At 43.0% G+C, this 288,358-nt stretch overlaps 1 protein-coding gene and 1 long non-coding RNA gene across 6 annotated transcripts; one reads left to right on the top strand and one right to left on the bottom strand.

Annotated features, from left to right (window-relative positions):
- Positions 1-81,649: 81,649 nt before the first annotated feature.
- Positions 81,650-269,590, bottom strand: Sfmbt2 (Scm like with four mbt domains 2). Of its 5 annotated transcripts, none has more exons than XM_048460657.3 (21): positions 269,345-269,590; positions 247,689-247,834; positions 239,366-239,460; positions 236,748-236,988; positions 190,222-190,310; positions 187,976-188,222; positions 182,373-182,470; positions 164,290-164,391; positions 159,359-159,506; positions 149,026-149,108; positions 141,970-142,096; positions 128,251-128,364; positions 126,166-126,208; positions 124,527-124,597; positions 121,768-121,910; positions 113,501-113,610; positions 104,025-104,200; positions 99,117-99,283; positions 97,797-98,060; positions 96,321-96,449; positions 81,650-86,469 (listed from the first exon to the last, which is right to left on the bottom strand). In XM_048460657.3, exons 2-21 carry the CDS (start codon positions 247,756-247,758, stop codon positions 86,329-86,331), a joined length of 2,658 nt encoding a protein of 885 aa, XP_048316614.3. In that variant the 5' UTR covers positions 247,759-247,834; positions 269,345-269,590; the 3' UTR covers positions 81,650-86,328. The 5 variants fall into 5 exon arrangements, with proteins under 5 accessions (XP_048316614.3, XP_048316619.3, XP_048316615.3 ...); XM_048460662.3 differs by having other exon boundaries at positions 121,768-121,907; XM_048460658.3 differs by lacking the exon at positions 269,345-269,590 and adding an exon at positions 268,828-269,064.
- On the top strand, positions 268,741-270,010 carry LOC146891943 (uncharacterized). The gene is made up of 2 exons (XR_015005046.2): positions 268,741-268,871; positions 269,580-270,010. It is a non-coding gene; the product is annotated as an uncharacterized LOC146891943 (long non-coding RNA).
- The last annotated feature ends 18,348 nt before the right edge of the window (positions 270,011-288,358 follow it).

Here is a 288,358-nt window from a genome sequence, read left to right as displayed (position 1 = left end):
CTTTTATATTACTGCCAAAACCTTGGTTCTCTCTGCCTGCAAAGCAAACCCGCTCTTGCCTTTCCCTTACCTGTCAGGTGGCTGTCTCCAATCCTTGGCCTTTGTGGGTTTATAGTTGCATCCATCTTTCCCTCTTTATGTGGCTGTCTTCTCTGTGTCTCTTCTTATTTTTTTAATGGCTTGTTCCACTAGTTTAATGACATATTCTTGTCTTCGGTTAATTTATTTATTTTATATACACTTGCCAAGAGACAGCAGATATCATTACAGATGATTGTGAGCCACCATGTGTTTACTGAGAATTGAACTCAGGCCCTCTGGAAGGTTAGTCATTGCTCTTAACCTCGAAGCCATCTCTCCAGCCCTGGATGAAGGTCCACACCGCTTCAACATGACTTCCTCTTAAAGTCAACTGAAAAGACCCTATTTCCAAATAAGATCACATTCTGAGGTCCCAGACAAGACATTTCTCAACACAATACAGTTAACAAATGGCAAACTCTTTTTAGTTGTGTGAGCCATAAAAGCATGGCTATGTAAAGAAGTAATATAGGCAGGAACAGTAAGAAACTGCTCTAGAGGCCCCAACTGAGTGTTGCCCGCCTGGCTCAGCCCTGCTCTTTGCTCTTTATTCTAAATATGCATTTTGAACATAGAGGAGGAATGATATACACTCCAATGTTTTCTTTCTTGTAGTCCTGGGATTATTTTCTTCTTATGCTAGGACATTAAAATATAAGATGCTTGAGCAACTTCCTTTTCTCACTTTCCTTTCTTCCTTTTGGCATTACATCTCAGGTTCGGGGCTGGAGGGGAGGGCAAGGCATACTTACTACTTCGGTTTCTGCATTTTTTTTTTTACTTTTAGAAAGTAATTTTATTAAATTATAAAAGTTTCCATTTCCGCCCCTCCTCCCAACACCCTCCCACTTCCCCCACTCCCTCTCCTCCTCCCTCTTCGTCCCTAAGGGCAGTCAGGGTTTCCTGCCCTGTGGGAAGTTCAAGTTCCTCCCTCCTCCCTCCAGGTCCAGGCAGGTGAGTATCCAAACAGACTGGATCCCCAAAATCCAGTATATGCAGAGGAAACAAGTCCCAGTGTCATTGTCAATGGCTTTTCAGAAAGACTCCGGGCCAGCCACATTCAGAGAATCCGCCACATTCAGAGAATCTGGTTGGATCACATCCTCGTTCAGTCCCAGTCCAACTGGTCTTGGTAAACTCTCATTAGATCCGTCCCCTTGTATCAGTGGGTGATAGCATCCCTCGCAGTCCTTATTTCCTTTTTCATTTTCTTCGTCCTTCTGCTCCTCATTTGGACCTTGGGGGGCTCAGTCCGGTGCTCCAATGTGGGTCTCCGTCTGTATCGCCATCCATCGCCAGATGAAGGATCTATGGTGATAAGCAAAATATTCATCAGTATGGTTAGGGGCCAAGGCCGGTTCAGGCACCCTCTCCTCTGTCCAGAGAACAATCTGGGGATCTCTCCTTGGACCTGGGATCCCATATATAATCAAGTCTCCTGTAAACCCTAAAATGACTCCCTTAGTTGAAATATATTCTTCCCTGATCCCATATTCATCCTTCCTCCCTCTTCCCCCATTCCGGTCAACCGAGCTTTCCCCATTCCTCCCCTACTCCCTTCTCTCTAACCCTCTCCCCTTCCAACAACCCTCCCACCCCCCCACCATGCACCCGAGGTTACCTGGGACTCTTGTCTATTTCCTACCTCCTGGCGGATAGCTAAATAATCTTCATCAGGTTCATCTTCTTATTTAGCTTCTCTAGGATCACGAATAATAGGCTCAAAGACCTTTAATTATGGTTAGAATCCACTTATGAGTGAATACATACCGTGTTCCTCTTTTTGGGTCTGGCTTACCTCACTCAGTAAAGCGTTTTCTATTTCCATCCATTTGCATGCAAAATTCAAGATGTCATTGGTTTTTACCGCTGAGTAAAACTCTAATGTGTATATGTTCCACACCCTTTTTAACCATTTTTATATTGAGGGGCACCTAGGCTGCTTCCAGGTTCTGCCTATTACAAATAGTGCTGCTATGAACATAGTTGAACAAATGCTTTTGTAGTATGTTAGGGAATCTCTAGGGTATATTCCCAAGAGTAGAATTGCTGGGTCCTGAGGGAGGTTGACTCCCAGTTTCCTGAGAAACCGCCACACTGATTTCCACAGTGGCTGCACAAGTTTGCATTCCCACCAACAATGGATGAGTGTTCCCCTCATTCCACATCCTCTCCAGCATAGGCTATCATTGGTGTTTTTGAGTTTGGCTATTCTGACAGGTGTAAGATGATATCTCAAAGTTGTTTTGATTTGCGTTTCCCTGATTTGCTAAAGAGGTTGAGCATGACCTTAAGTGCCTTTTGGCCATTCGAAGTTCATCTGTTGTGAATTCTCTGTTCAGTTCAGTACCCCATTTTTTAATTGGGTTAATTAGAATTTTAGTGTCTAGTTTCTTGAGTTCTTTGTATATTTTGGAGATCAGACCTTTGTCTGATGAGGGGTTTGTGAAGATCTTCTCCCAGTCGGAAGGTAGCCTTTTTGTCTTACTGACAGTGTCCTTTGCTTTACAGAAGCTTCTCAGTTTCAGTAGGTCCCATTTATTCATTGTTTCTCTTATTGTCTGCACTCCTGGGGTTCTGCTTAGGAAGTGGTCTCCTGTGCCTATATCTTGTAGACTACTTCCCACTTTCTCTTCTATCAGGTTCAAAGTGGTCGGATTAATGTTGATGTCTTTAATCCATTTGGACCTGAGTTTTGTGCATGGTGATAGATATGAATCTATTTTCATTTTTCTACAGGTTGACATCCAGTTATGCCAGCACCATTTGTTAAAGATGCTATCCTTCTTCCATTGTATACCTTTAGCTCCCTTGTCAAAAATCAGGTGTTCATAAGTTTGTGGGTTAATACCCGGGTCTTCTATTCGATTCCATAGGTCGACTTCTCTGTTGTTATGCCAATACCAAGCTGTTTTCAACACTGTTGCTCTGTAATAGAGTTTGAAGTCAGGGATGGTAATGCCTCCAGAAGTTCCTTTATTGTATAAGATTGTTTTGGCTATCCTGGGGTTTTTGTTTTTCCATATAAACTTGATTATTGTTCTCTCCAGGTCTGTGAAGAAGTTTGGTGGGATTTTGATGGGAATTGCATTGAATCTGTAGATTGCTTTTGGTAGAATTGTCATTTTTACTATGTTGATTCTCCCAATCCAAGAGCAGGGGAGGTCTTTCCATTTTCTGGTATCCTCCACTCTCTCCACTGACACTCTTCCTTTCAGCTTCTAATCTTAAAACCCGCCTCAGTTATTCCTCAAATATTCAAACACTAGAGGAACATTTCCTATTCAAATAGTAGCAATCTTCTCGGACAGCCACTGAATGAGGTGTGAATATTGGTGTCCCCTGCTATCAGGGGCTCCTGCGAATTTGCCAGGTGACTATGTCCTGTGGTGATTAGCATCTCAGATGTCGGCAGCAATGACACAAGCTAGGAAGCTTAGATTGGTGGTGGTAGAGGGGCTTGACATTAGCCTCTGCCAAAATCAGAGCCGTCCTGTTTGAATCACCCCGCTTGGGGTACAGACCCACACAGAGCTGCTCAACTTGGTGGCATCCTCTGCTGCCCACTGACAATGCTGCCGAGTCATGGTCACCAGAGAGACTGGGGGCTGTGTTCCTCGCAGTTTCTACAGGAATTGGGGGATTTAAAACCCTTCTCTGATTGCTTGAGTGATCAGATTTGTATAAAACCTTTACAAACAAAGCCATGCCAGAGCCCAGAATTAACCCAGAGCTGCAAATGCAAACAAAAGAAGGGGAAACAAAATCAGACAAGAAGAACAATTATCTCGACCACTCTTGGCCATGAACGCACCTCACACAGCAGCAGCCCTCAGTATCAGTTAGAAGAGTGAGGTGACAAAGATACTTTTCTTGCCCTTTGAACTTCAAATCTGATAGGGTTTTTTGATGTTTTTTGTTTGTTTTGTCTTTTTGTTCTTGCTAAACTGTTTCAGAGGTATTTTCTTCAAACTTAGCTACAGAGAAGGCAAAAATAAAATCCTAGTTATTTCTAGGAGCTAAATTGCAATATAGAGCCAGCCTGTTTTAGGCTTGGTCTATAGATGAACGCTCACAGTTCTTCAAGTTCATTTTTACTTGTTGGGCAAACCCTAGCAAATGATTGGTTCATCTGTCCTTCCACGGTCTCTCTCTCTGAATCCCCTGGACATGTATTTTAACCAGATCTCTACAGAGTTTCTGTGATGAAATCTAAATGTCCTTGCTCAGATTCATCCCCATTATCTTGCTCAGACATGCTCTCTTTGTTCCTTGACTATATTAGCTACTGCAATCTTGGGAACTTATAATAGCTTTAAAGAGCCCTATGATCTATTTGTAGAGATATATTGTCTAGGTATCAGGACATGGCCAGAAGAGCATGGGATCCAAAAACAAATTAGTATTGTGATTGAAGACTAACCCATACACTGAACTTCAGTTTCTGTATTCTAAAACAGTGACAACACATGGGTTTTCCTTTCTTTGATCTAAATTAGATAAAGTGAGGCTAAAGAGATCATGGCTTAAAAGTTACAAGAAACGGCTTTTGTTGTAGAAGACCAGAGTTCAGTTACCAGTACCCAAATCAGGCAGCTCATAACTGTCTGTAACTCCATTTCCATGGGATTAAAATATCTTTTTTGGGCCTCTGTCAGCACCTATACACACAAGCACATGTCCCATAAATAGACACCACACACACACACACACCTGTAAAAATGAAATAAATCTTAAATAATTTAGGTCAAGTTCTGCTGTTTTGAAGAGAACTTCCACACAGTGAATGAAATAACAAGTTCTCTCTGTGCTTACCTTTTACATTAGACATTGTCAAATCAAAATAAATTAAACCACTATACTAAGGATATAAAAATCCAAGCATTCCCTAGCCAATAATAATTTCTGGTAATATTGGCATGTGTTTAAATAATGACATTAGTCATTAATTTGATATGTGGAAGGAGGTTTTGCCATTGAGTGTGTTTTGTTAATTTTTTTAATGCCTTGGGGGCTTTTTTCTTAATATGTCCAACATTTTGCTTTTGCTTTTTACATGTGCAGCACAGAGAATGTTGTCACTCCAAAATATGTCCCTGCTGGTTTGTAAGTACCATGGTATTAACAGCTTGCCAAGAAGATATTAATGAAAATTTAATGATTAATTTATTAATGCATTTGAGTTTAGCAACTCCTTCATACAGCAACTGAAAATGTAAAAATGAACTGTTTTTCAACCATTATTTTTATTAGTCTCCATTTATAATTTTGGCGTGTTATACTTGGTTTGGGGTTTCTTATCCGTGCTACACACAGGTGGAGAGATGAACGAAGAGGTTGAAAGATGATTCATGGTATGGAAGTCCGAGAGTTTAGAAACACTAGCTAATCATGGCAAACTTTCAGTGCGAGCATATAGGGAAATGTCTTAAGTCTTCAAACCCAACTGAACCACAGCCCACACCCCAACTCATATAACTCAGTGACTGCCAACCTTTGAGTTAAATTAAAATCACTGGGAGAACTTTGAAAACTCTCAACTATGAAATCTTATCTTTCCTTTGGTGAAACAGAACAGAGCAGTCATTTGAAGCAAGTATAGGATCAGTATACACCATGTTTGTTGACATTCATAGCTTCCCATATAAAAAAAGTAGTAAATAGCTCCCATCCACACATTCATACATAAAACAGACACAGAGCTTTATAATGTGACCTGCCTTGAAGATATTTGCAGAAAATACAAGTGAACTCATACTGCCCTGGAGTGGCCCTGAAATTCAGCACTTAGTGTCCTTTAAAGAGAAGAAGAGGACACAGAAAAGACAGGCATGCAAGGAGGAAAGGCATGTGTTAGTGCTCAGAGTCATCCTGCCACAAGTCAAAGAATTTCTTCAGCCACAAGAAGCTGGAAAAAGATGAGACGTGGCCAATTCCGGTCAACTAGTCACTGACTCTGCCCCCTGATTCAAGGTATAACTTTATTAGTCTAGGGAGTGTCAGAGTCTAATCAAAATATCCCACAACAGTGGACTTAGAAAACAACTATAGTAACTCTTCTACCTTTGGGTTACAGTAAAAGCCTATAAGACAGTCTTTTTAATTCAGTGGCATCTATGTTTCATTGTGGCATAAAAATATTCTAAGATGGCGTGGCTTATAGGAGAATCTAAGAGTAGGGTGAACATTGAATCCCTGACCGAAATACCTCACTTCCCATACCATCTTTAGTACAAAGGCGGTGATGGTTAACCTTGACTGTCAACCGGACTGGCTTGAGAATCACTCAGGAGAGCCACTCTGACTGTGTCTGTAGTGTATCCAGAGGTGTAAGTGAAGAAGAAAGGTCTTCCCTGAACGTGGGCTGGGTTTCCAGACCGAGTAGAAGAATTTTAGTCAACATTCAACTTGCTCTGCTCCCTGACTGTGGATGCAATATGACCAGCTGCCTCGTGTTCCCTGTTTCCTCTCTGCTCTAGAACACACTCTCAAGTTGTGAGCCTAAATGAACCTCTCCCTTAAGTTGCATCTTGCCAGGTATTTGGGGACAGCAAGGAGAAAAGTAATAGATGTAACTCCTAAAACGCAAATTCCAGTGACTACACTCCAGGCGTCTCCTAACACTTACATAGTTTACATCAGAGGAATGAAAAGGAAGAGGAGCTAGGTGTGGTAGCATATGTAATCCTAGTACTTGAAGGTGAAGATAGGTGGGTCAGGAGTTCAAGGCTATTTTCTTGTACTTAGCAAGTTTAGGTCAGATAAGGCTATATAAAATTTTCTCTCAAAAACAGAAAGGAGAAACAAAAGAATATGGCTTATACTTTGATCTTATGAATGTTGTCATCATGCTTATATAATACTGTTTAAACCACGGTTTCTTAATCATTGTTATATTGCGGTGAAGAGTCACCATGACCATGGCAACTCTTATAAAACAAAGCATTTAGCTGGGATTCACTTACAGTTTCAGAGGTTTAGTCCACTATCAGCATGGTGGGAAGTATGAAGGCAGAAAGGAAGACACTTTATAGCAGAGGTAGTTGAGAGTTCTACATCTGGATCTGCAGGCAGTAGGGAGAGAAAGAGACATTGGATCTAACTTGAGCATTTGAAACCCCAAAGTCCATCCCCAGTAGCACATTTTCTCCAAAGAGGCCACACCTACTCCAATAAGGCCTCCTAAGGCCACACCTCCTCATCTCTGCTAAGGAGCCCCACTCCCTAACAACCAAGCATTTAAGTCTATGATATGAGACTATGGTGGATCTTCTTATTCAACCACCATACATGGTTCTCTAAGAAAATGTCCATATGCTTTAGAGCATTAACAAGAAGAAAATCTCAGTTATTCTGGAGGCTCATCCTTCTCCTAGTCTTGGAGACTAAATCTCCTGAGTTGGCCAGCCTGGGTCTATCTGTATCAAAACCTCAAGATCCTGGACTGATGGCAGGAAATCTGCCCAGGATGCTGGTCCGGCCTCTCAGAAGGCACAGTCTTTGCACATTCCCTGACATGTTTTAAATGAAGCAATGGTGGGAAAGATGACCCAGTGGATAAAGTGTTTGTCAAGCAAGCATGAAAACCAGAAATCAAGTCTCTGCAGTCTATGTAAGGCCCTAATAGCCACACATATAGAATCCCAGCACTGCTATGTGAAATGGGAGCTGAAGACCAGAGACTCATCAAAAACTACTTTGAGTATTTTTTTTCTGGTAAGAAGTCTTAGTCCTGGGTTTTGTGTTGTTCCTTATCTTTAGGTGTGTGGCTAATCTTGACTAACTGAGAAAGTACTTAAGGACATGAAGATTGACTAAAATCCCTTTTGTAGAAACCAGCCATTGTATATCCAAGGCATGTTGTAGATACTTTCAATACACTTCGGTAGATGTAGTTTTATAAACAACTTGTAATTGTGAAAGAATTATAGTAAGCATATTTTCTTTTTCCTCAGGAAAACATACGTTAAAAGGAAAAACCTGACTTTCAAACTATTCAACTAGACTTCTATCACCCTGCTAATTAGATGATGCAATCCAAACCATATAAACACAGAGGCCAGTCACTTTCTAGACCATTTTCATCAATTACTCCATTTAATCTTCCAAACATTGTGTCGAACAATCAGTCACTCTCAGAACCTACAGATTAGAAAATTGAGGCAAGGTGATGAGGATGGCTAGTTTTCTCAAGGTCACAAAGTTTTCTTAAGGTCACAAGGCTAATAATGTTAGCGACATAGCCAGACTGGGGACCTAGGAAAATAGCCGATGCTGGAATCATTTCTTTCAATAGCTCACCCTCTCCTAGCTCAGGTGGAGGCTGCAAAGCAGCGCTCACTGCTGTGTCCAAGTTGATAGTGCTAAAATCCATAAGAATGTGATATAAATGACAAACATCATCTTCCTTAATAGCCTCACAACCTTATTGTAGCAACTATAACAGTTCTATATTTAAATATTCCCATATCATATAGATAGAACACTTCTATTGTATCAATATATAATCAATATATTGATATATAAACATTCCTGATGGACCAGCCTGACTCTGTCTTCTTATGAGGTCAGAATAAGTTCATTTCCATTTGCTACAGACTTAAAATGGACCATGTTTTAACCTGCTTCTGGAACTGGACATGTTCCCCAGCCGATGGAGCCCCACTCACACATTGAATGTATCCTGATAAGATGTTCAACCAAGTAATTTTGAAATGTACAGCCAAGTTCCTTTGTAACCAAAATTCCTCTGGAAATCCCCCCACCCTTGAAAACCCCTTAGTCCTGCAGTCTTTTGGACTATATAAACCCTACCTTCTTCTGTGCCTTAATTTTAAAACTCTGCTTTAGGGAGATAGCCTTGTCTGACAGAAAATAAACCTTGCTTAACTTGACCAAAGAATTTGGGTGGTAATGGCTTTTACACTCTTTCAGTGGGATTAACAATTAGATCAGACATAAATATCAAGTAACTAAATATGAGAGGCAAGGTCTGTTGCTTGAAATGAATTTATGACTCAGTTTACCACAGCTATGAAATGAGGTGAGTCAAGAATGCTAAATGAAGGCTTCTCCAGGCTCAGGCCTAAATCACAGCAACAGGCCTAAGGGTCCTGGGGAGGTCGGCATCAGCAGCAAAGATGGGGCCAGCTACGGCGCCCGCTTTATAAATGGCGAAGAAAATTGGCATCAGCCAACACAACACATTTTGTGGCAAGTCCAAAATGCAGAGATAGACTGTGGACATACATCACAGAGATTTTTCCATGGAAACAGTGGCTCGTGGGGCCTGAACTTCTGACACTACGTCTGCGGCCACCATCAAGTCTGCCCTGAACAACTGGAGAAACTGAAAGAGCAAGAGAATCCGCTGTCTCAGATATCTCCAGCCTACAATAAATGCAGGAATTTGCATTTTTTAAATAAAAAAATGGTAAAATGATTCTGAGAATTATCATCCGGTAGTGGTTAATAAGTGCATAAGAGCTTCCCCAACCCCAGAGGGACGAGGACAAGGTTAGGGTCCCCAGGACAGGAGGAGACTTTGGTAAACTGAAAAAAAGAGCAGAAATGATCATTCTGATTTTATTGTGTTTTGGGACGGGGGGGGGCTCTCTATTTAATCCTGGATATGCTGGAATTTACTCTGTAGACCATCTGGCCTCGAACTCAGAGATCCAACTTGTCTCTGCCTCCCAAGAGCTAGGGCTAAAGGTGTGGACTACCACACCAGCCCTGATTTTGTTTATAGGGATGAAGACTGAGTATCGGAAAGAGGCATTCGTCTTTTTAAGTCTGTGACATTTCTGGTAGGCTGAAGCCACAGAAAGGAAAAATACAGAGCTGGCAGATCAACACAGAGAGATGTGTAGATCAATAGACACTACAAAGACATCTCACACTGAGAAGCGTTCAGTTTTGAGGCTCCTGACCCTTAAGTCATCTACCACATCTCCTGACATTGACTATTCTTCCCAATAACTATTCCTGCTGCTTCATGTCTCCAATGCATTTACTGGACTTTCATGAACCAATGTACATACCACCTTTCTTTATTCACAAACAACCAATAGCTTCTCCTATATTGCTGAACATATTGTGATTTGCACAACCCCTTCATTGTTGGTCTTATCATTTTGTCTTCTTAATGATGTGCACTGGTATAGCCCATTACTGCATCGATACCCAGGGCCATGGTAACAACTGGAGTCTTGAACTGTTACAGCCAAACACGATAGTAAAAGCCTTCATGTCCTCTGTGGGTATAAACACACTATCCTAACTCATACTCCATAACAATGTAAATTGGAGTTAATTAACTGAAAATAAGAGTTAAATTTGATAAAATATTTTTTTTACTCTGTTCAGCTGGGATCTAGCCTGTAGATATAATGTTTTCCACCACGATCTGATGGAGACTATATTGTCAACCCAAAACTCTGTTCAACTGGGGTCTAGTCTGTAGATATAATGTTTCCCACCATGATCTGATGGAGACTATATTGTCAACCCAAAATTTCTAACCTCTAGGTTATGGGAAATGACCCTTAAAACTTGGAAGTCAGTTCAGTGGAGATAAGCACACCCTGGAACCCTCATTTGCCACCTCCCCAAATTCCAAGAACTTGCAGCATTTGTTGTCTTTATAAGTCAAGGAGAAAGTTCCTTTTCTTTGAATCAGCCCATCAGTGCTTATATTATTCAATGCTTCTTCAGAGTAAATAGCCATCTTTAATGCATGTGCAGTAAAAATATTAAATATGCATATATTCATGCTGTGACTTTAGGCCCTTTTATTCTCTCAAAATAATGAAATAAATAATAAATGATTTGTCCCATTGAGGAGTTAGTTATAGACCTATCATGAAAATTTCTGCTTTTTGAGCTTAACAATATTAATAATATTTGCACATAAATTATTAAAGTTATCTTGGTCAGAAATGTCAATGTCTCTTTCCTGAAGTGATTTTTTTTTTCAGAATAAGATTGTTCAAAGGGTAGCTGGGAAAATAATAGGCACTCGGAAAAGCGTAGTTTAGGTCCATTGATGTCAAAGCTTCCAAAGTTCAAATGACTGGTTTCTAAATGGGTGCTTTTGTACAAATGTCCAAATATTTATAGATTAAAAATAAGACTGGTAAGATAGTCCATCAGGTAAAGGTGCTTTTGTACAAACCTGGTGACCTGGGGTCACTCCCTGGAAGCCAGACAAAAGGAGGCGAGAACCGTCTCCACAAAACTGCCCTCTGACCTCCACTCTCAGACTGTGGTGCATGTGCCCACACTTCCAGATCATACAACACTAATACTAAACTGTAAAATTTAAAAATAAGAGCAGATGCAAAAGAAACTTACAGATGCTGCTGTAGTTTCATTTCTCTTACAGTGATGAGATTCTCTGACAGAAAAAAAAAAACAACTTAGGGAAGGGAGGGTAAATGGGGTGTGTACTTGCAGGTTACAGTCCATTACTGCAAGGAAGTCACAGAGAGGGGAACCTGAAACCGCTGGTCACACCATCCACAGCACAGGGAAGTCACACACAGAGAGGGGAACCTGAAACCACTGGTCACACCATGCACAGCACAGGGAAGTCACAGAGAGAGGAGCTGGTCACAACATCCACAGCGAAGACTGAAGAGAAATGAACACATACATGATGCCTGCCTGCTTCCTTTTATAAAGTTCAGGGTCCCAAAACTTGGGAATGATGCCTCCCATGACGGACGGAGTCTTCACAAGTCAATTAAATCAATATGGTTTCCCCACAGACATGCCCGAAGGGCAACTTCATGTCGACAATTCATGGATTGAAACCCTCTTGCCAGATGATTCTCGGTCGTGTCGAATTGACCTCTAAAAGTAACCAGCACGGACTGTAGAATACATAAGGAGACAGGCTTGTTTCAAGAGCACCTTAGTAGTAAAATGACAGACCAAGGAAAAGTGATTAGAGCATAATCACAGGCATTAGGGACGGTTGCAAACTGGCTCTGCCTATGATGATCTTAAAGGCCAATTGCCATTCACCTGATTGGCTTCTGAAAGATTGGTACCTAAAAATAGCATTGTCCAGTATGTATATTGACTCTGAAGACTACTCAGAGCATGGAGTATGATGCCTGCTTTAAGGGTATCATAACATCTCCGTGTGTGTTATACATGTGTACTTCAGACATAAGACATAAGAGTGTTCTATCAGGGGTCTGGGTGGAAGAGTATTGTGAGTTTAGAGACGGCGAGTTTAGGAAGAACAGGAAGCATGACTAGATAGCCAGCACTGGGGCTAGCCTTTGAAAGCTGGGAAATATTTTGGGGGGAAAAGAAGGAAAACATTTTTTATCTTGATTATGATTTTGAAGAAGACGAAAGTTAGCATCTTAAACACTTTGAGTGCACAGTGTGACAGTGCTCTGCTTTGTCACTCTTTAATGGAACAGCGGAGGGTGATGCAGGAGGATCACTGCTGCTACACGGCCAGCCTGGACTACGCAGCAGATTTCAGCATGGTCTGGGCTATGGAATGAGACCTTGTCTTAAAAGCACAGAAAGTAAATAATAAACATAAATAAGTGACTGATATAGCCCACATTTTACATAGAACATCATCCAGAAGCTAAGGGACCAGGGAGAGGAACAGATTAGGGTACAAAGAGAGATCAATCCTTAGGCGGGGAGAAAGCCAATAAGCAGTATGTATAACTGATAGAGTAACTAGCTGCAGTGAATTTTATTTGAAAAGAGGCATATGATTTTTTGCATATAGCAAAAAGAAAACAAAGCAAAACACTGAAAGAGTTTGTCTCTAGGGAGCGTACAGATAAAAAAAGAAAAGAGCTGTGTCTTGGTGCAGTTAATATATGTCCATGTACCCTTGGCCTCGCCTGTTCCATATCTGATAGTCCCTTGCTTCTGGAAGTCCTTGTAACTTTTCACCCAAGAACTATGTGAGGCTGGACTTGGCCGGCACTTGGAGTAGGCGTACAGGAGACAATGATCACATCTCACTGCAGACAGATAGATACTAGATGCTAATTGAAGCATGCAAATTCCAAGCTGCTTATTCCTTGAGTGGGGCAGCTCTGAGCTGGGTTCTACTCCTTCTCTCAAAGACATCTGATAGGCTCAAGCCCCACTTCTACATTGGAGTCCTGCTCATTAGCACTCCCTGAAATAGCCCGCTTTCCTTCCTTCCTTCCTTCCTTCCTTCCTTCCTTCCTTCCTTCCTTCCTTCCTTCCTTCCTTCCTCCCTTCCCTCCCTCCCTTCCTTCCTTCCTTTATCTCTTCCTTCCCTTCTTTCCTTCCTTTCTTCTTTCCTTCCTTTCTTCTTTCCTTCCTTTCTTCTTCCCTTGATTTCCTACCTTTCCAGCTTCTTGGAATTGCCTCCCACAGAGGGCATGCACACTCCCGTCTTTACCTCGGGTTTGTTTCCAGAGAAGTCCATCCTAGCACATACTGAGTCTCTTCAGAGCCACAGCTGTTTGATTGCCTCAGTAACTGTATACATTATCGGTATAAAATAACGGTTGTATTGTACAATAATGAGCCCCTTCTGAAGCTGTCCATATTTTATTATAGAGTTAACTATTCATTTACTCTGACTCAAGGAGTTTGCAAAAGATTTATTATGTCACTATAGGTTCAACCAATAAATCAAATAGGATAGTTTACTATTAGACTTTAAAATAATTCTGTAATACTGTCAAATGGATGTGCCTGTCTCTGATGGATCATCTGAAGGATGATTCTTTTGTGTTGGTTAGTAATATTCCAAAGCACCTCATCACATTCAGGAAAGAGGTTCTGGGCCACCACTTGTGCTATCAAATAAGTTTTCCTGCCATTTCTTTGATTTCACATTTGTTTCTTTGATAGAGGTCATATTTTTTCTCTGTATAGATTTCTGTGTCAGATAAGTTCAGCAGAAAAATTGATTTCTTCACGTCCTCAAATGCTGCCATTTTCAAAGGTTCCCAAAGGCCGCATGAGTTTGGTTGATAAGGATTTGCAACTTGTTCAACTCCCTCCTGCCTCTACACAGCCACAGCAACGCAGAGGTTTTCTAGGGCACCCCAAGACTGTTCACCAGATCATACATGGTGACTCATTTCTGTGTTATCGTGACTCTCAGAACCTGAGTTTTCAACCAAGGTCTGGCCCAGTTGAAGTGGCAACTTGCCAGATTCAGTTAAGCATGTTGACTGGAATTGGTTGCCTTAGCAACTGTAGTCCAAAAGCAATCAAAATTTGGACTCAAATGCTAACTCATACGGTTGTGAACATAGTTTTGAGATAGAGCACTCACCTACCCTGTGAAAGATCTTTAATTCCTTCCAAGGGCGCATGTGTGCATGCACACACACGTGCGTGAGCAAACACATACACACAACACAATGTTATTAAGCAGTGGAGCAAAGACTTCACCCATTAGAACATCATTCCATTCTGACTTCACTAATCTGAGCATTTCACAACTCTGGATGCATCTTGCTACCTGCTTCATTTTAGAACATTGGGAAGATGACAGCCACTCACACATAATTGCCATACCAAGAACACAGAGGGTAGTACCAACAACCTCAGAGATTTGAGTCCAAGAGAAACTGGGCCAGAGGAAACTCAATTCCAAGAAAACAACCAAGAACAAAGGAAATAGTGGATAGAAAATGAACAGTCAAGAATTAAAATGATCAGAAATACAGACTCATGGCTTAATAAAATTGCTGTAATGTCAATTAGAACAAAGACAGGGAACGACTCAACTCCTGAGTTACTAGTTTTAGCACAGGAAAATGGATAAGCATATTTTTAAAAGCAGAATATTAGCTGGGTGTTGTGACATAAGTTGTTAATCCCATCCAGATTTTGTGAGACAGAGGTAGGCAAAGTCCTATGAATTTGAAGCTAGCCTGATCTACACAGTGGATAGAGTTACGTAGTAAAACCTTGGTCAAAAAACAGAAGGAAGCAAACAACAACAGCAAAACCAACCAACCAATCAAACAACCAAAGAAGAGATACTGGAGATGCTGCAGCAAAGGGAAAAATGTACACACAACCTTCCTTCATAGAACGCGGAGCACTGAGTCCCTACTGTGGAGAACTGAAGCTAAGAGGGAAGCTGACAGGTTTGTCTCAGAAGTATGGCCATAACTAGAAGGGGACCACAGACCAGACAGAGGACTCACAGTAGACAAATACTATCCCAGCCTTTTCAAAAGATGTCTGAGGGGCGGGGTGCAGTTAAGTATGGATGTTCTAAGAGGATTCTAGAGAAGAGTTTCTAAGAGGCACTCTAGAATATTACTAATTAACGAGATAATCAGGAACCAGTCCTGCCAGAGATATAACAGGGGCTGAGTGTGTTTTTTGTTTCCTGGAAGCATTCTATGAAGTCTCTTATATCTTTGTTAAAAAAGATTGAGACATAAATGTTGACGATAAGCAGGCTATAAGGCCTTGAAGCTGCTGGGTGAATGTGCCTATGTGGGAGTGAAATTAATGAAATGTAACCTTTAAAGAGGGAGTTAGTGGCACAATTAACAAGGAAGGTAAAGAATGTGAGTTGGGAGATGTGGGTCTGTACTCACCAAGTGAGTAGCAAATTACTTAATTTCACTTGATGTGCCTCTGTTTTCTGGTCTGTACACAGATGACCACATTGATAATGGGGACATTCGGCTTTGGGGAATGAAATAAAGCATCAGGCCAACGTCACTCAACAGTCAGTGCCTTCCAAGGGTCATCTCACAAATATGAACTGATGCTTCTGCCTTTGGGTCCCACTAAATTGAAAGAGGTAGACCAGCAAGATGGCAGAGCCAGTGCAGGCCATTGATGTCAAGCCTGACGACCTGCCTTCAATCCCCAGGACCCATAAAGTGGGAGAAAACCAAACTCTTACAAATCATTTTCCATCCTCCACATACACATCCTTCACATATACACATACAAAACCAAACAAATAAATGCAATTTAATTTGTAAATAAACAGAAGGTACTAGAAGTACGCTGACTCTCACAAATATTTACAAAATTATGGGGATACCTCTACTTTTGCAAAAAAGATGGGAGAGACGACTGATGGTTCCAAGGCAAATGATGCTAGGGAGAAATGAAGATGAGGAGGAGACCTGACTGAGTGTGAAGTTCCTCTCGTATACTGAATTAGTCCTGATAACACAGCCGCCTTTCTGTTTACATTAGTGATCTACAGTGGCACCCAGAGTTCCCCAAATACAACCTGCAAGAAAATCTCACAGAGTGGCAAAGTCTCCTGGTAGGCAGCCAAGAGCCAAGTGCTCAGCTCTCGACTGCTCAGGTAGCTTTTGCCTTCCCCAGGGTAATTGTAAAGAACTCCAAGCGCATACAAGAGGTCTTGGGTTGGCCTTAAACCTGGAGTGAACCAAAACCATGGGAGAAGCTATTTACGTGCTTATCTTCACCAGCATGATTAAGCCTAGAAATTAGGTAAGGAGGAAAGGAAGCGAGGAAACACTGAAAGTTGAGAGCCAACTGGGGCCCAGGCAGAAATGAAAGCAGGAGGTGGCCCAAGCCTGAGTCCTATCCAGTCTGCCTACTTTCTGCCAGTTACTTTCCCACGTGGCCTCCATCCCCAATCTGAGAAATGGGCATAAAAATAGAAGGCCTGGCATGCAATCCTTGTGCCAACTGTGTTTGCAGTTCTTCCAAGTGAAATCCACCTTGGCGCTTCTAGTAGAGCCATATGTGAACCTTCCTTCTACTGGGTGCTCATACCCCAGCCTCCCTGCAGGGGCCAGGGCTAAGGACAATAAGGAATGCCCTTCATTCTTCTCCATTCGCACCCGTCAGTGGCCTTTGAAGGTGGCAGAGTGACAGAGTGCTGCCTACCACGTGCTAGACTCTGCTTGCTAGAACTACAAACGGAACAAACCACACTAGCAACCCGAGCTCCACTGGGGGTGAGTATTTTCAGAGCTGTGTTTGACCCGTGGTGCCTCCTTGGTTATCCTGAAGCGCCGGTTATAGGACAACTGGAAGCACAATGTTTACTTCCTACAGGATTTAAAATCACTCCGAGGAGCTCAGATAGAGAAGCAGCTCCTACACCTGCTGGTCAAAGTTGTTGGTAGAGCTGGGCAGGGATTAGCACCTGCTGCTGCTTCAGAACTGAAGTGTCCCCAGTACACTGGCAACCCTTTTTCAAAAAGAGTGATCTGTATTTAATTCACATGCAAACAAGGGGACAGGCCAGGGGAGGTTGCTTTTACTCTGTTGCTTAACAATTAAACAAAGGAAAGATGCTATATTTAAAGGCAGCGGACGGAAAAATCCATGAGTACATGGGCATCACTGTGAGAATCAAACAGAAAGTTCGGTGAATCTGCTCAGTACTTTTCTCTCTGGCTTCCCCTGGGTGCAATAATTGAAAGGACTGAAGAGCAGTTAGCAGTTCCCCCCTAACAAGGGGAGGGGGAACTTATGTAAAGAAAGGTGAGGAATTTAAAAAGACAAATACAAAAAGCCAGGCAGTGATGGTGCACGCCCTTTAATCTCAGCACTTGGGAGACCGAGGCAGGCAGATCTCTGTGAGTTTGAAGCCAGCCTCAACTACAAAGCAAGTTCCAGGACAACCAGAGCTGACAGCAGAGAGACCATGTCTTGAAAAAAAAAATTGAACACATAAAAGTTTGCAGGCAGATGTGTTTGAGGTAGACAGCAATTTCTTGTTCTTTAAAATCAGGAAGTAGGAATGCTGTTCCTAGCCTCTCAATACACACTGTAATAGTAGAATTAAGGGCAAAGCTGAAGGAACACAGTCTCAGTGGCGAAACACTTCCAGATACTTCTGGAAAGCACATTTCGGATGCACCTGACACTGCCCTCAAAATATTGACTTTATGTTTTGGTAGATATCAGGATTTGTCGTCCCTGGAGGTAAATATTGACCTCTGTGTTGCCGCAGTCAATATTTACTGTGCTTCTGGCTTCCATAAATCTTGTTCTGCACCCAGATGAGAATTTTGGCCTGCAATGACTAAGCTAGCTGTGTGGAAAGAGAAGTTTTCAGGGAGGAGGTACAGGAACTGAATAATTCTTTCAGTGTTGCATAAAAGAGGGGCCCTGACTGCTGAGTGAGTGTGGGTTTGCATTCAGCATGGCCCTGGTCTAACTCCTAACTTCTCCTGTGTGGGTTAAATCCAGTTCCCCGACAGCAACAGAACTTCAACAAAAAGAATGTCTTAGTTGGGGTTTCTTTGTTGTTGTTATTGTTGCTCTACATAGCTCTGGCTGTTCTGGAACAATCTGTATAGACTAGGCTGGTCTTGAACACGCAAATATATGTCTAGCTCTGCCTCCTGAGTGCCAGGATTAAAGACATGTGCCACCATGCTCGGCTAGTTAGAGATTCCATTGCTGTGATAAAACTCCAAGACCAAAGCTAACTTGGAAAGGATTTATTTTGAGTGGGTTCCACATCACAGTCTATCGCCAAAGGAAGTCAGGGCAGGAGCCAGTGCAGAAACCTAGAGGCAGGAGCCAAAGAAGAGGCCAAGAAGTTGCTCACTGGTTTGTTCCTCTTGGCTAGCTCAGCCTGCTCTCTTGTGCACCCCAGGACCAGCCGCCAGGGTTGGCACCATCCACATTGGTCTGGGCTCTCCCACGTCATTCACTAATTAAGAAACTCCCCATAGGCTTGCCTACAGGCTAGTCTGGTAGGGCTATATCCTCAGGTGAGGTTCTGTCTTCCCAAATTTCTCTATATTGTGTCAAACAGGCATAAAAATTGACCTGTACAGAGAGCTATCTACTACTCTGGCTATTTTAGCAACAGCTGTTCAGCCATTGTTGCTTTGGTATTCTAGGAAGAACTTGTTCTTTAACAGTCTGGAGAATGATCTGTGATAGCTATGCTTTTGGTTTTGAGTGAGCGAGTTTCTTAAGTACACAGCAAACAAAAGTTAAAGGATAAATAGCCAGTAGTGGGACCACAGGTCTGTGCCCTGTGCAGCACTGGGGTTGAGACCCACGCTTTGTGCACACTAGATAGGCATTGTGCCAACTGTGCAACCTCCACAGACTTCTTTCGACTAACACACAACAGTTATCAACCTCTGGATGAAAGAGTCAAATACACGGCTTTAGGTGGCTAATAGGGTCAACTACTGTATACTCATTCCAAGATGCTCTTCGAAGAGTGCCAGGGTTGAGAATCAACCTGCCTGGAGTGACAAGCCCATGAAAAAGGAAATACGTTGGTCTCTGTCCAGTTTCCCATCACTCTGAGCACAGTGCTGGAAGCTTACATCATTTAAAAGTATATATAAGAGTAGTCCTCATTAGCCCCTGTTCCAGTGGGGGGGAAACCGGCAGCTGAATACTGGAATCCTGTGATAAGATGCCTCAAAAGCAATAGGGATGCCAGGCAGTGATGCTCATGTGCACACTAATAGTGAGGGCTCTGTGTGTGTGTGTGTGTGTGTGTGTGTGTGTGTGTGTAAGGTAAAATAAGTAGATTTAAAGAAATATCTAAAAGAAAAAAAAAATCAACCGACAAAGTTACGGAGAAATACAAATGTATTGCACCATAGAGGAGTTGCCTGGCTTCTTTTGAAAAACTGGCAAAAACCCATTTGTTTTTAACTCATCTTGATGTCTTCACCAGACTTTGAGGTTGATAGCTAGCCAGGAGAAAAGCATCAGCCCACCTCTTTATTCTCCGCCGTGCTTTCTGGGCAGGCGTTGTCCATTATGGAAAGCTGAGAAGTGGCTCTTTGATTTTGTCTACATTTGATTAAGAAGCTCCGTGCTCGGCGGACCAAACTTCACCAAACTGCTAATTGTTTTATAAATGAGAATTATGACACTTTTAACGAGCCACCCATCTTGGGGGGCATTGTTGCGGGGCAGATGCTCTCACTCTGCTGAGCTGTCTTGTTCTGAGATCTGGGTCCCTCATTGCTTATAAACCACACTGTTTATTGAGTATTAACTCTGGCATAGTTGTTTATGGTGGGAGCGTATTGCTTAATGCCTATAAAAAGCCGTACAAATGAGCTACTTAGTGTCTGTGAAGTCCACCCCCCCCACACACATGCTCACGCACCTACGCGTGTGCACACACACATACATGCACAAAGACAAGTGGAGATGTCCATACATGCTCACAGGGCTACGTTGTAGCTCATTAGCGTAAAAGAAACACAAAGGTGGTATGGACAGACTTCTGCAGCAGTAAGGAGCAGGCAGCATGTGTTGCTTGGTAACCAGGAAGCCACTCTTCCTTGACTCATCAGAGTGTCAACCATATATTTTGTGCCGTACATTACCTACAATGAAAAGGTTGGTGACCCAATGAAATATCAGATTAAGTCAAACTATTAACTGGACAAATGCATTTAAAGTGCCCTTGTACGCTTGGTTTTGTGTGATTAGTATACACGATGTTCTGCCAAGGCGAGCATGAATCATTAATATATTCAGAGCCGCTGCTCTCTACGGCGAAACAATAACTCACAGGCAGTAATGCCGTGCGCTGTGTTTAGACGATGTGGAGCCTTCAGCTAGGGTGATCTATGGTGCTGTTAGTTTTTGGTAGGGACACAAGTGCCTCTTTTTCTTTTCCTCCTGATTGTAAATAGCATTTGTCATTCCCTTAAAAAGACAGAAAAATCTTTCCCCAGAAAAAAAAACTGCCCACCACATGATTGTGCCCATGTGGGGGAGGGGAAATAACTTGGCCATTAAACTTTGCCTTGTGAGGGTTTTTATCCTTTATCTTATGCATCCACTCTTCTCCAGCTGAAACCTATACCTTTTAGACCTGTGCTGGAAGACTCTGAATATTTAAAGTTAAAATAATGCAGAGGTACTTTCACGGGGTGAAAGTAGTTATGTGGTGAAACCTGGGCTCATTTTCCCCTTCTGCCCTTAATCAGCATATTTAAGACACATGAAAACATTTTGAGGCAGTAAGGAGTCGAGAGGACAGAGGATAACACTCCTCCCTGTGACCCTCCGCCTCTTTCCTGGGATCCTCTCCTCCCACCATCAATGAGGAGAAAGCTTAGTCTTATGGTGCTCTCCTTCAGGTGAGATGAAACAGAGTTCCGCAGGACAGTCTGTCCAACCAACATGTGTCGAGCTCCTGTGCATGAGGCACAGGGCTGAGACCCACGATGGTGGTGCTTACAGGAGCCACATCAAGCCACCAGGCAGATACTGGGAGCTGATCACTGTAGTCTAGACCAAAAGATACTAACACAGTTCCTAAGATTGACCCAACTGGGAGCTGAGCGCCACAGCCTAGCCCAGAAGAGGCTAATGCAGTTTCTGAGATTGTCCCACCAACAGTTTAACTATTCATTAACTTTTCAGTGAGGGTTAGAGATGAAAAGAAAAAAGACTACTGGTAAGTACAACTAAATAATTGATAGAGTAAAACAATGGCCAAATAAGTGAATTTGTGGTAGCTTTTGGTAGCCCAGAGATATTAATTCTTTATTATTTGTGATGCTGTTTCTTTCTGAAACAACTTTATGGTGCACGTTCACATCTGTTCTCACGAGCTGTCAGTGGAGAACCACAGCTCAGCTCTAAGGACTTAAAGGAGACTTCATCTCAGAGGCAAATACGACTGCATAGCCCAAGAACATAGTTTTAGGTCACCCCAAATCCCATGTTCTAACAGTCCTATGAAGTTTTATAGCCACGGAACAAAGAAAAATCATAAATCAAGATTATTTTCAAATACATTGGTAGAAACATCAAATAGACGGGTCACAGAAAAGTGGGGAAATCTGAGCTATGTGTCACATAGGCCATATGATGGCATTCCTAGACTTTGGATTGGTACAAACTTGGGGTCTGTTTGTACATTTCAAAAGATTTACCTAACGCTCACAAAGATGTTAGTGCAAATACAGAGGAGGACTGTAAATGACTGACTTCAGTATTTTACCCTTCCATACATTCAACTTCTAATCCGCTAATCAGCCTTGCGGAAGGTTTGGCATAAACTGTGGTTCTTTCCGGCGACTGACTGTCATTCCCAGAGAGCACCATGCTGGTGTTTGAGGATACCACGTGTCTCTCAGAAGCAGCACAGCAATCCCCCTACCCCGCAATTGAAACTCTAGCACCTAAAAGCAGCACTTAAACTCAGCTCTCCTTTTATCTCCTTTCCTCTGGATTGCTTACTGGACAGCCACCAGTCAGAGCCGCTGTTCGTTACAGGCGACATTTAAGGAAGTAGCCAATGATCTCCATGAATGGTATGTTCAGAGCCCCACCCCCAAAAGATGCCTGAAACCTCAAAGAAACTAAGTCCTGTATTTAATGCTTTTTCCGTTTTAACTGTTTACCAGGTGGTATAGTTAGAACTTTTGCAGTCTGAGGTATAGCAATCAAGGTAACACAAATCTCTTTTATTGTCTTATAATTATCACACACACACACCACATGTGATTATAATACAGTGACTTCAGTATATGGTTTTTTTCTTACATTAGCTACTAAGTGGTGAAAATGATTCACACCATGATTTATATCTTAGTGTGAACACTCTAGACAAAGGCATGCTCACAACCAGGCAGGGAGTTATACAACTTAATAACTGCTGAATTCTGGAATTTTCCATATGATATTGCCAAATTATCACTAGTGTAGATTTATTTAAAAAAACAAAGCCATGGATCTCAAAGCTCTGTTTTTTTTTTAAGTAAATTTTATTAAATTATAAAAGTTTCCATTTCCGCCCCCCTCCCAACACCCTCCCACTCCCCCCACTCCCTCTCCTCCTCCCTCTTCGTCCCCCAGGGCAGTCAGGGTTTCCTGCCCTGTGGGAAGTTCCAGTTCCTTCCCCCTCCCTCCAGGTTCAGGAAGGTGAGTGTCCAAACAGACTGGATCCCCAAAATCCAGTATATGTAGAGGAAACAGGTCCCAGTGTCATAGTCAATGGCTTTTCAGAAAGACTTCGGGCCAGCCACAGTCAGAGAATCCGGCCAAATTCCGAGAATCTGGTTAGATCACGTCCTTGTTCAGTCCCAGTCCAACTGGCCTTGGTAAACTCTCATCAGATCCGTTCCCTTGTATCAGTGGGTGATAGCATCCCTCGCAGTACTGATTTCGTTTTTCATGTTCTTCCTCCTTCTGCTCCTCATTTGGACCTCGGGGGGCTCAGTCCGGTGCTCCAATGTGGGTCTCCGACTGTATCGCTGTCCTTCGCCAGATGAAGGATCACTCCGAAGGCCCTCTGGATGGAAGCTGGGATGGCTGGCGGGGAAGCTAGCAGGGTGGAGCCAGCAGAGCAGGCTGACCTGGGAGTCTATGGGGTCGGGGAGCTCAAAGCTCTCTTTTTTAAAAAATTTATTTATTTTTATTTTCAAGTATGTAAATACTCTTCAAGTTGTGTGTGTGTGTGCGTGTCTGTGGATCACGTGTATGACAGATGCTCTTGGAGGCCAGAAGAGAGAGGCAGATCCCCTGGGACTGGAGTTACATGTGACTGTGAGTCGCCATATAGATGCTCAGACCCCAACCTTGGCCTCAACAAATGCTGAGGCATCCCACTAGCCTAGAATCTCCAACCTGTTACCTTCTAAAACAAAGTACATTTACACCCCTTGCGTTGGCTAACAAGGAAGAGCACAAATCTATATTGCAATGATCTCTTGGAAAATTACTTTCATTTATGAGAACGTGGCAACCCGACACATTTGCTTCACAGGCAGAATGAACCACCTGACTGTGCTTTCCTTCCAAAGTATCTCAGACCTTCGAGCACCTTGAGAAACAACACCATCTCCATTGTCATGGGCTGATCTCGGTCTCCCTCAGAATTCATAAGGTAGAGTCCCAACCCCCAGCACCTTTATATTAGTCAGTTGTAACTAAAACTGATTAAAAAAATCATGACCAAAAGCTGCTTAGGGAAGAAACAGTTTCTTTTGTCTTACAGTTCCAGAGGGACAAGAGTTCAAGGTAAGAGGTACAGTCACAAATAGCAGGCAGGGCAACAGGGTCAGGAAGTGGAGAAGTCACTCACTTCTTGGACCACAGACATGAAGCAGAGAGTGAACTGGAAGTGGTATGGGCTTTTTAATTCCCAAAGCCCCTTGCCAGTATCATACTTCCTACAGGGCTGTACCTCCTAAACTCCCGAAACCTTCAAGCACCAGTAACTGTGGATGGACAAGTGCTCGAAGATCCACATTTAGAGGGAATATTTTCATTCAAAGCACTACAACCTCTGAATACAAATACCCTCGAAGACTTAGTCCTTAAAGACAAAATTAAGTTACAACCAAGTCACAAAAATGGGCTTTGATTCAATCTGACTGTCATCATAAAAGATTAGGACACAGACACAGGCAGATGAAGGATGAAGACCGTTTCTACCACCTGAAAGGAGAAACAATCTTACTGATACCTTATTCTTGGTCTTCCAGCCTCCAGAATCAAAAGAAAATAGATTTCGTAGAATAATCCATTTAGTCTGTGGTTTTGTTATGATAGCCCTGGCAAATCAGTGCATTCATGTTCACATGTTTCTGGAAATACCAGAAACACACGCATGCACACCCACACCCACTCACATGCACACAACACAGACATGCATGCACACAAGCATGCATATGAATGTGCGCACACACATAAAGTCTTTAAACCAGCTATTAGAAAAAGCTGAGCAGTACTTCAGAATAAATATCCATGTATGATAGTTACCATCCAAATCAGACCAAAGCACTTTGATTTTCATCTGACAACAAAGTCGTGCAATGAGATGAGATCATCTTGCTTCTTTGCCCATTGTCTTATGTTGATATAAAAGGTACTCACTTTTCAAAGGATCCTAGTTTGACAACTCAAAACATATACAGTGCATACCCATGGGCATTCCCACTCACATACATGTACACACATGTGAATGAACATGGAGTTCAGAATACAAAAGAAAAGTACCAAGGAAAGGTTTACACTGAGAAGGGGAGGAAGGAGCGGCACTTATCTATCTCTAAAATCTATCTGCACAGTGCTAGGAAAATGTCGACTCCAACAAATCCTTCATTCCATTATGACTGTACATAATGGAGGCCATAATGACTCCCTTATTCTATTAGCACCCAGAAGAGAGGTCATAAAATAATACAGTGTGTTTATTAGGACAGAGAACGGAATGGAAGCTGATGAATGTACCAGGAAAGAACCATTAACAAAACGATGAATTCAGGTTATGTTTGCATTCCTATTAGGCTGAATTCACATTTGTTAGCTTAAGTAATCCCAGTGTTTCAGTTAGAGCCATACACATATAAAAGCAGCGTCTGAGTCTCAAAGGGATCGTCTTCTCATGTGTCCATAGAAACTCAACTACTTTATCTCTCCCCTAAGACGTGGAGGACTCCACAAGATCCGAGTACATATTAAACAAATTAAGTTGTCAAATAAGAGGTGAAAATTGCCCTGGGGTCATTTACTATTCTTATTTATGTAGGTCTGGGAGATAAAATAGTATTAACTGATGAACTTGTCTCCAATAGTTTCAAAAGTTCATTTGTAAAAATGACAAAGAGTTGAATTAAGCATGAAGAATATAAATGATGAGGACCGCAATGACATCAAGGCCATGTGTCCTTGTGGGGCAGCATCTCCTTTTAGGTTTTTCTGAATATTAGATCAGTATAAAGAATGTCAGGGAGCAGGGCAGAAACTCCACTTCATAGGAGGGAAACATTACACATATCTGAAAAATTCACTTCCCAAAGTGAAAATGAGAGGAACCTATAAGAATCTATTATAAACTTAGAGTCTATATTTTAAAAGGATTTTTGAAAAAGGATTGAAATACTTCATTGTTGTGCTGGTTGTCTTGGATTGCAGGTTTTCTAGTCTTATGTGGATGCTGAGTATGGTGCTGGGATGGAAGTGGAAAAAGATAGACAACTCGGGAGACCAGTGAGCAGGTTCACAGGACTGCATCCTTGAAGGAAGGTGCTCCAAGCCAGGCAATTCTGTTGCTGGAGTTATTAGAGCTATCTTGAGCAATGTAGGCTATGATGACCATCCTCAATATGCCAGTGGAAAAAAATGAGTAGTGGGCATGACCTAATAGTTCCAGTCAAGGCATGCATGGTGGTTTGAATGAAAATGCCCCCATAGGCTAATAGGGAGTGGCACTATTAGGAGGAAGCTGTGGCATTGCCTTTTGGAGGGGGGGGGCTGTCACTGGGAGGTTTCAGATGCTCAAGCCAGGCCTATTGTCATTCATTATTCTTCCTGCTGCCTGCCAATCTGGATGTAAAACTTTCAGCTCCTTCTCCAGTACCATGTCTGCCTGCACAATGCCATGCTTCCTGCCATGACAATAATGGACTAAGCCTCTGAAAGCTGGCTATAAGCCAGCCCCAGGGAAATGTTTTCCTTTATAAGAGTGGCATGGTCATGGTGTCTCTTCACAGCGATAGAAACCCTCACTGAGACAGTGTGGCCCCACCCACCATTCATCATCTCAGTTACAGTGTCTTCTGCAAGATGATCTGACGAGTTGTCAGAACTGTGAAGTCACTTTCCTGGAGACAAGCCCCACAACTTGCTGGCAACAGGATTCACCATCTTCCTTCTCCCATCATGAGATTCCCGGGGAAACTCCAATTCCTTGAGGTTCATTGTCTCCATAGACTGATAGTCGACGGTAGAGGCACAAGTATTTCTTCAGAATATCTTCATTCTCACTGGCAGGGATCGTTATGGTGCCTCTGGGAAATAGTTAAGACACGGAGCAGTCTCCTATGGAGTGTGTAGAAAGAAAACAGCCCATGGACACCATGATCTCAGCTTTGCAGGGTCCCTTTCTGATCTTTGACCTGCAGAACCATAGGTAATAAACGTGTACCACTTTATGCCATTTGGTCTGGAGGAATTTGTTTTGGCTGCCATAGAAAACTATACAACATTCCAGAGGAATAAGGACTATGGAGCCTATGCAGGTCAGAGTCAGGCTATTAGAGAAAGGTGTGTCTGTGAACTCCAAACTTAAAAAGAGACCTCTGCAGCACAGAATAAATGGATCTGTGGTTCCTAACGGGAGTCTGGGTAGAGTGCATAACTAAATCCCAAGAGAATAAATAATATTTTGGTGGACCATGGGATATGGCTTACTGATGCTTCCACATACCTCCATTGAGCCTAATGACACTCTGAAGGAAGATTAGGAAGGGGACTCCTGTCTCACCTCGGATGACATCTAAAGATGCATCTGTCATCCGTCTCTCGAGTCCCTCACAGAAGAGGTAGGCATCAGCAGATCCTTGTCTGTCTGTCTGTCTCTCCAGTCCAGGTCACCAGCCTAACTGCTGGAACCTGGAAGCTGGAGTTTAGAAAGGACAGGCTACTTAGTGAAGAAAAATGCATTGAGAATTCACTAGAGGATTAATTTTTTAGGATTAATATGACTTATTTTTTAGTTCTAACAAAAAATATTTTAAGAAAGTGAATGAAATACTATTGAAGCTAAGAAAAAATATTTTTGGGGATATTTGTATTAAGAACTCATAGCAGTAATTGAAATATTTTCATTTCATGTTGTGTGACCAATAAAGTACAAGTCTCAATATAACCATTTTTACAATTCAATAAGGCGACTGTCACAGTAATGGATTGCCAAGTAGTTGAGGACAGAATCCACACGTTTCTATGTTAAACAGGAAGTAACCAGAAAGGATAGTAAAGTAATTATGAGGATTTTAGCTTCACTCCCCAAAGATATCAAATACTTTTGATTGTACAACCGTGTAACCATACTAACTCAGTTCCTTTACCCTCTAGAAGTATTGAATAGAACTTTCTAAGGCTTCCTGCCCCTCTTGCAGCCAGGAGATGGTTTTGTGATTCAATTCCAACCAATAGACTGGAGATGAAGTCTGATGAGAACGGGGAATCTTCTAAGAGAGTTTTTGCTGCTTAATTGAAACAGTAGTGGAGGAATACTGCTTACATTCAAGGGCAGGAAAGTCACAGCCATGTGAAATCAAGAATAGCTGGCTTGCAAGTATGAAAAGAAGAGGCAAAGTGCCACACTGTTGGATCAACCTGCGCCAAACATTCTCAAAGAAGGGAAGCCATCCTAAAAAAAACAAGAATCAAAGTTTATAGATCAAGAAGCCACTGAGACCACCTGGGAGATGCCTGGCTGTATTTCAAGCCTTGCTGGAAAAGAAATGCTAATTATTAAAGTATTTGATTTTTTCTTTCCTTCCATCTCAAACTATCCTAGTATATGCCTCGCATTTATATATATATATATATATATATATATATATATAGAGAGAGAGAGAGAGAGAGAGAGAGAGAGAGAGAGAGAGAGAGTAGGTGGAGTCAAAGAGATGCCATGTAGATACCAGAGGGGAAAGATCTGAGCTGTCAGCTGGAACCTTGCCAGCATAAAACAATGCCAAGCAAGAGGCATATGCTAAATGTTTCAATAAGGAGTCTAAGTCTTGTATTAGGAATAGCTTGGCCAAGTCATGAGAGGAAAGTAACTATGACTATCTAATCTTCAACTCTATTGAAGACATGAGAAGAGAAATATTAACTAAGTAGACAGGAAGTGCAATCAAGCAACTTCCAAAATGTGCAATAAATGACTACCTGGCTACCTGGGCAATCACCCAAAGTCTCATTTGCAACATTTGAGCAACCAACTTTGGCTAAGGCCTAGAGTAACTGACAGATCATTTTCCAAGGCAGGAAAAATTTCAGAACCTTCTTACCTTGTCTTGGCAAGTCATTGTTTGACAGTCATTTTTTCTTGTATCTTGCATGTCCTGTCCAGACACACTGCATTTTGTCAGTTATTGAGGCATAGTCAGTTCCTTGTTCAAAGGCCAGTTTTTCCAAGAAGAAAACAAGTTCCAAGTGAAGTGTCTTCAGTGCTCAACATTCTCTCGGGAATGTATTGGTGCTGCCTGGAGCAACTGTGTCTCATGTCAACAGAACCCAACGTTAGTTAAATGTCATTTTCTATAGCTCTTTGAAGTGGTTGAGGATTACCTATTTATGTGGAATACACTCTCTATGCATCTAAAGAACCTGATTAGTCTAACTATAACAAATATGGATGACTACAGAACTTTAACACTTAATACCTATATAGCTTAAAGACTAAGACTTCATACTAGAATATTAAGCAATCTTTAAACAACTGTGTAATAAATGAGGACAATGATCTCAAAATGTAAACAATGTATAAGTATCTTGATCAAAGGAAGAAATGTATAGTGAAATATGATAAATATATCCTAAAACTGTATCAATATACAAAATGTCTTAAACAGAGGTAGAAGCATACATGCATAGAATATGACAAAACAACTTTGCCTAGGTTACAAATATTGTAAAGAGAAATAGGAGCATATTCAATATAATTTGAATTTGTATCAATAAACAAGAATCCTTACCAATGTAAATAGTCTATAAATAATAGTTCACAAGTATTCACTCTATTACTCACATTATTATTAGTGTGAGGTTACTCACACTAATCTACCTATTATCCCATCCAATTTTCCTTTTTTTACCCCAAGGAGATCCCTGAGCCTACATAATTTCCACCCCAACTTTGTTGGGAGAGGGGACATTGTCTTCCAGAATTACTTCCAGCTGTCATGGGGGCAATGTTCTTTCTATGGGATCCTGTAAAAGTAAAATGATGGTTAAGTTTCAAGATTACTGGTATCATTGCAAATAGTCTCTGAGTACTCAGTAGGGTTTTTCTGAAGTTCTTATTTGAAGTTCTGGCCATAATGTTTTAAGAAGGTGGACCATTTCAGCTAATCAAGCTGGAATCATTTTGAGCAGCTAGTACCTAAAACTGGTCTTAAAGTAGTGCTATCAACATCATGACATCATATCAACCAGATGGAATCATTGTTTTGGGGTCCCATCTTCTTCCTGAAACCTCAAGGATTACTTCAGGAATATTTATTATCCATTGAATACATAATAAATACTTAAGCATTATTTATATAGACATATACACAACAAAAGGTATGGTAGAGACAAAAATAGGTATGGAGAAAAGTAAATTTTTTTCTAAATTCTTTCTTCTTTCTGTCCCATATGTCCCTTTTTATTTGAATAGAAAAGGGGAAATGATGTAGGAAGTCCTTCTGTATATGTGCTACTTTTATTTGTTAATGAATGAATCTGTTTTGGCCAGTGGCTTAACAGAATAGAGCAAGGCGAGAATTCCAAGCAGATAGAGAAGGAAAGAAGGTGGAGTCAGGGAGAAGCCATGAAGCTGCCATGGGATGCCTCCATGGGAGCCCTCAAAACTTTGCCAGTAGGCCATGGCCTCATGGTGATGCACAGATTAATGGAGATTGGCTAATTTAGGATATAAGAACTAGCAAGAAATACACTTATGCTATTAGCCAAACAGTATTTCAAACAATATAGTTTCTGTGTGATTATTTCAGGTCTGAGTGACCGGGAACAAACAGAAAGCCTCCGATGACACTAAACACAGTTTTGAAGTCTTCCTAGTGGCTGTAGGTTTACTTCCCGTCAAGAACATTTCCTTTATTTTAGAGAGAGTCTAACATCCTAACATCATTTCTTAGTGTTCTAAACAAAATGAGAATGTGGTGCTAGAAATTAGTTCCATCTCCTGCCTTGGAAAAAAAATGGAGAGAAGTTCAGTGTTCTTTCCTGGCTTGGAAAGGGATGCTGGTTACACTCAGTCCCAAGTACAATCAGGGGTGGGCAATGGACCAGCAATGAGTCAATAGGATGTGTCACCCTTTCCCCTATGTGCTCTTATAAACAATACAAATTAGTGTTCTGCTTCATAAGCCAGATGCCCGCAAAGTGCTTCTTATTATGGAAAAGCTCCGTGCCTCACAATCAGCAATGTCAAAACATGAGCTATTATGTTCTCAAGAAGCCATTACTAGTTTAAGTTTAATTTTGTTTATTGGGCAGAACTGTACACTTAAGGCTTGAGAGAAATGTTTATTGCCAGTAACAATAACAATAAGAATGGCTGATGTGTTTCTGCTCCTTAGGCAGACTTGGATACTAAGCCTGGTCCAAGCTATTAGAGGATTGGGAAGCGAGGGTGATTTTGCTGAACACCTACTATGAATGAGTCACTCTTCTGGGCATTTAATAGACAGCCTTCTGTGTCAATCAATTTTTTTATCATTATTTTTAACTTCCTGAGTACATCCCATGGCAATTATCAATGTTGTTCTGTCAATAGTGAAATAAGCTTAAAGAAATAAGGAATTGTTCCCAGAGTAGAGGTGTCACCAATCAGTTCTCCCATATTAAGGCCAATTGCAAAAGGCATGTGTCTATTCTATAATCATCTTAGCTCACTTCACTGCCATGACTTCCAGAAGCACTCATGTCTAGATAGATGGATGCCTCAGAAGGCCTGGGAATATTAATCCATGAAACCTGGCATAATAGCAATGCTAGGGAAATTATTCTATGAATTTAAGCTCAATGAAGTGCTAATTTGTTACATCCTTTGACGAGACCTTATTTTGACAGGCTGCATTGCCCTTTCTGGAAATTCCAATTTTGATAGTTAAAACTAATCATTAACTTGACTGGATTTGCAATCACATTTAGGAGACATATCCCTGGGTCTGTCTGTGGGCATGTTTCTAGTGTTGTGTCTCAAACAGGAAGAATTAACCTGAATGTAGACCCACCATACGCCAGTCTGGGGTGCTGGGCTGGGTAAGGAGGAGGAAGTACAGCATCAGCATCTGTCTCTCTCTGCTTCCTGACTGGATGCAACATGACCAGTGCCTCTGGCTCCTACCGCTCATCCTTTCCCACCATGGTAACTTGTCCCTGCACCTGAGAAGTTTCCTTTATTAAGTTGTTGTTATCAGGTATTTTGTCACAGAGCTAGAAAACCTTTACAATGCCCCACTGTGGAGACACTAATGCTAATCTCAGGTAGCCCTTGAACTTCCAATAACAGGAGCTGCTTTACTACTTTCAGAGGGCCAGAGCTACCTCACCTGCCTTCTGCAGGAGCTGTGTTTACAGTGATGTTCGCATTATGAATACTCCGAAATCAATGTTAGTGTACACTTAAGCTGTAGAATATGTCAAACTATATACTTTAAAATAGTGACTTTTATGTTATGTAAATTTTATAACAATAAAATCAAGCTAACCCTAGTAAGACTCTGTCCCATGATCACCGAGACTTTCTGTTTATCTTGACTAAAGAGTCATAAGGAAAACCAACTCTGGCTATCCAAATACCACAGGATTTTCATAGCTTATCCTGTTATTGAATAAGTGTCACCCAGCAGGTGACCAATCCCAGCTCAGTTAATCTGTTTTGCCATGTCAATAGCCCGGCACAATGTATTGCTAGACAATAAAAGGCCACCAGTATCTCTTACATTTTTTGTTTCTAGGGACGGTTCTGATGTGAAAAGGAACTGTGCAGAGCACATGGTGAGTCCTCAGTAAACTCCACCAGTTAGGAATGAAAGTCATCCATCAAGAATACCAGTGAAGAAAGCACAGGACAGTGGTTCCCTTAAGATCCTAGGAAAGAGATGAGAAAAAGTGGGGTAATATTTTCATTAGATTTTGTATTAGATTGAGTGATTGATTAAACAGGACTTTACGTAGCCCCAGATGTTGCTGAATTCATTATGTAACTGAAGATGACCTTGAACTTTTGACCTTTCTTAATGATCGTCAGCTATTCCTGGCAATTACTATTTCGAGGAATGTCATGGAGAGTTTAAGTTCCTGACAAACAAGTGCCCAAAGCCGTCAGTCTTTAATTGCCTAGTGAAATACAGTTTGAAGAATTAGCTCACGCTTCCTTGTGGCTCTTCCAAAGACTGCTAAAGCATCCGATATCAGACATATTTCTCTTACAGGCTAAATCCGGGTATCTATTTCTTTAAGACGTCGTGCTCTTTGCCCCAAAAGGATAAAGCACAAGACCACGTTGCGGGAAGTGGCACCTTCACACTCCCTTTTCTGACTTTCTAAACTGCCTCAGGCCCGTGTTTTTCTCTTTCCGTGTCTTCTGGTGAGGAGAAGTTAGCGTTAGGTCACAGCGGCACAGCATCCGACAGAAGAGCTTGGAGGAAGAAAGATTCATTTTGTCGCACAGTTGCAGGTGTTAGCATCCCCACGACAGGGACAGCATGGCAGAACAGCCCAGTTCACATGGGGAGCACATGTACAGGGTGTCCCCCTGATATTAGATTGGAAGTGGGATAACACAACCTGAGAACCTGCCTCAGGAACCCAGTTCATCCAGCTAAGCCCATCTCCCCAGCTTTATAGAACTTTCCAAAATAACACTACCAATCGGGGATGACATTTTCAAGACATGAGCCCATGGGGGGCATTTCAAATTTAAAGTATAATGCAGTGTCAAAACTTATGTTCAGAAGTGAGGGGTTCCCAGTAAAAATTAAATAAAAAAATAAAAAATAAATTTAAAAAATTTAAAAAAATAATAAAAAAAAGAAAAGAAAACGCTTTACTGAGTCAGGTAAGCCAGACCCAAAAAGAGGAATATGGAATGTATTCACTCATAAGTGGATTCTAGCCGTAATTAAAGGTCTTTGAGCCTATTATTCGTGATCCTAGAGAAGCTGGATAGGAGGGTGAACCTGAAGAAAATTCAGGTAGTTTTCCTCCTGGAGAATGGAAATAGACAAGAGTCCCAAGTAACCTCAGGTGCCTGGGGGGGGGGGGGTGGGAGGGTTGCTGGAAGGGGAGAGGGTTAGAGAGAAGGGAGCAAGGGAGGAATGGGGAATGCTCGGGGGACTGGGGGGGGAGGGAGGAAGGATAGATATGGGATCAGGGAAGAATATATCTCAACTAAGGGAGTCAGTTTAGGGTTTACTAGAGACTTGATTATAAATGGGATCCCAGGTCCAAGGAGAGATCCCCAGATTGTTCTCTGGACAGAGGAGAGGGTGCCTGAACTGGCCTTGACCCATAACCATACTGATGAATATTTTGCTTATCACCATAGATCCTTCATCTGGCGATGGATGGAGATGGAGACGGAAACCCACATTGGAACACTAGACTTAACTCCCTAGGTCCAAACGAGAAGCAGAAGGAAAGAGAACGTGAGCAAGGAAGGCAAGATCAGAGGGAACCTTCATCCGACGAGGGATGGCGATACAGACGGAGACCCACATTGGAGCACCGGACTGAGTCCCCAAAGGTCCAAATGAGGAGCAGAAGGAGGAAGAACATGAAAAAGGAAATCAGGACCACGAGGGGTGCGATCACCCACTGATACAAGGGGACTGATCTAATGAGAGTTCACCAAGGCCAGTTGTCTGGGACTGAGCGAGCACGTAATCCAGCCAGATTCTCTGAATGAGGCCGGATTCTCTGAATGTGGCTGGCCCGGAGTCTTTCTGAAAAGCCATTGACAATGACACTGGGACTTGTTTCCTCTGCATATACTGGATTTTTGGGATCCAGTCTGTTTGGATGCTCACCTTCCTGGACCTGGAGGGAAGGGGGAGGAGCTTGAACTACCCACAGGGCAGGAGACCCTGACTGCTACTGGAGACGGAGAGGGAGGAGGGGAGGAAGTGGGGGGAGTGGGAGGGTATTGGAAGGAGGGGCGGAAATGGAGACTTTTGTATTTTAATAAACTTTGAGAAAAAAAAAAGAAGTGAAGCAGCTACTTAGTGACTCTTACAAGTGATGGGAATTAATGCCACGTGAGGTCTCTAGCCGAGTACTGGCTGTTGAGTCTCGTGGCTAGTGGAACAGGCACGTCTCACTTCAGAAGACACAGAGGACTCTGCGGTTGCTCTGCAGCTACCCTCCAACAAGGACCCCAGCTAACAGTCACAAGGCGAATGGAGGTGGAAAGAAGGGTAGCGACTTCAGGTCGAGAGTCATGACGACTGCGTTCTGTAATCACAGCTACCTGATTAGTCCCGGGATCTGAATTCCATTTCCAGAGGAACCCATGTCAGCAGTTTTCTGAGGATGATATTTTTTTCATTTTGTAGCTAGTTTTCATAATAAAATTGCATGAATCAAACGGAACAACAAGGTCCCAGAGAACATGAATAATGAGTGTGAAGGAAAACCCCATTTCAAGTTTCATAACATCAGCAAAAGCTCTAATTCTCTCTCTGAGTTCCCATAAAACACCAAGTGGCTTTTATGCATAAAATAAGCATACATAGGAATCTGATACCATGAATCAAATAATATTGTTAGAATCGCCGTAAGGCTGTGTTTGCTTATATCGACAGCTCCACAGTTTGAGGAATGTTTGGTAGGACTCTTCCCCAATCCTTTCACCAGCAAGCTGCTATCGTCATGTGTAACAGACAGAATAGCTCTTCTACAGTCTCTCATCTCCATATGGGAAGCTGAAAAAAACCCAAGAATTAACCAGGGTTCTTCGTTTGAGAGGATGCAGTGGGAAGCCTCAGGGAAATGCTGTACCACTACCTAAAGAAGCATGGTGTGCTTTGAAAAAGAGATTGCCTTTGTGTGTGTGTGTGTGTGTGTGTGTGTGTGTGTGTGTGTGTGTGTGTGTGTAAGAGAAAGAGAGTGTTACTAACACACGTGTTTTCCTCTCATCCTGTGTCTGTTGACCTTAGATTTAATCAACTGCTCATTTTCCCTCTTCATCTATACCTGTCTTTAACCAGAGACACCACCCAATTTTATACTTTGGGATTTCATTCTATTTCAATCTAAACTGCTAGCAGAAAGGTTTGAAAACTATTAGCTTATACCATCCCTAAATAACCCTCATATTTATTGATTGACATAGTTTTATACTCTTTCTTTGATGCTTATATTTGGGGGTTAGAATTGAAAATTGTTGTAGTTTGAATTGTATCTCTCCCATAAAAACAAACCAAAACCCATATGTTGAAGTCCTAACTCCTTTAAACTGTGATCGTATTTGAAGACAGAGTTTTGAAGAGATTATTAAATTAAAATGAGGTTAATAGGTAACCCATAATTTACTATGACTAGTGTCCTCACAAACCTATAAGCTAAGGAATGCGAAAGAATGCTCCCAAAGTCACTAATGCTATAGAAGAGATATTGGACAGATTTCCTTCTCAAAGTCCTCAAAAGGAATCAGATCTGTCCTTGGTCTTGGGTTTTCAGCTTCTGAAACTAAGTGATAATGCACTACTGTTTCTTAAGCTAACCTGTTTATGGCTGACAGCCTGGGTTGATCAATACAGCGCCAAAGTTGTAAGGCACATTGCAATCTATTTACTCCACCATACCTCTTAAGCTGAGTTACATAAAACAAATGTCAATTGAGGCTGAGTTCAAGCTTTTCTGTAAAAAAGAAAAATACCTAAAGGATCTCCATATGGATTTCTGTCAGGTACTGCTAGTTCAGACAGTGGAAATACAAACTCAGTGATGCAGTGTGAACCTAACTGTGGCTGTTCTCAACAGTTCATGTGCTCTGAAGTTACCGGGTGATCTCTGTATCTTTCCCCAAAAGGATTCTCTGCCAACCCTGGGTTTGACATGGACATCTATCATAACAGAGTATTGCCAAACATTTTGCTTCTTAGTTCTGTGTACTTATGAAATATTCTAGGTGGCGACCCTACTTTATTCTGATTCTTTTTTACCTGTACCTTTCTGACTTGGTCCTCAATCGTCCTGCCATTTTCTTTCCTACTTTCTCCTTCATGATTTCTTTATCCTCTCTCTCACCCCAGGCAGCCAAGTCTCTATTGTCATCTATATTTAAAAACATTGTCTTTTCCCAGAAACCCTCTCTGAGCATTGAAGGTTAACTCTGGTCTTCTATCTATGTTCTCCTAAGGCCCGCCATTTGCTTCCTATGATGAAGACACTCTTCTGCAGTGTACAGGGAATACATTGCATAGGAGCGAAATCTGACTCGTCATGGCTTCTCCAGTGTTTGGCCCTTACATAGAACAAAGAAAATTTACAATGTATTTTACAGCAAAATTCGTGAAATCTGTAAGCTATCGCTAGACTAGTTAGAAGGTAATTAGTGTCCAGAATAAGAAAATACTAGAAATGACTGAAAGAGATTGAATTGAAAAGGTGTTAAGGCAGTAAGATTGCTATTATTTGGTGACAAAAGACATGTGAAGAAATAGAAAAAAAAAGAGTTATTTTCTAATGTGGATTAACTTATGAACTCAGAAGTGGATCTCAGTGAAGTGAGTTTATGGCATACAGTGGGTCGAGGAAGTGAGATGAGTTACCGATGCCCTGGAAGTAAAACTGCCTGGATTCCATAGATCTATTCGCATTTTCTAACCGCGCTCAACTTACTTACTAAAAACATAGGGTGTTGCGTGAGTGACTGACTCCATTTCCTTTGACTCTGCCGTCCATCTACCTTTCCCTCCTCTATGATAACCTGGTTCTCAGTTAACTTCAATGTGGTGGAAACAGCTCTACTCCAAGACTTCTTAGAGTCCTTTGGGACACAAGGCTTCTCAGTCTAATTAACTCAATGCACAAACTGCCTCAAATAAGCATCATGCTTGTTAAAAATGGCTTTGGCAATTTACTTTTCAGAAGCAAGCTGGATTTAAAACCAAGCACCCAGTCCCATAAACGTCCAGCTCAGCCTTCCAGAAGAGTTGCTTCTGTAAGCAGTAATATTAAAACGCTGGGGAGGGGACTGGAGAGAGATCTCCTAGGTAGAAATGCTTGCTGTTCCAGGTGAGAATGGGAGTTCAGATCCCCAGTACCCATGCCGGAAGCTGGTGTGATGGCACACCTCTGCAATGTCAGCAGCAGGGGTTTGGCAGGGAGACCCCAGGGTCTTGCTGACTTAGCCAGTCCAGCTGAAACAGCAAGTTGCAGGTTCAGTGAGAGACATGTCTCAAAAAGTAAGGTGGAAGAGGGAGATGTGACTAAAGGGTTACGAGCACTCGCTGTTCTTGTAGAGTTCCCAAGTTTGCTTCCCAGCACCCACACAGTGGCTTATAATCATCTGTAACTCTAGTTCCAAGGGATCTGGTTTACACGGCACTAAGCATACCTATGTTACATTTATAGAATGTAACCAAAATACTCAAACACATAAAATAAATAAATCTCGGTGGAGAGCAGAAGAGACTCTACTGAATATCAATGTCTGGTACACATGGGTTTATGACCTCGCCACCCCAACACATACATATAACACACACCTATGAACTGACACTGATACACACACAAAGACAAAACAACAGAAACCACGGTGTATGAGTGTTGGCATTTATTTTTCTGAGGGGACTTGGATCCATCTTTACAGGAAGTCACCCATCACCCAAGCAGCATGACTCGTGCCCGGGAATCACAGAGCAGGGAGGACAAACCTGCCATGAGTTTGCAGGGAGGGAGGGTCTTTGTCAGACTGTGCTCTCCGTAGAAGTCCCTGCTCCACCAGCTGCATTGTTTCCAGAGTCTGCCTGTCTGTCCTCCCAGCTGACAGGTGGATTAAAGCAAATGCAGTGGAGTGATGCTTCGGCGCAAAGAATGGGCTTCCCAAAGGTGGGCTATCGGCTGGAGACTGTAGGGCTACACAGCAGGGACTTTGGCACTTCATGGTAAAAGGTTTGATTTTCAGGGAATAGAAAGTAAAAAAATACCTTAAAATTAGGAATGTAAACCTATAAAGGACACGGCAGATAATCTGAATTGTTGTAGGAAATGCAATTTGGTGAAGTGGTTAAGATCAAGGTCTCTGAAATCCATATCAAGGTTCACTATTCAGTTGTGTGACCCTGGGTGAGCAACTAGACATTCCTAAGCTGTGTTTTTCACATCTGCAAAGGATGAGACATAACAGCAACAATCTCCCAGGACTGTTGGAAGGATCAAAAGAGATAAGGATAGCCAAGTGCTTAGCACAATTATTGACTCCATAAACCCTCAATCACTGTGAGGGATTCTGTTTCTATACGCAGTCATGCCAAGTAGACAAGTGCTGAACTATCTTTAACCCACAATTACTTTTCTTGCTAAATGAGAACTGGTGTATGCTTTTCCTGGTCCTCAACTGCGATTTTTGTCTTTTCAGAATCCCCAGTCAGAGCAAGAGCCTTCTGAAGTTCACAGTACTCTGGGAACAATGGAATAAAACCTTCAGCACTGACCCCACCCACTATATTCAAAACATCCAACTGTCAAACTATCCCTGAAAAGAATGTGCAGTAAGAAATGCTTACCACAAAAGGAATTACTCACAATCACATGACAAACTGTGGACCAGGGAACCATCGATTACCATCAATACTTTAATTAATAATCAGCAAAGTCAACCTCTTCCGAAGGAGATTAACCTTTTGTTGATGTTACCTGTGCAACACCCAACAAAAGCAAAAATCTCTGGGAAATAATTCAAGCTGGGAATTCAATTTAAAGAAAGAAATATTAAAAAGTAACAACTAAATTTTCTGCAATAAGTGGTCCACAGTCATGCAATCCCAGCATGCAATGGTGTTTGGATGGACCTCTACTGTATTTTGAAAAAAATAAGAAGTACCCTGAGCCCTGATGATACTTAATACACAGTAGTTAGGCTGGAAATACAGTTACAAAGGAACGACACAATTTATAGATAAAGCTTTTATTGAGATTACTATCATTTAATATATAAGTTTTTAACTTTTCAATGTGTATTTAGGGGGAGTTTTCATTAATGTATGAAGAGGCTAAGGTCTGTGTCTCATGTCGAAGGTGGAAAAGACTGGGCACTTAATAGCTTTCTAAACACGATATTGAACTGTCATATTCTAAATAAATATTGAAACTAATTTCCCGCTGGAAAATCTTCTTGAAATAAGGAACCACAAAGGAGAAGCAATGAAAGGTCCCCATCTCTCAACTCTAGCACCATGCATACAACTCATCAGACTCACCAGATGAAGCTTCCTGTGGGCTGAGTTGCTTGGGTCCTACCTCTGAGACAACAGAAAGGATGTTTCCCGAGTACTATGTCTAGTTTCTGTAGCCCGAATCATGAGGAGTAAAGCTGAAGTTAGTATTGTTAAAAAAAGATTCAAAAGTCTACCCATAGGCAAGAAGAGATGGTTCGGTTGGTAACATGACTGTATTCAATTCCTAGAATATATATATATATATATATATATATATATATATATATATACATACATACATACACACACACACAAACATACATACACACACACACATACATACTTGAAACAGTTGGGTGTGTTAGCAAGTGTTTGTGTTCCAACACTGGGCAAGTGAACAGGGAAATTCCTGGGGTTCTCTGTCCAGTCAGCTTAGTCTGGTATGTAGGCTCGAGACCAATGAGAGAAACTGTCTCACAAAACAAGTGGATGGCATTTGAACAAAATACAAAGTTGTTCTCTCGTCTCCACACACACCCATAAGCACACACACACAAAGAAGAAGGGCTATCCACTAGAACTCATCAAAGGAAAACACAGTGCTGAATAAGAACTATTAGCTTCCTTCCAGTGCCTGATTCTATAGACTGACTGTCCATCAGTTGTGGGAATAAATTAAACAAATACAGATCATAGAATTATTATTCAGAAACTTCGGAATTCCAAGACCTCTGCACTTCACTTTTTTTTTTTTTTTTTTTTTTTAGAAAATGAGAATGCTTACTGTTATCCACCTCAGAGAATATTGGTCATATTCTTGTAAATCAATCTCTATGATGTTAGAGCTCCACAGTGAAGCCCTGTCAGGGTGAGCCATTGCGCTGCTGTGTTTGTAATCACTGTCACTGTGATCGTTGTCTACCTTCCCGTCTTCTTTAGCTCTATCGGTCAACCTGATACAGCCTAAAATCATATGAGTGGAGATCCTCACTTGAGGAACTGCCTAGATAAGACTGGATTGTAGATATATCTTATCGGGGATTGTCGTGATTGCTGTTTAATGTGGGAGGGCCCAGTCCACCATGGGCAGCACCATTCCCTGGGCAGGCGGTCTTGGCTGTATAAGAAAACTAGGTAATCGTAATCTTGAGTAACCCAACACAAAACCTTCTTCTATGGTTTTGAGTGCTTCCTCAAGTTTGAAGTTAGTTCACTAGCTAGAACTGTATGTTGTAGCAAGCAAGTTTGCCTCCAAATTCCTTTCTGAGCTCCTGCCCTTGCTTCTCGCAATGATGGGCTTAAGCTGGAAGAGGAAACCCATTTTCCTCTCCTACACTGCTTTTGATTAGAGCGTTTTATCACAGCTGCAGAAATGAAGCTAGAACACTTCCCAACCACACATCCCCTGACGTTCACCAAGAACTGCACAAGATTCCTGGGCTTTGATTCTTTGAGGAATAAAAACTTGAAAATGATGATGCATGAATCCATAAAAGTGAAGCAAGAACCCACAAAGGTATAACAATCAATATGAAGGGGTGTAATTTTTTTTTTAAAAAAAAGGCAAACTCAGAAATACCAAGCAAGGCTGATGTCACTGCTGATCCCCATGCCACCTTTCCACCACTGGGTCTCTAACCACACCAAACATGAGCCAAGAGTCAAGAGCCAAGAGCAAGAGAAAGAGAGCTTCCCTTCCTGCTTACAGTTCTCACATACCACACAAGGCCACACCTTAAAGCCGCCAGCCCAATGCTATGGGCAGAATTCCCACAACAAAGTGAGATTACAAGATTTCTATTCCAGTCAAGTAATGGTATGAAAAAAAAATGCTATCATAAGACAGAAGAGAACATATTTAACAATAAACCATAGTTCCATTACTGAAATATGTTCTCTTTGGGAAAACAATAATTTCTTACTTTGTTATATACCATTAAAATCTGTCAGGAGCTACAGGGACTCAAGGCTCCACGGTTCGGAGCTACTGTTCTACAGAGTAGGAGTTCAGGTGAATAGCTAAGAAACCCCACAGACAGTACCATGCTTGTTTGGATGGATCTCCACATGTGCTTCTTATCAGGACCATGGCAACAGCATCACGGGTGGGTGACTTGGTCCACACTCATGAGTTCCTCTCTCTTCACTGTGTGCAGTGTTTATATATCAACAAAATTGTTAAGAGATGGGAAAACAAACCAATAATGAAAGAATCTAGAAATCATAATACATATAGAGTTTTCATAGTCTTGGCTACTCAGGAATCACTAACCCCAGAACTTGCAATATTTGCTGAAACTGGGAAAGAGTCAAAAGTCATCTAGAAGAGACATGAATTTGAAGCTCACATCACATAGTTCAAGCAATCTCAGTCTCGTTCATCCCTTGATGCCAATTTGGCTTATTTTATTGTTGCTTTTCTTAAGTGAATGAAGTTCTATAGGGCTTGAGGGAAACATTTTAGGGCTACTTGACCAATGTAGTGGCTCTTCCTTCTGCCCCATTTAAGGCCTGTAGAATCCATGGTGTGCGGGTACCAACAGCAATTGAACTACACAGTGGTGAAGGAAAACACCTACATGGGAAAAAGTGTAGAAAGAGATAAGCAAATTGTTCCTGGTATTTATTGGTACTAGAAGTGATTTTTTTTTCCTGCCTATTTTTTTCTGACTTTACATTTTTCTCCAAATCACCAGGCAGTATACGTGCACAGAAGAGCACGGGGAGTTTGTAGAAAGGGCAGTCTGCCTTCATTACTTCTACCTCTCCAACTGGAGAAGAACAATTTAGCATTCTGTGACTCTTAATGGAGATGCGGAAGAATAACAATAATATTTACCTATCAGATATGCAAATTGCTTAGCCCAGCATTTAGTAGCCCTGGGCCGTTCAGTAATTGCATCTTTAAGAGAAAACATAAAATCCTGTTATAAAAGAGCTGGGGAGTACTCATCTGCTTTCTCTCCACTGCAATTTTGTACACACTGTATTAGCACACCGAAGTCACTCAGAAGTCACACAGAGGAGTTAGAGGCTGCTGTGGTTCTACCGACAAGAAATGCCTCATGAAAGCTAATTCACCTGCGGGATGGGTTTTACACACGAAAGCTGGTGAAGAAAACCTAGCTTTGGTCAAGAGATCACACTGAATGGATGGGGCTATGGCTGGGGAATAGCGCACTTGACTCGTATGCAGAATGCTTTAGACACAGTTGCTAGTACTGCAGGAAAAAGGGCCCATATTGATTTAGCAAGATATCGACTGTGGCAATCTTCTGAAAATAGCTCTGAAGGACTTCCTGTTTCTCACATCCACCCCAACTCCACCCCAGAGCTCTCCCGTGACAGCTTCAGCTTTCCACCATCATGTTTTAACGCCTACTCTGTCAGATGCTATCAGTCCTAAAACTGGGCCTACATTCATCTTGCTTGAGTCCGAAATTTTTCTTTCTAAGAACCTTATCAGCCTCATCACAATAGACCTTATCTCCATCCAGCAAATTGTCAGGCTGAGGGGTGGGTAGACTGCCAAGAGTTCCTAGGGATGGAGAGTGGGAGAAGACTGGTCAGTAAGCCCTCATCACAGACCTTGCTCGTTGCCTTGAAGGAACCACAGAGACTCTAAAGATTCCTGACTTAGCCCCATAACATCTGCCCAGAGTTAAAGAAACTCATTCACAAAGCGCCAGAATGGATCCCTAATGCTGCCTGGAGATGCTTATGCTTTTATGCACATATACTAAAAGTCTTTTCCAACCATGAAATTGCATTTGTAATTGATCAAGAATTGTCCATGTTCAACACGTTCCTGTAAACCTACCGGGCCCTGTGACTCTTCTATGGGGATTTAAAGGAAAAACAGCAGGTGAGTTAGCTTGAGAGGCAACTCTTCATGAGCCATCTGACATCCGCTTGGTCTCCAGAGAATGTCATCTAGGTGTTATGAAATAAAGATTTTTGTTTCTGACCGCAGTTCAGCTCAGCTGGCATGTGACATCTGTTTATGCATTGGAAACACTTCATAGTTTATCTAATTAGAGATTCCTCTTCTGAGCAGCATCCTCAGATAAACACTTTCTCTGACAATCTTTTTAAGGTCATCTCCAGCCTCCCCTTGTCACAAAGATGCAGCTTAAATTTCAGAATAGGCATTAGCAGATGAAAATACAGAAACGGAATTAGTGAGTTTCCTTAACATACCAGCCTCTCACACCTTGAGAAAAGACCTCATTAACTAGAAGAGAGAAAAAAAAATCTAATTTCCAACTGGTGTTCCTTCTGCCACAAATGAAGTGATGATACAATTCCAGTCATTAGTCTCTTTCATAAACATGGAAACCATTATGGTTACAGAATGGCCAAGGGGTTCTCTGATCCTGTGCTCATTTTTTTTTTTCTGAGACAGGGTTTCTCTGTAGTTTTTGGTGCCTGTTCTAGAACTAGCTCTTGTAGACCAGGCTGGCCTCAAACTCACAGAGATCTGTCTGTGCTCATTCTTAATTCCTAAATTGGATACACCATCATGAATCCATTTCCCACCCTGGGCAGTCATATTGACTATGAGGGAAAACTGGCATTGTATGAAGGCACACTTTAACTTAAGATCAAGGAATATATAACATGGTTTTTCTTCTGTAATACAAACCTTTCATTTATTTTCAGGTGAATTATTTGCCCATAAAGGGAAAGAAGAGAGTAGGATGTAACATGGCAGGGGAGGCTTGTTAGGGTTTCTATCCGGCCCAGTTCCCACAGCTGGAATGTCCCAATAAGAAAATCACACATAGAGTCTGCATTAAATATAAACTGATTGGCCCATTAGCTCAGGCTTCTTATTAGCTCTTGTAGCTTATATTAACCCATTATTTTTATCTATGTTAGCCACATGACTCAGTACCTTTTTCAGCAGGGCAGGTCACATCCTGCTTCTTCGGTGATCTGGACAGGACTGCAAGGAAACTTCCTGCTTCCCAGAATTCTCCTATTCTCCTTTCCTCGCCTCTACTTCCTGTCTGGTTGTCCCACCTACACTTCCTGCCTGGCTATCAGCCAATCAGTGTTTATTTAAAACATAATTGACAGAATTTAGACAATTATCCAGTACCAGTAGGAAGAAACTTGTGTCTTATTTTTTATTAATAATGTCATTCTTGCAGATTTTGTAAATAAATAAAAATATGTCCAACAGCTAATGTTCAAAATAAGAGTTTCTGAGAGTCATTCATCCCTGGTCTTGAGTCCAGGCTCCAGCTCATAAGAGCTGCACCTGATTCAAATTCTTTAACTATTTGCCTCCTTTGCTGAACTGTAAAGTCAACATAGAGTCAATTAATAAAGTCAGTGTGAAGATTCAGTAAGTTACTGATGGCACCTGACATATGGCAAGTATTCAATACACAATAGCCCATATTGCTGTCTCATAAGAGCTGCACCTGATTCAAATTCTTTAACTATTTGCCTCCTTTGCTGAACTGTAAAGTCAACATAGAGTCAATTAATAAAGTCAGTGTGAAGATTCAGTAAGTTACTTATGGCACCTGACATATGGCAAGTATTCAATACACAATAGCCCATATTGCTGTCATATCCATAACAGCTTTTGCTGTTTGAGGCTGCAGAAATGGATTGTACCTGTGGTCTCAATGGAAGCTCAGTCCTCTCACCTGGTATCTCAACAGACAGCAAGGTGACCTGGAATTTTCTTAATCAGAACTGGAAGTATAGAAGGCTCTTCTGGAATCTTCTAGATATTATTTTCTCTTTTATACTTTTTTACTTGCTCAACCACGTTCGTAGTTGCTCTTTTAATAATAGCCAGAAATTGGAAACAACCTAGATGTCCCTCAGCAGAAGAATGGACAACTAAAATGTATACTGGCACAGAGGAGTGTTACCCAACTGTCACATGATATCATGAAATTTGCAGGCACATGGATGGAACTAGAAAAAAATCTGAGAAGTAACCAGAAAGATAAATATGGCATGTATTCATAAATATATAGATAATAGCTGCCAAGTAAATGATAACCAAACTACAATCCATAGACTCAAATAGATTAAATATAAATGAAGGGACTAGAGTGGACCACATGGGTCTATCTGGAATGGGAAATAGAATAGATTTCATGGGTAAACTAGGAATGGGGTGTAGGACCAGGAGGATCAGGTGGGGATGGAAAGGGGAGATGGACTTGAGGAAGAGAATAAGGGAAGAGACAGCTAAAGTCGAAGGGCATTTGAGAGGCGGTATGAAAACCTGGTGCCGTGGAAACTTCCTAAATATAAGGTAATCTTAATGAAATCTCTAAATAATGAAGGAGATAGTGTCCCAGCTGGCTATCTCTTGTCATTAAATGAAGCATCCAGTACCAGGATTGGTCCATGTCCAATTGAGTTTTTGGCCAAAGGGGTCCCATGGAAATCCCCAAACAACCCAGGCAGTTGCCCAGACAATAGATTGCTCTCCAGAAACAGACAGCAAGGCCCTATTGTTGAAGACAGCACCAACACCACTCATTGAAAATGGAGATGTCTGGGTGGTACCTACAGAGAACCTTCACCCCTATGCTCTAATGTCTTTGGTATGGGAAGGTACTCTGCAGGCTACCAAAAGTGGAATGGAAACACCAACCCAGGGACAAACCCATTGCCTCCAAAATATGATAGGGCACAATTCTTGTGGGAGTAACCAACTCATATCCGGTTTGACTTAAGACCCAATCCACAAGATGGAGCCCATACCTGACACTGTTTGGGTTATCAAGAACTAGAGAATAGATACCCAGGAAACCTAGGGTAAAACTAAACACTATTTGTCCTTTAAATAAAAAAAGCAGCAATGAAGCAACTCCTAATGGTATTCTGCTATATACTCGTAGATCAGTGCCCTATTCAGTCATCGTAAGAGAAACTTCCTCCAGCAGCAGATGAAAACAAATAGAGACACACAGTCATACATTATGCATAGAGAGATACCTTGTAACACACAGCTCTAAATGAGATGTCTCTATCAAATCCCTCCCCTCAGAGCTCAGGGAAGCCTACAGAAGAGAAGGTGTTCAGAGGGTAAAAGCCAGAGGGGACGGAGGACACCAGGATAACATGTCCCTTAAATTAACTGAGCAAAGCCCATATGAACTCACAGACTGAGCAGGAAGCAGAGGACCTGCATGGGCTTGCACCAGGCTCTCTGGGTACTTATTATAGCTTTCCGTTTAGTATTCTATGGGACTCCTAAGTGTGTGAATGAGTGGGCCTCTGATTCTTGTACTTTCTCTTGGTTTGCCTTGTCCAGCTTCGATGTCATGGTTTTTGGTTTATCTTATTATATTTTATTGTGTTATGTTTGTTGTTATCTCTTAGAAGCCTACTTTTTCCTAATGAGAGACAGAAAAGGAATAGATCTGGATTGGAGGAGAGGTGGGGGAAAACTGGGAGGAGTAGAGGGAGGGTAAACTGTAGTCAGGATGTATTGGATGAGAAAAGAATCTCTTTTGAATAAAAGGGGGAAATCTGTCATGTGAAGAAATTGCAATTAAGAGCAAAGGTTTTACTTCATTGATCCTTGTGTCTACTCTCGCCTCCCTTTAAATTTCTCTGGTAGTAAATCCTTCTTTTCCTTTTTTTCAGTTCTGTGCTTTTCACCTCCAGGGGTTTTCGAAGTTTATTTTTACTTTTCTACCTATTTACTGATATTTACATTTTGTCCCTAAGTCCCTTCTTGATATTTTCCTCAATTCCTTTTAGAGCCTTTGTATTTTAAAGTCTTTTTCTAGTGGACCTACCTCCAAGTCTCTTTCCAAGACAGATGGATATCAATGGATAATATTTTCTTAATCTTTGCATGTCTTGAGAAATTTGGTTGAGAATGGGACACCTGACTCTAATGATGCAGTAACTCTGGAAACGCACTTTTTCTGAATTTCTCTCTGTCTCTGTCTCTCTCTCAGCGTGTGTGTGTGTATATGTGTGTGTGTGTGTGTGTATGCATGAGAGAGAGTGAGAGAGAGAGAGAGAGAGAGAGAATCTACTAGTGTAGGAGTTTTTTTTTTGTATCAACAACAACCTGAAGTTCAAACTTAATATCTATTAAGTTCTTTTCTGAGAATTCCTATGGCATGCATGGTTACTTTCTAATTTCCTCCATATATAGTTTTTCTTGAATATCCGAATATTTATGTCTTACTGGAAATGAAGAACAGGGGGCTGGGTAGGAAAGATCAAGAACACGAGCCCTCTAAGTCTTGGAAATCACTTCATCTAGAGTGTGAGAGATCTGCAGTAGTGCAGCAAACACAACATTGCCTAATACCTCTTCATCATATACATAAAATATATGCAGCGGCAGTCATCAGCCAGGGGAGATTCCTGATATTTGTGTGACAGGCACATCCCAGGTCCTGACGCATGCGTGCAGCTGCCCATGGAGGGCATGCTGGGGAAGGGCGGCTATCACCACATCTTACCAGAGAATAACCATACTTACCTTTCCAGCCTTCCCTGGAAGGTGTAAGCTTTCAAACTTCACAATTCCTAAGTGATGGCTGAAATCAGACTCTGACCTGTGATTCTTGTAGAGGAGCTAAGGTTTCAGGGTATCCTGCTCTGCCTATTGCCAAGGTCTTCCCACCTTACCTCCATAAGTCCTTGTCATAGGCAGTGGAGAGCCAGGAGCTGCATTGTTCCCAATAAACAATATATCGGCACATCCCTAATGACCTTTTCATTGAATTCTCCAAACCATGTCTTCTCTTTAGTTCATGCTGCTCATCTTGGTTAGGAAATGTTACATTTAGCCAAGTCTTATTTTCATTTATTTCTTTTAAAAAAATGACTGTATTTAATCATGTGTACTGGTCACAACCTCTGTCCCTATCCAGCTGGAGTCCAATCAAACTATTAAATGAAGAACAATATAGCTACAAATCAAGATTAGTGTCATTAAAGGAATGAAAACTAGACCCTAATAAAGTAATAAAGGAATTGATCCGGTTTTTGTGACCATCGACGAAATTCTCTATGGAAAAGTACCGTTATGATCTGCGCAGGAAATGCACCCTTAGGCTTATGCGTTTGGATACTTGGGATGTTTGGGGAACTCTGTGGTGGGAGGCATGGCTGGCAGAGGTGGGTAGCTGGGGCATTGCCTTTCAGAGCACAACCATGTTCCACTGCTGGTCCCATTGCTCTGTTTCCTGACCCATCAAGATGGGAACAATGACCACACAAACTCCTGTCGTACAGATCAAGCTACTCCATTTGTCATGCCTCTACCATCAGGGACTGCATCCCCTAAACTGTGAGCCTAAATAAATAAGCATCTTCTCTCCTAAGCTGCTTCTGCCAGATGGTTGATCATAGCAATATAAAAGTAACTAAAGCTAAGACATCTCTATGTTTGGAATACATTGGACTAACTATATAAAGGAGACTATGACTGGATACTTCACAGAGAACCTGTGCAAAGACTATGGGAGGTAGAGCTCAGTTTACTCAGGACACTGAAAGATGAGGTGGCTGGAACAAAGTAGTAAGAATGATGCTGAGGGTGTCTTCTTGGCCAAGGCTATCGGTCCTCTTCATTGATATATTGTAAGCCATGGGGCAATTTAAATAGGGCAGAGAAGTCACTCGCCAGTATTTGTCTAGAATCCACTGACGATGGAAAGCATCTCTGCGAACAAAACTAGAAATTAGACAGTCTCCTCAATTACTGATGGACCACTACCCCTTTCTTGTCACAGCTGGATCACACTGTGTATAAAAGAGTTCTACTGCAAGGAGGTAGTTGCTGTGATTGAATCAGATTCCTGCTAGTCTTTCTTAGTATTCACTTGTTCTCTTAAGAATATAGAACAAAACAAACAAATAAACAAACAGACAAGGAAAAAAACCCGTGAAATAAATGAGATTCCAGAAGCTGTATGATGTCATCTCAAAAAGTTAGGTTCCAAGCCCCACTTCACTGCAAGCTCCCACTGTGAACCCTTACTGCCCCAAACTAAGACATAAGGTAGCCTTCATTTTCCTCCAGAACACTAATGAGAGATTTGCATGAATCTGTGAGCTTGTAAAGGAAGGGAGCCATTTCCCTCAATTGTCCAAAGCAGCCATTCTAGGGAACGGATTACCCTCCCACTTATCCATCTCAACCTGGCACCATCTAACCGGAGCGTGCGCTTGCATTTTTTTGCTGTGTCAGATCTTATTCCACTCGATGCCACCTGGAAGCAAGTGTTTGCATGTCACTTTCGTGGGCATGTGAGCACATCAAAGAGCTCCCTCTAAGAAAATTTATGCTTTTCATTATCACTCGCCCACAGCATTTGAATCAACTCATTGTCCTCCTCATGTAGAGGAATCTTGATACCCAAACTTGGTTTCTACTCTCAAGGTTTAGTCTTGCTGTAAAGAAAGACACAAGCATGGACAGTGTTTTGCAATAAATGAGCAGTGACTGATTTATACCAATAAACACATTCCTGAACTTAACACGATTTGTTTGTTCAAGCCATGATTTTTTCACTCACTTTGTCATTCAATTATAAAGATATTTAAAAAAAATAAAAGTAAAAGATATTTTGAGGTCTTGGTGCTGTTTGGTTTGCAGCATCCCTACCCAACTAATAGTCATTTAAAATCTTCAAATAAACTACAATCCTCCCCTCCTTGATGGACATTTCCTATTTCTCTTTCTTCAAATTCAGAACAAGAGTGGCTTTCCCTATGACTTACATTGAGAGATGGTTTGAATCCAGATTCAAAGGCTGCACTAAAGTTTATTACCATGGAGTTCATGGCACCTTGATGCCCCAGGCAGAGGTTAGAGGAGTAACGAAAACTTCTACTGACAAACAGGAAAACTCCGATCTATGGCTAAGAAACAGTCACACGACATAGACACACAACCTCTGCTCTCTGCTCCACCCTCTGTGTGAATCCATGACACTTAGATGCAGGGAGCTCTGTACAGGCAGACGGAGAGATTCAGAGTGACACTCTCATCAGCGTTTCCTGTTTCACACTGCACGTGTGGATGCGAGAGCTGGACATCGAACTCACTCTGCAGTTCCTTTTCTTCTCCAAGCTTTGGTTTCTTTATGTCTCCAATGAAAGCAACAGCACTGAGTGCAGCTCATTATGACTTCCCCAAAGGTAATGACATGAGTCAATAAAAGCATCAGCAGAGCACCAAGTATGCAATCACAGCATGGTGACTCGCTCATGGCTGCCTGCAACTTCAATTTCAGGGTATCTGGTACTCTATTCTCTCTCCCCCTCCTCCCTCTCTCTCTCTCTCTCACTCACACAGAAAGACATGTAATGAAGTAATAAAAATATTTAAATTAACACCATATGTGTTTGGAATCCCATATCCAGGTGTTGGTTACATTTCCCAAGCAAAGGAGAACATTAAGAACATATTTGAAACAGATTTAGCTTTATTGTCAGCGACATGAAACCACAAGCTAAAGAGGAGAATCTATATAAACGGGTCACACCAATCTGTGGATCTGAGTTGTCAGCCACGAACATAGCTCCCTCCTCTTGGTAGACACGAAAACATAGTGGTAGAGCTGACAACACGCAAGCTCCAGGAGTTGCTGGTCTTCTGCAGCCCTGCTTACAACATCATGTACATGGTCATGTATGTGTTTTCTAGGGATGTGGTTGTGGTGGGTAATCTGGGGGTGGGGGGGAGTTCGAATCACCAGGGAAACAAAGCTCCGGTTCTATCTGTGAGCGTGATTCCTGGGAGGAATAGGCTAGAAAAGAAAATCTAATCTGAATGTGGGTGGCAGGCACTGTTTCATGAGCCAGGATCCTGGACTGAATAAAACCAGTAAAGCAGACATCATCGCCACACACTCCTGACTATGGGCACAATGTGACCAGCAGCCCCTGACTCCTTTTACCACACACGGTGAGCTTGATTGACCCTCAAACCCTGAGCCAAAGCAAATCTTTCTGTCCCTAAGTTGCTTTCGCCAGATATTGTGTCGTAGCGGTTAGAAAATTAACTAATAGACTGAGCGACAAAAGTTCATCAGATTCCCAGACAGATGAAAGACTCTCTATCTGTTCAAAATCACTATTCAGAGCAAATGCATTCTTTAGTGCTGCTTCCAGTGAGTTCCACCAAGACCACCATCAATCTCTTCTTTAAAAAAAAGATATTTATTATGTATACAATATTCTGTCTGTGTGTATGCCTGAAGGCCAGAAGAGGGCACCAGACCCCATTACAGATAGTTGTGAGCCACCATGTGGTTGCTGGGAATTGCTCTTAACCTCTGAGTCATCTCTCCAGCCCATCAGTCACTTCTTGGCATCCATGTTGGTTGATCTTGGTTGTTGACTTGACTACACCTGGAACCAACAACTAAAACCCAAAGCAGCTGTGCATGCCTGCAAGGGCTTTTTCTTGACTGGATATTTTGAAGCGAGTAGACCCACTCTAAATCTAGACCACGCCTTCCAGGGGCAGCCCATATGAAAGAACATGGAAGAAGGAAGGCTTTGCTTTGCCTGCTTGCCCTCACGGTCACGGGCAAGTTCATCCGATCTGTTGCTAAGGTATTCCTTCTCAGGGATTCGATTCCAGTTCTTCTAGATCCCCATGTAGACTAAAGACGGGTAGCTCTCTGGGATTCCAGTACCATACTGGGACTGCTGAGACACCCAGTCCTGTGGATGGAGCAGCTACAGGTGATAGTCACTGTTGAACTCCTCAGACCACAGCCTGTAAGCCACTCTAATTCCTCCTCCGTGTGTGTGTGTGTGTGTGTGTGTGTGTGTGTGTGTGTGTGTGTGTGTAGTTTATCAGTTTTCTGTTCTGTCCTTCTAGAGAACACTGACTAATAAAGTATCTAAAAAAATCTGGAGCCTGGAAGAACTTTTTAAGATCTGCTCTTAAATCTGCTTTCTTTCCAGAATGTTCCTGATAATGGGCAGTGAAAGACAGTGGAAGGAAAAAAATTAAAGAAAGGAATCACCAACCTGTTAGTAATTTAGGTTAAAATCACTGAAACAAATGTGTTGATATTTTGTTTGTTATCTAACAAAGTTTGCCTGAAGATCAGAGTGCAGAACTAAGTCACTTGTCAGCCATAGATATTAGGTGGTGGTGGCACACACTTTTAATCCCAGCACTTCGGAGGCAGGGGCAGACAGATCCCCCTGAGTTTAAGGCCACGCTGGGCCACATGAAATTAGTCCAGTCTAAAAGAAAAACAAAGACAGAAGACAGGTGGCCATGGCTCACAACTTTAATCCCAGTTACTTGGTCGTCATGCGCCTTTAATCCCAGCACTAGGGAAGTGGAGACAGGAAGGGATATGACTTAGCGGAGAGAGGAATATAAGGTGGGAGGAGACAGGAGCTCATCGCACTCAGTCTGAAGTTTCATAGAGACAACATTGAGTCTGAGGATTTGTAGGGACAGGATTGCCCTTTGGTCTGAGGATTAGTAGAAGTAAGAACTAGTGGCTGGCCGCTCTGCTTCTCTGATCTTTTAGTACTAACCCCTGTATCTGACTCTGGGTTTTTATTATTAAGACCAATTAGAAATTGCACTACAAGAATGCCTTATCCACTTCACATACTGGTCGCACAGTTCTCCATAACACGCTAGAAGATGACTCCTGAGAAATCCTAAGAAAGTGTTGTTATAGGAAATTAATCTTTCATAATAATCAAAACTAAAGTGAAAATTTGCCCCTGGATTCCAGGAGTAGTGCTCCACAGCTCGTCCAAACCCTTGGAACCATCCTGCTGTCCCTTCGGCCTCAGATTCCTCACCCACCAAAGCGAATGATGGGCTGGATGGTCTTCATGCCACTTAACACTCACCACAGGTTATCGAGTGCACTTTGGCGCATGTCTGGCAGTCGACATTTGAAGTCACATGCTCACAGAAGCTCTCCAAGGCAGTGTGCGCCTTCCACTCTCCAGCCCCAGTCACTTATAGTGTCTTATAGTTGCTTATCATGTTATACATGATACTGTATCTCAAAGTCAGAGACTGAATTAGGACTTCTGACTCCTCCCAACCATAGTCTTTCCTCTGTACGAGAGGCCTCTGAACTACAGAAAAAAATGTATTCCCCATGTCTCTCTCTGTCTCTGTCTCTGTGTGTGTTTGTGTGTGTGTGCATGTGCGAGCGCCATGTGCACGTTTTCACCTAACTATGGTTTACACTGACAAATGTTTCTTTCCAGCTTTGAAATGGGGCTACTTCACAATACTTAGAAATGTATGCTGGATGCTGATCATTTCCTGAGTCCACAACATGCTGTCCAATCCTCTCAAAATGCGAGGATATCAGCACCCACTTGGCAGTCACAGGCAGGCTTTAGGTTTATTTGTTCGTTATTTTGTTTCATCTTAGCACCAATGTTCCAATAAAAAGATGAGGTGACATTAAAAACTGGGATTGTGCGGCTGAGGACCTAGATTATAGGTAGAGAGTGCTGCCTTGTGTGTGCGGAGACCCGAGTTCTATTCCCAGAACAGCAGAAAACTGAGTGTACTGGAGCCATGCCCACAATCCTTCAGCAAGTTTGAGACCACTGGTAACTATATAAGACTCTTTCAAAACAAACAAAATAGAAAATGACTTGTGTTAAATGATTTTGCTCACCTGTAGATTAGTGTAAGGGTCTGGCACACATAAACTAGGATAACTAAACTGTCATTGTAAGTTGATTGTGTATATTAAGTCTTTGTAAAACTTGGTATATTTTCAGCCAACACTGAGTTTGTCAGAGTGTAACCCCACATAAGCAAAGAATATGCATTTTACTTGTAAATCACCTATACATATGCAAGTTATTTGTAAAATGTATACACAGACATGTAGCATATTAGCCAATACATATGCATATCATCTATTATAAATATATTTCTGTGCAAAAATGACACATTAATAGCAAAATATAGACAGAGAGAAACTTGAACATGATAAGCCTAAAGTCCTCACAATGAGCAATTTGTGGTTGGTACAAAAGTATCTTCTAACTAAATGCAATTATCACTAATAAATTATTAGGGATCAAGTGACTAAACATTTGTCATTATTTCTGAAATGTCTAATGAAATAGTTTATGGTTTAGCAATGTGCGGAGTTGCATTTGAATTCAGCCGTTTGGCAGTCTGCATTAGGGGCTGTAGTAACCCAGATGGTAAAAGTCTTGGATGAACCCCAAGCTTTCTATTTCCAGGCACTGCTATCAGGCACGTAAATGTTTGCTGAAGTCTGCATTATCAGTTTCTCTCCCCGGACGCCCAGCAGTTCAGTTTCACCGATCTCCAGATGCAGCTCTTTATATACACGACACAGGCTCTCCCCTCAGCAGCGCGACTTGATGGTTCCATATTTCCAGATTGAAAGAAAGGGTTCCGAATGTGAAGGATGAAAACCTCTCAGTGACTCACTGAAACCACTTTCCTCAAATACTCGCACATAAGACAAGAGACATTTTCAGAATGTTCTCTCCATAGCATGAGGGTCTCTCAAAAAGCTCTTTTCCTTGTTTTTTTTTTAAGGATTTATTTATTTTTATTGTATATTCAGTACTTTGTCTGCATATATGTCTTCGGGCCAGAAGAGGACACCAGATTTCAATACGGGTGCTTGTGAGTCACCACGTGGTTGCTGGGAATTGAACTCAGAACCTCTGGAAGAGCAGTCAGTGCCCTTAACCTCTGAGCCATCTCTCCAGTCCCTGTTTTCCTCTGCTAAGCCACAGTTTACCAAAATGACTAGATCAAGAGCGTGTGCCACTGCTACGTGGCACCCTCCAACAGCGACTTGTGGGCACACACAGATCAACAATTAGGAACTGTTTTCTTTCGTAAACGAAAAAAAATATATACAATACAATCACAGTTTCCTTAATACTCTGTGATAGCAACAGAGACTGGCTACTACAGCTCTCTTTGCTTCTGACCCACCCTGCAATGTCAAAAGTCCTCGTTTGCTCTGTATTGCTGTGATAAGTCCTATGATCCAAATCAGCTTGAGAGGGGAAAGTTCCATTTCATCTTACACTTTATAGCCCATCATCAGGGCACGCCAAAGTAGGAACCTAAGCAGGGCATAAACCTGGAGGCAGGAACTGAAGCAGAGATCCTAGAAGAATGCAGCTCATTGACTTGCTCCCTGGTTCATGCTCAGCTCCTTTCTTACACCTCCCAGGACCACCTGCCCAGAGGTGGCACTGCCCACAGTGGGCTGATCCCTCTCACGCAAATCCTTATTTAAGAAGATGCCTGACAGACTTTCCTACAGGCCAATATGATAGACGTGTATTCTGGACTGAGGTTCCCACTTTCTAGATGACCCCAATTTATGTCAAGTTAATAAAGAAAATCATAACCATCACATCAACACTTATACATCTCTGCATCTGTATTCTGAATGCCAGTGCTAGATAATAATACTCTTTTCTTTGAACCCAAAGGTATTTTAGAACCTAAGGACCATCATTATTCATGTGCTTAAAAATATAATCAAATGGCCTTTCCATAGGGGAGCATCTCTCTCTCCACCCCCCCTCTCTTTCTCCCTCCCTTCCTTCTTTCCTCCCTCCCTCTCTCCTTCCCTCCATTCCTCTCTCCCTCCCTCCCTTTTTTTTTCTCTTCCACTCTTTGATGAAATAAAGACCTTTCTCTGGGTTTCCACTGTCCAGTCTGGTGGCATTATGGAAGGTATTACTGCAAATGCCCCTGAAAATATCATCACAAGAAAGAAAAACAGAGTAATGACTTCTCAGAGCATAGTTAATAAAACTTGGGGAAGTTCTGTCTCGTTTCCAAAAGGTCAACATAATAAAAAAAATAAAAAAGAATTGTTCCAAAGAGGTAGCAGCTGTGCAGAGTGAATATATTTTCCTATATCCACTAAACTGTGATTAATAGAAAGGCAAGTTCTCTTGAGCTAATGAACAGCTGTAGAAGCTAAAGAGCGGAGCACAAGGGCACAGTTCAGAGGACTCGGGAATGATAACTGCGCTATAATTGAGCTCGCGGAGTGTAACAAGAACATTTAAGATAGGTTATCTGTATTTGCCCATAAATCATATTTTTAAAAAAGCATTCCTAATAATCCGTTCTATCCTTTAAGCTGTAATTCATTTGAAACATCTCAGGATCTACACTCCAAAGAACCTCTTCAGTCATGGCTATGTGATAACCACCAACCAGACACAGGAGTTGAGTTCTAGGTCTGACTATCAGATTAGATCATCAGAAACCCCAGTTCTTCCCTGACTGTCATTATGACACTTTGCAACGGAATTCAGGTCCCCATTAACTCACTTAGAAGACGTGGCATCCTCCGCACCCACCTACGCTTTCCACTGCATTTTCTTTTCCTATTGACAAATCATCCGCCATGTTTCTCGTTACTCTGATCCTTTCCTTCAATGGCTTTTCAATTTATGACTACACATAGTTTAGACTCATAAATGACATCGCACAATGCGGCGCACTTCATAAATCACCTGTCTAACTGACAGCCAAGACCACAGAGCCGTGAGAAAGGCGAATCATTTGTGCTACCAATGGCGCTTTCCTTGCAATGGTTTGAAAATAGTTAAATAAAAAGAAGGGATTCTGGTGTTTAAGAGAGTGTGGTTGTTAAAAATGACACATGGAAAACTTTGCATAGGGTAGAGACTTTTCAACCCAAGAAGCTCTCTATAGCTTTTGTGTCATACAGGACGTAGTGAGGGAAACGTGAACACATCTCATTTAATGTCCCTTCTCATTAGTCAATAATTGGAGTGTTAAACCCTTAAAATAGGGGCTAGGAAGATACCCCAGTCAGTAAAAGTGCTGGACAGGGAAAAGATGGACACGGTGTGCAATTGTAATACTCAGTACTGAGAAAGGAGTGGGTGTGGCGACAGGCAGATCCCTGGAGCTCATTGGCCAGCCAGCCTAGACAAATCGATGACCTCAGAGTTCAGTACGGGACCCTGCCCTTTCAAAAATTAAGTGGAGAGCAATTTTAAAAAGACATATGCTGGTGACCTCTGGGATCTATGTGAATGCACACACATGATCATGTACACAACCATGCACGGCTCCAAACATATACACAAACAACACACAGGGCAGAAATCTCACTTCCTGATACTTAGACGTAACAGTCAGCAATTCGCTATTCATTAGTCACCCATATCTTAATAACAAAGTAATTATTAGAGAGTAAAGAAGAAATGCTTTATTATAGCAATTTTATCATCATATTGAAGAACTGGGGCCCTGGAAAAAAGTTTAAGCGACTCGTTCTACACAAGAGAGAACTAAAATCCAAATAGGTGACAAAATGTCTACAAGACAACCAATGACGGTGGCGTGACAATCTGTCCCTCAACCAAATCATCTCTGACGGTGGCGTGACAATCAGTCCCTCAACCAAGGCGTCTCTGACGGTGGCGTGACAATCTGTCCCTCAACCAAGGCGTCTCTGACGGTGGCGTGACAATCTGTCCCTCAACCAAAGCGTCTCTGATGGTGGCGTGACAATCTGTCCCCTCAACCAAAGCATCTCTGACGGTGGCGTGACAATCTGTCCCTCAACCAAGGCGTCTCTGATGGTGGCGTGACAATCTGTCCCTCAACCAAAGCGTCTCTGATGGTGGCGTGACAATCTGTCCCTCAACCAAGGCGTCTCTGATGGTGGCGTGACAATCTGTCCCTCAACCAAAGCGTCTCTGACGGTGGCGTGACAATCTGTCCCTCAACCAAAGCGTCTCTGAGAGGTGATGAACACACGTCGCCGACGCTCAGAACCCATGAATTCAAACAAGCACAAGTCAAAAGTTTACAACACGTACTCATTAACAGAGGTTTGTCCTGTTGTTAATTCTCAGACACGGCAGTACTAAATACTTACATAGTACTCGCATGGAATTGTGGTTTCATTTCTGTTGCCGTGATCAAATATCTTTCCAAAATTCAACTTAGAGGAGAAAAGTTTGTTCAGTTTATGGTTAAAAGTTACAATCCATCATTTTGTCACAGGGGCAAAAGCTAGAAACAGCTAGTCACGTCCACAGTCAGTAGCAAACAGAAACAGATGCATGCAAGCTTGCTGCTCAGTTCTAATTCTCTGTTCTTCCTTGCATAGGAAATGGTGCTGCCCACAGTGGGCTGGACCTTCCTACATCAACTGATATTAGTAATTAACCCTGCATAGACACACATATAGGTCAACTTTAAGGTAATTCCTTTCTCAAGGCTCTGTTCTCAGATGAGTCTAGGTTGTGTCGAGTTGGCAATTAAAGCTAACCATCCCATACAACATTAAGAATTACAAGTCACCTAGGGAGACTTGCACTCAGTACTCAGGAGAATGTGCCAAAGCTGATGCAAATGCTACAGGATGTTTTTTATTGCTTTTTAATTTTATTGTATTTGTAGGTGTACACGTGTTATACAGGCATACTCTTACATGTGTAGAGGCCAGGAGCCTACACTGAATGTCTTTCTTAGTTGTTTTTCACCTTAATATATTTTATTGAGACTGGGTCTATCCCTGGACCTGAAACACCATGCTTGGTTATACTCAACAAACCCCTAGGACCCCCCCTGACTCTGCCTCTCCAGCACTGGGATACAAGAATGAACTACTACAGTGTGCCTATTTAAATATGGATTTGGGGAGTTCAACCTTGAATCCTTAAGCTTGTGAGTTAACTATTTTACCTACAGAACCACCCTCCTGCACAAGAAATGCTACAGTATTATATATAAGAGACTTGAACATGTGTAGATGTTGGTTGCCATGGGGTCAGGGTGTCTGGGCCACTCTCTTTCAGATTCCAACAAATGACTCTATCTAAATGATCTAAGCCATTTCCTTTAGTCTTTCTATCAAGGACTGAGTACGTGTGTGTGCATGCACGCACACACACACACACACACACACACACACGGGGGTGGGGGCAGAAGGGGGTAGTAGTCAGAAAGCAAGCGTTATTTTCTGCTGTTTTTATTTTTTCTTTTCTCCTGCAGGGGCTCATTCTTCCAGTTCACAATGTCACAGAGAAGTTTTGGTCCCCAGCAAGACTGACATAAGTTTGGAGCATGTAATTGATCCTGTGCACTACAAGGAGCAGAGAACTCAGTGGGGTGATGGACAGGGAACCCATGAAGGGCGGTGTGGCTCATGCATTGCATCTGCAGAGGTGGCCGGTCATCGGGCACAGTCTCATTCTGCTAACTGGTGTTCTTTTCCGCACTCAAAGCCCCGTTCAGTCATAGTCCTTTGGCAGTGTCCTTCAGCTGTACTAATTTCCTGTTAAATTAACATAACTGAGTACAGGGATGGAGTTATTCTTAGGTATAAACTTCTTTGTATTCTAAATAGCTAAAATGTTTGCTGAATCAGGACCAGGGAGTCCCAATAAATAAGGCAAGCCAGATAAATCACCTCTGCCTCAGTTTTTCCTTTCTATAGGAGTCTCGGCACCCAAATGCCAGCAATTACTCAACATGTTGGATGTGGTAGTTAGTTTAAAGTAGAGTATAGTATTTCCAGACATCTTTGCAGCTCAGCACAGCACTCCCATTTCCTTCAGCATGTTCATGACTGATTTCTGAATCCTACTCTCAGGTTCCATGATGCTAAATTCTTAAAGTATTATCATTGATGCAATAGAAAGGTCTTCTATTGCAAACAAGGGAAATGGAGAAAGCTCCAATTATAAAGAGACTCCCAAGAGAACTCTCTCCCCACTTTTTTCAAGTAGGGACACAGAGAAGATACTGTTTGGCTGGAAATCTCCAGTTCATCCATGCTTGATCCGGCCATTCCTCCCTCTCCAGATCCTGCTCTCTCAGAAAAACCAGCAAAAGTCCAGTTCTATAGTGGAAGCAGCTTCTCCTGCAAAACTGCTAGCTGCCCAAGACCCCATCTAAAAGTGTACTATACTTGGGTCAAACCTAACCTGTGGCAGACACATCACTGTCCCTTGACTACAGGGTATTTAGGCCCCTCCCTTAGACCTGCCATGTGATTTCCCTCCTGCCCCCTTTCCCTGCCATAATCTCTGGGGGGCTGGAGGGTCACCTGGGAAGGCTTTGTCCAAATAAACCTGATCTTTTATTTTTTTAATTTGTCTTGATATGACTTACTGTGTCAGTGGAGAAACCTATTATCGGGCTACAGAAACCTATCAGATACCATCTATGAATCAAGAAGCAGGTCCTCGAGAGACACTAGACATGCTGGTGCCTTCATGTATTTTCAACTATTAGTACTTAAAACTATCAAGTCAGTGTTGTTTGTAGGTTTGGTTACAATTCTTATTTGTAGTGCTGTGAGTTCCCCTAAACCCGTATCTTACACAGTTCATGAGGGTGGCAAAGAAGTGGTTTGAAAGAAAGACTGAAAGTTTGCAAACATTTTTTTTTGATACTATTGATAGTTTTTATACCATTGGTCAGAGATTGGAAAAAATAAAAGGTAAAAATGCTGATTTCCTTTTAGGAGCAAGTAAATCTCACAATATTCTGTGAATGGAATTTTTGAGTTAAATTAAAAATATGTGCGTATGATGTGGAATTGCCTTCTGTATACTGTGAATATGTTTTATTACCATTGATTAATAAAGAAGCTGCTTCAGCCTATAGCAGAGAATATGGCCAGGTTGAAGGAGATATATAGACAGAGTAGGCAGAGTCTGAGAGATGCCATGTAACTGCCAAAGGAGAAAGAGACTGGAATGCTGAAAGCTTACCAGTAGGCCAGTCTTGTGGCAATACACAGATTAATAGAAATGGATTAATTTAAGATATAAGAGTTAGTGAGGAATATACCTAAGCTATTTGCCAAGCAGTGTTGTAATATTAATTGTAATAGTTTTTGCATGATTATTCAGGTCTGGGTGGCCAGGAAAGAACAAGAAGTCTCCAGCTCCAAAATGGCATACAACATTGGTCAACTACATCTACATAAAACCTGAGAGAAGTTGGGAAGGAATTCTAGACACACACACACACACACACACACACACACACACACACACACAGAATCAATCATGGCTTCTTAGCAGCAGCATTTTCTTGGGTAGACTCTGTCTGATGGTGGTGAGCAGAGGAATGGCTCCATTACAAAAAGGCTTCCTGACTCAACATTAGCAGCAAAAACCATGTGGCTTCTTTAAGAGAGGGCTTCCCAGTACGTGCTGGCAGCACAAACTCTGGCCCTTTTTGGAGGCCCTGCACTTAAATGGGGTTTGTGAGCCGCATGCTACTAGTTGCTTAATAACAACATAGACCCGCTGCATCCCTGGAGCTGGGGCAGTGAGCATGGTTCATGGAGGTGGTGAACATACCTCAGCCATGTTGGACTGGGTAAAGCAAACAGGCAGGGCTATGGAGTTGGTCCTAGCCATGTCCACTTAGCATTTAAAAAAAAAAAAGGTGCGCCTGGTCATAAAATGATTACATGTATGCAATAAAGACAAATTTAGATGAAAAAGACCTCTAAATGGGTCACAGTGTTGGACAAATGTACATCGGCTTATGAGAGAGAAGAAAGAATACAGAGAGTCATAGATTAAAGGAGTAAAGATAATTAAATATTAAAAAGTAATACAGCAAATAAAATAAGTCAAATAAAGATTAAATATACACCAGAGAGTCTAAATTTTGTATATTATTGTACTTTCTTTGAATTTTTAGACCATTAATAAGCTAACTACAGAAAGACATTTGATTCTGGGGGATGCTAAGCTAAACCAAAATATATATTTTAAAGGTATGCTGACTTCAAAATTTGAGTCTAAGGTTATGTTACTTTGGAAAAGAGGTTCTGCTTTTGTTTCCACAGAACATGACAGCCTGTGGATTCCTTCTAGGCTAATGTGTTATAATTCATATAGTTTTTGTGAGATTATTTGGGTCTGGGTGGCAAGGAGCAAATGAGCAGTCTCTGGCTATGTGTGTGCTGTATGTGTATGCACATATACATGTAGGCACCTATAGATGTGTGTGCATGTGTGTGCAGAGGTCAGTGATGAATAACTTCTTCAATTTTTATTCACCTTGGTTTTTGAGACAGGGTCTCTCACTGAACCTGGAACTCAACAATTAGTCTTGACTGCCAGTCAGTGAGCTCCAGGATTCCATATGTCTGCCTTTCCAACTCTTCCAATGCAGGGATTATATACAAGTGATTGCACCTAGCTTTTTATGTGGGTGCTGGGGATCAAACTCACATCCTCATGTTTATTTGGCTTGTCTGTGTTCCCATTGAGCCCCCAATGTGTTGTTGTTTTTTAATGGAAAATGTGGGTCACAAGAAGAGTGCATTGGCCAAATTGGCCGTAGAATGAACAGCAACTGATTTAGGTTGATGTCTTTACAGGACCTTGGAGACAGAATAATACTGACATCTTCAAGTTTGCCGCTAGTTGTCCAATCATGGACCCTCTACCTTTTTTCTTCTGGTGAATGATGCTTGATGACTAACTCCAGCTCAAAATTTAAAGGCAATAATTAAGCCCTAGAAACTTCTGGTGGCAAGGCTGTTCTGTAACACTGTTAGTGCTCTGTAAATCACCATCCTCTGCCCCTGCGGGTTCCTTCCCAGAAGCTGTCAGAGGCAACTCCTTGTTTATGAGAAGCCTCTCGGTGCTTTGTACTCCTGGAGATAAAATTAAGTCAAAGAGCATTCTGTAAAAATGGCAGGGAAATTAAATGAGCTGTGTAGTGTCCTGCCATTTAAATTGCATCAAAGACTCTGAACGGAGGGAATGAGGATGTGAGAGCTGTTTTCTTGCTGAGTGATTCCGGGGAACTGTAGGAACTGGTTGGCTAATTAGGTCATGAGCAACTAGAGACCTTGCCATCTCTTCTGGGTATACTCAAAAATTACACAGGGAGTCAGTGATTCTCAGACTGGGCTCAAGTCCATGGAATACCAATGGGGTAATACAAACTCTGATGTTTGGTTAGAGATGAATTATGTCTGCTACTTTTCCTGTTGCTATGACAAAATATTCCAACAATAATTTAAAAAGAAGAAGGTTTATTTCAGCTTACAGTTGCAGGGAATACTGGAGAAGTCATGAAAACATAGGTTTGAGGTAGTTGGTCCGACTACATCTGTGGTCATAGAGGAGGGGGGAATGGAGGAAAGGATGGAGGGAAAGAAGGAAAGAAGGAAAGATGGAGAGGAAGGGAGGGAGGGAGGAAGGGCTAAAGCTCATGTCACTTCTTCCTTGTAGTCAGTCCTGGATGCCAGCCCATGGGACAGTGACACCCACAGGTAAGGCGAGTCTTCCCATTTCAACTTATCTCATGTGTACAGTCCCTACAAACACACCCAGAGGCTAACCTAATCTAGACAGTTCCTCTTAGTCGTGATGTGAGGGTGGGGTTTTGTCTCCTAGGTGATAGATAGAAGAGAGTGAGTGTGGTCTCTGGGGATTTACAGAATAGCTGAATAATCAGTTTAGCCACTGGGCCTATGTTGAGCAGAAAGGATGCTATAATGAGGCCTTGCAACCTGCATAGCAAGAACTGTAAGAGCTTTCTGGTCCAGAGGTCTCGGCCCTTTTCCAAAGTCTGAAGGAAGGCCCGACACACGTGGTAATCTCAACTCATCCTTTTATTGCATTGAAAGTAATGTTTTTAAAATCAATCCGTCCTCACCTTTAGCCTCATTAACATCCCATTCCCCTGAGACCTACAAATGGGCATTTCATCAGTCCTGCTGCATGCACACATCCATGCACCACCTGCCACTGATTTTGCTGTTGAAGTTCACCGGATGAACTTGCCCCTAGTTCTCAATCACCTGCAGTCTCCCTTCCTCCATATATATTGACAAGCCCTGACATATTAATCTCCAACCTTCTTGCAGTCACCTACTTGGGCCTCCCACTTAGCCCAGAGGTGCCCTAGTTCTTGTCATCCAACTTCTTTATTCTATTTATGCATTGACATATTGGTATTAAGCATCTTTCATAACATTACAATACATGCAGGAGTATCACATGATGGTGTTTACTGAATTAAAAATTAAAAGTACATACAAGATTAATAATGCATGAATTGTATTCTTTCTTTTTAAATTATTTTCTTATACAATACATCCTGATCAGTTTCCCTCTCCCTCTGTTCCTCCCAGTGTCGTTTCCTCCACCCCGCACAACCACCACCTCATCTCTCCCACAAATCCACTCCTCCTCTCTTTCCTTTCAGAAAAAAGAAGGCTTCCTGGGTATTTCAGTTGAAGACAGCATAACAAGTCACAATAAGACTAGGCACAAGTCCCATATCAGGGCTGAACAAGGAAACCTAGTAAGATGGAAAGAATCTGAGTAGATGAAAGAGTCAGAGACACCCCCACTTGCACTGTTAGAAGACTCACGAAAACACCAAACTACACAACCATAACATATATGTAGAGGACCTAGCACCGACTCTGGTGACTCTGTGATTGTTGTTTCAGTCTCTGTGAACCCTTATCAGTTGATTCTGTGGGCTGCGTTCTCATGATCTCAACCCCTCTGACTCCTATGATTCTTCGTCCCCTCTTCCACAGGGTCCCCAGAGCTCCGGAGGAAAGGACACAATGGAAATCGTCAATTTGGGTGCCTAATGTTTGACTATAAGTCTTTGCTTCTGCTCCCATCAGCTACTGGAGGAAGCCTCTGTGATTATCACTGGGATAGGCATGATGTATAGGCATAGCAGAATATCATTAGGAATAATTTTACTGATTTTTTTCTAACCTAGGTCTACAGCCATACCATCCTGAACACTGCTAAACTCATCTGAATTGTATTTTTTTTGATGTTTCAGAAATAGATGTTTTATTTACCATGATTCATTCATTCTATTTGCCAAAAACATACAAGACTTCCTTTCCTGTAAAGTTTCAATCATTTTCATGTGCCTTGCCTCCATTGATGGTAGGTTACCGATTTTATGCATTTTAATCCTTGGAAAGATTTAATCAAGTGTAGAGACATGTATGAGATATTCTGGCAGGATATGTCTAGCTTTGCCAAGCTGCTATAAAAGGCTATCCTTCTGTTCTCGATTAGTCTTGTCTCAATGGCCAGCTCTTCATTTCTCAGAAGCAAAGGAAATCTCCGTGGTTAAGTTTCTGTAGGTTCCTTGATCTCAGAACATTTGTGAGTGTTTCTCATTCTCTTATTTCTATATAGGTCAGTAGCCCTCCCTCAACCTTCTCAAGGCTGCTGCCTCTAAATACAGTTCCTCATGTTATGGTACCCCCCAGCCATCAAATTATTTTCATTGATACTTCATAACTATAATTTTGCTACTGTGATGAATCATAAAGTAAGTATCTGATATGAGACCCTTGGGAAAGGATCATTCCCCCTGAATAGCGTCAAGACCTACAGGTTGAGAATCACTGTTCAAGGACTTTCAGAAGAAATGTCCTAAGTCCATTGGCCCTTCTTGGCATTTTGGACCTGCCTAAACACTCAAGACTTGTGAACACTTAGACTTCCATGGTATTTTGAATGTTGACTCTGGTTCAGTATTTCAGTCTCAGTGTCTCTCCTGACTTCACATTCTAGAAGCTTCCATTGGGTTGACATGTTATCCCTGGGAGTAGTATGGGATTCATTTCCATTAGAAGATGTATGGATAAAAACCATGAAGTTTCCTGCTCTTTGGGGAGGAATTATGACCTTCCACATTTTACAGGAAACAGAAATGTAATTAGCAGTGGGAGGAAAAATAATAAGAAGAAGGAAGGTGGTCTGCTCACTCCAAGCACTGCCTGGTAAAGCTAGGACAGGAACACTCACAATGAGGAATGCAATTTTTTCATTGGGGGAAAAGGAGATTTCAACTTCTGCAACATTCAGACCTCATCCGACGGAGCTTCGGCTAGACTTGCCAGGTACAGATTGCTGGGCTCTCCCCTTTTGTATACATTTGGTACAAGAGAAACTGGTGAAGGGTAAGACTGACAAGAAATGAAAAGGCAGACAAGACGGAATGGGGGGCAAGCCTCTGGAATAGTCAGGAGTTAGCTGAGGGTATCATCTCAGAGTGAATGCTGTCTTGAAATTGAGAATGTGACTCGCAAAAGCTGCAAATTCTTAAAAGGCAGAGATTACTGTGTTGTGTTACATATTTTAGAGCACTGAGCTTGGGGTTTTGTGAGCAGAGCTTGCCGAACAGCAATAGTAAAGTCTTGTTGAATAAAATAACGGGTGATGAATGGGATGGAGATACAGCTTGGTTTGCAGAATGCTTGCCCAGCATGCACAACCCCCTGGGTTTGATTCCCAGGACTGCATAAAATAGGCATGGTGGCACATGCCTGTAATCCTAGGAGGTGGCAGAAGGAGGGCCAGAAGTTCAAAGCAATCCTTACCTATGTAGTGAGTTCAAGATCAGCTAGGTTACATGAGACTTTGTCTCAGAGAGAGCGGGGAGAGGGTAGAGAAACAATGAATGAATGAGTTAGTATCATTGCCATCCGCATTGAATTTCTATATCACCATCCACAGACACACACTATGAGAAATAATCTTATTAAGATACCATCAAGATTGTAAAAATATTCTTGGCAGAACTAAATTTTCCGTTTCTTTAGGACCTGGATTACCATGCACACCAACAGACTGAAAACAGATTAGAGAACTGCTCTGTCACAAGTAAAAGCATTATGGTAAAAAAAAATAATAAATAGACTCTTCAACAAGGTTCACACAGACATTTAAAAAGATTTATGCCATTGGTTGCCAGAGCGCTTTGATACTTCCTGATGACATTTTATGTGAAAGCTGAACTTTACGAGAATTTTATAATTTATTCTAAACTTAATTCTGTGGCTTTATTATTAACTGAGGAAATACGCAACCGTGATAAAATAGCAAGTTAATAGTAGCTGCCCAGGGATTACAAGAACTCTATTGTGTTATGCAGTGTTCTTTTGCATATTTCATTTACTCAGGAGGAAGATATTATAATTTGTAATTTCCATATAGCCAAGTTATTGTGTGCTCTCTAGTGATTACTCTCTGTATTTGTTTAGAATCTGTCAATTTCTGCACAATTTAATAAGAAATTTTGACTTCTCACACAGCCGCCAAATCTCAGATGGCTGCATTTCAAATGAAAATGGAAAAGACCACCGTTATTTCTCAAGAATACAAGCCCAGTGTTACCACCCATTCATTCGGCCTCTCTCTGTTTCCCTTCCTTGCCTTGAAGTTCAACTATTTGATTTCAGCCTGTCACAACACAATTTTCCGGAGTATAATCTTCAATACTGTTTTAATGCCGAAATGGTAAGTGTGAAGACTCAGGTATGATCAGCTTCCTGAATGCTGTAAATTACATTTGCGAATTTATGTGGTGATTAAATGAGGCAACTTGCAAAGACTCAATGCAATTTCCAGGACGTTTAACATGCCAGCTGTATAAAACAGTTTTCAAAAATTATTAAGCTGAAGAAACTCTATTTGGACATTGTTTGCACTTGACAGTGTTCTCCGCTGTCGCCCTGCCCCTGGCACCAGCAGCAGTGAGGTTCTCATAACATACTACAGCTTTCATATCAGACCATGAATTCTGCTTTGCCTCATCAAGTGGCTCCTCAAACAGGGTTTGCAATTAGCTCCCAAGCCGTGCCATTCACGAACGTCTGTCTGATTCCACCCAGTCAGCAAGTATTCACTGAGTGCCTCTTTGGACCTGGGCTATAAATATTCTTTTCTGAGATAATCTCAGCTGCTGGCTTATTGATTCGTGGAAGGGTTTGTTTTCTCCCTCTCTCTTTAGTCCAACCCAGACAACGCAGATTCAAGAGTTGATAGGCCTGCTTTATATTTTACTTTTCTTACCCATTGGAGTTGCTATTGAGTAATTTGCATGTGATTAAAACTGTACCAAGGAAGTAGCACGTGTAGCTGATCATAACGATTAAGATAGAAATTTAGAAATTTCAAAATGATCTCTGTGTTAACATCATGGGCTTTATGGAATAGTGGCAATGTATCAGAGAGGCAGCTACAATGAACTTTGGAGCCGGATACAATCCTCTGGTCCTCCAGCTATTAAAGGATATTCCAGCTGTTTATTTAACCTCTCTATGGCACGGTTTACTCATCTGAAAGTGGAAATAATAGAGAATGCCTCGAAAGAGGCTGGAGGATTCAATGAGATAATATGTTTTGAATGGGAGTGAGAGAGCAAATGCAAACATCCTTAAGTCTGAGAAGGGTCATTAGGCTGAAAGCTAGATCTTGCTCTGAGCTAACATAGCCCCCCAAAGCTCCTGTTTCTGAAGAGTTCTCCCTCTAAATAGGAAGTTTTCACTGTTTCCTGCTCACATAAAGGTGCTGACCTCCAGAACATTAAGTACTGTAGAGCATTTCCAGTTGGGGCCTTGCTTGCTCCATAAACACTGACCAGAGGACAGATAATCTACATGTATGAATACCAATATTTCTTGGTAGAGGTGTTGAGGACTATCATTAAAACCAAAAGAGAGCTGGAGAGATGGCTCAGCAGTTAAGAGCACTGGTTGCTTCTCAAGAGGAGCCAAATTCAATTCCCAGTACCAACAAGGTAGCTCATCACCTGTTGTAACTCCAGCTCCAGGAGATAGATCTGCCTTTTTCTGGCCTCTGGGCACCAGGCCCATACTTGATGTACAAACATACATACAAGCAAGGCAACCAGACACATGACAGTAAATAAACACTTTTTTTTGAAGGAAAAGTGTTCTATGAGGTAAATTTTCCTTGAAATTTTAAAGCCTGTTTTGGCTTCTTGTTTTTGTGTGGTTGGTGGGCCAAGAATAGTCTCACCTAAATCAGCTGTCCTGCTTCTATGGACTGAGCTGTTTGCTGTTGCCCTCTCCCTTCTGTCTTTCAGCTTGGAAGCTTTTTTGCTATTGCTTTTTGTTTGTCTTCATTTTTGAGTGGTGGGGAATAAAACCTGTGGCCTTGTCCCTGCTTTTTCAAAATAGCATCTTGCCTTTGGCTTCAGGTTGCCATGGTACAACATCAGTGTATAAGTATTCTGGTTACTGTTACAGGCACATAATACGTGTTATGGGGTTGTGGTCATGACAGGTGGATGTCATCAGAAGTCAGACCAAGAATCTGGCCTGTGACCGCAGTTCTGTGAGAGCAGGTTCACATGGCGTCCACCTATCTTTGCATCAACCCCTGCTGGAAAGTGATCCGTTGCTAGAAGATGAATAATATATTTTCTTATGTGATGGTTCTTTTTGAGAGCCCTAGTAGACACAAGTGACATATTTTTAGACTAGAAATAGGTTGTGCTAGCTTTAGTGTATGTCTCCCAGGATAATTTAACAAGTCAGAAAATAAAGCTTCTATACTAACGATCTGGACTTGAGTTCTAATCCTGCTTCTCTTCCACTTTATCTTTCTGATCACAGTCCAGTGAGATTGCTCAGTCTCCTTTTCCTTCACTCATGAGTTGGGGACCGGTGCCTGTCTCTAATGACAGTTTTGAAGATTCAAGATGTTAACATGTAAAAAGAGCTCAATTCAGGCATTTGACAGATTCTGTCTGAGTACTGACCTTGTACTGGATGCTAAGTCTTATGGGCAGAGAATGGGGGAAAGAAAGAAAAAAATGAAAGGAGAGGGGAGTGGGAGGGATGGAAGGAGAGGGGAAAGAAGGAAGGATGAAGGATAGAAGGAAGGAAAGAAAGAGGTCTAACTATACATGAGGAAATTCTACTCTCTGAGGGGGAGCAGAAGTAAATCACATAAACCAGTATAATTTGCAGTATGTAAGTTTTCAGTTCTAGGAAGAAGAAAGAAACCAGAGCAAAGGGGGAGGAAATGAAGTCTATGGAAGAGAGCTGAAGTTTAGACATGGCAGATCTTTGGAATGAAGCCTTGATCCAGGCACAGGAAAATATTTGGTGAGATTTAGGCACCATTTTTAGCAGGCATTTATTCTATTTCTCTGAAGAATGCTGGTGAGGAATGGTCATGGCATGGATTTGTCACACTCTGAGCTTTTGGTGAGATTCCAATGTCACTCATGCTTTTCCTTGTGTCACTGATGGCCATAATTTCTTCTTCTGTCTTGTTCCTTACATAATCTGACCACACCTGAAGTTTCTATAAACGCATATCATTATTGCTGGGGTGACCATGCTACCGAAGGGCCCACGAAACACTCACTTTTGCCTCTTCCCTAATGGTTTGTTCTCCATGAAAGGATTATTTTGTTTCTCAGGCTTGTTTCTCATGATGTTAGATGACAGAAAAGGGTGTCATATTCTGAGTGGTGTGTGGGTGTCTCTTGCTCAGATACGATCAGCACTGCCAATGCTGTTTGTGTGCCATGCTGCAGGGTAGGGATCTTAGCCGCATAGAAGTTGACGCTGCAAATGACAGCAAATCCCGGATAGAAATATTGTGTCAACATATTGTCTACTGAACTAAGATTGTATGTGAGCGGCTGGGATACGCTGGAAACAGGTGCCCAAGGTTCTCTAGAGAAACAGACAACAGAATGATATCTGTATATTAAGAAAGGGGATGTATTAGATGAGCTTGCATGAGAAGGACTGGGTGCTTCAACAAGGGCTGGAGAAACTGAGAACCAGTAAATGCCCAGCCCACAAAGCAAGATGCCTCAACACTTCCAGTCTGATGCCGAAAGCCTGGAAGATTCCTGGACAGCTGTTGGCCTTAAGTTCTCACTGTAAGACCCAAAAGGCTGGGTTCCAATGTCAATGAAGGATGATGGTGGTGGTAGCAGCGACATTAGAACAGATACACTTACCAAGCAAAGCGGGAAAGTAAATGAGGACTGACTTTCCTTTGGACCTCATTATGTCTGTGCCGCAGAGGGTGGAAGGTACCACTTGCTCTGGTAGAGCATCTTCGCTCAGTTAGCCCTTCCAGGAAATGCCCTCATGATGCGCCCAGAGGGTGTCTTCTTAGCTGATTCCAGATCCAGTCAATGTTAACCATTAGTAGGGCAAGAGGTAAGAAGACATCTCATCCAGATGAACAGAATCAATTTGATCTTGAAGTAGAATGAGGTAGAAACGGTGGACTTTTAGATATTGACCTGTTCAGTGATTTAGGTAAAGCACTGCTTGCACTGCCTGTTTGCCAAGCACAGCTTCCCTTGCTACCTGAATGACCTGGACGAATAACTGAAACAGTGGCCCGTTGCCCTTAACGACCTGCTCACTGCCCACAGAGCTCCTGTAAAATCTAGCTTGCTTGCCCTTGTGGTTTTAGAGTACAAACTGAGAATACAAACCAGACCTGGAACAGAAGCCTTTCGGGAGCTGTCCTGGCTTCCATCCACTGTTAGCGTCTCCTCTCCTCCACTCTCATGGCCGCTGCTCATTCCAACAGTCTGACCGTTTGCTCTGCAATGTTTGCTTCATGTTCCTCCACACTTCCCAAGCTTTAAACAATGCTGCTCTCAACGTTACTCAGTTAACTGTTTATTAAACACACAGTTGCTGGGGATGAAACCAAGCTGTGTGACCTTGGAAAGAAAGCCACCCAGATTGTCGGGCCTCATTGTGGCTATAAAACAGTAGTGAGAACTCGTAACTGAAGACAGTTTGGCATTCTGTGACGTAGGACTATGAGTTAAAACAGATTTGATGGCACCTAGTTCATCAAGTGAATAATTGGTTCTCATAGGGCTTTTTGTACTGTATGACCATTATTGTAAATAGGTAGATGGAAAGAAAGACCACACAGCAGGTGGGTCAGACTTAATGAGATGAATGATTCCAAAACAGATGATTAGCTCCTAGTACCTGAATAGCCTCCTACCTGCCATAGCATAAGAACGGGAAAGACGGTGAGTATAGATGGAGGTTAAGGACTGACAGGTTTTTTTTCGTAGCTTCCAAAATACAAATGGGACTGAAAATAGTCTAATTGGTAAATGCTTGAAAAGCAAACAAGAAAATGTGAATTTGATCTCAGAGCCCACATGAAAACTAGGTGAATGCTTGTAGTTCCATGCTGAGGAGGAGACGGGTTCTCGGGCTCCCTGGCCACCAACCTAGCCTACTGGCTCAGTTCCAGGCCGTGGAGACCCTACCTAAAAATTCAAGGTGGGTAGTTCCTGAGAAACAACATCTGGAATTGGCCTCTTGACTCTATTTGCATATGTGAGTGTTCACATGGGTATATACACAGCAATTATTATGATTTATTATTAACAAAATTTTAAAAATACAAATACATTTTATATCTATACAGACTACAAATGATGATCATACGATTTTAATTCGAGAATAAATGTGACAATTTTTTTTATGTTTGTAGACTTCTGAATACAAATGTCAATATGTAACGTACATGCATATATACATTTGTTTCTCACACAAAAGAATGACATTTGTAATACAAATATCTAATACACTACCATTTTTTGTTCACAGCAGTATCTCACTAATGTAACTAACTTTAATAAGGAAAAGTTGATCCTTATTAATAGTTGCGGAGTTTCACCAGAGATTTATATTGTTGTTTATTTAAACATTTTTTTCTGTTTTCAACAATGCTTCTGTTAGCATTCATTTTCATGTCCTCTACAACATGTGCTTGATTTTATCAACACCTGCTTCTTTTGGCTCAATGTCTGAAGATACAACAAAACTGTTCGAAGGATCAAAATTGGATGCCATTGTGAAATATTTTTTCTCCTTTGTTTAAGTCTTTTAAATTTTCCTGGTAAAATTTAAGTAGAAGTGATGAAATTTAACACTACCAGACATTAGTTTAACAGTCTCATTATTGCGTGCATGTGTGTGTACACATGTGTTTGTGTGTGAGCCAGCTTCTTTGGTGGTAGTGTTGGCTGCTTCATGCTCCACGATGGCTCCCAACTTCACAGTGCTTACTGATATGTTCTATCATGCCTAGGTTTATGTGGGTTCTTGGGATTCAAACTCAGGTCCTCATACTTTATATAAAAATATATTTTATTTATTTCCTGAATATTAATATTTTTTCTTCTCTGAAATTTCTAATAATGCTCTTTGTGAATCTTTGTGTTTTCCAACAGTGAATTTATGATTTTCCTAATTGCTAATCGATGCAGGAGGGCCCAGCACACTGTGGGTGGTGCCATCCCTGGCCACCTTGGTCCTGGCTGATTAGAAAGCAAGCGAAGTGAGTCTTGAAAACCAAGGCAGTAAACCCTTTCCTCCATTTGCTCGCTCTGCTCCTTGAGTTCTTTCCCTGACTTCCCTCAACAATGGGCTGTGATCAGAAAGTGTAAGCCAAACAAACCCTCTCCTCCCCAGGTCATTTTTGGTAACGGTGTTTATCACAGCAACAGAAAGCAAACCAGAGCAGAACTGGTATGAGAGAGTGGCTTGCTGGCTCTGATGAACCGCTCTACGCTGGTTTGGGGGACGGTTGTGAAAGCGTTCAGAACTTTGGGCTGGAAAGGCTGTGGAGTACTCCAAGCCTAAGAGGAGCTGTTCTGTGGGAGCTTGGAAGAGACCATTAAAGAAATGCAGGCAATGGAGGCCTGGCTTTGGATTCCAGAGGGAAGTCCTTCCAAGACCGCATCAGGGCTGCTTGTGTGATGTTTTCAATGAAGAATCTCTGAAAGTAAACGCTTCTGCGCTTCATTGGGGCAGAGGATGCCGCTGCACAGGGATCAGCACTAAAGCCAATGTAAACCCCTCCTCCCCAATGTGCTTCTTCTCAGATATTTGGATAGAGTAACAAAAGAAATCACTAATGCACAGGCGACTTCCAGGAGACAGAGCCTGGCAGAATCTCATTGTTTCAAGGGGTTTCTGATTTATGGCAGCAGCACATCCAGTCATGTTTATTGTCTAAGTCAATGTCCCCATAATAGCATTTTATCGTGCCAATAATTGTACGCACATGTACGCCATGTGCACATGTGAGTGTCACCCCACTCTTGGTTTTGTTTTTATGGCAAAGGGCTCTTGACAGGTATTTTGCCATTCTATCTACCAGTTCCCTTCTCCGCAGCTCTGCAATTTTTAGTAGAAACAAAGATATTCTTTCTGCTAATGTGGTTAGCCTAGCAAACGCCACTCATCAGGCACAGAAACGTACCCCACTTGGCAGATACAAACTGCTTTATCCTATGAATAAACACTTCTTAGGTTTATTATGACACAAGTTGGTATCACAGTGCTCATTAAATGTTCATAAAACATTTTTGTTTCAGCTCATGGACATGAACTGCATAGGACTATTGGGGCTGAAGCGGGTGCATCTAAGTGAACTTGGGCCATTTACACGCTAAGGTTTTGGGATTCAAATGGGTCCAGCTGAAGGTGGTGGTACATACACCTGCATTCATCCCATCATTGCTTTAAAAGGACTGGCTCAATTCTTTCAAGTTGGGATACATATTAGCTTGTTTGTGAGTTGCACAGAGCAAAACAAGGTTTGTTCCCACATTCGCTCCACTCACGGTGCGTCTCTCAGACCCTGGGATTTTCGAGAATGCAAAGAGGACTGCATGCAAAACTTTTATTTTCAAACCATTTTTTATGGAGGTTTCACTACGTGGAAGAGACATTTAGAAATGTCAGCTAGCTGAGTGTTTGGGGAACTGTAACTTAAGTGGACCCCGTGCCAATATAAATGTTCATCTGGGCTTAAACAACTCACTTTTAAATAGCTGAAATACCACGAGAGCTAGTGTCTTTCCCAGAACAAGCCCCAGTGCCCCCTGCTTCTTGGTAACATGAAGAGACTTTTAATGAGGATAGCTTTACATGCTTAAGCTTGGACACATCTCCACTAAGCATACAAGACCAAAAAGATGAAATCACTAGGATATATCTGAGTTTTAAAAAAGAAAAGAAAAGAAAAAAATGTTTGTGCCGACCAGAAATGGTATGAAGGACAAAATGGCGGTGTCAGGAGTGGGACTGGGCAGCACCGATGTAGCCCAGATAGAAGCACTTTCTTTGGCTGGAAACCACAGAACAGCCTGTTGCAAGTACTTTGCAAAATGGTTGCATTGTCAAAGTCTGCCACAATCACAGTGTGCTGGTCTCTGGAGTCATAAGTCGAGGCCTGGCTCTGTGACGGCAAGTTCTCCAGAAGAGCAGGGTTGAGGAGCCCGTATCAGAGCTTTACCCTGAGGGTTAAGGTAAGGTTTCTCCAGCTGTAAGGATCTGGCTTTCAGACAGAACCACAATCTTCCAGGGATTCATCAAATGGCAAACACAAAACGATAGAGCAGAGGCAATAGACGCAGCACCTGGACCTTTTAGGAAAGGCAGGGTTGGTCCTTCGGCCACATCTATGGCCACATCTAAGGTTACACTGAGGATGTGGGTACCAAAGCCATGGGTAGTGATCAACATTACGGTGGCAAGGCCGGAAGGGTCTGTGGAACAAGGCTGCAGGACTGTGCACGAAGCACTCCCCACATTACCAGACGTTACCCTCTGGTTTCACTTTGAGCTCTTGATGCTGGTTTAAGAGCTGTCCCTGCTCTAGCTTTGTCTGCTTGTGATAGTTTTTTTAAATGTGTTTATTCTTTTACAATGCCATACACATATGAATAAATGTACTTTTATCATAGTCTCTCCACTGTGCTCTCAGTCCCTTACCCCTCCCACCAAACCCCTTCTTTCCCAACAAGTCCCTCTCCCATTTTCATGTGCTCAAAAGTCTGTGTGGCCTACTGTATTTAATCCGAGTTGCCTACATGAGCGGGTCAGGGAGGGGGGCTTCAGCAACGACAACTTACCAGCGCCTATACCACTGAGGAGGGTGACTGCCCCTTCCCCAGGGTCCAGTAATTCTGTCCTGCCAGAGACACTGCTACTTGTGTACAGAAAAATACTCATAGACAATTTTCATGGCAACGTCTATGATCCTGCACAAAACTGAGAAAGGTGTATCAGAGGGATAGATGCACAAGTCATGGTACATGTTCTGTGTGATCTATGCAATAGTGGAACCAAATCAATGTATTAAAATCATATATAAGTGACCTATATGCAATTCTGAACCAAAGGAGGAAATCTCAGCATAGTACACAAGTAACCCGATGAAGTGACACCAGCCAGTACTTTGAAGTAGGATCCATTATAAGGTTTACATTGAAATACAGTGATGTAAAAAGCATGTTTAAGACTCTCTAACACCCAAATCAGAATAGCGAAATACAAGGAAGAGAGATAGAATAAGGGAGGTATAGGGAGTTTGGCTGGGAGATAAAAATACACAAGTGTGAAGCGAACACAGCAAAATGTCAATGTCGTTAGAAGCCAGGTACAACCCCTAGACATTTGACATATCGTGTTAGATTATTCATAGACTTCCTTAAGCATTTAAAATAGAAGTGCTATCCAGTGTCACCCAAATGACCCTAGCTAAAGTAAATGGGCCACAAAATAAACTTCAAATACAAATGGGTCACAAATAAAACTCACAAATCTAGGAAAGGGGGTGTTAGGGAGGAGGGAGTTTGGCAGGGATGGGAGGGAGAGGAGACAGTGGGAGGATGGAGTCATTAGGATGCATTCTACATTCCCATGAGAGTGAAACTAACTGACAAAAATAAAAGTACATTAAAAACAAAAGTGCTACTATTTAAGAATATTAATGCCACCTCGTGGAGGATGATTGCAGAATACCGGTGAAAATCTTTCGAATGGTATACATGGCTTAATTTCAATATTATATTCTAAATATAAATGCAAACATGATGAAATTATAATTGAACATAATGAGATAATGAGCAATTTAATAGCACCTTTGCCTTCCAAATGTTCTATAATATAAACATACTACTTTAATAATCAGAAAGAGCACTTTAAAATTTCTCACCTATAACCCTAGTCTTAATTTCGAAAGGACTTGTATTCTGAGTGTTCCAATTACAGAAAGCTGGTGAGTTCCCAGGTCGGCGGCATTATGGCCGGAATATTTCTTTATTGTTTTCATATTGCATGACTATGACAACAGCTGCTTTTAAGAGCCTACATCTTGTTTGAATTTCCTGGAAAAGAGACCCCAAAGAAAAGTTTCTAAGCTGAGGGGAGGAAGCATTTTAAGCAGAAAAGTTAGGCACAGAAGGTTAGAAACTGAATGAAAATGGCGCATTGTAGGTTTGGGTGCGAGTCTAACAGAAGGTGAGAGTTTGCAAGATGTTTCTGGACAAACTGGGCCAAGCAGCCATACTGGGCATGACCGTCCTTGAGGAGGGATTTGTTCATACAACCTTTATGTCATTAATGAAAGCTATGAGGCTACTTTTTAAACACTTCCAAGTTCTGTCACCTGAAAACCCCCTTATGTCATATGGAACTGGAGCTTTGATCTGTCAGGCATGAGGGTTCCAAATGCCAGTGTGGTTTGTCGTTGTTACTGTGGAACCGACAATGACCTTGTGCGAGGCTAGGAGACTTGGGAGTGTTGGGAGGGGAAGTAATAGCAGTATCTGTATCTACCCGAAAAACATAAGCTGGTGCTGAGTAAACACGAAGAAATTCAAGAATAACCCGCACTATGACCAATCTCTGTACTTGGATATAGCAGAACTCTGATGTTCAACTCACATCTGCTGAGAAGTCCGAGGTTTCAAGATAGTCCCCAATCACCATGTAAGGGAAGATAATGAATATTAGGAATCAACTTTCAGGATAGTAATTAAAACTCATCATTTGGGTATGATAGCACATACTTGTAATCCTGGCGCTCCATGGGAGGATGTAGGAGGGTCAGAAGTTCAAGGCTATCCTTGGCTACATTAAGTTTGAAGCCAGCCACAAGTTATGCCTTAGATATGAGCACAATGTAGAAACCACAACTTGTCCTTTGGAGGGGAGCTTTTGGAACAATCCACTGGACTTCTAAAATCTTTAGCTGTGTAATGTGATTTTAAATACTGATGGGGGCCACCTATTGCCTCCAACCTGATGCAGTTTGCTGATATGCTTATAAACCAGTTCCAGCCAGCAGGAGGCCATCACATTGTGGCAAATCCAGACAATCAATGCCTCTCTGAACTGTATTGTTAAAAGGAGGCTGGAGTTGCTCCAGTCCTAACTGCATGGCATCTTTACTATACCAACTATTCCTGGCTTCTGACTTCAGCATCAATACCGTCAAGACACTGTGGCATTTCTATTTTGTTTATGTCTTCCTATCTAGTTGGTAGTACTTAAAAGTAGCGCACAAATGCAGCCATGCCAAAGGCAGCCAGGATATTGCAGTGGGCAAATGGTCAAAGACCCAGGATCTGATGATCCATGGAGGTGGGAATCCAAGGCACCCACTCTGGGCTAAGAATAACACAGCATTTTATCTCATGTCTAATCCTATTGTCCATGTAAAGGTGTATAACTCTTTACCTTTCATAGAAAACTGAAGTTTTGTGTTATATAACTGGAAAGTGATGGAATATTTGAAACCAGTGAAACATGCAACATCTGTATGCTTTCCCTGACTCAATATTATGTCTTTGTCTTGAGTTCTCTCAGTATACCGTCACACCTCATACACGCACCCACGCACCACAAACACACATATATACAAACACTCATGATATGTAATACATATATACATATACATATTCACCTATATATGTAATATATAAATTTAATTGTATATATACATTTTGTTTCTGTATATGCTTATATAACATATATAATCACTATATTTATTATTCCAAAACTTCACAGCAAAGAAGCCAGTTTAAACACAGAACAAATCTTGGTGTTAAGTGAGAAAGCACGGCAGTGGCCACTGTGTGTTGAGCTGTCATTAGAATGACAAGCAAACCTTCCTTTTATTTATTACCATGATATATCACTTGGATATATCATCTACAGACAACGCTAACCAAAACTTTAATATACCCGAACTACATTCACAGAGATGTGCTGTGACCGATGTTTGAGCCAATGCCATAAACATGTTTTCATGAAATGATTCTGACAAACTGTTTGTAGCTCAGGTAATATTTTCACCTTTCTGGTCGCCACATGGAATCACCCAAGGTCATGGTCACACAATTAGCATTTAAGAAATACTATTCTTTGAATCTCTAGTAAGCATTGTGCTTTCTCAGACTTAAAACAGTTGTACCACAAACCTGAGAACAAAGGAGAAATAACTTCTAGTGAACTTAAAGTTCTACAGTCTGGCTAAGTAGAAGAAAAAAGTAAAAATAGGGTTCTCATGAGAACATGGAAATTTTTTTTGCTTTGATTTATTCAATTTAGAGATTTGAAAGTGTTCAGATTTTACTTTTCATATAGTCAGTATTTCAACTTGTTTTCAAGGAATTCAAGTGTAAGTAGAAATATGATGGCAGTATGTATCCAGCTGCACAATCCTCTGCTGCTGGTATACTGGGGGAAAACAGGCGATATTTCTTATTGTGTGGCCTCTGCCTTTGTTGTTAAAGCTTTGTATTTAAATAAGTCATAAACAAACAAATGAAAACTACCTCATGTGAGCCAGGTATGGTAGCACACACCTATGCAGAAAGCTGAAGCAGGAGGATTTTGAGTATGAAGGCAGTTTGAACCGCAAAGTATAAACCTGTGTTATCAATCGATATGGGTGGAAGTATCCATAATTAAAATAGAATAAAATTTTCTATATGTGAATTTTGAATATCAGCAGGACCAAAAGCAAATCTAAAGTGAACTCACTACTGGATAAAAGGAGAAATGGCTTCTTTCTCCAGCTCCGTCACCCAGGGCTCTAAACCTCTTTTACCTTCTCCCCCTCCCTGGGTGATGTCAGTCATGACAGACAGGTAAGGGGATTTTCTTTCACGCAGATATCAGGTGTGCAGTACCACTGCCACAGGCCATTGTTCTCTCCTTACTTGGATACTTGAGACTTACTTGTGACAGTAAGTCTTAAGATGTATCGATATGGTTATTTAATTGGGGCTCCTATAGAAATAAAGCTATCTTTCTCCCAAAGTATCACGAAAGATGGTTGACGTTGGGAAGGCCAGGAAAGCTATGCAAATAAACAGCACAACTTCCATGTGTCTGTGTGCATGTTCATGTGTATCTTCCCATGTATGTACTTTCTGAAGGTCGGGTAATAATCTTTGGAATCATGGCCAGGAAGTCCACCTTCTATGAGGCAGGGTTTCTCAGTGAACTGAAGCTCACCAGTCAGGCTGGAGTCATTGGTCCGCGAGCCCTGGGAGCCACATGTCCCCACTTCCACAGAGCTGGAATGACAAATACACACCGTGACTCCAGGTATGTTCACCTGGGTTCTAAATATGTAACTCAGGTCATCACGATTACAAGACATGAACTTTACCAACTGAGTCCTTTCTCCGGATCTCGGGAGGTGGTCCTGTGTCATATAAGGGGGCTAGCTAAGCATGAGCCTACGACAGAGAAACAATTTCTGCTTCAAGTTTTCTTCATTCCTGCCAAGATTTCCCTTAATGATGAACTGTGACCTGGGAGTGTAAGTGGAAGCCAAACAAGTCATTTCTTTAAGTTGCTTTGGTTAGTGCTTTATCAAAGCAATAAGAATGAAACTAGATGAGATAGACATTGCTTGAGTAAGAAACTGTAACAATGAAGTGAACTGGCCATCTATGGTTCTAACCAATGTAATGGTAGATGAAACAAATGAAACAAAGACTTCAGAAGAAAACAACCCTAAGACAAGCCCCAAACATATATTTAATAACCTTTGACACATAAACACAAACACCACTATAGAATTTATTTTTACTTTATTAACAATGTGGCTTACCATGTTTTCAAGTAAAAAGGGTTTTTTTCATTTAGAATAAAAATTAAAATATAACTCTGATATATATTTTCATTTATGTACATGGAAACATATATACAGAATACAATCTTACAACAAACCGAGAGAGCATGCCCTTTATCCTTTACATTTCAAAAGTAAAGACACTGTTTCTTTTTTCTTTTATGCACCAAAACATACCAAGATATGAACCAAATTTCGGCACAAACTTTTCCAAGTGGAACATGAATGATAAAGGGCTCCCGCCATGAGTGACTGCTTACACAGGTCGTGTTAGCTTGCATTCTGAAGGACAGGTACGATGTTTACCTTTTTTTTATTATTCAAAAACAAAAAAACCCTTCCCAGAAGTTTTCATCATGATGTACTTATTAGCAAAAGATTGTTCTAGACTTTTCCTTCTTCAGCATTCCTCTTTGTCTTTACCAAAGCACTGCTCTGCCTTGGCTCTGTGACATGACCCGCATCCTCACTGGTGCTGAGTCCTAGCCATCAAAAAGAGAACGGAATGAGGAAGTTTATAGCTCAGAAAACTGAGTCATTATTTATCATTTAAACCACAAAGGCTTTACAAAGCTAAAACCCAAGGAGACCAGGCAGGACAGCAATTACGATTTTTCAGTAAATTAAATAGGTCACAAATACGATAATTTCGTTTTGCAATAGCATGTTTTGGATACCTCTAAACCACCCTAGTTTTAAAAGCTATGAGAATTAAGCAACTTAAAAAGTTAACCCAGTTAAAGAGAGTAATTTTCAGAGAATTTGCGAACAAAAAGGAATCATGAGCAAGTAAGAGAGTCACTAGACTGTATGGTTGCCATTCCAGCTTCTCTTGCTATTTAATTATTGCACCAAAGAGACACAAGCAGTAGATGTCCCCAGAGACTTTTTCCATAAACACTACAGATATCTTAATTTACATTTTCTCCTTCCAAATAATTGCACACTCAATCACAGCTCTCCAAAGACAGAAGAGAGAGGAACTGGAACCTATATTCTCTATCCTAACCCAAAAAGCAGCAATGTCGAACCACAACAAAGATCCTACTACTGTTCTGTTCTACTTCTATATACAGAAATAAATATAAATGGGTGTTATACAAAATAAGTATGAAACCCCCGAGTGCTTCCAAAACTAAGCAACAACTTTTAGGAAGGGGTGTTGGTGTAAGATAGAAGACAAGCCCAGTATTTGTCTCAGAGAACACTCAAAACTCTGAGATAGATTAAGAGAGACCTACCTTCAAAAGTCTGATCAAAAGGAACCGTGTAAGGATGGCAGCAAAGGTCAGATATGGCAGTGTTAGAGCGTGGATCACTTTAATTTATTGAGGACCAAATCAAAGCAAACACAGAAAATGATTTTTTTGAATATGATCAAATAAGGTCTAGAGACTCAAATAGCTATAGAGCTCAAACACTGTCTGTGAGTCAGACTCTGATCAAAGGCATCTTATTTTAAAAGTGACAGACCAGTTCTGTGAGCTCCAGGTTAGATGCTGTGGTAAAAGACACCATTGTTGAGTAGCAAAGATACGTGGTGCCGGTACACTCTGCTTTTGATCGGGGTATGCTTATTTTGTAGACAGGATATTTTTTTTAACAATACAGTACAAATGCACTCAGGAAGCTAAGGGCTAAAATAAACTCCCTAAACTTCAGAGTGGGAATAAATGATGGACTGTCAATATTTAAGTTGAGGTGGCATTTTCATTCTTCGATTGTATGGCACAGACTGTAGGGTGCCTGCTTGGCTGGCTACAGGAGGCAATGAATGGTGTCACGTGCCCATGGTGTGGGGACATGAAGGAGAGGACTCTGGTCCCAGAAGATAATCAGAGATAGAATGAAATGATACCATCCAGAAAGGATTGGGGAGAGGGCATCCTTTAATGGCATTTTGAGTAGAATATTTTTGGTGTACAGGCTGTGGTGGTATGTGGAATATGTGGATAAGATCCATTTCTTTTTCTGCCATAGCAACGGGGATCTAGAGCAAACTGTTCCTTGGGAATCAGCCCCATGTTTAAGACAGAAGTAGAGGAGAGGCAAGTCTAGAGAGAGAAAAAACCCTCTTTACAATCCAGTAACAAAATTGTCATCCGCATGATGAGCACACCCTCCTGGGCCAAAGCTCTGGAAGACCCTGAGACCTCTAAGAAGAAATCATCCCCTTCAGTTCTCAAATACTTCTCAAGTCTACTGGAGGGCTGGGCTGACTGAACACTGACAGTCACTATGATGAGGGTGGCTCCTAGCTGGGCACCCTTCGGGTATGGTTCCTGTCATTTCTTCCTTGCCAAAGGTGAAGACAAAGAGCGAGGCTATAAATGAGGACAGGCTGGGACATCTGGTTCCCCAGGAGAAAGGGTTTCTGACCAATGATGGTCATATCCTGACTGGGTTTTCTGTAATGTTCTTCTGGTTCTTTCTGTGGGCTCAGCAAAAATCTCCATGATCGGAAGCAACACCTCCTCCCTGGAGTCATTACTGGAAATGCTATGAGAAAGTGACATTTGTTCTCAAAGCACATCATGTTCTAACAAGGCCACAGCCGCACCCTGGTTTCAGATGCAAAAGAAATGGCTCATCTTGAGAAGGCCGCAGTGAAGGACCAAGAAGGAGTTAGCACAGGAGAGATGTCACGCCATCTTGAAATAAAGACCCTTTCCAACCAGTAGACAGACCATCTATGGCCAAAAGCATATGGCCGAGAAGGCAGGCCAACTGAGGAAGGTTCAGCATGTAGCTTAGGAGAGAGAAATTCAAAAACTGTGAGCCAACCATGCAGGCACCTGCGTGGGGCATCCTTACAGCACCACAAAGGACACAATCAACCATAGGTTGTCCCCAGGCATATCCATTCACCAGTGGTCTATAGTATGATAATGGAAAACCAGCTTTAATGAAAAGTCTCAACCACAGATAATTAGATTTCTGGTTCGATCAGCAGCCATTGCTCAATGTGGAGGATGGTGAGCATAAGCAACCACAGATCTCAAAGCCTGATGGCTTACCACGCCTTAAAATGTTGTCAAAACACAAGCAGCTCTCAGCCTGTCACACCATGTTCTAGGACAGATACTCTAGTCAAAGAAAAGATCAACAGAATTAGGATAAAACCTGGGAAACCACAGAGAAAATCAATAGAATCCACATAGGTGTGAAGTTAAGCTTCCCAAACGAACATCCACTCATGAACAGAGTAAAAGTTTGGTGTCCTTCCTTTTAAAAGGACAGGAAGGTGACCTCCATGTCATGATGCAAACTCAGTCCCTTTGGGTTTGCAAACACATGCTGAACCACCCATGAGAAAATACAGCTGAAGTACTGGATAGAAAAGATCAGCCAAATTTTATAATCACTGATTATTCTATAAATGATATGGTGAGATCTCATAAGCAACCTCAGAGAGTGAAATGAAATTTAACTGTAAGGTTAAATTCTGTGGCCCAATTCTTTTTCTCATTTTGGCCCACCTGGGTTCCTCTCTAGCAAGAATGAGGAGCAGGCTGGGGGAGATAGTATATTCAGTGCCTCTCCACTAAGTGTCCTAACTTTTCCTTCAATGGGAGTTTGTGTCCAGAGTGCTGGGGAGTTACCCAATGACAAGACCACTGGTCGTTAGCAAAGTCAGGATGGAAACCAACTGAGTTCAGGCCCCATATTCGCTCTACTATATTAGACTACGCATTACTGCTTCCTCATGCTTGCTTCGTGTGTGGCGAGCCAGACTAGCGGAAGAGAGGCACAGAAGGGCTTGTTTGCAGTGACCAGCTTTAACATTTCTAAGTGGACATGCATCTCATTCCCAAAACCTTTTCCCAAATCACTTCCTAGGCTCGCCCTCTGAAAGCTTTTTCTTCGAATACAGAATTTAATATTTCCCTAGACTGGCCTCCTCCTGACTGGTCACAGTGATCTTGGGACACTAAAGTTATGGTTCTGCAGGGGACTATGACGAGTGCTTGCCACTGCCCATGTTCTAGGCTCTGCTGACACAGCAGCTGTCTACTGTAAGCAGCCATCCTGGTGAGAAGGCACCTCCGACAGAGGACGAAGCTTAGCGCATTGTTTTAGACCAGCATCCCGAAACAAAGTCCACAGCTGTGTTGGAGAAAGGAGCTGTCAGTGAGGTCAGATGGGAAGCAGGTGGCTCCAGACGACAGTAGTTTGCATACGTGGGGTTATGAAAAGGCCTAAGAGTGAGTCGGGCAAAACTGCCAGCGAGCCAGGGATTCTGCTTGCAGGCACCCGGTCCATCTCGGTTTCTAAGAACCTGGACCTCAGTGTAAGGAAACTTGGCTTACAGGAAGCTGCCTAGCTTAGATGGGAGAAAAATGAAACTCAGAGATCAAGAAGCAAGTCAGGAGTCGGGGAAGTTCTGCCTCAGAACTTCCACTACAGTCCCGGGAACTGCTGCTGTGGTCCTTCTGTGTGCTTCAGAAACGTAGAAACTATCAAACAGGCTGGTGCATCGAGGAGGTCCTGGGCTTCTGGCTTTTGGGAGACCCTCAATGACTGTGCCATTTCACAAAGCCCAGAAAATCAAGGTATCAGTCCTGGAAACCTTCACAAACACAGCATCATCAGAATCAGGCACCACCCCGAGGAAGCCGGGTTAGTTGGCATACTGCGCATAGAAGGCCACTTTCACTCTCTCGATCTGATGGCATAACTTGATAGCCGGTCCCAGCTTCAGCTCCATGCACTCCTGCACGGTGGGGAGAGTCAGCAGTAGGAGAGCCTGGCCATCGATGTCCTGCGGAAGATAAAGCCATGTGTGTTAGAGAAGTCAAATGTACTTGGTGGCTGTGCTTGTCATGGCAAGCTTTGTCCGCGAGTTAAAGGTGTAAAGAAGGGTTCTTACTGCTTTGAATTGAATATTATTACCGGTAACAATTAACCTGGAGACCACAGAATGTGTGTGTGAATAAAATGTGTGTGTGTGTGTGTGTGCGCGTGCGCAAGAGGGGGCGGGGAGTGTACATGGATGGATATAGATAGAAGTCAGAGGAAAACCTTGGGTCTTGGCCCTCACCCTCTACCATGTTGGAGACAGGGTATCTCTGCCAGGCTACCTGGTCTGGAATTCTGTCTCTGTCCCTCAGCTGTTCACAGGTGTATGCAGGGATTACAGACACATGTACACTATTGTCTCTGGTTTTTATGCAGGTTCTGAGGATACAAACTCAGGTCATTGGCGTGCATAACCAGAGCTTTACCTCTGACCTGAGCCATCTCCCCGGCCCCAACAAAATCACTTTTGCTAAGATTATTTTAGCTCCTCTGAAGTTCCTGAGCCTCTGCTGGTGGAGACAAGCAATGGAACAGGTAGGAGGTTTCAGAAGTTGCTTCCCAAGCTCAATATCCAGTTCTGGGACACCTTCTTTTTCTTCGAGGCTAGGTCCTTCTGTGGTAACCTGAGCACCATAAAATGGGGGATACTAAAAAGTAAAAGTTTTCTTCCTACTTTGTAAGGTCTGATATCACACAACAGGTGATAAGACACCAAAGAGGGAAATGTCAACTATATAGTGTAATTTTCTAGAGAAAAATACATGCACACACTTACATGTGGGGGTGTGTGTATGTATGTGTGTATAGACAGACAGACACATACAGAGAGAGAGACAGTCTCACACTGACATGTGGGTTATATCTACCTGGGCCACTTAAACTTTCCCATTGCCACACAGCTATAAAAACGGCCAGTCTAGAACACTAGTGCCATATGTACCATGACCTAAACCATTGTTTATTGCTGATGAAATCATGAGATCACGCTCTATTCAAATGGAACCCGAGTCAGTGTCATATGGTAATCAAACATCTCTAAAGTTACAGAAGTCACCCTCACAAACTATTGACACTAAAGGATCTGCCAGATGTACAATAAATATCAATATGGATACATACAAAATATGAAAATGTCAAGTCTACATGATGCCTTTGGAGGAACCCAGCAGCAAGCAACAGGCCGCTAAAGTGAACAAAATGCCTGAATTCAAAAGAATGGCCCCATGAAAGCCACACGGGATACAGAGAATACAGAGAGACAATTCAATGACATTAGGAGAACAGCTCCTACTAAAGTGACTAATTCAGCCAAATGATGAAGATTAGAAAAACAAAACAAAACAAATCGTGGAGCTAAAGAACGAGTAAATAAAACAGCAGCTTACAGGTGGGAGCCTCAGTAACCAGGCAACCTGAAGAGAATTCTTTTGAGATAATGCATTCAGACACAGAAGGAAAGAGGGCAAAGAAATAGCTGAACCTTAGGAGAGGCCACTAAATGAACTAATACTCAACAAGTGGGGGGTGTAGAAAGTCTAATTGATTAATTGATGACATAATAGTCATAAACAACTGAAATCTTAAGAAAAATATGGACATTCAGGTTCAGGAGACCAGAAAAAATGGCCACAAAAGGGCATAGTGTAGTCAAACTATGCACAAGAAAGACAGATTCTAAAACAGGAAGAAAAAAATGCTAAGTTACATATTAGGGAATCATTGTAAGATGACAACAGATTTCTCATCAACATCTTAGCCGTCAGGAGGAAATGCCACATTAAAGTCCCAAAAGAATGAATACCAGGCTGACCAGAGCTCTACAGCAAGGCCTGATCTCAACAAACAAACAAATAAAATCCAACTTCCAAAAACCAACATCTTACAGACACCTTCCAGAAGAAATGCATCATCACCAAATTGGGTTTCTAAAAACTGCATAAGGAATCCTACACCTAGAAGCAAATTCCATCATGAAAACACACCGCCAATCCTCAGAACGAGAGGTCCTCACACTCAGGACTGTTTTCTCCCTGTTCCACTGCATCTTGCTATATCTATACAACAGGTGCCGTATTATAGTGATATCCAACAAGTGGTGGCTAAATTCTATAGGAAGAAGGGCACAAAAACTCACTCCAAAGACCATTCTGTTAGCCTATGTCTCTGCCAGCTTGTTTGCTATTGCAAGCTGGTTTGTTTGTGTAGATGCCACGGGATTGTGTGGCTGAGCATAACTGTAACTTGCTCTTCCTATTTCCCAAGGCAGGGTTCATATTTCAGCAAGAATATCTGAGGACTGATGATACTGGAGGCGTGAGGTGATGCTAAGAATCAGTGGTAACAAACTGAACTCCATCCTACATTTAACAGGGAGTCAGTTCTGAGGTTGTTGGTGCAAAGTGAGGCAGAGTATATACTCCACAGTGTGGATCTCAAGCTGGACCACCTGGAAGAGATGCTACAGACATCACCCTTCAATCTCTCCCAAGAACCTGCTTTCCTGAATTCTACAGGAAGATAACCCTTGCATCTCTGGGGATGCAGAATGGGAACTAACAGTTGAATAATGCTCTAGTTTCGGGCTAACTCATTAACACTAACTAATATCATTAATTAGAGACCCTTCAATTTGCTTTTTAGCTCAGAAGAATGAATCTTAAAAATCGGACCCAAGACCTAAAGATGGGAAGTGCTTAGAACTACAGCTTGCTCGTATGAGCATGTGGAACACTAGCATTTTCCTCCAAGCATCGCTGCCAGTCAACGTTCACAAAGCATCTGTACAAGGAGGTTACTCTAAACTGAAGGAGAATGATGAGTTCTTCTGTATATGATTGGCTATAAAGACATACATGGCATCCTCTCTTTTTAATTTTAAGTCTTTCTGAGAATTTCATATGCACGTACTGTATTTACATCATTTCTACTTCTCTCCTTCCCTGTTCCGACTCCTCCTGTTAGCAATCCTCTCTAGACTTGAGAGGATAGAAAAAAATATCCTCTCCAGAAGTTCTGACCCACCTATGATGTACTACACTCCCCTATGTAGGCACAATGAAGGCATGTGACCGCTCCCCAAAACGGCTGATGTTCTGAAGCGTGAGGCTACGGAGGGGGCGCAGTGGATGCTGGGAAAACATTTCAGGCAATGATGGGACATCTGTGAGAGTTCTCATCTTTCTTATAAACGGAGCTCCCAGTGTGTAGAATTTTAATAGAACATAAGTACTGAGTCATGTGTGCTGGAAACTGAGAGCTGAATACTGCTGTTCGGCTAAACAGACACACTGCCGAGTTGCCTTTTAAATTTGTATGCTTCTACCCATAGACAAATGCTACTCCCAGCTTTAATCGGAGAAGCCATTCTTTTCGGTAAAGAGTGGTGAATGCAGAGACTCATGGTTGTTCAAGACGCTAAGAATAAGCACAGATGAGTGCTCATTCTCAAACAAGCATTTTAAACTATCCTTTCTATGGTCCAGGGAATGCTGTGGCGGAAGACAGGGAAAAGAACTCCAAAATTATCTTCTGGGCAAGGCACAGCCATTGCAACCACGAATTCCCAGTAGCTGCAAATAGCCGCACTGGGCCTGTATAAGAACTGGCCACTCCACAGGCAGGCAGGAATGGAGGAAAGCCTCAGGTGGCCCTACCTCTCACTGATGACCACAGCAGGCTCCTGTGGATAGCTCCAAACCAATGGTCACACAGGTGGCCCTGGACATGGTTTTACACCCAAAAGTCCTGACTTTTGAATAGGGACGAAAAAATAGAGTAAGTCATTGACAGAGACAGGGGAGAGGCAAGAGGAGGTGGGAGGAAGAGAGGGGAAGCACAGTATATTATGTGCAGGTGTGAAACTGTCACAACAAAATTAATAAAAAAGAAGAAAGAATTATATAATAAATTGAGCTTAGGGCCACTCTACACCTCTACTAAAGCAGATGTATATCCACGACACATTAAGTAAACAAATTAAAACTGAGTGTTAACTGCAGCAATAAGAACATTCTATAAAGGGGGTCTTAAAATCAAAACATAGAAATAATGAGAAGATTCTACCTGCCTGATACATGCCACTGATCTTGCTTCGCTTTTTAGCTCTTTTTAACCTATTAAGATATGCAGGTAATAGAATATCAAACCTTAGTTCCAGTTGTGCAGAATTCTGTCAGCAAACCATGAGGAAATATTAACTAAATGCTGAGCACCTATGTGGACATTTTTTAAATTATGTATTCCAGCTATTGGCTGTTAGTGCCATAAAGGAAACCTTGTCTGGGGATGGCTCATTAATAAATTGTTCATACAAACACGAGAACCAGAGTCCAGATCCATGGCATCCCTGAGAAAGCTAGGTGCAGCTGTGTGTTACTGTAATCTCAGCACTGGGAAGGAAGAGATGGTAAGATCTCTGGGGTATGGTAGCCAGTCAATCTAGCCACATCACAGAGTTCCAGATTTACTAAGAGTGCCTGTCTTTTTTTTTTTTTTTAAAGGGGGGGGCGGGGCTGGAGAGATGGCTCATAGTTCAAAGTATTCAAAGTACTTGCTGCTTTTTCTGAAGACTCACAAATAGCTCTAAGTTCAGCTCCAGGGGATCTGATGTTCTCTTATGGTTTCTGTGGGCATGTGCACTCAAACTTACACACTTACACTCTCTCTCTCTCTCTCTCTCTCTCTCTCTCTCTCTCTCACACACACACACACACACACTCAGAGAGAGAGAGAGAGAGAGAGAGAGAGAGAGAGAGAGAGAGATAAAAGTCATGAGATAAGGAAACAATTCAGAAACTGATTCTACAGTGACATTACATAGAAGATACTGGGCAGTCAGCCTAATTGTTCAAAGAAATACTACACTTTTTCCATCCACTCTGAACCAGGACAGGGTTCCATAGCTCTCTGTGCAAAACAGTAGTAAAGGCCACCCTGGGGTCACAGCATTAAGGAGAATGGCAGATCTAACAGACGCCATGCAGGCTGGATGAGTCCACTTAAAATGATGTCAAGGACCTCGAAATGTCATTCTCTGACCTTTTCAGATCAGATGCCCCTCCTGTCCTGGCCCTAGACTTCCTCCAAGTAGAACAAATGGGAAGAAATATTTCACTCCCCTCTCCTACTCAGCCAGCAGCAGTGATGGAAGCCCCAAGTTTATAGGGGTTTAGCTTTGAAGTCGTGGATTAGAGTGTGGGAAAGAGACCATACTGCCTGGTGTGGATGTCAAGGCTGGCAGCCTGGAAAAAAAGCGGACTGAGGCCACAGCTTTGAAACTCTCCAGGAGCTGATTTACTTGAGTCCCACAGAAGCAGCCTTTGCACATCTGGGACTAAGCTGAGCAAAAACCCCTGGACAAGAAAATGTGTGGAGGGAAAGGGTTAAGGCTAAACAATCTGATTAATTAGCAATCTTTCACCTTCCTTTTTTATCTGGAAAAAAAATCAACCCAAAGTAAGTCTGATATCTACAGGTAGAAAGTGCTTAAAATGCAGTCTGTCTGTATGTGAGCCACCTGAGGGCCCATGATTGCTACGTTTATGTTCTCAGTTTATTTCTCATTCTTCCTAAATGATGGAGAATATGATGCCTGGGTGTCATGGTTTTGCAAAGATCATGCTACTCAGAATACAACCAGGCTTCTAACTCCCCGGCTGCCTGCTAAAACCAGCTAGATTTGGCAACTGAGCCATCTGGCTGTCCCTTCTGTGCAAAGACTAGCCTGAGGCTAACCCTTATTTTGTGCAAAGACTGGCCTGAGGCTAACCCTTAGTTTGGACCTACTCCTGCTTTAGGGTCCATATAGTCAATGCTTGTTGCATCTCGTAGTGGTGTCGGAAGGAGAAATGGGTAAACGGGAAACGCTGGCGAAGGGGACACAGATACGCCACTGTAAATCACAAGAGAGTGAGCGGGGAATTCCTGTTCCAAGAGGCTCAGAGGTAACCTTTGGTTCAGTTTGAAAGAAGTTTGCTTTTTGTCCCCCTCATGGATTATATAGGTTACACACCAGACTCACAGTTGGTGATGCTCCTGTATCATCATAAATGCTGGCACATCTGTTGTTATATTAAATAGGTTCGCTAATGGACTCCTAACTTTAGGGGAGACGGACTTGGATAAAATACACAACATGAAAAGTAAGCCAACTCACCATAATTACAGAACGTCTTGAAGGAATAAGATCTGATACAGAAGTTACACTCAAGACAAGGAAAACTAATACTTGGCAGAGTTCTGTAGGACATGGCAGTTCTTTATTGGATATTTCTGGGTTGTGAGTACATCTATCTAAAGGGTTCCTCCTAAATGCTATTGTGTTAAAGCTGATAAGCTCTAGGATACTGACCTGATCCTGAGGACCATGATGGGTGCACTGGATAGGTCACCAAGGGCTTACCTTGGAACCTTGCCCCTGTCTTTGTTTCCTTTCCTATCGTCATTAAGCATACAATTCTGCTTCACCATGGTACTCCGTGAAGATACTGCCACAGGAGCTCAGAAGAGCAGACCCACATGACCACAGATTGAAAAAAGGCTAAACTTCTCTCCTTTAAATTGGGATGAAAGTGGTAAAGAACGGGGGCCAATGGAAATGAAGAAGAAGACAACTAAAGTTGTCAATTTTATAAAATAAACGACTCACTCAAGCAGCCTGCTTCTCTTGTGAGCAGACTGATTGGCCATGGATGAGCACATAGATCATGCTATTCAGGGCTGTATGTTTAAAAACACATTACAGATGCATGGACTTTCACTGTATAATGTTCAGATTTGCAGCATGAAATTACAGAGAATAGATTTTACTAAGAGACTGCCACAACATTTCAGAAATAAAAGGTCCGTCTGCTGGTAATGGGGACTGTGTAATGCCTGCAATCGCTCCTGGTGATTAGAACCATCTCTGAATTCCTAACGTCCCTAGGCGTGGACGCACACAGCTATTATCATTCTGTACACTGTGATCTCCGGTGCAGGCCGGTGAATCATCTGCAGGCACCTAGTTCATCTGACAGCTCAGAAAATGCTGGGGGCCTCACCCAATCAGAGCACCGCCGTTTGCACAAAATGATGATAGAACAAATTAGTAAAAATAAGTCATTAAAAGTCTAATGGGCCAGAAAGGACTCAAGTGTCCACACACTTTAGACAGCCCAGCAGGCAATGCTTATTTTTTTTAACAGTTGAAAATCCCTAATGTGAAATGCAAAATTAATTGGGAACAAGACGTATCCATTAAAGCCCACCTAACGTCTAAATCAAGGACAAAGCTTTTAGCTGATGGCAGAGGAGGTGGGTGGAGGAAGCCTTTGCCCACTCTGAATCTACAGTGGGGATGTGCCAATTGTTCCTTTCCTTGAAACATTCTGAGGTATTGGCTGGGTAATCTAATAAAAATTGTTGGAAACTGGGCATAGCCATGGGATATAAAGGAAGACTTTAAAGGGAGTTTCAGCTACTCCCTCCCCAGCCAGCTTCCTCCTGAAAATTTGCATAAGGTACCAACATGGGAGTTTGGTCTTGAGTTCCCACCTAACCTAGAATCTAGAAAGCTAAAAAAAAAATCTGTCCTTTATTCTGCTCACAACAGAATCATTTTTCTTTTTTTAATATTTATTTATTATGTATACAATATTCTGTCTATGTGTATGCCTGCAGGCCAGAAGAGGGCATCAGACTTCATTTCAGATAGTTGTGAGCCACCATGTGGTTGCTGGGAATTGAACTCAGGACTTTTGGAAGAGCAGGCAATGCTCTTAACCTCTGAGCTATCTCTCCAACCCTCTAGAATCATTTTTCTAAAATGAAAATGGAACATTAAAGCTTATACCAAAATAAAATGAGATTTTATGAATGCCACACTTCACTGTCATGTTTTGGACATTATAAGGCATGTATAGCAGGTATTTGGTCAGTGTATGTTGGATATACAATGGGCCAACAGATACATGGTACTAAACCTATGTAGATAGAATTTGTCAAGTACTTGAATACAATGGGTTTCTGCTTGGTTTTTGCCAATGTTTGGCAGTATCACTATGACTAAGAACCAACTGGGGAAAATGCTGCCCCAGGCAGTACTAGACACAGGTTTTCTAACTATTGCCTTGTGTTTGTTTCTAAGATGTAAATGCAGTCTTATCAATAAGCCCTGTATCAGTTCGGCTACTGTTGGACACGTCTTCTGTCTTGTCTGTTTGTTGCAATGAAGGGAACAGGTCGTTGCCCTCATTCTTTAGGCGTCTCCTTGTCTGCCTCCCTGTCTGTACCCAGAGCAGAAAAGCAGTGAACGCTGGAGAGGCAAAAACTGGACCTCTTCTCTGGCTCCTGTCCGTGCCTTCCACATGACCTTCTCTGGAGTCTGCAGAAGTTTCCAGAATGAATGAGATGAATCACTTTGTCTCAAAGATATTCTCCTGTCTCATAGGCAGGAGAACCTGGATACCAAGAACTACTCTTGGGAGTGGGAGGTGAGGGTTAGGATGTTCATTAATTTGCTTTTTTATAACATATTAGATAGAAAATTCCCCATATGTCTGGAAAACCAGACCTTTTTTTCTGACTTAATGTTTAATATTTATCTTCCCTAATTATTGGCTTATTAATCTAAAAACAGACTAGGTAGGCAAACCTTTAATCAGCTATATGGAAAACAGTATTTACATAATACTTAAAAGACTGTAAGGCTGCACTGGTTAGATTTTTGGGTTGTTTTGTTTTTGTCAATTTAACATAAGCTAATGTCATTTGGGAAGAGGGAGCCTCGAGAAAATGTCACCATCAGGCTGACCTGAAGGCAACTCTGGAGCATTTTCTTGATTAATTATTGATAGAGAAATGCCCAGCCCACTAGCAGGTAGCCCTGGGTAGTATAAGAAAGTTCCCTGAGCTGGACACAATAGACAAACCAGCAAGCAAGTCCTACCAAGTCTCTGCTTCGGTTCCCACCTCCAGTTCCTTTCCCGACAACTTTCATGAAATACCTTAAGCTATAAGATGAAATAAACTCTTTTCACCCCAGGTTGCTTTTGGTCACCGTTTTATCACAGCAACAGCATGGCAGAAGCTGGCACCGGAGAGTGGGCTACAGCTGTGGATGAGGGTGGAGCCTAGGGGTTCCCTCCCCACCTGGCACCGGAGAGTGGGCTACAGCTGTGGATGAGGGTGGAGACTAGGGGTTCCCTCCCCACCTGGCAGTACTACATATGTCTCGGTCAGAAAACCCTCATCCCTGTGAGACAATTAAAAACCAGAAACCAGATTCTCATGATGAGCACCACGTATGCTCAGCATCACCGATGAGCCCACTTAGGGGCATCAACTGTGCATGTAGATGAAGGGCACCTGAGACTTTCCTCCTACCTGGTAAGTCATGAAGAAACCAGATAGGATAGGCAAATCCTTGAGGATCTAGTCTCTGGGCTGGGAAGACAGCTCAGTCAGTACAGTGGTTGCATAGTGAGTGTAAAGACCTGATTCCCGGAATTCACTTTTGCAAAACTAGGTATCCTGGTACATGCTTGCAATCCCAGCACTTGAGGGGCAGAGACAAGTGGATCTCGGAGGCTCACTGACCAGTCAGCCTAGACCACTAAGTGAGTTTCAGGCCAGTGAGTGAACTTGTCTCAAAAAGGTGGCATCGTTTGAGGATGTCCTCTGGGCTTCACAGCCGTATGCACATATATGCACACACACAAGTGCATGCAAGTGCATGCACGTGAACACACATACACTTATGTACAAACATACAGACACAGAGAGATGAGACCTGGGGTCCAGGAAATACACTGACGACACAGTAAGCCACTGTACCTGCTCTTGAAAGATCTTGGCCAAGGGCGCGCAGTCCGTCAGCTTAATGAATCGTACCACGTCTGTGACCGTCCACTCCAGAGGATTGCTCTCCAGGATCAGTCTTTCCTCCTCCTCTTGCTTTGTTTCCTGCAGGGAACGGGGCAGGGGACTGTCACTGCACACTGCAGGGCCAGTTTCATCTTTCTTTTTTTATTTTTTTATGGTTTATTTAACTTTATTTTATGTGCATTGATGTGAAGGTGTCAGATGCCCTGGAACTGGATTTTCAGACAGTTGTGAGTTGCCATGTGGGTGCTGGGAATTGAACCTGGGTCCTCGGGAAGAACAGTCAGTGCTCTTAACCACTGAGCCATCTCTCCAGCCCCAGCTTCATCTTTCTAATAACCTGTATGCCTCAGCCACACTGTGGGACCAGATCTCCTACTTCTCTTGGTCTCCTAGGACACACAGACAGTCCCAGAGCTCAGTCTGTGGAGTTTCTGTCTCTGGTGATTTCTCCACCTGCAACGACCTAGGTGTCTTCAAAGGTTCAAAAATATAACAACAAAAAGTACAGCAGGGCTGGGAGACACAGGCAAAATGCTTGCCATGGAAGCATAAGGACCTTAGTTCAATACCCAGATCACACATTCAAACAGACAAACAGACAGACAAACTGGTAGTGCTGGGGAAGTGGAGACAGGTGGATTCTGAGACTTGCTGGCCAACCCGCCTAAGTTACTAAGCTCTAGGCATGAAATACTGTTTCAAAAAATAAAAAATAAAAGAAGAAACAGTGTGAAGAGGGGATGGCCCCTCAGAAATGACATCGAAGAAACAGTGTGAAAAGGGGATGGCCCCTCAGAAATGACATCAGAGGTTGACCCCTGACCTCTAAGCACACCTATGAACACGCACACCTGCCCCACCCATGACACAGTGACTGTCAATCTCGAACACCTAGTTAAGAAAACGCAGGTCCTGGTTGTTAATGAAGCATCACTGATTACAATACAGATAGATACTGAGTAGTACAGCCAGACCCATGCAATACACCGCTTGCCTTCATTAAGATGGTGCCAAGGACCTTTGTAGCTGTCCACAGACCACCTATAGGGTTGGGGGTGTGTCAAGTATGCTGATTTAACACATTAAGATGTCAGAGAGGTGTCCCATGGAGGAGAGACTGATGCAGGATTCAAATGTGGAAATGGGAGATTTAGAGATGGCAACCTCTCCATCCGCATGACTGGAAGGTCTGGAGGGTTAAAGCTGCCGAGAAACTGAGGCCACTATCCCAGAAACATCTTGCTGGTGTTTCCTCACCCTCTCTACCAAGAAATAAAATCATCCTTTTGTTCTCAGACTTGGGAATTTTGACAGAGCAACTACAGTCATTTCTGACATCTTTATAGCGTTTCTCTTGAGCCACACCCTGAACCCTACTCCATGTTCTTAAAGATGAGCCACGGACCCTCCATTCTCTGAGCTTACCTCTGGCTCCTCGGGCCTAGCAGGAGGTCCTTTGTCTCCTTCATCAGCAGGCATTGCGGTTGGCACTGGGCGGACCCTTCGTGCCCGCTCCACTGGAGGCCGCTTCACAGCTTCTGAACTGCTCCGCAGGGTCACAGCCCTCCGGGGCCGGGCAGAAGGCACCTCTGCTGAGGAGGTGTCTGTCTGGTCGTCTCGGACCTCGGAACCAGTTTCCTCGCTCGCGGTGTCATCCTCCGGGGGGTCTGCATCCTCCTCCTCGCTTTCCTGAGAGGGAGGGATGTGCTTAGTGGGGGCGGGTTGGCAGGGGCTCTCCCCGACAGTCACACTGCCAGGACCTTGTGCCACTTGGCTTTCCTTCCAGAAGGAAGCTCTGGGCAAGGTTTGTCCCTGGAGACCTTAAAGGAGAGCCTTGCAGAATCTCCTGACACAGTCTTTTCCTAACCAGCAGTTGAACATGTGCAAATGGTTCTCAGTACATAAAGGGGCTGAAGAAGAGTGTCTGGTTCCAGGTTCCTATTCCAGGACTCAGGAAGATGAGGCCAGAGGTTTGTGAATTTGAGGGCAGCCTAGACTACACACTGAGACCATCTCTCAAAAATAAAACTAGAAAACAAAAACAAAAACATGAAAAACACCAAGGCCTGAGGAGATGGTTAAACAGGTGAAGTGCTTGTCATGCAAACACAAGGACCTCAGTTTGATCCCAGGAAGTCATGCGGAAAACCTGGGCCTTGAAGGGGTGGAGGCAGGTGGCCTTGAGACTTGCTGGCCAACCATCTTAGCCAAAAATAAATAAATAAATAATGACGAGTTCCAGATAAAAGTAAGAAACCCTACTTCAAAAACAGTAACACAGAAAACAAAACAAAAATCTCAGATAAACTTTGTCCTGAGGAATGATGACAGGTTGACCTCTCATCCTCCCATGTTTGTACACACACACACACACACACACACACACACACACACACACACACACACACACAGAGTTCAAGGCCAGCTACACAGGGACACCTTGTCTCAAAATTGCAAGGATTAGGTTGTAGTTCGATGATAGAGTGCTTGCCTAGCCTTCAAAAGGTTGGGCTTGATCTCTTCCATCTCCCAAAACAACCAAACAGGGCAGGCAAAAGTGTTTGCTGCAGAAACCGGATAACCTGCTAACCTGCCTTTGGTCCTGGGTTCCCATGGGGAGAGGAGAAAATAGACTCCCAAGAGTTGTTTTCTAACCTCCACAGGTACACCACAGCATGCATAAGCCTGCCTTCTCATTCTTCCCCTCCCCTCGCCCATGCTGGAAGTCCTTTAAAGACAGCGTACCTCCCCTGAGCCCGCTGGGAAGTCCACAGCAGAAGATCTCCGTCTCTTCTGCACAAAGATAGATTTCCGTCGTTTCCTTCTCCGGGACGGTTTTGGATGTCCACTTTCAATGCTGCTTTCCCCTATTGGGGGTTTAATGATCTTCTTTCTTTTTCCATAATAATAGGCTATAGAGAGGAAGACAATCTTACTGAGTACAACCATTGATAGGTTCATCATAAAGCCATAGCACACTGGAAGATCCCCGCCCTCGATAGTCCCAGTTCTAGCCAATGGCTGTTTTTGTTGTTGTTTTGGTTTGGTTTGGTTTTTCCTTCCCACCGTAGTTCAGTTTCCAGTAACAGTGATATACAGGCTGAAGGATCTGGGTCTTTTGAAGCTTTGTGAAATGAGCCCTAGAATCATCTCTCATTGCACTTGCAGGTCACAATGCCTACCCCTTACCCTTTCCCCAGTGTCTGGGGACTACAGGAAACCATATCTGCCAAGCCAACATTCAAATCACCTAAAGTCCTCAGTCAAGTCAGTTCTCTCAGGAGCAGTTGCCACCCAGCCAACCCTTCCACCGACCAGAGATAAGGTGATGCAGAAATGAGCAGGGAGGTATGAGCATCCGGGGATAGAGTTCGCTATAGAAGGAGAAGTTGTCTCAATTTTTTGTTCCAAGTTCAAGGCCAGCCTAAAAATGGGACATGGTACGTGATGGTTTGGATTGTCAACCTGACAGAATCTAGAATAACCTGAGAAGAGCCTGTGACCTTGCAGGTAGGGAGTTACCTTGACTTCATTCACCCACCATGGGCGGTGCCATTCCCTGGTGGGATGCTGGACTGTACTCTGAGTGAGCTGGCAAACGGAAGACTGAGAACTAGCCTGCACTCCCTGCTTTAGATTTCTGATTACAGTCATATCATGATCACCGTCTAATTCCTGCCACTGCAGCGCCCTTGCTCTGGTGGACTGCAGCTTGGGAGTATGAGCCAAAATAAACCCTTTCCTGCTTAAGCTGGCTGTGTCACAGCATTTAGGGAAAGAAGCTAATCACAGCAACAAGGGAAAGAAACTAAGACACCGTGTCTCAAAACACCGAGGCCTGGGGATGCAGCTCGGTGACAGAACGCTTGTCTAGCACGTGCAGACTGACTTCCACGCCATGAGCCATCTCAGCTACATCAAACATGTACGTGAAAAGGCGTGGGATGTAATACAGAGAACAAATGACTCGCTGATCTTCAGAGAGACTGAAAGTGGACGGGTAATTTGCTAAGTACATCTGTCTGTCTGTCTGTCTGTCTCTCTCTCTCTCTCTCTCTGTGTGTCTGTGTCTGTCTGTCTGTCTGTGTGTGTGTGTGTGTGTGTGTGTGTGTGTGTGTCTGCCTGCCTGCCTGTCTGTCTGTCTGTCTGTGTCTATGTACAGAACAGAGCCATACTGTGAACAGAATCTCAACCATCCTTTGATCCCTGGTACCAACAAAGCAGTTGACATGTCGCAGGTGGCTGTGGCTCACAGAGCACTGACCACACCGTGTGGGTCTTAAACTCTAGTAGGAGGCTGGAACTTGGGTTGGTCGAGCCATCTTTCCTGCCACTACCCCAGACCCGGAGAGAACAGCAAGCTCAGAAGCTGTAGACTGTGGTGCGGGAGAATTGTGTGTATTCTGTCAATCATATTTTAATAAAACGCTGATTGGCCAGGCAGGCAGTATAGGCGGGAAAGCCAGACAGGAAGTAGGGGTGGAGAAAAGAGACTGGGAGTATTCTGGAAGCAGAAGCTCTCTCTCAGACACTCCAGTACAGACCACCGAAGAGACAGCATGTAACCTGCCCAGCTCAAAAAGGTATGGAGCCATTATGGCTAACATAGATCAGAATAATGGGTTAATATAAGTTATAAGAGTTAACAAGAAGCCTGACCCTATGGGCCAATCAGTTTATAACCTTATGGAGTCTTGTGCGTGATTTTCCTTGGGACTTGCTGGCTTATTGGGGTACTGGGCCAGACAGAAACCCCAACAAGCCGGCCCTCATACTACATATGAATAGAATAGAGTAAAGCATGGTTTCTTGGTGGCAGCAATTTCTCAGGTCTACTTTGCTTGCTAGAGGCAAGCAAGCGCTCTCATCTGAGAGAGGCTTCCTGACTCAGCTTTAGCTGCAAAACCTTGCAGCTCTTTAAAGAGGTCCTGCCACAAAACACTTAAATGTTGTTGATGACAAGCTGAACGCATTCTTTTCAGTTTTCAGCTGTAGCAGGAGAAAAGCTGTGCTGTTTTAAAATGCCGGCTATGTGGGCTGTCCTGCCAGAGCAAACTCTGACTCTTTCAGGCAGGCAGTCCGACTGAGTGTGGTCTGTGAGCAGAATGCTGCAGCTTGCTTGCTGGCAAGGACCTTGAAACACCATAGAGTTGTGGCAGTGAACACAGCTCTGGCTGGTACCTCAGCCTTGAGGCTGAAAAGCTAAGGAATGAGCTGGATCTAGCTGTCAAAGCCACGGCTCTCCATATTGCTTAGTAAACTAATGGCTCATGTGGTCAGAAAAAGAAAAATATACAGTAAAGAGAGATTCAAAGAGGAAGAAAACCTCTAAATGGTTTACAGTGTGTATATGCAGGCTAAAAGTTAAAGTTCTTAAAGTTAAAGGAAAGAAAGAGAGTAGTTGGGTGTGGTGGTACACACCTTTAATCCCAATGCCTGGGAGGCAGAGGCATATTGACCTCTGTGACTTCAAGGGGTAGAGGTAGATTGACCTCTGTGACCTCAAGGTGTGGTAGTACACGCCTTTAATCCCAATGCCTGGGAGGCAGAGACAGATCTCTGTGAGTTCAAGGTGTGGTAGCATACACCTTTAATCCCAGCACTGGGGAGGCAGAGACAGGAGGATCTCTGTGAGTTCAAAGACAGCCTGGTCTACAGTGTTATTCCAGGACAAAGATATACAAAGATCCTGTCTCAAAAAGTAAAAGTAAAAATAAAAGAAATAGAGGTTAAAATAAAGCCACATAAAGATGGAAAATACACAGAGAATCTTCATACTGTATGCTATTATGCTCTCTTTAAATTGTTTGATTGCTGAGGAAGGAGCAACAACTGCTAAAAGACTTTTGTTTATAAATACTACTAAACTAACCCAAGATAGGAATTTTAAAAATACCTTGGCTTCAAAACTGAAATCAAAAGGTATGTTACTTTGGAGAAGAGATTTTGCTTTTGTTTCCACAGAAAACGAGAGACTCTGGATTTATTCAGAGTTAAGAATAATCACCTTTGACCAAGGGAGGCCACCTGAAAAATCTCCGATAGGAACAGATGGCCCAGATGACAGAGGTCTACATCCAGAACAGATTCAAGACTACTGCCTGAGATGATCGAGACTCACAGGATACTCCTGTCATGACTTGATTATAACTCTAAATTTTCTTTAGGTCCCCTTAAGACTATCAGCGCCCCCAACCAGCAGGAAGTAGCCTGAAATACTACGCCCACATTCCCAACAAATGGATTATGGGTATTTTCCTTTGTTAAAAAAAAAAAAAAGAGGGAAATGGTGCGGGAGAATTGTGTGTATTCTGTCAATCATATTTTAATAAAACGCTGATTGGCCAGGCAGGCAGTATAGGCGGGAAAGCCAGACAGGAAGTAGGGGTGGAGAAAAGAGACTGGGAGTATTCTGGAAGCAGAAGCTCTCTCTCAGACACTCCAGTACAGACCACCGAAGAGACAGCATGTAACCTGCCCAGCTCAAAAAGGTATGGAGCCATTATGGCTAACATAGATCAGAATAATGGGTTAATATAAGTTATAAGAGTTAACAAGAAGCCTGACCCTATGGGCCAATCAGTTTATAACCTTATGGAGTCTTGTGCGTGATTTTCCTTGGGACTTGCTGGCTTATTGGGGTACTGGGCCAGACAGAAACCCCAACAAGCCGGCCCTCATACTACAAGACTGGAGCTTTCAGAGCTTGGGATGGCCCAGGCAGAGTGGTAAAGCCTACAGTGGTAAAGCCTACCAGAGAGGAAGAAGAAAGTTCCGGAATAGAGGAAATGAAGGGCTGAGGGAAGCTGTCAATCTAAGGCAGAGGTCTCTCAATGTGGGGGGGGGGGGGGGGGTAGTGGTGGCAGTGACAAGCACTACACGTTGGGAAAGTGGGGCCAACTCAGAGTCCTGCGTAGTAGCGGGGAAGCCATGGCAACTGGGAAGAAAGGGATATGGCTTCCGGATTCTCCAGTGTATGCCTGAGAGAGTCCTGGGGGAGTCTCCAAGCAGAGAAGAAACCGACAGGGTCAGGACAGTAAGAAAACTGCCGGGAGAGACTTTCCTGCTATGGGGTGAAAGAGCCATTAGCCAGCACGGTGGCTCATATCTTGACTCCAACACAAGTAGGCAGGAGGAGGAGGAGCTCTGAGAGTGTGAGGACAGCCTGGGTTACAGGATGAGAGAGCATGTCTCAGAAACAAAACAAAACAATCAAACAAAATCTAAAAGAAGTAGTACTACAAATCCTGGGTCAAGAGCAAGAGGCAAATCAGAGTTCCTAAGCATTACTAATAATTGATCACACCCTTCTTCTACCCACATGGCGGAGGCATCAGCTGGTCCTCTGAAATTCTCACTTCTTCATCCCCAAACCTTCTAATGACCACCCTGGTTTGAACCAGTCCACGCCTTTCTACGTCAAGCTAAAAACATACATGGACCTGCGCAGAGTATCTTAAAGAGTTCTCCAAGTTTTCATATGAAAAACTATGCAAAGAGTTAAAAACAAAACAAACAACAACAATAAAGCTCCAGTGTGACCTGGCAAAGCTCCCGTGTGACCCGGCAAAGCTCTAGCGTGACGCGGCAATGCTCCGATATGACCTGGCAAGGCTCCAGTATCCAGGTGTCACTCCCTTCCGTTGTACTCACTGTATTTGGTTTTGGTGTGAATGGAACAGTTCTCTGGGCAGTTTTCGGAGATCAGCACGGGACTAAATAAATTTGGACAGCACTCCAGCTTGGCACAAACTCGCCGGCAGAAATTCGATACTTGGTCTGACGTCCGTACGATCTTGACCACAGCCCTGTACGTTTTGCCTCTGTACCTGGAAGATACAGGATGGTGAAGGAACCGTGAGTCCATTGTCAGACTTTCTTGGTTAGACTGGGAGGCACATCTAAGCTTAGGGCATCGTGACAGACACGGGTGATGTCACCTGCAAAGTTCACACATGAGAACTGCCACGGAGTTAATAACAAAAGCTTCACTTTTAAAAATGCCACAATGGTCTAGAGAGATGGCTCAGCGGTTAAGAGCATTGGCTCTGCTTCCAGAAGACTGGGACTAGATTCCCAGCCGCCTACAAGATGGCTCACAGCTATCCGTAACTCCTGATCTAGAGGATCTTACCCTCCCTTCTGGCCTCCCAGGGCATTGTGGGCACATGGAGCACAGAGATACACATACGCAAAACAGCCCTATACACAAACCAAAAATAAATCCATCTTTTAAGAGTCATGAAGTTTCAAGCCAGCTTGTGGTTTTGTGTGGGGCCTCATTCATAACTCTCCTGGGGCACACAGCCCACAGGCCAAGGGTTGGAGACACACCGCGTTGCTAAGGGATGCATCTGAGTTATTCTCTAAAGGTATTGGATGTGTGGCCGACAGCTTTTAAGGCTTTGGGGAAATGAGTGGATCATAAGGTGTCTCTTAATCAATGGACTGATTTCTCAGCAGACTCATAAGTTGATGGCATTGCTGAGAGAAGGTGGAGACTTCGGGAGTGGGGCCTAGCTGAAGAAAAGGAGTCATGGGTGTGCCTCCAGAAGGTTCATCTCGTCCCTGATCCTTTGATGGCTCTGCTTCACACAGTTTCCATGAGCTGAGCAGCTCTCCACTCCCGACCATGCTGCTCTTCCCTGGACTGAAACCTCTCAAACTCTGAGCCCAAACCAGAGCTTCCTCCTTTGTTTTTCTCAGCCTAGGCATTTTGCCACAGCGACAGCAACTGCAAAAACAGACCAGCACAAGTATATTTCCAAACTGACATTTCTATTTTCTAATAACATTGCTGTGTTATAGCTTCTCCTTTCTTTTTATACTTCCTTACATTCTCACTGGGGATGTGTTTGAGAATTGTCCTCTGGTGGGCACAAGGAGCAGGGTGGCAACACTAAATCTCCTTAGTAAAGATTTCTATGTAAGCAGGTTCTCACCGTGCTACATACAGTCTCACAGCTAAGCTTAGTGTGGCATAGGATAGCATAGGATATATCTAATGGCCGTGGGCCTCAGAATGAAGCTAATGAGACCTAATGGGCTTTCTTTTTTCTTTTTTAAAAGTAGGAGTGCAGACTAGATTGCGAACGTGCTTTGAAAAACTCTGCAAAGTCAGATCATTGAAACGACATCTTTGTCAAGTCAGCACAGCACGTTGCTGAAACGGGGGACAATCTCTAGTGCTCATAAATGGCACCCGTGCAGCACGGTTGGCAGGCAAGGCGGGCACAGTCAAGAGCAGAGAAACACAAAAGATTTTATAAGAAAAATCAAAACAAATGAAACCCTGTCATGCAATCGTGTGAAATCAGTCTAACGCCTGAGAAATCCTGGAACAGGGAACACCAGTAACTTTAGTGCTCACAGAACCAAAACTGACCGTGCTACTACAAGCAAGCTATGACAATGACAGAGACAGGCTTCTGTGTGTTAGAAATACCAAAGGATCCACACAGAACAGTAAAGCCCTTCATCATATCCTGGCCATTAGAGTAAACATCTTTGTCTCTCTCCAGGCTAGCCATGTAACAGGTGGCTCTATAAATAAAACTGACTCTCAAGAAGCACTTACTCCCCTTCTACCATGGGTTTAGCTTGCTTGCCCCAAAGAAGTGCAACTAATCCTTCCTGGATGCATGCTCAATCAGTAGTTCATTGGGGAGCCAAATCTCAAACAGATGAGGTCACAGGGCCCAGAGTACATGCTCAAAGACTGGATAAGGAGACCATCGTGTTCAAAATCAGAAGGTCAGACATTGTTTAAAACCCTTTGTCCAGGAACAGAGAGAGGGCTCAGCAGCAGTTAGGAATGCGTGCTGCTATTGCGGGGAACAAGTTCGGTTCCCAGTTCCATCAGGCAGCTCACAGCCTCACATAACTGCAGTTCTAGGAGGTGGGGGGGTAGTTTCGATGCTTCAGTCTGTGTGGGCACCTGCACTCAAGTGCACACATGACCACCATCCCTGCCCACATGTACACATATCAAAGATAATAACATAAATCTTTAAAAACCTTGGTCTGCATCACAATGAAAAACGTGCTGGTAGAAGTGAAGAGGAAAAAGTACTATTTAATAGACTTCATCTTGCTTTTTAAAATGTCTTTCTAGAGTCTACAGTATATTTTCCCTAATAAAACGTTTTCAAAGTCTTGACAGCAAAAAAAAAAAAAAATTAAACTCTAGCAGGAAAAGGTGCTTTGTATTTATTCTCTGGTCTTTCATGTCCTGGGACCTCTACCCTCCTTGTTCTTCAATCCCTCTCATCTTTGAGGTTGCCTTTCTATATGGTCAGAACTCAAATCAATGCTTTGTAGACAAAATGATGCTTTAAATCCAATAGCTTTGCATCACTGTTGATTCTTTTCCTCTAGAACCTTCACGGGCCCTCTGCAGAGAGCCCGCTCTCTCTGTGCCCTGCGACCGCAGCTGGGCTGCGCTGTGCAGGGAGAAGGTCTCGCTTCCTCCCGCGGCTGCATTTCATGACAAGAATAGCCACTCTGAGAGCGCACTGCATCCCAGGTTGGGGGGAAACAGAGAATATACATTTTTTTTTACAGGTCCATTTTTCCCTTGGAAGCTTTCTCTTTTCCCTGTTTGTGGCCCTACAGCTTTGCTCGAAAGACCTTGATATCGAGAATCTTGAAGTCTCTTTGAAATAAAAGAAAAAAAAAGGAAATAGCACGACACACAAAAAGCAGGAGAAATGTGAGAACCAGGTCAGATGGCAAACTGTGTAAGGGGAACTCAAAGACAAAGCGCGTACGTTTCGGAAACCTGCCGTGACCAAGTGCATTGAGAGACACGGAAAGAGCAGGGCTGCTTCCTGTCGCCAAAGGGAAAATCATTTCTTTCCCTTCCTACTTCAGTGGAAACAAGAGCCCTTTCCATTGTCTTATTAACTTTTAAAGTTAGTATACAAAGTAATGGGCTTCGTTATGACAACCACATACAAATACCATTGTATTGTCACATAATGAAGTGAGCGTTTTACTAACATCTCCCGGAATTAGGAAAAGCCCATCTTAATGTACTGAAATGTGAATTAAATCACGGTCAAATAACGATGGCTTTCTTTCACATATCAGGACTCCATGGTGCTAGAGGGACTAAGGAAGGAGCGTGTAGTACTGGGTAGAGGCTGTAACCTGACAAGACACTGTTCCTCCAGAGTCTGGCTGTCCCCACTCTAGCAGGCAGGGTGCTGCAGTCACACAGAATCAACTATGACTCTTTGAGGGTCTGCCTCCACTGCCCAAAGCTGGGCAGCTCCCATCTAGCCACTGACTGTGGAGGAAACACAAAAGGCTTGGTGATTGGGTTCAGGACAATGAAGATGGCGTCTTTAATCCCATAGCTGCCCTGGAGCCACCAATGATACATATCCCTGATAAAGGTTGGTAGCCACCTGCCGAATCTTACACCTCTCCTCCCTATCAATGGTCTCTCTACTACAGTCCATCTGAGGTACTAGCACTGGGCTAGGTGAGGCTGCAGTGGGGGTAGGGGTGAGGAGGCCATTGTCATATGAGAGTAGTTATATGGGGAGGGAGGACACTGAAGTAGAGTTGGTATCTGATGGAACAATGTACTGAAGTTAGCAACTGCTAAGAGTCATTGTCAACTGGATTCAAATCATCCAGAAGACACAACCCTGGCTATGTCTGTGAGGAGGTTTCCAGAGAGACGAAAGAAAGAAGGGCCACAGTGAACACAGACGGTACCACCCCGTGGGTTAGGGTCCTACACTGAACACAAGGAGCAAGGGAAAGCCAGCTGAGACGGGCATTCATCTCTGCTTCCCTACAATAGATCGAAGGTGGCTCGTTTCCTCATGTCTTGCCACCATAGCAAGAGCATGCTCTCCACCATGATGGACTGTGGCCTCGTGTTGTGAGCCAAAGCAAGCCCTTCCTGCCTACGGCTGCTTCTTACTGTGTGTTTACAGCAGGTTTCCTGCTGTCAGAGGTGGGGAGCTGAACACTGCACTAAAAGGCCAGAATGATGCTGGCATGGTGGGATGGGACAAGAATCTGGATTTATGCCACACCTGGCCTGGAGGCACTGGTCGTCAGGAGACCCTCAGGTACCTCTGGCTGGCATCTGAGAACTTGGACAAGAGGGCAAGAACTTGACTCCTCTGGCCCAGCACAAAGCAAATCCCAGAGTCTAGCAAGAAAACAAGAGCCTAGCACAAACACTGTGCAGCCATGTCACAGAAAGCCGCTTCTACAGTCTTACTGTTCTAAAACCTCAGTTCCCAGATGCAACACACACTCTCTCCTCTCTCTCTCTCTCTCTCTCTCTCTCTCTCTCTCTCTCTCTCACACACACACACACACACACACACACAGATACTCACATGCTTTGACATACAGAACACAGACTGTGACAAACACGTAGTCACACAGTGACACACAGAACACAGACTATCTCACACACACACACACACACACACAGAGCTGTGAAACTCATGACCCCAAGCTCATTAAGCAAGTGTCTCCCCGAGCTACACTGCTGACACATTTACTCCTAACACCCCACTCACATCCCCAATGCAGTAAGCGCCTCAACCAGGCAGTCACTGACTTTGCGTTCAGTTCACCAGATGTATTTCTATGAGTGCAAATTGTCGTCCTCCTCTGAGCAAGGTAAACAAAAACTAACATAGGAGCGTGCACACACACATATACACCTGTTGGAGTGAACATCCTCTCTATTTGGGAATCCTTTTTCACACAGATCCCCCAGGATGGTGCAATATTACATCCTTCTGTTCATAACATAGAAGCCTGTGAAGTGGCTCACAAGGCACAGGAGGGAGAAAGCAGGGGTGGCAAAGGCAGCCACCGCTGTGGGAGAGATGAGGGCTCCACAGTTAACAAAACTCACATACAAACAAGGTCCCGCTTAGCCCCCTGCCTCTGCCTGCAGGGCTATGATGTGGAACAAAGCTGCAACAAGAGACTGGGGGAAAAAATCTGTAGGTCTTCTACCGAGCTTCCCTAACACAGGCTCAAAGCCATTCAAAGAAGAGGGAAGATAGAAACTGCGATATATTGAAAAAAAATCAATTGTTTTAGATCCCTCCTAAAGGAGAAAGTAAATTTTTTCTCATCTTAAAATTCAGGATAATGCAGGTGGCTTGAAATATTTACATTTATTAGGAGGAAGTTTTTCCATTACAAAACGGCTGCAGCAAATGATGTCAGAATACTTTTTCCCACTGTCAGCACAGGCGGTCCGGACACATGCTGAGGAACAATGACAAAGCACACTTCTTACAGCCATCCCAACCCTGCAACCATTTCCTCAGTAGTGCAAAAGGCGTAATTGACGGGAAAGTGAGGGAAAATACCAACAGACGACTGCACGTGATCGTGCTGGGTGGTAGCTTATCTACAGGTGAAAATCTTTTGGAAGGCACATTTATCTTGTCAGGAAAAGCATCTATGTATTCTTTGAGGAAAATACGATCCCCCCATAAAAGAATTTAAAAAAATAGCAAATGAGGGAGAGACTTTACTCTGTGGTGCAGCCGCTGGTACTGGTCATACTTGTGTAGAAACTTCTTACCCACGTGCCTTTAAGTAACACTAATGAAGCTCACTAGGTCATGAAGTAAGAGGAGGATCAGGAGGAGGAGGGTTAGGAGGAGGACCAGGAGGAAGGCCAGGAGGAGGAGAATCAGTAAGGGGGGGGGGATCAGGAGGAGGGCCAAGAAGAAGGTCAGGAGGAGGAGAACCAGAAGGAGGAGGATCAGAAGGAGAACCAGGAGGAAGAGGACCAGGAGGAGGAGGGTTAGGAGGAGGACCAGGAGGAAGGCCAGAAGGAGGAGGACCAGGAGGAGGATGAAGTGGAAGGGAAAATAGTGAGAAAGAACAGGATCTGTGGAGTGAGTTGGAGATAAAAGAGGGTAATGAAGGGGAATACAATCAAAATGCCTTATATACACAAAAAGAAATGTCTTAATAAAACTATTTACTATATATAATTAATATACGCTAATAAAAACATTTTAAAAAGAAAAACAAAACAATGAGCAATCATAGAGGCCATGTGACAACAAACACTCCCCTGGGGACTATCACAAGCCCTCGCCTGAGGACACTTGTAGCGTTACAGTTCAGACGATGAGGTCAGCTACAATCTCAAACGTCACATCTGTTAAGTAAATTCATTCACAGTAGAGACCACGCCTGCCTTTCCTCACAGAGGAAGAGGCTGGCTCACGCTCCAGTCTCCTCCCTTTTGCACGGAGAAAAGCACAGTCAAGTTGTCAGGGTCTAGAAGGTTGTCGTTTGCCATGAGAAGGAAAGAGGGTGACACGCCACAGAGAACCGTCACCAGCAGGCTCCCGCTGCCTGTAAGGCTGTCATCATTAGCAGCTGCTTAGAAGGAATGCTATGATCAGGGCTGGAAACCCGGGCGCAGAGAGGCATTTCCTCCTGAGAAGATGCTGGGTAAGGTTTTGCTGAGGACCTCCCTGCCATCCTTGATAGAAGAGGTAATATGTTGCCTTTGTAATTGAGCAGGATGGAAAGCCAGGTGTCTGTTTCAATTCCATCAGGCTGAATGTAATAAAAGCTCCCATCGACTCGGTAACATGAAAATAAGTGCAAACACTTGCAAAATGAACTCTTCCTGTCATGGAATGGTTTCTGGCTGATTTAGGGAGAGCAGTGCTTTTAATGAGACTTAAGATGTTTGTGTTCTGGTGATTTCCATAGCTGTTAGGTGCCTCTGGGGTAGAGTGAATGGTACAGAAAAATTCGAAAGCGAGGAGTAAGGGTATCTCTGCACGAAGACTTGCTCGAGTCTTCAGCATCAGCTTGAAAAAAATGCTGTACGGCAGACGAGCCTCCTCTGAGAAGATGGAATATGGAATATTGAAAGGAAAAAAACCTTGCTTTGTTTCTTCTGTGCTATGGGTGAAGCTCCTGTAAGAGCTTCTTGGAATGAAGACATGTAATTTTGCCTGTCACTGCCTTTCTGCTTTGTAAAAATAAACCCTCTTTATTGTCCTTCATTCTCTTCCCCTTGTGCCTGGGCAGGGCATCGTTAGACCATAAATGGCTTTTATGAAATTGAAGATAACAGGGCTGATCTAAAGAGACACCTGGAATACTGAGTAGGTAGCTGACCATAAACTGTCTCACCAGTCACATGGCTGGAACCAGGAAAAACTATTAACGGAGGTCATAAGGATCATGCATGAGGCCCTGGCTTCCATCCCCATAGCTTAGACTGGATGCCTTGGTGCATACACGCAATGCCAACACTTGGAAGGTACAAGCAGGAGGATCAAAAGTCTAAGGTCTTCCTTGACTATCCATAGGGCAATATGGAAACCCACAAAAGACTAACAGCCTCGTCAGACACTAAGTAACATTCAACAAGAAGCTCTCCTGAGACAGGGACCTTTTCCTATAGTCTCCTCTGTAACCAAGAGCAAGTATACCCAGGTCCCTGCTCTTTCTTTCAGAGATGTAGAAATGCAAAGCAAGCCAGTTGTGCTGGCACATGCCTGCAACCCCAACTACTCAAGGAGCTGAGGCAGGAGGATCTCAAGTTCAATGTCTCCCAAGAAGCATGGCAGACATGGCTAGTCTGGGCAACTTAGTTAACTAAATTAACTAAAATTAAAAAAAATTAAAACTGAGTTGACTAATAGAGGCCCTGCCTTTGAAAAGTCTTTCCCACAAGAGGGAGGGAGGGAGGGAGGGAGGGAGGGAGGGAGAGAGAGAGGAAGAGAGAGAGAGAGAGAGAAGAAGGAGGAGGAGGAGAAAGAAGAAGAAGAAGAAGAAGAAGAAGAAGAAGAAGAAGAAGAAGAAGAAGAAGAAGAAGAAGAAGAAGAAGAAGAAGAAGAGATTTTAAATGAAGCATTTCGCCTTCCCAATTTCCAAATGAAAGAAGAGAGTCACCTAATATGTGAACCCAGATCTCATTGCCACTTTACCCAATGCAAGTCAAAGCGATGTATCAGTTTCTTTTATCTTCAACTTTTGTCCACTCCAAAGTAGAGAACATTTTATGTGGTACAAACAGGTCATAACAGCAAACATTGAACACTACTAACAAACATCCTGCAATGGTGACAGGGGACATTACTGACATCGATGTTTTTCTCATTTTTAATAAATCATTTTTTGGCTTAGAAACACAAAGTTTTTTTCTGAATGTTGAGCGATTAAAATGTATTATTACTTAAGGGGCTGTGGAGCTGATTCAGTTGGTAAAATGCTTGCCTTGCAAGCACAAAGACCTGAGTTCAAGCCCTAAAACCCATGTAAAGAAGCCAGATGAGGCTATGTATGTTTGTAGTCCTCAAGCTGGGGGGTGGAGATATCTGGGGCTTGTTGTCCAGCAAGCCTAGCCTACGTGGCAAACTCCAGGAAAATGAGAGACCCTGTCTCAACAAATCACCGAAATATCACATGACAATGCTCTTTGTCCTCCATACATGTTTGCATAACACACTCACATATACAAAGCACACATATACATAAAAACATACATGCACAAAATATTAGTTAAGCAAATTTGCATTTCAAACTGGCAATCTCAATATAGCAGCTCAATAGAGCAGAAATGTCACTGTTACAGTTTGGATGTGAAATGTCCCTCTAAGGTCCATTTATTAAACATCTGGTCCTTAGCTGACAGTTCTATTTAAGGAGGTGGCAGAGATTTTAGAAGGTGGTACCAAGCTGGCACAAACAGTTCATTGGGGAAGAGTCTTGGAAGATTATACTTAATCATCTCATCCCTCGCCTCTCAACTTCCTGCCCCCTGTGATGTAAATAACCTCTGCCATACCCATTGCCATGATGTTCTGTCTCAGCATAGACCTAGAAATGGAGCCTGAGCATGGCCTGAACTCCTTGAAGCCACGAAGAAAAATAAATCTTTGGCCCCCTAAGTTGTTTTTATTAGGTATTTTGTCACAGAGATTGTAAACACTAATCCAGACAGTAAGACTACATGTGACACGGGGAGGTGTGATACCACGGACTTTCTGTTTTCCTTCTGTCTCTCTGGTGATAGCAAACCAAGGAATGAGAAGTCTCAAAACAGCAGGGCAGATATCACACATCGCTTGTTTCCCAGAATCGAAACCACTTACTTTGCCTTGAGGGTCTCCTCCTGAAAATTCCAGTGGGGATCTTCTACCAGCTGCAGTTCTCGCAGTACCCTCCCGGGCTTATAGGCTGCATTGATGATCATGCTGAGAACCTGCGGGGAGGAAGATACCACCAAATCAGCCACCACCGGGTCCATTCCTGCTGAGTTTGTTTGACAAGAAGGTGTCGGAAACCATGCTGCTGACAAGAGGTTTTCGCCTTTCATCTTATTAAGTGAAGGGCTCTGATGAGGTCTAATAGGACACTCTGAGGCAACATGGAACTAACTCACCAACTAGACAACATAAAACCGAGCCATCCTGGCTTGGAAACTGGAAATTGCTCACTAGCGGGAAAGCCTGATGCTCGAGAACTCTTCGGTTCTTTATTCCCCAACAGGGTGATTCTTCACTAGGGTCCCAAGATTTTCATTCTGTCTTTGGAAGACCCATGTTGGAGTCTGGAGAGTTGGCTCAGTGGCTCAGTACAAAGGTACTGCTCTTGCAGAGGACCTGTGTTTGGTTCTCAGCACCCATGTCTAGTAACTCACAACTGCCTGCAATTCCCACTCCAAGGGATCCAATACCCTCTTCTAACCTCCGCAAACATCTGTATTCATGTGCCTAGCCCCTCAAATACAACTAATTAAACATAAACATTAATCTTGTGCTTTTATATGTAACCAGAGAAGTAAACACTATGTTTGGGCTCACAGTGTAGTGGAGACTTCAGATGCCTGTAAGGAGGGGGAGGAGTTCCCGAAAGCTGATAAAGCCTCAACTTATGAACATTTAATTTGATAGTGTGCTTGAGTATGGGTTTAAGCAGTGGTCTGGAGCATTTAACATCATCCATGTCATATGTCTTCAAATCACATACTCATTTCCAAGTCTTAAGCACAAGAAAGTAAATATGTGGAGATTGCCTACAGCCAAGTACCCAGATGGACCAGACATCTCTATACACACTAAGGGCCAAAGGAGCAGGCTCTAGCAAAAAGAGGCGTTCCTCGTAATTGTCAGTGTGCCTATTTACTAAATCAAGGAACTTAGACTTCTGGGCACTGGCCTCTCACCCAGCAAGTCATGATTCACTTGTTGTTGTATTTTGGAAACAACCCCTCATGCAGCCAAAGCGGATCCCTAACTCTGATCAAGGGTTGGAACTCCAGGAATGCGTCAGCGTGTCTGCACGATTAGCTCCTGACATTCACAAGCTCTGCCACACTCCAAGCTCCTGAGAGCCAGATACAGTCAACAGTATGACGAAGGAAACAGGAAATCGGGGGTTATAGTCCACAAAGTGGCCACCTGCGGCAGCTGCAGGGGATGCCAGGAATACAGAGAGGTAGGAGAATTACATGGCACTGTCCGTCAGGTAGACCCGGGGTCCGAAAAGGTCTAGGTAGTCACATCAGACGGGAGGTACATACTGCATGTTTGATGGCAGACTACAATAGAGAGTGAGAAAACTACTTTCAAGACGAGAGAGAAGCATGACTGCCACCATGTCTGCTTTGGGTGGAAATCAGCCAACATAAAGGGGGAGACAGAAGGATATTCAGGAAAATATTGGCCGGAGTGGATATACCCTGCTAACCTCTGAAAACAATGACGCTTTCAGAGATAGGGATGCGGCTGCATCGGTAAAGCGTTTGCCACACAAATATGAGGATCTGAGTTCAAGTCTCAGTCCCGACATACAAAGTCAGGGGTGGTGGCACACCTGTAACACCAGCACTGGGAAGGTAAAGGCAGGCAATCCCGGGAGCTTGCTCGCCTAACAGGCTAGCCAAACTGGTGGGTTCCAGGTTCCAGGTTTTGAAACTATGTCTCAAGAGATAAGGTGACAAAGGAAGATACCCGAAGTTGACTTCTGGTCACCACATGTACTCACACATATACACACCTATATCTTCCCAAACATGTATACAACCACGACCATTTACACTTACCCCCAAAGAGGGACAAATTGTATTATAGTGAGTGTGTTACCCACTTTGTCCTAGGTAGCACTGGGCTTTGTGCTAAGGGCTCTGACTAGCCCTAATAAGAGGCATACTTGAATGCAGGAATGAGAATGGAACGAGGCAATACAGACTGTTGTGGTACATTTTGTTTTCTACATTAAAACAATCATCTGATTTTTCTGTTTGCCACCAGTACAAAAAAACTGAGTTTAAAAATAAATCTAATTAGAGCTGGCTGTAGTAATATGTGAAGCATTTATCACCAGGCAATAACATTTCAGTTGCTTCTCTTCATTGTGACTCGCAGAGAAAACCCCAGAGCTACGTTGTCATTTGCTGCATATCAGAATGCAGTTGGTGACTGTGAATAGGACCAGAACTTATCTTCCGGAGTTCAACTCGGCCCGGAAACAAGCAGTAATTAAATTTGAAAGGTACCCGATATTGAATTCTTTTTTCTCATGGTTTTCTCCAATACCAGCCCATTTGTCTTCAAATTCAACAAGGTTCTCTAAGATGTGAGTATTGATACACACCGTGGCTGCATGCATGATTGCTAAAGAAAATACGGCTTCCCCATAAAAAGAACTCCATGGGGGCTTGGGAGGCTGCTCGGGGGCTAAAGAGATGGCCAGACAGTGTGAGGACCTGAGTTTGGTCCCTAGTACTCACATAAATGCTAGCTAGGTGTGGCAGTCCACCTGTGATCCCAGTCTCATAAGACGGACACAGGATAGCGAGCTGGCTAGCCAGACTAGCCATATGATATGGTACCATATGGTGCTGTCTCCATGAACACAATAGAAGATATCTCAGGCCTCCAAATGCATTCACACCCCTCCAGGTACATGCCAACACATACACATACATGCATAGTACACACAAACACACAAATGAAAGAATAAAAACTAAGAAGACAGATATCACTAGGCAGAGTTAATCCAAATGACTTTGTCTCACAAACTATCAGAATACAATTCAGTATGTTCTCCATAAGAGATCAGAAACAGCATGAAGCCTATCTTCAACTAAGGAAACTGTCAACCAGGATCTGTCTGAGCAACTCCAATTGAAAATTCACACCGCAGAGCAATGGCTCACGGCATCCCTTAGAGTTTGGAATGTTGAGAATATACCCCCATAAGCAAGTACCCCTCTAATGGGTTACAGGAGAAAAGCAAAGACCCCTCTAGTTGAATATACAGTTAAATCCACGGGAAGCCACAGGCCTCTGGGCAAGATGACTTTCTCCATTTGTCTGTGGAATATTATGTGTTTACCTGGTCATCTTCCCTATGGCTGCTACCACACTGGGCGCAGCTTCTGTGACCCTGCAGGGACAGGTTCCTGACACTGTTGGTTTCCTGATTATTTGCTTCCTGCCACCTTGGGTGGGAACCGTAGAAAGACCTCTTAAGGCCCCTAAAGGCCCAGGTGGGGAAGGCTTGGTCTCCAGTGCCAGACAGCACCGAGAGGTAGGAGAATCTTTAGGTCACTAGGAACACATCCCGGAATGGAATGAAGGAATCCTAGCCCATCCTCTTTCTCTTCATCACTTCAAAGCGTGGAGGTGGACATCTTTCCTCCAGCACGTACTCTCCGCCATAATGGACTCTCTCACCAAGGATCCCAAAGCGACTGGACCGACTGGAACCCCAGCAACTCTGAGCCTAGATATTCTTGTTCTTTTAATAAGCCCGTGGTCTCAGGTGTGCTACTGTCATGAACTAGGACAATATCCATAAGGCCCATTCTTTTTCTCTCTCAGGTCTTCTTTCCAAAACTCCCTTTACAGAAACCTCCTTTGAGTACCCTGCAGTTAAGGGTTGCTGGACAAGAGTCATTTTCCTCAGTGGTGCAGCCATGGGTAAGTTGCCTTCAAGCTACCTCTCACCACATTGCTATACGGAACCCTAACTCATTGGTCAAGAAATATTAAAGCAGAAGCGACTAGCTGAAAAGAGGAAAGTCTCAGTAAAAAGGGAAAAATGGACTGGATGGACATATTCAAGAGTAAATACAATCAAAATACATTAAATATACATATGAAAAGGTCACAATGAAATCCATTACTTTTTAACAGATGCTAATAAGAACTAATAAGACCATCCCTGTTACTTAATGCCAACTTCTCTCTGTTTCACTGATGAACATGACTTAACAGCCATCCTCATTTTCCATCAGCTCCACAAAGAGATTGCTGTTTGACTTCACGCATTAGGAATGAATAAACAGAGGTTAAATAATGAGATAGGTGTCAGTATTTGACAGAGGACAACAATGGTAATAGATGGTACACAGATACTATGATAGATGATAAATAGGTAGATGTATAGGTATAAATAAATAGCTATAAATATAGAATAGGTATATAAAATGATGATGATAGATGATGATGAAGACAGATGATAAGTAAGATAGATATAATAAACATCATAGAGCTAGATGATCGCTGAATAAATAGATGGACAGGATGACAGATGCTAACAAAGACAGATTAAAGATACAGATAGCAAACATGTATAGATGGTAGGGGATGGACAAATAGATTGAAAACTATAGAGGTTGGATACTATAAGGCAGATGATAGACAGAGAGATGGTTAGATGGATACTATAAGGCAGATGATACACAGACAGATGGTTAGATACGCAGATAAATAGGTGGCAGATACAGAGACAGGGAAAACACAGAGGAATATGGAGATAATTGAATGTGTAAACTAGGACAGTGTGGAGCAGGTTTATATTTTTATTTCTTCAATCCAAAAAGTGGCACCATCTTGATAGACCTGATATGCATTATGATACTTAGTCTCTAGACCCTACTCATGCCTACAAGACTCATCGCTTCATCAGCAACCTCAACTCACTAGGGCAGAAAGTCACAGAGCACAGAAGGGACACACTCGGAGGCTCATCACCTCCGAGGAAGTGGTACACTCCCGGAGACTCGTCGCCTCCAAGGAAGTGATACGTTCACAAAGGCTCTCCACATCCAAATGCTCCCTACAGGTATAGGCTCTGTGAACCTTCCTCCTAAGAATTAGCTAGCAGCAGCAGAAGAAAGAGGGAAGACAAGATTAGGATGTTCGTAAGTTCTAATAGACATTCACAATGCATTGGTTTCCCCTCTATTTCTTTTTCCTTAGCTCTACAGTCCAGGCTGCCAAAGAACACCTCTGCAAAGCGTATGCAATCACAGAGTGACGGCCAGCTGAATATCATCAGAAGTTGAGGTGCTCATCCCAGGACACGCTGACACGAGTCAGCAGATGGGACATTCTGCTTCTCTAGTTTCATGTCCCTGGTGGCTGGTTCTCCCTTTACTGTGAGGATGCACACCCCGGTAACACACTGCATTTAACTAAACACAACAGGTAGACCAGGTGATCCATAGGTTGGGACAAGATACTAACAGTCTTAGAATAATACTGCATAAATCCATGGTTAGTCTGTCAGGGACCTTGGCAAACTGGAGAAGACATCAGGTTAGAATGATTTGAGTTATAAATTGATGCTCCCACTTAGCAATGATTTTACTGAACATTCATGTTTACGACAAATGCCATCACTATTATCTGTCACTGATAATTCTGTGGTACCCATAAAATGGCCCAGCACATCAGGAGTCATCATAAGACTTGACTTGGTCCCTAACAACAGAAGGTCAAGAAGCGCTTCAGGTCCCGAGTTTACTTTATAGTATGTTGGGAGCTGAATGGATTCTGGGTCCAACTTAATTAAATCTATCTCCTCTCAATACTGTCTCTGAAGTCAAGGTCAGTCATGCATGGCTTTCTGGGTCTCTACAGAGCTCTCCTAAGTCTAATACCCAGAAAACAAGTTGATGCATGGTTTAGCTACTGCTTTCTAGAAGCTTCTTCTGTCTTACAGACCCCCCTCACACATGTCTCAGAACCCCCTCTCCTCAGCTTGCAGCTAGCCTTCCAAACACCAGCCCTACATCTACCTACAGACACTATCGACTTAGAGCAGGTGGGACTCAGAGAAAACAAGCCTCATTTCACTTTTTCTGAAGATACAAAAGGGTTTAAATTTCCAATGCTGTCCATGGCCCGGAAAAGCAAGGCGTTCTGTCCCTGCTTCAGTGACCTCGTTCTCTTTAAGCAGAATGAAATTTGAAGCCATGCACCAAAGGAAGAGTATTAGCATAAATATTGGTTTGGTGGAGCTCACATATTTCTTCCACTTCCAGAACTGAGGCACTGGCTTTTATTTATTTCTCCGTCCACCCCTCTGCAGACATGTTTAGCCATCGGCGAAAACTAACTGTTGTCATCAGAAAGCTGCTTCTGGCTAGGCTTTGAAATTTGGTGGCTGGCGTTCTATCAGAAAATCGTTGGGGCAACTTCTTTTGACTTGAAAGAAAGTAATTTAGACAAGTAAGATAGCCAGTCCCTAAAGAGAGAATGAAGCCAAGGACTTGTTGCTAGTTAACGTAGCTGGCAGACAACAGAAAGTCTCCTGTTTGCGACCAGAACCTGCCATATGAATCAGGCCTGCGGGCGCCCGCAAAGAAACTCCATCAGTCACTGAATCTTTGGCAGGCTTGGTGTCCCTGACCTGTCAATACCAGTCACTAACACAGGCAAACAATCTATGCCACTATAGCCACAGTCCAGTCCCATCACCCTGCTGTCACTCTGAGAAAACTCCATGACCCAGGCTTCTCGTTCAAGCTGCTTGCAAAACCAAAGAGAGCTGTTCACACACGGCTTCCTCTGACCTCCTTGGTGCTACTCAACAATGAAACACCATACAACCCAGAATCTTCTTGGGCTTTCTTCTTAAAGTATAGCACAGCCTTTTATATCGATTGGTTAGCCATAGCCTAACGTCCTGTGTTCCAGCCACACCCGACCTGCTCGCCAGAATCTTCCCCAAATGCCCATCCATGCTGTATGGCTGAGATTGCACTTTACCTCTGCCAAGCAAAATGTCACCTGCCATACTTGGTCCCCTCCATCCCTTTTCCCTCTACTGTGTTCATTAAGTTTGGGATCATATAATTTTCCCAATGTCAAATGGGAAACTCAGACAGAAGCTTAACAGTGCTGGGTTTTGATCCAGTGGTTCAGATAGCGATAGTGCCTGGTTCCTAGAAGCGGCCTGGTAAATAATACATCAGGCCAGTAAGATGCAGTAGAAGCAGGACTGGAGAGATGGCTCAGTGGTTAAGAGCACCAGCTGTTTTTCCAAAGAAAAACAGGTTGAGCCAGGTTCAGTTCCTAGGACCCACATGGTAACTTGCAACCCTCTGTTAACTCTAGTTCATACATGCAAGCAAACCACCAATGTACATAAAAAATAATAAAATAAAGTTTGTTTATGCCAGGCAGTGGTGGTGCATACCTTTAATCTCAGCACTCCAGAGGCAAGTGGGTCTCTGTGAGTTTCAAGGCCATTCTGGTCTACAAATAGAGTTCCAGGACAGCCAGAGCTATTACACAGAGAAACCCTGTCTTAAAGCAACAACAACAAAAACAACAAACAAACAAACAAACAAACAAAACCGATGTAGTAAAAGGACCTCCAATGTCGATTTGCTTTTTTGAGGTGAGCCTCTACCATAGGTCACCTCCCCAAATAGAAAGGAAATGGAAAGTACTCTCCAAGTCATGAGTGGCCAGGGCTTGGCCTGGATCAATCTACAACACAAAACTCATGACCATTATTTAGAAACCAGGCAGGTTATTACTAAGTGCAGGTGCCAGGCAGGCACTGTGGAGGGAGAAGACTGCAAAGACGCCACTTGGTTTGGGCTGGTAGCCCAGCTGCATTAAATACCATCACTACATTAAAACTTGGGTAGTGGTGTATACCTGTAATTCCTGAACTGGGGTGGAGGGAGGGGTATAAGGAATTCTAGGTCAACACTGCATTGATAGTGAGTTCAAGGTCAGACAAGAATATATGAAACCCGGTCTTTAAAAAAGCAGACAAGGAAAAGAAAAAGAAAATGTGCCAGCCACTCTATCCTGCCATATAAGGTACCTTCCTCCTTGAAAAACTTGTACTATTTGGTCCCTAGTATTCACTCCACATATTCATTCCCCTGTCATCCTAGAGCACTTGATTTAAATATATCAACATACCTCCCTAACCCGTGGGGGAAAAGCATGTTGATTAGACTGTAGGGATGTCATTCTTTCACACTTGAATCTCTAGTGCTCCAGCCCCAGAGACTGAGGTGCTTTGCTGGATGTGAGCTAAACTGAATCACTTGGAAACTTAACCACAACATAAAGCTCTTGCGAGAACAGCTCACGTGTCTTACCTCTTTAAGCACCAGCACACACTTGCCAGGTCCTACGGACTGAGGTAGTTCTGCGATCCTCCCTTTGTTCAGGAACGGGCCCGAGAAACACCGGTGGTTGACGAAGAGCTGTGGGCAGCAGTACTTCCCATTGACCGTCCCTGCTGGGAGAGAATCAAAGGCACAGTGGATGCTGGGGATTGCTTTACCGGGACCTATGGCGCTGTCAAGACCCGTACTGGATCCAAAGATCTAGGCTTGACTGGTGGAAGATCTGGAGTAGAAATGGACTCGGAATGGTCACTGCTTCCCCAAGAGCTAGAGCTGTTAAGATTCTTAACTAAGCAGGCTGACTTGAGTTTCAAAGTATGACAGAGAGAAAAGTGGTTTCCCCTTGGAGATAAGTTAGGACACAGATGTCCTAACACCAGCTCACTGTCAGATCTGTCAAAATGTCTTAAAATCTACACTAAGGTACTTCTACACTTTGCTTATTTTTCCCCATTATGTAAGCACAGACTTTTCTGTAGATTATATAGCAGCTGAATTACAGAAAGAAGTAACCTATAACAATGACAAACTAGGAATTATTACACAGCTCAAAGACAAACATTGGCATATAGATAGGATCCCCTGTAAGTTCTACCCTTGCAACTCCCCTCACTGCCATTAGAACACTGGTTCTCAACCTTCCTAAGGCTGCAACTCCTTAATACAGTTCCTCAGGTGGTGACCCAAACTGCAAAATTATTTTCATTGCTACTTCATAACTGCAATTTCGTTACTGTTATAATTCATAAAACATCTGTGTTTTCTTATGGCCTTAGGCGATCCAAAGGGGTCAGGGACCACAGGCTGAAAACCTCTGCCCTGGAATTAACCACCATCCTGAAATATGTCTGTTATCATTCTCATACAAATCAATAAACTTTACTTCTCAACTCATGGATATGTGCAACAAGTGTTATATTTCTGGGATCTTTACAAAAAAACATCTCAAGGGTGGTTTTCTGTCACATTTTGTTAGTTTGCTTAAGTTTCCTAGGGTCACAAGCCAATAAAATTAAATGGAGTTTACCAACAAACTCAAAACAAGAAGTGTTTACTTCTATCCATGACTCACTCCTCTTATGGGCATACTGGTCGATGTGGCATTTCTCTTACAAATACTTAGCTGTTGCTACTTTTCCTGAGTTTCCGGGAATGACTTAAGGAATGTGTCTTCAACTATCGACTTCTGCTATGGGCCGGGTACTTGTGTAAGGACATAGTAGCATTGGCTTGTCCATCCAAATGCATAGCCACATCTCAGTAAAGATGACCACACGGCTCCCTATAGTGACAACCCCAATGAGATTCCCAACAGCATCGTGTTGGCATCGCTGCCGTCCCACATCCAGGCCAACTAAGCAATGTTAGGCTTCTCCATGTTGCCAATGTGATAGAGAGAAAATACACCCAACCATGGCTTGAACTCCCATCCTTCCGACACACACAGAGGGACACAATAGGTCTCCAGCTCTGTAACCCAGACTGCTGTGGACCTTACAGCTCATCTGCTAGGGGCTCCCAAGTGCTGGACCACCACATCTGGTTTAATTAAAATTTTTTGGTGTTTATAATAAATAATTAAATCTCTGTTTGGGCTAAGAGACCTACTTTCTGATCTACTCACTCAGCTCTTACCCAAGATATGCCACAGATATTGGTATTGTGATATTATTTCACAAACACAACTATTTATGGGAAGGTAATTTAATGGTTAAGAAAGGCTGGTTTCTTAAACTTCAGACCCAGTGCACAGTAGACATGTATAACAAAGAGTAATATACTGCAGTGGACTATAAAACGACAGCTGATGTGGTTTTCAAAACCAGCACTTTGAAATTTGAGTTTTACACAACAAGATAGATAATTAACTTCACAACTGAATTTCCTTAAAATTTTTGGTAGCATTATGCAGACCTTTAGTTAAATATCCATCTAATCTATTATAAAAATTGATCTATTTACTGCAAAGAGAGCGTCAGCTAATGGGAGCATTCATAGCATGTAGAACATAGTCCTGAAATTTAAAACAGATTTCATTGGGTCAAGAACACAGAACCCTGAGTCAAGAATCACTTCATGCAGTCATATCTGCATCACATTTGGTGGTCCAATGGCAGTTCACAATCTCACAAATATCTAACAATGTGTTGACAAATCTACCCATCATAATCAGCTTCTCAGACTCAGATTTGAATGAATAAATCAAAAGTGGGGGAGGGGGTAAGTAAAGGTCACTCGGGCAAAAGTGCAAATAGATAAGCCAGAGACGGTGGCATACACTTGGAATCCCAGTACTTGGTAGGCTGAGACAGGAGAATTGAGAGTTTAAGGCTAGCCTAGGCTATATGGCAAGACCATATCTCTAAAGAACCAAGCAGAACTGAGACAAAATGGCAAGAAAGAAATGCCCAACACTACTGCTCAACCTTTTCCTTTCCTTCACCGTGGTCCGTGACACAGAATGTTAATCTGATTTGTAATGGCCACACACCAAACAGATCCTTTTCCTGAAGATTACAGGACCTGTCTACAGCTCCTGGCCAAACAGGAGAAAAGAGAAAGTACAACTTTAGCCTAACAAAAAATTTGAAGATGTGTATGTGTCGGCGAGTGGCAACAGAGGAAAGGAAATCAGGCTCAAAGCTGAGATGCAGTGACTAAAGCGACAGCCGTGTCTTCAGTCACGGCCACACAGTAGGGCAAGACAGAGTCCTTCCTGGGCCATTTACCTGTGGCGTCCACGTGAGGGAATAAGCAGAGGTCATGAGGTATTTTCTCAACAGGCACTGTGGATGACAATCTGTGGATATAGAAAATCAGCTATTACAGGGAACAGAGGGAAGCAGGGCACTGTGAAATCTCTTCATTATTTAAAAGGACTACGCCGGAAAGGAAGGAAGCCGGAAAGGAAGGAAGCCCGAGAGTCATTGCAAGGTAGGCTGTGGGTCCAAGAGTAGCATCAGTAACTACTACAGAAGGAGGTCATTTTGGAAAGCTGCTTTTCAAATCCATTTGGTGACCCTAAAACGTCTAGGGCACAAGTGCCCCCGAGTGGCCAGCCCTGATCAATGAGTCTCTTCTGAACTTAGAATAATGTCTTCAATTACATTCCAGATCCAACTGACGTATAATTAATGTCAGACTTTTCCACTGTAGTGTTTAATTGAAAGCAACCTCCACGTGACTTTGGACGTCCTTCCTTTGTGCCTATATGGCTGCATAGCAACCACGGTTTTTGAAAACGGACCTAAATGTCATATAAACCATCACCAGATATGTTTGGATGGGGAGGGGAGCATCCTCTGCTACAGTGGATGTCTGACTGTGGTTCCCTAAACCCACAAAACGGGCATCTGCTGGGAACTGAAGAATCCAGAATCTCAGACCATACCCTAGATGTCCTAAAGCAGAAATCGTGAAAAAGGGGCCCCACAATTCATGTGAGGTGAGAGAATCATTAATTCAAGAACTGCATATTAGGACTCAATCAAGAGCCTCATGTTAATCTATCTACTTCACGTCACACAGATAAACTGGAGCCAAGTGACAAGCCTGGCCCACAGCATTCAGGGATGATCACACATAAAATACGCTCAAAGTCATTGTCCTCATTCAATTATTGGTGCAAGTATTTGCTTCGTTCCTTTGACTTAATTTTAAGCTTGAATATAGGAAAAGGTGCTGTTTCAGTTAACTTTATAACCATATGTTTTAGTCCTTAAGAAAACACAATCACTTCAGAGGGAAGGAACATTTGGATGTATTCTAAATACTTTATACTGCACAAAAGGCTCACTGGAAGTTCCAACTTTTCAAACACACCCTGCCCACATGTCCAACGCTTTACCCTAAAACGCCCTTCCCCCCAAATTGTGGCCTATATCTACAACATAATGGAAAAACCTGCACTTCTTACACATGGAACCAAGTTTAATATTTTTTTTTAAAAAAAAACCCTCAACAGTGTTGTTTGTAAATGGGGATGTTAAGATGTGAAGGAATACAGCAGTTTCTGACTTTCAGCCCGCTGGGTGACAGGCGGTCTGGGGCGGCACAGAAGTCTTTGCCTCTAGGCATTCAGAGTCAGCCAGACAGATCCCCAGATCCCCCATCTATAAACTACACTCATCCTATGAGGGCCACCAAGCATCAGTACCAGGGACAGTCATTTCCAACCGTGTAGAATAAAACGTGAGACATAACCATGGGACTCTGCACTTTATACATAATAACCACACAAGGAATAAGAGCTGTCACCATCAATGACAGGAGGATTGTTAGTTAATGCCCCAAGGAAATCACTCAGGCCCTTTGTAGCTAAGCATGCAGTTTGGGTGGGGCAGGGAGAAGGGGAAAAAAAAACCATACTGTTTTTCCGGCTGTACAACTGCAATCTTTCTCTTCTTTTCTGCTGTAAAATAGGAAAAGAAAGTGAAAATGACATTATTAGTGAGGTTAGTTCTTTTCTAATGGCTTAGTGCAAAAGTGTACTCTGTCTTATTTATTTAGAGACAGAGCCTCATGCAAGCTAGAACTGGACATGCAGTTGCCATTAGCACCCTTGAATGTCTGATCCTCCAGGACCCCCCACCAAAGTGCTGGGGTTACCACCATACCCAACCTGCATAGCACTGGGCCTGAGACCAGGCTTCAGGGTAGTAGCCATATAGGTATGCCCTGTGTCAACAGAGCTGCTTCCCCAGCCCCCATTATTTCTGAATGGGACAGGAATTATTTCTCGAAGTCATTTAAACCTCTAAATAATGAGGATGGTTTTTAGGACAAAGTCTTAATCATTTATTACAATATGCAACCATAATATATAATATAATAATTATATTAATTTTTGTTAAGATGAGTCCTGTGCCTATTCTTATAACTAAAAAGCTGCTGAAGTCAAGCCACAAAATTTACATAATATCTCCTAGCTTTAAACAGATATGGCTTTATCAAGCAAGAAAAATTTGTAAGTACATTTAATCTTATCACTACTCCACTGACTATTTTATTTTAAAGGGCACTTTTAATAAGGAAGATAAAGAGAGCACATATTGTACTGCACATAGACACACATCAAGATAAACTGTTGCAAACTCGACAGAAATTGTGATGAGGCGAAGAATACCGCCAAAATAACATGCCCCCAAATCAACCTCAATGAAAAGAAAATGCTGAATTAGTGGAGGGGGGGTAGGGAACAGGCAGCTAGCCATGTGCCTGGTCAAATATTCAAGTTCACGAGCAAATAATAACCTGGGGAGATGAGAGCACTCTGCTACTGTTTCTTTGAAGACTTGTTAAATTTTAATTATGCAAGTGTGTCTAGGTGAGGTTGTGTGCATGTGAGTCCAGTCAAGGGTGCCAGATCCCTTAGAGCTGAGGGCACAGGGAGTTTTAAGCTGCCTGATGTGGTGCTGGGAACCGAACCCAGACTCTCTGCAATGGCAGTACATCCTCTTAACCACTGAGCTGTCTCTCCAACTCCAACATCTGCATCCGTTCCTTCACCATACCTTGTGCTGCAAAGGACGCAAGCTTGAACTCTTATCCCAACTTACTCTACCAGCTGCAGAAACGTGATTAGCATTAACAGATGCTGCACTGGGCATACTGGTACACGCTTTTAATCCCAACACTCAGGAGGCAGAGGCAGGTGGATCTCTGTGAGTTTGAGTCCAGACTGGTGTACATAATGAGTTCTAGAACAGTCAAAACTACATAGTGGGATCCTGCCTTGGGGAAAATATGCTGATAATAGAAAATGCAGAATTATCTGAGTCAAGACCGATTAACAACAAAAATGTAGCCTATAAATCAAGCTAAGGTCTACCTTTTTATAAAGGTGATAGTCATTTATTAGAAAAAAATATTAATGGAGGACCTGGAGACATGTACATATATACTCACATGTACATATATACACACACAGACACATACATATGCAAAAATTAAAAAAATAACCTAGGCTACATAGTAAGACCCATTCTCAAAAATAGGGAGAGGGAAGAAAATAAAAAAAAAATATATGATGTCTAATCTAAGCTTTCCTAATCAAAACAGTGGACTGCATAGCCTCCTTTAATATCCTCCTTACTGTCACCTATAAAAATATGTCCAAATTGCTAGGCGGTGGTAGCACACACCTTTAATCCCACACTCAGGAGGCAGAGGCAGGCAGATATCTGTGAGTTTGAGGCCAGCCTGGTCTACAGAGCGAGTTCCAGGACAGCTCCAAACCCTGTCTGGAAAAACCAAAAATAAAACAAAACAAAGGAGTCCAAATGTCTGTTTGACATCAGCACTTAAAGAATCACCGAGACAGTGGTAATACTGGCAATCCTCAGAACACCCAGAAACTTGATGTTCACCACCTCCTGTGCCAAATTGCCCATTTATTCACCAAGATTACAGACACTATGTCTTCATCATCTCATTCCACTGGGCAATACTTACAGACTGTTTTGTGCGGCGTGGTTAAGGGGTAAAAATTCGCTTCACACCAGCCCACAGGGAAGATATCCATGGAATCCATATCCACAATGACCTCTGGAATTGGAGTCTGCAGACCTGCATTGGGAAGAAACCAATACAATGGGTACCAAAAAGAAACAGAAGGAAACACACACACACACACACACACACACACACACACACACACACGAAAGTATACCTAAGACAGAGAAATGCATTCCTGAAAATGGTTTTTAAAAAATGATAATAGTATAAAGGAAGGCTTGTAGAGTGTGTACTCCTAATATGTGTACAAATGTCGAAATTACTCAGCGGTGAGAGTCTGAGATAGTTCAAATAAAACAGGAGTTGGGAAAAAAGATCTACACTGCCCTAAAAGTGGAGAGGGAAGAAGGATGCTGGGAAAAACTGGATCAGAGCCAGATATGCTCAAAAAGGGAACAGATGTCCCCTCTCCTAAGAGTAGCTATGAAATTAAAGACATGTGGTACAGCTTGTAAGCCACCATGACAGGATTCGTTCCACGCCAAGCAAAGAGTAACTGTCAACTAAATAAAAGCAAACATTGCAGCCAAAAGCAACAGCTCCAGGAAAACCGCTGTTTAAGAACAGACTAGAGACAAGGCAGTTTCCTGAGAGGATGTGCTTGCCTATCAGAGTTGAGTGGAATGGCTTTTTTGTATATGTATATGTTTTTGTGCATTCATGTTTGTGTATGTGCAGTTGCATGTATATGCAAATAGAGTGCACATCCATGTGGAGGCAAAAGATTAACCTCCAGCATCCTTTCTCAGGCCACACACACCCGCACCTGAGTTTTTGAGATGGGGTTCCTGGCCCTGAGAGCCTAAGTAGTCCCATCAGTGAGCCGCAGGTATCCACCTGCCTCTGTGTTCTCACGCTGGGATTGAACACACACACTTAGACATTTACACTAGTATTTTTTCCTGGGGCTCAAAGGAAGATTCTTGGCCTTTGTAGTAAATACCTTCCCAACTAAGCGATCTCCCAGGTCCTAGACTTGCTCATCTTTTGGCTCAATTTGTTCTAACTGTGTCACACTAACTACTTTCCTGTAGGAATATCTTCTTTTTTTTTTTTTTCAGGAGATACATCTACCTACCACATCCTGTTTCCTAATTACAACTACGGCCTGTGATAAACCAACACCACAGCTGGGGAATTCTAAGAAAAGACCAGAAATCTACAGTGGCAGATGAAATATCAAGCACACTTGGATGTGGAGGAAAAAAATTGGAACACATTCCACCAGTGAGCAGAAGAAAATTCTACATGAAATCAAATAGGAAGAAAATAAAAACGAGCACTTATGGAAGAATAAACTCTCAAACTAAGAATTAACAGGTAAGAAAAGAGATCTATTAACAGCTGGTGACTCTGACTCTACTTTGCCATGGTGTCCTTGCTGATATTTAGGATGAAAAGAATGCTGTAATCCCCGTCATGCACTCATGTTATCACACCATATCTACTGAATTAGAAATCAGATTCTCCCCTGACCTGCCTGTCCCAGCTCCCTCTAACTTCAAGAAGCTAAACACCAAGACCCAAACACAAAACAGCCCCCACTCCAGCTGCGAGTTCCATGACTCACAACCCCTTCGGACGCTATTGAGAAAAGTGAGCACATGACTTAATAAGTGAGTGCTCTTAATTTAATACTAAATCCACATATTGATGAATAGAAAACATGCTGGAAGGAGATGAATCAGTCAGTAAAGTGCTTGCCCCACAGGCATGAGACTCTAAGTCCAGGTTTTGTATTTTACAGCCAGGCAGGGTGGCTCCTGTTTGCACTTAGTTTGAGGGAGGCAGAGACAGGTAGAGCCCTAAATTCCAGGAGAATGAGAGACACTACCTCAAAAATTACGGTAGTCAGACCCGAGGAACAATAGGGAAGTTTGTCTTCTGGCCTCCAGATTAACATGCAAACACATGCACTTGAATACACAAACACACACATACACACGCACATACACACACAACCCTCTTCATCCTAAAGAGCTCATGATTCCTAGAGGGTCCAACCATAAGGGTGTTGAGGATGTTTTCCACAGTACAAAATTTTCTCGACTTGGGGTTCATAAAGATAGGATTGGTTTCTAGTGTCACAACCATTTTCCCAAAGGTTAAATTATCCACCAGAAACATCCGCCATTTTTAGATTGCGTTTAGCCACAAATAAGATTTTCTAGGTTATTCAAAGAAGGACTTCAAAAGGACGTGTAAAGTGAACTTGACCGCTTAAGTCCCACCGCCCATGTTCTGCTGGCTCAAGCATTATGTCAAATTAATGCTTGAATATATAAACTTCTGTATAATCGTACATTAATATGTAGCTATGGCTGCCTTTACCATGCTTAGGGTTCTTTCATCGTGTTCCCCCCTCCATTACACAAACACTGATGAGCTAAGAGGTGTAAGTCACTTTTTTTTCCTACAAGGAACTTACACTCCTGCTTCTCTTCCACTGTAAATCTTGCCTCTGAAGGCATCTTTGAAATAAGGTAGGATGGCAAAGTGTCTTCTCCAGGCTGAGGAGTAAGAGTACCTGCCCTGCAAGCATGAGACCTAAGTTTGGTTCCTTGGCATCTACATCAAAAGCTGAGCACATCTGTGCACAACTCCAGCTCCAGCACTAATGGGGGTAGGGAAGTGAATCCCAAGAGCTTACTCGCCGAACCAGGCAGCCTGGTCAAAATGGCAAGCTCCAGATTCTGTGAAAAACCATGTCTCAAGGAAGGCACCAAAGTCCCTCACAGGCTGTCAGTAAGATGAATGGAAGCAAGTGGAGCGTGTGCATATCCCACACATACATATGCCACACTGAGAGAGAGAGAAAATACATGCTTAAGTAAGCAAGAAGGGTATCACCCAGAAAATTTTTCCTGACCCCATCTTTTAAACCCCATTCTGGACCCTGAGTAGCAATGGCTTATTTCCTTTTATCGGCCTTATCAATTGCTCTGATAATTGATTAAGTGTATATGCATCTGGCCAGAATCCAGATAACCATTTAAGGAAAAGCTAATATTTCCAAGCCTGGAGACCCAACAGCTTTACAAAATGATGCACATGTCCAGGACTCTTTGCTCGCTTGTTCAGGTACTGCTGGGATTCTAGAAGCAAACCTAGACGCTTCGCCAAAGACGCAAGGCAATATCTGTCGCTTCATTCGCAAGCAGAACACGCTGCATGAGGTTCTTGGAGAATGAATCAAAATCATCATGAGAAGAAAATAAAACACTCTGATAGACATAGACAAGACCTGAACTCTGCCTCTGCCTAAGCTGCATCTCATCTGTATCACTTTCACTCTCTCAAGCTTGTCTAGAAGAGCCATCTTCCCATAAGGAAGCAGAGAGACCCTCCATGGGAAAGTACTCAAACAATATTGGGTATATTCAAGTGATGGAACATTCTGCAGCTATTTAAATACTTAGTGTAATGATCTCCGAGATGTACTGTGAATTGAGAAAAGACAGGCTCTACCCATGAGTATAAACACATGATGCTGTTTTTAAGGGGTGAAGACACAGATATTTGTATGTGCACGAAATAAATATGAGAGCAAATATGAAATACTAATGATGGTATCACCTGAGAAAAGACCAACAGTGAGAGTCTAAATCAAGATACTTTGTTGGTTTTGGGCCATTGTGGATGTTATTTCTTACAAACAGCCTGCGCAATCTCCAGAGTAATAACAATGCAGCGCAGTCAAGAAGAAGCATTTTGTGCATAAATGTTGTCTTGCCATCAGTTCAGATCGATAAAATGTAAGTTACTGTACAAGAAAATAAAAATAAACCACTGCTAAAAGAAGAACTTCGGTCATCCTGAGGCAAATTTACAAGCATATAAATTTGTAGTAATCGTGTAGAAACCCTAGAGACGATTTCCCATCTCCTGTAGCCGTTGTCCTGCCATCATATGTTCCAAGACTCCGTTTGCCTGTGTGATTGCTAGAACTTTGCCTTGCAGCTCAATCTAGTCAATGCCACAGGCTACTTCAGAGATGGTGATCTGTTTAAACACAGGAACACTGGGATGACACGGGGGATGGCTTGGCAGGACATTTTAGTGAGGAGCACAATCCTGCCAAGGTCCCAAAGCTATTTTGCTATGTCACTTCCAGCAAGCCACAAGAGAGAGAAAGCACCAGTGAATGAGAGAGTGGAGATATTACAGGATACCACAGGCAAGAGGGATGCCGGGCAGGAAGCCTTAGAGCCAACCATGACACAAGTAATGATTTTCATTTACTTCAGTAATAGAATCAGTGCAATCTCTTCATCTTACTTAAACACTGGGATAAGGGAAAAGGTAAGTGGTGTTTAAGGGAATAACTTCACTTTGGTTAAAGTTCTTAGTCAGAGTTAAAGGGCACGGCAAGCTTAAGGATGAGATGAAAAGAGAAAACGAAAGACAAGGGAAAAGTAACCAGAACCAGGTGATGGATGGAGCCCTAGCGGTGACCTGCTGTACTTGTCCCTTTTCAATGCCAAGCAACAAAGGAGCCTTTGGAGCATCTCTTTGTCAGCCTTGGAGCCAAACTCCTAAGGAATAAAGAGAGAACAGAACTGTGGTCAGCAAGGAAGGAAAGATTAAGGTCAGAGGAAATACGCAGTCTGAAAGAAAACGGTACAAATGAAACTGAAGGGGTGTGTGTGTGTGTGTGTGTACATGCATGTATACCTGTTTGTATATACATGTGCACATGCATATGTGATTGTGTGTAGGTCTGTCTGTGTGCATACATGTTCATACATGTGTGTGTACATAGAGGGAAACACACTCCATAGGAAAGACATTCATAATTCTTCCTACAGGCCAGCTATTTTCCATGAGTTTAATCCATAATAATCCTGAAAATCACAGGCTTTTCCCATAACTCTGAGCAATGCTGAAAACAGGGACTTTTCTATCCCATTTTCAAGTAGCATACGGAGAAGAAGCAGTAGCAGCAGTGAGTCTGTGTGACAAGATGTGAGACTTATACCTGGCACTTGAGAAGGGTTCATTTCCTATTTTCATTTTATTAGGGGAGGCATATCAAGCTCCCTCTGTTATGAAGGCCCCTATCTTATTAGTGGAGTTACTATGGTACCCACGCAAGCAAACAGGTCAGGCCAGGCTCTGCAGGTGGTAACGGGTTCAGGTTCATCAAAGAGAGTCACTCTCATCCCAGTGACAGAATCCAAAGTGTCCCCCTCCCTGACACACACGGTTCATCTGCAAAACCTTCAAGAGAGGTGTCTCCAGTCTGTCATTAACAGCAACATAACCACAGTTCCATTTAGAGCCAGCCGAGGCCACCACAGACCTGATTGTACAAGCATCATCTTACAAAGCAACACAAATTTGGCTGTATTTACAACCTCTTCCCCCAAAGATCATGCTCTGGGACCGGCTTTTTCATCTACCTAAAAGCTATTATGATTGCTCTCATGGTCTGATCTATGTCAGTGCCTTCAACAAAAATACACACAGGCCATCCCCTCCTTACAGAGCTGTGCAGCCTGCCCGGGCTGGCTTAAAAGAGAATTATTTCATATTTGTACCTGCCTTTACTGTATTTGTGCAGTGTTTGCAAATGTTTATTAACTACTAGCTTTCCCACAAATGATGGAAATGCATAAGATGCTGTTTTCTGCACTGTCTCCTAAAACAGAAGGTGGCTTAAATAGGTCTCTTAGAAGTAAAGCTACCTGGTCAGTCTGACTAACTCATGTGGATGGTGACTTAGTGTTTATACAAAGCACCTTGAAATGGGGCTTGAATATGCACGTTCCAGGCTCAGTTCCCAGGGACTTGGAAGTATAAGATCTCGGCAGGGCTGCAGGTATGTAAACTCTTGCTGACTATGATATGGACACAGGTTGTCAATCTTTAGATTTCCCTGGGCTGTGCTAGATGAAAAACTCTTTTGGGGCACACATCGTTAGTGGTGCACACCCTACACACCACAGGATGCAAGAGCATCCATACACTTACTTTGTGTGACACTGTGGGGCAGCACTGTCACCAACAAAGTTCACACTGAAGAAACATGTAAGTCACAAAAATGTAAACTAATCTCAGAGTCTTTAGGGTTCCTATTTTAGTGGGCACATTTACAGTTATCCCAGGTTATATTTAGTTTGTGGGTTGTACATTGGACTGATGTAGAAGGTGGTTATGGAAACTCAGCCAAGATTTTGACAAACGGATTGAGAAATTTTAACTTGTTAGCATATTAGTGTGAAACACCTCACTCTGAAATGCTGATAGTCACAAGACAGTTCTTAAGAGATGGTGGCCCCTGCAATTGTTGTTGGTTTCTGTAACAAATTGTATTTATTCTTCGTATCTATTCAGCAAATACTGAGCAAGCAATGAGGTTGTAAATAGACACTGTAGACACTATGCTGGGTGAGATGGAGAGACAGAAACAGAGTCACACAGTATAGTTTATAATGCCAAGAACAATATTAGCATGTTCGAGGATACATTCTCTTTCTAATAGAGAATAGGATCCTTGAGAAACAGATTTGTGAAGGAGAGATGCTGCCTCAGCTGGAACCGAGGCCCAATGGCCAAAATGCTTGCCTATCACATAGGAGGCTCTTGGTTCAACTCCCAAGTGATGCCAAAAGGAAAGATGGCAGAGGAAGAAGAGGAGGAAGAGGAGGAAAAGTAGCGCCTAATAATAAAGACCATCTACTACAAGCTCGGCAGTCAAAGCACATGCCACGACCCATCAGGTGGTGCTCTGAGCACACAGGACTCTCAGCATGACGCAGATGCTTCTTCAGGCAATCCCAGAACTAGCATGTACAGGGAGGTTCTACCCTCAGACACAATCTACAGAGCCAAACAAACAACAAACAAGGTTTCAAGATCAAGAAGAATTCAAGACCCTACACCCCGGAGTGTGGTTCCTGAATGCCATGCCTTGGAATCCAGCCTTAACCCTGTATGAGAGAGACTCACTGTCTTCTAGAGGAGGGCTGCGCCTGTATGTCACAAAATAAAAGCTTCAAGCTACAGGAAGGTGACAGATGAAGCAGCTGGAAAACTGTTGGAATCAGGACAGTAATGACAAAGACCCAGATTGGAATGCGGCCATGGGAAGGCAACAGAGATGGAGATGGTGACTGAAGCGGCGAACAGCTCAGGAAAGATCCTGGTGGAGCGGAGACAAAGCTCCTTGCTTGGATGGTTTTATGGTTTTTGATTTAGGTAAAGTAATAGTACCAGTGAGTCAGCAATAAAGTCAAGAAGAAGAGCAGATGAGCGTTAGAGTGAAGCAGATATCGGAAGGCTTCTTCCTTCTCTCTCTCTCTCTCTCTCTCTCTCTCTCTCTCTCTCTCTCTCTCTCTTTCTCTCTCTTCTCTGTATAACAGTCCTGGCTGTCAGAGAACTCACTCTGTAGACCAGGCTGGCCTCAAACTTAGAAAGATCCACCTGCCTCTGACTCCTGATGCTGGGATCAAAGGTGTGCCACCAAGCCTGGCAACGTGTTTCTTTCTGGAAGTTATCTCAGCTCTTTTGTTATGGTGACAGAAAACTAACACACAAGTTTTGACAAAGCTGCATAAATGTCTTAAAGACAAATGAAAAAGAATGCTTTCAGTCAGAAACAAACACTATTAATAAAGATATATCACATTCAATTTCCCAGAAGCCTGACATGTCAGGGATATGTGTAAAGAGGCTGGGTATGGTGGCTCATGCCTGAAATGTCATCATCTGCAAATGAAAGATCCTCCTGCAAAGGAGGATCAGATATAATTGGCTACATAGTAAGTTCAAGACCAACCTGGAATACATGGGTCCCAGTGTCAATAAGAATACCCAAAATAATAATAGTAGTGTAACGATTCCTTCAAGCCAGCTTGACTTTCTTGACCTTTAATTTAAATGGCCTGATCTTTATAGCATCAGTGATTCTAGGTCTGTTTAGATAAGACTCCAGGACCAACCTCAGTCTATCTGCTTCGATACTTAACTAAGGATGGGTACATGGGATCAAACACAGGAAAGGGAATGGCCAAAGATCAGTGAGTGTTCTGCTCTTTTAGCCTCATAAAGCAGTGTTATAGTCAAGAAATTACAGTGATAAAATCAAGAGCATCATCAAGTCTTAAAATCAAGATCAAGGCCACCAAGGCCTGGACTTTAGGATACAGCATTGCAGGGCAGAGCTATTGGCTAGAAAATGCAAACATAGGTTATTTTCCCCCATGATTCCATCTGTAACTGTACCTGATACCTTCTTTTTCACTTATATGTGGGCATCATTTAACAGAATACTTTCCATGGGTCCCCTGGCCATCTCTGTCCTCAGCACCTTCTCCTGCAGGTCTTGCAGCATTTCCAATTAATGACAAGTCGTAAATGTGGCACAACGACTTGCAAATCTAATAAATGTGCCACTCCAGACTGGCGATCGAAAAATTACTTACTTATCACCTCTCCCAGCAGAAATCCGAAACAAAATTACTGGGGAACTGTGATGGTAACATATTCTAGTTTTAGCCAGTGAAACTGCAGTTTATGTCATTGGAGATGCCCCCCAAAAAATCAAAACCAGACAGATTTGATATGCTTTTAGTACCTCTATGTCTCTCCTACCAGCAATGCTGAGATGATACCTAAAGGTAGAGCATCCATTCTGTGATCATGAGGACAAATGCCACAAGCAAAGGCAAAGGCACAGCTGCCAGAGAGAGGCCTGATAACCGAAGAGAATGCTCATTTTGACTTTCCCACATGAACAACACCCAGCGACGCCCAGATTGTAGGTGCTTGGGTCAAAGACTCACTAACAAGTAACAATTCCATGAAAGAAAATAAGCGATGGGGATGAAAAATAGAAGCACCGTGTTTATATAGTTGGGAATAAGGAGTGTTACTCTGACAACTCAAGTTTTAACTCTGAATAATCTTGAGCTTCTTGCATTTTAATAATCTTGCCGATGACCTGGCCAGGTTTGTGAAGATCAAAAAGACAAGATGGGGCTAAGGAGATGAATTACCCAGTAAAGTGCTTGACACAAAGCACAAGGACCAGATACAACAAGGACCACACAAAGATACAGACTCACCACTCACGTACGTGGTAGCTGGGCTTGTAGATTTGCCTGTAATCCTGACACATTGGCAGAGGCAGGGGAGCTCCTCGGGCTAACTATCCTGGCTGAATCAGCAACTCTGGGTTCAAGTGAGAGACCCTGCCTCAGTATGTAAGGTGGAGAGCAAATCAGCATCAATCTCCAGTCTACACATACAAGTGTGCATAAACACACACACATATATATGTGCATACACACAAACGTGCACCCAAAACATATGAACATACATACATGCACACTGTTACACATATGCAGGCAAAAAAGGACAAAAAGATCAAATCTTTATGGAATAGGGTATAAGCAGAAAAGCAAATCCTGCACCAAACTATTTTCAGACAAATACTGTAGGACTACCCACATTGGGCTTACAGGAAGTTCATAGAGACAGTTAGAACAGCAATGCCTAGGGCTACAGTGAAATCCATGGGAGTTTGTGTAATGGGTACCAAATTTCCATCTGAAGATAAGACAGTTCTGGAAAGGGATACTGATGAGGTTGTGCAGTGATGTTCATTAATTTAATACTGTATGCCCAGATACTTTAAAAGTTCAGTCAAAAGAGTAAACTTTACACCATATTTATTTTACCACAATTTTCCAAAGGCACAATATGTCTTACAACTAAACTTTCTAAACTTTAAACAACTCTAAACACAAGCCTAATTTATTCAAGTTTCTTGAGCAAGCAATGCATTAATCACTGAAAATGTGAGCTGAGTACTACTGGGTCTCCCAGGAAGCATGCAATAAAGTTCTACACATGGATATACAGGTAGACAACTCTTAATCCACACAGCCCCAACACAAAATGATCTAAAATGTGAGCCTTTCAGAGTGCCATTAGGACATCTCATAAAGAAATAGTCCAGTGCGCAGTTCGGTTATTTTGTACAGTCTATTAAAAGTAATACATAGTTACTTTCAGACCCCTCCCTTTCTCTCTCCCTCTCCCCACTTCTCTCTCTCTCTCTCTCTCTCTCTCTCTCTCTGAGAGATGTAATGTGATTTCTCATTTTGACTTGAATCCCACATACAAGCAAATATTCAAAATCCTAAAGATTTCTGCTCTCAAGCATTTTGAACACGGACTGGCAACTTATACATCATCATGCATCCAAAAGAAAAGATGATGAGGAAGAGGGTGAGACAAGAGAGGCAGCAGAAGGCAACACAATGATCTGACCCCACTTAAGGACAAAAGAGCCATGAAACCATGGACAATATCAGGCCACATCTGCTGCACAAGAAAGTGACCTGGGGTAAGGTTCACCAGTTTGTAAGACGACCGACTGGTGAGCATGCAGTCGAGCTCAGAGCTGCAATGCTGGAGACATGGAAACGGAACATGGGGCTGTCTATGGAGAGTGCTCCTAGCTTCAGATAGGATTCCCTACACTGGAACAATGAGATGAGAGCAAGCAGCGCAGGGTCCATCGCGAGACACTCAGCCCTGTTATGTCTCCCTTCAAGTCAGTGGTTTGTGAGAATTAGAATCGTTTTTCAGTGGGAACTAAAAATATTACATTTATCTCATATACTTTACTCATTGATTTCTTTTTAACAAAAGACTTTCTAAAGATACTTAAAGAATGATCTGGCTTCTGAAAGAGTCAAATATTAACTAGAAATGATCATTTTAATTACCTAAAAGTGGTCAATCAACCATGCACTGAAAGACTTCAAACTGATTTAATGCATTAAAATAACTAATAAAATTGTTGTAAAGACTTTTATAAATTCAAAGTGTCAAATAAATGGCCTGTAATCAGAATAATCATTACCCTATAAAGTAATTTAATAGCCACAAAGTGACCATAATGAAGTGCTACCTTTTATCCCCAGGACTGAGGACAAGGATGCTGTGTGTAGATAAAATTATAAGAAGAGAAATCGGTGTCACTGAGTTGTCACTTTAGAAGGTAAAACGACCTCTAAGCTCAAAGTCTAAACAAAACAAACCCAAAATAAAATTCAAGCAAAACCCAAGAAGATGGTCTAGAATTTAATATATGTTGTGGACATGCATATGACAAGTGTGTGGGTATGTGTGTACACACACACACCTTAGCACACTCCCACACACATGTACATGCAGATATAAAGGCCAAAGGGCAGGGTAGGATGGCTTATTTAATCCCTATTCACCTTACTTTCAGACAGGATCTCTCCACTGAACCTGGAGCTCAGCAATGCAGCTAGACTGGCTAACAAGGATGCCCCGGGATCTACCTCTCTCCGCCTTTCCAGCCCTGATATGACAGGGGCAATCTGTAGTCAACTATTTACATGGGCACTCAGCATCCAAATGTAGGTCCTCACGCTTTCACAGCCAATATATTTTAAGTAAAGAAACAGGTGCATGCCTATAACCAATAATGCCATATAATACTCAACAGTCATTAGAAAATATTCAACCAATTGTTTAGCAGCACTGTAAAAAATAGATTTGGAAAATGGATATTCATTTTCAAATTTTTGCTTCCTAGTTTCATTATTATATGAAGCACTGTTAAAAAAAATAAGACTGGATATGAGGTGGGTTTTTTGTTTGGGGTAGATTTTTTTTCCCCAATAAAACCCAAAATTTGTATATCAGGAAGATCAGAAAAATGACAAAAAAAAGTATGGTTGAAAATGTTAAATATGCATTAAATGTTGCTCATCACTCTCCTTCAAGAAGCAGGAAGTTGCAGCATCTAGTGAATTAAGCAACAGAAAATGTCAAAAGCAGTGAAAATGAACCGCAGGCAGATCTTAATGGCTTAGCTGGTTTCTCCAGCTATAAAAATCAGGACATTCTTACTGCTGTTTGTGTTAGGTAATTAACAGCTGCAAAGTATACTGAAAGGAGAAACTGCTAAATAAATAATGACTGCCACGGAATCTCAACCATAACGTGCTAAATAATAAAGAGGAAACATGGGCTTCCAACGTCACCATTTCTGTTTTGCAGTTAAGACAGAGTCTCATTAGTGTAGCTCAACACACACAGTCAGAAGTTAAGTCAGTGATGAGAGGCCACGGGGGTGATCTTCTGTCTCTAGCTGCAACTGACCTGCATCTACAAGTAGCACCAAAACCAAAGGTGTCCCCTTTGTGACTACAAAGTGTCACCGTTTGCCTGTGACTTTGTTCTGATTGCTTCCAAGCAGAAGCCATTCACTAGGAATCCACAAAGCAAACCCATTCTCAGAATTTCACTTAATTCAGATGGATTTTGACGCCTAAACTACACAATGTTTACATCATTATCTGGATATTACTGACACAATGACATCTAAGATGACTGTGTTACACATCTTTCAGTCTACTTGACTATAATGTTTATGAGACCATGAACTGATCTGAAAACCCGGCATGCGCAATTTTCAGATTTGCTTCCTAATGAAATAAGGATCACATGATATTAGTACCAGTTCTAGTTCTTTCTTCCACACATTCTTTTCCAATAGTGTAGCGGTTTGAATTAGAATGTCCTTGTAAGATCACAGACCCCAGCTTCTGGAATGGTTTGAGAAGAATTAGGAGGTGTGGCCTTGTTGAAAGTGTGTCGTGGGGAGCAGGCTTTGAGGTTTCAAAAGGCCCTAGATATTTCCACTGTTCCCTCATGATGGTGAGTCAAGGTGTGAACTCTCAGTGGTTCCCACTGTATGTAGCCTTTATGCCACATTCATGGACTCCAACCCTCTGATGTCACAAGCTCAATTAAATGCCTTCTTTTTCTAAGTTGCCTTGGTCATTGTGTTTTATCACAATAATAGAAAAGTAACTAGGGCACATAGTGACAGGAACATGTCATAAGATGTAAACTAAACATATACCAGGAGATTTTGAAGTCTTTTATAATCTTCTCTATTCTTACAGTTTTGTATACGTATCAAACATCAGAGTTCTATCGTTATGTTATGAAAAGATTGGAAATTCTTAGAGATGAAATCTATTTTAATTACTCCTAACTCAAAATGCAACACATAGAAGACACAATGTTGTACTTAAATCTAAAACATTCTATTCACAAAATACATTATACTGTGAATTTTCTTCATATTCTAAAATAAACCCTTTGTAAAGAACTGTCTCAACATCACTGAAGAAAAAAAAGTTTAAATGTATTTGGAGAGAGAAACCATCCTCCAGTTAGTATTTGAGGAAAAATTAAACATCTACAGAAGAAAACAAAATGAAGGGTTTGGCCCACATTAAAATGCAAATCTATCATTTTATTCTCATAATGACCAAGACCTCAAATACCATTTTCAGTGACTCATATTAATTTAATTGCAACATTAGCTTTTATAATCATAGATGTAAAAAGACCAGTGTGTTCCAAACATAATTATCTTCCAGCATCTCATTTCATGAAATTATTAGTTATGATGAGCGTCTCGGAATGAATTTGTATTTGATTAGTTTCACTTATTTAAGAGCACTGAATAATTTAAGATCTGTTTAAACAGAAGGATAACAAGAGGGGCATTTATGAGAGTGCCAAATCTTCCTGTACCCCATCCTCTGGAGAGGACCCCCCAAGTATTCTTGAACAGCAGTTGACTGTACATACCTTCTAGATGGAGCCATAACAATCGCCCCTTCACACTGACCACAGAGGCCACACACAGCTCTCCTGGATTCCTAGGGTTCACAGCTTCAAGCTTCATGTTCTTTGTGAAGCCCCGATTAAATGCTGCCTGAAAGAAAAAGAGAAGCAGGCCTAAGCCAGCAGTTCCCAGAGGCAGAGAATGGGTGACTACAGAACTGGCCAGTGAAGACAGTAGACACAATTGCATCTTATTGCTGATACAGACAGGCTTGTTTCCCACACTGCTCATGAGCAAAGGGCCATTCATTCTTCATTGCAAAGATCAGGAATCAGAACTGTGCTAAACACACAGTGGGCACCTTGCTAAATGTATGACGGTGTGGACACATTCTATCTCTAATAGAACCTCAATTCTATGGGCTTTCTTAAACACATCAGTTCTCTACTCTTCTATATTCCTTGCTAAAATCATACCTAGGGTGTTAAACAAGGCAGATGGAGTATCCATCTGGTATCACTCTCTTTTAAAGGACATTTAAAGGATGCCCTTTCACTTAGAGCATGGGTCTGCTGGTGACAAATTTTTTCGTTTTCATTTATTTGAAATTGTCTTTATTTTCTTATTACTTATTACTTTGTCTTTACTTTTCTAATTAACTTAAAAATTTATATATACTAGGGACTGGGAAACACAGAAAAATAACTCAGTCAGGAAAACTACTTGCCATGTAAGGAGGAGGACCCAAGTTCAATGCCCAGAATCTACGTTTAAAAAATAAATCAGGGTGTGGTGGCCCTTACTTGTAAACCCAGCACTGAGGAGGAGATGGACAGATCCCTGGGGCTTCCTAGTCAGTCAGCCTGGCCCCCTTGGAGAGCTTCAGGTGGACCACAGCTGAGAAATGACACCCAAGGTTGTCCTCCGGCCTTCGCATGCACTCATACACAACAAGTACTAGAAACACACACACACACAGCAAGCACATGCACAACAAGAAGTACACATAGCAAAATCCACTGCTTAGGTTGCCCTGGTTGATCTATAAAGAAAAAGCTGTTGGACCAGTGCACACAATCATATCACCACGACTACAGTCATGATGCAGAACGGCCCCTTCACTACTTCCTCCAAACACCCTTGCGCGCGCTCTGTGCAAGCCCGTGACACTCAGCTCCTGGTGGCCAGTTATCTGGCTTTTGTTTCTGTAATTCCACATATTTATTTTACACTATCACACAGAGAGAATCACATTTTATGAGACCTTGTGAGTCTGCTCCCTCACTTAGTTGATGGGCAGTTTTAAAAGTCAACTTGCCACAGTCTAGAATGAACTAGAAAGAGAGTGTTAAGTGAGAAACTATTCAGATCAGGTTGACGGAGAGCATGGGTGTGAGGATTGTCGTGATTAGTGGCCAAGAGGGGAGACGTATCCCAAATGTGAGTGGCAATGTTTCGTGGGCTGGATCATAAACTGTACAAGAGGGCAACAAATAATGAACACGGTGAAGGGGATGTTTTTCTTTGTTCTGAACTGTACCAGCCTCGAGTCTCTGCCTTGACTTCCCTGCTTCCATGGACCGTATGCTAGAATCTTTCGCCTAAGCAGCTTTTGGTCAAGATCTTTTATTGCAGTGACAGAAATGAAACCAGGACACTTGGCAGAGTCCATGTGAGGATCATTACCCCAAGAATCATATGTAGTTTGTTCTATGAGTAGTCAATGTATATACATTACAATTTATCAATACATTTGCCAGCTGAGGGACATTGAACCATTTTCAAAACTTAGTTAATACAAATGAAGCGGCTACAACCCTACAGGTACACATTTTTTTGTGTGGTAAGAAGTACATGAAACTGTTCAGGTTACCTTAACAAAACGCCACAGACTAAATGGCTAGAACAACCATAATTAGTTTTGCTCCAAGTCCTAGAAGCTAAGATTGCAACATCAAGCTGTCATCCGGTTGGTTCCTGCTGAGGTCACTTTCTGTAACTTACAGAGGGCTGTCTGAAGCCGGTGCTAGGCCATGGTCATCCCTCTCTGTGTATTTGTGTCCTTACTTCCTCTTTCAATAAGTACACAGGTGACACAGGATTAGGACTTCATCTTTTCGTAGTTGTTTCTTTGGATATTATCACTCCAAACATCATCATATTTTGAGGGGTTCAGATGAGATCACATGAATGGGGGAGTGGGAAACGAGCTTAAACCTTCATAGTAAATTTTCACTTCTCTAGAAACAGAGTTGTTGGGTGATACAGGAAACGGGTGTTAAGCCTTTTCCGGTATTTGGTTTGCAAAGCGGTCTCCTCAGTTCTGTATTCCCACATGTGTGAACAGTGGCTGTAACTCCCCAGGAGCATCGGCATGTCTGGTGTTCCAAAATTCAGCTGCTCTAATAGATATCTTCAAATTCATTTTCAAGAGAGACCTAGCGGTCTTTGTTTGGCTTACGTTGCTGTGATAAAAATATCCTGAGAAAAAGGCGACCCAGGAAAGAAAGGATTTGTTTTAACTCAATTCCAATACATGGCACATCAAGGCAGCAGCAATTTGAAAAAGCTGATTACAGTGTGTCCACAGTTAAAGCAGAGGGAGTGTGTGTGTGTGTGTGTGTGTGTGTGTGTGTGTGTGTGTGTGTGTGTTGTTCCCTTGCTTACTTTCTCCACTCAGTCCAGGACCGAAACCTAGGAAATGACAGTGTTCACCGTAGGCAGGGTCCCCCCACGTCAGTTAAGGCAACCAAGACAACCTCCCATAGGTCCAATCCTATGCAGAAAACCCATCACTGAGACCCTCTTCCCAGGAAGACATGTTGACAATGAAAACTGGCCATCACCCATCACACAAGCCCTGCACACTGTGAGGCTAAACAATGTTTCCTGTTCCTTTGTCATCTACATTCTCTATGGGAGTTGTCCGTCTGTCTTCACCTTCCTTCAGCCACTTTTAGGTCTCCAATCTCACAGGAGATTACTCCTTAATATTCATTTGTCTCTTTTATTCCTCCTTGCCATTTTTTTTTTCTTTCTTCTCTGTCCTGTACCTCCTCGAATCTCCGAATTCGAGGCCAGTATCTACCATTTCCATTCTGCTATTACACTGATGGATTCCTTTAGTTTATACACCATTCTCAAGGCTAGAGCTTTAAGCTTCGGGAGCTTTTCTGTCCCCTTTTTATGTCCACAACAAGGATACTTTCCTTTACACCTGATGTTATCAAATTCCAGGGTGTATCGGAAAAAGACAGAGAACTAAAGAATCAGTATTACCAATAAGCCCCTAAGGGGCGCTATAGCTGCTGGTGTGGGCATCACACAGTGAGAACCATACCTTCCACTACTGGGTTTCAGTACAGTGAGGGTTGTGCAATGTTTGTCTGCTAATTCCAGCGCCTGAATCATGCTGGGTTTTTCTTTGTTTTTCTTTTTCCTTTTCTCCTTTCTCTGATGGAAGAGTTTTCCCAGCTTTTGTACGCTTTAGCTGAAACACGCATGCACGAAATGCAAAGACACAGAAGCTCTGGATTGCGCTATATTCCCACAAGGCTACGCGTGGGGCTTTGCTTTTGTTTCTGCTTTCAGTTTTAGCAAACCATCTACTTGGCTGAATTCGAACTACACACTCTGTCTCTTTAGAAGCAATTTAAAGGCTCACTCTGTTCTTCTCTCCTCACCAAGGTTAACTGCAGACTACCTGGGACATAGATGACTCAAGCATCTACCAACAATGCAGGTGGCATTTATGGTACAGGATTCTGGACTTTGTCGACCTGCTTCTCCACTGTCTGAAACTTTATCTTCCTTTCTAGTATCTGTATCAGCCTGGACTCTAGATACTGACTTATGAGGGCAGAGAGCCCCACACCACATTGTCACTTGTCCCATATGTCACCCGCTGAGGCCATCTTCATACTGTGCGTATAGATGTGAACGTTGTCCATGGTCCTTCTTCCAGCTGCTTGCCTCATCATGGCCCCAACAAGCCTGGCTGTTTTTATCATGCTCCACAACTGTTGTGTGAGTGTTTTTGATACCCGGTCTGGAGTTAAGTAGCTATTTCAGGAAGATCAATGCAATCCGAGTTTTCTCGGCGCTATCAGCAAACCTCTCTCCAAATATTACTCTCAAATAAATGTGACTTTCCCCAAACAGTAGCTACTATAAATTGCAATCAAATATGCTAGAGTACTATAAAAACATATCCACTTTGAAACATATAAACTCATCTACACAGATTCCTCAAACCAATAAAAGACTGTACCATTATGTGACTCTTATGGGGATAGAAAATCAGAGTCATTTAGATTTAAGTGTCTTTTTATAAAAGCAGTTGAAAAGGCAATTGTATCCTTATGTAATCAGAACAAAAAATTATGTCCTGCATGCTTAAAAACAGCCAATTTGCTTCTTCCCTGCACGTTTCTCTGGAAACAGGAAGCCAGGGTGTTTACACTGGACTCTTTCTTTTCTTTAATGTCCCCCCCTACACACAAGTCACCCTCTCTCATTCATACAATTACATATGAAGCCTCTTTCTGATGGCACAGCTGGATGGCTGTGTGGAGAACCTTGAAGTTAAAAAGCATTTTATCTCACTTAATAAGGAAAAGCTACAACCACATAACCTCTTTTCATTTCCTCTCGTTGCTTGAGGGTAATTTATAAAAGATCAATAACAAAACTGTTACCTCTGAGTTTCCTTTACTAAGCATTTGGCTATGTCAATCCATCCTATAACCAACTCTGATTGTTAAAACATCCCCAGGGAAATAAATGTCTTCCACACAGTCAGTTCCACACTGCTCTCCTCTCGTGCACATGAGATGCGTGATTAAAAAATGAATTCATAATAAGCATTCCATTAAAGAGCACTTGTAGCAAGCTAACAAATTCAGCGGAGTCCCAGTATGCAATGCATATGCCAGCAGGCAGACAGCTCTCCTGTCTATTAAATAAATGGGGAGCCAGAAACAAAAGCAGTCCTAATGAATACACCAGCAAATTCATTAAGCCAGATTTAATCTCGGTGACTGAATCCTGGAAGCTCCAAAGACAACCTGCTATGTGGGTAATTGCTCCAGAGTGAAATGCCATGTAGACACTCCTGGATAAAAGCAAAATGTCAGAGGGCCAGTGGAACGGCTCGGTAGGGAAAGTGTTGGCCAGGAAAGCATAAGGACCCAAGTTCAGATTCTCAACACCCACAGAAAAAGCCATGGGCGGCGGCATGAGTAATGCCAGCCCCGGAGAGGGGGAGACGAATTTCTGGGGCTTGCTGGCCAGTCATTCTATCAGAAATCAGACAGAAAGAGACACTCTGGAAATAGATAAATAGACAGACAGACAGACAGACAGACAGACAGACAGACAGACAGACAGACATATAGATAGATAGGTACAGTGGGAAGTGAATAAGGAAGACACCTAACATTAACCTCTGGGCTCCCTCCACGCCCAGCCTCTCGCTCTCTTTTGGAGCTATGCTCCCATGGGAGAAACACACTCTAAAAACAGAACCAAGGAGTGATGTGAAAATTTTCTCTCTAAAGCTTAAGAGTCAGGGGAAGAATGTGCTCAATGGTAGAAAGCACAACCTTGAACATGTTTTGGGGGCATCACAGGCTATTTCCTGAGTCCTTCACGAAAGACATGACAGTAGATTCTGAGACAGTGACATCAACATAGTATAAAGCCATGTGGCACTGGCCTTGATAAGCCTGGGGGTGGGGGTGTTCAGGAACACAGTCGTACCTGTCCCCATCACAGAGTTTAAAACACACCCCCACAGTATTAGCTGCTGCAGAGGAACTCCTCCTATATGCTAATGTCAGTAACCGAAATATCCTCTAGCCAAAGGAGTTCTTAATTCCAATTATGTTGTTGATGCTCCCTGTATTTAGGGGTACACATGAACCCAGTAATCAAACTACTTCATGTTTCATCACATCCATGTGACTTATGCTCAGACGAACTTTTCTGAAGCCATGCTTTCCTTCTTGCCCTATGAACTCTCTTATCCTTGAGACACAGGCATCCCTATCTGGTGAACAGCCAGTCAGTAGCTCTGGGAACACAGGGTCAGAAGCAAGCCTTTTGATTTGCAAATGCTACGCACTATGCAGGACAGGAGCTGCAGGTCTCAACCAAAAGGGGTGTGTCATTTCTTCTTAGCGCATGTAATTTACTTCCCTAAATACTGGTACGCTGAACACACTTGGGGACACAGTCTTCATTTTTAAAAAAGAGAGAATAGTTCATATCCCTCGCTACAGTCTCCACTGCTGATGAAACTTAAAGGCATAATTTTGCCACCACTTCACTAGGCTTTAGCACTTCTTGCTACTGAGCAAATTCATTTATCTACTTCTAGTTTGTGTCACTAAAATACTGCTACAATAACAACAATGTAATGTTCAAAGTAAGCACATGACGAAGCCGTTCAGCCGGCATCTTACTAGGAACAAAAGCACTTCCTAAAGTGTCTGTCTGTCTGTCATTTCCTTATCCATCTATCTATCTATCTATCTATCTATCTATCTATCTATCTATCTATCTATCTATCCATCTAAAACAAGGTTTCTTGTATTCTGGACTAACTGTAAACTCACTATGTAGCAGAGAACAGCCTGAACCTCTAATCTTCATGTCTTTACCTACAAAGTGCTGCGATTATAGGCATGCATTCACTACCACACCTGGCTTATTCAGTGCCAGGAATTGATCCATTCACTCTAAGTAAGTATTCTACCACAAAACCACATTCCCAGTCTGGGATTACACACTTTAATAAACTTTAGGAGCAAAGCATATCTGACCCTTGACTCTTCCAAAAGCAGGAACTAAACTCCTGGAGCTACTGGGCCTTTGCTAGCCAGTTTATCAGAGCAGCCTGGTATCATCCACATAGCATGAAATGCAACCTGTCCAACCCGTGATGGTTCTGGGACCCTGCTGCACAAGGTAGTGCTCCATGCTTGATTACCAAATAGGAGAAAAAAACGAAAACTTCCCAAATACACAGGGCATAGCATCTACAATTTCAAATGGGAAAAAGACAGAAAGTGTCTTACATTTCTGAAGCAGAAGGGTGGTGCTTCTTCTGCCCCATGCTGCTTGTGATAGTCTGCCCAGTCAAAGTCCTGGCCCGAGTAACCTGTGAAAGAAGAAACACATACGGTCTTAGCTGAGCCGGAAACCAGACAGCAATCAGCCTGGATCAGTATCTTGAGAAAATAATAGGAAATTAAGCTTCGAACCAAAGAGTGAAGTCTTCACAAGTTTCACAGCTCTTGAACTTCCTTGATGATGAAGTGAAAGGTTTAAATGGAATGTGCTCAATACAGGGAAGGGAGGTAGGTGTGTTGGTGTGCAGTCTAGCATATGCTTACCTCGGACCTGAAACCCGGTGAAGGAAGTTGGCACCAACTGCCTGCCTTAGAGAGACTCCTGATAATGGGGAGATTCGCTACTTAGAACAGCTGAGAGAGAATTTGACAGAGAGAGAGAGAGAGAGAGAGAGAGAGAGAGAGAGAGAGACAGAGACAGAGAGACAGAGAGACAGAGAGAGACAGAAGGAGGAGGAGGAGGAGGAAGAGGAGGAGGAGGAGGAGGAGGAGGAGGAAAAGGAGAAGGAGAAGGAGAAGGAGAAGGAGAAGAAGAAGAAGAAGAAGAAGAAGAAGAAGAAGAAGAAGATGATGATGATGATGATGATGATGATGATGATGTGGGGCACTTGTGTCTAAAACATGGTTCAGAAATCTCTTAAGCACTTATTTTATGGGAACTTGAACAAAGAGAGGGCAATAAGTGGCGTTACCAGTGGTACTACCGTCATTGGAGTTGGGCTGTACATTTGCCTGACCGCTCCTCCTAATAAAAATAAAACAAACACAGACAGGCATCCTTTCGAGTCCACGCATCAAGGTGGCTGCATTGTGTGTGTATGAGGTGGGGTGCTCCTATCCAACTACGCCTTTCTATTTAGGATCCAGGTGCTCTCATCTCCTCCAACATCTTACCATGTATGCCAAGATAAATACACACACACACACACACACACACACACACACACACACACACCCTCTATGGAGGAGGGGAAGGAGGACAGGAGAAAGAAGCCACATGGGCAAAGTTCTGAGCAATTCAATTCAACACAGCACACTTGTGTCTCAAGCCCCTGCCAGAATCCTCTACCCCAAAGCCTCCCACCAGAGAGGACCAGGTCTGCCACTTCTCTGTTCTGAGTCAGCAGGGCAGTACCAAGGCCTTTTACATTCTGGCTTCCTTCCTTTCTTAGGGGGGCTTTGTCACCCAAAACTCTACTTCTCTAACTGCCCTCCCTTCTGCATTTATACACTAAAACTCACTCCCTCTGCTGTTTCCCCCTCCCCACCAGGGCTCACATACTAAAAATAACTGCCTGCCAGCTCACAATATGAAGCTGACGTAGCTAAAGTCAGCATTTGATTCCATGTAGAACCTCTTCCCCGTGATTCTGCTACTTCCTTGGCTAATTCTCTTTACTGAATAAGATAAGTTGATGAGAGAGGGCTCAAGCTTGAGAGCACTTCCTGCTCTTCTGGAGAACCTAAGGAGGTGCCCAGCACCTATGCCAAGCCTCTCAGTACGCCCAGCTCCAGAGGACCCCAGGTTCTCTTCTGGCTTCCAGTCATCACCACAGGAATGGACATACTCACAGAACACACGCACAACGTTGAAGATGAAAACTTTAAGAGATTATGGTGCAAGTCCCTGGAAAATCCAAAACAAATGAACGACAAAATGTTTACATGCTCGTTTGAGATGGTGTATACTCACGAAGGAATATGTGTCTGAAGGGCAAAGAACAACCTTCGTTATTGTTTCTTAGTGCAATCTAGGTTTTGTTTTGTTTAAAACGGGAGTGCTCAGTGGCCTGAAACGCACCAAGCAGCCTTTGCTGGGTGGCCAAAGAGTCCTCACGGATTTGCCTGTTTCTGCCTCTGCAGCACTGGGTATGGACACGTGTCACATCATACCTAGTTCCTATACATGGGTCCTAGAGACTGAAAACTTTGGTCCTCCTGTGTGAGAGGCAACCACTTTACCAACTGAGCCAGTGGTCCAAAGTATTTTCTGACATCCATGCAATTTTATGAACTGCAGTTGGGTATTTTTTGTGGTTCATATCTACTCAGATCAAATCTTCTGACGTAGACGTCACCCCCTGTTGTTACATATAGATGTTTAGCTGGGTTTTCTACAACCAGTTTCTAATGGGCTGCAAAATGTCACACAGAGTGCCATCTTGGACCTGCAGTCAATCCTTCTATACATCCAGAGTGCAACAGTGTCCGTGGGGAAGCCATTTCTAATCTAATAATTTCTAGATACAATCAAGTCTTGCTGGGCTTCATCTAAGCAGCAATTAATTATCTTGACCCTAAAACTCACTCATTTACTTGAAAATTGGAATGGCTTAGACTTCTCCTCCCCCTTCTCTTAGGGACTGTTATTCATGCCGTCATTTAAAAACTCTTTTCCTTTGGGCTGATAATGAGCTCTTTTTGTAAGGCAGTTTTGAGACAGCTCAGAAAATAACTACTACATAAAAAACAAATTGCCATGGATTGTATAATAGAGACAACAGGGGTCAATTACACTCATTCATCAACAAAGACAGAACAAGAAGTACTGAGGCTTAAGCACAGCCAAGAAAACACGTTTTAAACCAGGAGGGAGGGGAGAAAACGGCAAAGAGGAGGGGGGAAAAATAAAGAGGAACTAAAACGCCTTAAACTATCACAATTCGTAAAAAGTCACCTATGGAGACCGTGTGAATGGCAGTCGTTAAAGGACGCTAAGCCTTTTTTACTGTTTATTTTGAATGAAGACATTCCAAGCAGTGTGGGTGCATGGGGGGAAAAGGCTGATGACCCATTTTCTTGGGATACAAATGAACAGACACCAAGCAGCTCTACTTGCAGCCATTATGTGTGGCTGTGAAAACGCACACTGCCTTTGAAAGCATACACTTTTATCAAGAGCGATGCCCTTTGACACAATTTCATTCCTAGGAATTTATCCCCTAAAAATGACCCTTCCAGCAGAAAAATGGGCTATGTATTAAGAAATGTATGGTAAGTTAGGAAACTTGGGGAAGGCAGATATAATTTTTCATGAACAGAAAATAGCATGAGATTTACCCACAACATGGTTATGCATGGTTGGAGGGGGGAAGCCATGAGATAATAATTGCTATGGCCTTAGCTCAAAAGACTAACCGCCAACATGGACTCCGTTATGCAAAGAACGGAAAAATTAAGAGAAATAACTGTTTGAACTCATGGCAAATGACTTTAACCTCTTTTTCCTTTTCAAGCTTCCACTCATGGCTGTGAAAGGGGCTTCAGGAATGAACAATTTGGTAGCCTAGCATCTTTATTCAGGCATCATACACAGTCAGATCACATGTGCCAGTCAACGAAGGTCCTGTACAATTCGTGACACATGCATGAGTGGCCCCTGCTCTCGGCCTCACCAATTCAGAATTTACCTAAGTACAGGGTCTCTGAGTGAGGCCTCACTTCTGGTACAAAGAGGTGGGTCAGGACTACTCAAGGCAGTGGCCTTGTGCCTCTTGCCTGTGTGTAGAACGGGTTATCAGAAAAGTTTAAGGAAGCAAACAATAAAAGTCCCTCTTTCATGGATCCTGGCTATAAAACGTGCCATCCTAATCAAAAACAAGAACCCAGCAAGAGGCTACTGTGCTTGTCCTCTGTAAGCTGGACAAGAAGACTAAAAGATGCCCACATTCTGAAGCCAGTGAGAAGCAAGACGTTTAATGCTCTTCTGCAGAGAGTACAATGCACAACACTATGGTGGGTGCCAGCTTGTTAGACTGCCAGTCTTCAAAAATATGCCCAACCTCTATCATAGACATTTCTTCCTTTGTCCACAAAAAAAGAAAAAAAGAATAACCTGACGCTATGCAGGCCAGGTGTGAGGCACGGTTCTTAACACTGGAATTAGAGAAGTAAAGCAAACTGGCAAAAGCTTCCCTTTATGTGGCCCAGATTTCACTGACAATGACAGAGATGGCACTAATCTGAAGTCAGCTGTGCTGGAAAGATGACGCAGCCAGTAAAGTGCTTACTTTATAAGCATGAGGACCTGAGTTCCATCTCTAGTACCTATTTTTAAAAGGAAAGAAAGAAAGAGAGAGAGAGAGAGAGAGAGAGAGAGAGAGAGAGAGAGAGAAAGCAGGGAGGGAGGGAGGGAGGGAGGGAGGGAGGGAGGGAGGGAGGGAGGGAGGGAGGGAGGGAGAAGTCAGATGTGGTGGTGCACAAAATATTGTCATCCTAAAACTCAGCAAAAAAGACCCAGTTCATTGGGAAAAGGGGAGTATAGTGTAGGTCCTGAACGGAAAAGGATCTGTGAGCCCATAAACCCAGGTGTGAATTCGAACATTAGTGAACAGAATGGTAAGGCTGGCATGGAATAAGCTGGTGAGACCGGAATTCTAATGGTCCAGCTGTAGCAGAAAAGAAAACACATGCAAAGCAGTACCACGGTAGAGTCTGAGAGGACCGTCCTCACACCTCACACACAAGACTCAACTGCAAACAAAGAATGGGAGCGGCGAGAAGTACAGAACTCATCACCTAGTCCTCCAGGGACTCCGTCCACAGTCACCCAACACAGCAGACACTCATCCGTTCCCATCAGGGCTCTTCTTTCTATTGATGGAATCGTGCAGAAAAGCAAGAGAAGGGAGGCAAGAGGGGGGGAACCAGGGTCGGTTTGGCATGGAAACTATTTAGAGAGGTGCTTCTTGTAGAACAGAATAGGCTGGGAAGCATTTAGTAAGAGGACACTGTGGGCCAATTAACATACTTTCCGCATAAATGCAAAACCAACATGCTATTTTGAATTATGTTAGGAGGCAAGGATATCTCCAAAATTAGACTCCGATATCATATAAATATCAAGTGTTGACAGGGAAAAGAATGAACACTTTAAAAAATCTGAAAGAATGAGCAAGTAAACCAAAGGAATTCTTAGTTTTTAACAACCAGAAATATTTTCAGTATTAAAAGCAACTCAGGTTCATTCTCTTAACTCTTTCCAATTAAAAGTGACCTCTTCGGTGGAGAATGAATCAGAAGATGAGAAATAAGGTTCTTTTTTCTATCTATTAATCAGGTAGGGAGTTCTGTCTCCAGTGCAAGATGAAGAATAATTTTTAAAACTTAATCACACTGCAATTTGCCAAAGTAAAATAAATAAATAAATAAATAAAGTTCAGGTGTCTCCCAAACAAGTGGCTCACACCATGACATGTGTGTGCGTGTGGTGAGTCCTGGGGATCGAACTCAGATTGTTGAACCTGTGCAGCAAGTGTCTCCACCTAATGAGTGGAAAACCAGTACAGCCTAATCTCTAAAACTCTAAATCACATATGGCAAAATGTTAACATCATTTGAATGGATCAATGAGTGCCAGCTTTGTTCGTGCATGTGTGTACATATATGTGTATATACATGTATGCACACATATATACGCATACACTTACATACACATGTATATATAGAGAGAGTGAGGGGTGTTGCATGAACCTCAGGCTGGTCTCAAACTCACTATATAGCTAAGCATGGATTTGAACTCCTGACCCTCCTGACTATCTCCCAGGTGCTGGGGTTACACTTGTATGCCACCATGCCCGACTGATTGCCTATATACTATTCTCTACAATAAAACTAATGATTGATAAAATGAAATTTTTGAAATGAACTAAGGACAACTACCAGTGACTCAGATTCTTTCAGAAAAGAGAGTTGGAATTAGGAAGTGGCTATTTTGTGCCCCAATAATAATTTAAATACACCTCTCCTTTCTAAATTACATTAGACAGTTTATGTGCCTACTAAATGGTCTACCTAGAGACGAGCAAAGTGCTAAAGTAAGCGGTTTACTTCAGAATTGTCTCCTACATTGTACAACACAAATCTAAAGGCTGCATGTTTTTCACCACCCACCCAACCCCAGTTTGAAATTCTTCCTCTTTAAATTCTACAACTGACCTGTGGTATTATATGCCCAGAAGGTTCATGTCCTATGTATCCTTTATTTCAGTTTACTTACTTATGTGTCTGGTTAATCACATTTGGTAGGGCCTAGAACACTGGCAGTCCGTACTGGACTAAACTAACAGGATCAAATCATTCAGGCTCTAGCTTTTTTGTGATGGTGAAGCACGGAAGCAGAGAGCCATTGAGAAGTTTCTGTCCATCCTAGCTCAGAAGTCTTGTCTCGAGAGTCTGGGGCAGATATATTTTCCTTTCTCTTTTAAAAGAGAACAGAGTCAAAACAACATAAAAAGAGATCTGTGGTTTTGGCATGTCTGTCTTCTATGTCGCCGTCTAACTAAAATTTTTCAGAGACCAGGCAACATCCAATTGCAAGAAGTTTTGAGTTTTCACAGAAATCTAAGCACTGGGAAAACCTTTGAAATCTCTTGGGGATATGCATATTACATCTTACACATTCTAGCTATAAACCCCAATGTTCAAGCTTAAAACAGACTTTAAAAAAAACTTCTTTTTTCATGTATTAATAAAATAGGGAATGGTGTTTGAGAAATCCTGCAACAGGGTTCCAAGTGCTCAGAGTAAGATAAGACATGTAATGAACTACCTCAAAAGGAAACCACTAAACCACAGTACAAACCCCACCAGGATCAACACCTCTAAAGTCACATTCATTTTAATTACCAAAAATAAATAGAATCTACCCTCGTGAGATGAAACCAGAGCCCAAAAAACAAAGCCACAACTGTAGTATAACCATCAACATTTGGGAAATTACACCTTCATACTGTAATTCACCAACTGCTCTGAACCATAGACCAATTACCCATGCAAAACCCACTAAATCTGCCAGCCCTGCCCAAGGCCACCCAAACTGCCCTGAAGGATGGATTGTGTGGAGATGCCAGTCACGGGAACAGCAGCAAAGGGTGGCATAGTTGTGCAGAAAAGCATTCATTCAAGATTATAAGGCTGGGATTTAGACACCCTCTTGAGATTTCAGAAAACGCTTAACACAATGGAGCTTGGCGTTCCCCGGGGGGGGGAAAATGACTGAGGTTTAAATGAGATAATTTTTAAGATCCATTTCAAATATGAAAATCTTCCACTTGAGTGCTGAAATCCCTCATTATAATATGATATGGGGTTTGAATACAATAGTCAGTATATCCTCCTATGGACTCTAAATAGTCTGCAGAGTATTTAGGACTTTTGGTCTGTACTCCACACCACTGCACTCAGCTGTAATCTCACAGCCAACACTAAGACTGCTTGCTTTTCTACAGTCATCAAAGCCAAGAGCTGCTGGGCTTCTCTTTGTTTTTCGATTTTGTGTTCTGTGAATTATTTGCGAGTGTATGTGTGCTTTTTGGGTTTTGGTTGTTGCTTGTTTCCTTGCTTCCTTGTTTGTTGTTTAGAAACAAACAAACAAAAAGGCCATAGAGCTGGATGCGAGGGGAATTGGGGAGGATCAGAGAGGAGAAAAATATGATTGAAATAGATTGTATAAAAAAATTTCAATAAAAATGTCAAGAAATAAATAAATAAATAAAATACAAATTAAAAAAAAAGCTAGGAATAAAGTTCCCCTGATGATCAACAGCTAAGGTTGGCTTCTGGCCTCCAGATGTACCTGTGTATGTGCTTATTGACGCACGAACGCGCGCGCACATGCATAAGAATCACCACTTTCCTTACACCACATCCATTCATAGTCCTTGTCCATTTTCCTATGCTTCTTTTGCTCTTATTAGATAAAACATAACGTTTCTATTTCAATAAAGCTACCACACAGCCAGCAGACAGCTACAGATCACACTGGCTCTTTACCTAAGGATGCTTGTCACTTTGGGCTTGAAAGGCTTGCCAGTGGGGTTTTCTTTTTAGCAAGTACTAATTACCATAACTCAATATCCTATTTAAAAAAAACTATCAAATCCATAAGGAAACACTGCTTTTCTGTTTTAAAATTCTGTGGAAAGGCATGTTTCATCTTTGTAAGGGATGGTTAAAAAGGATGTTTAAGATCATTTTACCCAACAGTCACAAACATTTGGGTAACAGGGAAAAAAAATGCAATGGTGAATGATTAGTGGGTATAAAAATCTTGGAACTGAACAGATAGGGCTTAGCAGTTAAGAGAGCTTGAAACCACTACAGAAACCAGAGTTTGGCTTCTAGTACCCACACTGGGCAGGGTGCAACCAAATGGAACTCCAGCTCCATACAATCTGATGATACTCTCTTCTGGCCTCAGGTGTACATAAACAAACACACATACACCAATAATCTAAAGACAGTAAATACTTCATTTTATATGTGCGCATGCTAATCATTATTATAGGTATAAGAGTTCAATTATATTAATGCACAATAATTTTCTTCCTATCATAAAGATGAGCAGCCAGATAGCTACCTATGCTTATTTTCCTTGTAAATACTCAAGCTATGTCAACGATCTCCTTTCCTACATTTCAAAGGATATGTATTCAAGAATTCCTTAACATGTATACCCACTGTGATATACTATCACAAGGAACTGATCAAGTAGTCCAAATCGGCATACAAATGTTTGTTCCTTATTCGTTCTAAAACAGATGTGATTACTAAGTAGAGATTTGTGAAATCTCACCAAGCAGCATTTCCATTATCTAAGCCCTCTTCTGATGAATGGAATCCATTCTACATGTGGAAGTTAGAAAGAGATGAAGATGAATCTAGGGGCTTCACACTGTGCAAGCAGTCAGACACGGCAATTCTACATTGGGAAAAAAAAATTATAATAATTCCCAAGAAACAAGTGAGAGTAGAAGCTTGTGGAGAGATGTGTGAGAGTTTGACTGTCAACTGGGTTCTGTGTGCTACTTAAGGAGACGACCATGAAGTCCCCATGACAGTTTTGAAGCTTCAGCTTTTCATCCGGTTCAGGTCACAACGAAAAGAAGCCAAACAGAAATGGACAGAACACACACAGACTGAAGCCTCGTCTAGCACCGTCAGGGGCAGTCGTGGGGACCACAGCTCCTGTCTGGCGCTCAAATCCTTGGATCTCCGGCCAGGGCACATTACATCAACTGTCAGTGATGGACCGCCCCCATGACAGGACTTTTGAGGACACAGTGAATCAGAGATCCCAAATGGTGTCAAGTAGGTGCACAGCTGTGTCACCAGCCCCCTCCACTACGCACCTGAAACCTGAGAAGTCAAGAGCCGAAATGGAGCTACACAAAGTACTTTCTCCATAGAGAGGGGTGTGGAAGGGGAATGAGAACCAGAGCCAAACAAGGACAACCGATAAGGTTGATAAACCAGGCACAGCACAAGTCACTGACGTGCACAGCACAGCTTGTGACAGCCAGCCAGCAAGCATGACGTCAGAAGTAAGCCCTTAAGCCCCACAGATCCGAAAAGGTTAATGTAAAACCTCTTTTTATTTAAGATAGTCTGTTGAAATCTGTTCTGTTAAGCTTGTTTTTCTAATTCTTTCTCCAGTTTTTCTCTGCTGCTAGTCCCTTTACATAGCCTTTCATAGTCCTGTCTTTCATTTTGCTTAGTATTTAGTTTACTTATTTGCTTAGTCAGGGTTTCGGGTAGCTCCAGTTGGCTTTAAACTCACTATGTAGCTGAGGAAGTGCTTGGCTTCCCGGTTTCCTGCCTCTACTGTCTGAGTGCACCACTATACAGGCCCTCACTTTCATTTGCTGTTGTGGCCTCTGAGTAAAACCTTAGACATGTAGCCACCAAAAACCCATGTAACAAACTACAAGGGTGTCGTTACACATACAGTGCTTAGATCTCAAATTCAAATTATATTAATGCAACCTGGCCCTGTGTGAATTGCTGCAATGCATTGCCCACAAAGTGAATTATGAGACCATATTATAGCATTAAGTGAATTACCAGGTGTTATTACATTAAATGTTTGGATCCTAAGAGTATCTGAGCAAAGTCGAAAGTACACTAAGTGGAAAGAAATACACTACTGGCATTGTGTCGTTCATATAAAATGACTTCTCAGACACTTTCATGTCTGGGCACCAATCGCTGGGCGCCACTGTTGCTTGCATCGCTCACTACACAGCATCAGAGAGCATCAGCTATAGTGCAGCTGGCAGAGGAAGTGCCCTGCCATTGAGGAGAAAACCCAACCCCATACTTCTCAAGGGTGGAGCTATGGGTGACAGCAATGTCAATCAAACTAATGAAGCCCTCTTCGTTTCCATCACTGTCAGTTCACACTGCATCTTCTCCACATAAACACGATGACATCAGTTCGGAGACAATGAGACACTAGCCTGGATCATTCCAACCCCACAAATTTCCACGGGATACAAACCTTTGGGAGGAGTGAGGTTGACTCCGTTTTTAAGGCACCACTGTACTGGCAAAATTCCCAAAGAATCTGCATGGCACAGCATCGAGAGTTTGTTAGGTTCAGGTCTTAGGTCATCAATAGTCACTTGGAAAAAATGATTGTTAAAAACCTAAGGGAAGAAAATGAAGTTAAAGTTAATTTCTCAGTATTACATGTCTAAATCCTGACACTATTACAAAGATACAAAGCATGTCTTATCAAATTGATTTTAGCACAAACCACCATTTGTGTATGAATTACTAATTTAATCCAGAGGTTAAAGGTAGAATCCGCGATGTGGTCATAAACACGGAGAGAGAAGTAACTAAAATATACAAAAGAGAGAAAATGGAAAATAGAGACAGAAATACAAAACAAGGGTCTCACATGGAAGAAAAGCAAACAGACAGACAAATCCCTGCCCATAGGAAAACAAACTGGGTATTAAAGGGCTAAAATGGCACCTCAACCTCGCAAGTGAACCAAATTCAACATCAGACCCTTCAACTCCTCTGAGAGACGTCTAGACTCATGACTTACAGCCTTGAAATTATAACACACTACAGCCAGAGCGGAAATCCCAGATGCAGAACCTGCCTCTGCTCTGCGTTTCCATCACCACCTGTCACCACCAAAATATCAAATGTTCTTTGAGGACAGTGATCTCTCTTATTCATCAGATGATTCACAAGGCATGGAAAATGCTTTGTACATGAATATACAATGAATGTGAGAAAAAATGTCAATGGCAAAAATGGACAAGCCAGGTCTGGTGGTGTAAGTCTGTCAGCTCAGCTAAGGAAGCCAATTGGGGGTGGGAGGCGGCAAGTTCATAAGTTTGTCAACTGTCTGGGCTACAGAGTGACTTCAAGACCAGTCTGGGCAAGTTAATAAGGCTCTGTCTCCAAGCAAAAAAGTAAATCTAAAAAGGACTTAAGATATAGCTCAATGGTAGAGCTCCTGCCTAGCACATATTGGATTCTGGATAGAATCTCCAATATCACAAAGAAAAGAAAAAGAAACAAAGCTCTAAGCAGACAGCGAAATCAGATGCCTTATACCTCACAAGCTTGCACATGTGTACAGGAACACACATACATATATTCATGCATACACAGACACATACATGCATACACAGGTGCATACGCACATGCGCGCACGCGCGCACACACACACACACACACACACACAGAGAGAAAGTGAGGGCACACACACACACACACAGAAAGTGAGGGGGAGAGAGAGATGCAATATCCTTCCACTTTTACTAAGCTGCATTTCCAAGCTCCCTCTATTATAAAGTATATTCTAGACAATCTATTTTAATATTAATCAATATATTAATCTGAACCTCTTCATTTTGATTCCAGTAACTAGACCCAACTGTACTCACTGACGTTGCCTTTGAAAGTCTACTTTAAGACACAAAGAACCAAGATGGACGTGGTGGCACAGCCTGTCATCAACACCTGGAGATGTAGGCTGCTTAAGAGCAGCCTGGGTCATGTGAGATCCTGTTTTAAAACAGATTAAAGAAAAACGAACACAGCCAGCTTGCCCAGGATAATATTTAAAACCACATTCTCTGGGCTGGAGCATTGGCTTACTCAGTGGTTAAGAGCACTGGTTGTTCAATTCCCAGCAACCACTTAGTGGCTCACAGCAGTCTGTAACTCCATTTCTAAGGGATCCAGTGCCCTCTTCTGGCATCTACAAGCACCAGCCATGCCCACGGTGCACAGATACACATGCAGGCAAACACCCATACCCATAAAACAAAAGTTAAAAAATTAAAATCATATTGTCCCACCTATCCCAGGTTTCAGTAACCCCTTCTTGAGATCTGTCTCCTTAGTATTTAGCTTCCACTCGACTGTCTTTATTTACACATTACTTTTCTTTGTTGTTTGATTCCCTCCGGTATAAAGTATACTTGATAACAGCAGGGACTCGGTCAATGCCTCACTGTACCCAGCAATGCCTTTGACCACTCAGTCACTGTCTGTAGATTACTGTGATCAGTCCTACCACACATACACACAGTCCTCACACACATTAGGCGGCGAGGTTTCTAAGCGCCACCAGACCCTGTCTAAAGAGTTTCAGAATCCATCCAACTGCACATTGATGTGAGAACACTTCAGAGAAAAATCCAGGGACTTCTGTCACATCGGGACTCATGGTCCCAGGGATGAAAACCGCTGCTTTGTGCTCCTTCTGATACAGAACTCACACGTCCAGGAAGTGAAGCGCCTATGACTGCACAGCTCAGAATGGGCAGAAACAGGAATAGAAGAAACACAAGCGCATGTGATAGCAACGGAAGTCCTGACTTTGAATTCCCATGCCCAGCTCTCTAATCAATGCAATGCATTTCACATACACCAGTGTTAGTACTTCGTCCCCCAGTGTTTGAAACACTAGAACCAGCCCTGCTACACTGTTAACGCCTGGTCACTTAACACTCGCCACTCTGCATCTGTCTCTGTTTGCTTTAAATCAGTTATCCTAGCTTCAACAGGGCTGCCAGGAAGAAAAACCTCAAAGGGATGTGCGTGTGAAACTCCCGTTGTAAAACGTAATAACAAGATAGTATATTATAGTCTCGAGCAAGATATTCTAAGGCATTTCAGTGTTTAGAGAAATATATTTAGTGTATTTGTTTTTTAGAATTTCAAACATGTATACAATGAAATATTATCATATCCACTCTTGGTAACCCCTGAAGTGAAAATATATTTAGTTATAAATAACTTTTTGCATGAAAAATACTCTGATAAGCACACATGAAGATGTACCTTGAACTTATCTATGGCGACACATTCTGATAGGCACAAACATTCCAGCTCATGCATGAAAACAAGTGGGCAATAAAAGAAGAATGGGGTGTGTATGAGCAGAACGACATAAGAAGTTCCTCTCCGACACAAGCGCTAAGGAAAGCAGCGTGAACATATAGTTTCAAAATCACTGCAAATACTTCATTCTCCCAGTGTGATGATTTAAGGGGAATCAATTGTGAAAACCCAACCTCTGTTGCTCAAAGTTGATCCAAATTGATTGTATTCAAGGCTACCTGGAGGAAATGTATCACTGTCTGCCAGTGAATATAGCAATAATTAAAGGTATAAAAACTTGAGAAATGTGACCACTGTGGTCTGATAACACCAGCTCTGTAAGCTTTCTTTCTAGAGATCATGGGACGTTGGTTCTGTCATGTTTGAGATAAGTCCATGTAGCCAGAAAAGTGGGCTGCTGCCATGACTACACCACCCAACTCTGTCACAATGGGAAATTCTGGACAGGCTTTAAGACCGAGGGACAACTCTTCAGTCTGTGGGAAACTGGTCACAACTACCGGAAATACAGTAAACTGCAAACTTTGTTTCCAACCAAAGGTTTTTAATAGGTGGTAGAATAGCAGGAATGCCTGGGTTTCAAGTCTGATATTATCTAGCACAGCAAGTCAACTTTTCCTCTTAATAAATTTTAGTCTACAAAAATAATGTGCTCACCAAATAAGAAACATTTAGGAAAAGAAGAAAGCTCTGTGTCATGATTGCAATCAGTTTACATGTTTAATATAGTACCACCAGTGATTTTCTGATATTCTACTAAATCATGAAAAAGAAAGAAGGAAGGAAGGAAGGAAGGAAGGAAGGAAGGAAGGAAGGAAGGAAGGAAGGAAGGAAGGAAGGGGTTCAAATATATAGTCTGAGTATATATAATAATGTCTGCAAGAATAAATCCACTTTCCTTTGAAATAGAAAGTAAAATGTCAATGACCTTGAATCTTTACTCAAATTCTTCCTCTGAATATAAAGGTCATTAACTGAAAGATACATTAGGCTAAAATTGCTAAGCATCTCCTACCACTCAGCTAAAGCTAATATTTAAGGTGGGAAGCACACAATTTGAATTTGACCATTGTTAGAACCACTGGGATTTCTCTTATGAAGAGAAAATCTTAATAATCATATAATCTTAAGAGACTATCAGATCAGCATACAAACAACTTTATGCAAAAAAAGGAATTTCATTTTGACTGCCAATCTCAGAAGCACCATGGTTTCCTTCAGCCAATGAAAACAGATGACAATAAAGAGAGCAGAAAGGCTGAGTATGAGGAAATAAGATTCTGCTTTCACTACTTCCAGGTATTCTCCAAATACAAACAGTCATGAAGGTAGGGCCAGTTAGTCGTGTGTGTGTGTGTGTGTGTGTGTGTGTGTGTCAAATCCTTATATGTGCACTTGTGTGAGAGTGTGTGCATCCCGTGTGCATGTGCATATGAGACCAGAGGAGGTGGCAGGTGTCCTGACCTATCACGCTCCACCTTTCTCCCTGGAAATAGGACTTCTTACTGAATCTGAGCTGTGTTCGGGGTTTTGTTGTTGTTGCTGCTGTTCTTGGTAGTGATGGTGTGGTGGTGGTGGTGGTGGTGTGGTTTTGATGGTGGTTGGATTTCATTAACTAGACTGGCTGGCTAGCAAGCCCCCGTAATCCTCCTGTTTCTGTTCTCTAGGGGCTTGGACTGCATGCAGGCATGTAACAGTCAACTTTTAACATAAAATCTGGGCGTTTAACTCAGGTTCCCACACTTGCTCTGAAATCCCTCTTAGCCACCAAGGCCAGTATGTTAACCTTATAGTGGTCGTAAATTGCAACTCAACCGTGGACAGTCACCCTGTACATGACAGAAGGAGGGCTATGGTTAGAAGGAGGGCTCCTCTGCCCCCTTTCAAAAGAAGAGCTAAATGCAGAACCGGGAAGGAGGCACACTTATCTCCCTTTGGTTTATTTATTGGGAGTTCCTTGGAGTGCTCCATGCAGGGGCACATTGCATCTGCCCACCTCTGAAGACCTGTGGGATTCACTGTGGGGAGCTGCAAGGAGCAAAGCAGAAAACCCACCTTGGTCACTGATGCAGGACAGATATGAAAGGGCTCACTCATATTCACTGTCTCCAGTTTCATCCCAACTGTGAAGAAATGGCTTCGGAGGTCTGCATGGTCCTGCGGGACAAAGGCGAGCATGTTAAAGGACATGGTAAAGGGAATTAACTTGGCAACTGTCTGGACTCCGTTCTTAAGCATTTTCTTGAGTGACTGAAATCTGATGAAAATAATTAATCCTCCCCATTTCAAATTTCTAATTATTGCAAGACACTGAATTTAATTATTTTCTGCAGGCTAAATTACTTTTCCAAGGGAGAGGCAGTATGCCTTCATAGCCATGGTTAAATTTACACAAATCAAGACAATTCATGTGTCACTACATTGCTTTGATCTTGCCAGGTGCTCTCTGCTGAAGGCCCACACAATAGAGGTGGCCAGCAGTCATCTGGAACCCAACGGGATTATCTTCAGAAAAAAGGCGTGGCCTTTTTCCACCAAATTACATGACAGGACATCCACCAGTGAGAATCTATTCGCCTTCCAAACAGGCTGGGTGCTGAGCTGGCTACCGGTTGAGTCTATGACTGCTCTAGTGTTTATGAGACCCTGCAACAGTCCTACTGACGGTCTAAACCTGACTTCTACCCAATAAAGATGAGCATTCACTTCCTTTTTGATAGGTGTTTGCCAGTATTGACCCCTCCCTGGAACCTGATGTGTGAGCCCTGGGGATTCCCTGCCTCTTCCAGAAAACAAATTTCAATATCTTCTTCAGTCACAGCTAAAGATGAGGTTGCCTGGATTTAGGATATCAGAATTTGTCTTGCTGAACTGGGAGTCACCTCATACCTCACATGCAGTGTACGTAGTCATGGATAAATATTATATTTGCAGCCTATCCCTGATGTAATAACATGTTCAAATAAAGCTTGCTATTTCCAAATACATCAATTGGATTCAAAGTACAAAAAAAAAAAAAAACAAAAAAAAAACAAAAACCTGCAGCTTCCTTGGATCTGGAAATCTCAAGTGGATTCTGAATGAATTCCATAATGCCATTCTATAGTCAACTCTAGGAATTAGACAGTCATGATGGGTGTGCCTGTGCTCCAGCTCCGCCCCCCCCCCAAAGTCAACCCATTCACTCTGTCCAGCAGGAGACGAGAAAAGAGGAAGTCTTTATAAAATTCTCCATCAGAGGGGCTGGGAGGAGGGCTCAGCTGGTAAAGCACGAGGTCTCGAGTCCAGCTCTCCAGCACCCATGGAAAAGCCAGCTGTAGTACAAACGTCTACAACCCTAGAGATGAGTGAGTGACAAACAGACCCAGGGGTTAGTTGGCCAGCCAGCTCAGTGAAATGGCCACCTCCAGGTTCAGTGAGAGACCCTGTCTAAAAAATAAGATGGACTGTTACAGAGGAAGGCGCCCAATGTAGACCTCTATCCTCTCCATGTGCAAACATGTGTCCCCCACATGCCCTGCCTCTGAGATGGGGGGCTTATACCTATAATTTCATCTCTTGAGGGCTAAGGCAGGTAGACAGCACATTTAAGGCAAGTCTGAACTAAATATTGGGCTCTAGCCCCTGCCTCTGCTACAGAGTGAGCCTCATCTCATAAAAACAGGGGAAATTAATACAAATAAATAAATAAAACTCTTAAGGCTTCAGTTTGTCAAGAGGGCAGAATAAAAACATCCATAGAATCACAAGAACACTTTGTGTGTGTGTGTGTGTGTGTGTGTGTGTGTGTGTGTGAGAGAGAGAGAGAGAGAGAGAGAGAGAGAGAGAGAGAGCATGCGCATGGGCACACACACAGGTACACAGACACATTTGTGCAAATGTCTTTTGGAGGGCAGAAGGGACATCAGAAGTTCTGGAGTTGAAGTTATACAGATGGGAGTGAGCTGCTTGACATGGTTTCTGAGAACCAAACTCTGGTCCTTTCCACGATCAGCAGGCACTCTTAACTGCTGAGCATCTCTCCAGCCTCAGGTCCTTTCACTTCCATATCTTCACAGCAATCCAAGAAGCTCTACATCCAAAGGCAACACATTCAGAGTCTGGGTGAAGGGACGGGTGCACTGTGTGTGTTGGGGACAGGGGAGGTTGGTGAGGGGGTAATCAGAGGAGAGGCAATCACATGTCAGGGGACATTCCAAGAACCTCATTCATTCAAAATCTATATAAATTCCTTCAGAACTAAACAATCAACACTTTATAAAAATGTAATGCGTGAGGAAACACTCTTAAATGTAGACGGTGACTTTGTTGTCTACACGACAAATTTTATAAATCCTTAAGAACTTACAATCGACACTTTATAAAATTATAACCCCAAAGGAAAGAGCAAGGAGAAATTCTTCAATACAGGTGGTGCTGTGAACAAAACACGTAATTTCAGAAACACTTTGGAAAAACAAAAAGGAATTCAAAGGTATGGGCCAGAGATTTAATGTGAATTAACAGGGACTAACTAAAGCAGGGCTGCAAACTGCAGGTGCTGAGGCACAAGAGCTAAACACAGGAGTTCCTAATTGACACTTGCATTAAAAGATTAAAATCAAGGCTCTCCTGCGGATGAACGCCAACACGCCCCGTACTTATGGATGAGATCTGAGTCACACTCGTGGATTATGCAGGTAAGTGTTTTCCTCTTTGAAACAAAACTCTTTATCCTTTTATTCTGAAGTAATTATCAAACTTCCCTGCATGTCATCAACAAGTTAAAGCAGCTATTATTATGCTGTGTTGACCACACAGGCAAGTCCTGGGTAACTATGAAGGGCCCAGGAGAAGGCACTGATTTCTCAGGACCCCTTTGCTAGCTCCTCTGCTGTGGTATGCCCCTCTGTTTACTGTGTAAAGAGGCTAGGCTAAACCTGCATGTGACCTTGCTCCCAAATCATAGCAAATGATTACTTCTTAGCTACCTCTAATCTCCAGGGCTCTCTGTGAATCTTCCATCTCTCCGTTTCTTTGTAAAAGAGTCCCACAGCAATCTAGACTCCTGGTCTGCCCCAGGCTTCTGCCCTCGGCTCTAGCATCTGTCCCAACTCTGCTTTGTAAACTTTAACAACAGGCTCGCTGTGCCAGTAGAGCCAGCTTTCCAAGCAGAGCAGACCCACAACCCTAAAGCCTTTCTATCCCAGAATTTTAATTTGATGTTGATCAGTGACTAGAAGACATCTTTAGTCAAGTCCACATCCATCCTGCTACACTCAATGTTCCTGGTACTACATAAAAAGCTCTGAGGTTCAGGAGGCTCTGTGTGTCGATTACTCGCGTATCTGATTCCATATCATATGCAGCTGTCTGGTGAGAACCAATCAGGCTGTCTATCCTCAAGAAATAAAAGACATGGAGAGGTCCTTCTTCGGAAGGGATCTGAACTTGTCCTTGCATCCCTCAAGTCTACTTGCTTAAGATAATTTGTGTGTGTGGTCTGGAGGGTGTATATTCTTCCTTCCTTCCTTCCTTCCTCCTTCCCTCCCTCCCTCCCTCCCTCCCTTCCTCCCTCCCTCTCTCTGTATTCCAAAAGTCAACATTGGCTGTCTTTCCTCAATCACTCCCCAACATTATTTTTTGAGAGAAAGTCTCCCACTGAATCTGAGGTTAATCAATTCAATCACATGGCTGACTAGTCATCAATGAGCTTCAGGGATTCAGCTGTCCCGTGTGCCCACATTTACCCCACCCTACCCCAGCACCAGAGTTAGAGGTATACTCTGCCACACCAGGTTCTTTACATAGGTACTGAGGGTCCCAGTCCTCATCGCTTGCATGGTAAGCACTTTACAGACTGACCATGTCTCAGGCCCTAAGACCACCTCTAAAGTAAACAACAAACAAAACTCTGCTTCTATAACCATGCAGATATCCTGCCAGTTTAAAATACTTAGGCCAACATAATGGGAATTTAAAAGTCTCAAGATAAAATACATGCAAGTCCGTCCATATATGCCATCTCTATGATTTTGAAGTCCACTGAAATGGCTTACTGAAAAACGACCCTCCTGTAATAAACACCAGTCATGTCATTCCTAGTTATATTCCAAGTCCCCACTTTTATTTTATTCTAAAGCAGTATTTTATTAACCGAAACTAAAAAATATTCTTTTTTACTGGACTACTGTCTTACCAGGCCATCATGACCACCTCTCCTTGGGGGCTAGCATCAGTGAAATGGTACAGTAAAAGGGATGCTGTAACACCCGGCCTTTTTTTCTGCCTGGGACTAAGTAGGCTTCCTCCATACCTAAGCAGATCTCACCATCTGCATCCAATGACTCTGCACTCAGTCTCACCTGGTTGTCCAGGTAATATCTGTAGGCGGAAGCAACAATCCCTAAGAGGTTAGGAATGCTTGTAAGCATTTCTGTGGCATTACACACACACACACAGTGTCAGTGGAGTACCACCTATCCTACAGGGAGGAGACTACGGCACAGAGGCGTTCAGTGGCCTATGCAGGTACTCAGAGCTCAAATTCAACACACACAGCTTGACTGCAAGTCTAATGTTTTATCAAATATTTGGACCAGTGAGGACTTGTCAGGTGAAGGGGTCTGCGGCCAAGCATGGTGGCTGGAGACTCATGTGGTGGAAGAGAGTCAGACCTCCACACGTTGTCCTCTGGCTTCCATGTGTGCATTTGAGCACAGGCACACACACACACACACACACACACACACACACACAATTAATTAATTAATGTAATTTAAAAATCTCCAATTTGCAAGAAGAAAAATCCTGTAACCTGTAGGCTCCCTAAAATTTTTTAAAGCTACTTATGAGCAAGTCGAAAAGTGACAGCTGTTAATAATAATTTACTTTTAAAAACTTCTTAAAATGGAGCACGTGGCTAATTCACACTCTCCATGGCCACTTCACTAGACAAATAGAGCCGACATGACACAAACTTATGCAGAATGCGGCAGGGAAGAAACTGAGTTCAAACTCTTACTACGACACAATTTAAATGTTCTTGATGGGGAGTTTAATGTAAAGGCAAGGCAATCATCCCTGAATACAACCACATTTTGAGTCTAACTTCCAGAACTAAAGGCTATAAGACATTTTCTGGCTTAGGAGCAATAACTCTAGTAATGATTGGCTCTTTGTTTCTTCCTTTATCTTTATGTTGATATGAAATAAAAAAATAGCTATGTAATTTATACACCCCTGACTTCTTTGAAGTCCTTAAATCATTGAGTCTATTGTGCTTCCACAAAAGTACAGCAGGGCATGGCTGGAGAGATGGCTTGGGCTTACGAACACTTGCTGCCCAGTTATGAGGGCTGGAGTAACATCTCAGCATCCACATAACAAACCAGGCATTCCACATTCACCTGGGACCCCAGCTCCAAGGGAGTGAGGTGGGACAGAGACAAGAGGAGCCCTGGGACTTGCTGGCTTCCAGCTTTGCCTAAAAATGGCAAACCCTGCTAGGCAGTGGCAGGGCACACCTTTAATCCCAGTACTTGGGAGGCAGAAGCAGGCAGATCTCTGAGTTCAAGACCAGTCTGGTCTATAGAGTGAGTTCCAGAACAGCCAGGATGGCTACATAGAGAAACCCTGTCTCAAGAAAGAAAGAAGGAAGGAGAGGAGGGAAGGAGGGAGGGAGGGAGGGAGGGAGGGAGGGAGGGAGGGAGGGAGGGAGGGAGGGAGGGAGGGAGGGAGGGAGGGAGGGGAGAAAAAGAAAATGCAAAACCAGGTTCAGAAGGAAAGAGCAACCTTACCACCAAGGAATACGAAGAGTGCAGAGAAAGACATTCACGCACACAATGCACATACACTCCCACAGACACACAGATACACAAAAGTAATAAACAAACAAACAAATACTGCACTGCACAATATTAATTTTTTGAATTGCAACATGCCAGTTTTTGGTCCATTGGGAAATTAAACATCACATAGGTTTCTCTTCAAGGCTTTAATAACTTGCATAATTTCTAAGAATAGGGATCAGTAATACTAAAGGAAGGTTTTAATTAGTACTACATTCAAATTGCTCTATAATGAACTCTGCTAACTTTATTCACATCAGCATATGCCACACTTTTTTTTTTAAAAAAAAATGCCATTTGTTTCAGAGTGTTCCTTTTTTAGTTTGAAGAATGGCTTAATGCTCATGTACGCGTTAGAAAATGACTCACATGATATTAATTTCATCAAGAAATGACACTGGAATGCCAGCATTTACTAAATCAATAGTATTAGTACGTTTCAACTCCATCATACTGATTTGAATTTAGCCAGTGAAATATTTATAACAAAAATTGTAATGAAAAAATCTATACACTTAACAGCGATAAGCTTTCCCATTTTATGCTCACAGCTGTAAGAAGCAATTTTTATCTCCGAGTGGTGCATTCAATCAAGTTAAAAAATAGCACGAAGAAATGAAGTATTATGCACGCCAACCTGGACCGTACAACTCATAAAAGGTGATCATGTCAGGACTATTTCATGGTTAGCTCCCAAACTGATACTGAGCTGTTTTTACAACAAAGTGCAAAGCCACTGGCATTAGGAATATAATCCACCAATTAGCACCGAGCACAAAATCACGAGCAAGCAGCAGGCTATCTTCTCTTTCTTACAGCACCAGAAGGAAAAACTCAGAGGATGAAGTGATGGTTCAGGGGATAAAGGGCTTCCAGTGCAATAATGAAGAGCTGAGTTTGAATCCCCTGACACCCCTGGAAAAATCTAGGCATCATAATACATATGTGCAATATGTATGTGTAATACATATGTGCAATACGTATGTGTAATCCAGTGCCAGAAAGTCTGCAACAGGTGGCTCCTAGGAACTCCCTGGAAAGTGAGTTTGAGGCTCAGTGAGCGGGCCTCTCTCAAAAAGGAAGGAGAGAAATCAGGACAAACATTCAGTGTATCCTCTGGCTTTTGCATTGTATGCACAGGCAAACACAGTTAAACACATGTGTATGTACTCCTGTCTATGTGTGCAAGCATACACACAGAAAACAAACAAAAACACACCTAGTGGCCAATTTCTACGCACAAGTAAACATTGATTTCTGTTTTTTTTTTCTCTTACTTCATTAGCTCACTTCCAACACGCCAAGAGACCTTTTTAAGTTGGGCAGTGTGGGCTGAAGCAGAACAAGACTGGGGAAGGCTGCCCTATCAGCTTCACATCCACCCTGGAGGACACAATTAGCCAGAAGCACCCATTCAGATGGACACCCTACATGCAACTCCACTGTTGCCATGAACACAAGAGACAAATCCTGAACTGTCCCTCTGTAGAGACACCACCTTTCACAGAGGGAGGAGTTAGCCAGGAACAACGCTCCATCCAGTTGACTGGAAGTTCCACCTTTTCCTGAGAAGTCACAGCTACACAGGGAGCAAACCTCTAGGTGTGTATATACCTGGGTGCACACATACATGCTTTGAGGTGTCCCCCTTGATCACTCTACATCTCATACAGGTCCTCACTGTGTGGCTCGGGCTAACCTGGAACTCACTACATAAATCAGTCTGGGCTTGAACTCACAGAGATCCACCTGCATCCCTCCTGAGTGCTGGGATAAGGTGAGCACCACCATGCCCAGCTCCACACCCTAACCCTTATAACGGGGTCTCACTGAACCTGAAGTTGACTGATTCACTATGCAAGAACACGTCTGTCTCTGCCTGGCTAGCACTGGTTTTTCTCTAAAATGAGTTCTGGGGGGATCAACTCAAGCCTGATGCCCGTGTCAAATACTTTACTGACTGAGACATCTCCACCCATTATTCTTTAAAAAATAATTTAATAAAAATACATACATATTTACCAAAAGCTTATCTGTCTTGTTTATGCTAAACTTTTTCATTAACATCTGGAGATGAAATTGAATTACTCTTACCTTTGGCCCTGTGGCATCTAGGAGACTCAAAACAAGGTGGCTGTCTGAGGGACTTCTATTGACACACAAAGACCTCAGTGTGCAAAGGGTGTACACTGAAGATCAAGGCCAAGGCTGCATGACCTTGCCATATAGTTCTCATGCAAACCTCTGAAGGTACGAAGTGTCAAATGAGAAGTTCAAGCATTGTCTTACTGCTTTCCCCACCACAGTCACTGCTATCTACAATAGGGTCAGGACCAGACCCTGTGCATGTTAGAGTATATGCAGGCACCCTGGGCATTTTTATAGGAAGCAAGATGCCTCCTTGAAATGTGACTGAAATCCACAATAAAATACTCCATAGATGAAAGAATTCTAATCTATTCTTGTCAATGGTGATGAACGTTTAAATCTTAAAAAATTAAAATGTGCCATTGTCTGTGGCTTCTCAGTCAGCCCTCATTGTTAGCCATGTTCAGAGAGTCTGGTTTGATCACATGTTCCATCAGTTCCAGTCCAGCTGGCCTTGGTGAGCTCCCATTAGATCAGACCCACCGTCTCCGGGGGTGGACGCACCCCTCGGTCCTGACTTCCTTGCTCATGTTCTCCCTCCTTCTGCTCTTCATTTGGACCTTGGGAGCTCAGTCCAGTGCTCCAATGTGGGTCTCTGTCTCTATCTCCATCCATCGCCAGATGACTGGTCTTGTGGGAGCCTAGTCCATTTGAATGCTCATCTTCCTGGGAGGACCTTGGACCTCCCACGGGGCAGGGAACCCTGACTGCTCTTATGACTGGAGAGGGAGGGGGAGAGGGAGTGGGGGAAGTGGGAGGGTATCGGGAGGAGGGTAGTGGAAATTTTTATAAATAAATAAAAATTAAAATGTGATAAACCCTTTGAAAAAGATCTAATGGAGATTTAGTCCTGGCACTCCCAACACACCACATAACCATCACGTCAAGTCCGTGCTAATGTCATCCTGCTTTCTCTGCACCAACAAGAACTAAAGCCACTCTGCAGTGGCAGCTCCCAAGTAGACAACAGAGAGTTGACACTATGCCTCCATTTTCAATGTTTAAAATTAAAAAGCGAGTTACTATGTGACAGCCTGCAGAGAGCATTATGTAGCCCCTACCTGTGTGTTTTGTGACTTTTATATTACACCACTTGTTTGATCAGAGTTGCCCTTTTTATTTCATCTATCATTTTTCTCCAATACTCATGAAAATGGCATGGCCCTTGTGGTTCTTCCTTGTTCTGTAATTCACGTTTGGGCTCAAGAACTCAGAGAACACAAAAAAAACTGTCACAAGCAAGTCCTGGCTCTCATTTGGGTGTGTGTTGAGGGATATATATTTGTGTGATATAAAAATTCAAGTGTTCTGCATATAGGTGCAGCATGTGTGGAGACCAGAGATCATATCTGGTTTCTTTGTTAACTATTGTCTACCAGGTTTTTTTTTTAACATAATCTTTCACTAAACATGGAACTCACAGATTGGTAAAGCTGGATAACCAGTGAGCTCCAGAGACTCCAGAGATCTACCTGTCTCCAATGCATCACACACACACACACACACACACACACACACACACACACACTATTAAGGAAGCAATCTATCACACTCAGCTCTATGTAGGTTCTAGGGATCCAAACTCGGGGTTCTGGGGATTCAAACACAATCCTCATGTCTGTATGACATGCACTTTACCCACTGAGCCATCCCACCCCTCTGACTCCCATTTCTGTGAGGAGCCAAGAATGGGCACAAAATCAGCTTAATATTTTCACAGACAAAAAGACCATGCTTAACCAAGCCTTCCACCCCAAATGGAGTGAAAAATGCCCAGAGATGAAAGCCAGCTACAAACATCACCCTAAAATCCTCATGGGCTCAATGGTTGACACTGAGCAGATCACTAAAGGACAGCCAACCTGATGGCAGATGCCCTCCAGTCAACACCTTTTCTTTAAAAGAACCACTAGAGCCTAGCATCATGAGAAGGAGATACAACCTGTACGTTATAAATATGTATAACTCAATGGCTTGGCCAAAGTTCTGCTTTCACACAGAGGACCGAGGTCCCACGAGCATCTAAGAGTCGCATCTGAGGCAAAGCACAGCTATTATACACAGTTCACCATTGCTGTATTTACAGCTGAACTAGATGAAAGGTAGAAACCGCGGGCTCTGATGTACAGAAACACAGTGGGTGTGTCCTTTCTTAACCCTTTGGTTACACAAGACAGGAAAAAGAGAAGGCATTCCTTACTTTGTCATACTTGGTGTCTCCCTGGTTCCCAACCTAAATCGCGAATACTAAAAGACAGAAGAGATTTACTCTTTGGGGCTACATTCACAATGACACTGACAGGAACCTAATTCAAAGCTTGAAAAACGAAAGAAATAAGACAACACTAAGTGGCATCCATCTGTAATCCGAGCATTCGGTAGACTAAAGCAGAGGAGCGTGAGTTTGAGGCCAGCCTGGGGTAAATGAGTGCATGTCTCAAACATATAAACAAAGTTTAAAGACATTATAGGGTTCAGAATGTCTGGTGTGTCATGAACAAATTCTTTGTTATATGCATTTGTATTTGCACACGTGTAAGCAGGTGGTTTCTCAGTCACCTTGTATTTTTCTTTTCTTCCTTTATATTTTTATTTATTTGTTTGTTTGTCTGTTCCAACCTAGAGCTTTGTTGCCTGGCTAGTGAGCCCCAGAGGTCCGAGTGTCCTCCCCAAGACTGGGGTTCACTAGTTTGTCCCACGTCTCCTAGCTTTCTCAGAAGGCACTGCGAAGTATTTATCAAGGGATCCCTCTCCCCAGCAAGGAGAACAAACTCTTTGGAAAGTGTATGTGCGTGGAATCTTTGTATAAAATAAAACAAATGAGATCAACCAGTCTTCTCCCTGCTGCCCCTTTGCTCTGTTTACGAAACGTAACAAATTCAGAAGGCAAACACGAACAGCCGATTAGAGACACCTCGTGCCAGCACACCAAACTAGATCAGCCACTATTATGACTCTGTATTTACAAACTGCAAAGGTGAAAGGGGCATTTACCTCCCTCAGTTACCTAAGTGTGCTTTTGAATCCGCTTAACAATTCTTGGTATAAGATACGACAGAAATTGTGAACCACGCAAGGACACTATTGAAGTATAACCTCATGCTGTCTTATGACGAATCACCCATGTAACAGTGCCCCCAAATGATCCTAGTCATGGACCTGAAAATGGACCTAGAGCCACTGTAGGCAGTAACCCCATGTAAACAGCCCTACTAGAGTGCTGGCCATAAGGAAATACTGAGCATACTGTTCTGTGCAGCATAAAATACCTGACAATGGAATGAAAGACTGTGTTGTGGGTTTATATGTTTCACTGTACTGTACTTTATTGCTACTTTAGAGCACAGCCTTCTATGTATTAAGAACTGGTATACTGTGAAACATGTACCACACTCAGCAGCAGCCTCACGCATCTCCTGTCGACCACACATTCTGGCTGGGTGCAGGAAAAGGCTGTGTCAAGTCACCTGATCTTCAAAGAACGTTCTGCACTATTCACGTGATGTGAAGACCACTGGAGGATGACTCCCTCAGAAGACACCTCCATTGTCAAACAATGCATGACTGTACTCAGACCAGACACACTGTGTTTTCTGACAGGGTTTCCTGTGTCTGAGGCTGGCTTTGAGCCTGCTGTGCTGGCCAATCCTGGTCTGGATCCTTCTTCTAAATTCCTTTCTAAATGGCTGAGATGGCAGGTATGCCATGTCACATAGTTTATGTGGTGGTGGGGATCAAACCCAGGGCTCTGTGCATCTTAGACAAGCATTCTGCCAACTGAGCCATGTCCCAAGCTCCAGATGTACTTTCGATCACCAAGAACGCTGATGAAGTCAAAGCCTGCTCTCCTGACCTCTGTGATAGTCACAGATACTGAGGAGGAACCAGGCAGAGAAAGAATAATGAAGGCAATCACACATCAAGCTTCCTATGTACATATTATATAAGAATAACCCTCTCCTCAGCGTCAATAAAGAATACGGAAGCATGAGTCCTTACTTCTCAGCCATGTCTCAGCTGTTCAGTGGTAAGACCTAGCTGCCTGTGGCAGGCGAGAGTCAGGTCAGAGTGAGAAAGAAAATGCAAAACAGAAAATAAGCAGACTAGAAATAGAATCCATCACTGGACACCAACTCTGACAGCACAAGCTTCCAGCACGCTGTGTTTCCATTATCTGTTTAATGAGGAAATGGCATCTATGTGAGAGGGAACACATAAATTCATATATCACATCATGGACGTTCACAGGTCCAAGAATCAAAGAGAACCAGGTGGAATGCGGAGGTAGCTGATGGGCAAAATGTTCATGGTAGAAGCACAAGGACCTGAATGTCATCCCTCAAAGCCCCACCTAAACACACACACACACACACACACACACACACACACACACACACACACACAAACAAAAGCCTTGGCCGAGCAGCATGTGCTTATAATCCATGTTCTGGAGAGGCAGAGACAGGTGGAGCCCCTGGGTCTTGAACTCCAGGTTGTGTGTGAGACCCTGTCTCAAAAATTAAAGTGGAAGTAACTGAAGAACAAATAAAACATTGACTCCTGACCTCCTTACATGCATACAGACACATGCTCACCTGCACACACAGACATGGAGCCACATATGAACACCTGTGAGTCAATAAAGCCAACTCTAAGCCATCCCTAGCACCTTCCTCATTGTTCTCAGGTCTTTCCAGTTCCTGGCCAAGAATGAACTCGGGTATTTTCAACTGGTTATGAACTGGCCACACCTGTGACTCATTGCCCAAAGGTCCTTCTCTAGTCTCTAAGGAGGAAATATATATTTATGTCCATAAACTGGGAATGTGGGAAGTGCTGTTGCTGATTTATCTTCTGGGTGGATACAGGACCTACCAGGGAAACTCTGATTATGCCACATTTGCCACTGAGACAGGATGCAATTTCCAGAGAGGACAGATACTAAAAAGCAACAGGGATTACAGAAGGTTCAAGAAGTTTGGATACAGCATACAGCAGGTAGTGTTGCATTCATTATTGACCAGCTCTTACATTTTTAGCCTTTGTTGGCTTTATTTTGAAACCAAGTTCCCACAAACTTTTGGGTGATGAACATTTTAATATACTTTATCTTTCTAGATGAATATACTCACATCCTAGTTCTCCTCCTTGTCCCCGCTCCAAAACCACCCACATACCCCACCTGAATTCTACTCGCTTTCTTTGCAGACACCGAACTAAAGAACAAAAACCACAAACGCTGCGGACTACAAAACCAGATGGATATTCACCATAGCGCCATTGCTTGACGTCAGAAACAAGCTCTGAAGAAAACATCCTAATAGTTCTTCGTAAAAGACAAACCTAGCACAATGGCAGAGGATATGTCAGTTCATTAAAAGGGGGGATTCATGCAGAGCTGCAGACAGGTGAATGTTATTCTATCAATGAAGCTTGTACCCACAGAGTTCCAGCAGGAATTATCCGGATGGGTAATGCAGGCAAACATGTTCTCAGTAAGAAACACGTGAACATTCAACACGGTCCCCCAAGCCATTATCGTTGTTGCCTATTTTGGGGGCAGAGATTCAAGTAGTCAAGGATAACCTCAAACCCCTTCTGGTTCTCATGTGTCTCCCACCAGAGTTCTGGCATTACAGCTGTGGGCTGCCACATCGGGGGTATACAGTGCTGATGATCAACCCCAGGGTTGGTACATGCTGGGCGAGCATCACAACTGAGCCTCATCTCCATCTCCAACTCTTCTTTATCGTTTTTAAAGAACAAGTTACTTCCATAATAGGGATCATTTTACTTTTAAAGCACTAAATCCTTAGGTGGGTTGTCAGGGAGAAATCAATATTTATTTTCCAATAATACACATTTTCTAACGTCCCTCGGTTTTTATTTTAACTTAGAACATTAACCACTCATCTTTCAACTGAGTTTACATTCTGAGGATTGTTCTATTATCCATGAATGGTCAGTCAGAATTCATTCAAAATGGCACAATCTCAACGTTATTTGGCATTTTTGTCTCAGATGCAGGTGAAGAACAGCAAACAGCTTACTGGCGAGCCCCATGGTGTATTGTTTCTGCTTGTGTTCAAGGCAGAGGGATACAGAGCTCATGAACATGACTGACTGCAGGAAGAGACACGGAGCCTGTGAAGGCGTTGCCCAAAGAAAGGAGCTGCGCGTAACGAGATTCATTCCATCAGCACGCCTATTTTATCTAAAGTGTAAAAATAATAAAAAGAATTGCCTGGAAATACTGCTCCTATCTGGCCATTAAATGTGCTCAGCTTTGACTTCTGTCTCGGAGCAGCAGAACACTCTGGCAATTTTCCATAACAACATGCATCCCAGATGAGTCGCTGCGGAATTCAAACATCTATGCCTGGCGCTATAATGACAGAAATAGAAGTGAAGTCTGCTCGCTGAGAAACGCCGATCATACGAGCGAAATGCATTCATGTCGAGATATATGAATCATCATTATACTACATCTATGCAAATTTATCGGGGCTGGAGAGATGGCTCAGTTAGTAAAGTGTTTGTGGCGCAACCATGAAGACTTGAGTTGGGGTCCCTAAAACCAGGAAAAGGCATGTCAGCATGTCCCTGCAATCACAGCACTTAATAGGAGGCAGAAAGCTGGCTAGAGCCTGTTCGTCACCTAGTCTGGCCAAGTTGGTGCGTTCCAGATTTAGTGACAGATACTGTTGCAAAAATTAAGGTGGTGAAGAGCTGAGGAAGGTAACCAATGTTCACCTTTGTCCTCAACACACACTGGAACACATATGCATACATGAACCCATGTGCACATGTATATATACATACATGACATGCAATATGAAAAAGAAAGTACGGGGGGAGGATTAGTTTTACAGAGACCTACAGAAGAACATTGCAGGGACTCTTAGAAGTACATGTGAGAGAAAAAGCAATACACGAAGCAGTGGCAGATACCATCTGACCCCCCTCACACACATTCCTGTAATTCCTCGGAACATAAGCAGCGATGTGGAAGTTCAGTCCAGGAGCTCAGCCAAGCTTTCTGTTGACAGAATTGCTAACTGTGTATGAAATGTGGTGGAACTGGGTAGAAACGTTCATCCCTTTCCGGTTTACACCCACGGGAACCTATGAACAGGACACCTCATTTGGAAACAAGATCTTTGCAAATGTACTTAAGAGGAGGTCATCCTGGGCTAGCATAAAACTAATCAAAAGGCCAGTGTCGTTATTAGTATGGGGAAATGTGAACAGATACACAGACTGTGAGGTCATGTGATCATGGGAAGCTAAGAGGCAAGAATGAGCTGATGTCACTACAAACCAAGGGATTTCAGACTTAACAGGTGGCCCCCAAATTTGGACGGACTGCTGAACACAATTCTCTTCAGGTAGATTCTGAACCCCTCCACAGCCTGATTTAAATTATAGCCTACAAAAGTATGAGAAAGTAAACTCATGCTGTCTTAAAGCCACTTAGGCCGTGGCAAGTTGTTACGGTCGCCTTAGGAAACAAACTTGTCTCGATACCTAAAAATTAAAATATGGATTTCATCCAAACAAAATTATCTTATCCTTTTCTCTCCCATCAAATGAAATAAAACATTTCAAAAAGTACCTCAAAGACTTGAACACCAATACTGAATGCAGCCGACTCTGCTTATGAAGTGCCTGCTGCATACACCTTGCCTCGTGCTGAGCGCCACAGTGGTATCCAGCGCCTACTCTTAAAGCTATAGTAAAATGTTAAGTAAGATGGCAATCCTGAGACAGCAACGTATCAGAAGAGCCTGAGTTCTCATAGGATGGATTTAAGGTGAGGAGAGAAGATGGCTGTATTTCAGAAAACACAGGCCAACTTAAATGCAAACTTGGAATCAGGGCAACAAGACAAAATGGTCTTTTGGAGAGAAGAGCTCCTCAATAAATGTTTAATGAATCGGTTCCTTTTTAATTAAAAACAGATCGAGATTATTAATGCTTCTGCCTTTCAAGTCTTAGTATTTGCCGTTCTAAGTACAGTTATATATTCAATTAATCCATAAGTATATTAACTTGGAATTTTAAAATCTAGTGCGTTAAACGCATGTGGTCCATTCAAGAATCTGTCAATTTATTTGACAAATAGTTATTAAGTGCCAAGACTTATGTTTCCTAACATGTACAAAACATAAAGCCTTTTATTTCCTTCAGGTTAGGCAAAAGTGGTGGCTGTTATTCACAGAACCACACAAATGACTACGTATCACTGTGACACAACAGGACGCCACAGCAGTTGACCAAGGAGCCTCATTGAGGCTGGGGACCCAGACCAGGAGCCCAGGTGCAGAATTCTTCAGAGAATTTATATTTAAAACTGGAAGAGGAGTTAACAATTTAACAAAAAAAAAAAACCCACTACATGAAGGTACCCTGGTACCTGGTACCCCAGGGAAATTCATCACCATACAACCTTCCAATGGGAAGCAGCACAATGGATTTGACAGGCCTGGGAAAAATGAGGTGGCAATGTTTTGCACAAAACCCCCAACAAGAAGGCGTTCTAAAAACAACAACAGCAGACTACGGTGTCAAACAAACAATCAAAAGAAACCTGCCTTAAGTTTGTCCTAACCTATAAGCGTACCTGCAGAACAGAGGGGTTTGGTTTGCTCTGTTTTTAAGGTACAAGGCAACTCTGCAGCCACAAAGGTACAGAAAGTAAAACAGCTCATGAACAAAATCTAATTGAACTAATTCAGCAAAACCAGAACTGGCATCTTCAGCAGAAAAGCCCAGCGCTAACCCCACTTAATAGTGCAGACTCCTCAAAAGGTTCACAAGCGAGAACACCAGTTACCTCCAAAGGCACAGGAACATAAGGGCTCACAAGGCGTGGACTGTGAGAACCCTGGAGTCTCTCATGAGCCCACACCCTCCCAAGTCTCTCAGACTCAAATGGCCATGCCTAAGGAGGCAATGTGATTTTGAAAGTTAAAAGCTTAGTGACCCACTGCAGTTGAAATATGTTTCCTTCTGCGCTGGTTGCTGCTGGAGGACCTGTCAAAAACCTGGTGTGTAGCAGACACTCCAGACAAAGTCTCATCAACTATTGAGAAAACAGAGTCTAAGGAAAAAACAATTCTTTTTCTCCCCTCTCTTTTCCTCCTTTCCTTCCTCCCTCCCTTCACCTCTTTCTCTCTCTCTCCCCATCCATTTCTCTCCACCTCCCAAGTGCTAAGATTAAAAGTATGTACCACCATGTCCCCCTTTTTCACTGGGTCCTCAGGAACACAAATGCAGGTCCTCCCACTTGTGAGGCAAGTGCTTGCTCGACCCACAGAGCTGTCACCACAACCCCTCATTTTTAATCCCTTGGAAAAAAGTAAAATTAGACTCGATGTAATTTCTTTTGTTGCTTCAGTATGGAATGGGGTGGGGGGAGAGATGAAACTGAGATTTTCATCACAGAGAAGAATAAGCAAAAGTATTTTAACCAACACCTTATGACCTGAGTATTTATGAAAACTCGTTTGTAAAGTAGTAAAGGGGAGCAGACATGATTTTCAGAGTTTAAAACTGAAACGGGCAAGGCAGGCAGTTTTCTCGCCATGGGACAAGATTTGCTGTGCAGTAGTGCTCCTTTTCTTATATGTGCACACAGGACGTATGGATTACAACCTGCACATGCACATGTGCCCATGTGTGTGCATGAAGGAACATGCAAGCCACAGTACGCATATGAAAACAAGAAGACATCCTTAGGTGTCCATCCACACAATGTCTCTTGCACACAGCACCAAGTGCCAGGCCAGCTCATTTATCCTGTCTCTGCCTCCCATCTCACCACAGGAGCGCTGGGATTACAGGTGTGCAGTAACACCACAGGAGCGCTGGGATTACAGGTGTGCAGTAACAACACCATAGGAGCGCTGGGATTACAGGTGTGCAGTAACACATCCAGTTTATTGATGTGCATTAACACATTCATGAGTGCTGGTGATCCCAACTCAGGCCCTCACGCTTGCACGGCAAGAACATTACCCACTGAGCCATTTCCACGGCCCTCCCACAACTTAGTTTATATTTGAAAAAGAGGGAGGGAAAGAAGGAGACAGGGGGAACCGAGAACAGAGGGAGAGGGGAGACACAGCAGGAGCAAGACTGACGGCGTTCTCAACTCACCTTAAACACTTCCATTGGAAGAGGAGCCTCTGCAGCAAGGACTAGGGATTTTTCCAGAGCACATTTCCACTCAGAAGTCATCTTCAGAGGATAGAGTTCTGTAGCAACAGCAAACCACAGAGAGTTTAAGGACTGTAATTCTGTTGGTTGGTTCTTTAAACGTTATCCTCCTCTGCATCTGGGGTACCACAGTGCTCGGCAAGTAGCAGTGTTCACACTTGCCCATAAGCAGCCACCTGCTAGAGGGTTCGCTGAAATTAAAGAGCAGCTTGGGAGTCTGCTATCAGAAATGGAGACTACTTCACAGGGCTCTTCCTGGGGGAACATCTGTATGTGATCTGTTGGTCTGTAACTGATTTAATGGCATGAATCACATCAGCAAGGCCTTGCATCATCTAGAGCCACGATTCTCTGCATCAACTGAAATGCCCTCCCAATGACGGAGAACTCACTCTTTGGTAAATTCCTAGCCTCTGAATAGCCCTGGTCTGGCACCGACAACTATCATAGTACTTTCCCCTACTGAGTTCACACACACGCGCACACACACATGCACGCGCACACACACACACCAGAAAAATTATTAAAAGGTAATGTAAAATTTACAAACCAAGCTTTATATTTATACTTGAAACGTTCCTAACATACCACATGTCACCCATATTTCCCCCCAGGGCATTGGAGGAAGGGAAGATTTACACACACAGAGGTCACACAGTCTGCATGCAAAATTAAAAGGGAAAAAAAATGTCGAGCACTGTTTTCATGTATTTCTGAAACTGTAGGAAAATTATGGCCTGATCGCAACAGATTTAAGACCTTATCAAAACAGGATTTGTGGAAGCTCTCACTGGAAATAGATGTGTTTATATCTTCCCTATATCAACCCTCACTGCCTCGGACAGACTGTGGGGATATGAATATGAATTTAAGCACACTTAAAAGGCAACATTAAACCTTTGGGCCATATTTTTAATTTCTTGCATGTCTGCTTTTGAGCATGAAGCCATATATTTGGATCCCTACAGCTTCCAAACTTGCCTTGAGCTCGAAGCCCCCCTGTTTTAGCAGTTTATTTAGTACTTGGGGGGTATAATTATAGTTGGTGAAAGACCATACAGACTTAGCCAAGTTATCAACACTGTCTGCTGTCTTCAAACAAAGGGTGACTTTAGACACAGCATCTTCTATTTGTCTACTATTCTTTGTAGCATTTCATATAGAACTTTACTTCTAGCAAAATTTTTTCCTAATCTGGTATTTTTTTGTAGGAACGAAACTATGTTTCTCCTTAGTAGTGGCTTCCTTCCCTTGATGCTATGCACTCAAACTGTGAGATGCACAAACCCTCCCATCCTTCCTGAGGTTGCTTTTGCCGGGTATTTTGTCACAGCAATGAGAACTAACTAACGCCGATGGGGTCTAACACCACGGCAAGACACTCTCTTTTCTGCAAAGGGAAGGCTCAGTATGGACAGCCTTCTCTACCACCGGTGCAGACAAAACACCTCCAGGATGCAATACACAGAGAACAATGTCCCCTGTGTGTTTTAGCAGACAGAGCCACCCTGGGTACACCAGCGAGTTTATGAACAATAAACAGGTCTATTAAAAGGACATAAAACATGTTCGCAAAGTGACCTGCACTGCAGGGAATTTAACAGTGTTCAGCAGACTCCATTTACTGGTCGTGGGAAGTCATAAACAATTAAAAAGATGGCCCTCGCCCGTCTGTCAGAACCCTAGAGGAAAGTAAGGAGATCTCCCTTCATGCAAAAGTTTGGAATGTCCTGGTAAAAAGCTTTGCAGAAAGCAACCACACCATCATAAACATACAAACAAATAAATAAACACAAGTAAATGAAGGCCTTGTGGAATGGCCCCTTTATGGATGTCTAGGTACCACTGTGAATCTGTTCCCTTTTCCTCCCCTGAGTCTGTACCAGTGAAGAAAGATTGAGCAATGGTTTCTAAGAGATGGGAAATGTTGGAAAATGTTATGAATTGAATCTGTGTCCTCCTGAATTTCTGTGTAGAACCTGAACTCTCCAGAGCAACATTTGGAGAAAAAGCTTTAGAAGGTGATGAGGGTTAAGAGGGGTCTGGTGGGATGGCCTTTTGGAGAATTTGTGTGCTCTAACGAACTCCATGAAGGCCAACGAGAAGGTAGCCATAGCCAGGGAGCCCTCACCAGATCCGTAGACAAGCTGGCACTCTTGTCTCAGCTTTCCAGACTTCAGAACTGTGATCAAATAAATGCCCACTGTTTAAGCAACCCAGACTCTGATATTTTGTTTGGGCAATGTAAGAAAATGATTTCAAACACAACAGCTCTTTTGAAAACAGAAACAATTTAGGCAAAAAGCATTTCAGTTCTATCCCAAATTTTCATGATTCCAGGATCTACCTAAATGTTTGAAAGGGGTGATTTCTTCTTGAAAGAAATAGGCATGAGAGAGGTTTTTTTAAAAAAGTCTAGAGTTAGAAAAGGATAGAATTTTGTTTCCTTAACTTCTGTAAGACCAAAACATATACCATGTCTTCTAAACCTCTCTAGCCAAGCAAGCAAGTGTGCTTCTTAACCTACCCCTGACTTCACAACCTTCTCAGAAAACAAAGGCTAGTCACAATACTATGACCATGGTTTAAATCACCGTGGTGTCAATCATTTGATGTACCTTACACGTACTGCACAATTGCATAATTGTTCCCATACTGCGAAATGGGGTGCCTTCCTTTGCTTTCTCTCTGCTCCCAAGCACCAGAGATCAGGCAATGGAAAGCCCCACAATGCTAGATCCTCAGAAGAAGATAGTACTAAAATGCAGTACTTTTCCTAGAATTTCCAATGAACATTGCTCCAGCCACTTCTTATTCCCTATTTCTACTCCCTCCGCTAACACTGAACAGTCGAGGAAGAAAGTGTTCTTTGAAAAGTAAAAGAAGGAAGTACCACTAAGTGAAGAGTCAGGATTATTTACAACGTTGACGATGACGTTGGAGAAAAAGACATAGCAAAGGGAATCTCGCAGATAGGGACAGCTTCCCCAGCCTTCCTCTCAACGCACATGCGCAGTTTACTGTGTTTCCCCCAATGCTACCTCTGCACCGCTCCACTCCCCTCCCTCAGTTTTTAATGTTGGTAAATTTGTATTGGTTTATTAGTGTCTGGGAAAAGGAGGATCAGCCTAATATTTTCTACACTGTCTGAAATTTTATTCACGATGCCATTTTAGTTCAGGAAATGGCGCTACCATTTAAGTGGCACAAGGTACCCTGGGATTTGAAATTAATTTACACAAATCTAACATATCGGGTTCTGCTCCCATGTGTAAAATCGGAGTAATAATTGCCTCGTTCCTCGGGGTGTTGTTTCACTGACTGAGGTAACAGAATCCAGTTTTCACCTTGTAACTACTATATTTGAGTGACATTTTGCCTTTTACTTTCTCTCTCCTCTACACAACCATTCATGCCAACACTTTAAATGTTGGAGAAATAAACTCTTGACAAACCACTCGTCCCACCTTTAGACAAACTCGTGAGCTCTTCTGTGAAATCCACATTATGTCCAGAAAATTCTAAGACAGATAAGCATGATTTACGCATGCATTGTAAAGACAGAATAACCAAAAATGAGAAGAGGCACAAGCAAGTGTGTCTTAAAGGGAGATTTTCCACTCCAGCTTTCAAGTTTTAGTCCCGGGATTTCACAGGGAAAAAAAAAAAAGACAGAACAAAGAACGTAAGGAGCAACTGGAAACTCTGTGCTTTTCTATAAATCCTCGTACTGGCAAGGATAAGTTCCTTCTAGAATTTATAAAGCAATTAGGCACTGGGCTGAGATTTACACAGCCACCTTTCCCCACAAGTAAATTTTCCCTGCCAGGTTATGAATCCCCAGGCAAACTTGAGCTCAATCTTTTCTCACAGCGTGGACAAGACCTTTGTTTGTTATCACCCAAAATGCTTAAGGTATAAAAGGATTTCTTGGCTGCCTCTCAAAATGTCGACAACAACAATGTGGCTATTATAAAATACCAGTTTACACGTCTATCTGCCTGTCAGATTTAACACAGATGCAAATACATGGGGTTCAGAACCAGGAAACGTTCCACAATAAAAGCCCTTAAGTGACAGACAAGGTAAATATAGCTTCTCACTTTCCTGTACACAAGACTCACACTGGCAACCAACATAGGAGCAATTTTATTAATGAAGCCATGAACTAGTCGTTGCTCTAAATAAAACTGTAAAGCTGACCACAGAATAAAATTCTATCAGAAAGAAATATTTCTCCCTTGGCATTAACAAAGTGACATTTCTGATCTGAGGTTTTTCATCAAAATGCTGGTAAGAGTAGCATAGGCCAGCAGAGGCGGTGAGACACACTGGGCCTAGGACCTGGGAACTCCAATTGCAACATTCAGGCTATTTCCCTACAAGCTCCAGGGGGCCGAGGAAAAGCAGTTTAATCTCAATCACAATTCTGTCATTGGCTGTAGAAAGAGAGTCATACCAAAGATGCACCACATTTTTTTTAATCAAAATAAACAACATAACAGATGTAGTATCACCCGGAACATAATAAATATTTAAGACTGGCGATTCTGTATATATGAGATTTTTGAGTGATCTATCAGAAGGCAGAATGCATATCCAATTAAGCCTATGAAAAGTCATGTGCAAGTACACTTGAGGCTACCTGGTAACCTGACAGGGAAAAGGGCAAACAGATTAATCCTCTCGTTGTTGCTTCCTTGTCAAAATGAATTACATAATCACAAGCAGGTGTTATGGCATTCGTATGAATGGATGTATAGAAAAGAGATAAATGACATAGGTAAATGACAGATAGGTGGATGGATGGTGGACGGATAGATAGACATGAATGGATAGTGTATGGCACAATTGAGTAACTAGAAAGGTAGCAGGGTGGAGTATGGATGAATCTGGACAAATGAACGGGCACAGATGGACAGAGAGAGCAATTGACTGGCCGATGTGAATGCACAGATGGATGTACAGCTGCATGAGAGGTAAGTGGGAGGTGAGGAACTGGGTGAATGTGGGTAGATGAATGGGTATAAACGGACAGATGGATAGAATGAAAAAAAGGGAAGAGAGGAATGAATGGTATGTAGATGACAGATGTGCTTAAAGGGATGATACATGGGTGGGCAGGAGGGAAGATGGGCGGATGAATGTGGACAGAAGATGGGCGGGTCGATGAACAGAAAACAGGCATTAGTAAAAAGATGGGCAGGGAAACAGAGATGCTGGGATATGCTCCCAAAACTATAACAATCCTAAAGAATGGAGAGACCATGCTCGGGTCCCCATCTATCACCCATCTCATTTCCTGAGTCAGGGACACCACAGGGAGCGGACAGGCTTCCTGAGGCCACCACACCACACTCTCCTTACGGAAGGCTTCTGACCAGCATCTTGGATTTTCATCTCCGCACCAAAGATTCTGAAGTGAACACGCTTAAAATCCACACTCTGGCATGGAAGAGACACACGGGAGCATGCGCCCCGAGACACACCCACAGGAGTTGGCTATCTCAAGCATGTCACAGGGGAAAAGCATCGGCTCTTACCTGAAGGTGGATCCATTCTGTATTTATTCTCTTGACACCAACCAACTGGTCGAAGTCTGTAATCCAAGTAAAACAACCACTGGTCATAGGATTCAGTGTCCTCCAATCCCACATAGCGAAGGCGTAATCTTCCTCCGACATTTTCAATCACACTAACTATCCAGTACTGAAAGGGGTTCTGAGAGTCCTGAAGCTCTATTAAGGAATCAACTGTAATGAGGTCTATAGGGCCTTTCCCTCGCAGAGGCTGTTTAAACAGAAGCAAAACTCCGTATTTTAAACTTGATTTTAAGGTTCTCATGGAAACAGATGACAGCAGAAGATAATATTTTTCTCACACCATCATCCAAGCTATTGCCAAACAGTCTGGCATCACCCCTCCCCGCCCCCCATCCTCGGTTCAACCATCACCCCCACACATACCCGCTTCCCTTTCCTCCCTCGCACACATCCACAAGCCAACATCATTTTCCAACAACAAAAATCACAAGTATACAGAAAATAACAGTTTATGCTAGTATTTTATCAAACAAATTATCCTTCCCGAATGAAATTAATTGCATTTGTTAGAAATTAGCACATTTCTAAACAGAATTATACTTATATGCACCCAGGGCTAAAACACCTGACAACAAAAGCTCTATTTTTCCAATTGACAGTTATATCTAATATAGTGCTATAAATTTATACCATGACTCCTTGAGAGAAGGTCACCTTACAGTGCCATCAACCAGCAGACTAAACCTTGTCACACACAGATTAAGTGAATAAGTGCAGGTGTGTACAAGTGATGTGTCGAATATATGTTTGCGTTCAGTTACATTCAACTTCTCAGTGGGGGGGGCGCATGTGGATAGCACAGATGCACACACCTGCGCATGTGTAGAGGCCAGAGGACACCCTTAAGTGCTGTTTCTCAGCTATCATCAACTGTTTGCAGAGAGACGTGGTCTCTCTCTAGCCTGGACTCCCTATTAACTAGGCTGGCTAGCCAGTGGCTCCCAGGGACCTGCTTCCCTCTGCTTCCCCAGTGCTGAGATTATAAGCCCAGGCATCTTTTGTTTTCTTTTTAATATTTATCTATATTATGTGAAGTTAGTTCCTCTACTACATCACCTGGGCATTGGTTTGGAAAACCTGTAAGTACTGCCCTTCTGAGGAACTTTCTTGGCATATGAAGAGAGTAATTACTACTTAACCTGGTACTTGGTTTGGGAAAATTTAAGTACTGCCTTTCATAGGCCCTTTGGCATGTGAAGAGTGTCTGCTTAGTCAGCTTCTTAGGCAAACACATTTAACAATTAACACAGTGAGGCAACTTCTCCCTCTGAAAACGTGAGTCATCACCATAGCAGTCTTGTAACCCAGTGGGCAAAATCAACTATTAAGATAAACACATCAAGCAAAACAATCACAAAACACTTGTGAACACTATATAACATGGTGGTGGTCTTAAGTATTACTACCATTGCCAAGGAAGAAAATCAAGGTTAAAAATAGTAATAATAATAACAACAATAGTAACAACATGAAAATCGACATCTTATTCTCAGGCATTCACTTAGGGCTGGCTCCCTTTTCCTTGGGTACCCTTGAGACAGAGTTGGTAATTTAATAATTACATATGACAGACTGCCTTTGTCTTCCTGCTCAAGTACATATAAGAATTATTAGTGTTTCATTATAAGGTTTTCAAACAAACCATCAAGACTCAAGATTAAACTATTCTGCTTCTATGCCTAAAATATGCCTTAGCTACATTGCAATACAGTCAGCCATGTCTCCTCTTGTTTTATGGAGAAAGCTAATCAATAGTCTTAGGTAACACATATGCGTGAGATCATGAGAGTTATTATGCACCCAAGATGAACAACTAATGTTGCTACTTATTAATGTGCTCCAGGAAACTTTAGTAAGCACATAAATATGCTTAGTCATCACCTGCCAAAAAGTCATCCTACAAGATAAGGCTTAAGTGTAATGGGAAGACATCCTGATACATAATTGTAAAATGCACTTGAACAGAGAAAACTTCCCATTCATTGATTATAACACAGGAAAACATCAGTCAATAGCACTTAAATTCATCACCTATGCAATTCAGTAAGAAACAGGAAGTTAGGCTGTGAGAATAAAAACACTTGTGTCTACATGTATCCACAGAAGGATATATGCAATGGTACCAGTAGGTTTGAGATCACAGGAATGCTTCGGGGCTATAATAGATGAATAATAGCAATACATACACCTTCCAGAAGGCTTGCAGGTGCCGTCCGAGAACCAGTCAAATCACGTATGAGGAATTCTGTCCAGTCTGTGTACTTCTCTTTGATTGCTAACAAAACAAGGGAGAGAACAAAACACTTCAACACATCAGTGGAGTATCAAACAATCAGAAGCCACTAAGTTATCTGTGCGTCGAGACTACTTCAAGATTAAGTAAAGAATAATGAAAGTACAGTCACGTATCTGTTATCAAGTATGGACAGGATACCTACCACACCCCTGGACATCTAGAAGGGAAAGAGCCTGTGGCCCTTAGGATTTACACCCAGTGAGACACCCGTCACAAGCAACAATGGTGATATGGCAGGAGTTTGGAAAACACGAAGAGAAAACGGTCAAGAAGGGCTAGAGCATCAGAGGCCCATTTCTCAGAGGGAAAACAAAACCAGGGCCTAAACTATAGAACAGGTTTCTAGGGTAGGAGGAAAAGAGGGGTTTTGCAAGTAAGAAACAGTGTACAGTAAGGAGAGCGATAGCACGAACTGGAGAAGGGGTGGGAGGGTTCAGGGTAAGCATGCTCCCCTGAGAAATGGTGTGCAGTGAACAGCTGAACACATCGGCGCACACATTTCAGAAACTGGAGGTCTCTCTGGGAGAGCAATCCCGCAAGACTATGAATGTCCGAGTGCAAACAAAGATTATAAAAGAGGGAAAATGGATGCTTCTCTATCTAGGTACAAAAGCCTAGGCTGGAAAACAAGGCAGACGGCACGGAAAACATGAAAGGAGAGCATTTGAGACATTATCTGAAAAAGGCAGGCGGGACAGAAGGGGGTGGCTCGCTCTGTACAGTGCTTGCCATGAAAGCATGGGGACTTGAGTTCCATCTCCAGAACCACTTAAAAGAAAGGGGAGTGGATGGGATGGGAGGGGAGGAGAGAAGGGAGGAGATGAGGGAATGAGGGAGGAGAGGGGGAGAGAGAGGGAGGGGAGGGGAGAAGGAAAGGGGAAGGGAGAAGTGGGGAGGAGAGGAGAGAAGGGGAGGGGAGAGGAGGGGAGGGGAGGGGAGGGGAGGGGAGGGGAGGGGAGGGGAGAAGGAGAGGGGAAGGGAGGAGAGGGGAAGGGAGGAGAGGGGAGAGGAGAAGGAGAGGGGAAGGGAGGGGAGGAAAGAGGAGAAGGGGAGGGGGAGGGAAGCAGGAAGGGAGGGGAAGGGAGAGGAGGGGAGGGGAGGGGAGGGGAGGGGAGGGGAGGGGAGGAGAGGAGAGGGGAGGGGAGGGGAGGGGAGGGGAGGGGAGGGGAGGGGAGGGGAGGAGAGGGGAGGAGAGGAGAGGGGAGGAAAGGAGAGGGGAAAAAGTCAGGAATGGTGGCATGAGCATCTCAGCACTGGGGAAGTGAGCTGCTGTTCTTGCTGAGGACCCCAGGTGTGATCCCAGCACCCACACTAGGCAGGTCACAACTTAAGTCCAGCTTCAGAGGATCCAACAACCTCTTCTGCCCTATTGGCACTCATAGATGTCCATACACACAAGTTTAAAAATAAATATTCTTTAAAGTTTTCAACAGTCTTAACAAAATTGGCATCAGCATGTAGTTCAGCAACACCCCCATCTTTACCCATCATAAACATGTACCTCATGCAGCAGTTGTTCAGTCCCCATAAAGGATCAAGTTCCAAAGGGGGGGGGGGAATCACCTAAGATGCTTCCACCACGTGTAAAGATGGAAAGTAGAATTCTGTGAGCCACAGCAGCATCTCAGGCCTGGCTCTTACCTCTTCTTTTACACCTAGGGCCCACCCCCCAAATTTATAACACCATTTTCCTGATATTAGACACGTACACTCATGTGAAAATACATATATTGATAAGTGGAGGAAAACTATGTCTACATGTTCTGTTGCCATCAGTAAAAAATATAATAATTATTTTTCAGTGCCATAGTAGATTTATTTATTATTTTATTTTTATATTTATTTTTATTTATTTTATATTTTATTTTTTATATTTATTATTTATTTATTATTTATTATTTATTTATTTATTTATTTATTTATTTATTTATTTATTGTTGCTGCTTTATTTTTGCTTTTTGTTTTTCGAGACAGGGTTTCTCTGTAGCTTTGGAGCCTGTCCTGGAACTAGCTCTTGTAGACCAAGCTAGCCTCAAACTCACAGAGACCCACCTGCCTGTGCCTCCCGAGTACTGGGATGAAAGGCGTGCGCCACCACCGCCCAGCACTATAGTAATTTTTAAAGAATATTTGACTCTTCTTTTTTTCTCACAGTGATGACTGCTTGAACCCAGAGCCTCAAAAATGCTCGACAAGTGTCCAGCCACTAAGCTACAATCCCAGTCGAAGATGCTTTTCGTAAAATTAGCCCTCCTGCACGGCTGAGGTGATTAGGACCAGAAGTAAAGACACACAGTAAATTAAATGCTAGTTGCTTTGTGCTTCACACATGAAGATCTCTCATTTACGCTGTTTTCCTCCTCTCCACGAGGCTGCTCCTAACTAACTCTTGCTCTTACAGAATAAACAAGAAGAAAAGCAGTCGCAAGCCTCCCTCCAGGAATCCAGGAGTCATATATCAAGGAATCTTTCACCACGATCTGCAACGTTCCAGTTGTGTATAAATAGATAGTCGGTCCTAGGCTGGATGAATAGCAGGAAAGCATCTGCCTATCCAAATATGTCAAGATTAGGACAAAATATAGAACGGTATTCGGAAACACAAATGTTGGAGCATATCGTAATACCGATAAAGCAATCAGAGGTCCTCTGCTGTTGGTTTTCCCTCAGCTGAGGGGCTGCACCTGACTCTACTGATACTTTAACCGCCATCTGCGACCTGTGGCCCCAGGCTCAGTGTCCTGCCACTCAGGCTGCAGTCTGGTGGGATTTCTGGTCCTGCTGGCACCAGTTCACTCACTGCCACCAAATGTACTTTTTAACTAAGTCTCTATCGTTCTGTTTACCAGTAAAGACTCGGCCATCAGATATGGGGGGGAAAACCTGCTATCTCAAAAAGGCCAGGAAACAACCAGCGAATCTTCCTTTTTGGCTGGAGACCCAGCAAGAGAATGTCTCTCCAACCATTCCAAACCAAAAAAGACTGCCAATCTCCAAGTCTCTCCCCACTTCTTCCTGTATGTCTCTCTATCCATCTTCCTGGACTTTTGACAGACTCCTGTCAACTAGTTGCCGGCTCTGACCACCCCCATGCAAGGCTGATTTTATTAACACATTTGCAAGTTTCACAGCACAATCGAATATCCGGCAACACAGTGCTTCACAGAATTGTTGTTGATGTCCAACAGGAAACAATCCATTTCCCTTTTAAGGTCATTCAATAAACATGTAACCCAAGTTAGCACTTAAAATCCTTAAGTATGTCAACACATTATGAAGACAGACAATTGTAGAATTTAAATTATCCTGGGTGCTACAGAAGGGGTATCCATGGAGAAAGTCTTGTGAGCCCTGAGCTACTGAAGTCTTCAGACTCTCCCTTACCATGTTTCCATAGAACATTTGGAAGGGATCCTGAATATTCAGGATAGCGACCTCTAGGGAAAACACATCTGTAGCCTACAGAAATGCACTGACATTCTTAAGTAAAATGGTGGTGAAACAATTCTCAGGAACCTTCCGCATTTTAAAAAACGAAATTGTTTCCATCAACATTCAGCCTTCAAAGTTCTAAATTTTCAAACAAAGTGACAAACCTCATCAACCCCACCACAGGTGGCCATGGATCTGGAGAACACATCATGGGTTGTACTCTGGCCAGGCATGGGTAGGTACATCTGTGCTAAACACACACAAACACACCCATGTGCAAAATGAGAAAATACGTGAACAAATAAAATGTTCATAACATAAAACTAAGTACAGCAAATTTACAAATTCCACTCAATTGTACATGCTTTAAGCAATTTCCGATTTGGATACGTTATAGAATTCCAGTGTCCAGGGTAATCCCTTAGAATCCACTGCAGTGGAAGCTGATTGACATTGTTTCTTGTGTCCACTTACACTGCAACTAGCAAGGTTAATACCATAAACATTTATTTAAGAAGTGTGTGAATGCAAGAAAATTTGCACAGGAAAGGTAATTAATATATACCATGTTATTTAGGGGTTTTTTTGTAGTGATTTTTTGTTTGTGTTTTATCAAATAAAGCTTGCTCAGAAGACCAGAGTGCAGAGCTAAGCCACCCAGAGGTCATGGAGTGGTGGCACACACCTTTAATCCCAGGACTTGAGAGACAGAGGCAGAGTGATCTCTGTTAGTTCAAGGACACCCTGGACCACACAAGAATCAATCTGTCTAAAAGAGAAACAGAGCTTCCACAAATCCCAGCACTGAGCATTCTACATCTTTAACCCCAGCACTAGGGAGGTGGAGACAGGAGTGATATGGCTAGGCGGTGAGAAGCATACAAGGCAGGAGGAGACAAGAGATCAATGCAGTCTGAGGATCACCCCTGGATCTGAGTGTGCAGTCTGAGGACAGGATCGCCCCTTCGGTCTGAGCATTAGTAGAGGTAAAGGTCTCTCTAATGGCTGCCGCACTGCTTCTCCAATCCTTCAGCTTTCACCCCCTAATATCTTGAGTCTGGGTTTTATTTATTAAGATCAATTAGAATTTGTCCCACACTGTTTCCTTCCCATGGACAGACCCTACTACACCCTGTCATGAAGTCTGTAACCTGTTCTGCACTATCTACGGCACCCATGTGCTGTAAGGCGGGAAAGAAATGCTCAGGGACTGGAGGCCAGGGCTATGTAATATGTAACTCCAGCTGAAAGAAATCCCAGCAGGACCTGTCAATCACCAACCTATGTTTCAATACATGGAAAGTCCTAGAAATCCATAAGAGGTAGACAGTTCAAATCTTTACATTTTATGTTTCATGTTTTATGTCTGTGTGCCTGCATATGAGAGACTGTGTTTGTGTATGTGACTGCGCGTGTGTGTGTGCCTGCGCGTGTGTATGTGTGTGTGTGTGCGTGCGTGCATGCACGCGCGTTTGCACGCACACACGCGCCTCTGTAAGGATGTAGAAACACATCTGTACCTGTGTGGTGAGCCCAAAGGTCAACCCTGCACTGACCTCAAACATCACCCACCTCACTCACCAGCTAGGATGGGCTCCAGGATCCCATCTTCACCTCTTGGGATTGCAAGCCCCTGCCAGCACATCTGGCTTTTACTATACGTTCTGGGGATTGAATTCGAGTCTTTCTGCTGTGCCTCAGCACTTTATGGACTGAACGGACACCTCTGCCTCAGTGCAGAGCTTTTAAAAAAAAATATCTCTCAGAACTTTTTCAAAAGTTCTAGTCAGCCACAGTATGTAAACAGAAAACTATTTTTAAAATTAGAGGTTATGTTTCCCAGACACAGAGAGACAATTATCACATGTACTCACTCATAAGTGGTTTTTAAACATAAAGGAAAGAAAACCAGCCTACAAATCACAATCCCAGAGAACTTATACAACAATGTGGACACTAAGAGAGACATACATAATCTGATCTATATGGGAAGTAGAAAAAGACAAGATCTCCTGAGTAAATTGGGAGCATGGGGACCTTGGGAAAGGACTGAAGGACGGAGGGGAAAGGCAGGGAAGGGAGCAGAGAAAATGTAGAGCTCAATAAAAAAAAAAAATCAATGAAAAAATAGAGGTTATATTCCACAAATGTGTCATTTGGGGAGGAACCATCATCGTGACCCTGAGATACAGGAAACAGAAATATAGACTTTTGGGGAAGACATTTAAGGATGCCACAAATCCCACAGCAGATTTCTTAGGATTAGAAGGCAGTGAAAGGAGGAATACACAGGAGATTCCTGTCAGATTTCAGACTCTGGAGAAGCATTCCTACCACAGATTTCAAACCCAAGCAAGTGAATGTCATCATGAAGCTCAATGACATGTCGTGTCTTAAGAGTATCATCTTCTACAGAGCCTGGCCCAGGGGTCCAGCTGTCCTTTCAAACAGATGGGAGGGGGCCATGCACCAAGAAGCCTCTGCTGAATCAAGGGGGAGAGGTGTGTCACCTGGATTCATGATGGCTGTGCATCTTTTTCAACTTCCCATATAACCGAGCACACTAGAGAATACCAACCACACCACGCCTTTCCACCCATCTCGGAGGTAGGGAGAAGTCACGATGAAAAAAACAAAAAAGTCCTTTTCATTTAAATATCCGCTAGGTAACACAGAGATGGTTTTGGACAATGGCCTGTCTTTTAGAGGTTAAGAAACAAAGGATATTTGGTTGATCTCCGTGAACTACTTTTTCAGCTCACTTCCCACCATGACTTCTTTGACATCACTCCATGGATGATAACTTTAGTTGGCGATGGATTGCTCTTTAGTCTCTGGTGGTTTCAATATAGGACCTTTCTTTTCTTTTCTTTTCTTTTTTTTTTTTGTAACAGATGATATTTTTCAAACCCCTTCATTAGGGTAATTTGGGAGTTTCCCCTGTCTTGTTCCCCGGGTCCTCTCTCACTCCTGGTGACTGTATTGTTTTTATTAATCTCCATCTTCCTTCTTATGACAAAGGTTTTCCTGGGGTCTCTGCATGTCTGGAATGTGAGGCAAGAGAAGACCTAGAGAGACCTGAAATTTTGTCTAGGCACCATGTGTATGCCTGGTGCCCATGGAGGCCAGAAGAGGCTGTTGAATCTCTTGGGACTAGAGTTATGGAGTTATATACCATATGTACAAGGTTTTGAACCATGATGTATGTGCTGATATTAAACCTGGGTCTTCTGGAAAAGCAGCCCATGCTCTAAACACTCAGCAGCCTCTCTGGTCCTGAGAAAACTAAACTTTACATAAATATCAGCTTTGGCAGCAACTTTTGACATGTCAAAAAAGAATTTAATATTGACTTAGTTAAACAAAAGAGGTAATGGTGCTGGATGAAAAATATGAACATTTATCCCCACTAAGATCAGAACTACAGAAAGCTTTCCTGTGAAGACTTCTGAAGAGGAATCTGCATTAATATTTTCATATCATGTTCAAGTAAAACTGCTTTTACAAACAGGACAGACCTTCAAATGACTCAGCAGAACTGAAACTTTCACTGTATGCCACATACAATGGCTCATCAGGTGAAGAGGTTCGAATACTCTTAGCGGTGCCTGGTACCACAGGCCTATAATTATAATCCCAGCTGCTCGAGAGACTGAGGCAGGGAGATCCCAAAGATCAAGAGTGAGATCAAAGGCCAACTGCAGCAACTTCTCAAGATCCTGTCTCAAATTAAAAATTGAAAAGAGAACTAGGGATATAGATCAGTAGTAGAGCCTTGGCTAGCATGCACAAATCCCTAGGTCCTCTCTACTAACACACACATACACACACACACACACAGAGAGAGAGAGAGAGAGAGAGAGAGAGAGAGAGAGAGAGAGAGAGAGAGTGCACAGAATTTATTTTGGCTCATGGTTATAGTACAGTCCAATCACGTAAGGTGTGTAAGACAGCTGGTCACACTGTATCTGTGAACTAGAAAAGGCCAGGCTATGGAGCCTTAAGGTCACATTAGTGACCCACTTTCAGTGAGGCTCCATCTCCTAAAAGATTCCACAGCCTTCAAAACCACCACTCTAGCTGTGGACCAAGTTCAAGCACATAAACCAATGGGGGCCATTTTACATTCAAACCACAACTCCGTCTATTCACATGGCAATTGTTGGAGGGAAAGTTTTGAAAGAACTCTTCAAGACTTTTTCAGCAGTATGAGTACACATGCATGCTCGCAAAGGGACCAACAAGCGTCATTGTGTTCTAAAAAGGAGCTCTTCACAATGAAGCATTTGAGAGCCACTGTGGCAGTCACTGTGATGACTTGGAGTTTTAAAAGTAAGTGGCATAAAACAGAAAAACTGGCCAGCCAATAGGATGGCTCGGAAGGTGGAAGTACTTGCTGCCAAGCTTGGTGACGAGTACACTCCCAAAAAGCCACATGGTTCTCTCCATATAGAAAAGCACTTATGCCACAAGTTTCCTGACCTCCAGCCCTGCTCCTACCCCCATGCATGTGCGTGCACACAGGCACATACACACACAAACTAAATTAGTATGTATTTAAAAACAAATAAAAATCTTTAAAGAACACAATAACCATTTAATCATTAGTGATGGCTTTCTACCCTGACCCCAGTTGGTGTTGTACTGAAACTGTTACCCCTGGGTTTGGCTCACAAGAAGGAAACCTACCAAAGGAAGACTCTTCCTGACAAAGAGCACACACAGGACCAAAGGCCTCTCTGCGGGATAAGGACATGGAGACCCATGGGCCTTCTTCGTCACCCTAAACTCTTGGTTTGTGGACCTTTGTTGCCTTCCTCCCTTTCCTGAAATATCTTCCTAGATTCGCCATGTCTGAGACTGTGAAATTTCCTTCCAGTCATGCACACAGCAGAGACCCAGCTCAAAGCCGTGTCTCCAATAAGTCTACTAAGAAGTGAAGATACTTTGGGGAGCAGAGATCAATGGTGTCAAAGGCTGCTGTTGGAATGATATAAAGTCTGAAGCTAGACTGTTTATTTTTATAACACTATTTGTTTAGAACTAATTACCATGAGCAAAACAACAAGGATTTGCCAGATTTCAGCAATCTACTCTCCCGAGTCATTCTTAGAATTCAAACTCTCATCATCAGAATACAAGCTCCCTTCTTTCTCCATCTTTGCCAGCATTTTATAGGATCAGACTTCACAAGCTCACCAATACCAAGGATGCGAAACTACGTTTTTTTTTTCTTTTTTAAAAAGTTCTCATTTTCATTCTACTATTATCACTATTTTATGACAATTCAGGTTCCCTTCTGGGAGTTCTCTATTTACATCTCTGGCATGCTTTTCAGGAGATTCTTCTTTTCAAAAGATAACTCATTGCTAAAGTAATTGTCATGCAAGTATAAAGACCCAAGTTCAAAACCCAACACCAATGTTTAAAAAAAAAGAAAAGCATTCTGGTAATCTCAAAGCTGGAACGACAAATACAGTCAGTCAGCCTGGCCAAATCAGTGAGCTCCTTTTTAGCAGAACTTTTCTTAAAATGTTAGAGACATTGAGGAAACACAGCATTGACCTCAGGCTGCCATATGCATATAGACAACCTATATCATAAACACACAGAGTACACTGATTTAAAGAAACCCCTCATATATTCTGGACACTCATTTCTTGATCAATACAACACAGTTCTACACTTGGTGTGCCGTGTTCAGCATGACCCTTTTACAGCCAGAAACAGGCTGGTTCATTCAGTTCCTGAGCCCTGTAGTTCAAACATCGAAGCCTGGCACAGTTTCCTCTAGAGTTTGGTTCCTCTTCTTTATCCCTGTCTTTGTTTGCAACCCTAAGATATCTCTAATTTAATAATGTTCTCAATTTAATAAACCCTACTCAGCTAACCCACTTCCATGTCCAGGAAAATAACCACATAGCTTCCTGGCCATCTCTTAGCACCTCACCCCACCATTCCTCCTCACTGGTCCTCCCTGATCTACAAAACACGACACTCACTCCCTCAATCCCCAGCTCTCACCCTTCACAGTCTATAGCCACGCTTGAATTCATCTGTGCAGTCTCCAGGAAGCTATGGACTTCCACAGGTCTCGTGTTTACAGTCCTACACACTCAGTCACTAGAGCAGGTAACAGCACAGAGCAGGAGTTATGTGCACAGTTATTAGTGTTTATTAAAGAAAGGCTGTCAAGTTAGCTGGTTTTACAAAGTATATCTGCTCAATTCATCTTCTGAGGAGATCCCAACCCACACTAACGTCACCGCTACCACACGCATTATGCAGACCTTTGTCACCACAGCTCAGCTCAGCAGTGTAGGCAAAGCCTTAACCATGCATGCTACTTCTTCCTGACGGACATCACATGGCATCATTAAAATCACTTACAATTTTAATTTCAGCCTTTATGATACAGAAATCCAAAGAGCAGACCCAAGGTACCATGGGCATCTTTCCCTGCCGTTCCCAACAGGCTCCTAACAGTAAAAACAGTCAAGACTCACAAGAGAAAATACATAGACAAGCTGTTCACAGCACGCAGGGAGTATCGCCCACCTTTCTCCACAGCATGTCTGTAAGAAGCAAGCGATCAACACAGCCTCTAAAACAATTAGCAGAAATTCAACACTTGATCGCTGTCCACTGGCCGAAGACCTTTTCACCCAGTGAAACACGGAACACCTCTTATCCTGACCCATTCTCTCTGGCTCTTTTCTAGCTGCTACACCTCCTTTTCTATAGATACTCCTGCTACTGCTTAAACAACCTCCAGCTTTTCCAGACTATTCTTCCCTCTCTCCACTAGGAAACTTTTCCTATAGGCCTTTCATTCAGTCCCAGGGCACAGAAACTATTGAATAGGAATGGGCATTTCACACAAGTCCAGGGCTCGAAGTTTAATGCGAACTTGGCTTGTTAAAGATTTTATTCTTCTAGGTCTCTTTCTCCTGTTCATATTTGACACACTTCTTTTAGGGAAATTGTTGTCTTTGCTGGAGCAAAAGAGCTCCCATTCAAATACTTTCCCATGTTCTCCTAAGATAGGTTTTAAAAAGGAGGATGACCTACAAAAAAAATTATCATTTACACGCCCTTTGCACAGCTCTGATGGACCGTGACTGTCTCTTGTCAACAGTTTTCAGGTCGCTCTCTGGGATAGTTGATCCTGCACTTGACTGCGCCATGGGGTCCAGATGTATGGTCAAATATGATTCTGGGTGTTTCTGTGAAGATGTGTTCTCAACTTCTAAAGTAGATTTTTCTATCTAATGTGAGTGGGACCAATCCATCCATGTGAATGAATGAATTGCTGGGGCTTGGAAAATGTCAAGACAATAAAGCATTTGCTGTTTGAGTCTGGATCCCCAGCAACCCCCGACACACACACACACACACACACACACACACACACCCCACTGGGTGTAGCAGTGAGCATATGTAACCCCAGTCCTGAGGAATTAGGGAGTATGGCAGAAGGAAAGACAGTGGATCATAGGGGCTTGCTGGCCATTCGTTCTAGTCCTCTGGTGAGCTCCAAGTTCACTGAAAAATCAAATTGCAAAACACAAAGCAGAAAGTAATAGAGGAAAATATGCAATGCTGTGTATTAGACCTTTAGTCTATACACAGACAAACACACACACACAGAGGTGTTGGCTTGTGCACACAAACATATACACGCATATATACAACACCTCAATGCAGACATCAGATGAAAATGCCTGAGTTTTCAGAGCAAAAGGAGTTTCCTATAAAGCCTTGGAGCAACATGTGTAGTATGGGTTCTTCCTGGGGGCCTCGGCAGACACCCTTAGGTTTTCAACTATCATTGTTTCCCAAATCTCCACCTTCTTGGACTCCCCTGGCAGATTTATGACCCACCAAGTCTCCATAATCTTAAGTGTGAGTGTGCATGTGTGTGTATATATGTGGTATATAAGTGCAGGTGTGTCTACAGGCGTCCTATTGTTTATTTCCCTGGAGAACTCTGAGTAATAACTGCTTTAGTATCTCTGTTCTAAAAGCTCAGTGGACAAACAGAAAAGAACAAATGTACTCGCCAAAAGAAGAAAGAACAATCACGTGGCACTCCTGCAGAGAGAACTCATAAGAAACTTGAGACAGACCTGTGGCCGCTGAGAAAGCCACCTGACATAGGAAATGGTAGGTCTCTGACAGCCCTGCTGAGTTGGATGGTATGTCACCCATACCAGCTGTGTGACATTAGGAAAAAAAAATAACCATCCAGCCTGGAGGTGTATGTTTTTACCTAGGAAACTAGATATACATTATCAACCTGGCAAAGCTATGGAAGTGTTAAATGTGATCACTCGTGAATGCAGGGTTTATGTACTCAGTTAGAAAGAGAGAGAGGAAGGGTAGGAGAGGGAGGGAGAGAGAGAGAGAGAGAGAGAGAGAGAGAGAGAGAGAGAGAGAGAGAGAGAGAATTCTGAATAAGGCTGATAGATGGTCAGGAGAAGGAAGGAGAGTGAGGAAAAGGAGGGTTCATGTGCCAGCAAAGACAATGGTAACATGATCGCACTCCCAAAATGATCTGTCAGAGGGAAATAAGCCAATTTTCGAAATTATTCAAATGGAAGTTAACTGAGAAGCCACATTTTTACATTTCAAAACTAAAGCCGGACAATTAACAAAGTCAGATCACTGCTTCAAACAAGAATAGGAAATGGAATTAAACAGCATTTGTGTGAGAACTACAGCCACATTCAACACATCTCAGACTGTGGCCTTGGTCTACAAGTCACACGGAGAAGCTGAGGATGTAGCGCACTTCACAGAATGACCGCCTAGCATGTAGGATGACCTAGATTCAACACCTAACATCACATAAACTGGGCACAGTGACATGATGAATAAGAATCAGTAGTTTGCCTTTATCCACCTATGAGCAGAAAGCTAGCCTGGGTAACATGAGACCTTCCTTCAAAAAAAACAAAAGGAAACAAAGAATAAAGGTCATCTGGACATTTGTATATTGGTAAACAATGTTTACATGCATTTCAGCAAAACACACACACGCACACGCGCATCTCTCAGCTTTTAGCCTACACTCTGTCCCCTATTGGCTGATTCTCAACAAAGAGGCTCACACTTCTGCCCAAAGACGGTCTCCACCTCAACTGAGGCAGGCAGATGTGATCCCGAGTTACTTGTGATTCTCTGTACCATAAAACCCAGCTGCCAGACACTATCACTCACAGTGAATCTACTTTCCCCTTAACCAGTAATAGGTAGACGTTTTGTTCTTTCTTCAGAAAATAACTAGAAATTCTGCACAACATGGAAAGACCTGGTGTTTCATGGAAAATATAACGGTCTTCATCTTCCTGGTGCTTCCCTTCGAACAAGGAGCCAGCATGATCCCTCTGTTCAGTCTCTGCCTAGAGTAGCAATTCAAACCTAACCATGATGTTCTTCTCTCATGCCCTGAGCATCCTTAGGAACACATGGGAACCAAGACACACCCTTTACACATGACCCTAGCCTCAGGTTACAGAGCTGGCATACTTGAATTTACAGGACTCTCCCTAACCAAATATCTAACAGGCAGGCCAGTTCTCTAATCCCAGACAATCCATTTCTAAAGCCTGTTTGACTGGGTGATTACATCCTAGTCTAAAGTAAATGTTACTAACTTGCCATCCATGACAGACTTCATGAAGTTCATAAGCCCACAAATTTGAATATAAGGCTGTGTGTGTGTGTGTGTGCATGCATGCAAGCGTGAGTGCATGTGTGGTATTTTTATGTGCATGTTTGTATGTAGGTGTGAGAGTGTGTACAAGTGTGTACTGTACATGTGCATGTGGCGTGTGTGTATGTGTGTGTGCATGTGGCGTGTATGTGTGTGTGTGTGTGTGTTTGTGTGTGAGCGCGCACGCGCGGAGACAAGCACCACCACCCCCGTAGTTGGCATCAGGCTTCAGTTTTTCCTTCTCCAAACATGAGTTTCCTAGCAAAGTTCCAGTTCCTCCAGTCCATTGTTGAGGGCCTTAGGTGCCTCTTTAGACTATCTTCTTTTCTGCCAGGATGGTCACAGCAGGAGACTGAGGCACACCTTTGGGTGTTCACTGACGGTGAGTCACCCTGAATTTAGTTGACAACATACCACAGCCTGGAGACTTGGAGGTAATAAAGGAGGAAGGGAAGGTGGAAGCGGGCTGAACACCAGCGTCTCCTCCCTCTCTCTGCTTCCTTATCCAGCGAGGCCACGCTCCTGTAGGCACAGCCTCAAACTATCCCCACCTTCACGCTGTCCCTGGACCGCACCTCTTCAAACCATGAGCCAAATAAACCTTTCCTCTCAAGTTGCTTTATTTGGTCACAGAAATGAACAAAATCATGAATCAGCAATAAGGAGTATATTGGAATGTTTAATAGACGTTTCTGCACTATTTATTTTAGTTTGCATTTTTTATATCATTTTTTGACACAGAGTCTCAGGCAGCCCAGACTGGCTTTGAGTTCTTCACATAGTTACTGCCTTCAACTTCTGATTCTCTGGCCACCATCCCCTGCGTGTGCTCTCCTGGCAGGTGTATGCAGTGCTCAGGGTAGATCCCAAGGCTTCATGCATGCTACATAGAAAAGTACTCTACCAACTGAGCCATAGCTCCAACCCCGAGCTCCATCTCTACATATTTTTCTCAATAAGTCAACAGGAAATTTCAAATGAGTAAATCCCTAGGGGGTTGCTCTGTGTGACCCTTAAAACAAAGCAGAGATGCTGCAATAGTGTGTCAGGAAATAGCACCGCGAAAGACCTACAAGAGGGCTAGGACATGTAAAAGAATACCCGCTCTGTCACTGAGTCATTTTGAACATTGACTATAAATTCTGCCGGCTTAATCACATCAACAGAACTCATGTGGATTATTGCATGTGGCCTGTCTAGAAAAGGCCAGCTGTAATCAGAGCCAGGACAAATTCCCCAAGCTTTCTTCTATCAATTATGTTTGTGAAAAAGGAAGCTTTACCACTAGCAATTAATTCTAAGCCATGAAATATAACAGATATTAACTGATGGTTTTCTTCTCGTTAACACTATGACCAGACTAGATGAGATTTACAGCTAACGAACAAAACCATCTTGTCTGCCTTAGAAGCAACAATTCATCAGCTTCTGTGGCACAAACAATGTATGCCCAGTGATGGAAGAGGAACGCATTTCCTAATCACTTTGCAACTATTATTTCTTCAGCGAAGGGAAGATGTGGCAATTGAAGGTTTAAAACAACAAAACAAAAAATAAAAGAACACAATAGGTCCCTTTGAAGACATTTACTCTAAGTGCAACCTAGCAGCCAAGAACCTTACGCTCTTAGCATCTAAGCCCAGAGACCGCTACAGTGAGGCCAGTGTCTCTAACACTTCTGTCATTTAGGGCGAGATAATTCTTTGTTATTGCCAGGAGGTTGTTCTGTGTGCTACATATCCTGAAGCTCTCACATTAATGCCAGGAATCCATCCCCCTGTTGTAACAACAGAACTCGTCCCCAAGTAGTTTCAAAGGTAACTAGGTGGCAAATCTTCCCCAATTGGAAACCAATGGCTCAGACCGAGAGCACTTGGGAAGCAGTTGCAAACATATATATTAACATAATGGTCTCACCACTCTCCAGCCAAATGCCACGAGTTTATTAAAGCTTTAGAAGTGCCTCTCCGGGGCTGGAGTGAAGGCTCAGTTAGCAAAGGTTTGTCACACCAGCATGAAGACCCGCTTTAAGTCACAGGACCCACATAAAAAGCCCGACACAGAAACACTTATCTCTAACCCCAGACTGGAGGAGCGGTAGATGGAGGACCTCTGGGGGCTTGCAGGCCAGGCAATTTAGCTAACTCCATGAGTTTCAGGTTCAGGGAGAGACCCTGTCTCAAAATACAAGGTGAAATGCAGAGTAAGTGCAGAGGTTATCAGGTATCAATCTCTGGTCTCCATACAATACTCACACACAAGTGTGTGCTTGCACCTGCATTCACAAGTACATGCATGCATAAACATAGACAGCACATACACACACAGAAGAAATGCCTTCCCAGTCAGCACATATCGTAGGCCAGAAAGAACACACGGAGAAAGAAGACGCAGACTGGGGAAAGGTCAGGAGCTGAGGACTGACTACCGCAAGCTGACTCATCCACAAATGTGCGAGGGACTGGGATGCTATGCATCCACGTGCACTTCTGGCTCAAGGGGAAATTAGCACCATCCTAGATTCCCCAGGCAAAGAAAGAGCCAGAAGACTATGGACAACATACTATCTGGTACTCAGGGCACTTTAATAAAGTAGGCTGGTCCACTTTAATCTTCAACACTGAAGAATGGCAGTGAGCGGACTGATGAACGGACAGGATGATGCAGGACTCACCACCACCTGATTCTGATGACATCTGCCGAGCTCCTCTCTTCCCTGCTTGAATCTTCCCAAGCATCTTCTATTGATTTCCTCTTGTATTCACTATTACTGCTGTGCGTGTGTGTGACTTGTGCTGGTTAACTGAGTGTCACACTTCACATGTGTACGTGGGAGGATAACTTTGTAGAGTTGGTTGTCTCTTCTACCTATATGTGGGTACCAGGGCAGAACTCACCAGGCTTGTGTGGCAAGTTCTTTGCCCACTGAGCCATCTTACTGGCGCCTAGCATCATCTCTTCCTAAGCAAACTTAGTTAATATTAAGTGGATACATGGTTCCTAAAAAACACACAACCTCTACGTAGGAAAAAACAGCCAGCCAAGTCAAGGAATGAGAAGGTCAGCCTGAGTTACAAATTTTGTCAGGGAAATAATATTTACCCATAAATGAGAAAGCAGTTGTCATCGCACAACCTGTATAACCACACAGGATGACTCTTTTCTCCCTAGTTTAGCAAACACCCAAACTACTAGGAACACAACTGCCATTCTTTAACTTGACAGAACTAATCATGAGTTGAGTAGTACCAGTGGCCATATCTTCGTAACTCAGCTTCTCTTGTGACAACACAGTTGGTCCAACTCCACTTTGCAAACAAGCAGATCCTTCCATTGATGGTGACTTGCTATTTTACCACTTGCAACCTGCCTGGCTACGAATGGAAAGAGATCCTTAATCGAGAATATGGCTAATAAATTCATCGCATCATCCACTGTCACCCGAGAACGACTAACCCACTTGGGCTTGCCTTGATTGACTCGCAGCTTCTCCAGCAGTCACTCAGCTACACAAAGCAATAAATGATCTCCCTGCAAGCTGCTATGATTAATCACCGCCCTTCAGTTAAAGTCAATACCCCACTCACATCATGTTGACAATGAAAAGAATTGGGTAATAAGGAACGGCTTGGCTTTATCTGGGCTGAAGATATATAAATTACAATCAGATTATGCAGATAAAATACATGAGCTAAATCTATCTGCTGAAACTACACTTGTCACAGCACTTTTTAATGCCTCTTTTTAAAAGTGGATTTATTTCAGGACGACGGCAGGAGGACAGTTCAGGAAAATGGCTGGCATGGTAGAGCCTGAAAGAATCATTTGTAACGCATTCAAATTATTTTCTTCCACTGCAAAAATCAATAGCTGAAAACATCTTTTCAGTTCCGAGCCCCGGGATGTTTTTTTAAAAAAATTACTCACAAAAATCAGAGCATATCTTCAAGACATAAGAAAACAGCATGGTCATGCAGCAACGATGTAAGTCCGGTTCTGGGAGGCTGGGGTGGGGTTACTGCAACTGTCCATCCACACTCCTAGAACTGACTTTGGACTTAGTGAGTCTGAGAGCCCATCTTCTTCTTTTTTACCGGACACAAATCAGGGCAGTGGAGTGGTCCAGAGGTGTTCAAACTTGATGTGAAAGAGGTTAGCAAAGAAGCATTGAATGGGAAAATCTAAAAGTTTTGCCTTAGATCCCACATTCTAGGCAATGGGCCAGAAATAACCTTCTCTTTAATCACCTCTGGGGCTTCAGTTATACATCCTTATATAAATACGCACCAATAATTATCAGATTATCCGGGTGGAGCTGCTCTGGGCCAGCCAGCCTCAGTTTAATGGTTGTTTCTTTGGCAGCTTTCAGAAAGACTGTCTGTATTAAAATGCTGTTGCTGACTCTTCCTGGAGAGGAAGTTATAAACCTGAAGTTGGGGTTGAGCACAAAGCCCTAAAACTGAGATGTTAAGGGCTGGAGAGATGGCTTAGTGGTTAAGAGCACTGACTGCTCTTCAAGAGTCCCTGAGTTCAATTCCCAGCAACCACATGGTGGCTCACAGCCATCTATAATGTAGACCTGGCGCCCCCTTCTGGCATGCGGGCACACATGGAAGGAATGATGTACACATAATAAATAAACCTTTAAAAAAAAAACTGAGATGTTAATCACTTACGAAGTGGTTAGACTGTATAACTTAATTTCACAAAACAGAACAAAAGAATTAGCAGACGGCTGATGTGATTTGAGGATGTTCTCGTATTTGGCTGCATCGCAGGGTTGAAACAAGTCAACATGAAGCTTTCCTCCTATGTCTGAGAACAAGGCTATACAGTATGAGGAATTTTGTTCCTGAATGGATAAAATTCCTTAAATGCACATCTTCTCAGCAGCTATTGAGTTTGAAAAAAGATAGGGAAAATTACTTTTCATTTTTGCCATGTTTATTTATCTAATATGTTCACTTTTATTCCTTTTGATTTTTTTTTTAATAATGTAAAATTGGAGCTTGGGACACTCCATCAGCGGAGTGCCTGCTGCACACACTTGAGCCCCTGAGTTCTGATTCCAGCACCTATGTGAAAAGCTGGCTGAGGCAGCATGCATAGCTGACCTGGGATTACAGGGGAGACAACAGGTTGAGCATTGGAGCACAGTGGTCAGTCAGCCCAGCCAAAGCTTAAGGCAGCGAGAGAGACTGCCTTAAAAATTAATGTGCAAAGCAACTTATGAAAACATCTGAGGTTAACATCTGACCTCCACACATGCATGGTTGGGTGCCTGCACACATACACATACACACACACATACACACATACACACATGCAAAAGTCATGGAAAACTGAGCCAAACAACACTGAAATTAATCCAGTTTGAAACATCCAAGTCAGAACATTTAATAAAAGTCTAATATTGAATCACTGTTAAGTTTTAGAATTATTTCCAAACTACTATCTATTTTCAAGAGAAAAAAAAAGAGAGGTGAAGTGAGTCTTAAATGGGAGGAATGGCACTGATCAGCTTGTAATGCCCAGTGGCTTCAGTAGTTTTTACTTTCTCAGTAGCAGAAAAATAAATCTGCCCCTCATTGCTTACAGAAAAAAGCATAAGACATTCCCAGCAACAAGTCTATGACTTCATGATTGGTTACGCAGAGACACGTAATGAACCTCAAGGCAACAAGTGTGAAGGCAACTCTGCAAACAAAACCCTACATCCTCTCAGGAACAAGCCAGCATGTCCTGTTTCCACATGAGTATAAGACACCTAGGACTTGGAACTCAAGCTCACTCGATGAGATTATTAAACAGCCTTTCCTGGCACAACTATTGAAAAAGGCAAGGACATTATACCTACACAAAGAACACAGGACATCAGAGAACACACACGCGCACACACACAGCTGGTAAGATCCAAAGTGAAAGCTATTAGTTTATTGATTGGCTATGGTGTCTAGATTGTTCTTCAGACATTATTCTGGATATGTATGGATAAGATAAAGATATAAACCAGTTGAGCTAGTGAGGCAGATTGTCTTTGCCTGCGAAGGGGGCTCATACAGTCAGCATAGACACGAGAAGAAATCAACAGTGAGGCCTCCTCTGAGTGAAGACGTCCTGCTGGTGACTGACTGCCTTCCATCTAGAACTATGCCGTTTTCCCGCCTCCCATTGAAACCGAAGTGCCGGTCTTCTTGGGTCAACAGCCTGTTGGCTTTCATCCCAGAAGTGCACTATGGGTTCTTCTGCTTCTCAGCGATGTCAGACTGTCTCGAAATCCACTATCAGCTCTCCAAATCTCCACCTTGCCAACTTCAGACCTTAGAACTGGGTTAGAATCTGGACTGGACTGCATAGACTCAGGTTTTGGATGATCATGTCAGGCTAGTGGGGGTACCTTAGGAAGCTGTGGATCCTATAGTAGTAGGCGGGCCATAGCTGGAAGCAGTATGTCACTAGGGGCAGGTTTTGGGTCCTCTGGCTCCTGGCTCTAACCCCTTCTCTGTTTCCTGGTTCATCAAAATTTGAACAACTCTGCCACATGGTCCTACCCTCATAAACCAAGGGCACAAGGTTTAGAAATAATGAATTAGAACTTCTCAAACTATAGCCAAAATAAAACCTTAAGTTGATTTTGACAGGTTTTCTGTCCCAAGGATACAAGAGTAGCTAATGTGGCTGCCATATTCGTAAGATCGTTAAGACAAATCTCTTTATGTGCCTTCATTCTAACTGACCTGGTTTGCCAGTCAGAACACTGACTAGAATTTATACCAAATAATTTCAAATTAGTTTAAATCTAAGCTACACACTTACTCTCTGTGTGATCTTTATGAAGCGAAGCACCAGGCTTTCCCAGTCCTCTTCTGTGAACAGGGAGAGTAACAGACCTCTCCACCGATAGGCCCAGCACGAACAATACAGTCCACAGCTTGGAAGAGAGTTTCCTCTTAAAGTGCTTGTCCTGAGAGCAGGAAGGTCTGAGTCTGACCTCCAGAGCTTACGTGGAAAAGTCAGGTGAGGTAGCCTGCCCTTGTAATCTTAAAATCATGGAAAGAGAGAGAGGTGCATCTCTGGGAACTCGCCTGAGCAAGCTTAGCTGAATCTGTGAGCTCCAGACTCATGTAAGCATGTCTCAAAAAAAAGGGGGGATATTCCTCCTGAGGAATGCTACCCAAGGTTGACCTCTGGCCTCCACATCCACCGACATTCATGCCCTCCCCATACACAAAAGGAGACTTCAGAACAGTGTCAAACCTAACAGTAAGCCCTGTATAAACTTCTGCAGCTGCTTGTTAACCATTCAGGTACAGAAGAACACGCATCGGACAATGAACAGACAAGGAAATCTGGAACTATTTCCCAGAAATTGAGTTTAGCCTACTTGATCATAGCAGAAAGAGATGCACAGAGGAACACACTGAAAACAGATGGTAAAATGCTTCACAGGGAATTACCTCAAAAACAAAGCATCCCCATAATTACCAAGAAGACACCAATTATTTCAGTCCATGTCTGTTGGCTGTGCTATGTGCAGGTCTGTCTTTGAAATTCTGCCTGGTGGCAGAAGGAGACCCCCATCGTCAGCAGATTTGTGAGCACAGGGGACTCCTGTCAGGATGTTCATGACTGTTTTTACTAAATTCTGTGCCTAGAGATTAGGGTTTCTCTCGGAGGCCTCTTAAGGAGCCATCTTGGAACATGTGATGGTTAATCTTCATTGTTGACCTGACTGGATTTAGAGCCATCTAGGAGACACACCTGGGAATGTCTTCTTTACTTGACATAAACCTTTGGGAAAGCAAACATTCTCTAGGAAGGCAGCTTTGTAACTCGGCATCTTAAGCAATCACTGAGTCGTGGCTATGTGCTTGTGATAACCTCATGTTTTGTCTGTCTTATCATTACTGTTATATCTTTTTATACTACATAAAGCATAGGGATTAAACTGTCAGAGAAAGGAAGGGAGGGGAAGAAGACAGAGAAGGGCTGTGGAGGTAGGTTCAGTAGATAAAGAACTTGCCATCAATGAGTGAGGACCAGAAATCTGGGGGACCAGAAATCAGGTTCCCAACACCCGTATAGAAACTGAGTAGGTGTGGTGACTCACCTGTGAACCCAACACTTGGGAGGCAGGAAACAGAGATCTCAGAGGCAAGCTGGCTAGCTACCCTAGCCAGAATGAGCATGCTTCAAGTTTAGCGAGTGACTCTACCTAAATATACAATACAGAGAGCGGTGGGAAACGATACCTGATGTTAACCTCTGGCTCCACATGCACATGTGTGACTGTGCACTGGACACACATGTAGACACACACATACACATACATATACCAGCAGAGAGCAGAGAGACAGCTTGACAAGCCCAGCGTGGCAAGATGAATGGCTCTCATTACTTCAATATGCTGTCATACACACAAAGCAATTTAAGACCAAGGAATTTGTTTGCCTTTCCTATCAAACTAGATGCCTGAGTGTGCAGCTGCTGACTCTTAAGTTAATTAATGACTCGCTTTTATCTAGTGCTTCCTCAAAGGACTTCGCATCCTTTTATGAGCTATTCTCCAATGTCTGGGCTCATGGTATGAAAGAAACAAGCTGGTGAACCAGGGGTTGCAGACACTTGTTCTCCATCTCAAACATACACCCAGAGAAAACCAGAGTGGAAATGACTTCAAGCCACAGGAGGAGCGTACCTTTGGAAACCTTTTTGTCTGTACTATCTGTCCCCCCGCAGTGAGAATTACTCATGTATTTTCTTATCAAAGGTACGTGTTACTATAGGATATAAGATCAACAGTCACGAAGAAGTCACACTTGCTGACCACTGGTATCATTTCATGGCATTCGGTAATACTACCCCTTCTCTTCAGAGAAAGAGAACGAAGTAGAGAAGGTATGCCTTGCCTTGCTGAAGCACTGATTCAATGTGTGGGTCCCCTGGATCACAAAGAGCATATCCAGGCAAATTCCAAACAGGATTTTTCACTGAGATATTTACATCACTAATTCTATATGTACAGCATTGCTTTCCTTGTCGCTGTAACAGAATGATAAAGCAGTTGAAGGAAAGAAGGGTCTGCTTTGGCTCACAATTAGAAGGTACAGTCTGTCATGGCCCAAAAGGCTTAGAGCCAAGAGTGAGAGGCTGCTGATCACACTGAATCCGCAGTCAGGAAACAAAACCAAATGTTGGTGTTCAATGGCTTTCGCCTTTTTTTTTCTTCAGTCTGGGGCCCCTTTCCAGATCACGGTGCCACTCACATTCAGGATTGGCTCTTTCCTCATCAGTTAATCGTCACACACAATACCAGAGCTATGACTCCTAGGAAAACCCCCTCAAGGTGAGAGTAAAGATCAATCATCACATATGCAAATGGTGGAGTTATCAGTCAGCTATTCCCTAGGAGGCAAAGTAGACCTGCCAAGCACCTAGTTCCTCTCCCTGCTGGACGGGTGAGGAGAACAAAATATACCACCCTAAGCAACATTTCTATGCCAAAGATCACAAGACCTGCTCTCCTGAGACCTAGGATGTATCTTTAACTAACAATATGACAGATTTTATTGCGGGATTACTCTCTATATAAAATAAATTAACAATCTTTCTTGGAGGGAAGAAGGGATTGTCACTTTCATTTTTTTGAAATGAAAATGACAATCTACCCTTTAAAAGGCGAAGGCAAGCAACATTTGAGTAAAACATTTCTAAGCACTAGAAGAGTGATTTGGAGTAAAACCATCTGGAATAGATTAGGGGGTACGCAGTGAAAACACTTGGAAAATTGCTAAATAAACTGGCTTTTAGGACTTGTCGCTCTTCCTTTTAAACCTTTAACACACATTTGCATGTTTCTTTAAAAAAATTGCAAGATCTTATCTCCAGGCTTTTGTGGCTCTAACTATCCTACTTTGAGACACTGCTGTGATCCCAGGTCAGGCTTCAGGGCTTCTCTGGGGCCCTTTCAACATTGAGACTCAGGCCCTAAAATAAAAGACATCTTTCCTAAAAAAGAAGGATACTAAGTTCAGTTTCATTATTATTTCCGTTCCTAGATTTTACGCAAGTCCAACCCAAACCTCAGTGGGATTTTCTGGGGAATTTGACAGCTTTAGCCTCTCAGTGGATGTGGAATGTGTTCTGGCACACATGGGACCCAATCCCTTCTTGAATTCATATTGACTGAACAAGGAGTGTTCTAGATGGAAAGGCTACGTTGCAAACAGTGAATGTTCCTTGCAGAGGCATGAATTGCACCGTAATTCTTTCATATTCGGGGGTAGAGAGATGGCTCAAGGACTTGCCGCTCAGCACCGCATGGTGGCTCACAACACTCTGTACACTCCAGTCCCGGAGCGCTGTTACTCCTGGCCTCCTCCAGCACCGAGTAGCATGTGGTGTGCAGACATAGAGTAGGCAAACGCTCATACACATAAAATAAGTTTCTACTGAAATTGAACAAAAAATACTCTTTAATCTTTCATAGATTTAGAAATACGTTCTCAAGCCCTAGAAGGAATAAACATGAAAATCAAATGTTAACCCATTAATTTTCATTGCATATGGAAGAAGGAAAACTGAGGAAAGCAGCATCCGCTGATCCTGCCGACGTAGGTCAGCTTCCCTTGAAATGTGTTAGCCATGTGACCTCCACACAGGGTCAGTCAGGAAGGCACACCTAAGTGATTCTAGGGGATACTATGCTGGCCCCAAATCACCAGGAACGTAAGCAAGAAACCCTCTGCAAGGTTCTAACGCACTTGGTGTTCCGTCTTTCCTCTCCCTCTCCCACATCGTCATCTTCTAATGCAATCACTCAGCCTACCAACTCTATATCATAAAGCATGATGCTGTGCAGAAAGAAAGATGCCATCGATAGTACTATCTAATAAACCTTCACATGCTAAGACCTTTCCCTGCCTTCATTATTCTGCAACACACGCAATTAATTATCAATACTATCTAATCACGTGACTGCCGATGCATAACCTCTAATTAAAAAAAAAACAATTTTTACTATCCATTTGAACAAGAAACTTAGGTGGAGGCTGATCAGTACAATAATAAAGAAAAGTCATGTGGTAGTGGAGCACACTTTTAATCCCAGCACTCAGCAGGCAGAGGCAAGCAAATCTCTGTGAGTTCGAGGCCAGCCTGGTCGAAAAAAGCTAGTTCCAGGACAGTTAGGGCTGTTACACAGAGAAACCCTGACCCAAAAAGGAAAAGAAAGAAGGAAGAAGGAAGAAGAAAGGAAAGAAGGAAGGAAGGAAGGAAGGAAGGAAGGAAGGAAGGAAGGAAGGAAGGAAGGAAGGAAGGAAGGAAGGAAGGGACACAAACCCAATTATGTCCCTGAATCTAATACTTTATCTTATAACTATCAAATTTCTGAGTAGAAAAGTTGCTTTAGCGTGTGAAACCCCAGTATTTTCCCAGAAGGGAATTGGAGAGCAGACAACATTCCCCATGTGCAGGGATTTGAGGTGATACCACCCACCACCCTTCTACTCTATCCTTTTTGGTAGCAGAAGGATCCTGGTGGAGAACATGGGGTGTGTGTGTGTGTGTGTGTGTGTGTGTGTACACTTAAGGGTGTGATAACATGGTTATTTGTGCATGCCCAGACAGTCAACACGGAAAGGGAGACAGTTAGCAATAAAAGTGTTAGGGACAGAATTGCAGGGATCCTCCAGCCCAGCACACAAAGAATCTAAAGGCATGCTTGCACTGGAGACAGGCCTGACGAGTTAAAAGTTCACTCTAGTAGAGGGGCAACATTACCAGTATTAGGACCATGTTCTACAACCAAGCAGAGATGCCCACACTTCTGTGATATAGAATCAACTCATGTCTGCAATGCTGATGGTCAAACAGCCCCTAGTCTTCTACTTCACAGGATTTCAATAAGGGAAGAAGTCAGAACAAGCAACCTTGGCTTTTTAGCTCATGCTGCAGTTCTGAAAGTGCAACCCCCTCCAGACGGTCCTGGGTTTCATCGCATGGTCCCTGGCTCGTGGAGACGTTTTAGAAGGTTCTGGAACTTTGGGGAGGTAGAGTCTAGCTGGATAAGTGAGTCCATGGGGGTGGGGTTTGAGGCTTAAAAACCTGGTCTCCCTTACTGTGTGCCGCAGTTTATTGACTGCAGAGGCAATGGGGCTGGCCACCTCATGTCCCTTCAGTCACACCTTCCTTGCTCTGATAGACTACACATCTTCTCGAACTATCTCCCTCTTCAGTCTACAAACCAGAATAAGCCCTGGTCACAAGCATGAGAAAAATCACAGCAGGCAATCAATTTACTCAGTAGAATGATTTAACTTCCTCAGTCTCCTAACTAACCTCAAATCATGCATGCCAAAAATTAGCTGGCTTTTTTTTTTTTTTGAACATACACAAATAAAAAATGGGGAAGTTAACCAGTTCCTCAGGGACACAAGGCCACCACCGCTTATAAACCTAAAGCTACTGAATTTATTTACTAATTTACTGCTTCGTTATTATCATTTTATATTTTAGATATGTCTGTAGTCAAGGTTGACCACAATTAATCCACAAGCCTCATGCCTCGCCTTCCCAGTGATGGGATTACAATGTGTGCTACCTACCATGTCTAGGGCTAAACCTACTACATTTAAATTTAAGTAAAATTAAGTTTTTTTTCAGATCCACCAAAGAAAGAAAACCACTAACTATCAGCATTTTTAAATCTAGAAGAAAAAAAAAGGCACCCTTCTTCTGGTTTTAATATTTGGTACAGTTTACTGAGCAGAGGTGTTGATTTAATTTTAGGTTTTACTCATTCCACAGATTTCGGAAGAGGCGTTTAACTTCCACTAGGGGAGTGTTTTTTAAATCAACGTTTGGCTCCACTTCTTAAAAACCATCTAGAAAACAAATAAAAAAGCCTCCCTTTAAATTGCCATGACTTCTCAATGATTATACGCACACATGTGCAGAATTATCTATTAGAGACACAGGCTAAAATATTTACAGATGAACTGATATGAAGCCTAGAATTTGCTTTTAAGCAGCAAAAGCCGGGAAAGTGGGTGGCGTATTGATGAAACAAAAGCTTGGCTTTGAACTGATTCTGGTTAATGTTGAAGAATGAACATATGAGGTTTTGCCCGTTACTGGGTATGCTTAAATTTCCCATAATAAAAAAAAGTTTTCAAAGCAGAATTAAAGAGGCATTCTGCCATTCATTATGAAAAAGGAAAGCTATAAATCACAGTAAGAAACTGTGATGCATGCAACTTAATAGAACATGCCAAAAGAAAGTTGAGAATTTGAAGACAGTTCACTGTCTCATTAAAATAATTTGTTGTGTGTTTATAGTGAGTACCCCAAGATCTCCAAATGCAAGCCTCAATAATAACAAACAGATATCAATCCAGGGAACCACAATATTTGTATGGCAAGCAAACTGGTAGGTATTACACAATTTAGTTTACATATAAGCTACCGCAGCAAGTTAGGCATGTACGCATGTGCTTGCCTGAGTTAGTTTAACTCATAGATTGCAAAGGGAAACCATCGAGAAGTGAATGAGACTGAGAAACCACAATACTGAGTCATATAGGAACAACTCTTGTAGTTGCCAAGAAATATTCATTTATTCCGTTTCATTTTCTAAGATATAATCACTAATATTTTCATTGCTTTTGTTTTACCTAAAACTATCATAAAATAACTGCTTAAATGAACCAAAACTTAAACCATTATGGGAATAAATTGAAAAAAAAGCAATTTCACTAAGCCATTAATTTTATTAAACCATTATAACACCTTCTGAAATTTCCATGAATATCTTTGTGAAGGGGAGCAAGGAGGAAATAGATGTATATGTTAAAAATCCATCAGAAGAATAAAGAAGGCCGCAAAAGAACCAACAGTCACCTAGCTGGGATAAGCTGATATTCTAACTCAGCGGCGCACCATTCGGAGAACGGGGACATCAGAATGGAGAGAGCAGAAAACACAGCAACATTGACGGCAGTGTCTACACTGACAGGTCCTGTGGAAGCTGAGTATCTGACTGGTCGTTACGTAAGAGTCTCTGAGAGTTCAAGTTTAGAATGAGGCGAGAAACCTGTCTTTATTATTACTCTCATCTGCCAATCTGAAGATCACGTGCCAGGCACAATTATTTATACACTTCTGAAGGAAGTTACAGTCGGTTTTCATCGGAATAAACTAATCAAGGAACCTTTCCTGTCTTCTTGGTTTACTTCCTAATCCTGTTTGGGTATGCAGTGAGCTGCTTCAGAGAAAGAATGCATTTGGTTTGTCGTCTTGTCTTCCCAATGCTCAACTCGGTTTTTTACATGGTACGGTTTAGGGCTGTACACACACAGGTAGGCTACCCAAGTAGAGGGAGCTCAGAAATTCTCATTTATCTATAATTTATAGTTAAATTGTTCTGGCAGTGATGGGGTGGGGGTGGGGGTGGGGTTGAACAGCTTTCACCCCTGCTAGGCAAGGGCTCTGGCATGAACAAATACCCTAGCTCTTACAATTAACATTTTTGAGCTATGGTTTATGGGTAACAGTGGTCAAAGAAGGTTGTGATGTAGTCTTGGGAAATCAATAGAAAAAAAAAAACTTACAAAATAAGTTAAGGGCTTGACAAAGAAGGTTCCAGAAGACCCTGAGAGAATAGAAATTGATAAGAACCTTACTTCTTGCCCAAGAGGCCAGGCGACTCCCCCTCGGGGTCAGGATGCAAACAGAGTCAAATGCCCTGCAGCAAATCATCTGTTTGCCCTCTCCCCAGGCCTCCAGAAAGTACAACCAATCTGATAGCATCAGCTTTGACTTAAACGGAACTCACCCTTTGTCCTAGCTTCTGTCCTGATTACTTTGATAAGAATCCTGGCCAAGAGCAATTTAGGGAAAGAGAAGGTTTAGAAACCAAGGTCAGAATTCAAGGCAGGAATTCAGGTGCAGGGCCGTGGAGGAGCCTGAACCTAGGCCCTCCTGCTTGGGGAGGGTACCGCCCACAGTGGGCTGGGCATTCCTATAACAATTAACAGTCAAGAAAATGCCATGGAGATATGCCCACAGGCCAGTGTAAAGGTAAAGTTGCCGGGCTCCTTCTTCCCAGAAGTGTCACAGTGACAACCAAGATTAGCCACCAACCCTTCATCTGTTTCTACACAGGAACACAAAAAGGAATGAGATTCTGATCCTTCTAACACCAAGATTAGCCCAGAATGACAAGATACTATGGTTTTTAACGACTTAGCATGACACTTGGGCCCTACCTAACATGTTGTAGGCAAGCGAAAAGGCTCTGAAATGTTAATTCTGCAGTCTTATATCCAGACTCTGTCATTCTTCCTTATTTCAAAAATAAAGTCTAAATGTTGACTTCTAGCCTAATTTTGTATCTAACACTTAACTATACAACTATACTGTAGGCCGTATAACGTTCGCTTCAATCCCTCAGTGTTAAGTACTAGAGAAAATACTGTAAGAAATAATTTGGTCAAGGCTGGGGATAACGCTCAGTTGGTGGAGTCCTTGCCTAGAATGCATGAAGCTCTGGGTTCTGTCCTCAATATCACTTAAGCCAGGCATGATAGCTCAAGCCTGCAAACGCAACACTTGATTACCTAAGCAGACAATCACCTCCTACAGCAATTATATCGCAAGTTAATCAATGCTATATCCTTCATTGGACAAAACATACTCTGGAGGTGGAGGCAGGAGGGTCAGGAGTTCAAGGCGGCTGAGACCAGACTGCTACACATGAAAGCTCCGCTCCGTTCTTTTCAACTAAGTGAGTTTGCAGCAGTGACCGCTGTCCAGGTCCTTCCCCTTCTCTGCTTTACCTCCAAGGGAGCCGATGTCCCACACTCTCTGATCACCAGGCGCGGGGCTGTGCAGCCCAGCCTTGCCTAATTTAAATAATGACAAAATAACTAATAATAATAATAATACTTTAAAAAAAAATTAGTTCAAGTCCTTAAATTGGCTTTGAGTGATAAAATCCCAAGGAAAATGAAAATTTAAAAATGAAAATTCAAATAAGAAATGGACGGGGGGGCACATTTATTTAGAAGAGGAAAAAGAACGCTGCAAAAATGAACAAATACGTTTGTTTTTAAAACCAACTAAAACCTTGGTGAAATTTAAATACAGAGCGTTCGCTGACTGAGAGATGAGCCCACCCCTTTAAATGTTAACAGTCCTCTTTGTTAGTAGGAAGATGTGGTAAGGAGAGAAACAGACAAGCTCCTCAGAAATATTAGGTCTGATCTAAACATAATTGCACCTAATGTCAAAAGACTTCCTCCGGCTATCTTAATACAATTTTTAATTGATGTTAATTGGCTCGTGGATTTATGTTAACGCGGTCCCTGTGTCATCCGTCACAGAAACCCACCAGAGAAGAGCACATTGGTACACGCGCTTAGCAGAGGAACCGTCAACGATACTTATAAATCTAAAGACCCACGGACGTCAGGGACTTGAATTCCAGTTTGACGGACCAGCAAATCTCACACCACATATGCGGCTGAAGATCATGCAATGAACTTTATTTTCATCTCGCAAAACAAATCTGGTTAAATGTTGTTGTAAATACCACGAAACAGGGTCTGTACACCATTCCTTCTCCAGAGGACTAAAATCTAAAAATTTAAAGGAAAAATTTTAAAAGGAGTTTTTTAAGGGGGTGGTGTTGCACGACTTTAATCCCAGCACGTGGGAGGCAGAGGCAAGCAGATCTCTGTGAGTTCAAACCCAGCTGGTCTACAAAGCGAGTTCCAGGATAGCCAGGGCTACATAGAGAGACCCTGCCTCAGGAAAAAGAAAAAAGAAGAAGAAAAAAGGGAGTTTTTGGCCTGACCTTGATGATGTCGTTGGTATGTGTGCCTGTAATCCCAACTTGTGAAAGGTGGAGGCAGGAGGGTCAGAGGTCAGCCTTGACTTTGTATTTAGTTCTGAGGTCAGACTGTCAAAAGAAAGGAAAGAGAGGAGGAAAGAGAGGGGGAAAGGAAGGAGAAGAAATGAGGAGGAAGAAAGAATAAAGATGGGGGACAGAAAGAGGGAGAGAGGAAGAGAAGCAGGAAGAGAGGGAAGAGGGGCAAGCAGAGTGGGGGCAAAGTTCTTACATACGCTATTGCCTCTGGCCATCTTTAGTGGGCCCCGTTTGTGTGCTGGAGGGTCGGGAGGAAGTGTGTAGGCAGTGGAAGCTTCCTTACTTTCTGATGTCTCAAAAGAGATTCACCAAAACTGTCTGGGAAACAAGCTGAATGGATGATCATGAGATTAACTATCCATTGTGGAAAAAATTAATTACAGATTACTTTAATGATTATTCACTTCTTATAACCCATGATAGGTTCTGGGCTAGTCTTTTCCAAAACACTATATAAATAGGCCGTTATGAGCTTTTTAAAATTTTTACATTGTTTAATCAACTATGTTCAACAGCAGCTCTGCTCCTTGATAAGGGATAATCAAACAAGTAATTACAAAACTTCTCAAAATCCAATTTCTCTTCACTTCCTCGGCCCTCCCTCTGATGAAATCTCTAGAAACATCAGTTTGCAGGCTTACCGCAAACCGCAGAAATGTTTCAAAGAACAACTGTGCCTTGTTTTGTGTAATTATACAATTCCAAAAGCTGTTGGGCATAAACGAGAGGAAATTTGTGCTAGTCTATGGATAACAAGCATATAATTTTCAACATTAACCTTTTAAGAGTAAGACAACCCTCCAATGCCGCGGCTCTTGGGACTAATCTCTAGTATACTCAGAGTAGCAATAACACTGGACAACAGACAAGGTTTACAGACATGGTTTAGCTTTGTCTCTTTCTCTTTCTCTTTAAAAGAGGAGTTCAGGGGGCTGGAGAGATGGCTCAGCGGTTAGGAGCACTGACTGCTCTTCCAGAGGACCCGGGTTCAATTCTCAGCATCCACATGGAAGCTTACAAGTGTCTGAGAGTCCAGTCCCAGAGGATCTAACACCTTCACACCAACGCACATAAAAGTTAAATAAATCATTTTAAAAAAATAAAATAAAAGAGGAGTTCACTATATGACTGAAGATGGTCTTGAACTCACAATCCTGCGTCACCTCTTGAGTGCTGGAATTACAGGTGTGCAAGAACACACCAAGTTCCTTGAAGCCTGTAAATTCAGAAGTGTAGGAATGGCAGCCTTCTCATCAGGGTAAGGATGAGACCTGCAATCTGAAACTGGGCAACGTCACCTATGAGGACCTCCTGTCTCCTCTCTGGTCCCCATTCTGCCATGATTCTGAAATCTCAAGTGTATTTTTAATTTCCCACAAATGGAATCACAGCAGAGTGAATCCCAGGCCCCTTTCTTAGCCCCAGAGATCATATACATGAAAACAAAAACCATCTAGTCACTGAAAACCGCACCAGCTCAATTTTCAAATGTTTGAAACTGTCCCTCATTCCCTCAACTAGCTATCTTAATCCAGCAGCCCTCAGCGTTCAACCCCAAAACTGCCTTGGTTCTGGCTCTTGGAGCTACTGCTTTGTGTTTGAAGGAGACTAAAGCACACACCAGCCTAGCACCATGGTGCTGGGATTCCCTTTACCCTCTAGGGTCCCTTAGCTGTCTTCACCAATCTTCACCCATCACCTACCTAGAACCCTTAATGCTTGGGGACTATATTTTCAGGACCAAAGCTACCATCACCCAAGTTCTAGAAAACCCCGTGTACACTACTTTCTCAAAGAGACAAGAGGGCTCCCATTCACAAGTGGGTCCTAAACTGTAGTAAGCCAGCAGAGCCAGGGCACACCTATTCTAGCAAGCTTGTTTCATTCAGGTAGTCACGGGTAGTTCATGCCTACCCTCCCAGACTCAGCGTTCATGCCTACCCTCCCCATCCACTTCTACCTACCCAGTGAGGTCAAGAGATGCCTTCCCACTAGGTCTCCTAGTCTAGAACACACTCCTGGCTCAAGATTCTTCCTAAGGGGTCCTGTAACAGTTTAAATAGGAAATGTGCTCCGCAGGATATGATCATGTTTTGAATACATTGGTTCAGCTCTTTGAGGACCCTGTGGAAACAAACTTTAGGAAGTGGGGTCTCCCTAGAGGAAGTAAGCCACTAAGGATAGATTCTTGGGACCTTATTATCCTTAGTCCCTTCTGTCTTGCTCTATGCTTCCTGGTGGCCATAAATTAACTAGATTTCCACCATCACACAATCCGCTCCTACCATGGTGTGCTACCCAGCTACTCTGGGTGGCATGAACCATCTGTTACTGTGAGCTAAAAATAATAGTTAATAGTAATCTCATTTACATTGTTTCTGTCATGAATTTGCTCGTCGCTATGCAAGGGCAACTAGCATACGGGAATTATGCTGATAAGGGTCTTGTTTATTCTGGTAAATCCAACGCCTCAGACTGAAACATGGATGGACCACAGATTCTCCATCTGGAGAAAACATCCACCTGATGCAAACCTTGCAGGTAAGCCTCATTTAGCAACCATGACAGCTCCCTTACATTTGCCCCTTGCCTGCTAAATGACTTCCTAGGTGATCATCACCAGAGTTCAGTGCATATCACAGTACACAGTGTTGAACTAAACACACGTGTGCCAGGTCAATAGCAGCACACTCATGATCTTGGCCTCGGGGGTTTACCCTGTTTAAAAAGTCAGAATAAAGACTGTTATTGTCCTAGTACCTGAGAAAAGTTCTATCACGCATGTGAACTCCCAAGCATTTGTCTTTCAAAGAGAGATATTTCCTAAGACTCCTCTTTTTCTCTACACCAGACCCTCCCACTCCTGAGATCAGCCACTGCCGGGGCTTCCTACTTCTTCTTCCTTGGTAGCTAGAAACCTGAGGACTTTCCTTAAGATTGAGTTATAAAATTCAATTTTTCTGCTTTGTTATGTCATGGATGATACTTGGGTCTGTAATTAGCCCACAGCCTCCAGATCTATGGGTGGGCTATCCATTCCTATGGCAAGAGACATTTATTGCACTTGCATGTAGCATCCAGTAATCCCAGTTGTGCTCACCTTCCCAATCAGGCCGACGGTTGTCACTTATTTCTGATACAAGCATGACCTGTTAGTTCTCCCAGCTTCTCATATGCAAATGCCAATATGAACCAGGTCTTAGAACCAAATACGATTGCTATTATATACATATATGAACATAGTAAGATTACAGAGAGATCTTCAGGAGGGGGAAGAGGGCTCAGTTGATAAAGGGCTTTCCTTGCAAGCATCCCCAGAACTCACATAAAATATCCAGAAGTGTTGGCTTGAGATAGTAATCCTAACGGGGGAGGGACACACAATAGATTTTGTTGGCTACTGGTCAGTCAGTCTGGTCTAATGAGCTCCAGACCATAAAGAGACCCTGTCTAAAAATAAGGTTGACAGATCCTGAGGAATGACAGTCTTCTGGCCTCCTCTGTACACATGTGCATTCTCACACACATGCATGTTCACATACAACAGAGTTCTCCAATACACTACACAAAAACACTAGCATTAGGTAGCATTGCGTTTTGTAGTTGGTTTAGCTCAGAGACTTTATCCCTTATCTGCATAAAAACTCCTAGGCTTTAACTCTGCAGGGTTTTCTAGGAAATTAAAAAGTGAATAAAACACCACCTCAAGCAAAAGGATGATGAATGAGAAAATACAAATTTCTTATTGTCTCTTACAGTCTTAGCACCGCCCTGAGGAATCTATGCAAATCAGATTTAATATACAAAATAATCAACAGGCCACAATCTATACCTGAGAGATTGAGGGTCGGACAATTTAGACATGAGACACCTCATCCAAATTCATACATTTAAATGCTAAAAGGAATCCAGACAAAGGTACTTCTGATTACTAAACGTACAAAAGTCATTATCCGCACAATCAGAAGAATGAGAACTTGTATCTAAAAACAACTTTAACAAAGCAAAACTAACTGTTTTGAAGGTTCTATAACCCAAATGCTCAGGAAACAGGAAAAGAACACTTTTTTGTCAGTACTCTGGACAGGGGCTACAGCTGAAAGAAGAGTTTTGAGCTAATGAGATGGCACAAGAAGCAGGGGTGGGGAGGATGGGGATGCGGATGGGGCATCTTCACAGCTGTATAGGTGAGCTCTCTCAGAATGCAAGCTCTTACAGGTCACATGTCCCTGTCACAGCATTTTAAGGAAAGACTGAGGTAAAGGCCTTTGACACTGAAGAAGAAAATCATACTGATGCTAGATCTTTCCACTCTACACTACTCCAAAAACTACTTAGGATTTACAAAGGTATCAATGTTTAAACTAGATGGTTAGGCATCAGAGGGTCGCAAATTCAAACTGCTTTATCTCATCCCAATCTTCGCTGCTGGCAAAAAAAAAAGAATGCTGGCGACAGTGTGAGGGAAAGAGGAACCCTTACTCACAGGTGGTGAGAGTTCAGCTTCCGCAACTAAGGAAATGAGTATGAACTTTACACATGTAGTCATTACACATATCACAATGAACACAGTACTGTAAAAATGCCATAATCATACTCATTATTCTGCATGCTGACACTGAAAATAGAGCTTAATAAATTGAATTAAAATTAATAAGTATATGAGGATGCTATCCCAGCGGATTAGCCATTGTAAAGAAGGGGGTGGGATTGGCTTAAAGTTGACTGTATTGCATTTGCGTTTCAATTAATAATTAGTAATCTTAGTAAGCTTAATAATCACTGTATCACATGGTCTCAACAAGAACAGAAAACACAAGCCCTCAATAGACAACTACCCATAGACTGGTAGAAAAATGTTTCTGCTTCCATGGCAACAGCAATGTTGTCTGAGAATCAACTGGAGGGCATCACCCTGTGATAGAGCACATGTTTAGCATGTACATGACCCCAGCACTAAAGGGACCCCGAAGCAGCTGCTGGTAGTCACGAGACTTACTACCCACTGCTGCAATGTCTCTCTGTGTCAGCTCCAGTTTTCCTAGTAGCAACTGAGTGGGGGAATGGAGGGGGAGGAACCTGCATCCCCATATACACATCACACATACCACACATATACGTAACACCACGGCTATAAAGGAAGGAGGGTGAGAGGGAGAGAGAGAGAGAACGCAACCTACCATACCTATGTCACCGAAGTTGGCAAAATGCCAAAGACAACTAAATGTAATTATGAGCCAAGTCTGGATAGTGTACTAATAGGCCGGCAACATTTACATGAGAAACAAAATAGGGATTACTTAACTCACAGGCAATTGTGTCTTTAGTCTAAGAAATATATTGACTTCGTTTTACCTTCATTTCAGCAAAACTATTGTCAAGTTAAGAAGAATAAAGACTTTGGCATGACATGTTGTATCCACAGAAATCTTAATCATCTTAATATTTTTCATCAAAAATAGCAAACTAAAGGAACCAAATTTTAAAGTAGTATCTCTACATAGATTCATGTAGGAAGGGGATCTTTTCCAGCCTTGGATTTCTGATCCTCCTGCTTCTGCATCCTGAGTGCTGGGAGTACACACATATGCCACTATGCCGAATTTTATGTGATTCAAACCCAGATCCTCATGAACTCTAGCCACGCACTTTACCAACTGAGCTATATCCCAGAAAATGGATTCTTTCAATCCATTTTCCTTCTAAACGCTACTACACAGAATATCTATTAGCTTACCATTTACATCTACCTACTAAAATATGTAAATTTTAATTTACTAGGGATGTTCAAAGTCTAAGACAGGTAAAACAAAGTTAAATAATTTGTCTAGATCTTTTTCACAACTGATTTTAATTAAATGTGCTCATAAAAAATAAAACTAGACAATTCTATCAATGAATCCATGTCTATCCACTGCCAAGATGGAAAAAAAATCAAAATTGTCTTTCACCCACATCCTTTCTGGACTGGCATTGATACATATGACCATAACATGAATTAGTATGATATAAAAAGAATACCCAGTTTTGTTCAATATGATGAAATATTCACCAGCTAATATATACAACTCTTGCTAGTGACTCGGAAGGATAGCTGGGATCATAAGTAGGACCAAAAACAGGGAAGGGGTATTTCTCCAACTCAGTGCTACTGCAAAGTGATACTTTTCATGAACACACGTAGCGATAGTTATGAGCTCTTGGAGAAATAACTTGGCCACTGATTTTTTTTCTTTCACTCTGACAATATTAACATCACAATTCACGGTCCTCGGACTCAGGACTCTGAATAAAGCCGACTGTCTCCCTCACACGGGCGAGCCTCACCGAATCAGTTGAAGGCATGAGCTGAACAAAGGGCACAATTTATCTCAGCAAGAAGGAATTTCCCAGCAAAGGCCTTAGGGCTTCACCACAGCAGCATCTCTGCCTGCTTGTACAGGAGATGGCTTCCTGGGCTCACACTGTAATTTTAAAAGTCTCCTTCCTTGAGTCTCATATTCCAGTCCTTTCGATCTGATCTCAGACTCACCATATTAGCAGAAGCCAATCCAATATATATGTATGTGTGTGTTTGTGTATATACATATATATGTGTGTGTATGTGTATGCATCTATGAATATATGTTGGTAGGGATGGATAGACTGTGTGTGTATATGTGTATGTGTGTGCATTTGTACATATGTGCATATATATTTGCATCCTATCACTTCTTTCCCTATGGAGGATTCTAATTAATATTAAATCCATCTCTGAATCACACCATCTTGGTGCTCAAGACTTTGAATTGGAAGTTGTGTTCAGTGAGCCTTAAGATAATGCCAGGCTCAGAAGATATGTGCAAACTGAGCCTTCCCTTACAGCTGGGATGAGAAGGCAAACTCGCTTCTAGAAGGTGTGCAGAACGGAAGGACAGAGCTGCAGACAGTCTGGAATGAAGGCACTACCATGACTGGAGATCTGACCACAGCCCTGAAGTGGAGGAATCACCATAGAATAGGCTGTGGCCATGGAGGCACGGCCCGGAACATCAATTGACAAGGGAGCTTTAATAAAAAGAACAGGAGGTGTATGCTTTGAAGGCCAAAAGACCAAACCGCACTGGCAACAGCTCACCAGTCCAACGGATTAACTGAAAGACCAGCAACGCGACAGAGAGCAGTGGGCAGCGCTGGAGACTCCGGGCTCAGAGTGGAAGCAAAGGAGGACGATGCAGGGGAGTCAAGGGCAAAACCATCAGATGTTTCAGCAAGTAAGCTGAGCTCAGAGGATTCGTCTGTCACAGTTGCCATGAGACTTCCCCAAAGAATGAACCTCAAGCACATGTAGGGCATTAGAAGGTCCACCCGGAGCAGGATCTGGGTCCGATGGGAGCTGAGCCCCCCGTGCACATTAGACCATGTCATCTGAGCAGGACAGGGACAGGATCTCTGGATGAGGGGAGAGAAGGGGCAACAGGAGGCACTGGCCAAATGAGACCAGGGCTCTGACAATGAAGGAGATAAAAGAGGGAGTAACTGAGGAAAGGACTGTCCAGAGGCCAAAGAAACACACCAGATGAACTCATGCTACTAGTCCACACACAGCCACACGCATGCTCGCTTTATATTACACATGTCGCTCAACTGAGAAGCTGGGGAAAATAAGTGCACTTTATGACTCACGAGAAAAGAAAATCTGCTCCTGGCTTTGCGCTTACAGTTTTCATGCAACAAGGGAAAACCCAAATAGCATCTGATCCAATTTACATAACTTTACATAATTTCATGATTACCATCCGCCAAAGAAGTTCCAGACCACAGCTCTTCCGTTTATCTGCTGCCAGAAAAGACAAGATGGGAAACACTCTGGGCAAGCAGCTTCTCACTCTGCTATCAAAGATCACAAGGAGAGGCCGATGGCTTGTCTCGGCGAGTGTTCATAATATTCCAAGCTCACCCATTCTCCTACAAAATCTCACCGAATTTTACCAGTAACCAAACGATGGCTGACACCGCCATGCTCTGACTATTTCAAAAATCACTGATTTAAAGACCCTTGGCTTAAATCTATACAAGTCACCTAATTTAGGATCAGCCACATTCTCTTCAAATGTAAAATAAAAATGCCACCTGCCAATTTACATGTTTTTTTTCTAAGGCTAGAGTTAAACATTTGGAACTACAAAAGATAGGCACACAGTAAGAAATAGTCTACTTTGGAAAGCTGAAGCAATAGCTAAGTTCAACAAAGAATCTAATGTATAAGCACTGGCCTGAGTTCATTGCCTCCAAACCCACATTAAAAAAAATATAAATCATCCCAATACTAGGGGACCAGGACAGGCACGCCACTGACCAGTCAGTCTAGACAAAATCAAACAGCCTCAGGTCAATGAGAGACCCTGTCTCAAAAACCAAGGTGGCTCTTGGCTGAAAAATGACACTTAAGGTTGACTTCTGTCCTCCACACTGACATACACATATATGTAGTTATGCCTGCACACATACACATGCACACACTACACACACATATGTGTACGTGTATGTATATGTGTATATATGTGTATACATATATATAATCATAAAATTCCAGATTAATTTTTTAACTGTGCGAGACAATGATAAAGGGAGAATAGTACACAGTAATTGTCAAGAGTCAATACAAACAACAAACAGGGATTCACAAGAGAAAAAATTAGCTGGGCATAGAGACCCATGTCTGAAATCCCAGCACTCAGAAGTCTGAGTTGAGAGGATCATTAGATTTAGCATGATGAACTGTATAGAAAAAGTACAGCTGGCCCGCGGTGCACAAAAGGGATTGAATCTGGGACTCTGAATTCAAGGATGCTCCATTCTTATGTGAAATTTACATACGGCCTATGCATGTGCTTTGTAGGCATCTCTAGATCACGTATAATCCCCAATGCAATACCGAGACAATGTAAATAATTGCTATTGTGTACTATTTAGAGAACAATAACAGAAGTTTGTACCTGCTCAGAACATGTGGAAATTTTTTGTTTTAATATTTTTGATCTGTGTTGAATCTGAAGATTTGAAATCCACAGGGAACAAACAGAATGTATTCATTACTTACAAACGTTTCTGCTTTACATAGGAACCACCAAAACTGCCTCCACTCCTCTGGTCTCTGTTGTTTTTCCTCCCAAAAACTAAAGCACAACTCTGGCTCCCGTTTCTGTTAGAGCCCTTTCATAGATCTCATTCTTTGAAGTCTTATAGCTGAGACTTTTATTTTTATTTTAAGACAAGGTCTTATGTAGCCCAGGCTAACCTCAACTTGGCCATGTAACTATGTTGGCCTTGAACGGCTGATTTTCCTGCCTCCACCACCTTCCCAGGTGTTGGGATTACAGGTACGTGCCACCATGCCAAGGCTAAGCAGGACATTTTTTAACGGAGAGAAAACTTGAGATTGCTGATCCAACAATTTGTTCCTCGTGGATTGACAGGCCTGCTGCCACAAGCATGGAAATGGTACAAAGACATCTGCAACCCCTTGGCTTTATGTCTGATGCTCAGGCACAAAGAATAAGCATATAAGACACCAGGAAAAAAAAAAGATCCAGGGGGACTGGAGATATGGCTCAGAGCTTAAGAGTACTGGCTACTCTTCCGGAGGTCCTGAGTTCAATTCCCAGCAACCACATGATGGCTCACAATCATCTGTAATGAGATCTGGTGCCCTCTTCTGGCCTGCAGGAATACATGAAGGCTGAACACCGTGTACATAATAAATAAATAAATCTTTTTAAAAAAATTTTTTAAAAATCCAGGGAACAAATGACCATCTAAAGAGGTGTCTGCTGTAGGTGACTGCTGCCCTGTAGAATGTAGATTCAAATGTAGATTCATCTGTGTCTACACACCTTTCTATTTTTGTCAGAGCACAAAGATTCAAGCTTTTAACGATGCTATGTGAAAATGATTCATTGTTTAAGTCAAAACATATAGACACACACACACACACAGACTCACATACATATATGCTTATGACTGTTCACAAGCCAACTCCAGTCTAATCTACACTATGGCACGTGTCTACACAGCTGTGATGCATGTCTACACAGGCTCTGTGCCTGCTCAAAAAGGCTTTCCACCCAAGTGAGTTATTTTAAAAGGTCTACTGCATGCCCACATAGAAGAATTACCTTGCTTCCTGCCACCATGTCCTTCTCTCACGCACCATTTTGAAAAGCTGGCTTTGGAGCCAGGCATGTCGGCACACACCTGTAATCTCAATACTTAGAAGGCTGAGGCCAGAAGATAGGAAGATCGCCACAAGTTCAAGGTCAATGTCATCTACACAGCGAGGTCCAGGCAAGTCTAGACTAGAGCCTAGGACTCTACTTTGAAAAATAAGAAAGGTGACTTTTGACCAAAGGATTTTTTTTGAAAAATAACCAAGATTTGTTTATTTACTGTCATATTTATCAAAGACATTCTATCTTTTCTTGTACCAATATTGCTTCATACTCTGTACATCAAATTACTTAATAGTCAATGAGTCTCCCGGCTTCCCTCAACTCCAAATGTTCAATTAGAGAAGAGACTGACCTAGCCAGGCACAGTAGGAGAAGTCTGTAATTCTAGCACTCAGGAGGCTGATGCAAGAGGATTGTGGGCTTAAGAGCACAATCATCAGTAATTTTTGTTAATAAACAAGATTTTCCAAGGAATAAAAGTGTTTAAGTACCACTAACATTACTAAAATGTCCTTTTAAATCCTGAAATTTTTAAATGACTATTCTCTTGCATGGGAGATGAGTTGGTGGTTAAATAATTCCTAGAGCTCAGATCTCCAGAATCTATGTAAATATCAGGTAGCCATGGCAGCCTGGCTTGTTCACTCCATCCTCAGAATGCAGAGAATCCCCAGAGGGTAGCCATATTAGAAAGTTCTGGGTCTGAGTGAGAGAGCCTACGTCACTGAGTAAGATAGAGAAAAGAAATGGAGCATGATTCCCAGTATTAGGTCTTCACCTGCCCAGGCACAAACATGCACACACATCCGCTCACATGTGTGCACACCACATATATAAATACACATATGCTCACACACGCGCGCACACACACTCACACGCAAACAGAAGAAGAATAAACTAAAAATGAATAGCCTTATAAAATATCAAATTCTCTTTCCCATAGTCATGGTTAATTAACGGTTGTGGACAAGCGAGTTCTTGTGTCAGGACATTTTAGCGCTGTGTCCCGCCCAGCAGCAACTCTTCCTTTACAACCAACGAGAGTGCTCACCGCACCAGAGAACTTGGCAGATCTACCCGCAAAACATAAGGCCATCTTCACACTTTCTCCTCACACTTCATGAATAAACATTCCTTTATTCAAATAAGTTATATATATATATTAAGTAACTCTGGTAAGGGTGATCCCACTTTGAAATGGTAAATACAGTCATTCTGGCGCGCCTGCAGGTGTTTGCAATTCAAATTGCAGAAATTTTAATAATGGCGAAAATAAAAATTAGTGACAGGACTCCTAAGGCCCTGGAATTCCAATACGTTTATTGCAGCAGCCGAAAGCACACATAAATACTTGCCTGTTTAGAAGCCCAGGGCTTTTATTGCCCTGCATCTCCGCAAATATTCGCCTGCAATCTCACACAGGAGCATCCTTCAAAGAATTCAATAGGAGCCATTCAGAGCATCAGCGCACTGACGCTCCCGGGCCCCTGACATTAAGAGGTAATGTTGCTACGTCTGAATACATAACAATGAAAACAGTCATTGGATTAAATGATTTCCGTACATTATCACCATAAACAATAATTATTTGGCAGCTGCCCTTTGCGAGCGTGGTGCACACTTATGAATAAATCAAGCCTTATTGATTTACTAAGCCAAAACGCTTTCCATTTTGCTCTGCTAATAGGCGCTCTAATCCCTCGCTGCACTTAGTGAGGCTTTAATGTAGTACGTCTCTTAATACTTTTAATATGAAAGATTAGCGCTGGTTAGCCCCGGAGCAGGAGCGCTAACTGCACTGTCAACGGCCAATTGGCCACTGAACCCAAGTTGTCTTTGAGCATGTCCTTGTTAATGGAGTCCTCTGACGGCTGATGGGAACCACATCATAATGACATGAACTGGGAATGCTGCCCTGCTGATTTTCCTTCCTAACAATGTAACATATTTATGAAGTCTGACATTCATTCAAGGCTCAAGTTAAAATAGTGCAGCAGGGAAACACAGTCTTTGGACCCCATCAAACTGGCATCTAAAATCATAAAATCTGGATTCGGGGATGTAGCTCAGTTGGCATAGTGTTTGCTTAGCACAAAGCCCTGGGTTCAGTCGCTAGCACCCCATAAATACCTTGCATCAAACAATGAATCAATCAAGTTGCTCTCTTACTGACGCAGAGACAACTTCAGATACATGAAAAGACCTTGAACCCAGTAACTTCACCCTGAGGAGGGACCTCCTTTTTCTCCTCCCACGAAGCAGTAGGCAAAAGCCCACGTACTCCAAGCTGTCATTGGTTCCCTGATCACTCATTGCAGAACTAGAAACTCTTCATTCTCCAGATTGAAAAGGGGAACTAAACTCCCTAATTATTGACTAAAGGACACTCTACCCAGGCAGTCACAGGCGTAGCCTATCCTAGCCATGCCATGGCTGTTAGTTTTTAATAGTTAACAGGCCCCATCTCAAATCACCTAAGGTGAGAGTCGATTGAGGAATTGTCTAGATCAGGTTGGTCTGCAGACATGTCTGTGGGGACTAATCCTGGTGCTAACTGAGGTAGGAAGAGTCACGCTGAATGTGAGTGGCTGCATCTCACTTGATGGACCCTGGACTGTGTGCGGGTATTGGGAGCAGGCGAGGGAGCGTTAATTCTCTCGCTGCTCTTGACTGGGTATGACACCATCAGTCCCTGCGTTGACTTCGCTGTCCACATTGGACTGCAGCCTGGAATTTTTCAACCCTTTCTTCTCCAAGTGGCTTCTGCTAGAAGACCTCTTCACAGCAACGGAAATAAAACCATCGTCCAACAAGACAGAGGCATTTTTTTTTCTCCTGTGCTTTTCATAGATTCCAAAGCTGACATGCATGGATCCTAATCCTAAAACAAACTCCATACTGCATGCATAAAAGAGAAAAGTAAGCAGTCACACTTTCCTCCTTTAATCGGAATCACAAATGCAGGAAGGATGGACCAGATAGCTCCCTGAGATTACACTACAGAAATCCTCACTTCAAAGATAGACTGCTGGAGAGGGCTGAAGGGATTCGGAGCCAAGTTAGTGGTGGCTTCTCTTAGGAGCTCAGATCTCTAGTCCACTGCAACGTCCCTTCTTCACTTTGATTCCTGGGACCTGGAAGAAGCCTTAGTTGGGCTGAAGTAATAGCTCAGTCAGTAAAGTTCTTGCTTTGTAAGCTCAAGAAATAAACCAGATCTCCAGAACCCAGGCATGGCAGCATGTGCTTGTCACCCCAGTATTGGTGAAGGCAGTTCCCTTGGGCTCCCTGGACCAGCCTAGTCTAATCAAAGAGCTCATGGCCAACTAGAGACATTGTCTAATAAAAAAACACCATAGTGGATAGACAGCCAAGCTTGTCCTCTAGTCTACACACACGCGCGTGCGCACACACACACACCCCTCATGTGCACATACAAGCTCCACATCACAAGGGAGCCTCTCAGACAGAAACATTAGGGTCCTGGAGTGATATTTCATATTTTGCAATGCCCTTTAAGTTCAACTACAACAAAGATAAAGATCATCCAGGCACAGTTGCAGCATTTATAGCATTATCTCACTAAGAAAACCATACAATAAAAATCCCCATTCAAAACACAGATTCCCCCAGTCCCTGTAGAACAACCGTGGCCTCTGGTTATGAAGCAATAATTATCCCTCCCCCACAGAAATCAATAAAACGCCTTGCCCCATGAACCTGCTATTTCCTGACTTTGTTCTCCAAACTAAAGATTCCCAAGTCATATTGATTACATGGTAAATTTTCTTAAGTTCTTTACAAGACAGCACTGAAGAGATCCTCAAGCTAACATAGCTCGCTGTTGTTTGAAAAGACTTCTCATCTTTCCATCAAATTAATGGTCTCCCTTTTTCTAGGTTTTTTTCCATTTTTCATTTTCATCTTGTCATTTTAAGGGCATCTCTGTCTTGGCTAATAGCACAGAGTCTGCCGGATACAAATTTGATGGTGTTTCTGAGACTTTGACAACTGCCATATTTTTCTTCCAAGGGAGGGAGGGGACTTGATGAATCGACTGTGCCTTGTCTCCCCAGGGACAGCAGGGACCGTCCCAAGTGAACCCAGGAGCTCTCAGAGCACTAACATTGGAACGCCAGAGCTCTGGAGATGGGGTCACAAAAGCAGCTGTTGTAAAACACAACCACCAGGCTGGGGAGAGGAAGCAAAATGCTCCAGTGGACAAAACTGCCTGCTGCCTAACCTGCCAGCCACGTAGAAGAGAGCTGACTCCTGTGTGGTGTCCTCTGATCTCCACACATATACATGTGCATGCACTTGCATACACTCATACACACACACAAACAAAATTTTAAAATGTGATTTGTTTATTTAAAAAAATAGTAGGTGAGAATGGAGAATAACTTTAGAGAAATAAAAAACATCCCAGGCCTTGATAGTAACACTACTTGAAGAATCTTGTGAATATAGGGGAAAAAAATCACTGAACTTAGACAGATGACGTTTACAATACATGAATTATGCTTTATAATTATACAGGGCCAGGGCACAGCTCAGCGGTAGAGCATTTGCTTAATATTCTCAAAGTCCTTGCAACATTAATTAAACAATTAAGTTACATTAAACACATACACATAATTGAGATGTGAGGGACACTAAGGTCCCAACAGACGTGTTTGTGAGCACAGATCAGTTCTGACCTCAGGGACCAGTGGGAGAAGAGGAGAAAGGAGGCAAGTAGTTCCAGGCATAGGACAGAACAGACACAAAGATCCCAAAGGATGCCCTCTCTCTTTCTTCCGAGACAATAAGGGGTCATGATGTCAGCTGAGGTCAAGGCAATGGATTCAACCCCTACAAATGTCACTGAAAGGCAACTCTTGGGCCTCAGCCAATTGGGTGACCCCTCCTTAGCAAGTCATCAATTATGCATAACAAAGGGATGAAATAAAAGCCACAGGTCATTCTTCCATATCAGAAAAAAATCATACCGGAGGTTGGGGTGGGAAGCAAAGGATAGAGGAGATGGAAGAGAAGAAGAGAAGTGACGGGGAGAGAGAAGGAAAAGGACAGGGAGAAGGGAAAGGAGATGGGACAGAGGGAAGGAAAGGAAGATGAAGGAGAGGGAAAGAGATTACTCCAAAGGAAGGGCAGTAGTGAAAAATGTCTGTCATCTTAGCACTGAGAAAGTTGAAGCAGAAGGATCAGAGGCAAGGTCATCCAGTCTGGGCTACGTAAGACCTTGTCAAAAGGAAGGGATGGGAAGAGAAAAGAAAGCCAACAAGCAAACCTAGGAAAGAAGTCTATGCAGGGGGGTTGGAGAAGCGAGACAGTGGTTAGGACCATGCACTGCTATAGTGAAGGACCCAAGCTCGGTTCCCAGCACCCAAGTCAGGTGGCTCACAACCCAATCACCTGCAGCTCCAGCTCCAGGGGATCCATTGTCCTCTTCTTGACTCCTAAAATAATGTGCACTCAGCTACACAAAGACACTCACATATACATATGGTCAAAATAAATTAATTTTTTTTAAAAAAAAGTTTGTTCAAAATGTCAATTCTCTAAAATGGGAGAAAAGTAAAAGCAAGACATCTTATCCCCAAAGAGTAGCGCTCGCTCTCTCTCTCTCTCTCTCTCTCTCTCTCTCTCTCTCTCTCTCTCACACACACACACACACACACACACACACACACACAGTTTAACTTTATCCCCTACCATCTAAAGACAACCTGAGAATTGGTCTTGAACCTTTTTCCTCTTATATGATTCAACTGATTGAAGATCAATACCATTTCCAGTAAACAAAGTCCTACCGCCACCTACCCCACAGTATCTGCTAGATAGTAAACCACCACCCACGCCACAGCATCTACAAGATAATAAACCACCACCCACCCCACAGCATCCACAAGATAATAAACCACCACCTACCCCACAGCATCCACAAGATAATAAACCACCACCCACCCCACAGAATCCATTAGATAAAGCCCAGATGTTTAAAAAAACTGAGAACTTTTGCACTAAACATATCTGTGATTTTCTAGATGATTCTCTCTGTCCCTTCAGCAAGGACAGGAATCATAAAGAGCAACCTCTTTGATATCAAAGCCTTCGAGACGTGAGCTCACCATCCGGGGGCATCAACACCTTGTTGTTCTGTGTGCACCACCCCACAGGGTGTAGATCTGCTATGATCACATCACACCAGAAGTCAGCCCTTCGGTCTTCCCCATAACCACAGTAACGCAGAAGCAGCAGCTGTCCACAGGTGGTGATGATAGTGGCCACCCAGTAAGTGTCTGGATTGTTCTTATTGGCCACCTCCAACTTCATTCCCGGCTGGAAGTTACTCTGAATGCTGATTTCCACCTTGAGATATCAGAAACACAAGAAAACCGTAATTACACGAGCCATGCGCCTCAAAGGCTTTTAAGAACTAATCCAGCAGATGGCATTTTAAAACAGTACTTCTGCTGCCCTAACATAGGCTCAGATTGAAGACAAATGGAACATGAGCCTCCAATGTAAGACTAAGTCCTCTGCCACATTCAAAGGAAAGATAAAGTGGATTTTCATAACAAATTTTGTTTCACCTATTAAATCCAACAGTTTATCATTTCAGTATCATTTCAATATTACAAAAAGTGAATGAGCCAGGAACGGTGGTACACACCCGTCATTCCAACAGTCTAGAGGCCAAGGTATAAATACCCTAAATTTAGGTCAACCTGGTTACACAAATAGACTCTGTCTCAAAAACATCAAGGGGGATGGAAGTGTTACTCAGTTGGCAGGATGCTTGCCAACCATGCAGAAGTTCTGAGTCTGTGCCCCAGCACTACACCATTGAAAAAGAAAGAGGGGGGATGGGGAGGGAAAGAGGAAGGGAGGGAGGGAGGGAGGGAGGGAGGGAGGGAGGGAGGGAGGGAAGGGAGGAGGGAGGGAAGGGAGGAGGGAGGGAAGGGAGGAGGGAAGGAGGGAGGGAAAGAGAGAGAAAAGAAAGAAAGAGAGAGAAAACAGGCAGGTGGAGGCAAATGGATCAGAAGTTCAAGGTCATTCTTGGCTACATGAAAAGTCTGAGAATAGACTGGGTTACATGGGAGTCTATATTTTAAAAAAAAAAGTGAGGGCTAGTGTTTTTGAACAAAGGCTCCCAAGATCCTGAGCTCAATGAACAACATATCTCAATCGCAGCGGCATACTCTCCAAGTAATTCAATTTTCCTGCATTCCAGGAGCCACCACTGGGAAGAAAAACAAAAATAAAAAAACCTTTGCAGCCTGGAGGTCTTAGCGCTCCCCAGCCAAGAAGGCAATGGAACCATGAACTGTGATCTGTGAGGCTGAGGCTACCTTTCCTCTCAGTCTTGCCCACAGGACCATCTACACCGGGAAGGGTAGATGCCTGCATCAGCCTTCAGGAATACTGGCATCCTGACGAACGAGCACGTGTTCATCAAGGCCTTCACCATTGAGTGGCATCTACTTCAACGGAAGGGACACGGGAGAAGCGATGAATCAGAGAACGGAAGTGACTCATTCCTGAAGACACCACTTCACCGTGCAGATAAAAGGGGGGGATGCTGTCGGCCAATCATCTTTCTTTCCCAGACTGCCTTAAGGAAATCACAAGGCCATTGCAGTATCTTGTCAGCCTGGCTTCTGGAGGGTCAGGATCCTAACAGTATAAGCCAGAGGGGCATTCTTCAGCTGTGCTCGAAAACGTCACTACGTGGCTACAACCATGATCACACTAAACCATAGCTTGAGGAGCCCAGGGAAGAAAAAAGGGGTGCAATCTTACAAATTTAATAAAAAAAAGAACACTTCACTTCCGAGAAGAACTTGGTGTGGCTCTCTTTATTTCAGCTAAGGAGCCAAAAAGAAGCTTAAGAAGGTGGAGTTGCTGCTGGGGTCGCGTGATGAGAAAACAGATCTCTCCGCAGTAAAATTGTATTTGCTGAAACAATTGCCATGTCTAAGAGCTTCGGTTTGAAGAATATCACCTTCTCTATGCTAGAGCTACAGAAACAAGAGCCCGCACCTAAGAATAATCTGCCAAGAACTCGTGTTTCTTTTTCCTGGTGTTTGTCCGCCAGTGGACATGCTAGCCAAATTATACAAACAGATATTATTAAGGAGAATGACCTTTGTGAGACAAACATTTTCAGAATATCTATCGTGATTCCTCCCACCCGACTAATTGTTCCTCCAAAGCTTTGAAAACTCTAGTGTGGCTTTTCAGAATTAAAATATGAACCTTTCAAAAAAAAAAAATCTCAAGTAGCTCAGGCTCACCTCGAGATGCCTATACAGCCTGAGACTGAACTGCCAATCCTCGTGCCGCCACATCCAGAGCTGCAACTACACACATGCACCACAACATCCAATTTTAGGCTGTGCTGGGGATCAAACCCGGGGTTTCAGGCTATTAGGAAAGCACTCTATCAGCTGAGCCAAGTCCCCAGCCCTAAATGTCGCCTCATTATTAAAAAAAAAAAAAAGCACAGTCATTACACCTACTAAGAAGACATTAAAGTAACCTCTTGCCTAACTCGCTGGCTTCTTCTAAGAATCCAGCTGCAGCCTGTTCCGTGTGCGGCTCTCCCATCTAGCCTTCCGCCTGTAAAATCTTATCTGCCTTTCCACCTCTCTTCATTCTTCTCTTCTGACCGGCTCCTGAATCACCCAACAGATCCTTCACCTTCCCTCCCACAGGCCAGAAGGGAGTTCAAGGCTTGACATACATGCCGGAAGGATGAGTGTGGCGCCGCCCTGGTGCCTGTTTCTTCCAGGTAGTCTCCCCAGCTAAAGCCGTTTTCCTCCAGGCCAGAACCTTCCTCTGTGGAAACAAAACAAAGCAAGAATATCAAAACCAGGGCAAAACATGCCTGGGAGACACAGACTGATTCACTGCCTTTAGAGGACATGGCTGAACTCTCTGAAGAACTTCAGTCTGGTGCTGTAGAAACGCTGAGTTTAAACTCTTGGACTGCTGGCTGTCCAAGAGTGAGGCCTGAATTCAGATATCCAGAACCCACATAAAAAGCCATGCTGGATAACACACATATAAATGTAATCAAAGGGAGACAGAGACAGGAGGCTCCCTGGGGTTCACTATTCATCCAGGCTAGATAAATCGGTGAGCTCCAGGGTCAATGAAAGGGTCTGCCTAAGCAAATAAATAAAGACAAATGCAGAGTGATTGAGGAAGATGGCCAGCATTGATGTCAGAGACAGAAATACAGAGAGATAGAACAGAAGAGACAACACTTTGATACCTTGTCAAAATTAAAAGCAACATTTGTGCTTTCAAGTCAAATGGGTAAAAGTTGTCTTAAAGCTAATATGGATTAGCCTAACATTAGCCATGGTAGACAGCCCAGTTTGGAAAGGGTGGAAGAAATGAAAAGAGACACTTCAAACACAAAGTGTGTGCCAAGACAGACACAGGCACCAAACTACCTACCCACGAAGGCTTGAGACTGGAAAATAACAGAGTTTTATAAAAATGTGGCTTCAGTAACATCTTAAGAGAAATAAAGTGGGCTGGGAAGGGGGCTCAGTGGTTAAGAGAGCCTGCTGCTCTGGCGGAGGTCCTGAGAGCAGTTCCCAAGCACCCACATTGGGCAGCTCACAGGCACCTGCAATTCCAGCTTCAGGGGACCCACCGCCCTCTCTGGCCTCCACAAACGTTCCTGTGCATGTGGTAAGAGGCAGATACACACGCACACACATAAACAAAAAGTAGATATGCAAAGGGGATCACCTGAGCATCCTAAAGCCACCAAGCAAGTTACCAGCAGAACAGACCAGTTGCCTGACGGGCCTCGTGTCATCTGTGGTGACATGCTTACCTCACACAGAACCCCATCTCCTGGAATATAAGAGTTCTCACACCAAGCCCTCAACAAGAGCGTATGTCACACCAACAGAACTCAATAGAACATGGGGTTTCTCAAGCCACAAGGGCAAGGACAGGAACAACCATAGCACACAATGGCCTTCAAGACAAAACAGCTTAGCATGCAAAGAGGCTTGCTGCCATTGATGGAGGTCAAAGTTCAACCCCTGGAGTCCACTTGAAGAAAAGACAAAACAGACTCCGGAGAGTTGTTTTCTGTCTTCTTAAAGTACATTCATATACAAGAGAGAGACAGAGAAAAGCAGAGGCAGAGAGAGTCAGGATCATCAGTACTCTAAAGCTACATAGTGCTACACACCTGGAATCTGAATATTGCCAAAACATTAAATAACTGAGAAGCATCAAATAATAAGATATGTAAGATATGTAATGTAAGATAAAGACAGCATAAATGTCACGTTAAAACTTCAACTGGTTAGAGTTAAGCAGTCTATGATAGTATCATGGTTGGCTTGGCCTGTATCTGGAATCACCCAGGAGGCAAAGCTCGGGGTGCCTGTGAAGGAGTTCCAAGATTGGGTTACCTGAAGAGGGACACCTCACCCTCAATGTGGTTGGCACCATTTATGAGCTAGAGCCTCGGCCTGGATAAACAGGAGGAAGTGATCCAAGGAATAGTATTCATCTCTCCTTGCTTCCTGATTGAGGGTACAATGTGACCAGTCACCTCAAGGTGGCTGTCACCATGACCGATCACAGAGTCGTACTGTGAGCCAAAACCAAACCTTTCCATAGACAACGACAAGAAAGAGTCACCACTGTGAGGCTGGCATGATTCTACCCATCCGCGAGGCTATTGTAAAGAGTATATACCAATAAAGACACTTAAGAGTATATACCAATAAAGACATTTAAAAATCAAATACCCAGGAGAACACAGCCATGTCTCTCAAAAAAGTTTCTAGGTCCCGAGCCCTAGCCTAAGCAAGCAGGATACAGGACTTGGAACATCTGAGACACACAGCAGCTAACAGACAGAATGCGGTCGTTCTGGCAAACAAAAACCCTTCAGGAAAGTAAACCACACATCAGACCCAAAACACAAAAGTTGTATATCCAGCAATGGACAATAACAATAGCCTTGCCGTTGGAACAATAAAGCCTGTCAAAATCTGCCACACGCAGCCCCTCCCCGGGCCTGGGTCCCAAACAGGCACGTCCAGTGAGCAATAGGTAAACACACACCATGTTTATGAGAGATCTCATAAAGCCAGAGAAAATATTTACAGCTGATCCATAAACCTCTTAAATCCACAAACATTTGACCAAAGAGACTGTGACAGTCCCCTCCACCATAAATGAGCTGGTGGAGACATTTCCCCATGACGTCATGAAAACCCACTATGGAAAGCTACTATGAGCAATTCACACTTCACAAAGAAAACAGGCATATTCATTAAACAGCAGTCCAGTTACGTTTCACTTTTTTTTTTTTTTTTGGTACCAGAAAGCTATCTGTGGCACCAGAATATTCCAGAATAAACATGAAGAGAACTTCCTATGAAAAGCTGGAACACAAGTGACTTTAGAATACAAATATAATAAACAAGTGCCCCATGCATCCTTTTCTTAATAAAATCTGAGAACAGCTCAAGTTACAGTCTGAAGGGAGCCTGACTTCGTGAGGCGGGATATTAAAAGCCTGTAACTGCCACGATACCAGGCTCTGAGACCTGGCAGATTCCCCACAAACCAAACTGTACAGAAGACCATCTCTCGCATGCTAGGCAATTTTTGAAATGTGGACAGAGATAGGAAGACGGCACTAAATCATCTCCAGGTCCCGGTAGCTCCTCCTTCCACCAGGAGAGGAAATAATGCAACTGTGTGCAGCACTCTACGTAACTCAGGCAGGAACTACAGCTGCCAGTCCACCATGGATCTGACTGAACACACCACCGCACCCTGGAGTTCAAAGGGGCAATGGGTGGTGGGGGCGTTAATGTCGACCCGCAAGAACAAGTTCTCAGAATGAAAAGCAAGGCCTGGATTTTTCTGTGTGTTGATTCACGTTCTCCCAAATAAAATAAAAGAGACCTGCTTCTTTGATGTGTTCCCAGTGAGAGCCAGGCAAGGCACGAAGGTGGCTGAGACAGACGACTATATTCAAGCAAGCAAAGCAATATAGATAGGTATATATAGATCACATAATTAGCCCCGTCTCTTAACACATAGAAAATATAGACAGATAGAAGTATATTTAAGACACACATACAATCTTTGCATGCACACTTGTATGTCTGTTTGCCTAGGTGAGCATGTCTACAACTGGGCAGAGGCCAGAGGTCAGTGTCAACTGTCACTCACCAAGAGCCGTCCGTCTTGTTTTTCCAACAGGGTCTCTCACTAGCTCACCAATTAGGGCAGTGTGGCTGGTCAGCAGGCCTGCAGGATCACCGGGTGACAAGCACACTGGCTTTTTTCCCCATGGTCTCTGGGCCTTCATCCCATGTCCTCGTGTTTTAAAGCCAAGGGCTCTACCGCCTGAGCCATCTTTCTGGCCCTATTATTATTTTATAATTTGAGAAAACTCAAGCCCATGTGTTCAGCTTCCTTCTTTTTACTCAGAGGCTGGCCTTGGCTGCTTGTACAATACCACAGGCTCCATTGGGAAATCACATCGAGCAGGCCTGCACAACCCACGTCACAGAACCCGCTTATTATGGGGTCCCCACATTGCTCTGCTCGCTTTTATTCTGAGTGAAGATACTCAGAAGCCCAGCCATCGAATTTCGGTGGGCTTTGTTCCTATGGGCCTTGGGTTGTTGCTGGGAGGCTCTGCCTGCTGGGGAGACCCGAGGTCCCTGGACTATGTGTTCAACTGTACTTACTTCAGGCATCCACGTTCTTTGTTTCTGGGAGGGAGTGTCCTTCTATTTTATTTCAGGAACAGGCTTCACATCTGACTTATTATCCCTGCTAAGATTTGAGCTTTCCTTAGGAAAAGTCACAAGTGAAAGAAAGAGAAAAAAACCTATTCAGTTCACTCCCAGCTGAGATTATCTCAGGGAAGAATTACCATTGCAAGGAGGTGAATCAGCCAGAGTGGGCATAGCCGACGGAGGCACAGAGTGGATCGAGTGGATGGAGTGGACAGAGGCAGAGTGGACAGAGACACAGAGTAGACAGAGTGGACAGAGACACAGAGTGGACAGAGTGGATCGAGGCACAGAGTGGACAGTGGACAGAGTGGACAGAGTGGACCGAGGCACAGAGTGGACAGAGACACAGAGTGGACAGAGGCACAAGTGGACAGAGTGGACAGAGACACAAGTGGACAGAGTGGACAGAGGCACAAGTGGACAGAGTGGACAGAGGCAAAAGTGGACAGAGGCACAAGTAGACAGAGTGAACAGAGGCACAGAGTGGACAGAGGCACAGAGTGGACAGAGTGGACAGAATTAAGTAGCAAAGGGGAAGGCCCTGAAGTCACCAGACTAACGTTGTGCCCCTTTATCATCAGACAGGCTAGTTTTCTCAGGAGAGAGCTGGACAGACTCACTTGTGCTCTCTCTCCCTCCTCCCTCTCTCACTCTGTACTGGGGATTTAACCTGGGGCCTCACACATCCCACGCAATGAACTATAATCCCCATATATACATATTTTGGAGACAAGGTCTCAGCAAGTTCCTGGGGTAGTCTTGTATTCTGTAACCCAGGCTGACATCGGGCTCACAATCTCCCTCTCTCAGATGCCCAAGTAGTTAGGATCAGGAACCTGTACAGCAGAGCCCGGCAAGCTACAGTCTAATAAGTGTTGTCACTTGCCAGGGAGATGCCATCGTGTGTCACGTAACCGAGAGAGAAGGGTCAGGATAAAAGAAGAAAGAGAAATCTAAGTGGGGTGAGGGGGTCAGGATTCTTGACGACATCAGTGCACCAGTCCAGGACCTGAGACTTCAGTCTGCTTCCAACACACCACTCCGGCAACTTCACCTTGCTATCCAGTCTTCTCATCTGTAAGATGAGGCCTGAGAAAAGCAGTTGCTTTACTGGGCATTGAAGATTAAAGTCAACTAAAATGTGAGGGCTCCAAAGTATGAGCATTTATCAACAGAAACTGTGCTTACGTGCCTGTTGTCCAATTCACAAGTCCATTTAGAACCCACTGAAGTATATCAAATATGCCTTGTTTTGCACATCCAGAAAGCTCATCTGAATCTCACCCCCCCCCCCAAAAAAAAGAGGTTCTGAGCATCCCTAAGCACGTCCTAGAGAGTTACAGGACCAGATGTCTCCGCAAATGACTCTAGAAAGGAAGGCATTTCATGTTTTAACAGGTTGAAAAATAGAAATGACTTGAAGAACCATACTTGACCATGTTATTCTCAGTTTTAATGCTCAAAACTAGACGTGATTTTGAGAATAAAGTCAGTCTGTGCCGTCTATAAAGTTTTAGACTCTCTTTTAAAATTTGAGGCCCTATACTGCACTCATGAACTGCTGACAATATGTTTGCCCACACCAGTCAACATTCCAGTATGGGTGGGGGAAAGGCACATAGACCCCACCCATAATTGAAGAGCTATAAGCAGTAGATGGCTCCCAAGGAAGGGTCTGGCTTTTTTTTTCTGGGAAAAGCCCCCTCATAGTTTGCCTAAGCCCAAGTGGTCAGCTCTCCACTCAAGTATATACAGGTAAAACTAATGGGACTCAATAGGGTATATAACAACATCAACAATAATTATGGATAAAGAAGACATAAATTTGAAAGAGGCAGTGGGGGAACACAGAAGGAACTAGAGGTAGGAAAGGGTGATGGGTATCGATAAAAATACATTGTAGTCATGTATGAAATTCATGCACAAAATTTTTAACTTAATCTAAAGAAATTGTAACACTATCAAAGCCTCCTGATCACAAACATATTGAAATACTAAGAAAAAGGAACACATAAGCCCTTAGCACAGTGGGAAAAGGCCTGGATCAGAAGCTGCAAATTATAAACATAACTTAGAATTATTCAGCCATCTTAGTATTAAAGATCAGAACATCTTGTATGATTTAAACCATCCACTACGCGAGAGTAAAGAACAAATCATGAATGAGTATCTACGATGGGTTTTCTGCCTGGAATCCCCCAGACTCTGGTATCATTCTGAAGAACTTGTCAGTACGAATAATTTCCTGACAGTAGATTATCAGTAATGAGCTTCAGAATCTATTACGCTAGAGAGAAATACGGCAGCGGTGTGAAAATGAAAACTTATCATTGAAAATGACGCAGACAGCAATGCGTGCACAGGATGCACAAGGAAAATACAGGAAATGCCCAGGAACTTTCAAAGCGCAACATAACTTTACTGAGCAGATATAAATAGACTGGGGGCAGCAGTGGGGCCACGTAGGTAGGACCAGAGTGCTTGCTTAGCACACTCTAAGCCATTGGTTCAATCTCCAGCATCATTAAAAGAAAATGCAATTGGGGCTGAAGAGATGCTCTGGTCAGTGAAGTGCTTGCTGTACAACCTTGAGGTCCTGGGTTTGGATCCCTAGCAACCACAGAAGAGCCAAGTATAGTGGTGCATGCCTGTCATCCTGGTGCTGGAGAGGCAGAGAGAGAAAGAGGACCCCTGAGACTTGCAGGCTAGTCGTTCAAGCAAAACAGCAGAAAGAGAGAGACCTTTGCGGAGAGCTGATGAAAAAAACTCAGTGGGTGAAAGTGCACGTGGCAGAATCCTGATGGCCTGAGTATGAAAGCTGTCCTCCAACCCCCACAAACTTCTGCCTGAATTATTAACAACCAATAAAATAATTAAGGTGGACAGCACTTGAATAAGACACCTGAGGTCAACCTCATGTACACGCTTGCACACACACGCATGCACACACACACACACACACACACACAGAGAGAGAGAGAGAGAGAGAGAGAGAGAGAGAGAGAGAGAGAGAGAGACTCTCATAAGGTATCTCTGCAGGGGACAAGGTTCCGGCTGTGCTTACTGAAGTTTCTTACTCATTCCTTATATGTAAAGAAACTAGGGGGACTGGCCTCAGCCTGATCCTAAAGAAGACACTATGCCTTTATCCTATTCCAATATTCACTTTTTACAGTTTTGCAGAAAAAGGTAGAATGGAGAAACCTGATCTAACAAACCCAATGATATAGGCAATCTTTGATTCCATCATTGATGAGTTTGATAAAAACACAGAAATGGAACCCTCAAGATGGCTCAGCAGATACAGATACTGGCTCCCAAGCCTGAAGTTGAAGACTGAATTTAGTTCCCCTGACCTACAGGGGACCTCCCTCCTCCAAGCTGTTCTCTGTCTATTACCTTTACATGCACACACGGCATATGAGTGAACACAGACTCTCTCTCTCTCTCTCTCTCTCTCTCTCTCTCTCTCTCTCTCTCTCTCTCTCGTCATTATTTTAAAGTTGAAGACAAACTTGCTAATTTCATTACACAATGGTCACCTCTTCCCCTAAATTAACAGGAAGCTTTTTGTATGAATTCACTGCAGCAAACATTAATGATTCATAGGGCTCTCTTGCCCTTATTTAATTTGCTGATATATAAATCATGCAATTCTATTTTCAGGGGGAAAAAGGTATCCTTTTAAAATATACCATTGCATAAATACTTTTAGAGATGCATTTATAAATTCATCAAATATTAAAATCCAATCAAACACAATCTAGTTTTGTTTTCTTGTTTTGTTTTGCTTTGTTTTATCCAATTACGTGACACCAATGCGCATGACCAGCCATGCTCAGTACGTTGGAGGGTGTGTCCGTGATGGCTTATCCCAGCTCCTCTTTTCCTATGAAAACTACCCTGAACACTGCTGAGTGCAGCACTGAGAGATGGTACAGTCACTAAGTACCTTGACAGCAGTCGAGACAGCACAGATATTTATAGACATTTACTAGCAAAAGACACCGAGATTTAAAAGTGTTATGTCGCCATGCAGTAACCTAGCCCACTCTGCTTGTTTGATCAATATTAATATTGGTCCAAACGCTTCATAACTTGAAAGCTGCCGTATCTGTAGACATTTGGCTTGGCTAGGACAGCAAATGCCAAGAACTGGTGGCAGACAAGTTCTAGGAATCCACCCCCATTGTTCCTGAATATCTCAAGAAAATACTGGTCAATGAGCCAAATTTTCAATAAAAAAAACAAATAGCATCCTACCTGAATCAAGGTCCCCATTCCCATTTGCTGGGTCTGTTTTCTTTTCCAGTGATGAGGATGCGTTTTGCATCTTGGAAACTTCCAAATGTTTCTCCACGCTGACGAGGGTGAGTCCTCTTCCCTTAGTTCATACTGCAGCAAGTTATCTACAGACAACCAAAACCAAAACATCAGAGAACTTTAATCAGACTAATCATATCAACTCACTTTGCTCTCCTAACTTAGCAGAACCCGAGCAGAGTGGCCACCAGCTCATCACAACGCAGCGCAGTTGCCGACTGGAAACACCAGAATCAGGCCGAATGGCAGGCAGCACATCTCTACAGAGCGTCAGTCGCAAACTAGCTATTTTCTAGAGGTCATTAGCGCCACTAACATGGACACATTCTTCGCCAAGTACAATCTAAGTGCCAATCCGCCATGCTGACATCAGCTAGTGAGCCGTCTCCCACCTCAGCGACTCAGGCACTCCCGACTCTGCCAGAAGTCATCCTGACTCACAGTGAGTGGAGACTGAGAAGAGTTTTATGTCTAAAAACAATGGCACTTCAGTTTGCTTATTTTTCACAAATTAGAAACAGGTAAGAATTTCCCCATCATACAATAGCTTTGCCACTCCGCACTTACATTCGGTTATGTCTGAGAAGAGGTAAAATTAAGGCAGGTCCCATAGAATCCTACAACATAGTTCATTTATGCCAGAGACCATGGACACCAGGAGCAATATTTAACAAGGCCAGCATGCTCAGTTCTGGTAAATAGCACAGCCATGAAGCAGGGTTTCTGTGTAGTACTGGCTGTCCTGGAACTCCCTCTATAGACCAGGCTGGCCTGGAACTCAGAGATCCTCCTATCTCTGCCTCCTGGAATCAAAGGCGAGCACCACTCCCCCTCTTCCCCTCCCCTCCTTGGTCCTCACTACTGCTACCGACCTAGCTGCATTTTTAAATCATTATTTATTTGGGGCTAAGAATGTAACTCAGTTGGGAGAGTGGTTGCCTAGGGTCAGGAAGCTCTAGGTTTGATCTCCAGTACCACAAAGACCAGAGGTGCATGTCTGGAATCCCAGCACTCAGCACGCGTGAGGGAAAGTAGTAGAATCAGAAACGCAAGAGTCATCCTTGGCTTCATAGCAAGTTCAAGACCAGACTGGGACACATGCGTCCTCTCTAAGATTTTTTTCAATTTATATGTACTTACATATTGTATTACAGATAAATTTTAGAATTTATCTATGTATATAATTAATATATTTCACATATAGACAAAAACTAAAGCAAACAAAAAGGTTAAACTAGAAGGAATATGATACATGTATGACTAGCAGGGGAATAATGTGTAGCTCACATGTTAGAAAGTGGTCCAAGAATATCACCTCCTTAACACCGCTGCACATGTGCCTGCCTCTAGTATTATTAATATTTCTTTCCTAAAGAACAGATCTCTGAGCAGCTACAAGTTCATACAAGAGTGTGAATCTGGGAAATGAAGGGGAAGCAGATCTGGTGGAGAGGAACTGGGAGGAGTGGAGGGAGGGGGGACTGTCGTCCAGATGTAGGAGAGAAGAAATCTATTTCCAACTTTTTAAAAATAGAATAAAAATAGTAATTGTTTGACGTTTGTGTGTGTGTGCACATGTCTGAAGTGTGAATCCTTTGTGCAATGGCAAGAAAGTGTGAAAACCGCTCCAGTCACCGGGAAGAGGCGGTGCCAAGCACCCAGCACTGGAATTTTATTCCGTGCATATTTATTTATCCACCTGTTGCATCAAAACACACCAGCACTGTTGGAAGGAGCCCAGGTGATTCCCCAAACAAAATACAAAGGACGAAAATGTTTGCTTTAGACTGGAGAGTATAAGACCACCTTAAGTGGTTTATTAAATAGCAATCTAGGCATCTTTGCTCATGAATAAGCAAAGAGGATGACAAGCAAAGATATAAGGCACCTCCAAATAACTGGATTATCTTTTTCATTCAATATCCTCTAAGCACAGAGGCTTATGAGTTTGGGGAGTTTTTTATTGTTTTTATTGAGCTATATATTTTTCTCTGCACCCCTCCCCTTCTACCCTCTTCCATGGCCCCTATGATCCCAATTGACTCAGGAGATACTGTCTTTTTCTACTTCCCATGTACATTAGAACCATATAGGTCTCTCTTAGGGTCCTCATTGTTGTCTAGGTTCTCTGGGATTGTGAATTGTAGGCTGAGTTTTTTTGTGTTTATTTGTTTTTGTTTTATGTCTAAAAGCCACTTATGAATGAGGACATATGATATTTGTCTTTCTGGGTCTGGGTTACCTCACTCAGAGGTATGTTTTCTAGATTCATCCATTTGCCCTCAAATTTCAAAATGTCATTATTTTTTTCTGCTGTGTAGTACTACATTGTGTAAATGTACCACATTTTTCTTATCCATTCTTTGGTTGGCGGGCATTTAAGTTGTTTCCAGGATCTGGCTATGACAAACAATGCTGATATGAACATAGTTGAGCACAATGTCCTTGTGGAATGATTGAACATCCTTTGGGTATATACCCAAAAGTGGTATTGTTGGGTCTTGAGGAAGGTTATTTCCTAATTTTCTGAGAAATCATCATACTGAAATCCAAAACAACTGTACCAGTTTGCATTCCCACCAGCAATGAATGAAGTGTTGTCTTTATCCCACATCCTCTCCAACATAAGTTGTCATCAGTGTTTTTGATCTTGGCCATTAGATGGAATCTCAGAGTTATTTTGATTTGCATTTCTCTGATTATTAAGAATGTTGAACATTTCCTTAAGTGTCTTTCAGCCATTTTAGAATCCTCTGTTGAGAATTCTCTGTTTAGGTCTGCACCCCATTTTTTATTGTATGAGTTGTTCTTTTGATGACCAATTTCTTGACTTCTTCGTATATATTGAAGATCAGACCTCTGTCTGATGTGGGGTTAGTGAAGATCTTTTCCCACTCTGTAGGCTGCCATTTTGTCTTGTTGACCATGCCCTTCTCAGTTTCAGGAGGTTTCATTTATTAGTTGTTTCTCTCAGTGTCTGTGCTACTAGCAAATATAAAGATACATGACCAAGGAGGAAAAATGAACATTAGTGATGATACAAAAGAAAAAAATTAAAGCAGAGGCTGTGGAGACGGCTCGGATGCTAAAGCATTTGCTATGTAAACATGAGGGCTGGAGTTCGGATTCCCAGAAACAGCATAAACGCTGGGCAGGAACAGAAGCCTGCCGATAATCCCACCCGTGGAAGAGTGGAAAGTGGAGAAAGGGGGACCCAGAGCAAGCAGGCTGGCACAGTGAGCCGCATTGCAGAGCTCCACATTTATTTGAGGGACCTTGACTCAGTGAATAAGGTGAAGAAGACCTGGGAATGACGGTGACAGCCTCCAGCCTTGACTTCTTCACCACAAACTATGAAGCCATGAGCCAGAAGGACACTTCCTTCCATTTGTTTTGTTTGTTTTTCTCAAGTATTTTGTCACAGCTTTGGGAAGCTGACCAACAGGAGCAGACTGTCAATAAGAGCGCGCATGCAGGCAACGGGTAAGGGGTAAAACTAAAGCCGTGGAGAAGACATAAGGAAAACAAGCTCAAGAGATATTTGAAAGGTGTAATCAACAGAACCCAGGAGAAATAATCCTAACAAAATACCATCTTTTCACAGCATGTAGCCGCTGAGGCAAGAATAAATCACCATGCAGTCAGCTCTTAGCCACTATGGAAATAGATAGTTCTGGGGGAAGGCTATTAAATATAAGAATGGCACACTGCCTCACAGAAATTTCTGTTTACTTTCCGTTTTTTTTTTAAAGTCTATTTTACTTTAAATGGGATGGAAGGTCGAGTCTTACTACTGACAATTGATTGAGCCATTAAGCTTAGCAAAATAAAGATGGGGTATTTTAAACTGGAGACTGGCTTACTGCTTAAGTGTTCATTAGCATGGGAGAAGCTCTGAGTTCCATCTCAACGATCCACAAAAACAAAAATAAAAGGCACACACATGTGCATGCACACTCACACAAGAACTCAGGCATGCACTCACTCATTCACATGAAGACATTTTGCTTGAGGTTTTGTTTGTTGCTCATTTTACACAGGATCTCATAGAGCCCAGATGGGTCTCAAATTCTCTTTGCAGCCAAGTTGGATTTGAACTCCTGATCCTATGGCTTCGAGGCACCAAATGCTAGGATTAGAGGCATGGTGGCCATGCCTGGTTAGTAACAGGATATTTTTTAAATGAAATCCTTTTCCTAACAACAATACCCTCACCTCCAACCCACAAAAAAGAGCTATTTTTGTAAGAAAGCATATTGTCTTTTCAATGTCAGCGTGACTGTGTGTGTGTGTGTATGTGCCCTCAGCTATAAACCCTCCACTAAGCTACACTCCCATCCCTTTTTGACAATTTTTAAATAAACTCTATAATTTCAAAATCAAAGTTAAAAGTGTCTATTGAAATGCAGTAAAATTCTTTTTTTCCAGACATGCATAAAGAAAGTCCAGCAAGCTGCACTTCTGAAGGGGAACTTCCTTTTCTTATTGTGAGCGGAGGCAACACAATTGGCTCTTCACTCCTCCGAAGCAGAGAAGTCAGGAAACTACAGTAGGGGAACTTACTGCAAAAGTCTCCTTGGTCCTATGAAAAGAACCATTAACTTGAATATGGAATAACTAAGCCATTATCGAGCCGTGGGACATAAATTAACCTTTCTGTACCTCAAATTTCTCATCAGTTAAATAAGAGGTTTGATTACGTGCAATCAAAGATCCCTTTCAACTCTAAAAGGCTGAGAATCTATGATGCCTCTTCAGTATTAATTGTGTATTTTCTCCATCCGACTATCATTTTGTGTGAATCACAGTTAATACAATAAATCTTCTCCCTCTCTTAGCCTCAGCCAGCCACTTCCCTTCATTTGGAGTGTGCTTACAGAATACACCTAATTCCAAGATGAGTCAAGCAATGTTTTGTCAGGGAGAAAATGAGTGAAGTGGGACACTCCTTGGATGTTATCAGAAAACTCTAATATCAGAAGGATGGAAAGATCGATTATGAACGCCAACCTCATCCAAAGGAACTTTCTATTCCTACCTGGTGACAGCGTGCCCACCAGCCCATGTGGCTGCTGGCACACGAAATATAGCTACTAAAGATCTGGATTTTAATTTTAGCACTGGGGGTGGGGTTAGGGGAAAGAAGATTTGAGACAGAGTCTCAGGCAGCTCAGGTTAGTCACAAACTCTCTACGTAGCCAAGAATGACACCCAATTTCATGAACTCCCTCCCTCCTCCTCCTAAGTACTGAGACTATGAGTGTGTTCCACGGGACTTCATTAGAGCAAATGGATATTTAAATATCTGCAGTTGGGGAGATAGCTTGCCCACAAGCATGAATATCTGCTAGTATCCAATCTCCAGACCAGACAGCGCTTAAAAGAAAAGTCAGGCATGTGGCACTTACACAATCCCAGCACTGCAAAGGCTGAGAGAAGCAGACCTCTGGGGCCTGCACGCCTACTTGGTGAGCTCTCTGGGGGAGACCCTTTCTCAAAAAAAAAAGGGGCGGAGGGTAGTTCAGGGAAGGGATGGGCTCAGACTGGAGACTGAGCTCACTCCAGCAGCTGAGAAGAAGCCTTTAAACTCTCAGGCATTCTACAGGTTGAAAGCATTCCCTGAGAGACTCGATGTCATACAGCTCATTAAGATCAGCTGTGCACAGACTTGGACATTTCCTGGTAACCAAATTTGAAGATGATATGACATTGGAGTAGGAGGATTTATCATGTTGACTGTAGGATGCTGGTTCCATTGTAAATACACGTCTACAAAAAAAAAAATCCAGAAAAAGAATTGCCAGACAAAGACTCAAAAGCAAGATTTTCTATGAAAGCGCACACCTTGGTTCTGGAAGAACACACACCAAGAACAGCACCAACTGAGCAGCCTTGAGCACAGAGAACCAAAGCCAAACTCCAAGGCAGAGAACAACCTCCAATTCAACTGTACATCACACTTCGTACAATAAAAGCTCTCAACTAAAGAAACAAACACGAGGACACATGCACACATGCGTGCACACACACACACACAGAGAGAGAGAGAGAGAGAGAGAGAACTTAAACATCCACAAAAGTCCAACAGTTGCATACTCCTAGACACCCTAGCACTGGGAAGCCACACTTGAGACTCTGGGACACACCCTAAACCACCACCAATTCTTGGCTCTCTTAAACTATTCAATGAATTTAATAATGTCAAGCTTGTTAAAGGAGAACTAGGGATTTTGAAGCCTAAGAAACTAAGAAACGGACGATCCCATTTCCCTCAACTAGTAGCATGTGACAAGCTTTCTCCAACACTAACCATTACCAAGTATGCTGGCTTTGATAGCAGGCAATGTCAAGGGAGAAGCAATCTCAGAAACCAACCTTTTGTGTGTCCCTAACACTACAATCACTTTTCTTGTTTGTTAGGAAATTAGTAAATCCCACCTGGAAAATATTGTCCTACACATAGCTTTTCTGAAAACAGGGGGGAGGGGGCATGAATGTACCTATTAATAAATCAGGTATCAGTATGGGGGGAGGTGTTGATAAAGTCTGTGACTCCACAGTGATTCAACTCTGCATTCATTTGTATCTCACACGACACCACGGAAGGGTCATTCATAAGGCAGGCGTTGATGTAAATGTACCAAATGGGTCGTTCTAAACAGAACTCAAAGAGAGCCATATTGGCAACAGAGAGAAAAATCCCCAGGATGAGCGGGAAAGTTTGGCCTCACGCCACTCCAAGACTTTCTCTCTGTATGGGTATGTGTGCTTGCACATGTACACGTGTGTGTACAAGGATGTGGAAGTGAGTGTACGTGAATGCACACTGATGCGGGAGTACCTTCCACTGCTTCAGTCAATAGTCGCTGAAGCATGAGCCCACAGTACTGCGGGAGCGCCTTCCGCTCTGTCAGCCAATAGCCGCTGAAATACCAGCCCACTGGGGCGTGGTATATTTCTCTTTAAAAGAAGAACTGCAAGCCTCGGCTCTGCCTCGCTTGGGTCCGGCTCCTGCTCCGGGCTCCTGCTCCCGGCTCCTGCTCCAGCGACTAAGCTCCCTTCCTGACAGTTTATGATGTATGTAAGTTTTACCCCCCAAAATAAATATCCCTTTAAAACATAAGTGCTGTGGGATTGATTCGACATTAACACACAGAAGCCAAGCTCAGGTGGCAGTGTCCCAGGTGCTAAGTAACTTCAGTGACTAAGCACCAGGGACCTGCCTGGCTCCACCTCCTCCCAGACAGGATTACAAGCACAGCTTCTAGGGAAGCTGGGGTCACATTCAGGTTCTCAGGCTTGCACAGTGAGCACCTTCCTCAGGGAGCATCCATCCCAGCATCCCCGCCTCGCTAACCTTTTTTTGTCTTCTCATGTGGCTGAAAAAAAAAATGCTTCTTTTGGCAAGTGGCATGCCACGTTTCCAGGTTTTCAACAATGTTTACGGTTTCTTCTCTGCATAAATTGTAAAGGCACTCATGACAGAAATCCAGGAAAATAAAATTAACTACAACAGAAAGTGAAAGTCACTTTTAACCCTAACACCTAGGAAAATCATTTCTGTGTATTTCTATCTTCTCAAGATGGCTTCTTGGTACATATTTTTGTGAGTTCATAGAATATTCAGAATCTAACCCAATTTCCATCTGACATTACATAGAGAGCATTTTATCATGCTGTAACAATCCTTTGAAGGAGGAGAAAATGGTTGTATAATGAATAGAGTAATGTTTTCATGCTTATTATCAAGCAGGAAAAGTTTCTGCGGAAGAAACTGTTCGCATTGCAAATGCCATCTCTGGTTTAAAAAAGAATTACAGCATGCATTGATGTGTTCATCGAGACATTTCAATTTCACAAGAAAATGGAACAGAAATCACCCATTGCCTGAGCTAACTCTGAAGAGCATAAAAGAAGCCAGCAAAACTGCCATTGCAGTATCTCTCCATAATAAAACAAAGAATACAGGGGCTGGGGAGATATGTTGTGGCTCCACCTACAAGGTGCCTACTATGGAAACATGAAGACCTGAGTTCAGATCCCCAATACATGCTTCAAAAGAAAAAAAGGAAAGAGAGGGAGGGAGGAGGGAGGGAGGGAGGGAGGCAGGCAAGCTAGGTGGCAGGCATCTGTAACCCAAGCACTCAGTGAGGAGCTAAGAGCAAAGGCAGGTAGATTCCTGGAGCTCTCTGCACATGTAGTCTAGCCAATCAGTGAGCTCACTCTAGGAGCCAATCAGTGAGCTCATTCTAGGAGCCAATCAGTGAGCTCACTCTAGGAGCCAATCAGTGAGCTCACTCTAAGAGCCAATCAGTGATCTCACTCTAGGATCCCTCTCAAAATACAAGGTTGAGGGTAACAGAGGAAGACACCTAATGTTGACTTATGTCCTCCACATACACACATACAAAATAAAAGAATAAATTTAGCATGAAAATAGTATTAATTTTCACTCGTGGCAGTGTTCACTGACTGTGGCAATGTCCCTTCATCTGCTGTGATCTACACTGGAACTTGCCTAACTGGACGTAGGTGTTAGAGCACGCTCCAGGTAGCTCCCTAAGAAAGGGCCGCATGGAGAATTTTCCAGGCCTTGTCTGGCTGAAAATGTTTGTAAGGTGCTCTCATATCTTGACCTATCGTTTAAGTGGATAAAGATATCTTAAGTTGGTGGCTAGAATGGCAAAAGCAACCACTGCCAAGACTAATGGCCAGAGTTCAATCTCAGGGACCCACTGGTAGGAGGAGAGATCTCTACAGATATACTGAGTCCCATGTGCACACACAACATACACACGCACATACACAAACTTGCGCGCACGCGTGCGCGCGCACGCGCGCGCGCGCGCGCGCGCGCACACACACACACACACACACAAACTGAATAAAAATGTAATGTAGAAGAATTTTACTCTTCAATTAGGAAAACATTTACTCTCAAAAGGAGAGTGTCCCTCCACTGCCTGACAGCCTCCACCCTGGAGAGTGCTGATGCCATTTGAAATCCGGGTCTTTCAGCGTCCAGATGTGTCTAATGGCAATTGAGTTGAGGGTTCAGAAGCACCCACTGACTTCTGTCAATTTCTTCTATTCTAGGGCACTTTATGGAATTAATGCTAATTTCCACACCCTCACTTCCTCTTCCATTCTAATATTCATTACTTCAAAGGCTGGACTTCTGCCATTTCTCCTTTTATTTTACACTATTATAATTTTTTTAACGAAATCCTTGCCTTCCTAACCTACCATCAGGAGCGCTTCCTTGGCCTCTTCTCTGGCTCCGCCATTAGCTTCCGCACACTTTATTTTCCAAAAGCTCGTTGGATTTGTGCTTACTTTGCAGTTCTATATTTTATGCTCCCAACTCAAGGGGGAGAAAAGGTAAAATAAAGGGCAAAGACTTACACTAGCGGCCTGTGAAGTCCTGCAGGCCTGAATCGCAGCTATGCCGCTTGCTAGCTCCACACTAGGAACTCCGTAATGAGCTCAGGATGCCGATCTGAGACCTTGCGAAAGATTCCAATCAAAGAGAAAAACCTCAAAGGAATATAAACCAAGCACAACCAAGTTTGGAACCCAAATTCGATCTCTGAAAAATCATAACTTCTTCCTACGAAGGCAAGTGCAAACAGCCGGGCATCACAAGGGACTGGGGAGCACACGCGTCTGTGGATGGCTTTGAAGATGAAAAGCAGTGGTAAGTGCCAAGTGCCACCACCAACCCTTTTATTTATAGTCACCTTGTCACCCGGCTCATTCTGCTAATAATGCCTGGCTAAGTACCTCCTTCCCGCTTCCACCAGCCAACTCCCAGCCTTCCTAAGAACAGACAAGGCCTGCCTCCTCCCTTCATGAAATGAGATGGTCTGATTGCTTGGGGCAGAAGGTTCGTGGAATGGTGCCCTCTACCATCGGCTCACCTTGATTAGGACAGCAATTTACTTTCCATTTTTCAACCAGACTTCATTGGTTTTCACTCTGAACAGATTGAAATCTGACACAAATTACTGCCCCTGGGTAAGAAATGCTCATTTTTTTTCAATCAGATTCATACCCCAATACTGGGACATAAGTTATGTTGGGAATAATAGTCATTGCAGGAGAAAATATCAGAGCTGGAGGCAGCCGCCACCGCCCACAGCAACTTTTCGATTCTAATGGGGCCTCCTTCACTCAGTCCTAATGTCTGCTACAGGGGCTACGCGGTGAGCAGCTGGCAGCTCACAGAGGGCGCTGCAGAGCAAGCCTCCAGGGCTAGAGAAATGACCCAGCTGATAACGTGCTTGCTGCTCAAGCAGAAGGACCTGAGTTTGAGTCCCAGCAACCACATAAAACAAAGCCAGATTTAGCATCAATGCTACAATCCCAGTACTGGGTAGCCAGCCAGTCTAGCGAATCAATAAACTCTACCTTCAGTCGGAAACAATGTTTCAAAATACAGAAAGTGAGGAAGATAGTAAGTGTCAAGCCTCTACCTTCCGCATGCACACACTTACATGCACCCACCTGCCTGCTGGGGCACACACAGGGATACATGTACATACATACCACAAACAAAAATAATCCATTAAATATATAAGGGACTGTGATGGTCAGCTTTAATCATGAGCTTGACACAACCTAGCAGCAATCATTTTGGAAGAGTTTCAGCGAAGGATTGTCTATATCTGGTTGACCTGTAGGCACTTCTACAGAAAAATATCTTAATTAAGGTAATTGATGCAGGAAGATTCAGCTCACTGTGGGTGGCACCATTTCCTAGGCACGGGAGTCCTGACTGGTATATGAACACATGCAAGTATCAAGGATTCATCTCCTTCTGCTCTTGACCAGGGATGGCTGTGACTAGCTGTTTGAAGTTCCTTACCTTGACTTCCCTTAAATGGTGGACTACAACTTGGAATTCAAAAGCAAATAGACCCCTCCTCTTTCTCTACCCCATAGGTTGTTTCTGGTCAGAGAATTTTATCACCGCAACAGGACGGCAAATCTGACAACCTTCTATGAGAAGGAAGGATTTCCAAAGCTCAGATCAACAAACTTCCACTTGAAAGTGTGTTCATTTATCAACTAGCTGGCTATGGGTTATTGATTCACTAGAAAGAAAGATAAGATTGTGAACGACCCACTTAAACAAAATGCTTAGGACAAAAAGTGTTTTGGATTTCAGATTCTTTTCTCCCAGAGTTTGGAGGATACAAATCCATAATACGAAATAGCAGAGACCCAAGTCTAGATATGAAATTTATGTTGCATACAGAAACACCTGATACACACAGTCTGAATTAGTTAATAAAAGGGGATTTTGCTGCTGTTTTAGAAACTGGGTATTCAGTCAAGACTGGCCTAGAACTCACAGGTTACTGCCACTGCCTAAGTCTCCCAGTGCTAGGATCCCAGGCAGGTGCCCCCAGACCTGGCTACTAAGACAGGGTTGCTAACACTCTGTCCCTGAAATCCAACTTCATGGTCTGGAGTTTTCTATGTGCGGTGCCCCGTCAGTTCTCAAAAAGTTTTAAATTCAGAGCGTTTTGCATTTCAGATTTTTGAATTAGGAAATTCAACTTGAATACAAGAGGGTTTGGCATCAGAGTACCAAATTAGGGTTTCCTGTACCAGGAATTTGCATCCCAGCCACAAAGGATTGAACTTGGCCCTAGAGTCAAGTAAAAGAAGTTGGAGAGGAGGGGAGGGGAGAGGAGGGGAGGGGAGGGGAGGGGAGGGGAGGGGAGGGGAGGGGAGGGGAGGGGAGGGGAGGGGAGGGGAGAGGAGGGGAGGGGAGGGCCAACTCCTTTTCCAATGTGTTCTTGCTGCAAGGAGCTGTTTCAATAAGCTTGCTTACCTGGGGCGGGGGGTATTTTTGCTGTTGTTTTTGCTGAGACACTGTCTCACTATGTAGACCAGGCTGGCCCAATATCCACCAACCTCAGTCTCCTGAGTATTGGGATTAAAGACGTGCACCGCCAAGCCTGGCCCAAGAAGAAACTTAAGTTTTACAATTTGTATAGATATGGTCTCCTCGGTTCTGACACAGTGAACAAACCCCAAGTATAAGATTTCCCATGTTCTACTAACAGTAAAAAGAATAAATTACAGCATCATCCCAAGATGCCACAAAGCGTGTGAGTGAACTGTCTACGACACTTGGTGCATCTACATACAGGTCAATCACAGGAAACTAGCCAGTGGCCACTCGTCCATGAGAACTCAGAGCGTGGAAAATCTCACGAGAGAGTCTTCTGTGAGCTGGATTGAATGGACGCTGTCTAACATGCAGAGTCCAGTGTTCTGGGTAATGGTCATGAATTGAGACCTTCAGTGATCAACAGAAGACATCAACCGAGCTTTCAACGCACAAGGACACATTTCCTGGCCAATAGAGTGCCTGCCACCCATGAGGGCACAAGTTCAGAGCCCCAGCACCCCGCAAGCCAGGTGGGGGCAGCACTGGGCTATAGTCTCAGTACTATGGTGATAGGAGGAGACAGATCCCTAGGTCTTGGTGGTCAGCCAGTCTAGCTGAATCAATGTGTTCCATGTTCAATGAGAAAAACCTGTCTCAAAAAAATAATGTGGAGAGCACTCCAAGTCAACCACCAGCCTCCACATGCATTTGCACAGACACGGACACTTGTGCACATAACCACAAAAACATACACATACACCACACACAACACATACAGACCACACAAACACATGCACAAAATCATTGCTTCCTACAGGCAACCAGAACAATAAAACTGAGCACCAACCCTGGGGGCAGCCAGCCTCTTGAAAACCATGACCAGAAAGCAAACCTACAAAGATCCACTACCTGACTGGGAACTCACACAAGTTTGGGGGCTTTTGTGTGTTTAAGACACAAATGTACATTTACACCAAATTTTAATAAATGATATCATTTAAATGCATGGGTAACTTACTAAGTAATCTGAAAATTTATGCAGAGTAAATAAAAAAGGCCTAATTTATTTAGGAAATAACTTACAAAATGTATGGAACTTTCAGAGGCCAAATTGTCCAGACCCATCTCGACATTATCATCTACCACCTTCATACCCAAGAGCCGCCTGCACCGGTGAGCCACACATGAAAAGCAATGCATCTTGAGGTTCTCAGTCAGGCCACATTCATAGCTGTACTTGGTCACGTGCAGCCCATAAGCTGTAGTTCGGACCAGCCTGATAAAGTGTACAGTAAAATCACTTACATGAAATGGGCTTTTTAAGCCCTCCAAGTACTGTATACTCTGAGCTGCAAAACAGAGCTGTTCGGGAAACCTCCTCAAATCTCCCTTCCCACTCCAACTCATAGGAGTCTCGGTGCTTGCTTCCCTTCCTTATAGACTTGGTAAAAGGGAATAACAAGGAATGTGCTAGAATAAAGGAGGACCTCGGTGTTCTCAGGCATGAAACAGGGAAATACACTCTGACTGACCTGGAGATGTAGCTTAGATTCTGGAGACACATCACAACAGACAAAACAGCAGAGATTTATAGTTCTACAGAGCTACTTAAGCTATCTGAAGGTGGGGCTGGGGGGATGTCTGTCACCAAAGTGCTTGCAAGGTAAACATGAGATCTAAGTGCCCTGAATCCCCGTAAGGAAGTCCAGCATGGTGGCACACTTTAGTCATCTCAAACTAAGGAAGTGAAGACAGCAGGTCTCTGGGGCTTGCTGGTTAGCCTTCTTAGTTTAATCCATGGGTTCCAGCGTGATGACAGAAGTTGTCTTCAAGACAAGGTGAAGAGTACCTAAGAAATGACCTCTGGTCTACACACACACACACACACACACACACACACACACACACACACCTCACTACAACAGAGAAATACAAGCAAGTGCAGTGCTGGCTCCCAGCTCTCATTCCAGCATATGGGAGGCTGAGGCAACAATATGCCAAGAGTTTAAGACCAGTCTGTGCCACAGAAACAGATTCTAAATCAGAAAACAAAACGATAAATGAAGAAGGCAACACAATGGGAAGAGCGACTGGCGAACAGCGGATGCTAAAGTCAGCAGCTGTTACAGTAAGGACAAGTTTTGAGCAATCAGACTGATCCACAATCCACTACCAGGCTCTTCTCAGCTCTTCCGATCAGGACGCTCTCTGGCAAAGTGACCCGTTGCTCATTTCAACTACAATTAATAGGAGACTTTGCAGGAACATGCACTTGAAATTCGAACTCCAGCAACACAATTCAGTACGCGTCTTAGTTTTGATCAAATGTGGGGAAAAGAAAACAAAATGACACCATTTTCCAGGGAGCAGAGAAGGCACGGTTTGGTATCTCTTTTCCTCAGGAAAGAAAACTTCTGGGGGGGGGGCGGAGAGAAAACTCTCAGAATAAAAGTTTGCCCATCTGAAGCAAGCCTTTCTGATGTTTCACCAGAATCCGTGAGAGCCTCTCCTTTCCCTCCTTCAATAAGACCACTGGGTGTAGGCTGAACAAATTCAGGACACTGAAGAAATGGTAGGGCCAAAACCAAATAGGAAAAAAGAAAGGAAGGAAGGAAGGAAGGAAGGAAGGAAGGAAGGAAGGAAGGAAGGAAGGACGGACGGACGGACGGAAGGACGGAAGGAAGGAGACTAAATAATACACTTCATGTAGGACTTCACACACACACACTGGCAAGATGGCTCCGATAAGAGCTCCTGATGAAGATGCTTGAGGACCTGAGTTTGATCCCTGGAGCTGACAGCGGGAAGGAGAAAGCCTATTAACTCTTCAGAGCAGTCATCTTATCTCCACACAACACGTGCACACGCGCGCGTGCGCACACACACACACACACACACACACACACACACAGAAAGAGAGGCACGCACAGACAAATGCACACTTACAATAATAATAAACGGAAGTCCTAAAATCTCTAAATCCCACCCCTTCACACTGGCCTCACCCCACTGTCCTCCTACCACTACGCTGACGATATTTGCTCTATTCTACAAATGTCATAACAATTTACAAACCACTTTACAAATGTTCCATCAATTTCTATTTTAAACTAGTTCGTGGTTTGTTTGGTTTGGTTTTTGTCTTTTTTTTTTCAGGCAAGATCAAAAAAACACAACAGATACTTTTTCTTTAGTCAGTGTGGAAAACAGCCTTCTTACCCTAGAAGCAAAGCCTATTGGTGGTAGTGTGGTTTGCATATGAACTGTAGCCCCCACGAGGGGTCCATATATTCAAGGGTTGGTTCTCATTGGTGGGGCTATTTGGAGAGACTCTGGAAACAGCAGGAGACAAGACCTAGTAGCAGAAATTAGGTCACTGGGGTCATGTTCTTGGAAACTATCTCTTGTGTCCTCAAACCCCTACACACACACATACTTATCATGTATCATATATGTCACAAGGCAAACAGTCTCTGCCCCATGCTCCCATAGCCATGATGGTTTGTCTGACCAAGATCCCAAGTCAGGAGTCAAGGATTCCAGCTAGAAATCTTTGAAACAATGCTGAAGTCACCCTCCTTCCCTTTCGTTCCTCTCATCAGATCATGTGTCACAGTGATGGAAGTCCGACGAGCACAGGCTTTGTATCTTGAGTAACAGCTAATTGCCAACCAATGGTGTCGTGTTACCACATTTAGCTCATTACTCTTGGACAACAAGGTAGTCAGTATGAGGGCAGCATCTTTGCAGAGGAAAGCTGAACTGAGAATGTGATTAAAGACTATTCCCTGTTACGTTCCAAGCTCTTTCCAGAGTCTCTACTTACAACACACAACCCTATAGACTAACCGTCTTTATACTGATTCAAATAGAGTCAACATTCACTTTAGTAAGAAATTATTTTTCTTAAAGACTGCCCAGGGGGCTGAAAGATGGTTCCTCAACTGAGAAAGCACTCAGCGCTCTTGTAGAGAACTGGGCTTCTATCCCCAGCACCGACTTGGTGACTGAAAACCATCTGTAATCCAGTTCCAGAGGATCCAACCCCTGCTTCTGGCCTCCACGGACTTCATGCACATGGTGCAGACATACATGCAGGCAAAACACCATACACATAAAACAAAAATAAATCACACAAAGTAACAAAAGGAAAAGAACTGTCCCGACCTTACAAAGGATGGACTGCCCAGTGGCCAAAACCAAAGACTGCAGACAGAAAGTTTTAAGTCTCCCAGGGGACAGGGGACACTTTCTCCCTGGCTACCAGAATTCCCTAGTCGTCAAGACACACTGCAGTCATTAGCCAAGGCGGTCTGAACAACCCCCACCAAGTCTGGGATAGTGGTGTCCACAGTGCAAAGGACCCGTGTAGGCCTGGGAATGAGTAGACTCAAATCAAATCGGGCATTTCTTCATGACTTGTATTCAAAGAAACCTCCCAAAACCCAGTACGGACTACTTTACGGAGCAGAAATAAAAACAAGACCTCATGTGGCTCTCCCACCACTGAACAATAACAGCACTCACTCCTGCACGGTGGCCTCCAGCTCACCAGCTGCTCTCGGGCCTTCTGTCACACAACTGTCACCTGAGGCCAGCCGTGTTTTACTACACTTTGGGGATGTGAAACTCAAGCACTGCTTGAGCACGCTAGCATAGACAGACGGCATCATAGACTCTGTCTCTTTGTTTCTGGTCCCTCGTGACACAGGGACATCACTGAGTAAAACTCCAGACCAAGACCCTTTTGTAGACAAGAAGGCTCAGACTCGTAGGACAGCTACATTCATCCCAGATCACACAACTAGACAGGGTCATCTCGGAAACTAAGCGCCAGGCCTCCGAAATTTCCCCTCTCTTCCTATCAACAATTGTCCTTACATACAAACTAGGCAGACATTCCTGGATTATCAAACTTAATACACGGGCCAACCATCCAGTTTGGTTTGTTGTGGAAGAAGTATAATTTCCCTATTTTCTTTCAGTTGTATTTCTTTCAAGTTGCTATTGAAGCAATATGGATATAAGAGCTGGGAATGGAGCATACATCTGAATTACAAATCTCAATATCACTTTGGTACAAATATCTTTATGAGCTTCATTTCCTGACAAGATAAATTTCCTTTTGAGAGCTGTACTGTTACGTAGACACACAAGTTCCAAATCCTGAACCGCAAAGACAGAAGTGTTATCCAAGCTAACTATATCAGACTAGAGTGAATTTAAACCCCACAGTAGAGCTTTTATTGATTGATTGATTGCTCAAAATAAAATTGAGAAAGCTAGAACTCTCACTCTGATATCTACAACAAACTTAAAGACTTAAATGTGGCCTCAGAAAGTTTGGGGTTTTGCTGAATTGACTCACATTCAAAATCACACATTAAGTAAAACATCACATTTAAGCTCAGCTCAGAACAATGTTGCTAACACTTCTTCCCAGAGTTCTTTGGGGGGTATTATTGACATGAAGAACAAAAAAAAAAAAAAAAAAAAAAAAAAAAGGAAATGTCACCTCAGTTAGCCTAGGCAGAACAGGGATTTAAGAGCTTGTGATGAAAAAGAAAAGGGCTCTTGTTTTGTGTTATGGTTTTGTTTCATTTTTCCGTATAAAGAATCATGGAACTAGTTAGTTATAGCTACAAAAGATCATCGTTTTTTAAAATGCGGTCTGTACTATCTCTCAGCCAAATGGACTGTGTGAGGTTCATGGTCTCGGCACCCTAACTGGAGATGGGAAGCACTCAATGTGTCACATAAGCAGATCTAGGCTAGTATTTATGGAGCAGTGGGTGCTTGGTGCTGTTTCTTCTAAGATGGGGACTCCCAGATACCCATCCCTACTCACAACGTTTGACACTGGCCTAAGGAATCACCCTTGCAAGCAGTAGAACTTTGCCGTGGCACAAGGGACCTCTTAGGGTAGGTGGACATTTTTCCTGCCCATTGAAGGTCCCAGGAAAGATCTAAAAGCCATTTCGTTATGGTTTGGAAGGTCTCAGAGAACGCAAATTCAGGGGTAAGTATGGAGAAAAACAAAGTTTGTCTCAACAACTCCTTTAAAACACTAAAGCCCCCTCCCTATTCCCTATCACCATCTCCCCATAAAGGAAGGCAGCCCTTTCCTCAAACCTGATGGAGCCTGAATGCATTCATTTGGTGTAATTAGGTTGGGTCCTTGGACTATGGTACCAGGATGAAGCGGTGAGAGTGGGAGGCGCTGACAATGATTTACTAGGGCAGTGAGCCCTGGTCCAAAGTAGCTTCCTTTCCATCAGGGGCTAAGACCTTTCCTTCCCAGTTAGCATCTAGCTAGGAGTCCCAAATCCGCGGTAACCAGGCATATGGGGCAAAAATAGAGCTAACAGGGGAGTGAACCTGAAGTCTGGAACTGAGTGAGCCACAGGTGCACGAACGTCGCTAGCCTTTCTGGGAATCCCACGCAACCCTCCAATCTTCCATAACCCTAAAATTTCAAAAGTGAAAGTGAAAAGTTTGGGAACTGTCTTGGGAACCAGGTTTCCTGGCATTGGATCCGGTACTCCTGGCTGGATGCTGCACAGGTATCAAGAAGGAGCACTCGCCGCCGCTCCCCACGGGTTCCAGGGAATCTCTCTTGGATTTTTATGCATAAAGATCCCCACACTCCAGCCACTGGAGTGCCCCAAGTCCCCGCTGTGCAACGCTGGTCGCTTACACCACCTCAGTTCCTCCCTCTTCCTGCCGCTTTCCATAAAAAAGGAATACTTGGGCCCTGCGACAATCCTGTGGAGTATTCTTTGGAGTTAACTGGATACTAGATTTCATAGCCCGACCCGGTGCAAAATTGTGGGTTTTGAAGCCTTAGGATGAGCTATGCCCTCGTCAGCGGCAACGTCAAGGAGGAAGAGGGGAAGGAACCATGCAGTTTACAAAAACCAAACACAACATTTCTGTGCTTATCCTTACTTCAACAGAGCCCACGGGATGCCCTATCCCTACCCCCACCCCCATCCCTGGGGACGCGCAGGCTGGGAGTGCTGGGGACCCGCCGGCTGGGAGTGCTGGGGACCCGCCGCGTGCTCCACTTGGGAAGATGAAATGCTCCCTGTGTCGCTCAGGTGGGAAGAAATTACCTGCGGTGGAGTCTCTAAAGCCCATCTCCCACCCACCAGACACCGCGAGCGGACTGTACGCCCCCACCGTACTTAGCGGAGTCTGAGGAACCCAATAAAATCACCCTCTGGGTCCCAGCAACTGCCAGGTGACCACGATGTTGCAGTAACTACAGACCTGGTCAGTCCTGTTTTTAATCCAATCCTTTATAAATGCCTCCTCGATCTTGGCCTTGCGCTTTCACATCCGTTGGCGGAAGAATGTCCTCCCAGACCGGCCCTCACCAGAGACCGCGAGCGCCTGGCGCGTGGCTCACGCCCACACTCCTCCTAGGCTCTTTTCTGCTCAACCCGCGGCGCAGATCTTACTCCTTGGCTGCGTCGTGGACACTGGCGACCCCTGTCGGGGACCCTTGTTCCCAGCGAGGCTACTAGGATCGTGCATTCTGGATGGCTTTTTTCCATGTCCGGGTTTATTGGCTTTCCTAAGAATCCCTAGAGTGGCTCCAATCTTTGTCTCCAAACTCCACTCTTAGACCTTCCCATACCTATCCAGACCTCGGATGCAGACTTTTCCTGGCATTCTAACTTCACACCCCAAGACTACACCCTAGCCCCGAGCGTCTACTCATGGAGGACGCCCCTTCCGTAGCAGTCCGCTGGTTTCTAAACTGCGCTAGGGATAATTTTTTCCTAAAATTCACTCCCCATCCATGACCTTCCCTAGAATGGAAAAATCGAAAGTGACCTGGCAACTCTCGAGGTTGACCTTGTATGCCTTTTGCTGGGAGGTCCGTGCTTCCTCACCCTCTGCAAGCCTTGGCCCCGGGCCCCCCAACCTCCCACCTTTGCAGGGAGTGCAGGAAAACAGGAGCCTATCCCTAAACGTGGCACGTACCTAATCTCCCTGGACACAAAATCCCATGGACAGCATGCAGCCCTCCCTATTGCACCGAGTACCCTGGACAGTTAGTCTTTTTAATAAGCACCTCCTCGCTCCGCCTATTTCACGCAAGATCCAACAGCACGGAGGGAAAAAGAAAATATAACCCCTAGAAGAGCGAAATTAATCATTCCCTCTGCCCTCGTGGATTCTGCAGTTTGTCACGTCTGAACGTGGTAGAGTCTGGTTCCGACACACACACACACACACACACACACTGACGTGGGGGATGGGGGTCTCTTTAATACACACCCTAGCGACTGCACATACAGACTAGTGCACAGTTCCACAGGCACACACACGAGGCGATTGCGCTTGGTTGCCCTCATCCCGGCCCAAAACACCCCTCCACCTTGGACCCTCTAGCAATGGACTAGATACAGATAAACCACGGGAAAAAAACTGGAAAACCTAGCTTCTCCTCTTTTTTCCTACTTAATTCGCTAAAGAAGCTCCTGGAGTAACCAAAAGGAGTCGAAACTAAGGCGTGGCCACTTTGGTTGGGTTTTTTCCCACCTCAAAACCTTTATTTTCAGTTTTTAAAAGCCACCTTAGCCCGCCATATTGGAACTGGTACGGTGTCTAAAGACTCCTTCCCCGCTGCTGTAGCGCTTCCAAGAAAACACAAGTATGGACTGGGCTGGGGACGTGTGTCCGGCCACTGCGAATCAACCACTTCCCACACCCAACGTTCTCCCTTTCCCAGCCTAATCTCCTTCAACCGCTCCAGGCCAAAAATCAAAACATACATCTAGCAGTTCTTACCGTTGCTTTTTTTTTTTAAAGAGGATTTCAGCAAGACACACACGCACATAAAAATAAAGAAATAAACTCCAGAGCTCAATTAGGTTAGCAATTCTGAAAAGAGACAAGATGAGTGTACACAAGAAAGCCCCTAGTGACGGGATGTTACTTTAAAGGGTAACAAAAATGAACAAAAAGATCGCCCTTGCTAGAGCTCGCTCCGAAACTACTATTGACAATTTCAATTCCGCTGCACAAGGCAAATGTTTCCAATCGGGCGATTCCAAATGTCTGCGCGATTTTGGAAACAGCCCCCACCCCACCCCTGCTGATCTGCAATTCTACCACCACCACCTTCTTCTCCCCAGTCCCCCGAAACCCCCAAATACACACCAAGAGAGGAAGACCCCAGAGCGGAGGAGACGCGGGAACGCGGGGTAGGTGGCAGAGGCGGCTGCGTCGCTAAAATGAGTGCACAAACGAGGAAGGTGGGCGGCGGGAGGGAACAGGCTGCACCCGGAGGAGGACGAGGTCACTTTGCAACTCCGGACAGACTCCCGCAAGGCCTGGCTTTTCAGAGCCCGGAGCCAGGGGAAAGGGGGTGGGGAAAGAAAAAAAAATGACAACCCAGAGCGCAGAGAGGAGTTAGAGGCTTCGCTCTTCGCTCAAGTGCTGCTCATTTCCTCTCCAGCCTCCGCTCTTCGGTTTTTCTCCTCCTTCCTCCCCCAACCCCCCACCTCCACCCCTAGGCTGGTTCAGGCTTTCGGGCTTCCTTTTTTTTTTTTTTTTTTTCTTTAAAAAAAACTAAACTGGAAAAAAACGCCTTTCGGTGCTCTCAACCTGCGGGCCAGAGATCTGCTCGCGGGCCGGGTTAGGCGAGGAGGGGACAGTGACTGGGGCGGCGTCTTACCTGATGAAGTTTATCCTGCCCGGGATAGTGAGCAAGGACCCCGGGTACGACCGGAGTGGGCGCTGGTCCCGCTCACCCGCCCTCCTCGCTCACTCGCTCTCTACCCGCCGCCTCACTAGCGCGCCCGCTCGGGTCCTCCAGCTCCCACTACAGCCTCATTCCAATATGGCATCCTCTCTATGCGCATGCCCGGCACTCTTTTTTTTTTTTAAGATTTCTCTTTCTCTCTGTACAGCGAACTCCTTCAACGACCTTTTCCAGCGCTTGCAAAATGTCTCAAGCCAATTAGCCTGCTGTTCGTCGTAGACTCCTTCCGCCCACAACGCGACATCCTCCCACCCCCACGCTCCGGCATACACAGACACCTCCCCCAGCAGGCACAGTCCACGCCACGCGGCCCCCTTGGGGCCGCTCCCTTCCCTCCCCTTCTTCAACTCCCTCCATAAGTGATGGGTAGAAAGTTCACACCGCAAGCATTCCCAAACACCCATTTGCACCGACAACTGAACTAATGCCTCAATTCCTTCGCGGTTGTGTTTTCTGGGTTTGCAATGCCCTGGTCGACCCAGTATACAAACTTGTGCTATATCTGCCCAAGAGCTTTCTAAGTGGGGAGGATGGGGACCCCCCCAAAATAAAATCGATTGTCCCGCCCGGTCCACCCCACCCTGCTCTTTAATTGTCCTTTTCTACTAAGATTCTCAAGTCTCCTGCCCTTGGGGGAGGGCAGAGGGATCTAGGAGAGGTTTTCCATGGACTCGTAAAACGCTTGAAAAGCTGGAAATTAAGTTTGGACTGTCGGGGAGATCTACCAGCTGCGATCTGCTGCGACGCGTGTGACAAAGCGCGCCGGGCTTCTTGTGGGACACCTGGCCAGGATGGGTTTCCAAAAGGTGGGGGATAAGAATCCCTGAGCAGATCGAGAAGAAGAACGAAGACTGCGGAGGAAGATCAACGCAGCCTGGTTTGCGGGGTCAGTACGCACTTGGTCACAGACGTGGTGAGAGGACTGAAGAGCTTTTCCAGCCTTAGGCGCAATGACTGGACAGAACACAAACGAAATGTCCCCGGTACGGAAAAGCTGGCGACGCTCAGGTAGACAAGATCCGCGGCTTACAAAGCTAGGAAGCAGAGGGGAGGTGCGAGTGTCGATCCGATTATATCGACTAGGAAATGAGCAGACACAATTGCTCAAGGTCTTTGCCTTTGCAGCCCTACATGAAAGTTCTCCACGCCCGAGTCTCCTATTGCCTGTCTCTCTCTTACACCACTCACTAAAAAACTGCCACATTCTAGGATTTTTGTCATCCTTCCTGATCCCAACATCCCAGATATATATACATCCTCATGTGTGGTCCCCTAAGGGCTGATGAGGACTAGGGACTCCAGTGGAGTTTAAGGAGCCTGGGGCTAATCTTGAGCAGGAGAACTCACCAACTATGAGGCTTTGGCTCATCTGGAAGAATCAGGAAGAAATGTGCCTGAAATGGCTCTTGCCACAGATAGACCTCCACAAAACCCGTGGGCGAAGTCAGCGATTTTGGGAAGGTGGTGGAAGTTAGGAGAGAACCCGAGCACTGCCAGTCGGGGAATACCCTATTCCCTTAACGTTTTTGGAGGACTCGTTAGGAGCTCTAAAGCGCCTTGCCTCGCCCTCAGACCTCCATTTAGAACATGAGCCACCTAAGACCCAGAAGCGCCCAGTCACTCGGTTAACAGTACTCTCTGAGGTGAACACGTTAATCCCCAGCCTGAGTTCGCCGGTCCTGAAGCTTGCCAGTGTTTTAGGAACACCAAACCGTAGTCTGAGCTCATGACCCTTAAAGTCACTGACGGCAGAGAGTCATCCAAACAACAGTGTCAGGTCCCTGAATATTACCCATCCCACCTGCACCCGCAACGGACTCTTTCAGCGTCTGGAGGTAGTTCCAAGATGGATCCCTAGTGAATCCGAGGATTAATGTGCTAGCAGCTCTGGATCTCAAAATCTTAAGTCACCTCTTTTCTCTCATTCAACACACAATAGAGCCTTCAGAGAGAGGGGGGGAACAGGATGAGAGACATCTTTAGAAACTTAAAGCACACAAATCCGACTTGCGCTTCCGTCCTGGAGACAGCGGTCAGGGTCTTGTCCATCCCCCAAGTGCAAAGCGCTCTTGGTTCGGAATGGCCTGGAGCTCAAACCGGCTCCTCCAACTTCCCAAAGCCGCAGGCTGGGGCTGCGCTAGGCGCCCTAGGCTGCGGGACTCCTTTGTGCGACCCAGACCGCCCACCTAGCTCCCAGCTCCCCACAGGACTTCCGGGCAGCCCTTGTTTGGAAGGAAATCGAATTTTACCAGTCCATTAGCCAAGAAACTTGAGTTGTAACCAACCTATAAGAAGTCTCAGGTCTACTTACTGGTTTTAAGTCATGACTCCCCGTAGAACGTTATTCCATCAAAATTTTAAAATACACATCTGATTCTCTTACCTGATTCTCCAAGGCAATTGAGCAATTCCTCCAGATGGTTGATACTCAGACCCACGTTATATAATTTTGCCCATGGATCTAGAATAAATGGCTCGGTTCCATTTATTTATTTATTTATTTACTTATCTACCTGTCGTGGTTAAGGAATAAAAACATTGCGCTACCACAGCACACAATGGCTGCATTGTTTACACAAAGATCTTTAATGATATCTACAGCGATCTGTCTCAAAGTTCAGTTTCCTTCACTTTTTATTCATTCTTTGCATGTGACTTTTCTTAAAGTCCCTCGCCTTTTCTTTCTTTCTTTTTTAACCACCTCCCACTATTCCCTTTTATCCAAGGACACCGGAGAGAAAAATGAAGATTGGTTAACAGATTCCCTCAGGCAATTAGAGCGACCCCCTTCATCCTACTCCAATGCCTTCCAATTTCCATTTTCATTTCACAACCAGACCCTTTTGGAATGTGGGACTCCAAATGTGGGCTCCACCCCCAAATCAATAAAATAACAACCTTTGCCAAGAATAAAGAAGTAGTGAAAACAAAGACTGTTTTTTTTTTCAAAGTAAAGACAAATTGCACTCCAACTCAGAAAGTCATGTAAGTCTCACGATTAATACAAGATTTGTCTCAGTATCCTTACAGAAAATCTCTTCCCAAATAAGTCTTTGATAGAAATGGCTATAGACGCCATTGCTCTCTTAAATTGTGGCTAAACCATGGTTATCATCACTATGTTAAAATACTCAAATTCCTTTTGTTAACTGCAAAATGTGTTTATGTGCCATCCGTTTTTTGATAACACAGAAAAAAAATTAGGAAATTCACAGACAAAAAGTTTCTCCTTCACTTTCTGTACATTCCTAAGAATTGCATCATGAGAACTTGCAGGCTTGGAAAAGTGTGTGCTTGTATTTATATTAAAGACATGCAGTAGTTTAAATCTTGTTGCATTCTTAAAATAAATAAATAATAAAATAAATACATGCTGCTTACTTAGACACATCCAGTGTTTACATTATCACTTTTTTCAAGGGAAAAGGAAATTGCCTTCCCAGAGACTCTTCGCACGTGAATTTTCTTTAACAGATACAGGGTATGGGAGCCTGCACAAAACCAGGAGCGCTAACAGCCAAAACTAATATTTGACAAATGTGTGCAATCTGCTCTTCCCGGGAACCTTTACCCCCAAACGTGTTTTCTCTTAGCCCACATAAGAGAGCATTTCCCATCCCTTCCTAAGTCACCAAGTCAAAATTCTCTCTCTCTCTTTCACCTTCTTTCTTTATCCCTCATCATCATTAAAGTACTTGGCCAAAGTACCAGGAATCAAATGACCTTGGTGCTTACTCTGTCATTAATTTATCCATATAACCTCAGGGAATCCAGTGGCCTACCTCTCTGCTGCATGTTCTCCCAGTGGGGAAACTAAAGGCATGGCGTTAGATGTTCCATAAAGACTTTTAAGACTCCAAAGATTATCTAGTGATTTGCTTTACTCCAAAGCCATACATTGCTTTCTGTAATATTCTAACACTATCTCTACCAACTCCATATGGGGCAAAGCATAAACTCTGGAGGTCACAGAAGGAAAGAAAAATCAAGTGCCCAGATCTGTTGGGCCTTCTTTGCCTGCTTGTCCTGGGAAGCTATGCTTTGGATCCTATTTCTTCCTTTCTGGGCTTCTGTTTCACTATTACCATTACTGTGTGGGTTTTGCCTTGGTCTTCAGAAATGTCCAGAACTGGGGTGAATGTGCCAAACATGAAGGTGATTTCGAAAAATACTTGGAGAAAGAAGGCATACTCACATGGCTAAAGAATTATTAATGTGTATTAGTGATGTTCCCAAAAATATAACCACGTCTCTCATATATTTCTAGAAATTCCGGAGACTCATTATTGCTATGGCTACTTGTGTAATTTCAAGACATTTTGGATTCCTTAGGCAAGAATTTAAAAAAAAGCATACACAAAATATTTTAAAAGTGCACTGTGCCTAGATGCTCATGGGGCATTTTTTCTTTCTTTTTCAAAGAGCTAACATCTTGTTTGTTTGTAGAGTGTCAGTTAGACTAATGGCTACTTTCTCCACGGAGGAAAATCCTGACAAACATCACTAAGGACTTTCACAGCTATTGACTTGAACACCTGGGCACCCAGTAACATACCTGAGCGGACAATGATTCACACACTGCATCTCATGACGTTTTCTCTCAGGCAGCTTGTTTCCTGTCCTGAAGCCTCAGGCCCAGTCATTTTGAGAGCTGGAATCCAAAAGGATTGTACGGTCAGTGCCATTAACTAGACAGAGTAGTAGGAGCAGAACTCTGGCTTTTTTCTTCTGACCCTTTGTATTCCTCTATGCTCTGAATGATAACAGAAAGAAGGGGGTTTGTTTTGCTTCCATTTCATGTAGCTCAGGCTAGCCTTAAACGCACTGATACACCAGAGGACGGTGGATCCTCACAAGCAGCCCCACAGCTGTTTTCAGTGGGATTCTCGGGATCAAATCCAAGGCCTTTTGAATTTAGCCAAGCACTCTACCAAGTGAGCCACATCCCCAGTCCCAGACACTTGGGACTAGGCATATTTTCATAGATGATAACATGTAATAACTACTAGTCAATATTGTGTATGATGTCTCTTCTACATGAGTCTAAGAAACAGCATAAACATATATTCATCGATATACAGTCAAAGTTCCAACTCTCTGTCACTCTACCTAAACATTGTATAACTTTTTAAAATTAGGGAGATGGCATTTTTCTGGAGCCACTAGTATTCTGTAGCACAACATGTCACTGGCTAAAGGTATTGCACACACACATACACACACACACACACACACACACACACACAGAGAGAGAGAGAGAGAGAGAGAGAGAGAGAGAGAGAAACGGGTCAGTGATACTGCTTCTGACTCCAGAACAGTCCTTCCTCTGTGTTTGCTGATCAGCTTGAATGAGATAAAATCTGACATTATGCTAATGTATACAGTCTCAATGAGCTCATAGCATGAAATAAAATAAACGAAACAAGCAGGCAGAATCCAACATCAAAAAGTGTTTTCATGCATCGACACAGTGGGTCACCTCAGTGACGGGGAGTCCACTATTTTAGTGAGTGCCCTGCTACTGTGTGCAGACAAGATGTCAGTGACAGAACACAATGCAAAGTCTCCCTATGTTTTGTGTCACTGTGTAAGTTTCTTTATATGACCTTATAACAGCATAAATAATTATTCTCATAATCAAAAAAGGAACCTTACTAGACCTACAAAGGCTTGCTCTGCAGTGCCATCTACTGGAAGCCAAGGGCTGACTTGCCTTTGAATTTTTTAAGGGTGGTCTGTTAGTATTTGTTCGTAATAGAAAGAACCCTGACGAATATAGGCGTCGATAGTAAGGGAAGACATGGGTCCTGATTATGTTTAATGTAATCTCATATAATGTAATCTCATATATTGACATTTCTGTGTAGAAAGAAGCTGCAATATAACCCTATCAAGTCAGCTGTCCTTTAAGTGAAAGACATATAAAGTAGTTGAATGTTCCTCAAAAAGTAAAATTGCTTTCGGCTTTTAAAATAAATCACTAAAACTAGTTTTTTGAGACAGCACTTTTTTTTATCATCCATTTAAGAATTTTTTAAGTATTTGTCAGTGCCCATGATATGAATATCATGTTAAGTTCTTGGAGGTGCCAGCCTTGAAGAGAAAGAACTCTCTTCAAGTTTTCCTAAACCAATTTATTGAAGAAGCAAAGGTTTATCGTTAGGTCTAGAAGAATGTGCAGTAATGAAAACTGAAAGCAAGGCTCAGGCTGTGACTCGGCGATAACACAGTCACCTGGAACACACCAGACCCAGGGGTCCACTCCAAGCATGGCAAACAACCAGCAACAGTAACTGCTGTGTTCACCCCGACTCATTCAGCAACCTCCAATGTCCTAGACATTGCTGTGGGTCTGAACCACAGTGAGAGAAGTTTTACTCTAGGGTAATTACACTCCATTAGGGAGAAGTCAAAGGTAAGCAATCCGACAACATATCACTCGGAGGTGCACAAAGCGAAAACCGAAAAACAGAGAAAGGGACAACAATAGAAAGAGACCTGGCATTTTATTTGGAAGAAGTTTCTGGAACTGACATTTGGGGCAAAGTGTGGAAGGAACTGGGGCTACAGATGCCCTGGGATTATCTTGACTGAAAGAAAGGATTGTATAAAAGTTGGATGATACTTGTTCAACCACATGAGCATGAACTGTTAACTTTACCTGCCTAAACTAAGCCGTAAGTTCAGAATTCCAGATGAGAAACCACGTAAGTCCCCTTCCTTCCTTCCTTTTTTTCCTTCCTTCCTTCCTTCCCTTCCTTCTATCTTCTATTCCTTCCTTCTTTCATTCTTCCTTCCTTCCTTTCTTTCTTTTTGTTTTTATTTTGTTGTTGTTGTTATATTTATTTTTCAAGGCAGGGTTTTATGCAGCCCACATTGTACACTCCTTATGCAGCCAAGGAGCCTCCTGCCTCTACCTCACAAACGCTGGGATTACAGATGTGAACCAGCACATCTGTTTTATGCAGTGTTGAGGATTAAACCTAAAGTCTCTTACACACTAGGCAAGCACTCTGCCAACTGAACTATTCTCCCTTTTTAGCTTGATAATTAACTAAATTATCAAGAATCAAAGAAAAACCATAGAAACATGTTATTATGAAATCCAGAAATGGAAGAGTCTAATAAAAATCCCCAAATTAAAATTTAACCTTGAGTCATATAAATGTGAGCAAACATTCTGTTTTTGCCGTGGCTGGTCCTTGAGCAAAATGACACCTAGAGATAGCTATCGCTGCCCTTTCCTACCTCAGGTGCGTTATAAAACTTGCCTTAATCCAAGTAAGTTATTTTCAGCACTATTCATATCGTTTAGTTAGGTACCACTTGCTTTTACATTTGTGCTCATATTTCAAACTGCCTTGGGCTCTTATATCGAAGAGAATTACAAAAAAAAAATTTCTCTGTGTAATAGCCTTGACTATCCTGGAACTCACTCTGTAGACCTGGCTGGCCCTGAACTCAGAGATCCATCTGCCTCTCTGCCTCCCAAGTGCTGGGATTAAAGGCGTGCACCACCACGCCCGGTGAGAATTACAAAATTTTTAGCATGAATAAAATTTTTACTTTAGGTGTGTGTGTGTGCGTGCGCGCGCGCACGTGTGGTGGTGGTGGGGTGACCTAGCTCAGGTCGGAGTTTGGCAGCAAACATCGTTCTTAGCTGAGCCAGGTTTCCAACCTATAAATGCCATTTCATGTGACTCTTTGCAGGTGTGGCTTTCACTGGCATAGCAGAAGAGGAAGAGGAAAACAAGAAGGAAAATTTGTAAAATCAAAAAGTTCTGTGAGACAGAAATATCCTCATCTCTTTTTATAGTCTTCATCTCAGGTCATAGAAACCATGCTGAATGAATTAATATTTTTCACACTAAAAAGCCTTTTTTTGTATTCTTTCTGTCTACTTATTGCGTGTGTGTGTGTGTGCATGTGCGTGTGCCAGTGTGTGTGTGTGTGTGTGTGTGTGTGTGTGTGTGTGTGTGTAGAAGGGATGCACATACAGAAGCAGACTTGGGATACCTTGCTCTCTCACTCTATTCGCTTGAGTCAGGACTCCTCCAGGCTAGGTTGATAGTAAGCAAACCCCCAAAATCTTCCTGTCTCCTCCACTGCCCTCACAGGGCTGGTGTTACAGATTCTTTAGGTGGGAGCTGGGAATTTGAACCCATGTTCTCCTGCTGGTGTAGCATGTGCTCTTCTCTGTTGAGTCTTTTCCCCCATTGCTTAGCTTACTTTGGGCAGTGAAAACGTACATATCTAAAAATCACAGCTTGAACCAGGTATTTACCACGGTAATTTGTTCCTCAAAGAGTCTCAGTAAATATTTGCAGTGTGAGGTCAAGGCTTTGGCCTTGACCTGCAAGTCATCTGAGCACTGAGGCCTCCTTCTCCGTTCTGTAAACAGTGTAATGTTATCACGTGAACACTTGAGAGAAGACTGTATAGAAATCGATCAATGCCTTTCCTTAACTTCTCAGAAGAAAGAACACAAATCAGATTTGGGATTTTGAAAGCAAAGTTTATTTACACGGCTTCTGAGTGACCCATGGACTCCATAAATGCAAGGTTTGCACTTGAAGTGATTCACTTTGTGTTGCATCATTGGAGGGAGAGAGGGTGGACCCTGCCAGGGGTGGGAAGTTGACAGTAATGGGCTGCTGGTGCCTTTCATAAGAATGCTACCTTTATCAAATGAATGTCAGCAATACAGAACAACCTAGAGGATGCAGAAGCCTGGCAGTGACTCTCACTGAGATAATCCAAGGTGTGGGCACAAAGGCAGCTTTTTTCCTTCCCGTCTCTTGTTTATTATTGTTGCTCTGGAAACTGAACCAAGGGGCTTTGCAAGTTTTCTGCCGCCTGCTTACTTGCCCAGCCCTCTTCTTATTTTACTTTCTACTGTCTTGTTTTGGTTTTGGAGAGAGGGTCTCTCTCTGTGTAGACCAGACTGGCCTCTAACTCACAGAGATCTGCCTGCCTCTGCTTTTCAGTGCTGGAATTAAAGGTATGTGCCATCATATCTGGCTTCATGTAGTACTAAGGAAGGAAAAATGGGGGCTTCCTGCATGGTAGGCAGACATTTTACCCATTAAGTCACTTACCCAAGCCTTATTTTCAATCTTGAGATCAATCTCACTAAGTCACTAAGTTGCTCAGGATGGCTTTTTTGTTTGTTTGTTTGTTTGAGACAGGGTTTCTCTGTAGCTTTGGGGACTGTAGCTCTTGTAGACCAGGTTGACCTCGAACTCACAGAGATCCGCCCGCTGCTGCCTCTCCAGTGCTGGGATTAAAGGCGTGCATCACCGCCACCCAACCAGGATAGCTTTCAATTCACTTTGTAGCTCAGAATGACCTAGAACTTGGAATCTTCCTGCTCCAGCCGCCCGCCCGTGTAAATAGAGTTGCAGACCTGTGGTTCCTGCCCCACCATGAGCCACTCTCAGCAGCCTCCTTCATTATTTTATCTTTTTTTTATTTAAATTCAAAGTTTATTAAATTATAAAAGTTTCCATTTCCGCCCCTCCTCCCAACACCCTTCCACTTCCCCCACTCCCCCTCCTCCTCCCTCTCCATCCCTAAGAGCAGTCAGGGCTTCCAGCCCTGTGGGAAGTTCAAGTTCCTCCCCACTCCCTCCAGGTCCAGGAAGGTGAGTATCCAAACAGACTGGATCCCAAAAATCCAGTATATGCAGAGGAAACAAGTCCCAGTGTCATTGTCAATGGCTTTTCAGAAAGACTCTGGGCCAGCCACATTCAGAGAATCCGGCCACATTCAGAGAATCTGGTTGGATCACGTGCTCATTCAGTCCCAGTCCAACTGGCCTTGGTGAACTCTCATTAGATCAGTCCCCTTGTATCAGTGGGTGATCGCACCCCTCATGGTCCTGAGTTTTTTTTCATGTTCTTCCTCCTTCTGCTCCTCATTTGGACCATGGGGGGCTCAGTCCGGTGCTCCAATGTGGGTCTCAGTCTGTATCGCCATCCATCGTGGGATGAAGGTTCCCTCTGGTCTTGCCTTCTTTGCTCACGTTCTCTTTCCTTCTGCTTCTCATTTGGACCTAGGGAGTTAAGTCCAGTGTCCCAATGTGGGTCTCTGTCTCTATCTCCATCCATCGCCAGATGAAGGTTCTATGGTGATAAGCAAAATATTCATCAGTGTGGTTATAGGCCAAGGCCAGTTCAGGCACCCTCTCCTCTGTCCAGAGAACAATCTGGGGATCTCTCCTTGGACCTGGGATCTCATTTATAATCAAGTCTCATGTAAACCTTAAAATGACTCCCTTAGTTGAGATATATTCTTCCCTGATCCCATATCCATCCTTCCTCCCTCCCCCCATCCCAGTCCCCCGAGTTTTCCCCATTCCTCCCCTACTCCCTTCTCTCTAACCCTCTTCCCTTCCAACAACCCTCCCACTCCCCCATGCACCCGAGGTTACCTGGGACTCTTGTCTGTTTCCAATCTCCAGGAGGATAAGTACATGATTTTCTTCAGGTTCACCTTCTTAGTTAGCTTCTCTAGGATCTCGAATAATAGGCTCAAAGACCTTTAATTATGGCTAGAATCCACTTATGAGTGAATACATACCATATTCCTCTTTTTGGGTCTGGCTTACCTCACTCAGTAAAGCGTAGTAAAAGGCTACCTTCTGACTGGGAGAAGATCTTCACCAACCCCTCATCAGATAAAGGCCTGATCTCCAAAATATACAAAGAACTCAAGAAACTAGACAATAAAATTCTAATTAACTCAATTAAAAAATGGGGTGCTGATCTGAACAGAGAATTCTCAACAGAAGAACTCTGAATGGCCAAAAGACACTTAAGGTCATGCTCAACATCCTTAGCGATCAGGGAAATACAAATCAAAACAACTACGAGATACCATTTTACACCGGTCAGATTAGCTAAAGTCAAAAACACCAATGATAGCCTATGCTGGGGAGGATGTGGAGAGAGGGGAACTCTCATGCATTGTTGGTGGGAACGCAAACTTTATCTTGAACCTTGGTCATGTGACCCTGCAGTAAGGACACCTGCTGGAGCAGCGCCAGGCTCCATCCCAAAGCAGACTGGAGAGTGCCCTTCTCAGAGACCGCGTACACTTTACCTAGTACACTGGACAGAAACGAATCTTCCAAGGTGTGGACTCTCCACTCCAGAACCATGACCTTACTAGGGCTATGAGGAGCACTTTTTGCTCACATTTTCATAGCTTTTACTGGGCGCTCTTTACCTTGACCTGTGCAGTCACACTTTCTTTGGATTGCTCACTCCCAAATAATGACAGGAAGACTTTATTAATTCTGAAAGCTTGGCCTTATCTTTGCCTTGTTCTTAACTAGCTCTTATAACTTAAACTAACCCTTTAATATTAATCTCTGTTCTGCCACATGGCTCATTACCTCCCCTCAGTATAGTACAGCCCACTTCCTCTGTGTCTTGCTGCTGAATTCCCCAACTCTTAGAGTCTCACTGAGTTCCTCTCTCTCTCTCTCTCTCCCACAGTCCCTCATATCCTGTCCTGCCTAGCTATTGGCTGTTCCCCTCTTTATTAAACCAATCAGAAGGTGCCTTGGCAGAGACACATCTTCACAGTGTACAAAAAGATTATCATCCCACGACAGACCGGTCCTCTGATGTGATAGCCTCCTCCAAACATCTCAGTGTAGAAGTTCTCCATAGTAACAATGGGAAATTAGAAGAGAAGAGCTTGTAATTCATCATGGGAGAAAGCTGCATGGGTATACGCTCAGACTACTAATTTGTGTCCTAATTTCATTTCTACTGCTGTTGTACCGTATCTTGATCAAAAGCATCTTGAAGGAGAAAGGATTTCTTTTAGCCTACAGTCTCAGGCAACAGTCCCTTCTTGCAGAAGAGTCGGAAAAGCAGGGCTTTGTGGCAGTGAATCGCATCACATTCACAATCAAGAGCAGAAAGAAAACATGTATGCTCACGGAGTGTTCAACTTTCTAACAGCTCAGGGCCCAACCCCAGGCAATGACACTGCCTTATTCAGGCTGGGTCTTCTCGCTTCCTTAAGGCAATGAAGACAATCCTCCATAGACCGACCCGATCTAGACAGTGTCTCATTGAGCCTCTCATTTCAGACGAAGCTAGGTTGTGCCAAGTTAACAATTAAAACTGACCATTGTAGGATGCAATCAAGGAGCAAACAAACGGACCAGCACTATCAGTCCTAAGACTTTGGTTTTCTTCTCTCTTTTGCCAAAGTGTGGGAGCACAGCAGTAAGGATATGAGCACTCTCACGGTTAACCTTGTGTGCTAGCTTGAGACTGAGTTGCAAATTGCCCTTTTCCATTTCTAGAAGCTTCCATACTTCCAAAAACGGAAATCATCTTTAAAGCTTTTTTTGTTCACAAACCTCCCTCCCTCCCTCCCTCTTCTCCTCTCTCTCTCTCTCTCTCTCTCTCTCTCTCTCTCTCCTTTTAAAGCAGGTTTACTATTATACTGGAGGCATTCTCTAAGCTTGTATCTATTATCTCTCTGATTAAAACTCTGAATGAACTCAGTGGCTGTCCCTTGTAAAAAGCAGTTCTCTAAGAGACCAGCAGGTTCTATTAGGGCTTCCAGAAGCAGAGATTAGCACAGGAGAGATGAATGCTTGGGTGTTGACTCGAATCTTTCAAGGATCTCCACTCTGTTAGGGGCCACAACACTGTAACAGCAGACACTTCTGCCCCTTGCAGACCTAAAGAGAATGAGGTCTGCTTCCCGTTCAGTTAAGATGTGAACATCTTGAAGCACATCTCAATACTGTCCTAGCTAAACCATGTGTGCATCCTTTATTTTGTATGTGAGCCTACCCGGAGGGAAACTGAAGCACTGATTTCCCCAGAGGGAACTCCTAAATACATGAACGAGGAGCAGTGGCGAAAACAGCTCAGCCAGGTAGTGCCCGGTCTTCAGACACTCTACCCACTCAGACATGGACTCTAGTGTGGTACAAACAACCCCAAACCACAGTCTAGGTTAGTTAGATTCCATATTCTGTTATCATCTTGGACAAGTAATTTCACCACTTTTATTCTAAATATCCTCTGGTTGAAAAGAGAGGGAAAAAGAACAGACTTGCGATCAGGTCCTGTCTACATCTACCTGTCCATTCCTCTCCTCTGCTTGGGTTGATGCTGTCATCTTGACTGAGAGACTGTAAGTGTTGCCCTGATCCCCTTTGTTTCTACCTCTCATCATTAAGAAGAGCATTAAGTAGCTGCAGGAACTCATTATGAGACCGTAAGCAAAGATATTCCGAAAGCTGCTCCAAAGATGAGACGTGGGATTTCCTTTTAAAAAGCAGAGACACGAAAATAAAATTCAACCAAGAATGCCCAAGATCCACCTTCTCCCCTAACATTTTCCTACCTGGCACACAGTCACACTGTGTCCAAACATGGTAGGCAAGGACAGGTCGATTCCTTCTGTTCCTGTCCTTGAAGAAGCGCAATGCGATTCTTTCACTTTGGAAGAACTGCAAGAGCTAAAGTCAACATTTCTTTCTTCCCGCTATCATTCTCAATCTCAGCTTTAAGGATGCAACGCCTACAATCTCAGCACTTGAGAGGCAGAGGTAGACTGAGCTCTGTGAATTTGAGGCCAGTGTGGTTTACAAAATGCGTTCTAGGCCAACTAGAGCTACGCATAGAAACCCTGTCTCTCAAAGAAAACAAAAGAAGCAAAAAGAAAAGGAAAGAGAAGAGAAGAAAAAAGGAATGAAAAGAAAGCATTCAATTTTTAAAAAGAGAAAAGTTTAACTGAATCCATTTATTTAACATGCATGTGCAGGTTTGTGTATGGGTGTACACACAGCAAGGTGTGCATGAGAAGGTCAGAGAAGAACTTACAGGAGTGCATTCTCACCTTCCTTCATGTGCACTCACACCTTCTTCCATTTAGGAGTCAGGGACTCAACTGGGGTCTTCAGGCTTGGCAGCAAGCAGGTGCCTTTACCCACTAAGCCATTGCTTGGGCCCAATAGGTCTCAGTGTCACATGTATATCTTTACCTATCAATTTGGGCTTCTAGGAAGCTAGATGAAGAAAACAAGACCAAGACATAAACATACATGCATTTATCACACAATTGTTAAAAATGCTCATCTCTGGAGAGCTGATTTAATTAAGTGATGTGCATACATACAAAAGAACAAAGCAGGAATTAGAAACTGTGTTCTCAATTTATCTATTTTGACATGAAAGCTATTTTTCAAATAGCATGTGTAACATGAGCTCAGGTTTTTAAAAAATACATTCCTGCTTGGAATTGAAGATTCTCAGAATCTGAAAATAAATATGATAATAATTGGATGATAGTAAAATGAATAATTTTACTTCCTATATATGTAATTTAAATTTCTCTCTCTATATATAATTTCCATATTTTTTTAAAACTATGTAATGTGTATTATAAGATGCATTTTGACTTATGAAAAATCCTTAATTTTGTAAATAATATTTGCACATTCAAAATGTGAAAGTGACAAGAAAGAAAACAATAGTGACAAGAGGAACCTTCCTTCGTGATCTGTGTCAAAACACAACTATTATTCCCTCCCTAGTGATAATTCTGTAGCCCATGATCTCCCTGGGGTAGGCTCTGCCTTTCCGCATGTTACTTTTGTGATCAAGAAAACAATAACACTTTGAAAAGAATAATTTTAGCAAAATTAAAATCCAGTCTTTAGAAATTAAAGAAAATGGAAGCACAAAAGGAGTAATTCCCTGACTTGAATTTTCTTATTTGTTTTGCCATAGAGTAGGGGAAAGTACCCAATTCTGTGATGGCTAACATCCTCTCCTTGTGAAATTCTACTAATTCATTCACCTATTCAATTTTTTGTCTGTTTATTTGTTTTGAGACCAGACCTTCCTATGTATCTGAGGCTGAACTGGAACTTGGTATGTAGCCCAGGCTCTCCTCAAACTCATGATCCTCCTGTCTCTGTCTCCTAAGTGCTGGGATTCCAGGATGAGCTTTGAAGTGGAAAACAGACTTTTGTGTGTAAACCCTTCTCCCTCAGCCTGACTTTGAACTCCTTTCTAAAGCTCTTGCCTCTCTTTATAAGTATGTGGTACTGTGCCAAAGAGTCCCTTCTCCTTCCCTTCTTCTTTTGAGCTGTGGATCTTAGAGCCTTGGATAGATATCCTGGGAAGCACTCTACCACTGAGTGATATCCAACCCTAGAGAGATCATTTTTGATGGCACAGTTGTTGTAACACAATTTAGTGTTCTCCATAGTGTCCACGGGCTATACAGTTTTTTAAATTTAAATTCCTAAAGTGAACAAGCTATCAAGATTTTATAAGGGGTCAGGTTCTATTAATACTAGGGCTTATCATAACTGTTAAATATACTTTGTATACAGCAGCAGGAATTATATATGCTTCCTAGATAAACAAATATACACAGTCTGAAATGAGATTCAAAAATTGTAACTTGAACAGCAGTGTAAGCAGGTCCTTGCAAGACTCACACACTGTGTGCTAGGTTTCTCAATAGTTGACAGGAATGACATGATTTTGTCTCCTCAACTGTGAAAACTTCCTCTACTTGGCAGATAAGGAAACCAAGGCACAGACAGAGCAGGCCATTTGAAGACCAAGGGGCACGTTCTGACCAGGCAGCCCAGCTCCAGAGCAGAGGCCCTGATGTCTGTTACTCTGGAATTGAACCAAAGTACTTTGGAATGGGTAAACAAGCACACACTACACTTTAAAGAGTGCCGTGCTGTTGCTGAGGCTGAATGTCAGTCACATCAACTGAGCTTGGGTGGGGCCAGAGCTCCGTCTTTTCTCTCTCCATCCAGCAATCCAGAAGGCTGCGAGGAAATATAGTGAATATGTCTCCATCGTGCAACGCTGACCAAGTAGTCAAGACAATTAAAAGGCATCAGAGGGGCACTGAGGAGATGCCTCGGCCTGTAGAGGACTTGCTCTACAGTCATGAGGCCCCGAGACAATCTCTAGAATCTATAAATATACAAATAGAGAAAGGGGGTGGTATCCGCTTCCTGGGAATCTCAGTGCTGGGGAGATGGAGACAGGCAGGCCACTCTAGATAGCCTGCTGATTTGAATCCCAAGGAAGTGAAAGACCCTGTCTCTAAAAAAAGGAATGGATTTTAAAGATGTAGGGTTTCTGAGAAATTATAGGCAAGGTTGTCCTCTGGCCCTCCCACAAACATGTGTGCACGTGCACCTACACACATATGAACACATACAAACACACATGGTGGGGGGAGAGAGAATGCATCACATGCATTGGCTGAAGAGATACCTTGGCTGGAGATGAACCTTGGCTGGAGAGATACGTTTGAAGACAGCCTGAGTATGTGGCTTCAGCTAAGATGAGTTTTATTATTTATTTATTTATTTATTTATTTATTTATTTATTTATTCACTCATTTATTCCTTTCTTTCTTTTATTTATTTTATTCATTATTCCTGTGGGTATATGCATGATGTGGGCGGGAGGGGCCAGGGCACATATCTTACACATGGAGACCAGAAGATAACTGTGAAGTTCGTTCCCTTCCTTCTACCTTTCCCAGAATTCCAGGGATCAAACCCAGATTGCCAGGCTTGTATGACAAATATCTTTACCCGCTGACCTGTCTCGCTGGCTCAGAATTCATTCTTTCCCCAGGCTGTGGCTTTTATTAAAACAACGTGACAACGCCAATTATCTGCTAGATCAAAGATCACTATAAAGAAGTATTTAAAAAACAAAACCTAAAACTGGGCGGTGGTGGTACACGCCTTTAATCCCATTCCTCAAGAGGCAGAGAAAAGTCAATCTGGTCTAAAGAGTGCCTGGCTAGCTAGGGCTACACAGAGAAACCCTGTCTTGAGAAAAACACAAACAAACAAACAAACAAAAAACCTAGGTTGAGCCTTCTCCAGGGAGGTAAGAGAAGCAAAATGAGTAGGAATGCTCTAAGCTCCGTGGACAACTCCAGCAGCGCATGATAGAAACAGAAATCGCTGGGTCATCTGCAGAAGTTCCTTACAGGGAAAAGAGGAAGTGCATGACCTGATATGGCCCCAAATGGAGGTCTTGCATCAGCAACACAAGCATCACTTTGGAGCTGAGTGGGAAAGCTGACTCCCAAAGTCTCACCTCACAGATCTCCTGATTTCTGACCCGCAATTTTCAACAAGATCCCAGGGTGGCACACATGCAAGCCGGAGTTTAAGAAACTGTGTTCCACTTCCGTCTCCTTTTTCCACGGGTGAAAATAAAACCCGGTGTTTTGAAAGAACCAAATATACAGGGCAAATTTAAGACATAGCTAAATGGAAGGCTAGGAATAGACCCATCTGGTAGGTATGGTCTCAGACTGTGAGCTGCACACTGAGAGCTGAAGTTGCTCAGTTTGTGGCTGTCAGTGGAAGCTAAGGGTGATGCTGCAAGAGTTACCTCAGTTTCGATGTAACCAGTTGATACGTCCTGACCCCTTTAAACACTGACTCTTTCTTGGACAACATAAGGATAATTTTCCCAGCATCAGGGTCTCCTCTCCTGAAGGCCTCAGGTGCAACTTCAATTAAAAAAATATAGGCTGTCTTCTCTATGATATGATAATTATTGCCATATTTAAAATGCAACCCTCTTCTAAAAATATGAATGTTAATGTAACATCTTAGCGCTACACTGTGATTATCTATCATTTTAATTTCTCAATTGATTTTCCAAACAGTTTCAAATCAGCTAGGTATTTATTAGAAGTTTTTTTCCTTCTTCCTTTTGGAAAAAAAAAAAAGATGCATTTATGTTTGGACCAGTAGGGAAAAGCAAGTGATTACAGATTTTAAAAACTTTTCCAACCTCAATTTTAAAGTCTTGGGAGGGACTAATGATTATTTAGTATTTAGAAACAACAAAATAATGGAAATAGTTTCTTGAATAGCAAATGACAGTAAAAGTGTACAACAGTCAGCCTTAAAGTTGGGGCTTTTATTTGCCGAAATGAAAGAAGATTTTGAAGAAAACAACAACAGTTATTGTGAATTAATACCACGTTCCAGTAGCCTGAATTTATATGCAGATTTCTTGGGGGGATCTTGTTTAATTTTCCCATAGAGTATAACAATATGCCTGAGTGTCTTTCTTAATCGATTCCTCTGTGCAAAAGACTTAACCGGAATTTTTTAAACTTTTCCACTCACATTCTCTCACCAATGACTCTGCTAGTGTTTACCAGCTGAATCGACCTTGAGTTTTAAATTTCTAATGAGATGAAATGATTTAAAAACAGACTCAGGGGGTTGGAGAGCACTTGTTGCTCTTGGCAGAGGACCCTGGTTCAGTTCTCGGTACTGACACATTGGAACTCCAGTTCCGGGAATCTGGTACCTTCTTCTGGCTTCTATAAGCACCAGCACACACACACACACACACGGGTGCACATACATGAACGCAGCACACACACATGGGGTACACATAGAGGAACATTCATTCACATTTGAAAAGATGACTTAAACGAAAAGCTGAAGACAGATTCAGAAGGAAGTTCAAGGACATTTTTACTAGAGTTTGAGAAAAAACCAACAGGGCATGAAAGCTGCAACTCCAAGAAGCTGCCTGTAGAAGGAAGATCGAGATGAGAGAAAGCCCTGCCTCCGTTTCAGTTAGGCTGCCGAGTTCAATGTGGAGGGCAGCAAGCGGTCATATGGTGAAAGTGGGGCAGTGTTGGAGAAACAGCGAGAAAGCCCTAAGGGCCTGAGAAGCCACGTTGAAGCTTTAGAACGTATCCCGAAGAAAGGGCCATGAGAGAAGAAGAAAACTTATGCTTTTCTAAAGCTAGGACTCAGAAAAGTAGGCGGACTTAACTGCTTGGCAACAGCGTTATATTCCACTGCTCCAAGGGAGGGATTTCTTAGAATGAAGAACATTATATAATTAAGGGGAT

This window comes from Myodes glareolus, chromosome 14 (genome assembly GCF_982192425.1).
Source record: "Myodes glareolus chromosome 14, mMyoGla1.1, whole genome shotgun sequence".
NCBI classification, from domain to species: Eukaryota; Metazoa; Chordata; class Mammalia; order Rodentia; family Cricetidae; genus Myodes; species Myodes glareolus.
The sequence above is the reverse complement of the archived record's forward strand: the minus strand, read 5'-3'. Positions and strand labels throughout refer to the sequence as shown.

Excerpts from the sequence above, each read along its gene's own strand:
- Sfmbt2 (XM_048460657.3), bottom strand. The coding sequence starts at position 247,758 with ATGCAAAACGCATCCTCATCACTGGAAAAGAAAACAGACCCAGCAAAT. Across the intron at positions 121,911-124,526 it reads CCCTCACGTGGACGCCACAG|CAGGGACGGTCAATGGGAAG; the intron begins GTAAATGGCCCA and ends ATTCTCTCCCAG. Across the intron at positions 86,470-96,320 it reads CCAAGATCTTTCAAGAGCAG|GACATCGATGGCCAGGCTCT; the intron begins GTACAGTGGCTT and ends TATCTTCCGCAG.